The sequence below is a fragment of the Rhinoderma darwinii genome, chromosome 4 (genome assembly GCF_050947455.1).
Source record: "Rhinoderma darwinii isolate aRhiDar2 chromosome 4, aRhiDar2.hap1, whole genome shotgun sequence".
Classification (NCBI taxonomy): Eukaryota; Metazoa; Chordata; class Amphibia; order Anura; family Rhinodermatidae; genus Rhinoderma; species Rhinoderma darwinii.
The window spans coordinates 44,747,860-45,036,217 of record NC_134690.1 but is presented as its reverse complement, the minus strand read 5'-3'; the positions used below and the strand labels follow the sequence as shown (position 1 = coordinate 45,036,217).

The window sequence follows — 288,358 nt, the reverse complement described above, 5'->3', positions numbered from 1 at the left end:
AGCAGCATTGGTTGACACAGCGTAATCAGAGTAATGCGTTTCAGGGTGCTAACTCACCCCTTCCTCAGATCAAAATGTTTGAATAATCCCTTTACTGTACCACCCAAAATTGCATTGAAAAGTGGTCTTCTAGGGGGGTGGTCTTCTCAAATAAGATGGCCAGTATGCATAATAAATGGTGGAACAGAAAATCTGTCACAAGAAATGTAGTCTGGATAAGGAGGTGGTCTTCTCAGGGAGGTGGTCTTTTGGAGAGGTTTCAATGTATTATATGTGTTATGACCTCACTGCGTGCATTATGTCTGTGTATTAGGAAAAGAGTCAAGACCAAAATAATCCGAAAATTTTCACATTCTGAACTCACTATTAAAGCTGGTCATGGTGGAGTGGGGCCCTATTTGAACTTTTGCTGTGGGTGTCCATGGTTGCTTGTTGCTTCGCTGCATTACGTTATATTTATGAAGCTCCTGCGTCACATTTTTTGACATTTACAAATAGTTGGAAATATATAATATATTAATAAATCTCCCCTGTTATCTTTTGGGAAAGATAATATTCTTTCTAGGGGAAATATGCATCTGTTACATGAGCTTAACACACCGCTGCTGCCGGACCCCCTTATTATAGAAGTATCTGATCTTTATCTCTTAAAGATCAGCTTTCTGTCTGCATACCAATTTGAATAAGTGCAGAGCTACATGATAAATGTGTCATCCTGGAGAAAGCTCTTAAAAAATATCACTTGTTCATATATGGTCACAGATATAACTTCTTAAAAAAAAAAAAAATATATATATATATATATATATATATATATCCACCTAGAAGATCAGTAAAGTATTTTACAAACATACATATACAGTATAACCCATCTGACATAGGTACATAGTGTATAACAGGAGCACCCAATTCCACATACTCACCAACGCAGTTAGCTACCAGACTGCACAATTCCAGATAGAGGAAAAATAGACCACTCTCAGTTATTAAGGTAAGTTGATGTGAGGAGGATTACCCATAATGGAGTTTGGAAAGTCGCCCCATTTGGCCCATATTTGCTGGAATTTTGTGGAATTGCCCTGTCTGACAACCACCAATTGCTCCATGGTATAGTTGTATTGGATGGAGTTTGTAATTTCATTTATAGAAGGAATTTTGTCTCCTTTCCAATTTCTAGCTACAGATGTAGCAATCTTTAAAGTGTAACTAAACGTTCAACAAACTAATGACATGTCAGAAGTTTTGATTGGTGTTGGTCCGAGCACTTAGACCCCCACCAATCGCTAAAGGTGAGCGTTGAGCGGCTTGGTTTCTGATCGGCTTTTCTTGGAAAGCCGATGTAACGGTGTACGGACTCAATAGAAAGTCTATGAGCCTGTACTCCGCTACAGCGGCTTTCTGGAAAAAGCCAAACAGAAACGAAGCGGCTGAGCCTATCACGAGCGTTTATGCCGTTTCGTTTTAGCGATTGGTGGGGGTCTACGTGCTTGGACCCCCAGCAATCAAAACTTCTGACATGTCACTATGACATGTCAGAAGTTTGTTGAACATTTAGTTACCCTTTAACTTGACTCTTAACACGTTAAATGTGCTGCAGCAAGAAACTTTAACTTAACTTTCTATTGCTTTGTTATGTGACCTCACATTGCGTAAAATTATCAGAGTCAAGTTAAACTTTGCTAAATCTGGATGTGTGATCTAGCCACCCTAAGAATGTGGGATAGAAAGTACACATCCACCACATAGAGTTAATCTAGCTCTAGGGAAAGGAGGGCAATTGCAGGCGTCCAATCCATCTCAAATCCAACATTTTATGGGCCAAACTATAGATTATTTCCCTAACTGGATGTATAACACTACAGTCACAACATATATAAAAGACGGTTCCTACTGCTGCTTTGCATTATCAACATACGTTAGATGCTGTGGGATACATTTTTGCATGGAGGTACGGGGTGAGATACCATCAATATAATAGTTTTCTTGAGGCCTCAAGATGATTGCCTCCCATCGGATCACAAATACATGTTCATAAGGAGAAGGGTCACCCTGAAGGGCTGTGTAGCAATAGGATAGGCCATAGTCCTTTGGAAGTTTTGGTGGGTTTGTTAAAAAAAGGACTCAAAAGTTGACATGGGCGATTTCTCAGGCCAAACAAGAGATGTAAGGAAATGTCTGAGCTGTAGGTATTTAAAGAATTAACCCCGTAACGCAAAATCATGTAACTGTAAGTGATGAGGGATAAGGGGAAGTATGGAGCGAGCTCACGGGCTGAGCTCGCTCCATACACAGCGGGTGACGGCTGTTACACGCAGCCGACACCTACCTGCAACAGACGGAATCAAAGATCACTTTTATTAAGCCCGTTTAACACCTTAAATGCCACAATGAATCGCGACCGTGGCATTTAAAGTGTTAGAATCAGGCGGGCACGCCCTCAAACACGCCGAACAGACACGAAGCAGCCGGGCGCTCACACAAGCGCTTCAGCTGCTTCATTCTAGTGATTGGAGGGGGTCTCAGTGCTCGGACCCCCACTAATCCAAACTTCTGACATGTCACTATGACATGTCAGAAGTTTGTCAAACGTTTAGCTACACTTTAAATGTGAGGCCGGAAAGTGAATTGGAACCTTCCTGAAATTATATAGGATTTTTGGGAGGAGAAGTGAATGGTTTATCATATGTAGAGAGGTCTGTTTAGATTATTTTGATTAGTATAATTGTATAATTTAGGTAAGGGATATGTAAGGAGAAAACCTACTGTTATGGTATCACTGGTTGAGCAATTGCCAGGATGGAATTTTATGCAGTTGCTAGGTGAGCGATTCCCCAAAGGCTGCTGTCGGGTCTGAGCAAGCAAATAAATCTGCAACCCCAAATCCATTACAACTCTGATCAGCAGAGTCTAAGGCTACTCTATGGTTTTTCACCAGAGCCCACCGCAAGGCAGGATGGTTTTTGCTGCATGGAACCCAGGTTATTTTAACAGAGTTTGGTGTTGGATAAGAGGTACAATGCAGGCAATACCAGAGCAGATAACAAGACAGCAGGAGGATACACAGAAAGTCAAAATCACAAAGCTAGGGGATGTCAGGAATATTAGAGGTCAGTAATAATAATAATAATAATAATCTTTATTTATATAGCGCCAACATATTACGCAGCACTTTACAATTTAGAGGGGACATGAAACAAACAATATCCGACATTACATAGTGACAAAGTTCATTTACAATTCAAATCTGGGGAGTGAGGACCCTGCTCGCAAGAGCTTACAATCTATGAGGAAGTAAAGGAGACACAAAGTGTAACAGTGTTTGTTCTGTACAATGGTCCGGCCATTTTTATACACATGCGGTGGTAACATAAAGCTGCATGAGCCGGTCACCAGCCAGTATCCGTGTATGACGGACATGAAGAGAAGGAGTGTGAGGGAATCTTATTCTGATGACTAATCTAAAAGGAGGGCCATGGAAAGGAGTCAGATTAGGGAATGTTATAGGCCTGTCTAAATAGATGTGTTTTCAGGGCACGTTTAAAACTGTGGATATTGGGAATTAATCTGATTGTCTGGGGTAGCACATTCCAGAGGACTGGTGCAGCATGAGAGAAATCCTGGAGACGGTAGAGGGAGGTTCGGATTATGGAGGATTTTAATCTAAGGTCGTTGGCAGAACGTAGAGCCCGAGTAGGGTGGTAGACAGAGATGAGGGAGGAGATGTAAGGAGGTGCAGCACTGTGGAGAGCTTTGTGGGTGAGAGTAATAAGTTTGAATTTTATTCGGAAGGGGATGGGCAACCAGTGCAGTGACTGGCACAGATTAGAGGCGTTGGTGTAGCGGTTGGTCATAAAGATGAGCCTGGCTGCTGCATTGAGGATAGATTGGAGAGGGGAGTGTTTAGTGAGGGGAAGACCAACTAGTAATGAGTTACAGTAGTCAAGACGAGAGTGAATCAGAGCAACAATGAGAGTTTTGGCAGTTTCCTCCGTAAGAAAAGAGCGGATTCTGGAGATGTTTTTGAGGTGAAAATGACAGGAGCATGAAAGTGATTGTATGTGAGGAGTAAAGGAAAGATCTGAGTCAAAAATAACAGCGGGCGTGCTGCTTAGGAGTGATGATAGTGCCACACACAGAGATTGAGACATCAGGTTTAGGGAGGTTAGTAGATGGTGGGAACACAAGGAGCTCAGTTTTAGAAAGATTCAGTTTCAGATAGAGAGAGGACATAATGTTAGAGACAGCGGACAGACAATCACTGGTGTTCTGTATTAGAGCAGGGGTGATGTCACGGGAAGAGGTATATAATTGGGTGTCATCAGCGTAGAGATGGTACTGGAAGCCAAATCTGCTGATGGTTTGTCCAATAGGAGCTGTGTAGAGAGAAAAGAGCAGCGGACCTAGGACTGATCCCTGAGGAACCCCGATATCAAGGGGAAGAGGAGAAGAAGTGGAACCAGCAAATGACACACTGAACGAGCGGTCAGAGAGATAGGAGGAAAACCAAGAGAGAGCCGCGTCCTGGAGGCCAATAGAGTGGAGCATGTTAAGTAGGAGTTTGTGGTCTACAGTGTCAAAGGCTGCAGAGAGATCCAAAAGAATCAGGAGAGAGGATTTACCGTCCGATTTAGCCGCCAAGAGATCATTTGAGACTTTAGTAAGGGCAGTTTCTGTGGAGTGTAGAGTGCGGAAACCAGATTGTAAGGGGTCAAGAATGGAGTTAGCAGAGAGATAGCGGATAAGGGGAGAGTAGACCAAGCGTTCCAGGAGTTTGGAGATGAAGGGCAGATTTGAGACTGGTCGGTAGTTGGCAGCGCTGGATGGGTCAAGAGTTGGTTTTTTCAATAATGGGTTTATAATGGCATGTTTAAAAGCGGAGGGAAAGATACCAGAGGAAAGAGAGAGGTTAAATATTTTAGTCAGGTGACTAGTGACAGCTGGGGAGAGGGACTGGAGGAGGTGTGAGGGGACAGGATCACTAGGGCAGGTAGTAGGACGAGAAGAAGAGAGGAGCCTCGAGACTTCTTCTTCAGTTATTGGGTCAAATGTTGAGAGTGAAGAAGAGGGAGTGCGGGAGGGAAGGGGATCGATGTTACTAGGGGACTGGGAGAGAATATCATGCCGGATGTTGTCAATTTTAACTTTAAAATAATTGGCCAGGTCTTCAGCACTGAGATCTGTGATTGGCGTCTGCACTTTAGGACTAAGGAGGGAGTGAAAATTATCAAAGAGGCGTTTTGGATTGTTAGATAGTGTGGAGATGAGAGAAGTGAAGTAGACTTGTTTGGCGCGGTGAAGGGCAGTACCAGCTGGTAGCAGAAAGTTCAAATCCGTAAGCAAGGGGTAATCCAGAGAAAAGCCGAGGTCCAATTTCATGAAGTCAAAATAGCCAAAAGGTACAGGGTGTAGTCAGTAGATCGATCAAACACATGGAAACCAGGAAATACACAAGCAAAAAACACAGAAGTAACCCAGGTTTAAGTACTCCACCATTACACCTGATAGGAAGAAAGACAGAGAAAAGGGATAGGCTGAACAACTAAAATCAGAACCGCCCAGAAGCTAGACTAGTAGTCATGGTAATCTTAAAGGTACGGACCTTTCCTAACACCTAATCAAGATACCATAGTTTCCTTTCCACCCAAGTGAAAGTGTAAGGGTATGTGCACACACACTAATTACGTCCGTAATTGACGGACGTATTTCGGCTGCAAGTCCCGGACCGAACACAGTGCAGGGAGCCGGGCTCCTAGCATCATACTTATGTACGATGCTAGGAGTCTCTGCCTCGCTGCAGGACAACTGTCCCGTACTGTAATCATGTTTTCAGTATGGGACAGTAGTTCCACGGGGAGGCAGGGACTCCTAGAGTCGTACATAAGTATGATGCTAGGAGTCCGGCTCCCTGCACTGTGTTCGGTCCGGGACTTGCGGCCGAAATACGTCCGTCAATTACGGACGTAATTAGTGCGTGTGAACATACCCTAACAGGCTTCCAGTCTGGTTTTTATCTCTGAAGAAATTCCTGTATTTAGGACCAGCCATTTAGATGCGTTAATTTTATAATAAGACATGTCGCTAAAACTTTGAAGTAGAGTATGGAGGACCACAAGGGAAGTCTCCAGGGAGGATATGGCCAGGATGAAATAATTGTCAAAAAGCCCTATTTTATGTTCTATACTGCCAACTGTAATTTGTTTAATGGCTGGGTGTTCCCCCACATGTTGAGCAAGGGGTTCCATTAGGAGATCAAATATTAGTGGGGAAAGCGGACACCCCTGTCGTGTGCCATTAGAGATGTTAAATGGTCTTAATAAGGTGCAGGTTTGTGCTGATGGGGAAGAGCAAAGGGCCATTATGGCTTGAAGAATGTAACCCCAATGGACCCTGTCATATGCCTTTTCCACATCAGAAGTGAGAAGCAAGAAGGTGCTTGAGTTCTATGAGCCTCTGCTACAATATTGATTAAGCATCTATTTCCATCCGAGGTTTGATGACCCTTGACGAAACCAACCTGGTCATAACACAGCATTATTTATTAATTGCTCAGTGTCTAGAACTGGGGCTAGGGAAACATCTGCATTTAATTTGCATATTCTGCCTATATTCATCTAGGTTTTCTATTAACCCCTTCAGGACTGAGCCTCTTTTGGCCTTCAGGACGATTTTTCAAATCTGACATGTGTCACTTTATGTGGTAATAACTTGGGAATGCTTTTACCTATCCAAGTGATTCTGAGATTGTTTTCTCGTGACATATTGTACTTTATGTTAGTGAAAAAATTTGCCCGATAAATTCAATATTTATTTGTAAAAAAACACCAAGATTTGGAGAAAATTTGCAAAAATTAGCATTTTTCTAAATTTAAATGTATCTTATTGTAAAACAGATAGTAATACCACACTAAATAGTTACTAGTTTACATTTCCCATATGTCTACTTTATGTTTGAATCATTTTTTGAACATTCTTTTATTTTTCTAGGACGTTACAAGACTTAGAACTTTAGCAGCGATTTCTCATATTTTCAAGAAAATTTCCAAAGGCTATTTTTACAAGGACCAGTTCAGTTCTGAAGTGGCTTTGAGGGCCTTATATATTGGAAAGTCCCCATAAATCACCTATTTTGAAAACTGCACCCCTCAAAGTATTCAAAACAGCATTCACAAAGTGTTTTAACCATTTAGGCGTTTCACAGGAATTAAAGCAAAGTAGAGGCGAAATTTACAAATTTCATTTTTTTTTGCCAAAATTCATTTGTAATAAAAAAAATTCTATACCACAGAAGGTTTTACACGAGAAATGCAACTCAATATTTATTGCCCAGATTCTACAGTTTTTAGAAATATCCCACATGTGACCCTAGTGCACTAATTTACTGAAATACAGGCCTCAGAAGCAAAGGAGGCCGTAGTGGATTTTGGGGCCTCCTTTTATTTAGAATATATTTTAGGTACCATGTCAGGTTTGAAGAGGTCTTGTGGGGCCAAAACAATAAAGAACCCCAAAAGTGACCCCATTTTGGAAACTACACCCCTCAGGGAATTTATCTAGTGGTATAGTTAGCATTTTGAACCCACAGATTTTTCGCTAAATTTATTTGAATTAGTATGTGAAGATGAAAATTTACTTTTTTTCTGAAAAAACGTAGAAATGTTTAATTTTTTTCAAGGAATAATAGAGAAAAAATACCCCAACATATGTAAAGCAATTTCTCCCGATTATAGCAATAACCCCCCCCCCCCATATGTGGTAATAAACTGCAGTTTAGATCCACAGCAGGACTCAGAAGGGAAGGAGCACAATTTGGATTTTGGATTTCTGATTTTGCTGGAATAGTTTTTAGTGCCGTGTCGCGTTTGCAATGTACTGGAGGGAACAAAATAGTGGAAACCCCCCAAAAGTGACCCCATTTTGGAAACTACACTCATCAAGGAATTTTTCTAGGGGTAAAGTTAGCATTTTGACCCCCCAGTTGTTTTGCTGAATTCATTGGAATTATTCTGTAAAGGTAAAAATCTACTTTTTTTCTGAAAAAAGGTAGCCATTTTTACAAGGAATAAAGGAGAAAAAGCACCCCAATACTTGTAAAACAATTTCTCGTGATTACGGAAATACGCCGTATGTGGTAATAAACTGCTGTTTGGACCCACAGCAGGGCTTAAAAGGGAAGGAGCGCTATTTGGCTTTTGGAGCTCAAATTTAGCTGAAATGGTTTTTGGGTGCCATGTCGCATTTGCAAAGCCCCTGAGAGCCCACTCCATACATCACCCCCCACAGTACGACATGCTATGTCGTGGTGCGTGAAGGGGTTAATGTGCAGCGGATGGTACAGAGTGAAAATTAAAATTTTCCACTGATATGCCATTTTAGTGCACTACATGTTATGCCCAGTTTGAGCCACTGAAGACAAATACCTCATAAAATATTAACCGGGTTCTCCCGGGTATGGCGATGCCATATCAGTGGACGTAAACTGCTGTTTGGGCACGATGTAGGGCTCAGAAGGGAGGGAGCGGCATTTGGCGTGCACATTTAGCTTGTTAGTTCTGTTTGGCGTTTTACTGGTATTTCAGTTTATAATGTGGGGGCATATGGAATCTGCGCGGAGTACATCAGGGCATAATAAGAGGGTATAATAATGGGGTAAATAAATAATAATCCGCGGATGTGTGGCCGGTGTCGCACTGATAAATGGCGCCCAACCTTATCCGCTTTTGGAACACTCTGCACATTTTGCATCGCCATATTCTGAGAGCCAGAACTTTTTTTTTTTTTCTCCACCGGAGCGGTGCGAGGGTTTATTTGTTGCGGGACAATCTGTCGTTTTCATTGGTACCATTTTGGCGTACATGCAATTTTTTTGATCACTTTTTATTCCATTTTTTGGCAAGCAAGGTGACCAAAAACCATCAATTCTGACAAAGTTTTTATTCTTTTTTTTTATGGCGTTCACCCTGGGCTATAAATGGGGTCGGTACGATTACGGCGATACCATATGTATATAATTTATTTATGTTTTGCAGCGTTTGTGCAATAAAATCACTTATTTATAAAATAAATTATTTTTTTGTGTCACCATATTCTGAGAGTGATAACGTTTTCATTTTTCAGTCAAAAAAGCTGTGTAAGGGCTTGTTTTTGCGGGACGGGTTGTAGTTTGTATTGGTACCATTTTGGCATACATGCAACTTTTGATCACTTTTTATTGTATATTTTGGGAGGATTGGTGACCAAAAAAATATTTTTTTGCAGTGTTCACCGTGCGGGAAAAATAATATCACAGTTTTATTTTATAGTTGGGGTCGTTACGAACGCGGTGATACCAAATATGTGTACTTTTTTTAACGTGTTAATTTTTTTTTCCTATAATAAAAGACTTAATATAGGAAAAAAAGCATTTTTTGTTTTTTGTCACTTATAACTTTTATTTTTACACTTTTTAAAAACATTTTTATTATCTTTTTTTTTTGTTTTTTTACTTGTCCCACTAGGGGACCCTTAGACTTGCAGTCTGATCGCTGCTGGAATACATTACATTACTTACGTAGTATAATGTATTCTAACTGTCATTGTGACGTGACAGTCACACTGACAGGAAGCCTCGGAGAACTGGCTGGAGGTTGCTCCTCCGAGGCTTCTGTACATGGCAGCCCGGAGGCCATTGTCTGGCCTCTGGTTGCCGTGATAAGGATCGCAAGCCCCCGCAAATGCATGTGAGCGGCTGCCGATCTGCTCTAAACCTCTTTAATGTGGCGATAGCAATCGACCACCGCATCAAAGGGGTTAATTGCCGATTTCAACGGCGACAGGCCGCTGATCGGCAATGGGGAGAGGAGGGCAGACACCCTGCACAGTTAACCGCCGCTGCGTTGTAGCCCCGCGTGTCGGTTAACTGTTAAAGCGCGGACGTAACTGCACGCCCAGGTGCGCGAAGTTACTGCTCACCTGGGTGTTCATTTACGCCAAGGTGCGGGAAGGGGTTAAGGTTTTGATATACCACACCGGAGTGACACCATAATTTGTAACAAAGGTAAAAATATTGAAAGCCCATTGGGAATGATAAAGGGCATAGGTGTAACAATAGGGGGGGCAGAGGTAGCAGTCGCACAAAGGCTTTGGTGCCTGACAGGGCCCTAGTTCCCGAGGGAGCCCAAAGGCCCATTTATCACATAAAAAAAACCAGTGTTTTTGAGTTCAGGTGTTTTATTCACACCTATCAAAGGTCAAGCACACAATCATGCAATCTCCTTTGCCACAAGTCAATTGATAAAATTTCTAAAAGATCTTTCCTGGTCAACTGCAAATATTATCTATTATTGTGAAGAGGGAGCATCTAGGAGTAACAAGAGCTCAACCAAAAAAGTGGTACACCATGTAAACTTACAGAGCGGAGCCACCATGTGCTTCTGCATGTGGTACGTAAAAAAATCCCCTATCCTCGGTTGTATCACTCACTACAAAGTCCCAAACTGCCTCTGGAAGTGAACTTTGGGAGCATATGATGGATGAATCTGGGTTTGTCGGATGCCAGGATAACGCTACCTACTGGGGTGCAAAGTGCCTACTGTAACGTGTGGTGGAGGAGAGATAATGGTCTGGGGCTGTTTTTCAGGGTTTGGCCCGTTATTTCCAGTGAAGGGTAATGTTAATGCTATGGCATACAAAGACATTGTGGACAAATGTATGCTTCCAACTTTGTGTGTTCACTTTGGGGTAGGCCCTTTCCTGTTCCAGAATGACTGTGCCCCTGTGCACAAAGCGGGCTCCATAAAGAAATGGTTTGCAAATTTTTTAATATAGGGGAACTCGAGTGGCACAGTCATGATCCCAACCCCAGCCTTACCAGTAGAGTGAAGGCTGTTATAGTCACAAAAGGGGCCCAACACCATATTGACTCCCATGGCTTTGGAAATAAATTTTCAACAACCTCGTATAGGTGCGCTGGTCAGGTGTCCATGTTCTTTTGACCATAAAGTGTAAGTTGCACATGTTACTTTAGGTGAGGAACATGTACAAATTTTGTATTGGGGCCCAGGAGCTTCAATTTACCCCTCTGATTGTGATATATTATATATATTTTATTCTGAAACATTGATTATTTTCCCGCAAGAGAATATTGTAATTTTTCTTTGGCTCAGCTTTCAATATCCTCTGACAAGGCAGCTCTCAGAAGAGTGGATCAGAGTGGTAGAAGTCAGTAATATTAAGTTATTTTATTATACCAATTTCCTGTTTTATTATAGTAATCCAACTTCGCCCGAACATTTCTTTTTATTTCACAGTTAACAACAAGGCCTTATATCTCAGTCTTATAAGCTCGGTTCACAGAAGGGCAAGCTCCAAAAAATGCTAATACATTTCTCTAAAGTCTATCTACAATTTCAAGATACTTCTGCATAACGAAAAAAATGGCATTATTAGTTACTGTACATTATACATCAGCGCTGGATTGTCGGGGGAAAGAATACGTGATAGTTATTTACTATTATGAGGGCACTGTGGCTGTTTCTGTTGTAATTTTCTTTGTATGTACTTGTTATAGGGGCTCTGTTGCTGTCACTGTTATGTAGGCACCATGGCTCTCATTGTGATAGGGTTGTTGCAGCTATCACTGTTAGGCCTTATTTACACGAGATTAGTTCACGTACGTGGCACGGACCTATGTAACTCAATGGGGCCGTTCAGACAGTACGTGATTTTCACGCAGCGTGTGTCCGCTGTGTGAAACTCACGACATGTCCTATACTTGAGCGGTTTTCACGCATCACACACCCATTGAAGTCAAATGGGTGCGTGAAAATCACATGCGGCACACAGACGCACTTCCGTGTGCTGCGCGTGATTCGGGCAACAGTTGTTCAAGGAATGAAGGCAAAAATAAAAGCATTTCCTTCATTTCTGTTTCTAAATGTAAAAACAGAGTGTCATAACGATGCCATATGCGCAAAAATCACGCAGCCACGCACCATTCACTGATGACCCACAGAACTGCAAATCGCACACGTTCGTGTGAATTTCGCCTTATAAGCGCACTGTGATGTCACTATTATGGGGTCTATTATGAGGTTTCTTTGACTGTCTTTGTTATGGAGGCTCTGTTGCTGTCACTGTTATGGAGATACTGTGCCTGTTATTGTTATGGAGTTGCTGTGACTGTCATTCAATCTCCTAACTAACTATCAAGTACTATATGTTGGCATCAATGCCCAGCAGATTTAAATTTAATTTCCCCATCAGCCCTAGATGTGGGGTGGCGCTGAGGTACAGAGCCTGGCACTGTACATAGGTTCACATTTGGGCTACTCAAATTTGTTAAGGTAGCGGTACTGTTGGTCATATTCCTGATTCCACCTTCTATTGTAGAACAGATCTGTGAAATGCGAATGGATGACGTCTACGCATTTTTTTAAAAACTTTTTTAGATTCTGCAGACCTTACTGGCTTTAAACTATATACTTTATACCTTTATATAATTCTGGTTTCATTTTTGTGGCCCATATTTCTCCACCTGTACACACTTTTCTTTTTTATCTTTTCTTCACTCTTTTTTCATTACTTTTCTGTCTCCTATATCTTTTTTTAGTCACATCTGAATCTGCAATATATCATCTTGTCTAACACCGACGTGTTGACCCTTTTTTTTTGCCAGATTCAAATTTAGATTTTACCTGCTTTTTTATTTCTGTATTTTAATGAAAGATGCTCTATCATGTGTTATGTTCATGCTTTTTTTTTTTGCAAAATAATAAAAACAGATTATTTTAAAAAAAATGGTGGATCTAATCTTGAAAATCGTAGTATTATATATTATACAATCCATTCCTGAGGTGAGCAGGATTAAATAGTCACACCTTTTAAGTGGAGCTAATATACTAGGAGCTTTTATACTGCGTTTATCCATGTGAAGGGTCTGAGGTGGTGGTACATGACACATGGATTCCCTCTTTGGTGTTCTTTGAGATATGCACCCCACCCCCCTCCCACCCCCACACACACGCACACACACACACACACACACACACACGCACACGCACAGGCTCTGTACTGGGCATGATATAGCCTGGAGAGTTCCCTTAAGGCCTAATTTACACCGAGTTTTTTTGGCGCTGTTTTTGATGCGAAAGCCACGTCGGAAATTGGGCCAAAAAACGGCCGAAATCGCATCCCATTGGGAGACAGAGGCGTTTCTTTCCCGCCAGCTGAATAAAACGCTCGTGGGAAAAACAAGCGTAATGCCTTTCCTTCAGGCGTTTCCGTCTCTGACCTCCCATTGACATCAATGGGAGGCAGAGAAAGCGGTTGTCGCTGGGTTTTTGTCCGCTGTGCTCAATGTCATAGTGACATGTCAGAAGTTTTGATTGGTGGGGGTCCGAGCACTGAGACCCATCCGATTGCTAAAACGAAGCAGCTGAAGCTGGAAATAAATGTATCAGTGTACGGACTCAATAGAATGTCTATGAGCCCGTACTCCGATACATCAGCTTTCCGGAAAACGCCGAGCAGAAACTAAGCGGCTGAGCGCTCACACGAGGACTTCAGCTGCTTCGTTTTAGCGAATAGTAGGGGTCTCAGTGCTCGGACCCCCACCAATCAAAAATTCTGACATGTCACTATGACATCTCAGAAGTTTGTTAAACGTTTAGTTACACTTTAAAGAATGAGGATGAGATTAAAAAAAAAAGAAGTCTGCTTTTTATCCCAGAAACAGCGCCACTCTTGACCATGGGCTGTGTCATAAACACTGGTCTTCATGGGATTAATAGAAAAAAAAACCTGATGTTTGATTAGACTTCGTGACATCATATAACTGCATATTGACGTCATGTATTCATATCTGAGGATCTACATGCAATGTAATAAACCTTCATAATCTTTATGTTATTGCAGTGACTCTCCTCATCAAACATGCCCATTTCCGTGAAGATTATACTATTAAAATGCTATCATTACCTCTGATGTATTTCTGACAACCTTTGATGGCTGCTAAATGCTGTTAATTGCCGCCAGATGTTTCACTTGTGTTTTTCTATTTAAAGAAGGTCTCAGTTGGACAAGATATTTCTTATTTTTTAAGGAAATGCAATTCATTATTATTATTAGGAAATCTTGATATAGTGAGAAAGATAACATATAAAGTAAAAGGATTTTTATGCTGATAAGGTCAGGAAAATTCAGGGATGTTCTGGGATGTAGAGACATTTTTATGTTTGTATTGTGTTTGTTCCTATTTGGTTGGGACCGGAGCATATATTTCAGTCGTGGTGGGGCCTATACATAGAGGTGGGAGTTATGAACACTTCATACAAATGATAGCTATCTGGAGCAGCAGTGCAGAATAGGTTAGTTTCCGGTATAGAAAAGGGTTAGGTAGATAAGGTTGATGACTATCAAGATAAGTCCAATGGCTCTTTTACACGGGCCAATGATCAAGCGAACGAGTGCTTGTATGTCGGCTGATCGGATCTTTTATGCAGCCTAAAAAATGGATGGTCGCTTGACCGCAGCAAATGTGCTGCCGACAAAATAACGAACGATCATATAAACGATCATTCTTCCCCATACATTCCAGGCATAGCTACGATTAAGTAGAGCAAACAAGCGCCGATCCACATGCTGTATTGCCGATCGACATGCTAGCTATTAGATCCATGTGCCCTGATAGGACATATAACGTTAGGATTTGTCTTAGACGGACAACGCCGGTGCAGTTTTTGCAGCGTTTTATTTTTGTGTATCTCCCTTGATGATGAACAAGGTCTTATGCATTGACGTGTGAAATTTCTCAGAGTGGAACCACGTACATTATCTTCGTCTTGTACATTTCGAGAAAGGCTTTTGTGACATTTCTGAGAAATGTTCAGCATTTACGGTAGTTAAAAAAGAACTTAATCAGACAATTCAGTAATACCTTGGATAATGCAGTATGTGAGAGTTTAAATGCAGAAGAAATTACATATAATGAAGCACTTGAGCCCATTGTAAAGTCTCTATTATATGTTGATCAGGTTTCATTAAGGGAAAAGTTCTGGTAAAGTTACAGAACATGTATAGGGATATAAAATGGTTTCTATTATCTGGCTCTCTAATTACTTGTTCTTTGAGAACTTTTAGTATGCCAAGTCAGAGGCATGAGAATCACTGGCGCCAGTTATTTGTTTTTGGAGAAAGAGGCTAAGACCGTGCCAAGATCACACCGTTACTAATACTGGGGTTCTCCATCCAGAACGTAGCCACCCGGCTCCTATAACAAGCTATGGTAAAATTGTTGGGTTGTAGGTAATGCACATTATCAACAATGTTGCGTAGAATAGCACAACCTCCATTATTCATGCAGAATTCTACAATTAACACAGACTTCAAAACCGGATTTAGATTGATGGAGACATCCTATAGGCAGGGGGGACTTCTGAGTGTAATTTTTAAAGAATGCAATCATGAAAAAGGTTGTCTCAGCATTGATAGTGGTAGTATATTGCTAGGGTATTCCACCAATGTCCGATTAATGGAGGTCTGACTGCTGTGACCTCCGCTAGAAAGAAGTGGTAGCGGCGCTATGAAACTGCAGTGCCATTTCACGGTTTACTTTGGAGGCCACCCAGAAAGAGCTAAGTGGAACCGACAGATGACAAAGTGGCATGACGTTTCCCTAGTGCTGCTTTGTTCCAGCAATTGGCTGGGGTTACACTGGTTGGACCCTGCCAATTGGACATTGGTGGCATATCTTAGCAATGCGCTACCGACGTCTTTGACGTAACAATCCCTTTATCAGAGTTATATCATTTGTAAATCAGCAGATGGGTTTCATGATTAAAATATATATAATAAAAGTCATTGAGTCCAGATGGATATATTGTATGAAGTTTTTATTTTAATGATTTGCATCAATATATTGACATAAATGATGACATAATTTACAAAAGAATTTCATAAAATAACAATTCCAGTATTTCCCATAATCCTGCCAGTTCATTTACACGCTGATATGTTCTTATTTAAAGTAACACCCTCTTAGTTTCTGAAATATTTACCATTTAGTTTCTAAGCCCAGTAACCATGTTTTATTTTTTTTAACTGGTTCTCTATCACGAAGTTCCTGCTGTTATTGCCTATAAATAAATGAGATAAGGGTACAGCAGGGCTCCACGCAGGAAGTGACAGGGAGGCAGTACTATCTGAGCTTACATCATTTACAGAGAGAGACAGGGAGACAGTACTATCTGTGCCTAGGGCCGATTCTAGCTTTTCTGCTGCCTGAGGCGAAAATTAAAATGGCGCCCCCCAGATTTTGACTGACATTTCCCTGGCTGTCCTACATCACTATCAGCCTCCTCCAACTCTTGCGGATGCGCCGTTGCCGTGTACTGGCATGTGTGGTGCAGCCTGGCACCTCGCTGCACAGTGTTTGCCCAAGTAGTACAAGGCAATGCCACATCCAAGAGAGTTGGAGGAGACTGGAAGTGATGTATAACAGCCAGGGGGATGTAAATAAAGCATGGAAAGGTGGGTTTGGAGGCAGGACTATGTGACTCCTTAGGATAGCGGCACCATCCCATGACACTTTCATGAGAAATTAGCATATAGCGTGCGCTGTTTTAAAAGTTGATTTTATAGATTTTGATGCATCTGAAAAAAACATACAAGGGAATGTTTGGAAATATTGTCAGATCATGTATAACCGCATGGTGACTGTTCAAGGGGTTAAAATTACCTGACAGGTTCCCATTAAATATACAATGAACTGAAAAATATTCTATCAGCCCTGCAATTTTGTTGTTATAAATATATATATGTATATAATTCCCCAAATATAGCCAACCCCTGTATATAGTATAAATGGGAAGAAGGAAGGAGGCTGGCACTGCCAAAACCGCTCAATCGGAATGGGAGTATAGAAGTATGGCTTTCTTTCTATTTGGATAATTGCAGGTAAATTGCCACGGAGTTGCTCATCGAAAGTGTAGCACAATCGGCTGAATATATTGTAGAGGAATAATCGAGGCACTCACCGAAGCTGGCAAAACAATTTCTTTATTACAAAAAGATCTCGGTCAGGATGTGGAATTGCCTACGGCCGTTTCACGTGCGTACACGCTTTCTCAAGGCCCTGAGAAAGCGTGTACGCACGTGAAACGGCCGTAGGCAATTCCACATCCTGTATATAGTATCCCTCATATAGCCCACCCCTGTATATAATGCCCCACATATAGCCCACTCCTGTATATTGTATCCCTCATATAGCCCACCCCTGTATATAATGCCCCACATATAGCCCACCCCTGTATATAGTATCCCTCATATGGCCCACCCCTGTATATAGTGTACCTCATATAGCCCACCCATGTATATAGTATCCCTCATATAGCCCACCCCTGTATATAGTGTACCTCATATAGCCCACCCCTATATATAGTGCCCCCTGTAGATAATGCCACTCACATTTTTATTAGAAAAAAAAAAAAAAAGACTTTACATACTCACCTTGATTCCGTTCCCACGCCGTCCGGTGGCAATGCTCTCTTCTGAGCAAGTCTGCTGGGGCTGAACGACGAAAGGCGTTGATTGACAGGGCAAGTCATTCTGCCCCGCCAATCAGCGCCTTTCAAAGATGCAATCTGCGCGATGACTTCATCGCGCCGCTTGCGCCGTTGAAATGCGCTGATTGGCAGGGCAAGTCATTCTGCCCTGCCAATTAGCGCCTTTCAATGACGCAAGCCGCGCGACTAAGTCATTGTTCCGCTTGCGTCGCTGAAAAGCGCTGAATGGCCGGGAACGGCGCTCGGCCATTCATCGCTTATGCAATTATAGTGCAAGGGAGTGGCAGCGGTTGGTTTCTGTGGCGCTGCCACCCCCTCAGAGAAGAAGGCAGGCCCTGTCTGTGCCTACATCATTTACACTCAGAGGCAAGCAGACAATACTACATATCTGTGTCTAAATAATTTATAGGGAGAGACAGGAATATTTGTGCCTACATCATTTACACTTAGAGGCAAGTAGACAATACTACATATCTGTGTCTAAATCATTTATAGAGAGAGACAGGGAGACAGTACTATCTGTGCCTACATCATTTACAGGAAGAGGCAGGGAGACAGTACTATCTGTACCTACATCATTTACAGGGATTAACATGGAGCCAGTACTATCTGTGCCTACAGGCAGGAAGGTAGTACTATCTGTACCAACATTATCTACAAGGAGAAACAGAGAGGCAGTACTATCTGTGCATACATCATTTACAGGAATAGACAGGGAAGCAGAACTATCTGTGACTACTTAATTTGCAGAAAGGGACGGGGAAGAAGCATTATTCGTATCTACATCATTTTCTGGTAGAGACAGGGAGGAGGTACTATCTGTACCTACATTGCTTACAGGGAGAGACAGGTAGGCAGTACTATATGTGCCTAAATTATTTACATGAAGAAGCAGAGATGCATCAATATCTATACCTATATCATTAACAGAGAAGTAGTTCTATCTCTGTCTATATCATTTACAGGGACCTACGGGAAGACAGTACTATGTCTTCATACATTATTCATAAGGATGCAGTATTATCTGTGAATATATCATTTACAGGGAGAGACAGGTAGCGTTATCTATTCCTATGTAATTTACAAGGGGGAGAGAAAAGGAGGCTGTACTATCTGTGCCTACATCATTCTGTAGGTAAAGGGATGTACTGCTAGCAAATCACGCGTTGTTGGCCACAGCCATTGTAAGCACATGATAATATATAATAACATATTGCAAATTCCCACCATCAAACAGATGATGATAGAGTCCTATCTCAGCAAAAAGTTAGTCCACCCCAATTTGGATTTGGCCTGGGGACCCTTAGTCAGAAATAGAGTCATCTACAATGGATAACCCCTTAGGAGTTTTCAGAGTACCAAAGTGTGCCTACATGGTTGAAGTTAGAGGCCTCCATGGTGTCAGCATGATTTAAAGAGCCGCAATTTAGTATTGGACTCCATAATTAAAAGTTTCTTATCCTTGTGGTAAATTACCTTTAGCACAGTGGAGAAAAATGACAGTTATACCTACATAAAGCAGTCATGCCCTCCACACTTCTCCTATCATGTGCAACTCTACATCAATCTCCATCAAACCCAATTTAGTTTAGCTTTCGAACGTTTAGAACTACGTTTAGAACTAACTAACTAAATTCTTTAACAGAATTAGGATCTGCCATTTCCTCACCTGCTACTTTCTGACAAGCTGTGACAAGCTTCCTTTTAGCTTCATCAGTGCTTGCTCCTGGCCTAACGTCTTCAGACAACTGAGAATGGCTGTAGTCACCGGGGAATCAGGATGAAGAACAACAATTCACATTAAACTGATGTTGGCTGCAGAAAAAGGCAGAAAATGCGGCTCTTGTCCGGGGCTTCCGTGAATCGCTTCTCATTCTGAAGAAAATCATGGAAGCAGCGTGGGGGTTAGAAGTCCATTGATCCTACGCTGAGACTTCACTGGTCATTCTCAGGTTATAAAACACAAGAGGACCTAGGCTGCCAAGTGCATAATGACGATAAATCAGGGGAGTACAAATTAAATGGATTTTTCATCTCCCTACTTGATGGGAAAACTGGCTGAAAGACAGCGGCCCCTTTATTTACCATTATGTTACATAAACAGCCGAACATCTTTCCTGTATCTAGGACTAAACCCAGAAAATAAGAAAAAAAATCTAAAGGAGTTTTTCCGACAATTTCAAAAACATCAGCATAATCTGTGTATAGCTACAAAGAAATAGGCACCTTAGAAATACCCCACTGATCCTCAGCAAATATTCTATGGTCCCTGTCTTTGTTTAGTAGGCCACAGCAATGAAGTCCATACTAAAATCCCTACTGTGGCCACTGATTGGCTACCATGGTCACCCGTCGGGTACAACACGTGAATGCTGCGGCCTATAAAAGAAACCTTTGGCAGACCATGGAAACGTTGGTGCAGGAGCAGCAGGCGATTTGAAAAGGCAAGTATGTGACTATTTATTATTTTTTTGCCATATGCGTCTTACACAGAGGTTTTTTAAACTGTCAGAAAACCCCTTTAACTTCCTTTTATTTTAAGTTGTTTATACACTTTTGCAGTCAATTAATTTATTCTTCCAGTAAGTCTAAAATAAAAAAATTAAGCAACTTTGCAAACAGCATTGATTAAAATTACCATACCATTTTGTGTCTGCAGCTCCAATGCAGACCTATGTGTATCCATGGTTACAGAATACAAACAAACTATGTAGTCAGATCCTGAACTCATTTTCCCTCCTATTTGTCCCCTACTTCTTACTAATATACATTTGATAGATGAAACAGGGGCTAAGCTATGGGGGATATAAAGGTAGCAGTGGCACCCGGGTTCTCGTATCTGAGATCGACCCTCTGCCGCATAAGGATACACTGCCTGTGATTGGCTGCAGCGATTACATGGGAGGAAACATCATCCCAGGAGGCCGGCCTGGAGGAGGAAACACAAAATTCTGGGTAAGTATAAGATATTTTTTTCCTGAGTTGCTTTTTTTGCGAATCGCTGCTTTTCCACCGCATAAAACAGCAAATAGCAGGTTTTACCTCCCCATTGAATTCAATGGCGAAAACCCGCAACACGAAAGCAGTGATTATGCAAATAAGTTTGACATGCTGCGGATTAAAAAAGTGCAGGTCAATTTCTGAGCAATTTGTTCAAATCTCATCCACTTTGCTGCTTCTGTATTATGCTGCGGATTTTCCACAACTAAATCCGCTGTGGAAAATCCACAGTATTTACGCTACATGTGAACTTACCCGAAAAGTATGGTGCTGGCAGCTGAGACTTCATGCCACGTGTCATACATTTACGGTGCAGTTATTGCGCAGACACAGGTGGGTAAGGTTATGATTGACCGCTCTATTAGGGCATATGAATGTAATACAGAAGACCCCCTTTTATTGTTTGCCGGAGCAGCTCCCTCCCTTGACAACAGCTAATCCAGGTAGTGATCAGAACATTATCAAATAGATAGGTAAAACTCCAAACAAGACAAACACTTTAAGGCTATGTTCACACGGAGTATTTTGCAGGAGGAATATCTGCCTCAAAATTCAGTTTGGAAGTTTGAGGCAGATTTTCCTCTCCCTGCACGCCGATTTTCGCTGTGTTTTTCGCCCGCAGCCATTGAGCGCCGCGGGCATAAAACACCGTCAAATACGCTTTCTCTGTCTCCCATTGAAGTCAATGGGAGATCAGAGGCGGAAACGCCCGAAGATAGGGCATGTCGCTTCTTTTTCCCGCGAGGCAGTTTGAAATCAATGGGAGGCATTTTTGGGCCGTTTTTGACGAGTTTTGTGACGCGGTTTCCGCGTAAAAAAACTTGTCAAAATACTCTGTGTGAACATAGCCTAAGGCTGAGTTCACGCAGCGTATCCGCCCTGTGCACCGCAGAGAATTCGCACCAAACTGTGGTGCAGTTTTTTGCCCGGAATGTCCACTGCGAAAAACTGCAGCACTTATCTCAGCCTGTGATTGGCTGCAGCGGTGGTCACCTGGGATGAAGCGTCATCCCAGGAGGCCAGCCCTCTGACGTCATCCAGGCCGGCCTCCTGGGATGACGTTTCATCCATGTGACCGCTGCTACAGCCTGTGATTGGCTGCAGTGGCGGTCACATGCGATGAAGCGTCATCCAAGGAGGATGAAACACAGACTCCTAGGTAATTATTATATATTTTTTGTATTCTGAGTTGCGTTTTTTGCAGCGGGATCGCTGTGAACCCGTTGCAAAAGAACGCAACAACTACTATTTGTTGCGGGATTTACCTCCCCATTGAATTGAATGTGGAAATCCCGCAACAAATAAGCAGCGTTTATTTAAATACAATTGACATGCTGCGGAATAAAACCCTGTTCTGCGGCTCAATTTCTGAGCGTTTTTTCCACTTAGTATTTACGCAGCGTGTGGATGAGATTTGTTTAATCTCATCCACTTTGCTGCTACTGTATTTTCTGCAGATTTTTCGCAACTAATTCGGTTGTGGAAAGTCTGCAGTATTTATGCAACGTGTGAACTGGGCCTAAAGGGTTTTTTCTAAGATTAAACTGTTGTTGGTGCAAAAGTTGGAATCCTTCCGATCTCAAGAATATGTATACATATTTTTTTATACAGTCGTATGCCATACTGACAAAATTTACAAAACCCGCCAAATAATAAATAAATAAATAATAATTGTTCATCTTCCTTGACTTGTTCTGTGTCATATAAATCTGTCAACATTTTTAGGATTCTTCTTTGTGTGAGCTTTTCAAAATTGCTGTAGTCGACTTTGTATGAGACACCATGTCTTCTTGATGCATCCGTCTCCCGGGTGAAATGACAACTCCCCACTCAGTGGATGCAATTACTGAACATAACGCTCCTCTCAATATCGACCATACTGACATAAAAAAGTGACAGCTTGTAAAGACAATACATGCCATGTGAATGACACTTGGTCGGTTAATAGAAGTGACAAAAAAAATATATATTTTTTTGTTCTTTTTTAGATTTGAGGTTTTTTTTACTTAAAGGGAACCTGTCACAAGCATTTTAGCTATAAAGCCAGCAATACCTGGTGAAAGTGGGTGAAAAATCGTTGTCATCTAAGCTATAAATATGTTCTAAGTAAGCTCTGTAGCTTTAGTATTCCGTTTTTCAGTGGTCCCACGCCGTATGCAAATGAGCAGAAAAGAGTCAAATCTTCATCTGAAAAGAGTCAAGTTTTCATTCCTCCAGCATCTCAGAGTGGACTCCACCTCCTTCTTTTTGATTGACAGCTCCTTAGCCAGTCAGGGCAGGACAGGTGGCAGCGGTGGGCGTGGTTAAGAGGCTGCATCCCAGAGGGAAAAATAATTACCATAAAAGGCGGGAAAAGTTTAAACGACAATATTTACAGACAGAGGACGACTTCAGGAAAGAAGAGAACAGGAACGCACTCTGGACAGCTGCGGCCATTGAGGGGTCAGGCGAGTTTAACAGGTAAGATGTTGATGACAGGATCCCTTTAAACAGGTCACCATATTTTAAAGGGATAATTCATTATTACATTACTACAGTAGGTAATTATTATTTACTCATGACAGACCTATTACAATAAGGAGATCAGTGTGATATGGAGCTATACTATTGGGTTCAGTTACGCCGACTAAACAGCCCCCCAAAAGTGCTAAACAAGGGGGACTGAAAATAAGCACTTCCTGGTTCTTTGCAGTTATACGGTATATCACATGTCCCCTCTAAACCAGTCAGTGGCTCTGAAAAGAATCATGTGATGCAATATATCACTTCTGTTTCTGAAAGTCATAGAATGTATGGCACATGATTATTTTGGGTATATTCACATATTGTGAGTCACAGTTTTTCCATTTTACAGTTATGAGAAATTTGAAGATAAACCATGATAAAACCAATAATCCACCACAACGTGGGAGTGAACCCTTTCATAGCTGCTAATTGGCTGGAGGGATCACATGATACGCGATGTGATGTCACAGAACCAGGAAGTGTTTCTTTTCTGACCACCTATTTGGCACTTTGGGGGGGAAGCTCTTCAGTCGATTAAGTTACACTAACTATAATAACATTATTACACCAAAGCTCTCATTTAAAGAGCTCTATGTTATGACTAGCAGGTTGTGGACCCACTGGGCTACTTCACCGGTTTGTCTTAGGGCAGTATTTAAGTATCCTCCCCGGTCTTCACCGTTTAACACCTATACAGGGATCTGGTCTCCGCTGCGGGGAGGCTGCCAGGTTGCTACATCTTGAGGTGGTCCCGGTAGAATAGCTGCTGGCCAAACAGACTAGCAACAGGCACTGGCAGATGGTACCTTGAGGGATGAAAGCTGACAGCCGATCGCTGGTCACAAGTAAATAGCTGGAGACAAGCAAGTAGTGGGTAGTTGGACACAGTGAGGTAGCGGGTAGCTGGATACTGGCAGACAGCAGATAGCAATAGTGGACTGGATACAGGCTGGTAATGGATAACTGGATACAGGCTGACAACAGATTGCGGACTGGAATCAGATGTACACAGGAACCTTTGCAGGATCCAACTAGGTTGTTCCAATGTTGCTCAGGCAAAAGGTGGATAGCGGAGGTGCTTTAATTACTTCTGGGGGTAACAGGGATTGGTAAAGTGATTTTTGGAATTCCGCGTGCACTGGTCTTTCAAGAGACGGCTGGCGTGCGCACTAGGGACAACGCGGCCCCCGAGAGAAGGACAACAGAAGACACTATCGGCCTGGAAGAGAGGCCTGAGGGGGTATGAGAGCCGGCAGCGGGGACCAATGGAAGGAGCGGGACACGTCGCCTGAGTTATAGTGACCCGTTTTCTTTAAAAAGGACCGGTCACCCAAATACTTGTATCTTCTTAAAACTCTGCATGGTGCCATTACTCTGTTATTCCGCCTAGAAATTTATGAACAAATTGACAACTGGGTGTTACCATTCCCCTTGTCAAAGGGGTGTGTCCCTACCCAGTCTCACTCTGTCAGTACTGTTTGGACATTGTCAGTCTGTGTAGGGACACTCCACCCAGCTGTCAATTTATTCATAAATTTATAGGAGGAATAATAGAGGACTGGCACAGCCTAGAGCTCTAAGGAAATAAGCTCCAGAATTAGTTATTCAAGGGAAATACAGTTATTTACTAAAGCAGACATGTCAGAAAGGTGATAGGTCCTCTTTAAGGGTTGCACCTCAATGCATACAATAGGCACCCTGTAAGGCAGGGGTCTCAAACTCGGCCGGGTAAGTGGGCCGCATATAGAAAAAATGGGAAGTTGACGGGCCGCATTACTTTCAAATTTGATACAATACAAAATTATTGTTAATCAATTAGTTATTTGAACTACTATAACACTATATTACTAGAATAATAACACTACATTACTATAATAGCGCTAGGTTTAAAATGTGAGATATTTCTCCACGTGCTTATTTCAACAATCCAGCTTTCCAATTTAAGTGTCGCTAAATGCAGTCCGGCGGCTCAGTTAGCACACATGTCAAGATTGGGCAGCCCCTTTTTAGATAGTGCCGCAGTGCCCTCTGTGGATGCTGCCGCAGTGCCCTCTGTGGATGCTGCCGCAGTGCCCTCTGTGAATAATGCAACACACCCCTAGATAAGGCCACAGTGCCCTCTGTAGATAAGGCCACAGTGCCCTCTGTAGATAAGGCCACAGTGCCCTCTGTAGATAAGGCCACAGTGCCCTCTGTAGATAAGGCCACAGTGCCCTCTGTAGATAAGGCCACAGTGCCCTCTGTAGATAATGCAACACACCCCTAGATAATGCCAGTGTTCTCTTCAGATACTGTCACACACCCACTTGTAGATAACGCCACAGTGCCCTCTGTAGAGGCTGCCACAATGCCCTCTGTAGAGGCTGCCACAGTGCCCTCTGTAGAGGCTGCCACAGTGCCCTCTGTAGAGGCTGCCACAGTGCCCTCTGTAGAGGCTGCCAAAGTGCCCTCTGTAGAGGCTGCCAAAGTGCCCTCTGTAGAGGCTGCCCCAGTGCCCTCTGTAGAGGCTGCCCCAGTGCCCTCTGTAGAGGCTGCCCCAGTGCCCTCTGTAGAGGCTGCCCCAGTGCCCTCTGTAGAGGCTGCCCCAGTGATGTCAGGGGCTTGCCCAGAGCTGGAGTCCCAGGCAGAGCGCTAGTAGGCTCTTCCTGGGACTCCAGCTGTGCTCCTGACATCACTGGGACTCCTGCTCTGGGGAAGCCCCTGACATCATTGTCGATGTATGGACAGCGATGTCAGAGGCTTCCCCAGAGTCCCGGAGCAGAGCCGATAATAGCGCTCTGCCCGGGACTCCGCTCTGGGGAAGACCCTGACACACTGTCCATATATGGGCAGCGATGTCAGGGAATTCCACAGAGTCCCCCGGAGCAGAGCCGACACCAGCGCTCTGCTCAGGACTCCGGCTCTGGGGAAGCCCCAGACATCGCTGTTCATATGTGGACAGCGATGTCAGGGAATTCCAGAGTCTCGGAGCAGCGGGCCGCAGATGACAGCCCCAGGGGCCGCATGCGGCCCGCGGCCGCGTGCTTGAGACCCCTGCTGTAAGGCTATGTTCACACAGAAGCGAGGATGCCTTGCCAGATTCATGATATGATGGATCGAAGTGGTGACCGCCAGCTCCCATCATCTTATAATGGGGTCCATCGAGTTCCATCAAGGTTTCCGTCATTTTGATGTCAAAAGTTATGGACCCCACCCCCCGACATCCAACATTGGCTTCAAGCGTTAGGTTGACAGAGTCTAATACGTCTTTTTTCAGACAGTTACATTGATACATTCATCAACATTGTAGTTCCCCTGACAATCTGAAAGGGAAAAGGGAGTTGTTCAAACTGGAACTATAATCAATTTTGGTTAGGGATTCATATAATAAAAATTAGAATTATTTATCCGATACCTTCTAAGCATTTTATCTACTAGTCAGGCTATATTCACATGCTTAACCAAAAACGTCTGAAAATATGGAGCGGTTTTCAAGGGAAAACAGCTCCTGATGTTCAGATATTTTTTTAGCAACTCGCGTTTTTCGCGCCGTTTTTTACGGCCATGTTTGTAGCATTTTTTCTATAGCGTCAATGAAAAACGGCTCCAAAACTGTCTCAAGAAGTGACATGCACTTCTTTTTCACGGGCGTCTTTTCACGCGCTGTTTTTCGAAAATGAGGCTTAAAAAACGCCCCGTTGGAACAGAGCGCCGTATTTCTCAGCCGTTTTTTGGAACGTTATGGCCTGAAAAACGGCTAAAAATAAGCCGTGTGAACATACCCTGAAAGTGAACCTCACACTCGTTGATCCTTCTAGATTGTCAGAAAGACGTCTGAATAATAGGAGAGCTCCCAGGCACCTGGAAGAACAAGCAAATATCCTGCAAAGCTTGTCTGTCCAGCCTATTACATTTACTAAAAAATTGATTAAATTCTGATCAGCTTATATATAACGTAGGTGCTTGAAAAAACTAACAATAACCATAATACGTTTTTCTGTCTTCCATTTCAAATTGCAACCCAAGGCATAAAAAAAAATTATATATATATATTCATTCCTTATAAAAAGCTGTGTTCCTTAGCAGGTGTTTGGCTGGAATATGTCAGGAAGCACCAAATGTATTGAAAAGTGCAGTTAACTACCCTCTTCAATACAACTGTATGCAAATAAAAACACTTTTTTTATGTCAGTTTATGGCAGACATACACAACTGTATAGGCATTTAGTCGCATACATCTGGGGAGACGTTACACACAAACTTTCTAACAGTCTCTCTGAACGTAATAGCCGAATGTGATGTGAATTTAGCCTTAGCAAAAGTACCGTTCTCCTGGGAGTGGAGACCTAGCAAGACTTTGTCACCCCCCCCCCCCCCCCCAGGATACAAGCCTAAATATGAGAAGACACATGGTAAAGGACGCATTTCTTTTTCTGGTGCTTATGCATATTGTTTGTTAGTTTTCTGAATTTCTCATAAATTCTAAGCTCAGATTCTCCTTTAATTCCAGCCTATCAAAATATATTCAACTAATAGTGAACAGTAATCAAAAGTAATGTAAAAAATGTATTTACACGACACTTTTTATTTTATTTTTCTGCTGTTTTTGTCAGTTTTTTTCAGTTATTCTCCTAATTGCAGCATAATAAAAAGAAAATTCAGCCGTTTTGTTAGGCTATGTTCACACTCTTAACAAAAAACGGCTGTAAATACGGAGCTGTTTTCAAGGGAAAACAGCCCCTGATTTTCAGCTGTTTTTTAAGCAACTTGCGTTTTTGGCTGCGTTTTTACCCCCGTTTTTGGAGCTGTTTTTCTATTGAGTCAATGAAAAACGGCTCAAGTGACATGCACTTCTTTTTACAAGGCTTTTTTTTACGCGCCCGTTTTTTAAAACAGCCTCTTAAAAAACGCCCCGTGGGAACGGAGCGCCGTTTTTCCCATTGAAATCAATGGGCAGATGTTTGGATGCGTTCAGCCCTCGCATTTTTAGCAGTTTTTTGGGGCGTTTACGGCCCGAAAAACGGCTGAAAATAGCCCGTGTGAACATACCCTTACAACTACGTATAAATTGACAAAACTGCCGAAAGAAATGGATCATGTAAATACACCTTTCTACAGATATGACATACAAAGCCAGCCCTGCCATTCATTACTCCACATACCATCTGCAGACGCTGATCTCAGGTGGTAGTAGACAGATATGCTGTGTCAGCGTGGATCTGTTTATGAGCAGATTTCAGAATCACTGTGTGTGTAATTTCATCTTGAGTTTATTTTCAGTAAACCTACATTACCCTATACTCAGGTAAGATATAGTAACAATGTGCACGCTGGCTGTGGATGCCACCAAGGATGACAACACATAGCAAATACAGTAGCTGCTGTCTCTGGCAAAATTGGAGGCTGATATCATTTGGGAATTGGTTTTCAGTGCTATGTGGGAACTCTATTGCAGTCTTGTGGGTTAATTTAGATACGGCATACTATTTGGGAACTATAGGGTGGTATTGTGTGTGCTCTATATGGCAATATTATTTGAACACTGTAAGGCTATGTTCACACAGGGCAGATACGCTGAGTAAAAGCACACAGCGTATCCAGCCTGAGCGCCACAGGGAGTTCTGGTCGGAAAACCGCACCAAATTGAGGAAAACTGCACGTAGAAAAAAATAACCAGTTTGATACTTACGTAAGCCATGACGACACGTCCCTCTGCCGTCCTGCAGACCAGCCTCCTGGGATGACGTTTCATCTGAAGTGACCGCTGCAGCCTGTCATTGGTTGCAGCGGTCACATAGGCTGAAACGCCATCCCAGGAGGCCGGCCTAGACGAAGAAACGCAGAATTCTGGGTAAGTATAAGATTTATCTTTTTTTCTGAGTTGTGTTTTTTTTCAGCGGAATCGCTGCTTTTCTGCTGCAAATAACTCAACATCTGATATTTGTTGCGGGTTTTAATACCTGTAACAAATGACCAGTGATTACACAAATACAATTGACATGCTGCGGATTAAAAAACGCACCGCAGGTCAATTCCTGAGCGGTTTTCCACTTAACATTTACGCAGCGTGTGGATAAGATTTGTTCAGATCTCATTCACTTTGCGGCTAATGTATTATGCTGTATTACCCTGCGATCGCATCGCGGGTCTGCCGGTGGGGTGAGAAAGGGAGCCCTCTCCCTCTAAAACCACTCAGATGCCTCGCTCGCTATTGAGCGCCGCATCTGAGGGGATAAACGGACAGGATCGATACTGATTCCGATCCGGGCCCTTCGGGCAGGTCTGCTCCCAACCCTCAGCTACCAGAGGTAGATTTAAGTGCTTCCGGCGGCATTTATTTATTTTGATGCAGCGCCGTAAAAAGGCTACTGCATCAGAATAAAGTCTGTTAGTGGCCGCCATAAAAACACTGATGGGTGGTCAGTAACGCATTTTTGCTATATTTACTATACTTATAAATGTGAGGTTCTTAGCACACATTTTGATCACATTGTGTGAGCCCACCTGCCATGACATGGCGACCTCATACAGATGGTGCCTATACTAAATGTTTCAACAGGAGACAAAAGTGAATAAAGGATCATCATTAGCAACGTAGATGGGTTTAGATGTCTTAAACCTTTCCTCTTATATCTTATGCCCTGAACATATTGAGTTTCTTTCACTAGGACTAATGTTTGTACGCACCGACACTTTGATCTTTTTCAGATTATTTTGGATGTTTATAAACGTGTAAGGAATTTTACTGTAAAAAGAGATGTTTCGATGCTAAGTGAAGAAACTCTATTAGAGTATGTTCATACGGCGGAATTTCACTTCTCATTTATTTAAATTGGAGCCAGACGCTTCTGTTTCCCGATAGCTGTTTTTTTCACCTGGCGGGAAAAAGAAGTGTCCTCCCCGATCTTCGGGCAGATTCTACCCGAACCTTTCATTGAAGTGAATGGGAGGAATCTTCCTGCCGATGGTAGGAATAACTCTGTGGTGGTGTTAAGGATCTGCCAGGCACAGCTTCTGTATCCACGCCCATAGGTAATCAGTCTGCACCTGCTTCTATGTCTGTGAGACTGACTCCATCTTCCACCACTCAGGATGGCAGGCTTAGGAGTGGGAGAGCCTATCACAGCCTGGCCAGACGGAGCTAGCTCCCGCCCTCTGTCTATTTATACCTGCCTTTCCTGTTCCTCCTTGCTTGTGATCCTTCTCTGTTGGTTTCCTGGCCCTGCTGCAGCTTCTTGAACTACTTGTCCCTGCTTCGTATTGACCCTGGCTTACTGACTACTCTTCTGCTCTGCGTTTGGTACCTCGTACACTACTGGTTTGACTCGGCTTGTTCACTACTCTCCTGCTCTACGTTTGGCACCTCGTACTCTCCTGGTTAGACTCAGCTCGTTTACTACTCTTGTTGCTCACGGTGTTGCCGTGGGCAACTGCCCCGTTTCCCTTTGTTCTGTGTTTCCTTGTCTGTTGTGCACTTATTGAGTGTAGGGACCGTCGCCCAGTTGTACCCCGTCGCCTAGGGCGGGTCGTTGCAAGTAGGCAGGGACTAGATTAGGCGGGTAGATTAGGGCTCACTTGTCTGTTTCCCTATCCCTGTCTTTACAGGTGAATATATCTAAGCTGCAGCAGCATGGAGGATGATAGCAGGAAATTGGTGTGGAGACCACGTGGGCAACGCCATGAAGAGGCCTTTACAGGGGAACGTCACACCAGTCCTACTCCCGGGATTATGGTGTGGGGCGGCATAATGTACAGTAGCCGGACCTCTCTAGTCTTTATTTCAGGTACACTAACAGCTCGGCATTACATTGGTACATTGGTACATTTGGTTGTGGAACCAGTGGTAAGGACATTTCTCCAAAGTGTTCCAGAAGCCGTTTTTCAACAGCACAACACCAGGCCGCATGTTGCTCGTGCTACTGTGAGCAGCCTGCATAGTCTAAACGTGATATCATGCAGCGTCTCCGGACTTGTCTCCCGTCGAGCACATCTGGGAAGTCATTGGTCGGCAATTGCAAAGGAGCTGCCAGCAGCCAATCTTGATGATTTGCGTGCCCAAGTGCATTCAGCACAGCCATTAATAACCTCATTGATAGCATGCCAAGGCGTGTAAGTGCGTGTATTTCTGCGTGTGAAGCTCAAACTCGATACTGAATAAATCAAGATGTTTGGAATATTTTGTTTCCATTTTTTTATCATTTTCATATCATTAACATGTCTATCGATCCTGTGATTTCCACAATTCCAAAACTTTTTCATCTTGGTGTTGCAATTTCAACATTGAGGAGTGTATATAGATGATTTCCTCCTAAATTGGAAAGGAGATACATCAGCCATATCAGAATGCATTACTTATATCAATGGCAATAAAATTAACGTACTTTTCGCCCATCATTTTCATCATAAACAAATTAATTTTCTTAACCCATTAATGACCAGCCTATTTTAGACCTTAATGACCAAGCCATTTTTTACGTTTTTCCATCGTCGCATTCCAAGAGCTATAGCTTTTCCATTTTTGTGTTGACATAGCTGTATAAGGTCTTGTTTTTTGCAGGACCAGTTGTAATTTTTAATAGCACCATTTTGGGGTACATAGAATTTACACCGTTTACCGTGTGATATAAATAACACAATAACTTTATTCAGTGGGTTGTTGCGATTGTAATAATACCAAATTTGTATAGTTTTTGTATGTTTTACTACTTTTACACAGTGGAAACCCTTTTTTTCAAAATTATTTGTTTTTGTGTCTCCATATTTTTGAAGAGCCATAACTCTTTTATTTTTTCGTCGATGCAATTGTATGAGGGCTTTTTTTTGCGGGACGACTTGTCGTTTTTATCGGTACCATTTTGGAGTAGATGTGACTTTTTGATCACTTGCTATCACATTTTTTTTTAAGGCTGGATTCAAAGAAAACAGCAATTTTTGAATGGCTTCTTATTTTATTTTTTACGATGTTCACCGTGCAGGTTAAATGATGTAATAGCTTTATAGTCGGGGTCGTTACGGACGCGGCGATACCAAATATGTGTAACTTTTTTTCTTTATTTTGTTTTTTAATAATAAAGCAGTTTGTAAGGGGGAAAAGTAAGTTTTTCATTTTTTTTTTTCACTTTTTATTAAACTTTTTTTTAACTTTTTTACTAGTCCCACTAGGGGACTTCACTATGCGATTATCCGAACGCATTTATAATACACTGCAATACTTCTGTATTGCAGTGTATTATGCCTGTCCGTGTAAAACGGACAGGCATCTGCTAGGTCATGCCTGCGGCATGACTTAGCAGGCATTCACTACAGGCAGACCTGGGCGCCTTTATTAGGCCCTCGGCTGCCATCGGAGACACAGACACTCGGCAATCTTATCGCCGGGTGGCGGTGGGATGAGAGGGAGTTCCCTACCTGTCTCCAAAACCACTCAGATGTGGAGCTCGCTATTGAGCGCCGCATCTGAGGGGTTAAACGGGTGAGATCGATACTAATATCGATCTCACCCGGTCGAGCAGGGATGCCCCCAGCCCTCAGCTACCTCTGGCAGCTGAGAGCAGGGAGATTTGACAGCTCCCTGCTCTGTTTACTTATTCCGATGCCGCGCCATAAAAAGGCTATTGCATCGGAATAAAGCCGTTAGTGGCCACCGTAAAAACACTATGGGGCGGTCACTAACGGGTGAAACTAAGTTTGATTGGCAATGTTTTAACCAAAAATATTGATACTTTACTGCCTGCTCTATTCAAACTTCACCTAGCCGCTGTCTTGTGGCTGGGGGAAATGGAGACCCCCCGTTCTAGTAATAGGAGGGAGTCCCAGAAGGTGGACTGTCATTTGTCACCTATCCAGTGGATGGGTGAAGAATGATTTAGGCTGTAATATCCCTTTAAATGTATAAATACAGTATATAATTTGTATTGGGATGTTGAAGTTACAATATTGACCTTTGACGACACCAAATGATTGATACTGAGTATGTAGTATCCTGGTGCAAGTTGATTGGTAGTGACTTATTTAAATTCTATGTGGAGTCTTTTTGTAACATGCACACCAGCCCCAATGGACAAAGTTGGGAAATCATTGAACTAGATATTAAGAAATATACTGCCGACCTACACATGTATCCAGGGGGAGTTTTGAGCAGGGGCCATTTCCTTGCTGAATTGCTGCATTTGGTATTTAGACCCCCACTGAAGGTTTCCTGGTTATATAATGTTCCACCTTACTGACTGACTAAAACATATCCAAAAACCAGCAAAAGACAGTACAAACCCTTCTCACATTGTGTGCCCTCCCCCATAGTCCAGCACATTGCGTTGTCATCCTTGTTGGGATTAGCTGATACTGAGAGCAGGACCACAAAATAAATACACATTTAGGGGAATTTATTAACCTTTCAAAGCCAGTTGTCCGGCGTCAAAAAATTCACAAGAGGCCGAAAAGTCGCAATTTGCAGGAAAGGTTTATGCCGCTCAAAGCACTTTAAGTGGCGTAAATATAATGGAAATCTACTCTAGCTTCTAGCTGCCATAGATTTCACTCCGTGGGGTGAAACTGTCACGGCACGGGGTGTGGACCCACTGGGCCGTACCGCGTAGCGGGGTACCAGCTGGCCAACAAGGTACAAAACAATGTCTATAGTCCAGAACGGGTACCTGAGGCAATGTAGACAGTAGCGGAAGGCACGACTTGACTTTCACAGCGGGTGGCACCGTGGATGCAGCGGAAGACACGGCTTGACTTTTACAGTAGATTCGATAGCACGGGATTCAGGGTACAGGCAACAGGAATGGGTAACACTAGGAGCTGGAAAACACTGGGCGACCATTTGCAAGACAAACTTAGGTATACAACAACGCTCAGGCAAGGATCAAGTGGGTAGAGCCCCTTTTTATAGTCCAGTAGCCATTTGGGCTAATTATTGTGGGATGACAGCTGGACGCGTACTGGCCCTTTAAAGCCGTGTACGCGCAGGTGCGCGCGCCCTGCGGGAACCAGTCCGAGGACCCGAAAGTGAGTGCCGGCGTATCCCTGGAGGGAGATGTCGCCGGGAAGACAGATGTCCATGGCCGGGGCCGTCAGAGGGTAAGTCTGAACGACGGCCCTCGGCCATAGACGTTACAGTAACAAGGTAGAGGCTCGTGGCAGGCCGAAACTTCCTCACCGTCCCGATCTGACTACAACTCCATCAGACAATAAAATAACTAAATACATTTTATAAAATATAGTTTTAGTTTATAAAATGAACTATATAATATGTACTCACCACATCGCACCGCTTGTCACCCTGGGTTCCATTAGGCTCCCACAGCAGGCCGCGGCGCATACAAGGTCCGGACGTTTTATGTGACACAGCAGTCAGCACGTTGTATATGACGCAGTAGTGATGGCGTTGAGTGATGTGTTGCATATAAGACCTTGATGCTGCTTGGATTTTTTTTATTTTATCTCCGATTGGTTGGGGCAAAAGGGATAAGGCCAGCCGCGATTGTTACGCCAGCCGAAAGATGCAACACAACGGGCAGCCGAAAGATACCTCTCAATAAATGTATTGCACCTTACTCCAGCTAACTGTTTAATAAGACTGGAGGTATGAATCTTAATAAAGCTCCCCCAATTTTCCTAACCAATGGAGTTTTGCACTGGAGTCAGCTCAGCTTTAGTTAAAGGGGTAGTCTACTTTGAACAATTCCTTTTTGTTAGAAGGATCTCTCAATAGATAAGTAGATAACTTGGGGTCCTGCTGCTAGAAAATCAACGATCAGCTGTAATCAGTGAAGAAGTCCGGCAACAAGTGTTCAAATCCCCTGCAGCGCCACCACAGGGGAAACAATGCATAACAAGGAGCCCATTGAAGTTAATCGGCTGTAATGCACAGAGGTGCTGGGTTCTCCAAAGTAAGAGCTGCTCTTTGTAGCCCCTTTCCCCTCTTGCTAATAGATGAGGGTCCTTAATAGGTGAACCCTTTTTATTAACGAAAAATTCTCTAATAGGGTAGACAACCCCTTAAATAAAAAAGGATTCCACTTAAAAGACCCCAATATAACCTTCCCATACTATAACAATAGAAATACATGACAAGAGGCTGACTAAAGCGGAGATCCCTTGAATATAAACAAAATGCCACAGAGCTCAACACCATCCTATAAAAGATTTGTGCAGATATGGGAATGGGAACGGATACATCATCACAGAGAGATTACAACACATTACAAAATCTCTTCGTGCAATATCGAGCAGCTGGCTTGGTTGTCCCCCATCAGCCAGTAATGATGGAGCATGTATGGATTTACGTCAGGAGTATATCATGCATTCCTGGTGGTCAAACGTGGAGGAGAGATCATTGCTGATCTTTCGTGTGGCAACCATAAATACTATGTTTTACAACAAACATGTATATATATTTATGTATGTATTTGAGGGACAAGGCTATGTAATTGTCCCTCAGCCTCTGCTCATAGATGATATGGAATATCTTCACCCTTCTGGGCATAGTGCCCATTGATCTTCCAGCAGTGACCTTTGTTTTTGGAACAGATAAGAAATGTTAATCACATTGTCAGTGGTCCCCTCCATATATTTCTTTATTGAATTCAATATAGTAAATGTCAATGACAGGTAATTTCCATTATTTATAAGACAAAGAATAGAATACTGTATATAATGGGGACTGCATGGTGGAAGTACCTAGCTTTAGCCAATATTTATCTCACGTCTACGATCAGCATTTGAAAAGTCCACAAATAAACCAAACCATTACAGATCAACTGAATCCCAACATTAATGCCCGATAGATAATATGATGGTATCTATTGGTATAAATCATAGTAAAGGCAATAGATATACAGTATAAATATACACTGTCCAGCCAGGACAATAAAACCATCTTTGTAATATTGTGTATATCTCCCTCGTGCCCGCAAAAAGAGCTCTGACCCGTTGAGGCATGGACTCCACAAGACCTCTGGAGGTGTCCTGTGGTATCTGGCACCAAGACGTTAGCAGCAGATCCTTTATGTCCTGTAAGTTGTGAGGTGCCGTCTCCATGGATCGGACTTGTTTTTCCAGCACATCCCACGGATGCTCCATCTGATTGAGATTTGGGAAATTTTGAGGCCAAGTCAATACGTTAAACTCTTTGTCAAGTTCCTCAAACCATTACTGAACATTTTTTTCAGTGTGGCAGTTCACATTATCCTTCTGAAAGAGACCACCCCACTTACGAAATATCAATGCCATGAAGGTCTGTACTTGGCCTGCAACCATGCTTAGTGTCAAAGTAACATCTACATAATTGCCAGGACAAAAGGTTTCCCAGCAGAACATTGTCCAGAACATTACACTGCCGGCTTGTCTTTTTCCCATAGTGCATCATTGTGCCATGTCTTCCCCAGATAAGCGAGGCACACGCACCCGGCCGTCCACGTGATGTAAAAGTAAAAAAAAAAATGATCAGACCAGTTCACCTTCACCCATTACTCCATTGTACTGTTCTGATGCCCAATGTAGGCACTTTCAGTGGTGGACATGGGTCAGAATGAGCACATTGGTACGCAACCCCAAACGCAGCAAACTACGATGCCCTGTGTGATCTGACATCTTTCTATCATAATTTGTGGAACTGTAGCTCTTCTGTGGGATCGGTCCACGCACGCTAGCCTTCGCTGCCCACGTGCATCAATGATCCTTGGGCACCCATAGCCCCGTCGCTGGTACACCAGTTGTTCTTCCTCAGACCGCATTCGGTAGGTACTAAACACTGCATACCGGGGACACCCCACAAGAACTGCCATTTTGGAGATGCTCTGACCCAGTCATCTAGACATCACAATTTGGCCCTTCTCAAAGTCACTCAGATCCTTACACTTGCCCATTTTTTCTGCTACTAACGATCGACTTCAAGAACTGACTGTTTACATGCTGCCTAATATAACCCACCCCCTGACAGGTGCCATTGTAACAAGTTATTTATATATATATACTTCAGTGTTTTTCTACATTTTTAAAAACTCCAGTAAAACTCTGTCTCATACTCACCCTTCAAATTCCTCTGCTGCTCATGCGTTGATGATTCCGTGGTCCCCCGCAAATCTTTAAAAGTTTACCGAGAAAATGGTCTTGATGTTGGCACAGTAGGATGGCATGGGCCGATTCTTATTGTAGGCCTGTGGCAAAAAGGTTCCACAACTGCACTGAAACCAAACTAAAACTGTGCTTAAACCAATGGCAAGATGAGACTTTGCTTTCCATCACTGTTATGGAGGTTAACCCCTTGGCGACGTGCAATGTACTATTACTTCGCGTTGGCCAAGGTCTTAACGCAATCCAACGTACAGTTACGTTGGATCGTTAAGCGCTCACCGTGTGTAAGGACACGGTGACCGAGTAAAGATGGCTGCTGTGCCTGACAGCAGGCCATCTTTGCTCATCGTCCAGGTCAATTCTGACCGGCCAATCACAGCTTTTTTCGGCAAATACCTATCACCGTGCCTAGGACAGCACCAATCCCTGCCTTGGACTCACTGGCTGTGGAACCGGGCGCCCCCTCCCCAATCGGTACCATTGGTCGGTCTGCACAGACCGACCAATCGTAGCCATTGAGGGTGTTTCAAACACCCTGCTCCAGCTCTGCCTGCCTCATGCAGGTTAGGAACGGTGAGCAGATCTGGTGCATAACTACTGTGACCCATACTGACTGTTTTTGAGGCCTGTGTTGCTGGCGATCGTCGTCTCCTACTTCCTTCTGTCATCATCATAATCGTCATCATCATCAACTGTATTTCTTTTTTTTCTTTAGCAGCAGCACTGTGATCATTTTCTAAATTTCCCTGTCCCAGTCCCTTCTCCCATCAGTTAGTGATACCGTAGCAATACAGTATTAGCGTCAGTTAGTGATACCGTAGCATTACAGTATTAGTGTCAGTTAGTGATACCGTAGCGTTACAGGATTAGCATCAGTTAGTGATACCGTAGCATTACAGTATTATCGTCAGTTAGTGATACCGTAGCATTACAGTATTAGCGTCAGTTAGTGATACCGTAGCATTACAGTATTATCGTCAGTTAGTGATACCGTAGCGTTACAGTATTAGCGTCAGTTAGTAATACCGTAGCATTTCAGGATTAGCGTCAGTTAGTGATACCGTAGCATTACAGGATTAGCGTCAGTTAGTGATACCGTAGCATTACAGGATTAGCGTCAGTTAGTGATACCGTAGCATTACAGTATTAGCGTCAGTTAGTGATACCGTAGCATTTCAGTATTAGCGTCAGTTAGTGATACCGTAGCATTACAGTATTAGCGTCAGTTAGTGATACCGTAGCATTACAGTATTAGCGTCAGTTAGTGATACCGTAGCATTACAGTATTAGCGTCAGTTAGTGATACCGTAGCATTACAGTATTAGCGTCAGTTAGTGATACCGTAGCATTACAGTATTAGCGTCAGTTAGTGATACCGTAGCATTACAGTATTAGTGTCAGTTAGTGATACCGTAGCGTTACAGGATTAGCATCAGTTAGTGATACCGTAGCATTACAGTATTATCGTCAGTTAGTGATACCGTAGCATTACAGTATTAGCGTCAGTTAGTGATACCGTAGCATTACAGTATTATCGTCAGTTAGTGATACCGTAGCGTTACAGTATTAGCGTCAGTTAGTAATACCGTAGCATTTCAGGATTAGCGTCAGTTAGTGATACCGTAGCATTACAGGATTAGCGTCAGTTAGTGATACCGTAGCATTACAGTATTAGCGTCAGTTAGTGATACCGTAGCATTTCAGTATTAGCGTCAGTTAGTGATACCGTAGCATTACAGTATTAGCGTCAGTTAGTGATACCGTAGCATTACAGTATTAGCGTCAGTTAGTGATACCGTAGCATTACAGTATTAGCGTCAGTTAGTGATACCGTTGTGTTACAGTATTAGCGTCAGTTAGTGATACCGTAGCATTACAGTATTAGCGTCAGTTAGTGATACCGTAGCATTACAGTATTAGCGTCAGTTAGTGATACCGTAGCATTACAGTATTATCGTCAGTTAGTGATACCGTAGCATTACAGGATTAGCGTCAGTTAGTGATACCGTAGCATTACAGGATTAGCGTCAGTTAGTGATACCGTAGCATTACAGGATTAGCGTCAGTTAGTGATACCGTTGTGTTACAGTATTAGCATCAGTTAGTGATACCGTAGCATTACAGGATTAGCGTCAGTTAGTGATACCGTAGCATTACAGTATTAGCGTCAGTTAGTGATACCATAGCATTACAGGATTAGCGTCAGTTAGTGATACCGTAGCATTACAGGATTAGCGTCAGTTAGTGATACCGTTGCGTTACAGGATTAGCGTTAGTTAGTGATACCGTTGTGTTACAGGATTAGCGTCAGTTAGTGATACCGTAGCATTACAGGATTACCGTCAGTTAGTGATACCGTTGTGTTACAGTATTATCGTCAGTTAGTGATACCGTAGCATTACAGGATTAGCGTCAGTTAGTGATACCGTAGCATTACAGTATTAGCGTCAGTTAGTGATACCGTAGCATTACAGGATTAGCGTCAGTTAGTGATACCGTAGCATTACAGGATTAGCGTCAGTTAGTGATACCGTAGCATTACAGGATTAGCGTCAGTTAGTGATACCGTAGCATTACAGTATTAGCGTCAGTTAGTGATACCGTAGCATTACAGTATTAGCGTCAGTTAGTGATACCGTAGCATTACAGGATTAGCGTCAGTTAGTGATACCATAGCATTACAGGATTAGCGTCAGTTAGTGATACCGTAGCATTACAGGATTAGCGTCAGTTAGTGATACCGTAGCATTACAGTATTATCGTCAGTTAGTGATACCGTAGCATTACAGGATTAGCGTCAGTTAGTGATACCGTAGCATTACAGGATTAGCGTCAGTTAGTGATACCGTAGCATTACAGTATTAGCGTCAGTTAGTGATACCGTAGCATTACAGGATTAGCGTCAGTTAGTGATACCGTAGCATTACAGGATTAGCGTCAGTTAGTGATACCGTTGTGTTACAGGATTAGCGTCAGTTAGTAATACCGTAGCATTTCAGTATTAGCGTCAGTTAGTGATACCGTAGTATTATAATATTAGCGTCAGTTAGTGATACCGTAGCATTACAGGATTAGCGTCAGTTAGTGATACCGTAGCATTACAGTATTATCGTCAGTTAGTGATACCGTAGCATTACAGTATTAGCGTCAGTTTGTGATACCGTAGCATTTCAGTATTAGCGTCAGTTAGTGATACCGTTGTATTACAGTATTAGCGTCAGTTAGTGATACCGTAGCATTACAGTATTAGGGTATGTGCACACACACTAATTACGTCCGTGATTGACGGACGTATTTCGGCCGCAAGTCCCGGACCGAACACAGTGCAAGGAGCCGGGCTCCTAGCATCATACTTATGTACGACGCTAGGAGTCCCTGCCTTGCTGCAGGACAACTGTCCCGTAGTATAATCATGTTTACAGTACGGGACAGTTGTCCTGCAGCGAGGCAGTGACTTCTAGCATCGTACATAACTATGATGCTAGGAGCCCGGCTCCCTGCACTGTGTTCGGTCCGGGACTTGCGGCCGAAATACGTCCGTCAATTACGGACGTAATTAGTGTGTGTGCACATACCCTTAGCGTCAGTTAGTGATACCGTTGTGTTATAATATTAGCGTCAGTTAGTGATTCCGTTGTATTACAGTATTAGCGTCAGTTAGTGATACCGTAGCATTACAGTATTAGCGTCAGTTAGTGATACCGTTGTGTTACAGTATTAGCGTCAGTTAGTGATACCGTAGCATTACAGTATTAGCGTCAGTTAGTGATACCGTAGTATTATAATATTAGCGTCAGTTAGTGATACCGTAGCATTACAGGATTAGCGTCAGTTAGTGATACCGTAGCATTACAGGATTAGCGTCAGTTAGTGATACCGTAGCATTACAGTATTAGCGTCAGTTAGTGATACCGTAGCATTACAGGATTAGCGTCAGTTAGTGATACCGTAGCATTACAGGATTAGCGTCAGTTAGTGATACCGTTGTGTTACAGTATTAGCGTCAGTTAGTGATACCGTAGCATTACAGGATTAGCGTCAGTTAGTGATACCGTAGTATTACAGGATTAGCGTCAGTTAGTGATACCGTAGCATTACAGGATTAGCGTCAGTTAGTGATACCGTAGCATTACAGGATTAGCGTCAGTTAGTGATACCGTTGTGTTACAGTATTAGCGTCAGTTAGTGATACCGTAGCATTACAATATTAGCGTCAGTTAGTGATACCGTAGCATTACAGTATTAGCGTCAGTTAGTGATACCGTAGCATTACAGTATTATCGTCAGTTAGTGATACCGTAGCATTACAGGATTAGCGTCAGTTAGTGATACCGTAGCATTACAGTATTATCGTCAGTTAGTGATACCGTAGCATTACAGGATTAGCGTCAGTTAGTGATACCGTAGCATTACAGGATTAGCGTCAGTTAGTGATACCGTAGCATTACAGTATTAGCGTCAGTTAGTGATACCGTAGCATTACAGTATTAGCGTCAGTTAGTGATACCGTAGCATTACTTGATTAGCGTCAGTTAGTGATACCGTAGCATTACAGGATTAGCGTCAGTTAGTGATACCGTTGTATTACAGGATTAGCGTAAGTTAGTGATACCGTAGCATTACAGTATTATCGTCAGTTAGTGATACCGTAGCATTACAGGATTAGCGTCAGTTAGTGATACCGTTGTGTTACAGTATTAGCGTCAGTTAGTGATACCGTAGCATTTCAGTATTAGCGTCAGTTAGTGATACCGTAGTATTATAATATTAGCGTCAGTTAGTGATACCGTAGCATTACAGTATTAGAGTCAGTTAGTGATACCGTAGCATTACAGGATTAGCGTCATTTAGTGATACCGTAGCATTACAGGATTAGCGTCAGTTAGTAATACCGTAGCATTTCAGTATTAGCGTCAGTTAGTGATACCGTAGTATTATAATATTAGCGTCAGTTAGTGATACCGTAGCATTACAGTATTAGCGTCAGTTAGTGATACCGTAGCATTACAGTATTAGCGTCAGTTAGTGATACCGTAGCATTACAGTATTGGCGTCAGTTAGTGATACCGTAGCATTACAGGATTAGCGTTAGTTAGTGATACCGTAGCATTACAGTATTAGCGTCAGTTAGTTATACCGTAGCATTACAGTATTATCGTCAGTTAGTGATACCGTAGCATTACAGTATTAGCGTCAGTTAGTGATACCGTAGCATTACAGTATTAGCGTCAGTTAGTGATACCGTAGCATTACAGGATTAGCGTCAGTTAGTAATACCGTAGCATTTCAGTATTAGCGTCAGTTAGTGATACCGTAGTATTATAATATTAGCGTCAGTTAGTGATACCGTAGCATTACAGTATTAGCGTCAGTTAGTGATACCGTAGCATTACAGTATTAGCGTCAGTTAGTGATACCGTAGCATTACAGGATTAGCGTCAGTTAGTGATACCGTAGTATTACAGGATTAGCGTCAGTTAGTGATACCGTAGCATTACAGGATTAGCGTCAGTTAGTGATACCGTAGCATTACAGTATTATCGTCAGTTAGTGATACCGTAGCATTACAGTATTAGCGTCAGTTAGTGATACCGTAGCATTTCAGTATTAGCGTCAGTTAGTGATACCGTAGCATTACAGTATTAGCGTCAGTTAGTGATACCGTAGCATTTCAGTATTAGCGTCAGTTAGTGATACCGTAGTATTATAATATTAGCGTCAGTTAGTGATACCGTAGCATTACAGTATTAGCGTCAGTTAGTGATTCCGTTGTATTACAGTATTAGCGTCAGTTAGTGATACCGTAGCATTACAGTATTAGCGTCAGTTAGTGATACCGTTGTGTTACAGTATTAGCGTCAGTTAGTGATACCGTAGCATTACAGTATTAGCGTCAGTTAGTGATACCGTAGTATTATAATATTAGCGTCAGTTAGTGATACCGTAGCATTACAGTATTAGCGTCAGTTAGTGATACCGTAGTATTATAATATTAGCGTCAGTTAGTGATACCGTAGCATTACAGTATTAGCGTCAGTTAGTGATACCGTAGTATTATAATATTAGCGTCAGTTAGTGATACCGTAGTATTACAGGATTAGCGTCAGTTAGTGATACCGTTGTGTTACAGTATTAGCATCAGTTAGTGATACCGTAGCATTTCAGTATTATCGTCAGTTAGTGATACCGTAGCATTTCAGTATTAGCGTCAGTTAGTGATACCGTAGCATTACAGTATTAGCGTCAGTTAGTGATACCGTTGTGTTACAGGATTAGCGTCAGTTAGTGATACCGTAGCATTACAGGATTAGCGTCAGTTAGTGATACCGTAGCATTACAGGATTAGCGTCAGTTAGTGATACCGTAGCATTACAGGATTAGCGTTAGTTAGTGATACCGTAGCATTACAGTATTAGCGTCAGTTAGTTATACCGTAGCATTACAGTATTAGCGTCAGTTAGTGATACCGTAGCATTACAGTATTAGCGTCAGTTAGTGATACCGTAGCATTACAGGATTAGCGTCAGTTAGTGATACCGTTGTGTTACAGGATTAGCGTCAGTTAGTAATACCGTAGCATTTCAGTATTAGCGTCAGTTAGTGATACCGTAGTATTACAGGATTAGCGTCAGTTAGTGATACCGTAGCATTACAGGATTAGCGTCAGTTAGTGATACCGTAGTATTACAGGATTAGCGTCAGTTAGTGATACCGTAGCATTACAGGATTAGCGTCAGTTAGTGATACCGTAGCATTACAGGATTAGCGTCAGTTAGTGATACCGTAGCATTACAGGATTAGCGTCAGTTAGTGATACCGTAGCATTACAGTATTAGCGTCAGTTAGTGATACCGTAGCATTACAGGATTAGCGTCAGTTAGTGATACCGTAGCATTACAGGATTAGCGTCAGTTAGTGATACCGTAGCATTACAGGATTAGCGTCAGTTAGTGATACCGTAGCATTACAGGATTAGCGTCAGTTAGTGATACCGTAGCATTACAGTATTAGCGTCAGTTAGTGATACCGTAGCATTACAGGATTAGCGTCAGTTAGTGATGCCGTTGTGTTACAGTATTATCGTCAGTTAGTGATACCGTAGTGTTAGTGACGGACGTTCAGTTTGGTTTTTTCTGAAGTTCGTTCACTAAGTTTTACATAGCGTAGCTTTATAGTTTTAGTCTAAATTTACTGTAGTCTTTTTCTTTTACTACAGTTTTTTCTACCACTAATAAATAGCGTTACAGGATTAGCGTCGGTTATTGACGGACGTTCAGTTTGGTTTTTACTGTCATTCACTAAATTTTACATAGGTGTAGCTTTACAGTTTTAGTCTAAACTTACTGTAGTATATTTTTTTATACTACAGTAAGGGATAATTTCTCAGTGTCAAGAAATCAGAACTTTTTTTGCAGTTTTTTTATTGCCATATTTTTTTTTTACTGAAGTTTATTCAGTACTTTTTATTCTCCAATTTTTTTTTATTTTGTTCATTTATACACGTGTAAAAGCACAACACACACAACCCCCTGTGTAAAAATAAATTGAGTATTACACGTGTTGAAGCACTACACACCCCCTTAATAAAAATGTCCCAATCATCCCAAAGTGTCTATTCAGCAGAGGTGGCCTACGCCATCCTGGCCTCTGACACTGATTCCGCCAGCGAGGGAGAAGAGGAATTTGCCCCATACATCTTGTCCTCCTCCTCTTCCTCATCATCCGGTGATGAGGAACCCCTGCAAAGGCGCCCCAGAAGATCAGCTGAAGAAACCCCCCCCAATTACTGAGCTCATGTGGATCCCAGCCCCTGTAAATTATCAGCCTCAGGTACCTGATTTCATGGGCAACTCAGGAATTAATTTTGAGACTGAATGCCTCACAGAAATAGATTTTTTTAAAGGTTTTTTTTAGTGAGGAATTTGTGAATTTAATGGTGACCCAGACTAATTTATACACCCAGGACTTTATTGCCCAGACCCGCACGTCATTATATGCTAGACCCCTCAGGTGGACCCCCATAGATGCAGCGGATATGAGGACATTTTGGAACCTGGTGCTGCATATGGGTCTAGTGAAGAAGCCAAAGATTAGGCAGTACTGGAGTACAGATGTTTTGTACAACACCCCAATTAGCCGAATGGCCATGAACCGGACTCGCTTTGCAGCGATTTCAACGTTTTTGCATTATAATGATAATGCACAATGCCCGCCCCGTGATGACCCCACATATGGCCGCCTATTTAAAATCAGGCCAGTCATTGATCACTTTAGCACCAAATTTCAAGATGCGTACACCCCCGAAAAGGACATTGCAGTAGACGAGTCCCTTGTACATTTTAAGGGTAGGCTAAAATTCCGCCAATACCTGCCAAGTAAGAGGGCAAGGTATGGGATAAAAACGTACAAGCTGTGCAAGAGCAGCTCAGGGTACACCCACAGGTTTCGGGTTTATGAAGGGAAGGACTCCAGGATTGAACCTCCAGAATGCCCCCTCCCCCCCACGTCCTGGGAGTTAGTAGGAAAATAGTGTGGGATTTGATGCACCCATTGCTGGACCAGGGTTATCATCTTTATGTGGATAACTTCTACACCAGCATCCTATTATTTAAATGCCTCTCCACCAGAAATACTGCAGCATGCGGCATCGTGCGCAAAACCAGAGAGGCCTCCCTAATACCCTGCTTGGCCAAAGTCTCAGAAGGGGTGAGAGCAGGGAACTATGCAGCGAGAACCTGTTGTTTGTCAAGTACAAGGACAAGCGGGATGTCCTTCTCTTGACCACAATACATGGGAATGGCAGCACCCCTGTCCCTGTACGAGGTACCAGTACAGTGACCCCCCAAGCCAGATTGCATCCTGGGATATAATAAATACATGGGAGGGGTTGATTTTTTCGATCAAGTGCTGAAGCCGTATAGTGCAATGCAGAAGATAAGAGTGTGGTACAAAAAAGTGGGTGTGCACATTGTACAGATTTCATTGTATAACGCTTACGTGCTATCCCGTTGTGCAGGCCGGACAGGGACATTTCTTCAGTTTCAAGACCTAGTTATTAAGTCACTTCTATTTGGAAACCAGGAACGAGACGGACCAAGCACATCTGCTGGAAGTGGGGGAGCCCGTATTGTACCAGGGTAGCACTTCCCCAGCGATGTTCCCTAAACTGCAAAGAAGGGAAGGACCCAAAAAAGGTGCAGAGTGTGTTCCAAAAGGGGGATAAGAAGGGACACCACTTATCAGTGTGACACCTTCCCAAAAAAACCTGGCTTGTGCATAAAGGATTGTTTCAAGGTGTACCACACATCTATGAATTATTAATTTTATTATTCATGTACCCTTTTTTTATATACCACCTTATTATACCCTGATGCACTCCGCACAGCTTACATATGTCCCCACAATTACGAATTGAAATACCAGCAAAATCCCCCAAAAAATACTACTTCTTATTTTTACCTCTAGCTGGAGATGCCCTAAGGGGTGTAGTTTCTAAAATGGGGTCACTTTCAGGGGGTTTCCACTGTTTTGGTCCCTCAGGGGCTATGCCAATGCAACATGGCCCCTGAAAACAAATCCAGCAAAATCTGCACGCCAAATAATGCTCCTTCCATTCTGAGGCGTACCGTGTGCCCAAACAGCAGTTTAGGACCACATATGGGGCATTGACGGGCTCAGGAGAAATTGATTTACAAATTTTGGGGTGGCTTTTCTCCTTTAGACATTGTGAAAAGGAAAAAACTAAGCTAAAACTACATTTTATGGGCAAAAAATATAGGTTTTTATTTTCACTGCATAATTCCAATTAATTCTGCAAAAAAACTGTGGGGTCAAAATGCTCACTATGCCCCTATAAAATTTCCATAAGGGGTGTAGTTTCCAAAATGGGGTCACTTTTAGGGGGTTTCCACTGTTTTGATCCCTCAGGGGCTTTGCCAATGCGACATGGCCCCTGAAAACCAATCGAGCAAAATCTGCATGTCAAAAATTGCTCCTTCCATTCTGAGACCTACCATATGTCCAAACAGCTATTTAGGACTACGTATGGGGTATTGGCGTACTCAGGAGAATTTGCTTCACAAACTTTGGGGTGCTTTATCTCCTTTAGATCTTGTGAAAATGGAAAAAACGAAGCTAAAACTACATTTTATGGGAAAAAAAATTTCGGTTTTCATTTTCACTGCCTACTTCCGATTAATTCTGCAAAAAAACCTGTGAGGTCAAAACTATAGCTCACTATACCCCTAGATAAATTCCATAACGGGTGTAGTTTCCCAAATGGGGTCACTTTTAGGGTGTTTACACTGTTTTGATCCGTCAGGGGCTTTGCAAATGCGACATGGCCTTCGCAAGCCATTCCTGCTAAATTTGAGCTCCAAATGCCAAATGGCGCTCTTTCCCTTCTGAGCCCTGCCGTGCGTCCAAACAGCCATTTAGGACCACATGTTTGGTATTGTTTTACTCGGGAGACGTTTCTCTACAAATATTGTGGGCTTTTTCTCCTTTAGTCCTTATGGAAATGAACATTTTTTAGCTAAACCTACATTTGCTTTGAAAAAAATTTAGATTTTCATTTTCACAGCCTACTTTCAATAATTTCTGCAAAATTCCTGTGGGGTCAAAATGCTAACTATACCCCTAGATAATTTCCATACGGTGTGTAGTTTCCAAAATGGGGTCACTTTTAGGGGGTTTCCACTGTCTTGATCCTTTAGGGGCTTTGCAAATGGGACATGGCCTCCACAAACCATTCCTCCTAAATTTGAGCTCCAAAAGCCAAATGGCGCTCTTTCCCTTCTGAGCCCTGCCGTGTGTCCAAACAGTCATTTAGGACCACATGTGGAGTATTATTTTACTTGGGAGAAGTTGCTTTACAAATGTTGTAGTGCTTTTTCTCCGTTATTCCTTGTAAAAATGAAAACATTGTATGTTTTATTGGAAAAAAAAATGGATTTTCATTTTTACAGCTTAGTTCAAAAAAATTTAGCAAAAAAAACAACTGTGGGGTAAAAATGCTCACTATTCCCCAAAATCCACTAGGTGCTCCTTTGCTTCTGAGGCCGGAGCTTCAGTATATTACCACACTAGGGCCCCATGTGGGATATTTCTAAAAAATGCAGAATCTGGGAAATAAATATTGAGTTGCATTTCCCAGGTTAAACCTTCTGCGTTACAGAAAAAAATGTATTGCAAATTAATTTTGGCAAAAAAAATGAAATTTGTAAATTTCACCTCTGCATTGCTTTAATTCCTGTGAAACGCCTAAATGGTTAAAACACTTTCTAAATGCTGTTTTGAATACTTTGAGGGGTGCAGTTTTCAAAATGGGGTGTTTTATGGAGAATTTCTAATATATAAGGCCCTCAAAGCCACTTCGGAACTGAACTGGTCCATGAAAAAATAGCCCTTTGAAATTTTCTTCAAAATGTGAGAAATTGCTGCTAAAGTTCTAAGCTTTGTAACGTCCTAGAAAATTAAAAGGACGTTCAAAAAACTATGCAAACATAAAGTAGACATATTGGAAATGTAAACTAGTAACTATTTTGTGTGGTATTACTATCTGTTTTATAAGCAGATACATTTAAATTTAGAAAAATGCTAATTTTTGCTAATTTTCTCTAAATTTTGGAGTTTTTCACAAATAAATATTGAATTTATCGATCAAATTTTTTTCACTAACATAAAATACAATATGTCACAAGAAAACAATCTTAGAATCTTTTTCAGACGTTACAGAGGAGTTGTAAATATGAAGCGGTATTTATAATAAGTATACCAAAGCATTATATATGCGATCAGCAGATCACATAGTGAAGTCCCCTGGTGGGACAAAAATAAATAAATTGTAAAGCCGTTAAATAACGTTTGTGAAAAAATTTACAGTCAGAATAAAATAAAACTGCCCAAAAACTGGTTTTATTTAATAAAAGTGTCAAAACAAATAACACATACACATATATGGTATCCCCACGATCGTAACGACTTGAACAATAAAATGAACACATTAATTAAACTGCCGGATGAACGGCGTCCAAAAAAAACGCAAAAAAAACAACGGCAAAATTCTCTCTTTTCTCCCATTCCCCCCATAAAAAATTTAATAAAAGTTAATCTATAATTCCTATGTACCCCCAAAAATAGTACTAATGAAAACTGCACCTTGGCACGCAAAAATCAAGCCCACATACGGCCACATTGACGGAAAAATGAAAAAGTTACGGCTCTTGGAATGCGGCGATGCAAAAACAAGTAATTTTTTTTCTAAAAGGGTTTTTATTGTGCAAACGTAAGAAAACATATAAAACCTTTACATATTTGGTATCCTCGTAATCGTGCCGACCCATAGAATAAAGGTGACATGTTATTTACGCTGCATAGTAAACGGCGTAAATTTATAGCGTGGAAATCAATGCTGGAATAGCTGCTTATTTTCAATTCTCTCCTAAAATAAAGTTAATAAAGGTTAATTGATACATTATAAGCATCCAAAAATGGTGCAAATACAAAATACAACTCGTCCCGCAAAAAACAAGCCCTTATACGACTATGGCGACGGAATAAAAAAAAAGTTACGACTCTTGGAATGCGACCGTGAAAAAACAAAAAATAATCCTTGGTCATTAACGCGCAAAATGGCCTGGTTATTAAGGGGTTAAATTGATGCATGGACTGTGTGGAGAAATCGCATGCAGGAGCTCCACCATACAGATATAGATTTTTATTAAACTCTTGTGTTAACAATTATAATTTCAATCCTTACGTTTTGACCTTTCTGATCTTTCAAATATGCTAAGTAGAATTATTGTAATCTGTTTATGCGTGTGCTCTATCACTTCAAACTGTTCAATTTAAATCTACATAAAACATAATTAGCAAATTTTACTTTAAAGGGGTTTTACAGCCGATAAAAATTGATGGCCTATCCTCAGGATAGGCCATCAATAGCTGATGGGTCGGGGTCCGACTCCCAGGACCACCGTCGATCAGCTGTTTTGAAGAGGGTGCAGTGCCCCTGCAAAACAGCTGATCGGCGGGGATCCCAGGAGTCGTACCCCGACCCATCAGCTATTGATGGTCTCTCCCGAGGATAGGCCATCAATTCTTACTGGCTGGAAAACCCCTTTAATGTTTTTGTATTCGTTTTGAGTCCTTTCATGTTGTTTTCTCTATTCATATCTATATCAAAATTCTGCTGGTTTCCCTTGGAAACAGACAGCAGTTTAGCACCACCCTACTGTCAGACATGTGACCTATTAGCATAGCCGTGACTGTGTCAATGTCATCTGAGCTCCCACAATGCACTACTCTTTGGTTACTAGAACCCGACATAACTGAATGGGTAAAACATCAAAATCAGTAGCAGACAAGTAAAACAAAGTATGTACAAAGTTATTAAATCTTTTATCTCGAATTTAACAGTAAAATATGTTATGTTGTTGAAAAGTAGAGCTGTACTTCCGGTTGGAATTTTGAGGCAGATTTTGCACTGCCTGCACACCGCGGCCAAAAAACGGCACAAAATACGCTTTCTCTGCCTCCCATTGATGTCAATGGGAGGTCAGAGGCGTAAACGCCCGAAGATAGGGCATGTCCCTTCTTTTTCCCGCGAGCCGTTTTTTCCGTTCGCAGGAAAAAAACGCCTCAGTCTCTCATTGCAATCAATGGGAGGCATTTTCGGCCATTTTTTGGCGCGTTTTCTGCGTCAAAAAACGTGTCGAAGAACTCTGTGTGAACTGGCCCTTAGGGGTGTTCCTGTAAGCAAACTTGTCGACTGTTTCCAATAACGACCAGCACAATAGTGAGTTCAGCTCTGGACTATACTACAGGATCACTATATATATATATATATATATATATATATATATATATATATATATATAACTTATTAGGCTGTGTACAATTTTTTATAAATACTTCAAAAAGTCCTAAGACATACTAAGGCCGCATCCATACGGCTGTGTTCGATCCGTATATAGGCCGTATTTCCCGGACCAACCACAGTTCAGGGAGCCGAACTCCTAGAATCATAGTCATCCATGATGCTGTGAGCCCCCCAGCGCAACTACTGTCCCGTAATGAAAACATGATTACAGTATGGGTAGTAGTCCGGCTGGGAGGCAGTGACTTACAGCATCATGGATGACTATAATGTTAAGAGCCCGGCTCCTTGAACTGTGATCTGTCCGGGAAACACTGCCGACATATGGTCTATATATCACGGACCGAACACGGCTGTCAGAATGAGGCCTAAATGTTATAGCCCAACACCACAATGTTCATATTTTGTGGTAATTCCAGATTTACACAATTCCCCTGTGACTATTACCTGATTTCTTCCCTTTACGGGTGGGAGCAATTCAGGAGACAAAGCAGGGCTTGCAGTCTACTTGACGCCATCAGCAGAATGCAGGCACAGTTTACAGCAGCCAGTGTTAGGCTGGGTTCACACGAGCACATTAACGTCCGTAATGGACGGACGTATTTCGGCCGGAAGTCCCGGACCGAACTCAGTGCAGGGAGCCGGGCTCCTAGCATCGTAGTTATGTACGATGCTAGGAGTCCCTGCCTCTCCGTGGAACTACTGTCCCGTACTGAAAACATGATTACAGTACGGGACAGTTGTCCGGCAGCGAGGCAGGGACTCCTAGCATCGTACATAACTATGATGCTAGGAGCCCGGCTCCCTGCACTGTGTTCGGTCCGGGACTTACGGCCGAAATACGTCCGTCCTTACGGACGTTAATGTGCTCGTGTGAACTCAGCCTTATGTGAATGGTGTGCGCAAAGGGCACGGAACCAAAATGGGTTAGTCAGGGGGCAGGGATTCTCATGTTGCTGGGGAGGGCATAATATAGATTATATATAGGGCAGCTTTACTCTTACTCTTTTTACAGTACTTAACCACTACATGACTATATGGCGCCATTGCTGCACAGTTTCATGTATGAAAAATTAAAAAAAACAGGCCCCAAAAAGATCATAGCAAAAACATACACCGAAATTAGTATTTTTTAAAAACAAGTCCATTTCACACCCAGTGGTTGGGATCTGCATGTTTCTATGTCTATGAAGCATGTACACGGTATCATTTATCATGTGATTGTATGTATGTGTTTTTCTGAAATTTTTTACTGTCGAATATATTTACCCTATTGAATTCAGCGCCGTCTCCCGCTCTGCTACTCCATAGTGACGTCACCACAGCGGGCAGGGATTGGTTTTCCCAGGTTACATAGGGATGGGCACCACGTCATCACTCTGAAATGAGAACAGAAAGTTAAAATTTGTTGGGGGTCAAAAACCCATTTAATGTTTTTTTTACAAATAGAAAGAAGAAAATGATTGCAAAAATTCATTATTAATGCGTAAAAATTCGCTAAAATACGTGAACTTTTTGTGGCCACTTCAGAATCGACACGTGTGGAATCATCCAGCCGACTACTCCCTTCTCAAGCCCAATAAACATACAACCTGATTGGCCGATCATAAATGTTTACTGCCGAGGGGAGAGGGGGATTAGCCACTTTTGAGACACCTATGATGCCGCTCATTTCTCATGGGAACAAAGATGACGTCAGGGGACAATAGGGCCGCACATTTACATATACCATTTTCGGCGACCCTAGATATTTATGTGATGTATATTTATTTTATAACATGCGCCATTTTGATTAATATGGCTCACTTTGCTCTCTTTTCAGGACCGCATTAAAGGAATCTTCCCATGTAATCATGTTATGGCATATTGCTAAGATATGAAATAACATTATGATCAATGGGGTCTCATTGATCTCGAAAACAAAGATGTCCCTTTGGGGGGTGGCCGGGAGTGCCGCTGTGCAGGGGACTGCGGGACATCTATTGAAGCAAATTTTCCCATTCTGTCAGGGGCATAGCTAAAAAAAACTTCTTCTTGGACCCCCCCACCCTACTTCTCTTCATGGCTGACCGCCTGTAGCTTTCAGCTGCATCGCTGGGTCTCTTAAGTGAACCATCCATGCAGCACTAACAGCCAGGCCCGATGTCAGGGGCCCAAGACATATGTTTTGCCCCCAAAATGTGTGCGTGTATGTATATATATATATATACACACACACATGTGCGGACAGTAGTACACATAATAGGATTAGATACAGTAGCCCTGTGGACAGTATCATGCATGATGACAGGCTTAGATACAGGGCCTAGCGGACAGTATCACACATTCTAGGCTTGGATACTGGACCCAGCAGACAGTATCACACATGATAAGTTTTGATACAGGGGCCAGCCGACAGTATCACACATGATAGGCTTAGATACAGAGCCCAGCGGAGAGTAATACAGTATCACGCATCATAAGCTTAGATACAGTGCCCAGTAGACAGTATCACACATAATAGGCTGAGATACAGGGCCTAGCAGACAGTATCACACATGACAGGCTTAGATATAAGACCCAGCAGACAGTATCAGACATGGTAGGCTGAGATACAGGGCCCAGCAGACAGTATCAAACATAACAGGCTTAGATACAGGGCCCAGCAGACAGTATCACACATGATGGGATTAGATACAGGGCCCAGCAGACAGTATAACACATGATAGGATTAGATAAAGGACCCAGCAGACAGTATCACACACGATAGGCTTAGATACAGGGCCCAGCAGACAGTATTCTTAGACTTAACCTCCTCGTTTCTGATGCTGTGACGCTGAACGCATCAGGACTCAGCGCTTGGCCCGGACCCAACTCAGCAGCGAGGAGGGTAAGTATACTGTTACTGCAGGAGTTTACTACATAGGCCCCAGTTTCTACAGTAACTGCACAGGCGTGATGTAGGGGGCCATGGGTAATTGTGACTGCTCGACCCCTATAGCTACGCCGCAGCATGTTGTAGTTCCCTGCACTGCGGGTGGCTGGGAGGGTCGCTGTGAAGGGAAAATCAGAGAAGGAGCATCAGCACTAGACTAGCACTGCGGCCCCTTTACTCTGAGGATCGTGGGGGTTCCCGGCTGACAGAGCCTCCCAAATTAGGAAGCGATGAAATATCCTAAAATTGGGAACCCCTGTAATATAGTAGTTTTGAATGCACTATATTCCTCGACACGCTGCATACTTTATACAGGAATATTGCACACGTGTTGGAAAAAGTGGCGCAAACATGGTATTTGGTCTAAAAACTGGCGTAAAGAACATTGTTAGGACACTGAGAAATCTGTGAGTAGCGGCCAAAGGGGCTCAGGTGCTCCAATGAAAAGTACAGCTCCTTTTATTGAAGATCTCTGGGGGGTCTCAGCTCACAGACCCCCCAGCAATAGACATGTTAGAAGAAGATTGCAGGAGAATCCCCCACATGACACAGTCTCTAATAGAGGTAACACAGCAGGCAGTGCTGCCATGGAGGTCTGACAGGTGGGCACTGGAGGAAGGACATGACAAGGAGTGGAGAAAAGTGGAGACAGAGGAGGAGTGAGGAGAGGCTGCTGCTGCCCACCGCGCCTGCGCACTGCGGCTCCAGGCAGCCTTGATTTTGTCCGGGATTCCCAATTCTGCAGCACAGAGCGGAGCCAGCGCAAGGACAGGCGCCGATCAGGAGGGAATTACCGCCAGCTACGGGCAAGCACGGCCGGGATCAGCCTCCTGACTGCCAGCTACACCCTCCAAGCCCCAGCACAGAGGCTCCTGCCCGGAGATCAGAGGGCTCTGTATTGTGTGTCCACCAGGTGAATCTGCATTGCTCCCTATGTAAGTGTCAATCACCCCCATCATCCTCACCAGTGCATATGCTGTATGGGATGTATATGCCACATTGCAGATCAGAGCAGGGAGGGAGGGGAGCATCCTGCAGTCCATAGGATCTGTCCATATCATGCATCTCTATGGGGCTCTAGCTTGTATTTGTCACATATGTTCCAGTGCAAATCCAGATTTATCCCAAAGCTGATGATCATAACAGCCAACGTGGCCCCTGGATCAGGAGCGGAGTCTATGGTCCCTGTGTATGCAGCATTTATATGGGGGTTCAGAGTGGGGTGCTGTATGTGTAGCATCTTTCCTGGTGCCCCCCCATACATCTATATTCCACTGATACAATGAACGCTGCATCCAGTCTGATCACGGTGGTCATGTATCTATTATATTACGCTATAACAGAGTCTGTAATATTTATATAATAAGTACAGCGGGTTCATCCTATTGTAGGGGGCACCATGCCATCTGCACCCGTCGTGTCGCTGCAGAGAGTCCTGTAATGGGGTCCTCAGCACCGCCGCTCATACAGGTATAATGGACATCTCTTGTCCCGTATGGAGAATGAATGTTATTGAACACGCATGTAGGTGTCATGCCAAGGTCATACTGGTGTTAACCCCGCATCTTCCAGATGGGTCAACCACAGACTTGTCATTTCTTAACCTATAAGTGGCGCATGACCGTACGTGCCCATTGCCATGCGAAGCCTGTTTTTTTCTTTAATGTTTATTTTCACTGACGTACTTGTATTATCAGGTAATGGTACAATGGCTTTATAATTGTTGTCTGGAGATTATAACCATATTATATGGCAATTAATAATCCAGTAGGTAATAAAGGCTGCAGATGGCTACAGAGTGTTGTAACGAAATACCATACATACAGTACAAATACATATCTATCTATCTATCTATCTATCTATCTATCTATCTATCTATCTATCTATCTATCTATCTATCTATCTATCTATCTATCTTTATCTATCTTTACTCAAATTGAGTCCGGAGTCCTGTTTTTCTGTCTTTCCCATTGTACCTTTCTACCTGGTGTGTTATTATTTACCACGGCGTCTTTTGAAGGATCTTCTACTTATCCGGCAAAATGCATAAATCGGCACGATCTGGTTAGGCTATAACTCATGTATGCTTAAATAGTTATACGCTGGGATCACATTATCTCTTCCATGTGTTTCTCTGTCTCCGCAGAGACTAGATAGTAGTGATCATCTGCCGCTTAGAAAGGAAATGTGATGAGGAAATGACCTCTGGACAATTTTTAAGGTTATTTGTTAGAAAGACCTTGGTATTTGTCTGTATCGATAGAAGACAAGCTAATGGTATGAGCTCAGTGGTGCCCCCTTTTCCTTATTGCTCTTCAGGATGCCTGACGCTGCAGTGTCCCCCCACTCCGCTATGCAGTGAGGCTCTGATGTATATGACATGTATACAGTCATCACGCTGCCCCCTATCATCCTTTGTAGATTCAGTAATATTATGCGCCTAGTTGTGCCCTACTCAACCCATCCACTATTTACAATATTTAAACTGCCTTTGCTCAAATCCAGATGTAGCAGAGCTGAGTGAGTCCATGCAGAAGAGCTGAGTACAGGTGGTGCATTTGGTACAGCTCATGGTGATGTTATTTGTGTCCTTGCATAGGCATGCAGGTAAATCATAAATCATAACAAAGTCCGCTCTGCTACATCAGTACACAGTGCATAGGATTTACAATGTTATGCTGAAAAAAGGAAACATTTATTGCTTCATAACAACATTATAGTGCAAGGAGGAAACAATGTAACAATATTTTCTATCATAAGAAAGGATGGAGCTGCACTTATACAGGAAGTGTAATGGAGTATACGTGTAATTGGTAAATGCTGCAGTACATAAAGGCCACTCAGACGGATGACAAGTTTAGCAGCTGAGATCTCATGTCGCAAAGCACTAACACAAAGAGAGTCAGGAACAGGGGACGTATAGCTGACATATAATAATGGTTAGTGGTAGCCTTCAATATATAGAGAGAGAGAGAGATATGAGTTAGATAGATAGAGAGAGAGAGAGAGATATGGGATAGATAGATAGATAGATAGATAGATAGATAGATAGATAGATAGATAGATAGATAGATAGATAGATAGATAGATAGATAGATAGATAGATAGATAGATAGATAGATAGATATGAAGATAGATAGATAGATATGAAGATAGATAGATAGATATGAAGATAGATAGATAGATATGAAGATAGATAGATAGATAGATATGAAGATAGATAGATAGATAGATATGAAGATAGATAGATAGATAGATATGAAGATAGATAGATAGATAGATAGATAGATATGAAGATAGATAGATAGATAGATAGATAGATATGAAGATAGATAGATAGATATGAAGATAGATAGATAGATATGAGATAGATAGATATGAGATAGATATGAGATAGATAGATAGATAGATAGATAGATAGATAGATAGATAGATAGATAGATAGATAGATAGATAGATAGATAGATATGAAGATAGATAGATAGATATGAGATAGATAGATAGATAGATATGAAGATAGATAGATAGATAGATAGATAGATAGATAGATAGATAGATAGATAGATAGATAGATAGATAGATAGATAGATAGATAGATAGATAGATAGATAGATAGATAGATAGATATGAAGATAGATAGATAGATAGATATGAAGATAGATAGATAGATATGAAGATAGATAGATAGATATGAGATAGATAGATAGATAGATATGAGATAGATATGAAGATAGATAGATAGATATGTGTATATATATATATATATATATATATATATATATATGCTACCGGTTTGTTCTTTTGGGCTGTATTGGAATTCTTGATGCCGAGTTTGTTATTTGGCACAGGTCAATGCAGGTTTTACATAGGACTGCAGGTAAACCTGCTTCATTATCATAATGGTGAAGGTTATTAACCATGCAGACCCATGCCGGTTTTGGCTTGGTTGTTCTATCTATAAAATATGTCTCCTATTTTTATTTCTTCCTTCGTAATTCTTTCCCCTTTAGTAAGTCCAGCGGCCGTATTTGTCGTATGTTACAGTGCACGGTCTCAAAGTATGAGGATTTTAAAGATAATTTGCCCCCAATAACAAATCCACCATTAGATATACTGTAGATCCTTGAGTCGTCCTCTTCTGTCATGTTTTTAACATGGATTCAAGATCTCTGCTTGCTGTCATTCATTGAGAAACTTTTATTGTTTACTTACAGTGAATAAAAATCTGTCCTGGTCGTGTGATGGACACACAGGTGCACGGTCCGTTACAGTTATAGTATGTGTATCAGAGCTATGTCATGTCACGGGCCGTGCATCACATGATCAGAGACAGTATTATATAAACAATGAAGGTTTTTATTGAATGACTGCAAGCAGAGATCTTGAACACCATGAGGAATTGAGATTATATTGAACATTTTTATAATTTTTTGTATTATATACATATAATTAGCATTTTCTGAAACTGGAATAAGCTGAATAAAGTTTTAGCAGCTTGATAGAATAGAGACTTGTTTTATGTATTACGTGGATGTGCACAAGTCTTTATATAGTAAATTAATTTTCTCCAGCGTAATCTGCGTCAATATCATCTGGTCACCATGGAAGCAGCCATTCTGAGAACTTAGACAATATAGGTGATCTATTGACTCATGACAGAGGTAGATAATGGATCACGTGGTCTCCAAAGGATGAAGTTTAAAGAGGCTCTGTCACCACATTATAAGTGCCCTGTCTTCTACATAAGGAGATCGGCGCTGTAATGTAGGTGACAGTAATGCTTTTTATTTAAAAAAACAATCTATTTTTACCACTTTATTAGCGTTTTTAGATTTTTGCTAATGAGTTGCTTAATGCCCAAGTGGGCGTGTTTTTACTTTAGACCAAGTGGGCGTTGTACAGGGGAGTGTATGAGGCTGACCAATCAGTGACCAATCAGCGTCATACACTCATCTCCATTCATTTACACAGCGCATAGGGATCCTGTTAGATCCTTATGTGCTGTCTTATACTAACACATTAACGATACTGAAGTGTTTAGACAGTGAATAGACATTCCACGGGATGTCTATTCACAATCCCTACACTTCGTTACTCTGTCTGTGGTAGTTACAGCAGAGGAAGCGTAATCGCGGTAAATTACAGGTTACAACGAGATTACGCTTGCTCTGCTGTAACTACCATAGACACATTAGGGAAGTGCAGGGATTGTGAATAGACATCCCGTGGAATGTCTATTCACTGTCTAAACACTTCAGTATCGTTAATGTGTAAGTATAAGACAGCACATAAGGATCTAACAGGATCCCTATGCGCTGTGTAAATGAATGGAGAGAAGTGCATGATGCTGATTGGTCAGCGCCATACACTCCCCTGTACAACGCCCACTTGGTCTAAAGTAAAAACACGCCCACTTGGGCATTAAGCAACTCATTAGCATAAATCTAAAAACGCTAAAAAGCATTACTGTCACCTACATTATAGCGCCGATCTCATTATGTAGGAGATAGGGCACTTATAATGTGGTGACAGAGCCTCTTTAAACGCTGTCAAATTACGTGTCCAGAGTAGTTCCAGTCGGCCCCATAGATGGCTACCACAGATGTAGCTTAACTTACTGATCAACGATTCCATACGCTGCTACGTTCTTCTATCGGAGCAGGATGTGCAGCTCTGTTCATCCTGTGCTTCCTCGTTCCATGAATAGAATGTCAGAGCGACAGTGAGCACTGACACAGCAGACTGGTAGTGCAAGAGTAAATTTGCATTGCAATGTAGCTTTGCATGTCTTTCCAGGCATGTGGGAATCTTGGTGAACAACTTACGGACACTAGTATGCCTGCCCTTGGTGCTAGGAAGCCAAGACCTAATTCAAAATGTCATATTTTAATAGGCATTCCATATAAAGGTCTAAAAGTACAGTGTCGCTATAGAACTCCAGAACTTTTATTCTGAAATATTTTATTAGGAAGGCAACAAGTGCCCAGTTGATTTCCCAGTGCCAATCCAGATTGGCAGGAATAACATAAAACAAATAATAAAATACTGTTGGGCACAAAGCCACAGCTGCCATTTTGCACCTGTTCCAGCACTATGACCTTTGTCCGTGAGCTGTGTAGGGAATCTCATCCCTCACTTAAATGGGGCTGAGCTGCTATACCAGAGACAGCCATTTGACAAGAGTGGCACTGTTTCTGCAAAGGAAGCAGACCCTTTATATGGGTGAGTTGCATACCGCTAAACCTAGAAGATGCCTCTTTCACTGAGTCCTTGTTTTATTTCGCAGATAAACTGCAGTCCATCCATAAGTTCCGTCTCTCCTATTGGGACTACAGCAATTGGGACTACAGATGTAGCCATCTTTATCTTGACTTTTAACACATTAAATACACAGTTTCAAGAAATGTTAACTTTACTTTTTCAATGGCTTTAGTTGTGTGATATCAAGCTGCAGCAAGTTATCAGACTCAAGATAAACTTGGCTACATCTGTATATTTTCTAATACATTTTATATTCCTTGAAGGGAAAATCAAATTGAATAATTTTTCCTTTTTCAGACATTTTTCTTGGGCTTCTGATTAAAGGGATTCTGTCACGTTAAAAATGCAGTCTAAACTGTAGGCAGCAGGAGGAGCTGAGTAGATTGAGTGGGCGGTCCTAATCAGTGATTGACAACCTTCCCTGCATACAGAGATAGCTGTCAATCATTGAGCAGGACCGCCCACTGGACTCATGAGCCCAGAAAGAGTAGAGGTTTAGATCAATAAATTGCAAGTTCTACTGAATCTTTTTCCACAAAAATCTAATCCCATCTTCTCATCTCCGCCTGCTCTATAACATGCTGCCCACAGATCACACTGCATTTTCTTTCTTTTTAATAATAAATCCACATTTGACAGGTGACACGTCCGGATCACTATGTTCTGATAGAGATATAGTATTATTACCATGTAGTAGAAGGGATGGTGGTACATACTGTACTTTACCCTTTTAAAGATTGCCATCTGTGGGATTTTTCTCTTTAACCTCTTACTTGAAAAAGTTCTCTTTAAAGGATATGTCCACTTCTGAAATCATTTCTTATTTCTTCTATGCATCTAAAATAAAAGATGATGCAAATTTGCAAAACACCTTCATTAAAAACTTCTACCGTTTTGTGTATACAGCTCCTATGCAGAGCTATGTTTTTCCGATCTTATGATTAGGTCTCATGGCCACACACATGTCATCAAATTCCTTAAGGGCGTTTGGTTAAGTAGTGGTAAATTTGTGTTCTAAATAATCTGTTCGGCCGTTTTCAAATATTTTTTGGGGAAATTTTTGGGTCCGGTATTTGGCCACAAAGCTCAGCCCGACCGTGGGTCTAAAGACCCAAACCAACAGCATCATCTGAGTTTTCAGCAGTAATATGGGTGCAAAAATGGGCCCATGTTATGCTTATGTAAAACCGGCCTCGAAATGTATCTGCACCTCAGATCGCTGCTCTTTTTAACAACTAATCGACACATTTTATGTTAACATTTGAGTCATTTCATCGTTTTGTGTGGTTGCTATTGTGCTGGAAATTACTGACAGTCTAACAATGGTGAAGGAAGGAAGTTTATTATTACAGAACGCATCATGAATAGACGGCACTTTCATAGTTTGCCATTAAAAAAATTGCATTACAAAAATATTACACTTGATATGTGCGGACTACATGGAGATTAATGCATCTTTCATAGTAGAATTTGTTACCCTCAAATTTTATTTAGGCTTCGTTCACATCTGCGCCGGGGTTCCGTTAGTGGGTTCCGTCAGACCTTTCCATCAGGGGAAACCACGAACGGAAACCATGGCTTTCCGCTTGCATAACATTGATTTCAATGGTAACACTTCCGTTGCTAATGGTTTCCGTTTGTAAAAGGTTTCGTTTTTTTTGGGCAAAATCAATAGAAAAACAGAAACCTTACGGAACGGAGACAAACGGAAACCATTTGCAACAGACGCGTTACCATTGAAATCAATAATAATGCAAACAAAAAGCTATGGTTTCCATTTGTGGTTTCCCCTGACGGAAAGGTCTGACGGAAGCCACAAGCGGATTCCCGACGCAGGTGTGAACGAAGCCTTAAAGAGGTTGACAACCCCTGTCCATAAAACCTACTGGGGCAACTGGACAAGGTAGAGGGGGTCCCCTACTTGGAACCACCCTTTATAAGCCAAAGTGAAGAGATTGTAACAAAGAGCTTCTCTCCTGGCCGTCCGCGTTAAATGACCGTCATGTAATACTACTGTAATGTCGGGGTACGGAGACAGACAGGTGAGCCCTAATCTACCCGCAACTCAGTCCCTGCCTACTTGCACGGCCCGTCCTAGGCAACGGTGTACAACTGGGCGACGGTCCCTACGCTCAATAAGTGCACAACAGACAAGGGTACACAGAAGCTAAGGGAAATGGGGCAGTTGCCCACGGCAACACCGTGAGCAAAAAGAGTAGTGAACGAGCCGAGTCAAACCAGGAGTGTACGAGGTACCAAACGCAGAGCAGGAGAGTAGTCCGTAAAGACAGGGTCAATTTGAAGCTGAGGTCAATAGTTTCTAGCAGGAACAGCAGAGCCAGGAAACAAGAGAATCACAGGCAAAGACAAGAAGCAAATGAAGGTATAAATAGACCGAGGGCGGGAGCTAGAACCGTCTGGCCAGGCTGTGATAGGTTCTCCCACTCCTCAGCCTACCAGCCTGAATGGTAGCAGATCGAGTCACTCTATCAGACCTAGGCACAGATGCAGACTGATTAACCACGGGCGTCGACACAGAAACTGTGTCTGGCAGATCCTTTACAACTACAGTTACCGTGCTGTGGTCACTGCAGGGGTCATTTATGGTTGACGGAAGCTTCCATGCTGGAAATCTGTTTTCCATGGACATCTTTCGGCCTGCTTGGCTGAGAAGAAGCCCTCTTTCTTGATTGTGGTCATCTTCCTTCCTCTCATCATGGCTTGTACTGCACACCTTCTTGCTGCAATAACAATATGGTGTTTTTTGTGTCTTTTTCTACTTCACCACTACCAGGACATTGCACTTTTTTCTTTTAGAAACAGTTTTACGAAATCTTCTTCAAATGGCTTCAAGTGAAATCTTCGTTACTTTACCGCATGTAAAATCTTATTTTGAAATTCAATGTGAGGTGTAGGACCAGGATTTTCTAAATTCACTCCTCACCACTGAGGTAAAATAGAGCAACAGCCAAAATATGGTACTGTATGTGTGAATGTACTATTAGGATTACCAGACCCCTACGAGCTGTAAGGCCCTGTTCACATCTGCCTTCAGGTCTCCGTTGTTCTGTTCTGTCAGAGGAGCAGCACAACGAAAATGGCGAAAGCGCAGGATCTGTTTAACAGCGGAGACATCTCGCTCCCGACAGAACCCATTCACTTTAATGGGATCCGTCTGGTTTTTCCGTCGGGATGTCCGTGGATTTACTGGAAACAATAGCGCAGCATGCTGCGCTTTTGTTTCCAGTATTTTTGGCAGCTTCTGCAACTAATTCCGCTAATGGACCCTCCAAATCAGATGTGCCCAAGGGGCAGTGGCCAGTTGGCCCACGGCCCTATAGTTAGTTACAACAGTCCTACGTGTAGGACCTCTTACTATGGGGGTTGGTAAGACATCCATGACTTTTTTTGCCTTGTGGACTATAGTCAGAAGTGTTCACAGACTAGTTGTCACTTCCCCCGTCAATCCTGAAGGGTCGTTTAACATGTTTGTCAAAGAGCATTGGAGAAAGCTCCACTTAGGCCCCATGCTCACCACAGTATTTTTCATCAGTAATTATGGACCCATTCATTTCTATTGGCCACGGACAACTTCCAGTATTTTTACTGATGGGTGTCCGTGCTGAAAAAATTCTAGAACCCGTCCTATTCTTGTCAGTAATTACGGCAAGGACTCTCTAAGGCCCAATCCACACAACTGTAAAAAACCTCTGTTTTTGCGGACCGCAATTGTGGTCCGTAAAAATGGACCCATTCACTTCCATTGAACGCGGACACCTTTCCGTAGCGCTACGGATGGGTATCCGTGCCTCAGAAATGTTCCGAAAATTATGGAACATGTCCGTCCTTTTGCATTTTGCGGGCCGTGCTCCCATACTTTGTATGGGAGCACGGCCCGAAAATGTGGGTGGCAGTCGGCAGCCGGCCGTGCCCGTGATTGCGGCCACGGTCGTGTGCATGGGGCCTTAGACTTTCTATGGGAGCTTCCGTAAATACGGACGGCTACTGATGTGCATCCGTAAACCGTCCTACGGTAGCATTGCTAGGCAACATGTTGATGACATTATTTGCAACCTCCCTTTTTTTGTACGAATTCGTATATACGGACGGAATATAGATGCAATACGGACCATATCTACGGACATCCTTCCGTATATACGGATAAAACACGGATGCCTACTGATCTGTATTTGCGGACAGTATTTTGGGATAGATGAAAATACTGTCGTGTGCATGGGGCCTTAGAGTAAAAAGACTTTGAAGTCTATGCTCAAGGCATGATGGGAGGAAAATTCACAAATCAAAGATGTGTTTCTATTAATATGTTTTGTACATTTTCTTCACTATTCACCGTTTCATATATACTACAATCACCACCAAAGAAATGTATAGAATATATGCAGAATATGCCCAAAAATTCCTACCTGTGGGACCTCACCTAACCGGAGAATAAGTGCCTTGTGATCTTTGCATTGTAGTACAATATAATAACTCTAATAGGAGAAGAAGCCGGGGAGAGCTGGTCGTGCTTGGCCATTTCCATAACGTCCATCGACTTCAATGGAGAGAATCGCGTACATGTGCAGGGCCAGCGCTCCCTAACGCCTCCTATTTGAGTGGTCGCCTTGTATTGCAAAATGTGGATTAAGGAACTCCCTATGGATGGGAATATATTCTGTTGATATGTCATAAATGTTTTTTGTTGGACCACCCCTCTAATTTTAAGATCGTGTCTGGAATTGCCCTTTGAGAAGGTCTTGTGTAATCCATCTGGTGTGTTATAATTGCCGAACCTAAATATCTTTGGGTTCCTCAAAAGTTTATATGGATGTGTGGATTATATGGTCTCAATGTCTCCTTAGACCCCCAGGTACAGGTGACCCTTTTTCTGCACCAAGCTGCCTACCTGGTGATCTCCTGGGGTCCGTTGATATGGATGTTGATAGAAGACAGAGGACAATAGTTTTAAGCTGAGCAAATAAGGTTACCATCCCCGAACAAAACTACTTTGGACTTCTACCAGTTGCAATTTTAGTATTCGTGCTCTTAATCCAACTGGTGTTTGTTTAACTTTTGCAATGTTCTACCTGTATAAGGTGATTGTCTGTACATCGACATGATGATCTTTTGACAGGTTTTATGTTTCCAGCACAAGGCCTGGCGGTAACACGGAAAAGGTTTGTTTGTTTGTTAAACTTGGTCTCCCAGGAAGTTGTCTGGCATCAGTAGGCATGAATAGTATCTTTCTTGTGGAGAGAACCCGAAATTGAGCACACCCGCACATGCCAATGTTTTTACAAAAACACATAAGATAAAAAGTTTTCATTTTCCTCTCTGTAGTCAGATCTCTAAAAAAAAATTCATACACATAAATGCGGGTCACAGGGAAATGTTGATTATTCCACTTTGGTATTCGTATGTCCTTGGGTGGTGGTTGGATTCTATCTACGTTTCCCTTTGTGTCTAAGGAGAATAATTTTTTAGAATCAAGTACTGATTTGTAGGAAACCACAATAAGTATAATAGCCGGACATAAGAGATTAGTTGGTCCTAATATATCACTCAGGGCTCCAGGCAGAAAAAAAAAAATCACTTGGGCGCCTTTGGCTTCTAAGTCTAAAAATTTTAGAGCCATATTATCTTTTTTGGTTGCATTTCCTAACATTTTAGCCGTCGTCTGCCAATTCCTGACATTACTATGGCATGGCCAATGGAGTCAAGAGGGTTGAAATACTGTCAAACACGCCTGGTGAAATTTTATTCTAGTGAAAACAATGCAATAATTAATATTTTTTGCCGTTAGTGACATCCAAGGGTGTCTGATGACCTTCATATAAAAGATTGTCTGTAGGTGATCACAAACATAAATTTAAGATGTAACAAAAATTCTAAAGATTGAAATTCTTTAACCCTTGTGGGCAATGAGGAGCAAGCTAGTCTACTAATGATTATGGAAATGCTGATGGGTTGTGGCCTCTAAGCAGAAGAATAGATCATCTGTGGGCCCCAACGGTTACATGTAAATTTTGGTGTCTTCAACTTTTCGGAGTTTTAAGCAGACTATTTAGGTATTGGTGATATTTGATGTATCAGAAGTTATTATAATCAACCTTTAGTGATCCGCATCATGACATTGTACTGCAAAATCATGTTTAACCCTTTCATGATGCCCCTGTGTCCAGGTCAAATTTTCCATTTTTGATATTCACTTCTTTAAACAATAATATCTTTGCAACCGCTTTGAATATCACAACTATTTTTACCTTGGTTTTTTTTTTTTTAATTTTCTAGATTAGTTTAATTAATTCCACGTTTTTAATATTTATTATGAGCAGACAAATCACAAAAAATTTGAAAAAAACACTTTTTTGTAATCTATATTTATCTATATTATATGTATATAGATATACTGTTGCAGCTCTGTAACAATTAGTCTTCTTCTCTCTCCGTCACCCTGGATCGCTGTAAGGGGAGAGTGACAATGGCTATAAGGCTATATTCAAACAACGTGAAAAAAAGGGCAGTTAACAACAGATCAACTGTCAATTTTCATGGCCATTTTGCATCGGTGTGTTTTAAAATTTTAATCCATTTCCTGCTGTCTGACCGTTGTTAACCGCCACTTGCCATCCATTTTTCATGGCCGTTAAAAAAATTTATGAATTTTATTCATTTGTTGTTTTCAGGTGGCTGGGACAAAAAACCCTAACAAATAAAATACCTCTGTATATAGTGCCACATTGCCCACGGTAGATAGTGCCAGTGCCCACATAGATATTGCACACTGTAGATAGTGCCACAGTGCTCACATAGTGCCACAGTTCCCACTGTAGATAGTGCCCACAAAGTGCCATACACACTGCCCATGTAGATAGCGCCACAGTGTCCCCTGTAGGTAGTGCCCATATAATGCCACAGTGCCCATATAAATAGTGTTACACACCCTGATATAGCACCCCTCTGTAGATAGCACCACACCCCCTGTAGATAGTGCCACCCCTTTGTAGATAGCACTAGCCCCTGTATATAGCACCATGCCCACTGTAGTTAGCTCCACACCCTTGTAGATAGCACTACCCCCTGTAGAGAGTACCATCACAGGGGGTGCTATCTACAGGGGGTGGCGCTATATGCAAGTGGGTGGTTCTACCTACAGGAGAGTTGACGCTATGTGCAGTGGGGGTGGCACTATCCACAGGGGGGATGGTGCTATCTACAGGGGATGGATAGAAGTCGGGGGCTCCCTCTAGGAGAGTAATCCCTGGCCAGCGCACTCTGATCAAGGATTCTGCTCCTAGAGGGAGCTTAGGTGGCGCTATCTACAGGGGGTTTTGCGCTTTCTACAGGGGGGTTGTGTGTGGCGCTATCTACAGGGGGGTGTATTCCGGGGCTCTCAGTTGGAACGTATATAGCTATATGGCAGTCGTGAAAGGGTTAATGTACTTTTAGAAATATTTTACTATTTTAATTATATGTTACTTGTTTGTTATGCAAAATAAATACCATAGTTTTTGCTTTGTCTATAGACTGGTGGAAAAAAACCATAGCCAAAGCTGCCACTGATTGGGATTGATGGGCAGTTTGCACTTAAAAATAAAAAATAATTGTCTTTTTCCTGAGCTTTGTCAGAAGGGTTGTACATGAGGTCTGAAGGTGTCAGAGTAGAGACGCATCTACGACAAAAATGATTCGATATGGAACTTTGTAAAGGATTATGAAAAAAAGAAGGACAGTCTTGTCTGCTCTCATGCAGAGGATGAGATATTTTTCCCCTAGCTGAATATTCACTTTTGGCTGAAAATTTCCTTTAAATGCCAGAAAAAACACTCAATAGTCCTAGAATTTTGTCTTCTTTGCTCTCTGTGTTACATTAGTCCTGCATGAATAATGATGTGTTGTTTGCTTGTAGCAAAAGATGGCATTTTGTGTTTTTTTTTATTTTTTATTTCTAGCTATATTTCTGCAGAACGGGATTGTATCGCACATAATGACCATAACTTATGATAGGAACTGGATGACGGAAGCTCCAGGATACTGTGTACACTGTGGAGTGCGCAGTGATGCATTTCCTACCATGTTCGCACCTGAAAGGATATGCCAACACATACGTTTTTTACACGAATACACCCATATTAAATTGTCCATTATGGGCAAAGTCATTGTTGTTAATAAAGAGAAAGAGGCTTCGCAATGCCTATGTTTTCTGCACAGCAGGGAGCAAACCTGGTTCCAAGTGTATACCCTCAGCTAGCACTTGTGGTCAGATTCACCTATCAACAGGAACTATTGAGGGACTAAAGACTCATTATTGACTGATCTTTTCCTTATACATATCTTAAGCTTTTCTACAGTGCAGACCATTCTTAAACTTCAGTGCTGGGCAATACAATTTGGGTACAGTTACAGTATTTAATGACCCTTTTCTGCTACCTCCAAATAAGCCACTATGTGTTGGATTTCCCAAGGTACAAAAAAAGAGCAAAAGTAGTGCCTGTTCTTCCATTAGATGCAGTTGTGGAGATCACCCAAGGGGACATTTCAATTCAAAGGCTTCATTTTTCACTGTGGGAAAGATGTTTTTTGGGTGAAGTTCGGGAGGTACAATAAAGTAGGAAAATATGACTTAGCCTGGTCCTTGGTCCTTTTCCGGTCCTCGGTGGACCTATGGCAGGTCGTTCTTTTGAAGAAAGAGTGATCGTCATACGCAATAGATAAAACCCCAAAGTGGTGTGAGATCTCCTGATGAAAATTTACAGTAGTACGTACCACAGATAACGCAAGGATGAAATAATAGAATAATAAGGTACAGATGTGCTTACCCTTATCTTTTGCTTGAATATGGTTAAGGACTTCGATTTCTCATTAAACCAAATTCAATACAATATCGCGACATTCTAGCAAAACTCTTGACAGACTGCAATTCACATCACAACCACTCGGTGGCGACACATCTAGCATAGAGATCTCGGGACGCAGTATCTAAAAAAATCATGTGCTTTTTTTTAAGCTGGTCATCTTGCACCACACATCTCAGAAAATATAGAGAGATGAGGAAAGGTAAGGAAGAACGCATATGGAATTAGGTATTTTTGGTGGAGTTACTCCTTAAGACACTCAGATCCTATTTGATAAGAACAGTAGCCTTAACATAAATTTTGACTTCCGTTCTCCGTTTCTGTAACTGTTCTCTATTTTTGTAGGTCTCGAGGGTAAATTGCAGGCTTGGTACTGTTAAGGTTTATGGGTAACTGCCCACTACAAGGATCTAGGCCAGCAACTGTTTCCCGATCATTTCTGCTGGACATTTATTACATCTGTTGCTAGGGAACTAGGCTTTAGCTTCAGAAACAAAGGACTCAGATTTCTCATCCCCCGTACACTTTGCCGGATGGAAAGCCAAGAAGTGCGCAGCCTCGGTTGAAGGAGTGGAGGCCTTAACCCTTTGCTCATTTAATCACATATAATTGCTGTTTGTGATAGAGGCTTTACCTAGTTAATCAAAAAATTGCAAAAAGTTTTCGCATTAAAGTTATATTAGCTAGTCCAGCATTCCATTGCCTATTCTTGAATGAGACTTGCCTAGGGCTACAAAGGGAAATTTCTTCTTGGTGGCCGTTGTAGGCGTCTTGCCACCGTTATCATAATGTGTTGCGGTTCGTTGCATTTTTCTGCTGCATCCCATCTCAAGGCTCACAATCTAACCCTAAACTCACCTATGTGGCTGACGTAACTGAAATGACTGTCCGGCCAGAATACATGCAGAAATATTATCTAATAACATTGCACTTAAAGAGGCTCTGTCACCACATTATAAGTGCCCTGTCTCCTATATAAGGAGGTCGGCGCTGTAATGTAGGTGACAATAATGCTTTTTATTTAAAAAAACGATCTATTTTCACAACGTTAGGAGCGATTTTGGTTTATGCTAATGAGTTGCTTAATGCCCAAGTGGGCGTATTTTTACTTTCAACCAAGTGGGCGTTGTACAGAGGAGTGCATGACGCTGACCAATCGGCATCATGCACTCCTCTCCATTCATTCATTTAGACAGCAGAATCACGTTCTTACTAGAACATGATCTGCAGCCACATACACAGCGATTCTGCTTGATTAACGTTAATCCAGTGTCCTGATAATGAATACACATGACCATCCAGCCTGGACGTCATGTGTACTCAGAATCCTGACACTTCTGAATCTTTTCTGTGAGATTTACAGCAAGGGAAACGAAATCTCGTTTACCTCCGTAATCTCGCGAGATTTCGTATCCGTTGCTGGAATCTCACAGAAAAGATTCTGAAGTATTAGGATTCTGAATACACATGACATCCAGGCTGGATGGTCATGTGTATTCATTATCAGGACACTGGATTAACGTTAATCAAGCAGAATCGCTGTGTATGTGGCTGCAGATCATGTTCTAGTAAGAACGCGATTCTGCTGTCTAAATGAATGGAGAGGAGTGCAGGATGCTGATTGGTCAGCGTCATGCACTCCTCTGTACAACGCCCACTTGGTCGAAAGTAAAAATACGCCCACTTGGGCATTAAGCAACTCATTAGCATAAACCAAAATCGCTCCTAACGTTGTGAAAATAGATCGTTTTTTTTAATAAAAAGCATTACTGTCACCTACATTACAGCGCCCATCACCTTATGTAGGAGACAGGGCACTTATAATCTGGTGACAGTCTCTTTAAGGCTGGTTTCACAATGAGTGTTTTTGTTGCGTTTTCAGCGTGCATTTTTTTGTTTTGGTTGGTGAACTCCTATTAAAACACCATGGGAATTTTATCAATGAAATAAAAAAAAGCATTCTAAAAATGTTCAGTGTGAACCCAGCCTAAAGAAGGAAAAAATTCCATGAACTTGGTGGCCAAGTGTGCCTAACGCATGTTGCTGGGTTCTAAAAAATATCAAATTAGCCACAAGAGTAGACTATATATCAGTATTCATATAGATAGATAGATAGAATATCCAAAAATGGTGACAGCACTCTGCGAGCACTAATGCCACCTAAACACTATAAATAAATATGCATTGCTGAATCTACTTACAATAGTGAGGTTCTTGGCACACATTTTGATAAAATTGTGTGAGCCCACCTGCCACGACAAGGCGACCTCTATAAGGTGAGTCCCTATGCTACTCATACCCCAGATCTGGGACTAAGCCTACATATATATCTGGGGATGGTAGGAACCAGCATTAAACTAATTAAAATCACCCAGGGCAAAATGGGAGGAGTGCAAGATTAAAGAGAACCTTTCACCTGCACATACATGTGCAGCTGAGTGCAGCATGTAATGGGCAGGGCTGCACAAACCCTGGGGCACTTTAAAAAAAAAATTCTACCCTCCTCTGTTATTTAGATATCGGTGCCGTTATATTTGGCGCCCGATATTTAAATAACCCCCTGAACTGTCAATGGGGCGTGTAATGGCAAGGGGGTGTAACATGGCTGTGACACTGTCCAATCAGATATGGACAGTGCCACAGCAAGAGCTGGAAAGAGGAGAGCGTGTGTGCGCGCAAACTCTCGCTATTCAGCTCTCGGCAGACGAGGACAAGACTGATCTCTTGCGAGAGATCACACAGTCTTGTACTTGTCTGCCGAACTGGCAAGGGGGCGTGTCACTGCTACGGACAGTGCAAGAGCTGGAGAGAGGAGAGCGCGCACGCTCTCACTTCAGCTTCGTGTGTGTGTGTGTGTGTGTGTGTGTGTGTGTGTGTGTGTGTGTGTGTGTGTGTGTGTGTGTGTGTGTGTGTGTGTGTGTGTGTGTGTGTGTGTGTGTGTGTGTGTGTGTGTGTGTGTGTGTGTGTGTGTGTAACGAGGAGCAGAGGCAGAGCCCAGTGGCGCCCCCTACATGCTAGGAGGGTGCAGCGCCCTGTGCACTCGCACAACTCGCACACCCCTAAGGCCGGCCCTGGATCTCAGTAACGTGTAACGAGGTTTGGATCTATTACAGTAAATAGTTATGGCACTATGCTGGCACTGTTGCTTACTGGTGGCACTCTGTGACAGTGTTGACGGAGTCATTATGATGGAGCTTAATGTAGGTACTTTTGGCTTTCGTTATGTTATCATGGCATGTGCTTGTGAACGGAGTCTAGAGAGGGAAAGAAATGTCCGCAACACGCTCGATTTTCACGGGAAGCATTTATTCTTCATTGGCTGGGGATGTAATTACTACCATCTGACAGGTGTGATATGACTGCCGTCCTAATATAATGGGTAAAGTATACGTGTGATATGACTGCCGTCCTAATATAATGGGTAAAGTATACGTGTGATATGACTGCCGTCCTAATATAATGGGTAAAGTATACGTGTGATATGACTGCCGTCCTAATATAATGGGTAAAGTATACGTGTGATATGACTGCCATCCTAATATAATGGGTAAAGTATACGTGTGATATGACTGCCGTCCTAATATAATGGGTAAAGTATACGTGTGATATGACTGCCGTCCTAATATAATGGGTAAAGTATACGTGTGATATGACTGCCGTCCTAATATAATGGGTAAAGTATACGTGTGATATGACTGCCGTCCTAATATAATGGGTAAAGTATACGTGTGATATGACTGCCGTCCTAATATAATGGGTAAAGTATACGTGTGATATGACTGCCGTCCTAATATAATGGGTAAAGTATACGTGTGATATGACTGCCGTCCTAATATAATGGGTAAAGTATACGTGTGATATGACTGCCGTCCTAATATAATGGGTAAAGTATACGTGTGATATGACTGCCGTCCTAATATAATGGGTAAAGTATACGTGTGATATGACTGCCGTCCTAATATAATGGGTAAAGTATACGTGTGATATGACTGCCGTCCTAATATAATGGGTAAAGTATACGTGTGATATGACTGCCGTCCTAATATAATGGGTAAAGTATACGTGTGATATGACTGCCGTCCTAATATAATGGGTAAAGTATACGTGTGATATGACTGCCGTCCTAATATAATGGGTAAAGTATACGTGTGATATGACTGCCGTCCTAATATAATGGGTAAAGTATACGTGTGATATGACTGCCGTCCTAATATAATGGGTAAAGTATACGTGTGATATGACTGCCGTCCTAATATAATGGGTAAAGTATACGTGTGATATGACTGCCGTCCTAATATAATGGGTAAAGTATACGTGTGATATGACTGCCGTCCTAATATAATGGGTAAAGTATACGTGTGATATGACTGCCGTCCTAATATAATGGGTAAAGTATACGTGTGATATGACTGCCGTCCTAATATAATGGGTAAAGTATACGTGTGATATGACTGCCGTCCTAATATAATGGGTAAAGTATACGTGTGATATGACTGCCAAACTAATATAATGGGTAAAGTATACGTATCATACATAAAGCTGGGGCCAGCCACCCAATGGGGTACAATGTCACCGCAACTGTGGTGACAATAAGTTATTATCCAATGAATGATTTTACCTTGTAATGGAAGTAATTAAAAAACAATTAAGTGTGGACTGTGACGGATGTGCTGGTGTCGATGCATCTGTCTTCACCGAATTACTATTCACTATGTAAATAGCGATGACAGCGCCTGTGCCTTAGTGATGTAGCAGTGTAGACCACCGTGCTGACCTGGTGGAATTTCTCTATAGACAGACTAGTGCCGAGTAGACATATCACATAAATCACGTACTGGGATATTCTGCCACCTCACACATAAAGTGGTGTTTGTAGTTCGACCTTATTTCATTACATGTTTTACAACGCTGCTGAGTATGTCCATTTCACGTTCCTTACTTTCTAGCTATTTGTGCACAATTTTTTTATGGTGCACTATATTAAAATATTTTATTTTTTAAATGACCTATCTTACCATATTATTATAGATCTTTTTTCCCACACTGCCATAAATGGAAACCGTAAGAGGAGGAGTTTGTATTCCTGTCTCCTGGGGCGTGCATGTGGGCTGTCATGTGGATGTTCTTATCGCAGTATAAGGCCGGATTCACACGAGCGTGTGCGTTTTGCGCACGCAAAAAATGTGGCGTTTTGCGCATGCAAAAGGTCCATACAAGCTCCGTGTGTCAGCAGCATATGATGCGTGGCTGCGTGATTTTCGCGCAGCCGCCATTATTATGACACTCTGTTTTTATGTTTGTAAACAGAAAAGCACGTGGTGCTTTTCTGTTTTCATTCATAGTTTTGACTACTGTAGCGCGCATCACGCGCGGCACACGGAAATGCCACAGTGTGCCGTGCGCGGTTTTCACGCACCCATTGACATCAATGGGTGCGTGATGTGCGAAAAATGGGCAAATATAGGACATGTCTGCACGGCCCCATAGACTAACATAGGTCCGTGCGACGCGCGTGAAAATCACGGACAGTCTGAACGGCCCCATTGACTAACATAGGTCCGTGCGACGCGTGTGAAAATCACGCACGTAGCACAGACGTATTATACGTTCGTCTGAATGAGCCCTAAGAGGGCTTTCCCTTGTGTATTTATTAGGAGAAAACTATGGGAGTGATAGAAACAAGATTGAAAGCAATATTTCCCAAAGTTGTGTGTGATATCCTGATAAAAATTTTCCTGTGGATATGTCATAAATGTCCCTGATGGGAAAACCCCTTTAAGTACGTAAGTCGGAACAACTTACTGCTGCGAGCAGTTCTTTTCAAAACTTACCAGAGAGTCGACTGCGCTCCAGACTGACCGACACAGTAGCAACATCATCAATACCGGGTAACATCACACGCCTCACCACAGAGAAGCAGTTCTAGCCAACACATTCAGGGTAAGGGTATGTGCACACACACTAATTACGTCCGTAATTGACGGACGTATTTCGGCCGCAAGTCCCGGACCGAACACAGTGCAGGGAGCCGGGCTCCTAGCATCATAGTTATATACGATGCTAGGAGTCCCTGCCTCGCTGCAGGACAACTGTCCCGTACTGTAATCATGTTTTCAGTACGGGACAGTAGTTCCACGGAGAGGCAGGGACTCCTAGCATCGTATATAACTATGATGCTAGGAGCCCGGCTCCCTGCACTGAGTTCGGTCCACTACTTGCGGCCGAAATACGTCCGTCAATTACGGACGTAATTAGTGTGTGTGCACATACCCTAAGTTAAAGAGGCTCTGTCACCAGTTTAATATTTCCCTATCCCCTACCTAATCTAAACACTTTGAAACTTATAACTACTTTGTTGGTTTTTTTGAAATTTTTTTATTATTGCCATTTTTAGATTTATGAGAATTTTGGGCGTTTTTTTCTTTGTTTAACCAAGTGGGCGTTGTAAAAAAAAGTGTGTGACGCTGACCAATCAGCGTCATATGCTTCTCTTCATTCATGCCCAGCTTTATTCACAGCACAGGACTGCTGCTTAGAAGTATAATCGTCCTGGCATGGCTGGAGGTGATGTCTGGTCGTTCTCCCATCGCTCCAGTGAAGGAACTGCGGGAGGAACTCGTGTCACAGCTTGATCTCGCGAGATCACGCTGTGCTGGGAATAGAGCTGGGCATGAATGAAGAGAAGTATATGATGCTGATTGGTCAGCGTCATACACTTTTTTTTTTACAATGCCCACTTGGTTAAACAAAAAAAAAAAACACGCCCAGTTGGGCATTTAGAAAAAATTTGCTTAAAACTAAAAATGTCAATAATAAACATTTTTTATTAAAAAACAACAAAGTAGTTATCAGCATCAAAGTAGCTTAAAAAACTTCTGAAAATCAGGAGCTGTTTTCCCTCGAAAACAGCTCCGTATTTTCAGACGTTTTTGAGTTTGCGTGTGCACATACCCTTAGGGTATGTGCACACACACTAATTACGTCCGTAATTGACGGACGTATTTTGGCCGCAAGTCCCGGACCAAATACAGTGCAGGGAGCCGGCCTCCTAGCATCATACTTATGTACGATGCTAGGAGTCCCTGCCTCGCTGCAGGACAACTGTCCCGTACTGAAAAAATGATTACAGTACGGGACAGTTGTCCTGCAGCGAGGCAGGGACTCCTAGCATCGTACATAAGTATGATGCTAGGAGCCCGGCTCCCTGCACTGTGTTCGGTCCGGGACTTGCGGCCGAAATACGTCGGTCAATTACGGACGTAATTAGTGTGTGTGCACATACCCTTAAAGCAATGTCTGCCCCTATAAATTAGTAAAAAAAAAAAAAAAAAGGGATGCATTCCTTTTAACATCTTGAGGTCATCACAAGAGACTTTTTGCGGGATGTCCCTGGACCTCCACTACACATGGCATGTATCTGTAAAGTACTACTTCAGTCAATGCATCAGAATATCACTAACCAGCGGCAGGCAGAATACTCCAGACCATGTTTAGTCTTTTCATTTTTTTCCCCCTGGTGTTATAAGTGAAATTTCATTCTTGTTTATATACTGAACCTTCCATCATCATCCTCTTGGTTCCCCGCTGTGTGCTGGCACCACACTCTCTAGCACCGTTTTGTACCAATCGGAAACCATGATTGATACTGACAAGTGGCTTGTGTCCTGCACTCTCACGCTGTGATACCGTTTTCTATTTTTTCTTCGTATGTAACGCTACATTTTGTAAATGATGAATCTTCTATGCTCTGATGTCAACTTCAATTTTACAGTCTGCCTGGAGGAATAAAACATAGTTGCTATTTATAGCAGGGTAATAGAACCAATGGGAAGGAGTCATTATCGATCAGGCGCTGGAAGTCTATCAAGAGGGGCCAAGACGCTCGCCCACTTCCCATCATTTTGTGAGTCAATAGATTTGTCATGTAGAATTGCTATTTGAAATCTGTTAGTAGGAGAAAGGACTTAACCTGCAAATTCCGCTCTTAACCTGCAAATTTCGCTCTTAACCTCTACTCCAGCAGATCGACGAGTCCTTGGGATTGGTCCGTTGACGTCATTTAATAAGAGCTACCTGTTGTGTTGCCTCCTAATCCCACCTTCAGGGGTCTTTGTGTACAATATAATCACCTCTCTGTGCCTCAGTATTGTTGTATTATGGTTCGTACATTGCTGCCGCGTCCTCCAGTGTGTCAGTAATTATAGCACATATTACGGGTGGCCCGTCGGTTGTTCATTAGTACAGTATTGGAATATAATGAAGAACATTTCTAAGGCTCTTATAACTTGACTTGAATTCCTTTTTAAAGCATGGTAGATGCTGCTCTATTTTTTATTTTAGGCTCTGTTCATGCACTCTGTTTTGTTTGGCACATTGGATGACATAACTGACGCCTAAATAGATTATTATTTTTTTCTGTCGAAAATCAACACGACTGTGAACTTAAAGTGGATCTATCACCAGTGAGACCTCTTTAAAGTAGATCTGTCAGCTGAATATGGTACCCTATGTAAGTTACAGCTACTGCCCTGTGTAAGCTACAGCTACTGCCCTGTGTAAGCTACAGCTACTGCCCTATGTAAGTTACAGCTACTGCCCTGTGTAAGCTACAGCTACTGCCCTATGTAAGTTACAGCTACTGCCCTATGTAAGTTACAGCTACTGCCCTATGTAAGTTACAGCTACTGCCCTGTGTAAGCTACAGCTACTGCCCTATGTAAGCTACAGCTACTGCCCTATGTAAGTTACAGCTACTGCCCTGTGTGAGCTACAGCTAATGCCCTATGTAAGTTACAGCTACTGCCCTATGTAAGCTACAGCTACTGCCCTATGTAAGTTACAGCTACTGCCCTGTGTAAGCTACAGCTACTGCCCTATCTAAGCTACAGCTACTGCCCTATGTAAGCTACAGCTATTACCGTATGTAAGCTACAGCTACTGCCCTATGTGAGCTACAGCTACTACCGTATGTAAGCTACAGCTACTACCCTATGTAAGCTACAGCTACTTCCCTATGTAAGCTACAGCTACTTCCCTATGTAAGCTACAGCTACTTCCCTATGTAAGCTACAGCTACTGCCCTGTGTAATCTACAGCTACTACCGTATGTAAGCTACAGCTACTGCCCTGTGTGAGCTACAGCTACTGCCCTATGTAAGCTACAGCTACTTCCCTATGTAAGCTACAGCTACTGCCCTGTGTAAGCTACAGCTACTACCATATGTAAGCTACTGCTACTGCCCTGTGTAAGCTACAGCTACTGCCCTGTGTAAGCTACAGCTACTGCCCTATGTAAGCTACAGCTACTACCCTATGTAATCGACAGTTATTGTCCTGTGTAAGCTACAGCTACTACCCTATGTAAGCTACAGCTACTACCCTATGTAAGCTACAGCTACTGCCCTATGTAAGTTACAGCTACTGACCTGTGTAAGCTACAGCTACTGCCCTATGTAAGCTACAGCTACTGCCCTATGTAAGCTACAGCTACTACCGTATGTAAGCTACAGCTACTGCCCTATGTGAGCTACAGCTACTACCGTATGTAAGCTACAGCTACTGCCCTATGTAAGTTACAGCTACTACCGTATGTAAGCTACAGCTACTGCCCTATGTAAGTTACAGCTACTACCGTATGTAAGCTACAGCTACTGCCCTATGTAAGCTACAGCTACTACCGTATGTAAGCTACAGCTACTGCCCTATGTGAGCTACAGCTACTACCGTATGTAAGCTACAGCTACTGCCCTATGTAAGCTACAGCTACTGCCCTATGTAAGATACAGCTACTGCCCTATGTAAGCTACAGCTACTGCCCTATGTAAGCTACAGCTACTACCCTATGTAAACTACAGCTACTGCCCTATCTAAGCTACAGCTACTACCCTATGTAAGCTACAGCTACTACCGTATGTAAGCTATAGCTACTGCCCTGTGTAAGCTACAGCTACTACCCTATGTAAGCGACAGCTACTACCCTATGTAAGCTACAGCTACTTCCCTATGTAAGCTACAGCTACTGCCCTGTGTAAGCTACAGCTACTACCGTATGTAAACTACAGCTACTGCCCTGTGTGAGCTACAGCTACTGCCCATTGTAAGCTACAGCTACTGCCCTGTGTAAGCTACAGCTACTTCCCTATGTAAGCTACAGCTACTGCCCTGTGTAAGCTACAGCTACTACAGTATGTAAGCTACAGCTACTGCCCTGTGTGAGCTACAGCTACTGCTCTATGTAAGCTACAGCTACTGCCCTGTGTAAGCTACCACTACTACCGTATGTAAGCTACAGCTACTGCCCTGTGTAAGCTACAGCTACTGCCCTATGTAAGCTACAGCTACTGCCCTATGTAAGCTACAGCTACTGCCCTATGTGAGCTACAGCTACTACCGTATGTAAGCTACAGCTACTGCACTATGTAAGTTACAGCTACTACCATATGTAAGCTACAGCTACAGCCCTATGTAAGTTACAGCTACTACCCTATGTAAGCTACAGCTACTGCCCTATGTAAGTTACAGCTACTACCGTATGTAAGCTACAGCTACTGCCCTATGTAAGCTACAGCTACTACCGTATGTAAGCTACAGCTACTGCCCTATGTGAGCTACAACTACTACCGTATGTAAGCTACAGCTACTGCCCTATGTAAGCTACAGCTACTTCCCTATCTAAGCTCCAGCTACTGCCCTGTCTAAGCTACAGCTACTACCCTATGTAAGCGACAGCTACTACCCTATGTAAGCTACAGCTACTGCCCTATGTAAGCTACAGCTACTACCCTGTGTAAGCTACAGCTACTACCCTATGTAAGCGACAGCTACTACCCTATGTAAGCTACAGCTACTGCCCTATGTAAGCTACAGCTACTGCCCTGTGTAAGCTACAGCTACTGCCCTGTGTAAGCTACAGCTACTACCATATGTAAGCTACAGCTACTGCCCTGTGTAAGCTACAGCTACTGTCCTATGTAAGCTACAGCTACTGCTCTGTGTAAGCTACAGCTACTACCGTAAGTAAGCTACAGCTACTGCCCTGTGTAAGCTACAGGTCTGTACTCCTATTTGGCACCCCAAAAAAATTGTGCCGTTTAGGTAATAGGAGCAATGAAAGAATACAGCAGACTCAGTTACTTGCGTGTTGCTGTGTATGCACAACATTTGTTGTGACGTTTTGTATAATAGGAGTATGAACTTGTAGCTGTAATATGTTTGCTTTACATAGACCAGCATATTCAGCTGACAGAAACACTGAACCTGCCCCCAGTATTTATTTGTCTAAAGGATTTTCTGCATGTTCCTGAACCAAACTTTCTAGTAGAAAATCTACAGGGAACATTGGTGTTTGTCTAGAAGACAGTTGAGGAGGTGTATATTGGTCAAAAGGTGGTACTTGGCCTTCCTGGTCTCCTATTGCAGTCAGTGTAGTGCGGTACAGCACCTGCTGCAGCCAGTTAGCTATCAGACAGCCAGGTTTATGAGCTAGACAAGGGGGAGATGGCTGATCTCATGGGACATACATAGGAAGAATTATTTATTTTTTACAGTTTTTTATGCAGTATAATACACAATGGGATCAAAGGAGGATATTAAAGGGGTTGTCTTATGAATACAACCCCATTTTGTATGTAATTGGTTCCATGATTACATTACTAGAACGGTGAAGTGGAGCCGGCATGTGATCCTTATTTACTGATTTGTGGAGAGTGACATCACACCTTCAGATTTTGAGTAGAATTTTTAAAGGAACACTTTGGACAAAACTGATAAACTGTGTGAAGCCTAGTGCAAAGCCTGAGGGGATGAAGAATGACACAGACGCAAAGAACACTAAAGAGAAAATCCCCGTGTCATGCACCGCCCCCTCAGGCCTTTCACTAGACATAACATAGTATATCAATTTTGCCAAGATTATTCATTTAAGAATTTTAAAGAAAATGTCAATTGCGCCAATGCTTTATTGATATGGGGATGCCGATTGCATCCTCTTTGTTAATACACTGAGGACGGAGATACCTTGCAAGGGTTTCCCAGAAATCGCTTTGTATCTGATGTACCTCTTGGTGTACTATTTTTTTTTGTCATCATGCGTAGGTCAAATGCTATAGTTTTGCGTATCATGAATATTTTCTTGTTTACTGGAGGTGTCAGAAGGCGCCCAATCTGTAGAGTCACGTCAAGTGGAATTTTGTGCCAAATCTATAAATAAACATTAGCCGTTTGTTCCTATGCAAATAACTTCTATTATTCCACTCATCATCCCGGCACGTGGCACTGGAAACAACAGCGCGTTTGTACTAGTGTTACCTAAGGTTCCTTTTTTACTCACTCTTTGGGTTTGCTGAAGTGCGTTTCGTTGTGAAAATAAATATTTCATTAGTTGTATATTGTATATTGAAGGAAAATGGGTTACATTTCAGAGGCTGTCACTTAGCTGGCTCTGACCTTGTGTAATCCCAGTGCCTCAGGGAGCCTGCAGCGCGTCACAGCATGAGAAGAACTTCTGTGTTATTGTGCTCCATAAGACCCTGTGCACATTGCTATCTGTCATTTAAAGGGGACCTGCACCCAATTTCAGTCCAGGAGCTTCTGAATTAGTGGGATTTCTCTAACCTTTTCAGAATGATTTCTTTTTTCATTGCTCCAATACATTTAATACAAAATGAAGCAATTTTGTCTTGATTAACAATATCCTACAATTTGTGTGTACAGCTCTTATGCAGACCTATGTGTCTCCATGGTTACAATAAGACCCTGTGTAGTATGATAGGCTTTGTTTGTTGTCTGAAACCATGCAGACACATAGGTCTGCATAGGATCTGTATACACAAAACGGTAGGATATTTTTTGATTGAGGGTGTTTGTAAAGTTGCTTTTTTTTTTGTAGATGTATTGGAGCAATAATAAATAAAATGTTGCAAGACTGTGCGTATATTTTGGCGCGGAACCCCTCCTCAAAACTCTTCAAAAACCGCCCGAAAATGCCTCCTATTGATTTCAATGGGAGGCGGATGAGTTTTCTTACCCCGAGCGGAAAAAAACGTGTTGCGGTAAAAAGAAGCGACATGACCTATCTTCAGGCGGTTTCCGCCTCCAAAACCCCATTTCAATCAGTCAGAAACGGGAAAAAAAACACCTCGACGAGTGTTTTGACGAGTTTTTGTCAAACCACTGTGCAAAAAATGTCTGGAGCAGTTTTTGCAGGAGGAATTTTCCTCCTGCAAAAAAGTCAGTGTGAACACAGCCTAACTCCACCACAATAACTTATTATACATAGTATAAATCTTATTACGCGCCTTTGAAGATTAATATTCATTTCTCTCCTTGCAGCGGCCTCTTAGTGTATTCTTTACTGTGTCCTAATTCATGTTGTACAGCAACCACTGAACTTCCAGTCTTTGTGACCAGTTAGGCTGGATTCACACGAGCACATTACGTCCGTAATGGACGGAACGTATTTCGGGAGAAAACAGCTCCGCAATTTCAGACGTAATGGCATGTGCAGGCGTCTTTCGCTGCGTCCATTACGGATGTAATTGGAGCTGTTTTTCCATTGTGTCAATGGAAAACGGCTCCAATTACGTCTCAAGAAGTGACAGGCACTTCTTTGACGCGGGCGTCTTTTTTACGCGCCGTCTTTTGACAGCGGCGTGTAAAAAAAATGACCGTCGGCACAGAACATCGTAAGACCCATTCAAATGAATGGGCAGATGTGTGTCGACGCTTTGGAGCCGTATTTTCGGATGTAATTCGGGGCTAAAATGCCGGAATTACGCCCGTAAATAGGGTGTGTGAACATACCCTTATAGTCATGCTACTTCAAGATACAAACATACAAGACAAAGTGGGAAAATCTGCAGTAACGACGGTTGTATATTTTCTACAGCACACAGGAAAAAGAGATAGGGTATAAAAAACAGTAAAATGTTTTCCAGCTGGCAGTCGCCACTGGTGATGAGGGAATCCGTCTTCCAATCAACGTTTCCATTAAACACATGCTAGCAAGGGAAAATGATGTGCATTTTTTACATTACTTGCGGCAGCATGGGGGGGGGGGGAAGAGAACAGCTCTATTCTAATTAAAGGTAACTCCGCTGACAAATCAGCTCTATTTTCCCTTATCAAAACCGTCATCCTGCACCCATTACCTTGGCGTGATAATATCCTGGAGACATTGAGGCACATGGATCAACGCAATTACGCCAGTTTTCTAGCATAAAAGTGTTGAAAAAACGGAGCTCATGCTGAAACCATATTTATCAAGTCTCTTGCCAGTTTTTCCAATGATGTATCATTTTCATAAGTAGTGGTGAACTACACAACCTGGCGTAGTTCTTTAGCTGCATCGTATTTCACAGTTCCCGAATACTGCACGCTACATTGTAATTAGAATAACAGGCGTTTAAGATTAGGAAAAAAGCGCTGCTTTTTTTTTCTTTGAAGAAAACAGCGCCACTCTTGTCTATAGGTTGTGTCTGGTATTGCACACATTTATCTCATACAATCTTTTTAAATCAAAGGTCCTATTCCAAACATCACAGGTATTCCAGTACTCTGTAGACTGCACTATAATAGTCTTAATTAGCAAAAATGATTTTCTAATTGTATATATACTGTACACACCAAATGAATTATCTTTAATTTGCAACCAGTTATGAATATGGATAAACTAAACATCCAAATAGAAAAGTTTATTATGACAAATATCTAGTGGCAGTGATATTGTGCTGATGGTAAGTCCAGTTCTACGATCCTGGCTTTAGCGCCGAATTCATATATCTAAGGGAGTATTTTAAAACCAACACAAAGGCTCTGTATACGACATCCATTGACACAAATGACATTTTCTAGGTGTTGCTCATCTGCTGTCGTTGCGCTCTTATAACCTGTCGTTTAGTTTTGGGGTGGATCTGCTGCCGTGGATTTGGGGAAAACGATGGATTTCCTAGGCTCTGCTCATGCAGAATTGAACGCTTCCTCATGCACACGACAGTAGCTGTGTTTGCACGATGCATGATTATGGCACGGACGGCCCGGGGAGTGTCATCCGCGGGCCCTCCGCAATCAGGGACTGTGCACACACATGAATGCGTTGAGTTTAAGGAGCCTGTACCGCAAATGTGGCCCCTAAAAGGACATGTCCTATTTTTTTTTGCAGTCTGAGCTCCGGGCAATGCACGAACCGTGAAAACCACGGTCGTATGTGTTGGCCCATAGGATATAATGTGCCCTATACTATCCGCAATTGTAGCTCCACAATTGCGGATAGTATGCAGACGTAAATGCACGGTTCTGTGCATGGGGCCTTAGTCCTTGATGCCAAAACAGTAGTTTTTTATTGTGCAGAAATAACACGATTCGGACCTAAACCGGTTCCTTTGTCAGGTAAAACACAATATTTTTATTGTGTGCAAACAACACAATTTGAAAAGAGTTTGGTCAAATTGTCCTCCACCTGGTCGTATTTTTCTCCGCCTGGTCATATTGTTCTTCGCATGGTCATATTGTTCTCCGCCTGGTCATATTGTTCTTCGCATGGTCATATTGTTCTCAGCCTGGTCATATTGTTCTTCGCATGGTCATATTGTTCTCCGCCTGGTCATATTGTTCTTCGCATGGTCATATTGTTCTCAGCCTGGTCATATTGTTCTCAGCCTGGTCATATTATTCTCAGCCTGGTCATATTGTTCTCAGCCTGGTCATATTGTTCTCCGCCTCGTCATATTGTTCTCCGCCTGGTCATATTGTTCTCCGCCTGGTCATATTGTTCTCAGCCTGGTCATATTGTTCTCAGCCTGGTCATATTGTTCTCAGCCTGGTCATATTGTTCTCCGCATGGTCATATTGTTCTCAGCCTGGTCATATTGTTCTCCGCCTGGTCATATTGTTCTCCGCCTGGTCATATTGTTCTCCGCCTGGTCATATTGTTCTCCGCATGGTCATATTGTTCTCAGCCTGGTCATATTGTTCTCCGCCTGGTCATATTGTTCTCCGCCTGGTCATATTGTTCTCAGCCTGGTCATATTGTTCTCAGCCTGGTCATATTGTTCTCAGCCTGGTCATATTGTTCTCCGCCTGGTCATATTGTTCTCAGCCTGGTCATATTGTTCTCCGCCTGGTCATATTGTTCTTCGCATGGTCATATTGTTCTCCGCCTGGTCATATTGTTCTCAGCCTGGTCATATTGTTCTCAGCCTGGTCATATTGTTCTCAGCCTGGTCATATTGTTCTCAGCCTTGTCATATTGTTCTCCGCCTCGTCATATTGTTCTCCGCCTCGTCATATTGTTCTCCGCCTGGTCATATTGTTCTCAGCCTGGTCATATTGTTCTCAGCCTGGTCATATTGTTCTCAGCCTGGTCATATTGTTCTCCGCCTGGTCATATTGTTCTCCGCCTGGTCATATTGTTCTCCGCCTGGTCATATTGTTCTCCGCCTGGTCATATTGTTCTCAGCCTGGTCATATTGTTCTCCGCCTGGTCATATTGTTCTCAGCCTGGTCATATTGTTCTCCGCCTGGCCATATTGTTCTCAGCCTGGTCATATTGTTCTCAGCCGGGTCATATTGTTCTCAGCCTGGTCATATTGTTCTCAGCCTGGTCATATTGTTCTCAGCCTGGTCATATTGTTCTCCGCCTCGTCATATTGTTCTCAGCCTGGTCATATTGTTCTCCGCCTGGTCATATTGTTCTCCGCCTGGTCATATTGTTCTCAGCCTGGTCATATTGTTCTCAGCCTGGTCATATTGTTCTCAGCCTGGTCATATTGTTCTCCGCCTGGTCATATTGTTCTTCGCATGGTCATATTGTTCTCCGCCTGGTCATATTGTTCTCAGCCTGGTCATATTGTTCTCAGCCTGGTCATATTGTTCTCAGCCTGGTCATATTGTTCTCAGCCTGGTCATATTGTTCTCCGCCTCGTCATATTGTTCTCCGCCTCGTCATATTGTTCTCCGCCTGGTCATATTGTTCTCAGCCTGGTCATATTGTTCTCAGCCTGGTCATATTGTTCTCAGCCTGGTCATATTGTTCTCAGCCTGGTCATATTGTTCTCCGCCTGGTCATATTGTTCTCCGCCTGGTCATATTGTTCTCCGCCTGGTCATATTGTTCTCAGCCTGGTCATATTGTTCTCAGCCTGGTCATATTGTTCTCCGCCTGGTCATATTGTTCTCAGCCTGGTCATATTGTTCTCCGCCTGGCCATATTGTTCTCAGCCTGGTCATATTGTTCTCAGCCGGGTCATATTGTTCTCAGCCTGGTCATATTGTTCTCAGCCTGGTCATATTGTTCTCAGCCTGGTCATATTGTTCTCCGCCTCGTCATATTGTTCTCAGCCTGGTCATATTGTTCTCCGCCTGGTCATATTGTTCTCCGCCTGGTCATATTGTTCTCAGCCTGGTCATATTGTTCTCAGCCTGGTCGTATTGTTCTCAGCCTGGTCATATTGTTCTCCGCCTGGTCATATTGTTCTCATGCACCATCACACCTGGTCATATGGTTCTCAGCCTATTTTCATGCTTCTTAACCTGATCATATGGTTCTCAGCCTGAATATATGGTTATTAACCGGATCATATGGTTCTCAGAATGAATATATGGTTCTCAGCCTGGTTTCATGGTTCTTAACCTGATCATATGGTTCTCAACCTGAATATATGGTTATTAACCTGATCATATAGTTCTGACAAAGATGCCGAAGCTAGGCACCCATATACAATGGACCTTAAGAGCCACACGTGGTTCCTGAGGTAATAGCTGAGGACTACTTCTATATGCGTTAACATGTTAGATATGTGGTTGTGCTTTTGACTGGATGTGGACCTGTTAGAGAGTTCTTTTCAATTCTCCTAACTCCAACAATGTGTTTCAGGTCATTAGATTTATTGCCAGTAATCTTGTCTGTTCCAGCCCATGTCCCGTTGGCTACAATAAGAGTTTAGGGATTAAATTATAATGCAGAAAAGCAATATTTTATATTACATCCTCTTTCTTTTAACTAATTATCAAGTATCTTCCCAAGGTCTTCCTTAGGGTTCACGCCAGTGTCATCACCGACGTCAGTGAATTCCGGAAACCATTTGTTTGTAATGAAATTATCTGCAACATTTTCCTAGGGGGTCTCTTATGGGTATTTGTCTATTCGTTTAGTTTCTGTTTGCCTTTTTTTGGAAAGCCAATGTATCGGAGTACGGGCTCTATTGAGCCTGTACTCCGATACATTGATTTCCAGAAAAAGTCAAACAGAAACGACGCGGCTGAGCGATCACACGAGTGCTTCTCCCCCTTTGTTTTAGCGATTGGTGGGGGTCTCAGTGCTCGGACCCCCACCAATCAAAACTTCTGACATGTCACTATGACATGTCAGAAGTTTGTCGAACTTTTAGTTACCCTTTAAGTTCACTAGAGCACCAGTTGCACTTTGCATTACCTCCGTGCTCTGGCTCATAAAGGAAAGTTCTGAGCAGGGAACCCCCTTTCTCTACGACTTCATATGCTTTAAAGGGTAACTGTCATTTCAGGTAACTTTCCAGAATAAGTCGCTGTCTGTGTACACTATTTCTGGCCATTATACGACTTGTATTCTGCATTTTTCAGCAGTTTTCCCTTCTCCAGTCTCATCCCTTATTGTCATTTTTCGCTTAGCTCAGCTCCAGAGGGGGCAGAGACTAGCTGCTATAACATCTCCCATACACAGCACACAGAGAGAAGGGGAGATCCTGCTCCCCTATCTCTCTCACACACACACAAATGAAACATGGAGAACATTATACAGATGTAATAAACAGTGTTGACAATAGTAGGAGAATTACTCTCTCTCTCTCTCTCTCTCTGCATCAGCTTTCTCCTCCCCCTCTCCATAGACTTTTATAGGCAGAAGCTGTAAACTGATCTGTCATTGAGACTGCTAATCTGTCTTTATCACTGCTTCATTGAATACAGATTTTACCAGTGAATTCAGAGTGATTGATTAGTGTATGCGGCAGGGTAGGTGGAAGAGGTGTCTGCTAAGTGGAGAAAGAGGCATTTTTCTGTAACAAGTAACAATATATAACAAGATGTCTAATCTAGCCTTGTACAGTTGACTGATGTAAAAAAGTTGAAACGATGGTTATTCTATAATAGTGCATATAGGCAGTGGTTGTCCTAATGGGAGAACTCCATTAAGTGTGGTTTTGCAGGACCCTTATAAGCAGGGCTCTCTCCAGACATTGAATGAAGCAGCTCACTCTTGTCTCTAACACAGCCAGAAGTCACAGCATGATCGGAAGCACCAATCAGCTGTTAAAGATCAACTCTCCAACTAGTTGCCTATAAACAAAGTCTTGTCTCTTGATGGGTCTATGGCTGAAGATCAGCTTTCTTAGGCTGGATTCACACATGTAATGTTTGATGCGTTTTTGATGCAGTGTTTTAAGCCAATCACAGGAGTGGATGCAACAAAAAGACGTATCAGTCTTTCCTTTTTAATTTGCCTTCCTTTGCATCCACTCCTGGCTCAAAAACAGCCTGTGTCATTTCAGTATTATATACTTTGTGTTTTATTTAATAAACATGTTTAAGATCTCTGCTTGCTGTCAGTGAAATGACACATTTATTGTTTACAGTAAGGGTATGTTCACACGGCCAAATTTCAGACGTATACGAGGCGTATTATGCCTCGTTTTACGTCTGAAAATAGGGCTATAATACGTCGGCAAACATCTGCCCATTCATTTGAATGGGTTTGCCGACGTACTGTGCAGACGACCTGTTATTTACGCGTCGTCGTTTGACAGCTGTCAAACGACGACGCGTAAAAATACAGCCTCGTCAAAAGAAGTGCAGGACACTTCTTTGGACGTTTTTGGAGCTGTTTTGTCATAGACTCCAATGAAAACAGCTCCAAAAACGGACGTAAAAAACGCCGCGAAAACGGCGTGAAAACGCCGCGAAAAATGCGAGTTGGTAAAAAAACGTCTGAAAAGCAGGGTCTGTTTTCCCTTGAAAACAGCTCTGGTTTTTCAGACGTTTTTGTTGACTACGTGTGAACATACCCTTAAGAGACTGAAAAGCTGTCCTGACCTAGTTCATCTCACATAGATACTGGGGTTGTATAATTGCAGGCAATAGCCTGTGAGCTAAACACAGTAACAGCACAACAGCTGTAAGTCATACCGTTGAAATCTCTCATCCTGAAACGGCTGATAACAGAGCCTCTTAAACTTACATTGAACTAGCTAGAAAAATCCTTATTTGCTTTTTTTTTCCAATGTGGAGCTGGCAGGCCCAGTGTAATTTAGGTCAGTCTTTTATGTTTGGTTTTATGAAAGTATTAGCAATCAAACAGCAGTCTTAGCAAGTCCTCATCCATGAAGGACATCCAAAGTGAGATCAGGCTGGCTCCGGAGTCCCCTGGAGTTCTTTAGTGCGGCAGGTGTTTTCCCAGCACAGACGATCTGGGGAACTCACGATATAAAGCACAAGAAAAAACATCAGAAGGTATTATTGAGCCGCTAATTGCTTCTATAGCAGACGGCGTGTAAAATAACTGAAGAGGCAAATCTCCAATTGCTTGTTTTATCACTTTCAATTTTTCTCTTTAATCTGAACTGTATTTGATTTCTTGGCCAGATGAGGTGTTTATGTGTTATTTGTGTGGTTGTGTTATTCTGTGTGTAGGTAAATGTGTATATGTATGTTGTAGGTATATGTGCAAAAAAGAACTATATTTATTTATATCTGTCTGCATCACACATATACACTCTTCAGGAGGCAACTATTTAGCCCGTAACCTGGAATAAGAGGGTACTGAAAACGAATGAAAGCTATTGTATGTGGTGTACTCTGTATTTATTGCTCTAAGACATCTAAAGTAAAAAATAAAGCAACTTTGTAAATATCCTGCTGTTTTGTGTATACATCTCCTATGCAGATCTATGTGTCACCATGGCAACAGACCACAAATCCTGTGTGTAGTCTGATTCTGCACTCAAGTAACACTCTTCCCTCTGCCTCCTTTTCTACTGTTTATCTGTCTTAAGGTAGTATTACACGGCACAACGTTCTATGAGCGCACGTTTGCCCGATAATTGGCCAGTTTAACAGTTTTACTTTGACAACTTTGTAAAGCATTTTGAAATTGAAATATTTAGAATTGAAAGTAATTAGGGGTCATTGTAAGGAAACTTGAAGGGGTTTTCCCAGAATTGACAATTATCACCTATCCACTGGATAGGTGATAAGTATCTCATCACTGGGACCTCCCACATGCTTGAAAACGGGGCTCCCAAACTACCGTTCCTCCTCACATCACCCCCCCCCCTTGTATGGGACTGGTGGAAAGAGCCAAGTACAACACTCGCTTTAATGTGGCAATGTGTACCCAAAGGGGTATTCCCATTGTATGATGAAAAGTTATGCAATTGTCCAGTATGCTATACTTGAATCATTACAGTACGAGCTGTGCAAATGTGTGTCCATCACATGACCAGGACAGATATTTATCTACTAGACGTAAAGGATAAAGGTTCAATATTGAATGACGGCAAGCAAAGATCTTGAAAAACAGATACTATATTGGAAAATTGCATAACTTTTCATTATACAAAGAATAGTATTTATTTGCTGAAACTGGACAACTCCTTTAAGGCTTCTTTCACATCTGCGTCAGGACTCCGTTCATGGGTTCCTTCAGACATTTCCGTCAGGGGAACCCATGAACGGAATCCAAATTGAAGGTTTCTGTTTGTATCACCATTGATTTTAATGGTGACAGATCCTGTTCAAATGGTTTCCGCTTGTCACCGTTGTGTAAGGGTTCCGTTATTTTGATGGAATGAATAGCGCAGTAAACTACGGCATTGATTCCGTCAAAACAACGGAACCCTTACACAACGGTGACAAACAGAACCCATTTGCACCGGATCCTTCACCATTGAAATCAATGGTGATGCAAATGAAAACCTATGGTTTCCGTTTGTTTCAGTTTGGATTCCGTTCATGGTTTGCCCTGAAGGAAAGGTCTGATGGTCCTCCTAAAACTGTGCATAATATTCCATGTATGACTTACTAACGATTTTGTTTTTATTACATGCATCTTTGCCCTGTTTGGTGCATCTTATTTTGCTTGGCAGCAGCTACCTGGCTCTGGTTGCTACAGTTATATTTACTATCCACAAATATCCCCAAGTAATTTTCAGTGTCAGTTTTTCCCAGTGTTTATCATGTATTATATAATTGTGAAATTTGTTTTCTCATTGTATGTCTATTATCATCAACCTTAATTTGCCACGTCTATGCTTAAACTTTGAACTTCTCCAAATCCTTTTGTAATATAATAGTATCTGCTTTGTATTGTTTGCAAATATGGAATGATCATTCATATACTATTCATAGATAGATAGATAGATAGATAGATAGATAGATAGATAGATAGATAGATAGTAATCCAAAAAAATAGGCAGCACACCGTAGTTAAAGTGTTTAAACGAGGGTACTTTATTGCCCCATGCACATGGGGCAATAAAGTACCCTCGTTTTTGGTGTGCTGCCTATTTTTTGGGATTACTGTATAGCTGGGATCTTGGTCTGCTCCCCAGGGCTTGCACCCACATCTTTTCCGGTGCTGCTGGACTTTCTGTTTTTGCTAGATAGATAGATAGATAGATAGATAGATAGATAGATAGATAGATAGATAGATAGATATGAGACAGATAGATAGATATGAGATAGATAGATAGATATGAGATAGATAGATATGAGATAGATAGATATGAGAGATAGATATGAGACAGATAGATAGATAGATAGATAGATAGATAGATAGATAGATAGATAGATATTAGATAGATAGATAGATATTAGAGAGATAGATAGATATTAGATAGATAGATAGATAGATAGATAGATAGATAGATAGATAGATAGATAGATAGATAGATAGATAGATATTAGACAGATAGATATGAGACAGATAGATATGAGAGATAGATATGAGACAGATAGATAGATAGATATTAGATAGATATTAGATAGATAGATAGATAGATAGATAGATAGATAGATAGATAGATAGATAGATAGATAGATAGATAGATTTTAGAACCTAAGAATTTTTCTGTATTTTTTCTCGCAAATGTTTTCCTTTAAAACAAGCAGTGCCACTAATAAAGTTGGAGACCTTTATATACCGGGTGGACCTGCTGCTGGGCCGAGCGATAACAGTTCTATTCATTTATCCATTAATATTCCATCCAGTTTACAATATGTTCCGTTCCTTATTATTACACTCTTTAGTGACTGCGCTCATGTTATCATCTGCGGCAGATGAACAGAACTGCAGATTACATTTTGGATGAAAAGCTGTGGAAAAAGACGCCTGTGGAGAAGAGAATAGGGAGAAAGGAAAAAAAGACAATGATAGTAATTGAACAGCACTCATAGTGCAAAACATAACAAGGCACAGCACAGTAACCTCCAGTGTATTAAGCCCAGCAGGGGATTTATAAAATATTACTACACAGCCCCGGGCAGCATTCACACTGCACATTTATGTTTTTGATCCTTTTTTATGAACTGTACCCACTTTACCTATAGGGGAATGTCACACAAGGCTTTGAGGTATAGCGCCACTCAATGGTACACAGCACTAAATGGAGACTGGTAAGAAGCATCTAGACTCTCATTTATTATTTTATATATGCTCGTCATTAAAATGAATTGTAAACCTTACGATACTTGGATGAGCTTGGTCGATCAGAGCGAGAGCCACTCCTTGTCAGCAGCTCTAAACTCTGGCTAATAGAGAGGGGACCCTAGCAGGGGACCCCTCTATGACATTCACATGCCCTAACAACACATTGGAATTGTCTTAATGAGACAATTACATTAAAGCTTGGAAAACCTCTTAAGAAAATTTAATGTGACATTAATACCACTGACTTTTCATATTTGTAAAACATTTATAATAAAGCGGTGCAACCATAAACTCTCAAATAGGAAGAGTCCTATATTTAATCCTACAAGAATATATGTAAAATATTGGAAAACCAACTGCAATACAGTGGTATGTCAAAGACAATTCTTAGCATCAGAAGTAAAAAAAAGAATACACAATTTTCACTTAAAGACGACCTGTCAACTTTCCGTACATGCATATTTTGGTAAATACTTGTATTTCCCCATAAAATAACAATTCTAGCGCATCTTTTCTTAGAACTCTGCATTGTACTGTTCCTCTGTTAATCCTCCTACAAAGTTTTTAATTAATTGACAACTGGGTGTCACCAGTTGGGGGTGTATCCCTAGACAGTCTAAGATTGTCCAATCAGTGCACAGTCATAGATTGTGTATGAACACGCCCCTTTGACAACAGGAATGGTAACACCCAGTTCTCAATTTAGTAATACATTTCTAAGATGAATAACAGAGGGGCACACAATGAAGGATTCTAAGAAAAGATGCTCCAGAATTACTTCATGGGGGAATACAAGTTTTCACTAATACAGAGGAGTCAGGAGAGTGGACGGGTACTCTTCAAGCCCCATTGCATGTGATCTAATTAGAGATTTGTGTTGTATAGATGGGTTATATGGTGCCCAAACACAGCCATGGGCCCATACTGTACCTCCATGTTTCTCTGGTTATCCACTTTAAGCATTGCTTCTGACGGAGGCACCATATGGGCACACATGGAGTGCCTACGCGTCCGTAATTTCGGATAGCGACTCTGTGTGCCACTGTACAGGGTCTATGCTTATGGCTTGTCATGTGCATGGACCCTTACATTGGCACATTTCTTCATAAATATCCAAATGAAAATAAGAACACATGTATTTACCAATTACATCAATCAGATAATCCCCCTCAACATTGTCTAGTTGGCATTTGGTGGAAATGATGAAGTCTATGGTGGATCTTGCCCTTTCTGCACGGCATAATCTAGTTATTGGACTAATCGAGTTATTCCTCCATTTTGCTCCTGGCCCAGACCTATGTCATGTTATAGCTGTAACACAACTATTTATATATTGCAATGTCTACAGTTTATCTGCTAAGTGGCAGCGCAATTAATAGACAATTAAAATCTGGTTTTCTTCATGAATAATTTCATGCCTTTGTGCATGAAGCAATTTGAGGATTTAGCCATTTTCAAAATGTTTTAACACTGAATCATCTCAGAAGAAACGTGTGAAAAATAAGCCCGTAAAGCCTGAGAAAAATTGAAGGAATATTAGTTTTGAGCCGCCAGAGCCATACGATTGATTTGTTCTGCATGGGATTTATATTCTTTGATAACTAATTTGTTTTTGGATCCAGTAAGCAGCTCTGGCTAAAACACGGGTATTTATCAATCTTCAGCTTCATTTTTTTCCTTTAAGTAATATGTTCTTTTATAGAGACATCATCTTGCTTTCAGAATTTTGTAAAGATGAAGGACAAAATGGCCATAAGCCTGCAAATATTTCATGATTTTATGATATGAATGTTAAAACGTAATAAAGCAAAAAAATTGTCCCTCCAGCAGTGGAGCTGATAAAAAAAGGTCCACAAAAGGGTTGTCTTATAAAGTCTACCCCTGTCTATATGAAATATTAGAGCATATGGATATCATAGAGCGGGGCGTCATAAGTGTGGCTCCCGCTCTGGCAGACCCACCCCTGCCAGTATACTGAATGGTCATGATATTATATTTCCCCTGCAGCAGATACTGTTGGCCTGATGGCTTTTGTTATGTCAGCACTATATGTACAATAAGTATAAGTAACTCAGAAGTAGTCCTATGTGAGTTATTGAAACCGTTTAGGGTATGCATCTACTTTATTGCATCATGTGCCATGGCTGTAATGAGCTGGGGAGCCTCCCATTGGTCAGTCATGACTATAATAAGCTGATAAGCCTCCCATAGGTCAGTCATGACTATAATAAGCTGATAAGTGTAATGGCAGGAAGGAGGTGAAGGGAAAGTGAGCCCTAATCTACCCACCGCCCTGTCCCTGCCTACTTGCAACGACCCGCCCTAGGCGACGAGGTACAACTGGGCGGCGGTCCCTACGCTGGCTAAGTGCACAGGAAGACAAACAGGGAACACGCAAGGGAAGGGGCAGTAGCCACGGAACGCCACGAGGAAACGGGGCGGCGAACGAACAGTCAGGACCAGGACGAAGTGAGTACACCCGAGCGGGCACGGAGACAGAAGCAAGCCAGGGGCAAAGCAAAGCAGGTCAAGCAGAACTGCAGCAAGGCAGAAGCACGGCAGAAGCAGGCTGGAGCAAGCAGCAGTGGGGCCAGGAATCCAAAACAATTACAAGCACTGAGGGAGAGCACAGGGCAGGTAATAAAGGGCAGGGGGCGGAGCTAACTCCGACAGACCAGGCCGCGATAGGCTCTCCCACTCCTGAGCCTGCCACCCTGGTTGGTGGGAGATGGTGTCAGTCGAACAGGTCTGGCCTCAGGTGTGGATTGATTAATCCCAGGAGTATAGCTAGATGAAGTACCTGGCAGATCCCTAACAGTACTCCCCCTTTTATGAGGGGCCACCGGACCCTTACTAAGGGGACCCGGTTTAGTGGGGAAGAGGAGGTGGAACCTCCTGATCAATACCCCAGCGTGAACATCACGGGCAGGTACCCAAGTCCTCTCCTCCGGCCCGTATCCTCTCCAATGGACCAGGTACTGGAGGGAGCCCTGGACCATCTTACTGTCCATAATCTTGGCCACCTCGAATTCCACCCCCTCAGGGGTGAGAACGGGAACAGGAGGTATCCTCGAGGGGGACCAGGACGGGGAGCAGCGTTTAAGGAGGGAGGCATGGAAGACGTCATGTATGCGAAAGGATGGGGGGAGCTCCAGACGGAAGGATACAGGGTTGAGGACTTCAATGATCTTATAAGGTCCAATAAATCGGGGAGCAAACTTCCTGGACGGGACCTTAAGGCGCAAGTTCCTGGACGACAACCAGACCAAATCCCCGACGACAAACCGGGGGTTAGCAGAACGTCTACTATCCGCCTGAATCTTTTGTGCGCTCTGGGACGCCTCTAGGTTCTTCTGAACCTGGGCCCAGACAGTGCACAGTTCCCGATGAACCTCCTCTACCTCAGGATTATTGGAACAACCAGGGGAGACGGAGGAGAACCTTGGGTTAAACCCGAAATTACAGAAAAACGGGGAGACCCCTGACGAGTTACTGACCCGGTTATTCAGGGAAAATTCAGCAAGGGGAAGGAATGAGACCCAATCGAATTGACAGTCAGAGATGAAACACCTTAAATATTGTTCCAGGGATTGGTTGGTCCTTTCCGTTTGGCCATTAGTTTCGGGATGGAAGGCGGAGGAGAAGGACAGATCAATCTCCAACTTTTTACAAAAAGCTCTCCAAAATAAGGAAACAAATTGTACCCCTCTGTCAGAAACGATATTGACTGGGGCCCCATGGAGACGCAGGATGTGTTTCACAAACAAAGAAGCTAACGTCTTGGCGTTAGGTAGCTTCTTAAGGGGCACAAAGTGGCACATCTTGCTGAAGCGGTCGACTACCACCCACACCACCGACTTGCCCTGAGATGGAGGCAAATCGGTGATAAAATCCATGGAGATATGGGTCCAAGGTCTCTGGGGAATGGGCAAGGAACGTAGTAGGCCCGCAGGTCGGGACCTAGGGGTTTTGGACCTAGCGCAAACCTCACAAGCGGCGACGTAAGCCCTAACATCTTTAGGCAACCCAGGCCACCAATAGTTTCTGGTAATGAGGTGTTTGGTGCCCAAGATGCCAGGATGACCAGATAGAGCGGAGTCATGGTTTTCCCTGAGTACCCTCAGCCGGTATTGCAGGGGAACAAACAGTTTGTCCCCAGGGACGTTCCCGGGAGCTGCACCCTGATCAGCCGCGATATCAGAAGCTAAATCAGAATCCGTGGCAGAGACGATTATACCAGGGGGTAAAATACAAGCAGGATCCTTCTCGGAAGGAGGATTGGCCATGAAACTACATGACAGAGCGTCAGCCTTAATATTCTTGGACCCAGCCCTATAGGTAACCAAGAAATTAAATCTGGTAAAGAATAGTGCCCACCGAGCTTGTCTAGGATTAAGCCTCCGGGCCGATTCTAGGAAAACCAGATTCTTGTGATCCGTAAGGACCGTTACCTGGTGTCTGGCCCCCTCCAGGAAGTGCCGCCACTCCTCAAAAGCCCATTTAATGGCTAGAAGTTCGCGGTTGCCAATATCATAGTTACTCTCCGTGGGCAAAAACTTCCTAGAGAAGTAAGCACAGGGGCGGAGATGGGTGAGGGAGCTGGTACCCTGGGACAAGACGGCCCCCACTCCCACCTCGGAAGCGTCAACCTCCACAATAAATGGCTCCTCTTGGTTGGGCTGAATCAGCACGGGGGCCGAGATAAAGCACTTCTTGAGAGTCTCAAAGGCCTGGACGGCCTCAGGGGGCCAATGGAGGACATCGGCACCCTTGCGGGTAAGGTCCGTAAGAGGCTTAGCGACGACCGAGAAGTTGGCAATAAATCTCCTGTAATAGTTGGCGAACCCTAAAAAACACTGTAACGCCTTAAGGGAGGCAGGTTGGACCCATTCCGCCACAGCTTGAACCTTGGCAGGGTCCATGCGGAATTCATGAGGAGTGAGGATTTGCCCTAAAAATGGTATCTCCTGTACCCCAAAGACACATTTCTCAGTCTTAGCAAACAGATTATTCTCCCGAAGGACCTGGAGCACCTTCCTGACATGCTCCACGTGGGAGGACCAGTCCTTGGAAAACACCAGTATGTCATCAAGGTACACAACAAGAAAATTACCCAGGTACTCTCTCAGGATTTCATTAATAAAATTCTGGAAGACAGCAGGGGCATTACACAACCCAAAGGGCATGACCAGGTATTCGAAATGACCCTCGGGTGTGTTGAACGCAGTTTTCCACTCATCCCCCTCTTTGATGCGGATAAGGTTATATGCCCCCCGTAGATCGAACTTAGAAAACCATTGGGCTCCCTGAACCTGATTAAAAAGATCCGGAATCAAAGGAAGTGGGTACTGGTTCCTTACGGTGACCTTATTCAGGTTACGATAATCAATGCACGGCCTAAGACCACCATCCTTCTTCCCCACGAAGAAGAAGCCAGCACCTACAGGAGAAGTCGAGGGGCGAATGAAACCCTTGGCCAGGCATTCTTGGATATACACCCTCATCGCTTCACGTTCAGGACATGAAAGATTAAATATCCTACCCTTAGGAAGCTTGGCACCAGGCACCAAATCGATAGCGCAATCGTAATCTCTATGGGGGGGCAACACCTCGGAGGCCTCCTTAGAAAACACATCGGCGAAGTCCTGAACAAACTCAGGAAGCGTGTTTACCTCCTCCCGGGGAGAAATAGAGTTAACAGAAAGACATGACATAAGACATTCATTACCCCATTTGGTGAGATCCCCAGTATTCCAATCAAATGTGGGATTATGCAACTGCAACCAGGGAAGGCCTAAAACCAGATCAGACGATAATCCCTGCATCACCAGTACAGAGCACTGCTCCAAATGCATGGAGCCAACCAGGAGTTCAAAAACAGGAGTATGCTGAGTAAAATAACCATTAGCAAGGGGGGTTGAGTCGATTCCTACTACAGGGATAGGATAAGGTAAATCAATACAAGGCATCTTTAGAGACATAGCAAATTCCACAGACATGATATTAGCAGATGAGCCAGAATCCACGAAAGCACTGCCCGAGGCAGACCGGCCAGCAAACGAGACCTGAAAGGGAAGCAAAATTTTATTGCGTTTCACATTAACGGGAAATACCTGTGCGCCCAAGTGACCTCCCCGATGATCACTTAGGCGCGGAAGTTTTCCGGCTTCTTATTCTTGCGCCTGGGACAGGTGTTCAGTAGATGCTTGTCGTCCCCACAGTAGAAGCAGAGACCATTCATTCTGCGAAACTCCCTACGTTGTCGAGGGGACATGGAGGCCCCGAGTTGCATAGGTACCTCCGAGTCCTCCGTGGAGGGGCGAGGAGACGGGACCTCGGGGGGGATCGCAGAAAAGTCAGAGGGGAGCACACTGAAGCGTTCTAGCTGACGTTCCCTGAGACGTCGGTCAAGTCGTACTGCTAGGGCCATAACCTGGTCAAGGGAGTCAGGCGAGGGGTAGCTAACCAGCAGATCCTTCAGGGCGTCAGATAATCCTAACCTAAACTGGCACCTTAGGGCCGGATCGTTCCACTGAGAAGCTACGCACCACTTCCTAAAATCAGAACAGTATTCCTCAACCGGTCTCCTACCCTGACGTAAGGTCACCAGCTGACTCTCGGCTAAAGCAGTCCTGTCAGTCTCGTCGTAAATGAGTCCGAGGGCAGAGAAAAAACGATCAACAGAGGAAAGTTCAGGGGCGTCAGGAGCCAAGGAGAAGGCCCACTCTTGGGGCCCTTCCTGGAGTCGGGATATGATGATACCCACCCGCTGGTTCTCGGAACCTGAGGAGTGGGGCTTTAGGCGGAAATACAGTCTGCAACTCTCCCGGAAGGAGAGAAACGTCTTACGGTCCCCTGAAAACCGGTCAGGTAACTTGAGGTCGGGTTCTAGAGGTGAGGTGAGGGGTACTACTAAAGCAGCGTCACCCTGATTGACCCTTTGGGCCAGGGCCTGGACCTGTAGGGAGAGGCCCTGCATCTGCTGGGTCAGGGTCTCAAGGGGGTCCATGATAGCGTCAGCGTAGGAGAAATGGTAGACTAGGTAAAGGCTTGCAATTATGTAATGGCAGGAAGGAGGTGAAGGGAAAGTGAGCCCTAATCTACCCACCGCCCTGTCCCTGCCTACTTGCAACGACCCGCCCTAGGCGACGAGGTACAACTGGGCGGCGGTCCCTACGCTGGCTAAGTGCACAGGAAGACAAACAGGGAACACGCAAGGGAAGGGGCAGTAGCCACGGAACGCCACGAGGAAACGGGGCGGCGAACGAACAGTCAGGACCAGGACGAAGTGAGTACACCCGAGCGGGCACGGAGACAGAAGCAAGCCAGGGGCAAAGCAAAGCAGGTCAAGCAGAACTGCAGCAAGGCAGAAGCACGGCAGAAGCAGGCTGGAGCAAGCAGCAGTGGGGCCAGGAATCCAAAAGAATTACAAGCACTGAGGGAGAGCACAGGGCAGGTAATAAAGGGCAGGGGGCGGAGCTAACTCCGACAGACCAGGCCGCGATAGGCTCTCCCACTCCTGAGCCTGCCACCCTGGTTGGTGGGAGATGGTGTCAGTCGAACAGGTCTGGCCTCAGGTGTGGATTGATTAATCCCAGGAGTATAGCTAGATGAAGTACCTGGCAGATCCCTAACAATAAGCCTCCCATAGGTCAGTCGTGGCTATAATGAGCCGGTGAGCCTCCCATAGGTCAGTCATGGCTTTAATGAGCCAATAAGCCTCCCATAGGTCAGTCATATCTATTATGAGCCGTTGAGCCTCCCATAGGTAAGTCATGGGTATAATGAGCCAATAAGCATCCCATAGGTAGGTCATGGCTTTAATGAGCCGATAAGCCTCCCATAGGTCAGTCATGGCTATAATGAGCCAATAAGCCTCCCATAGGTCAGTCATGGCTTTAATGAGCCAATAAGCCTCCCATAGGTCAGTCACGGCTATAATGAGCCAATAAGCCTCCCATAGGTCAGTCATGGCTATAATGAGCCAATAAGCCTCCCATAGGTCAGTCATGGCTTTAATGAGCCACTAAGCCTCCCATAGGTCAGTCATGGCTATAATGAGCTGATAAGCCTCCCATAGGTCAGTCATGGCTTTAATGAGCCACTAAGCCTCCCATAGGTCAGTCACGGCTATAATGAGCTGATAAGCCTCCCATAGGTCAGTCATGGCTTTAATGAGCCACTAAGCCTCCCATAGGTCAGTCATGGCTATAATGAGCTGATAAGCCTCCCATAGGTCAGTCATGGCTATAGTGAGCCTCCAATAGGTCAGTCATGTCTATATGGAGCCGGTGAGTCTCTCATACGTCAGCATATTCCACAATATAGATAGAATAAACATACTAAGCGTACACACAAACATAATTTAGCCAATGGGAGCAGAGAGCTCCGATTCACAAAGCTCCCAGCTCGGTCATAAAAGGGGTCTGAAGGACCAATTAATACACATAATAACTTTAATAAAAGCATAACCTTCTCCTTTAAAATGTCTTACCTGCTTGAATTGTAAATTCACCTCAAAAACTCACAGTGTTGCATATATGATTATGTCTAGAATTATTTCACTGTTTAAATGTCACCTTCATGTTCTGCATTACAATGTGGGCACTCAGACAGGAAGACAATGTCAAATACATAAAACATAGCAAGTCATTATTCTGGAAGTTAGACAGAGACTAATAAGAGCAAACTAATGGCTAAGCAGACAAATTATGTGTTCTCTGCTATTAAATACGGACCTGGAAGCATTCGGACTCCGAGATGCTTTGCAGTAGTTGTTATCATCAGACTTGATATTTTCTTCCAACAGCAGACCTGATTACAGCTCCTTTTTTAGTTATAACCACAGAAAATAGTGAAGAGGATCTGTTTGTAATCCCATATAACCCCAAATATATGATCCAAACCGGTCCTGACACCTCAATCATACTTTCGACAACTCAAGAGAGCCATAAGCAAATTTATTTGGGCCACTATTAAGCCAAGGATACGTATGTCGGTGCTATGTAGACCCAACATAGAGCGTGGAGCGGGGCTAATAAAATACCACTCTGCTGCTTTATTAATGAGAGTTTCTGATTGGTTCAGATATTTCCCACATAAACAATGGGTGCATCTAGAATTTGGACTTTCCCCCTTACGTTTAACCTCCCTCACTTGGATAGACAAAAGACACAGACCTTCGTCCACACTACCTTTATTGACCCAACAATTTCTGGTGGCCTGGGATAGGCATGCAATGTCCTCTGGTTTGTCACACCGTCCTGGTCCTTTTACTCCCTTTTTTGATAATCCTGATGTCCCAACAGCGGTAGGGACAGACTCTTTCTTGATTTGGAATAAACAGGATAAAATCAGACTATCATCGACACTTACAAGTGATCAAGAACTTCCTCCTCTCTCAACGCGCCGCACATCCTGTCCTGACCAGCCATTATCCTGGCTAGAATATCTCCAACTTAGAGTGTTTGTGTCGTCCTTTACTGATTGTGGCTCTTCACTTGGATAAAATTATGCTTGAGACCTTTCTATTGTTGCCTTCTGAACTTCTGTCAGCCCTCCATACCATGGGTCGCTCTTCCTTCGGTCTCTCGCAACTTAAATATCTTCAGGCATGGGAGCGTGAGTTGGGGTTTCATATCCCAGAGTTAGACTGGCATAATGCCTTTCTTCTAACTCATAGATTACCCACAGCATGTTACGCTCAGGAGAAAAATTAAAATATACTCACCCGCTGTTGCCGATATCCGGTCCTACTACACAAAGCATTTCCCTCCGTGTCAAATCGCTGTTGGATATGCCTCACGGCTCCTGGAACTATGCTACACATTTGGTGGGATTGTCCCATTCTATTACCTTTTTGGAATAACATTTTCTCACTTTACAATGTGATTTTCAGGATCTCAATTTCCTGTAGTGCCATCTCTTTTCTATCATACCCGGTCATGAAGCAGTCTTAAAAAAATATATCTTTAGACATTTCCTTTCAGCTGCCAGATATGTGATCCCTCGGGACTGGAAATCCACACGATGCCCTTCACTAGTAGAATGGGTCTCAGAATTAAACCACATTATGAGGGTGGTGAGTCTTTTGGCGAGTGATACGGGTAAAACTGATCAGTTCCTTCGGACTTGGACACGTTGGATTATGTTCAAGGACAGTGACGCGCTCCCTCACTGGCTAGAAGATAATACTTGAATTTATTTCACCTTAATTCATCTCTGAGTGATGTCCTTTTATCTTTAATTTACCTTTCCCTGAAACCCCACTTCACCCTCACCCACCTATTTTTTTTGTTTGGGTCTCCTGCTATTATTATTACCACTATTTGATTTCTTTAATTGCAATTTGTAATATTGCTCTTCGATTCCTTCATGCTTCCATTTGTTTTTATGTATCTCAATTAACAGTATTATTTTTCTACATGTTCCACGATTACGTTACTGAATGTTTCTTACCTTTTTTGTATTCTATGTGTATAATACTGATACTGTTCATTCAACTACTCATTGTTCTTATATGTGCGATTGCATTTCTATTGTACCTTTTTTGGAAAACTAGTAAACTTTAATAATGAAAAAAATATATATGATCCAAATAACGGCAAATCCCCAAATTATTGGTGATAGGTGGTGAGGGCTATAGGCGCAATGTGCCTGGGATCTCCTAGTAAAACCATGAGGCTCTATTCCTTAGGTGCGGTAAAATTTCAACTTCGCCGTTTTGTGAAAAGAAAAAATTATTTGCCCCCAAATCATGTGTGTATAACCAGATTATCTCTGGTACCATGAAGCACATGTATCTGACACCTGAAGCTCTAGTGGGCTCCTAAACAGGGTGTTGTAGGTCATACCAATGTCCTTTCTTACCTTTTCTCTTATCTCCACATATTCTGAGATGTGTGGCGCGAAATTACCAGATTTAAAAAAGACATGAATTCGCGATACTCTGTCACGAGATGTCTATTCTATGTGTGGCCAACAAGTGTTTGGGATGTAAATTGCAGGCTGTCAAGGGTTTTGCTAGCATGTCACGATATTGACTTTGTTTATTGAGAAATTGGAGTTATTAACCAAATTAAAGCAAAGGTAAAGCCTTGTTCACATGGCGCTGAAAAAACAAAACGTGTCAAAAACGCTAGCATTTTTGCCAAGCGCTTTTTAAAGTACAGGCGTTTTTGCCGCGGTTTTTGATGCGTTTCTGGGTGCGTAATTAGGACTCCCATTGCCTCTGGGAATTGATATGGGCACCCATAATCTGGGTATGACTCCATGTTCAATTTAGGGGAGATTTAAACTAATTTTAGATTTTTTTGATGATTGATGGGAGTCTGAAGAATCACCTGTACATGGTTCCAAAATCTGGTCTGTGGCAGTACCTGATGATACTGTGAGCAAAACACTGGGGGGCGGGGCGCGGATTGTCTACAGTGGGAACTTTGTCTGCCAATTTTGAATATTTAGCAACTAAAGAAATGTTGGCAAGTCCACGGAAGAAATGTTGGCTAGTCTTTGATTAGGAAATATTCTTTAGTTGTGAGATTAAATTCAAGATATAAGGTGATATACAGCTACATCCAAGGAAAAATGTAATCGTTATGGCTTTTGAAATTCTAAACTAAAAACCTAAAACTATTGCTTTGTCCTTAAAGGGGCATTCCAGCCCCACCATTTTTCACCTATCCAAAGGATAGGTAAAAACTGCTAGATCGGAGGGGGTCCAACCACCGTGACCCCAACTAATCCCCAGAACCGAAAACCTCAGTCCCATGTTCCCCCCAGCCGCAAGACAGTTTGAATGGAGCGGAGACTGGGGCATGTGCGGGGATCCCCTGTTCTGGCAATCGGTGGGGGTCCCAGCGGTTGAACCCCAACCGATCTAGCACTTTTCACCTATCCAGTGGATAGATGAAAAATGCCAAAGGCTTGACTACTTTTTTTAGGCCCAAAACACGTGCAGTATTAAGGTTAAGCAGAGATCTTGAAAATCGTGACAGATTAATACAGAAAGTATATTGTCACATTGTACAACTATTCATTATACAAAGAATAATATTGATTTTCTGAAACCGGATTACCCCTTTAAGTCTAAAAACACCCCAACCGTATAGACAAGAGCGGCATTATCTCTTAGGCATTCTTGATTTCCCTTTCCGATCTCCTTCTGTGACTCATATTTTTCATTTTTATCAGTTTTTTTGTTTTGACAATAATCATTCGAAGCCTTTTTTGTAACATTAAATATTTTACAATAATAAACCTATTTCCAAAGCAAGTACTTTACATGTTTTTTCCGGTCGCATTGTGAATATTTCTTCTGGCTCAGTTACCTTGTTTTAAAGGTCACATTACTAGAACGTGGTGAAATAGGTGTGTAATTATTTTAGATTGACATTGTTTTACTGCACTGGAACATAAAGCCCCAGTGTCAGGTCCGAAATAATTAAGAGTGACCTTTCACCTCTTCTGCTAGGTTATGTTCCTTTTGAAGTTTTATATATTTATTTTTTTTGTTACCGCAGTATATTTTAAAGATTATAATGAGAGAAAAGCTACAATAATATGTTAGGTGCAATGTAAGAAAGAAAAATTAAATGTAAGAAAATGGACAACTTTAAGGCATATGGTACGTGTAACGGCTGTGGGGTATGTGGACCCACCAGGCCGCTCCGCCATAGTGGAGAAGCAGCTGGCCATATAAAAGTTAATAACAGTCTCTCGGATATGAGTACCTGGGTAGAAGATCAGGCAGGTACTCGAAGTAGCAGACACGTGGTAAAGCAGGCACAGATGATGCTTGGCATAGCAGATGACACCAGACGTGGCAGGTGACACCAGATGAGGCACACAAGACTCCAACAATAGGCTTAGGCTCAGGCACAAACACGGATACAGGATACGGGAACACTAAGAGCAGGATACAACTAAGGGACCATTTGCATAGACGAACACAGGAGTGAAAAAAAAGCTCAGGCAAGGAGAGGAAGAGCGAGCCCTTTTTAAAGTCCAGGGTGTAACGGGGTTGGCTGGGGAACTTTAGACAGGTGCACGCTTTCTGGCCCTTTAAGTCCGGGAGTGAGCGCGCGATCACCCTACAGGACACAGGAGAGAGCTGCAGCCGCGTGTGACGGCGTCTCCGGGGAGGGAGATGCCGGCATGAAGACAGTCCTACAGTCGCGTCTGCCGGCAAGCGGGACTGCCGGTGGTCAGCGAATGCGGGCACAACAGTATGCAGCCTCAAAGGAGGCATGTCTATACCCTACACACCCTAACACTGTCCAATCAGTGCTGATCGTGTCAGACGGTGTAGGGCCACACCCTTTTTACAAGGGAAATGGTAACACTTGGTTGTCAATTTATTCATACATTTCCTGGAGGAATAACAGAGGGATGGTACAACACAGAATCCAAAGAAATGCTCCAGCATTGCTATTTTATGGGGAACACAAGAGCTTACTAAAACAAACATGTCAGGAGAGTTGACAGATCTTTTTAAAATTCTGACTAGTGGAAATTTCAGAAAGAGCAGGTATACAGGGCAAACTGCCAATCACGGCGTTTGGGCAGAGAAGTCTAAATTCCATTAATAGAAATCTTCAGTTTGGAATAATTTGCATAGTGATCTTCTCTTTGGCTCCTGATTTATTTACTACTATGCCTAATCACTATGACAGGGGAATCACTGCAGGTTTGGGTTTTTTTACGCCGCCCCCTCCCCCCCCCCGGCTTGCAAATGTAAAGTTGGTGGACTAGTTCCACCGGACGGCCGCTCCGTTCCAGGCGACCATAGGGTCACGTGATCTTCATCCTGTCTTGGTGTTTAGGGACCAGAAGTCTGGCGCTCGATGCAAGTTTATGAGGGTCTCAATGTGAGCATTATAGACTTGCATTGAGAGACTGACATCCAGTTTCTACAGTACTCCACGGCGGCCCGGAATGGAGCTTTGTTTTGTGAAATACAACACCAGGTAAGCCAATACACGTGTCCACATTACACTACATTTGCAAATGGAGGTGGTGAAAAAAAAAAACTGGGGTTCTTCTTTAAAGTTAAATTGAACCAAATATAAAAAAAAAACTATGAATGCCTGACTTATAGTCCAAAGCTGCATTCACAATTCTGCTGGTTGCTGATCAAACCAGTGCTCCGTGTGTTGACAAATGCATCCCTAACAGCTTAGATATGTGCTATGTACAATACCTAGTACTGTATATAGTCTGCAATGTACAGAGTGGAAATAAAGAGCACATTCCCTAAACAGACATTGAATCAGCAGCAGTTACTGGGTTGTGATTTTAGAAGCTTTCATCATTGTGGTTGAGGTTTTGAATGAACATGGACTATAAGGCTGGGTTCCCACGTAGCGTAAACGCTGCAGAATTTCCGCAACGGAATTCTGTGCGGAAATTCCGTAGCATTTACAGTAGCAGCAAAGTGGATGAGATTCAGTAAATCTCATGCCCACACTGCGGGATAAAACGCAGCGTAAACGTCAATAAATTGACCTGTGGTGCGGAATTTAAGTCCGCAGCATGTCAAATTATGCTGCGTTTTTGTTGATTTTCCGTTGCGGGTTTTCCCCATTGAATTCGATGGTGGTGCAACAAAAAGCCAAGTGTTGCGACTTTTGCTGCATATTCGCGGCTATTACGCCGCAAAAATTGCAACTACGGAAAACCCCAAAAAAATCATACTTACACAGAACGCCCTCCTTTTACCTGCAGTCCGGCCACCTGGGATGACGTTTCATCCCATGTGACCGCTGCAGCCACTTATAGGCTGCAGCGTCACATGGCCTGCAACTTCATCGTAGGAGACACCAAGGGGGTAAGTATGAACGGCTTTCTTCCGCAGCGGAAATTCCGTTAGAAGAACCGCACCACAACGTGGTGCGATTTTTCGGATGGAATGTACTGCAGGTTCCAGGTCGGACACGCTGAGGGATTTTTACGCAGCATATCCAACCCGTGGAAACCCGGCCTACGTCACGATTTAACTTTAAAGGTGCTGTCCGAAGGACCCCCTTAAAAATTAGCTGATCATGTGATGTCCAACTGCTGGGATTCCCAGCAATCTATGGGGACCTAATAACGAATGTTCAGTTATTCTGCAGCGACACCACTGGGCAAATGAAGCATTACATGGTATTTATTGAAGCCAATGGGCTGTACATGTAATGCATAGACATGCTGGGTCCTCCAGAGAGAGGGAGACGCTCTCTGCAGCTTCTACAGCAAATTGATGCTGCTTTAGAGTGAAATCCCCCTCCCTTCAATTAACTCAGCCCTAATAGGGTCTTTAAAAAGAGGTTTTCTAGTAAAGCAAATTTATAGTTTAATCACTGACCTCAGGATAAGTCCATGAACATAACCATTGATCATTCCTTGACAAAACAACAACGACTGACTACTCAGATGAGAAAACAGAGCAGATTTTGTATTGAACTGTATTTTTATAATTCCATAGAACCCCTTCAGGCAAACATTGTTTTCTTTAAAGATTTTGGGACTCAGCCCAGCTCGATGATACACCAATTCTTCTAGCAAATGCCATAATTGTCTGATTGGCAGTCGGGGCCGGGGAAACAATCTGATTTTTGCCTGGGCAAGCTATCTGGGAAAATGCTAAAATGACTTCTATAAAACATTTGCCAGGTGATTATAAAAATGGAAATCACTTATCTCTCAGGCATGGGAGAAACCATGAGAACAAGAGGAGGCATGCACGGAAGATGGCGGGTACTAAGATCTTATTCTTTTATTTACCTCTATAATGAGATAGTTCTGTTTGTCTACGTGTCCAAGCTCCGTGTATGAGAGAGAAGTACGAGAACTATAATAATAATATTCATGTAGCACCAACATATTCTGCAGCGCTTTAGCAAACAAGTAAAATGTCAAGTAATCAAAACAAATAAACAACTAGCTAACAAAAGAGAGGCCCAACCACAAGAGCTTACAATCTAAATATACTGGCAGGAGTGGCACAATAGATACAAGGTGCTAATTATGCCCTGGGGACCGGTGCCTTGTCTTGTCAACGGGAAATATAAATAAAGCTTCATGAATCCGCCACTCAGGCAGTATATGAGCCAACACATCTATAAAGTGCAGAGTTATGCGACCACGGTAGCTAGTTGAGGACAGGATGGAGTGGATATATCTGACCAGGTCAGGTTGTGTATGGGTAACGGACTATGGTTATGTGACAGAAGCTTTCTTGAAGAAATTATATTTCATGCATACTTAAAACTGGCAATATTGGGAGCAAGTCTGACAGTCCGCAGGAGTGAGTTCCACAGAATGGGTGCAGCACGGGAGAAGTCCGGCGGACTGGAGTGAGAGGATGAGAATTGGAGGTCATTGACTGAGTGAAGAGAACTAGTGGGTTGGTAGTTAAAGATGTGAGAATTCATCAACCTGTCTGCTGCATTCATGCTAGATTGAAGTGGCGCCAATCTGTTTAGTGGAATGACAATTAGTAATAAGTTACAATAGTCTAGGTGAGAATTGATTAGGAAATGGATTAGGGTTTTAGCAATGACAGTGGTGAAGTAGGAACGGTTCTTAACCAATTAGGGTTAACTACTTTTACATTAGGTATATATGTGTCAATGTCAAGCTTTTGATGTCCGAGTTCTCGAAGGGGTGTCAAATTGGCTGTAAAAACTGCCTTTTTTCCGCGGCAGATTTGCATCCGGGCGGGACCCATTTTCACGGATCCCTCATAGACTTGAGTCTGTTGAGGGATCTGGGAAAACAGGCAAAAATAGCACATCTCCAATTTTTTCACGGTCCCTTAAGAAAAACAAAAAACGCTTTGTGAATAGCCCCATAGACGTGCATTGATTTTAATGCAGCCGTGTGACGGGCGTTAAAAAAACGTTTGTCACGTAGCCAATTATCGCTGTCGTGTGAATAAGCCCTTAGAAAACAGTATAGTAAAGTCTACAAGGAAATGTAATATATTTGGATGTAGTACAGTAATTGTAACACGGAACAGGTGCTTTATTATCAAACACTCTAGTTTATCAGACTTTTATAGGGAAAGATGAAAAAAGAGGGTTCACTTCCTTGAGGGGACATGACAATTATAGTTTGAAAATAACGTCTTCTAAAATCTTGTTTTCATACTTCCTTTTGCTTATCTCCGTCTATTCTTCAAGTGCCCGGCTTCCAGGATTGTGAATTATAAAGCAGTTCTCATCAAAGTACAACTTTTTGACTAGTAATGTGCCATTTTTTTCTGTCCTGTAGATCTTTAATTAGTACTTCTATCTTAAAGCTACACTCCACCGTTGGAGCTATTTTCCAAAACAAGGGAGTACCTACCATATAGTCAGACCATACCTCTACTATGGGGCCTTGGTAGAGAGGGAACCCAGCCCTTGTTGGTCCCATCCCTTTTGATACTGGATGGTGATAACCTATGCAGGACTCCCCTCTCCAGAGGAACTGCATTCTTAGTTAGCAAGGGGTGAAGAATGCCCAAGGGTAATTGAAAAGGCAAAGGGGGAAACAAACACCGGGTCCTTCTTTCCTGGGTGACAAAACTCAGCATTATAATAGCTGGTCCATTTTTATCTTTTTTTCCCTTCTCTTGTATGTACGCCACTGTTCAGTAAACATTTGATAATTGATTAAAGTGGTTGACCCAGCTCAAGTCCTATCCATATGCCCTTGTAGGATTCCGGCAATAACATTATAAGAAAAATTGGCTATTTAATAGGAATTATTCTCAAAGGGGTTGTACCAGAATCGACAATTATCACCTATCCACAGGATAGGTGATAATTTTCTAATCGCTGGGTCCCCCACCGATCACAAGAACGGGGTCCCGAACCTCTTTTCCGTCGCATTACTCAACTGCAGTGAAGAAGACATTGAATGGAGCAGGCGCATGCTCAACCCCTGCTTCGTTCAAGCTCCTCCTTACTGCAGTGAGGAGGAATGGGTGTCGAGACCCCCACTCTCACAATTAGTGAGGGTGCGAGCAGTGGGAATCACAGCAATCAGACAATTATCACCTATCCTGTACATAGGTGATAACTGTCCATTCTGCTACAACCCCTTTAAGGACTACCTTCAATTACTTTGAGCAAAAAATTATTAGAACCAGAATGCATTCTTGGTTTCAGGTTTCCCATATAGTCAAAAACAGATGACTAAACATTTCCAAAACAGAAGGAACCTCTCCTTCATGTCGTTTGCAAATATATATTCCTCAAGATTAAAAAAACAGTTGCTTGAAAAATTTAAATTTATGTATCAATAAATTATTTATTTTGGATGCAGGCATCTTTTAGATTTAAAAGGGAAGTTTTTCTAGATTCTTTGAGAAGGTCCTCAAAGAGTCTGAGCACTTGGCTAATAGGCATAGTCAGTAAGATGCTAATAATGCAGGTCATGGGTAACCCTACCTAAAAGTTACCCACGGCTAAAAAGCTATTTAGGACATTGGGTACTTGGTGGGTTGAACATATGCTGTAATTTTAGAAGAAAGGAAGTTACGTGATGGTCTCTACTAATGGACAGATTTGGGAAGCCTCGGGGAACTTAGGCTGGATGAACACATTGCAGGGACTATGTCTTGGATTTACCAGAGTTAGACCTCATGCACAAGGCCGTGCCTGTAATCATGACCTCCGATTGCGGGCACGGCCGACGGCCGCAGGCCTCATTTTTGTATGGGAGCACGGCCTGTAAAAGACAAAAAGTAGGACATGCTCCATAATTCCCGGAAGGGTTCGGCGGCACGGACACCTATCCATAGCGATACGGAAAGGTGTCCGCGGCCAATAGAAACAGGTGGGTCCGTCATTACAGACCGTATTACGGTCCGCAATTACGCAGATTTTTTACGGTCATGTGCATGGGGCCTTATTGAGTGACTGCACTAAGACCCCATGCACTAAGACCGTATTTTCATCTATCCGTAATTACGGATCCGTAGTCATCCATATCTTATCCGCATATACGAAACAGTATCCGCAAATATAATCTCTAATGCATCCGTAGTTGATCTGTATATACGGATCCGTAAAAAAAGAGGGAGGCTGCAAATGATGTTACCAACATGTTGAATAGCAGCGCTTCCGTAAGTACTGATGGATCTCATGAACTTATAATGGGGTCCATCAAAGTTCTGATGTTTTTCATGGCACAAATAGTTCTGAAAACTGTTCTATTCTTGCCATGAAAAAAACTGGAACCCCAAAAACATCAGAACACTGGAATCCAATAGAGAAGAAGAAAATGCAAATATGAACAAGGCCTTTCTTTTTAACACTGTGAAGTTTCAAGGATATGACTATGTTCTGTTCCTATCTACCCAAGTTCCTTTTTCGGAGGGTGAAGCAGTTCGCTATCTTTCCCCTTTTCTCACAGTTTTCATGTAAAAAGTAATAATGTTCTGTAATTTTATGCTGTAGTTCACTTAGGCTTTATTCACATCTGCATCGTAGTTTCCATTTATGACGGAAGCCACGCCTCTCTGCCGCTTCTGTCCTACAACAGATATGCATGGCACCCAACGGACCTCATTGAGTTACAGTAGTGTCCCTTAGGGTTTCGTCATGGGGCAGCGCTATTCCTATAATCAAATCTGAGGAAATTTGCCACAAAGGCTCCAAATGAAGCCCCAGACGCATATGTTAACTGAGGATTACGGGAGTTGTTTTTTTTATTTTATTTTTTTTAAAAACAAAACCTGCTTATGACTCTATAATGTAAAAATAATAAATTTTTTAATATTAAAGTGTAAACTTTGACCCCTGCATGCACGACCACTTTTCAGGTCCCCTGCCGATTCTCTGTTTTCTCCAGTTCGTGATGACGTGTTGTTGATACTGATTACAGATTGGTTGCCGGAGTCAATTGACATGCCGAAATGGACAAGACATGATGTCATCTATGACATCAGAGATTCTTATTTCAGCAGTTGTCACTAGATCCAGGGTCTTCAGAATTTTACGGGTGTAGAAACATTTTTTTGCCCACTTCTGCCTGTATGTACTATGCAGAACGTTTCTAGGACCATCTCCAATAAATCTGTACTATAAGAGCTTCTAAAGTGGCATGGATGTAAGATTTGTGTTACTGGACTGTTTTTCGTATGTTTACTTTTCGGGGCCACTATGCATTAGTTCCCTTAATTCTATTCTTCATCTTCCGAGAGCAGCATGTCTCTTAGGAGGGGAGAGTGTTAATTTGGCAGAAAACGAACTTCCCTTTGCTGACTTCCTCTACTAGAGGAGAGTGCATCTAACAAGCAGCTCTTGCCAGGTAAGTTTTTATTTTATTTTGCCGCAATAACCCACAAGACCTAATGTTTTATATTTTTAGAAAAGTGGTTTTGTCTTTGTACAGCATTTTCATCCTAACATAACATGGAAGTGACCAGTGACTACCAGACGCCCTGTATGAATGTTACCTTTCATTCTAAGTAAAAAAAAAAAAGTATTGCAAGTAAATTGCTGAAATGGCTTGGTTATAATTTAGTGTTGATGACCTCTTTGAAGTCCTTTAAATCAGATTTTTAGGAATTTTACTATATGCTTAAAGGGGTGATCCCATCACAGACATTTATGGCATATCCACCTGATGCTTGCTCCGCTGTTTTCCTAATTTCCATTCTCAGCCCGCATGCGGAGGCGAGCAGCCACTTTATCAGGCGAGATGGAGAACAGCATAGGTTTTGGGACCCACATTTATCAGACATTTATGCCCCATAATGAGCTACTAAACAAAAAATGGAAAACTGCATGACATAGAAAAATATTTAGTCTTTAGTAGTAGAGAGGCTTTCCTTTACCCGGGGAAACATTTAGTTTTTAGTCCATGAGCTGAATACCCTAGTCAAGGTAGAGTAATTTGTTGGCGCCCCCTCTTGGTATCCAGCACCCATGGCCCACCCCACTGTGTGACATAGTCCCAGTGCTACAGGCATTGACCTTGGATGATATGTCACAGTGACCTTTTGGGGGCTGAGGCTTTTGGAGTGGGGACTGTATCAGAATTTTTATTCAATATTTATTGGTATTTTTTTTTTTCTTTTACTTCACATTGTACATACCCATCCTTAACATTAATTCCCCAAGACAATCCACCCTCAACACAACTTTTTTATATTCCCCCTTCGTACCTTCACAGAAGTAGGATGGAGGAAGCTTTTTGGCATGAGCTAATTCTAGGTCATTTGTGTCCCATTTTTTCGGGGAAAGGTTATAGGAACCATTAGTGAGTTTGAGAGCACTGGTTTTCCAAATATAAATCATGGATTAATCCCACCAATCTTTTATCAACAAATCATGGATTTACGTCAAGTCTGATTCTTGGTGGATTATTTGTGTTTATACTGTACATATACGACAGCACTGACTCCTTTATTTACTGATTCTTGCCTGTTTGGTTCCTGTAATATCACTGATATTGTTTTTATGATTGGAGGGTAGGGGCGGCCAAAATCATGGCAGCACGAATTACTGTTGCCTTTAGGAGCTAGCTAGACCGTTGTAGGGGCGAGTTTACTTTTTCTAGTGGCCAAATATTTCTATAGTTTTCGAGAAAAATAATCCAAAAAGTTAGGCACCATCAGCAGATTGCGCTTGGTTTTAGAACCACATATGGCTTTTCATCTAATGTAATAAATTACAAAATGAAATATTTTCTACATAAATACTTGTCTTCTGTGAGAATAATTGAAATGCAGGGACATCATGAGCACATTTGTCTTTATCTGCCTTTCACGTCTATCTGAGCCGAAGTGCAGTCCTGACAAGTGTTATATGTTTTTTCTGCTATTTTATTAATTTATCTACATTTACCGTATGTGTTTTCTGCTAAAGGAACATTGCTGCTGAGCTGTGTCCTTGAATATGATTTCCTTTGTCCTGTTTCTTGATTTTCTTTCTATTACACCCACGTTTTATTGGCATTGTCTGGTGTGACCTTCTTTTTGTCCATTGCCATATGGAACGCAAGATAAGAGGGAAATGAATTCCACCTACCGTACTGTTGTCTTGGAGGCATACAAGGCAGTGGCTCATATGTTGGATTTATAACCCCACAGATCAGGTCCTCATACTTGTACTATTATTAGACTGATTAACCCCTTCCCGCCGCATCTATTTTTCAGATTTAAATTTTAATTTTTTTCCTCCCCGCCTTCCAAGAGGCGTAACTTTTTTATTGTTCCGTCGATAGAGCGGTGTGTGGGCTTATTTTTTTGAGGCAGGAGTTGTAGTTTCTATTGGTAGCATTTAAAGTACCATATAATGTACTGGGAAACTGAAGAAAAATTATTTGTAGGCTGAAATTGAAAAAAAAAGATTTTTCAATAGTTTTTTGGGTTTCGTTTTTATGGCTTTCACCATGCGGTAAAAACGACAACTTAACTTTATTCTGTGGATCTATATGATTACGGTGATGCCAAATTGATATAGTTTTTTTTATATTTTACTACTTTTAAAGAAGAAAAACATTTTGTTAAAAAAATTTATTTGATTTGTTTCACCACATTCTGAGAGGCATAACTTTTTGATTTTTTCATTGATTTAACGGTGTGAGGACTTATTTTTTTGCGTGACGAACTGTAGTTTTTATCGGTATTATTTTTTGGTCCAAAATTATTGTCATTTCTACAAGCTTCTGCAGAGGCAGAGTGAAGGCAGTCCTGGGGGCCTTCATTAGTCCCTTGGGCTGCCATGACAATTGTCGTCACCCCTGATCTCATTGTGGGGACAAGAGCTGTCGGAGGGGGCCGTCCCCTCTTTTCAACGCCTCAGATGCTGCGGTCGCAGCATTTGAGGGGTTAAACAGCCGACACCCACAGCGTATGGAGCTCCGCACTACATTCCCCTCCGCACTACAACGTACCAGTCTTTTTGCGGGAAGGGATTATTGAACCAGTTATTGCTTGTGCACTCAACTAAACATAAAGTCATAATTGGCATCTAAGACCCTATTCACATCACTTTTTTTGGCCTACGTTTATTGTGTATGCCAGGAGAGCTAGAGACTGCCCTTATGGTCCCAGTCGGGCTGGAATAAATCGGTGTACCTTTTTTCGGAGGTATGGAATATCTCAGTAGACTATTCTATTCCATACATCGGGATCCATCAAATAAAAGTATACCGCGCAGTATATGTATTTTTAACTTGGGAGCCTATGACTGATGTATGTCACTGTATGGCATACGGTAAATGTATGTGACATGGGCTTTTCAATCATTTTTCATGACGTATACGGTAAACAGATGCCATAATAGCCTATGCCTAATAGGATAATGCCACTATTAGGCATCCATCTCAGGCATTCATCACCCATAGGCTATTATGGCACGGTATGCATTTTTTTTATGGTATCCCATTGCATCGAATAGTGTAGTCTCCTATGCAATCCCATACCTCAAGGAAAAAATATATACCGACGTATACCACTATTTTGGCCTCAGTTGGGCGATTGGAGCCCTATGGACACATTTAGCGGGTATGTCAGGAGCTTTCCTGGTGCACACGCTAAACATACAGAAAAAAGCGTGACGTGACTTGACTTTTTAGGTTATCTTCTATTAATGTCTATGAAAGTCTTATTGCCTGGCCACTAAAAAATTCTAATTAGCTACTAAAGTAGTCTCTCTGGCCCCCAATTTTAATAATATTTTGTCTACCCTTGATACAGACATCAAATTCAGTTCAGATGACGCGATTTTTGTTTCTTATTGTAACAGTCATGTTAGAAGACAAGATCCATAGAGATTTGCAGGGGTTTTATCAGGGTGTTCCCAAAATAGGCCCTTTAGATATCAAATAAGTTATAAGGGTTACAATGTTATATTCCAAGCACCTGGGAACGCACCAATGTCAAGGACTAAGGGTCTCCTCACTGATTTTAATGAAGGGATGACTTCCCTGAGCCACCTCTCCATTGAAATCAATGAACCCTAACGCATAGGTTTTCATAATCCTTTGTTTTCCAATGGATGGGTGGCTGACCATGCGCTAACATCTCCATTATTAAATCTCCCAGCAGCTATACCTACACCATGACACGTCTATTATATAAAATGTGGTTAAAAAAAATGTCCATATATTGCATGTACGTTTAATAACGCATATTCCGGGAGATCTGCTTCCCTTATTAATCCCGGGTCTTGCATCTGAATGGCTGCCGCTCATTGATCAGTTATACGGGAAGTAGGCCAATTTAAGAAATGATCTCCATTGTAATTGGAGAATGAAAATCTCTAATAACCCTGAGGCAACAATAAAAAAATTTTTTTTTTTTTACAGTATAAGTTTTATGATTGAAGGATATTGTGAAGACAACCGTCCACAGCGAACATTTGCTGGAATCGGACAATTTTCATGATAACACTACCCAGCTGGGCTAATGTTAATGGACTTTATTTAATAAAGGAAGATAAGATAACACCTAACTCAAGTATAATTTGGATCTCATATCCAGTAAAGTCCTTTTATATTAAAACTGGAATTGTTATACAGTAACTTCAGGGAAAAGGTATCTGTAATTAAAATGATTCTCAGCATTAACCATTCATATTCCTGACTCTTTCTTGCAGTCAGATGAAATCTAGTAAGAGCTACCATGAGCCCTATAGAGACTGTGACTACTATATGAACTCCGCAGGGGTGGAGCCTATCATATGGGATCTTTGGGGGCTTTGACAATTATAGGAACCCCATTGAGGCTTTGGTTATTATTATTATAGTGGTTGCTTGCATTAGCAATCCTTTTTTGCTAGAAGAGTTCCTCAGGGATCAAATGTAATCTGTACCATAGGGGAGATAAGGTTTTACATTGTGCCCATACACATCAATAGACTGTCCATGTATTGTACTGATGTACTGAGTCCTCCAGAGAGAGAGAGAGAGAGAGACCCTCTTTGTAGTTGCTCTCTGCTCTAACCCCTCCTCTGTTAAAGAGGACCTGTCCACTCTCCTGACATGACATGACATGTCTGTTTTTAGTAAATACCAATATTCCCCATGATATAACAAGGCTGAAACATTTTTCATTAGAATTCTGCGTTGTGCCATTCCTCTGTTATTCCTCCTAGAAATTTATGAATAAATTGACAACTGGGTGTTACCATTCCACTGGTCAAAGGAGTGTGTCCCTAGACAATCTGTGAGCAGGGATTGGGCAGTGTCAGACTGTGTAGGGAAACCCCCCAACTGGTGACACCCAGTTGTTAATTTATTCATAAATTTCTAGGAGGAATAATAGAGGAACACCACAACGCAGAGTTCTAAGAAATTATGTTCCAGAATTGCTCTTTTATGTACAAGGATTTACTAGAATGGACCTGTCAGGAAAGGTGATATGTCCTATTTAGCCACCATGTAATAGTACACATTTCCCCTGCAGCGCCTGTTATCATAGACAACCCCTTTAAATACTTGTCATGATATGTCTTCCATCTGATTCTGCTTTTTGCATTGATATTAACCCCCGGCCTTCATTTAGCAAGTATAATTCACTGCTGCAATATCCAAGTCACTTGTTCAGGTACCTCCAGGCCATGTCATTGCTGGCTCTTAACTTTTAGAGCTGGGTAAGATTTGTTCTGACCTTAATTATATACTATTATCAATACCCACCTGTAAAGAACTCCGACATGTGACAGGTTTAGCTTTTCAATGGGTCAATAATATGGTAAATGTCAGATCAATATTATTGGGGAACACATGACTATGGGAATTGTGATCCAGCATCGGCTCATTTCACAGACCTGATATTTACTACAATAGCACAAGATCTGACCTACCTGGAATTGTCCACGTTTGTCCGACATGGGCGGCCTCTATGGTATGTACGTCCAAGGCTGTAAGGACGAGCGGGGTGCCCACTGTGGGGTGCATTTCCTAATATTGCTTTGTGGTTGATGGATATGCTTTGTCATCCCAGTAAATAATGTTCTTGACCCTTCCTCTTCTTTTGGATATGATCTTGTACAATGACGTCATCAGACGGGAAAGCAACGATGACTTATTTCTGTAATAAAATTCTGGCTAATAAGAACAATCCCTTTGACATCGTTGTTAAGGTGCCACTGCTTAAATCATTCTTTGTGTCAGTGTGGACTAGCAGAAGTTCAATTTGGCTGATGGCCAATGCAGAAATGATTTCAGGCTTAACAAGGATATCCAGCGACTAAATGGATGATACAAGAGACATTACAAGCAGTCTGGAAATGAATACAGTTTGATGTTTATCCCTCTGGGGAGTATCAGGCTCTCGTTCTGTGTGAGTACATTACAGGGCACCTCTGACAGAAGGTAATACATAGTCAGCCATCCCGTCTGTGTAAATAATAGAGGATTCATTAGTGGCCATTCATCGGCTTGTTTTTTTTGGTTTGTTTTTTTTACTTTTCAAGCACAGAGGTAATGCTGTAAAAATGCATAAAATATATCGTCTGCTTTAACTAAATCAGGGCTTCTCAAACGTTTGCTTTTGGTCACCAGCCAAATCATGGAGACATCCGATCCTCGCCAGCAGTCGACGACCTTGCCAAGAGAGATAGATGTAGATGAGGGGTGTGTAGTGTGCAGGAGCAAATTTCTTTAGGACGTAGTGCCCTCACAACATTGCCGAGCAAAATACTAGCAACAATGCCCTCATTGCGTACCATGGTGAACCAGAATTGCCCTCAGCAATAGCCACAGTCTCCTTAATATTAGCCAGAGTGCCCTCAATAACCGCCACTGTGCCGACAGTCAGCAAAACATGTATTTTTTTTATGCAAGAAGAAAGTTACAAGTGCACTCCTACATACTTGTAGAACTTCTGTTCTTGTGTCAATTTGCACAGAAAAATTCCCTCCCAGATGAGTGATCTGTGATAAAATGCCGATGCCAGGAAATAAAATCATGTCCTGAAACAGCGGGACTTCCTTGCTAAGTCTTAGGCTTTGATCACACAGAGCAGATACGCTGTGTAAAGGCACACAGTGTATCCTCCCTCGAGCCTTCAGGGAATTCCGGTCGAAAAAACGCACCAAATTTTGATGCAGTTTTTCGACCGGAATGTGCGCTGCGGAAAAAAAAACGTTTATACTTACCCGTAGCCATGGCGATGTATCCCTCAGTCGTCCTGCAGCCTGGCGTCCTGGGATAACATTTCTTCCCATGTGACCGATGCAGCCTGTGATTTTTTAGTTCTGAATTTTAATTTTTGCAAGTCAAAAATCGCAACATCTGCTATTTATTGCGGGTTTTACCTCCCCATTCAATTCAATGGGGAAAACCCGCAACAGAAAACCAGCGATTCCTAAACATAAATTGACATGATGCTGATTAAAGAACCGCACCGCAGGTCAATTTATGAACGGCTTTTGGGCGGGTTTTATACGCTGCCTGTGGATGAGAATTGTTCAAGACTCATCCACTCTTCTGATGCTGTATTATACAGCGGATTTTCCGCAATGAAATCTGTTGTGGAAAATCCACAGTATTTGCGCTACGTGTGAACTTACCCTTAGGGGTATAGTAGACCATGCAAGACCCATCAAGAACTGGGACACTTCATCAGTTAGGCCGACCTTACATTTTGATTTGATTTAGTCGACATTTAGATTACATTTTTTAGAGTGTCCGTTAAAAAAAAAAAAAAACAGTTGTCAATTCATCATAAAGGGGTTGTCAATCCCTGTCCATATGCCCTGTTAATATTTTTACAATGTTCGTATTGTGACCTTACAATACTAGTTAGCTAGGTAGTGAACTGAATTCATGAGTGTACATCCTCTTCAGTTGCAATTGGTCCATTGTATCAACGTATACTTTCTCCGTATATTATATATGATAAAATATCTTTTTATTTGGATGTCAGAAGCATTGGGATTGGGATGGCGCGATATATTCCTAATTAATATAGCAGGGTCAGGTCACAGTCATAGGGGCTGAGTTTGTTAGATTTATTTGGAACATATTTATATTTAAGAAAATCAAAGCAAATAGATTTATTTTATTGTGGACTTCATAATGCGGCATTGTGTTATGTTACAAAGATATATTGTTTATTGGAAGCACAGATACTGATGTTTTCTCCGGCAATAGTCGTGGATGTGACATTGACAGCTTCTTTAGGCTGTTTCCTGAGTAAGCTGCGAAAGTCACCCCTCATCTAAGTCCATTTTTTACATTTATTTTTTATTCCGCTTTATTTATGAACCAGAAGTTTGAACGGCTAAAAATCACATAATCATTTGTCCTTGTTTTCCCCTAGTACTATGCAAATCCTACATTAAAGGAGTTTTCAGATTTTATTTATGGCACATCCACCTCTTGGACCCAAACCTAGCAAGAGAATGGGAGTTCCTTGATCTGATTTGAGCTGTTTCCATAACTCCCATTAACATCAATGATTCACATGAGCTTTCACATGCTACATGCAACCGCCTCTGGCTACTGTCCTAAGAAAAGATTATCAGCACATTGAACCAGGGGCAGTGGGAAATGGTCCAGCATTTGGGTCCACTGCCATAGAAAACCTGGACATGATGTCAGAAGCGCCTGCTTATCACAGGGTGGGGGTGGGGGTGCTAAGGGGTGGTCACCTGTGTCTCCCTATCATGTGCAGATTATTACCAGTAGTGATTTAATGAAGGGAGAGTGTGTGCGGCCACCTCTCCATTCTGTCTCCGCCTGGACGTAGCGGCCGACAGCCACCTCACCTAGCGGAACTGAATCAGGGAACCACGATTCTTCTGATAAATGGAGGTCCAGTGGATGGACCTCCACCGACCAGGCATTTATGTCATATCCCCATGGATATGCCATAAATGTCTATGTTGGGAAAACCTCTTTAATCTATGATGTCTTAGAGGTGCCTGTTGGGACAGTAGGTGACATGTTTGCACTGAAATTGCTCCTAAAGCCAATTTTAATTGAGTCTTGCTGCAAAAACTAGTATCCTTGAAGGGAACCTGTCACTAGGTTTGGAGCCACTTAACCACCAGCATGTCCTCATGCATCTAGGGTTTAGTGTTCCAAACCTGCCCAGGTCGAGACCGGCCGTTTAGGTAATAGTCAGTAAAATAACTTAAAGGTTACTGAGAGAAACCCGGCAGCATCACGCGCATGCGCATTGTGCACATGAAGCCGAGGACAGTACACATCGCTTCACTGCACATGCACTGTATACTGTCCTTAGCTTCATGTCTGTTATACGCATGCGCCCGATGCCGCTCCCGGACTCCTCCCAGTAAATTGTTAGTTATGTTATTAGCTATTGCCCAAACATCCGGTTTCGACCCGGGCAGGTTTGTAACATTAAACTCCAACTTTATAACGACATGCTGGTGGTTTAGTGGCTCCAAACCTACTGACAGGTTCCTTTTAAGAGGAGATATCCAATGGTTATTACACCGAGTACAAAACGTAGTAACATTATCATATTCCATCTACAAAATGTCCATGTTATGCAGTTGCAAAATGGAGGAACTTGAACCAAATTCTTATTCTCTCTCTAGAACCAAAATGGGTAAACAAAACAGCAAACTTGCCCCTGAGGTGATGGAAGATCTGGTGAAGAGCACAGAGTTTAATGAACATGAGTTGAAACAGTGGTATAAAGGTTTCCTTAAAGACTGCCCAAGTGGAAGACTGAACCTCGACGAGTTTCAGCAACTCTACGTAAAGGTAGGTTACCTCTATTTTCGAGTCACATCTCCTATTTTTCCCACCAGCGATGGATGGATCCGTCATCCACCTGAGACACAGAGTGATCTGAAACCAAACAAGTGGCTTTTAAGAACCTCAAGGAGCTTTCTACCCAACTTCAGATATACTTCATCTTCCACTTGAAACAGCTTTCTATTTTCAGTAGTTCACTTACACCACTCAAGATGTTCTGTGCAAACTTCTCAGCTCAAGATTCTTTTAAGGAAGTTAAAAATGTACACGTGAGGTTCAGACTTCATGTCTATCTACACCGTCTACATTATCTCGTGTCCATATAACACAATTCGATTTTTTTCTTTGCATCACTACGGCAAATTATTTGTGCTACCTTATTTCTGTTTCCTTAAAGCTTGGTTTGCCATGTTGACTTGCAGGGTACTGCAGCCATCGCATAACCTCACTGTTTTTTCCAATGTGGAAAATGGTTGTGAGACTAGAGATCATCTCAAGAATTCCATTCATGTGAGAAATCTTGCATTGTCGTGCAACTATCTCCCCTATAGAAAAATTTTGAAGTAGAGCCACAGATTTACAGCAACCAAATTTTGAGACAATAAGACAAAACCCAGCATGGATTTAAAGTGACAATATTAGATTGTTTTCCACAATAGAGGGTGTTGATGTCATTTCAAAGGAGAAAAAATCAAAAGTCCACAGCTCATAAATTTAATCTATAGGATCATCTGCTAATATCATGGGCACGTATGTATGGTAATGTCTTTGGAGCATCTCAGAATAGGAGATATGCGACATAAAGTAATCATCATGGGGGCAGACATTTTTTTTATGGATTTCCTGTCAGTAATCTTATTGATGAACAGCACACTTCCCAGTCTTGAATGGCTGATTACATTTCAATGTTATTCATTATTCCTTGTAGAGTATAGGTAGATAAAATAGACAGCAGGTTTAGTGTCCCTTTAAGCCTCCTCTTCTCGTGGGCGACATTTTGGCAGGTGTTCTAAACACTGATGGTGTCCGCAGCTATGTCTCATTCTGAGTGATGACAAACCAGTCATAGGAAACTGTATAGCTATGAACCCGTAATTTTCGAATAGGGTCTTCATTGCTGTTTTTGTAATTTTGAACATCTGCCATATCTTTTCATAGATGCACAGATGGATCCATAGATCTTACCACAGAAAAAATTTGTTATGAATATTTAGGGTAAGGGTTATCCATCTACCTCAGCAATACTGCCCACATTGTATAATGCATTTCACTTTGCTTTACTTTAGCTCACTGAAATGCTCTGCAGCTCGATATAAATACACAAGTAGAAGTACTCTTCCAATGCATTGACCACTTTGGACAATTCCTTTTTTGGGACGATCGGCGAAAGGGCTGATCACAGGGTGTCCCGCTGCTGGGAACCCCATCCGCAGCTGTAATCAAGAGGTCAGTTTCCATGCCGAGCCACTACATGGAAGTATTACAGCTACAGTTCCCATTGTAATTAGTGGGTCGTCTGTGTAATACCTAAACATGCGGGGTTCTCCAGAGCAAAAGGTGCATTTTTGTAGCCCTTTTCTGGTCTGGCTAATAGATGAGTGTCCTGAACGCGGGACATCCTAATGTTCTCTAATAGAGTATTTGAAAATGTGTTTTCTAAGCCAACAATCCCCTAAAGGCATAATCCAGGCAAAAGAAAAATTAGCTAATTTAAGCAATGCCCATAAGACCTACGTAAGCGCTTCTCTTATTTCTTACAATGGCACCATTTACATTTTTCATTGGCAGTCCATGCTAGTAATAGTTACCCATAAAGCTCGATATTCCATGTTCTTGACTACATCATTTCCACAGCTCATCTCTTGGTATACTTAATCATGCTCCACCACACTTCTGTCCCAAGCATAACATTCTTTACTTTGACCTTCCTTGCACAGACCTGTAACTTTCTTCCCAAAGCTTGTCTTAAAGAGGGAGCACAGTGACAGTTTGTGAGTCGAGAGATCATATTTATGTTACATTACAGCTTGTACAGGGTTAGAAACAAGCAATCTGACCCTCCCATAGGCTGAGAAAAGCAGCCGTAGCTTCCAACATGAACATGATGTAACTGAAAATAGTATAAATAGTATGTAATAGTAAAAATCATCTGATTGGTCCAAAGTAACCAAGTGTGCCATAAATTAAAAGATTGATTGAACAGACACACACTATTTTGTACACACTTAATCATAATCATCAACCTTTATGTGTGTATATCCCAGGCCTGTCATTTATAAAAACATGTCCTGATTACCCAATAATGGTTAGAAAACCTTGGTTCTGCGTTGGGGTCCTGTTCTGACGTTGCGTCTGAGCTTTCCGTCAGAACGGGAACATGAACAGACACAAACTTGTTTTGCCGAAAGCAATAGCGTAGTCGACTACGCTATTGCTTCCGGCAGAACGACGGATCCGGTGCACAACAGAGACAAACGGAAACCATGGGCACCGGATCCGTCACCATTGAAATCAATGCTGATGGAAACGGAAACCTCTGGTTTCCGTTCGTGTCAGTTTGTGTTTGTTCAGGGTCCCGTTCTGACGGAAAGCTCCGACGGAACATCAGAACGGGACCCCAACGCTGATGTGAACAGAACCTAATCTGGAATATTCCAGTAAATCAGTTTCTCGCTAAATACTATCTGCTTATACATCAGATGATTACGAATTTTCAGTTGTCTAGCGGTCCCAAAGATGCCAGATTATCAGAATTGTACTGTATAGGTAAGTGAGAGCGCCAGTATCCAGAGATTTGTAAACATATTGCTAGGTCATCCTCTTGTAAATGGAATATATTTTGGTAATGCATTATCTTTCTGCCTTTTGCAGATGACAGTGACTTTATTCCAAGGACATTACAATGTTTTTATGGCTTCATATCAGACGTCCGATAACTTTCCATTATCTATAAAAACTAAATAAAGCTTTGAAGGTGAAGGCTCTTATTTCAATACAATACCTAATAGTTTTTTCTGGTTCCACTGGTTAATTGATATACAGTATTATGATGATAGGAACGTGTTCTGCACTAGAGGCGTACATAGAAGAAAGGGACTTCATAGCAGGGGTTAAAATGGGACCCTGTTCTGATGCTGGTCGACACCACCACACCCCTAACCATCAGAGACAGGAGGACTTGATGCTTTTTTACCCCATCTCCTTTCCTTAATCCTTAGTTTGATTCTCTATACCTTTGTTTGCCAACATTGTAGGGCCTATGGAGAGGGGATCTAGGCACGTGTTCTCACCACCCATTAAAGAAAAGGATGAGGCCAATCCCTTTTCCAGGGGCCCCATAGAAGCCGCAGAGTATGTTTGTTTTTACACTAAAGCCATTGGCTGATGTAGCCATGTAACTTAGGACAACACAAGAAGCCACATTGTTTACATGCTCCCATGGTGTTTTTCTGAACAGTGAGAAGACGAGAAGAAAATGATTTTATAACGTCACTCACTCACATTGCATTTAGAAAAAGATAAAAAAAATGAGACAGTAAGTTCTTTGTAAACATTGATACTATGAAACAACAGGTCATAAACACTCCCTACCATAATAAAGGTTAAATTTACTTTTATTAAATTACAAAACAGGAATGTGATAACTTGGCTCACATTGCAACGCATTTCAAGATCTCCAGACCTCCTCCATGGGCGCACAAATGCAGCCAAATGCAGCGGTGACAATCACATTGTCACTCTTGTCCACCAATGTTACTCACATTTAATGGAAGTTCTGGTAGCTCAGGTTAATACCAGAAAGAGGAATATGGGGTGTATAACCCAGAACTAACGTGAGGAGGCTGGGGAGGTAGACCAGAAGGACAACATTTAGTAATTTTTTATTTTTTTTTAACTCCATTGATCATAGGTTAATTTGAATCATTTCATCAGGAATGTTGGCTAAAATAAAAAGTGAATACCAATAAAAAAAATTTGGCCAGAGATTCACACTCCGCACTCCTCTTCATTCCGATCCAGTAAACAACATTTTTTCAAGATTATCTATCACCTTTTTGGAGAGCATTAGTGTCTAGTTGAGTTCTTGGCCTAACACTTGTAGAGTAATCCATGTAGCATTTGTATTCTGCCGGGTATAACAACCGACTAATGACAAACAGAGAGACTGCAAGCAACCAAAAGGTCACTGTATATGATACTGTACAATGAGCGGTTTATATGTCCACAAGAAACCAGCAGGCGGCTATGACATTTTCAAAATGCTTAGGACTGAATACATTTTTTTGTATTTTTTTATTTCTTTTTAGTAAAAATCATGTTTTTTATCCACTAAAAAAAAAAGAATTTAAAAATTACCCTGAAAATATTTTTTTACAAAACTCATGGCAAATCTCAAAGATCATCTGAGCAGCCATTAAGCAGGAAAAAGAAACATTTTGAAATGCACTTATGATATATTTAACATAAAGGCAAACATTGTGGCTTGTTATGGGACCCTTGGCGAGAGGGGGCCCAGTTAAGGTTGATTCAATTCCCCTTGCTTTTGGCTGGTGATTACCTGTAATGGACTCCTGGACTCCCTTCTCTATAAGCACTGCAAGCAAGGGAGGGAAGAATTCTGCATCTGGAAAAGGGACAGCAGAGCAAACAAATACCTGGCCCTGGTGTCCTGGTTGGCATGAAATAAAATGCCTAGAGAGATTTTCTTTGGTTTGTTGATATGAATGGATTGCCAATTTCATCTCCTTTATGGCAAAGGTGATAATGGCTCAGATATGACTACAACAACGAGATGGCCTTTATCACCACTGCCATGAAGAATGTCTAAAGTGCCATCCATTCAAGTTGAAAGTCCAATGATAATCTCTCTGTGCATCCTGTTTGGAGGTAATGGTAACGGGTGCCTATAGATATTTGACATAGTATATTATGGAGGGTGGATTCTGTATATAGTGCTGCTCCCACAGTTTCCCAAAGCCACAGTTCTATGAAAAAAACAAAAGGGCGCTGCAAAACTATGGCAAACGCCACATGTATTATCATGCAGTTTTTGCCATGTTTTTATTTTTTTATCTGGCCACTACAAATATATATGTAGCTTTATGCAGTTGAGAAAATTGTACAGTTTAACCCCCCCATAAACAACATTTCGGAGCCTCCTTTGGCCGTACTCTCTCTTTTGACAGCCAGAATAGCGCTATTCTTGCTGTCAAATCAATGGAACCCCGAAGGACTCCATAATAAGTCAACAGGGTCGGACGGACATTATGAACACAAGCCATAAATAGGTTTATGTTACTTATTACCTTACTTATTTTTAATTATATTGTGTTTATACTCCATTTACACTCAAAGATGCATTCACAAGTTTGCTGGTTTAGTGTCTGTGGAGAGAATACTCTGCTGATGTGAATTGTGTTACGATATATTAATACCTCAGATTGTATCGTTGCCGTAAAAAGAAAGAAACTCTCACAATCTTGCACAATTTTGCCAATTTCAACTTGCAAAATTTGCAGTATATCTTTGGGTGTGAATGGAGGATTTGATATTTAACTAAATTAAAATAATGGATAAAATATTAGCTCTTTTTTATTTAATTTTAATACATTTTAATAAGCCATAGATTTAGTGGTATTTCTAATTGTTTTTTTTTGTCCCATTTCTTTTTGTGAGCAGTAGATTAATTTGCATCATATAATGTGTACAGTTATATTCATTTAATAAATATATAGTCTACATATTATAGCACCAAAATTCTTAATGTTCCCCTAAAATGAAAAAATTCACCAGTAAATATATGTCCTTGAAGCTTTTGTTTTATCTGTACTGAGAATTCTGGGGGACAGCCAATACTACAGCACCCAGGTTTTTTGTCACCTAGCTCTCCCAGACTTGTGTAAAGGGTTAATGCCGTTTCACAAATCATTAAAAATAAAATAACTATGGACACACATGGGTTATTATTCATGAGAACAACAAACTGCAACAAATTATCTTTCACCACAACATGAATGGTTCCCAGGGCAGCAATCGCTCTTTGTGTACATTGAATTTTTCCCAGGTAAGGCTACATGCACACGACCGTTGTTTACGTCAGTGTGCTATACGTTTAACGGATAGCACACTGACCCATTACTTTCTATGGCCCTATTACACTACCATGTATTTCACAGATCTGTGTAGGGGCCGTGGGACTGGGCCGCAAAACTTAGAGCAGGTCCTATTCATGTCCGTGTGTGCAAGTTGGTCTCACCCATTCAAGTCTATGGTGACGGGAAAATCACGGATGGCACACGGATGCGATTTTTGTGCTGTCCGTATGCCGGCAGTATTTTGCGGATGAGTTGCTAGGCGATGGCGAATTCCCCATTCAGCAAAGTCCTGAGGCCTACACCGCACAGACGAGCCTCCTGGAAACTGCAGTCACAGCATCCAGGAGCAACACCATCTCACGTCCAATAGATGTGGAGCACCTTCTGTTTTTTTGCGGATCTGTGAATATGGGTGCAATACCGACCATGTTTGCGGGCATACGGAACGGATGCGGAGGACACACTGATGACACACCTTACAAAAACGGACAACAGATCCGTTGTTTAAGGGACGCAAAATAGAAACGATCGTGTGCATGTAGCCTAAGAGTGAAGCTCTGTTCACATAGCGTTTGAGCCTTACCTTCGGCATATGCACCAGGTAAACTCCCGGTGCATACAGCGAACTTATCAACAGGCCCGCATTCATTCCATACAGAGACAACCAGTAGATGTATACTGCACAGCATGTTTATTTTGGTAAGTATGCTTTTGGAGTGTGAGGAACCCGGAGAGCTGCCACGCAAACAGCCATACAAACTCTGTGTAGATGATTCCTTGGTCGGATTTGATTCCTGGAAATCGGGACTGGAAGGCAAAAGTACTAACCCCTGAGCCGCCATGCTGAATTGTGGAACCATATAAACAATAAGAGAATTAACAAAAGATTGTGAAGTTTAATTACAAAAAGCTGCGACTGAGATTATGTGAGTTCAAAAGACCTATATGCATTCCAGAGGAAAAAGGAAACATCAAAGCGGAAAATTCTTTTTTTAAGGAAATGTTATGGCTGCATTGTCTTGGGAGTTCCTTGTTCATTCGGGTAAAGGACGAAGTCTAAACCTTCAAACTTCCTAATCTTTACCGAGCTATAACCAAAAAAACGTCCTTGCTTTAAGGTGTTGGTACACAAATATAGTGAAGAAAATTACTGAGGTCTTACAAGGTCCGGATATAGTAGATTTCACAATACCAGAGAATTAAGGTTCATCTTTCTGACTGGTTTACAATGACAGTACTTCCGTCTGTCTTCCTCGGTGGCTCATCGTTGTCTGTAGTACACCCACAAGATGGCACATTCTATACACAACGTATACTCAATGTCAATGTGTATGTGTAGCCTTGTTAGTTTACTATTGACCATGTTGACCCATAAGGGAATACAAGCAGATCTGTTGTGATTGGAAATCTCAGACCCTCAGGTTCTGGAAAGCCAATGACTTATATTGGTCATTACCTAAAAGTGTGAGCAATATTGTAGTACTATATAATCATGTTTATACTTGCGAGGCAGGAGCCGCCCTATAAAATACTGTACATTCCCAGTATGATTTGTAAATTTTAGTTAGAAATGGAAAACCGAAAGACGACAAGTATCTGGTCTGTGATTAAGACTTGCACACAAGAGAGACAAAAAATCGAATGAGTAACTGCAGTGCCTCGATAAACAAAGCCCGGTCTAGTTTATTCAATGACGACCTAGATGCGGCTCTCCACCTACGTAAATTATCTGGGATTCAGGGCGGAAATGAATAAGTCTGTTGTATTCCACTCTTTGTATTTTCTACTCAGTGACTCACCTGACTCGCCATTGGTTTAGTTTTTTCTCCAGTAATGTCTGACTGTCACTATGTCCCGAAATAATAAAGAAGTTGAAAAGGTGCGTAGGTATTGGAGTCCGAAGGTAGCAGTTGCACCCAGGCCCTGGAGCCTGATTGGGCCCAAAAGCCCCACTGCCACATAAGAAGACACCAGTATTATAAATGGCACATGGCAGGGGGGGCCCTGTTACAGATTTTGCAGGAGCTTTAACTTACATCTCTGACCGGGTGGGGTATATATGTTGAGGAAGAATTTGTTATTTGTTCCATATTGGGAGTGAAAACTCCCAGCAGGGATCTGTCCATTTTTTGCATCTAATTTATAGCAAGAATGTGACAACTCTGGACTTCCCAATCCAAGCTGTATGGAAGTTGGACAAGCCACCGTGGGCCTCACTTATATTAAAGTGAATGGGCTATCTCAATCCACTGTCTTGGGCCCATTCATTTTTTTTTGGACAGCAACCATTAAAAGTTTTTGTAAAAATTTTCTGTGACTTTGTGGCAATTTGCAATTTATATCACTAAATGTTTTCCAATGGAAGTTCTTGTTGTTTTAGTCTGGCACTGGCCTGACTTCATCAGATATTGTAGATTCCATTGATTGTAGATTTCTTCTCTAGTCATGTGATTTAAGTTTGCGAAATATTTTCATATCTTATTCTTGAGTCAAGTTTCAGACTGAAGTGAACGGCTTCCTGAGACAAGAGTTTAATTGGTCTGTATCCCCATGATAACTATGCCTGCTCATGTTCTCTGGCAAGTTATCCGAGTTACTCATGATCTTTTAGCAACTTGTCAGGTCTCTTCTTACATACTTTTACTTACATTAAAAAAATGTATAGATATTTTACAGCAGCATTGGAGCAGTTCTGGTTTTCTATATCAGTGTCAACTCCTAATCTTCTAGTACCCAAACATTTCATGCTGGAGGACACCCCATAGAGAGAACACCTGTGGCAATTCCTAATGCACTGACAATAATTATATCACCTGCGCAATACTAAGGAAATCCTGAAAACATGACCTGCTGGCCGAACTTGCGGACTGGAGTTGAGAAACACGGGTCTTTAGACTCCCCCTCGACTGCTCTTTTTGGAACTTGGTGATTAAGGTTTTTGGTGTCCAAACACACAGAAGATGACATTGGTGTGGTCTGATAAAACCTTTATAGCTTTCTATCTTAAAGGGGTTTCCCTTACCAGAGACATCCTCTTTACGAAAAGAGGCGCCGGCCCTTGGCAAACTCTGGCAAACAGACGCCGATCCTGCCATAGGAAGCCATGGCCTGCCAGGCATCGAAGAAGTAGATAAATGGCTGACGAGACCGCCAAGACAGGAGCCGGTCTTAGAAAGTAGTTGACTATTCTGGTTCATATAGGGGGGGGGGGGGGGTCCTGAGATTCTATAACGTCCATATGCCTAAAAGGAGATGTGGATAGGAGTCGTCTTTATGAGGCAATGTCTTTAAATCAATGTTCATACGAAACCAGACCATCAGCAAACAAAATGGCCGTCCTGTCTCACTATATCTCGTGGTGGCCCAGTTTTCCTCCAGTAGTCCAACCACTGGGAGCACCATCAAATTCTTCCATGGTCTTGACCTCTCTGCGATCACAGCAATGTCTCTATATCCAAATGAATATGGCGTATGCAATATGCTGTGCGGTTCTGTCCCAGACCAGGATGTACGTCTGTAATAAAATGTGATTCTCAGTCTCTTATCATATAATACCCACTTTGTACTGACATGGTAAATGCCGTGTGCTCCATTCGTATTTTTAGCAAATAGTTGTATTTTTTATTCTGCTGACCATCTGCAGTTTGTTGTAGTAAGATGGTGTTTGCACAGTCCGCTGCTCATTTGAATGGCGTTACCTCTTATAAAATAAGCATCATTGGTGTTACACAGCCAAATATATCAGTGGTCTGGAAATGGTAAAACTGCCAGATTTAGGAACATTAATATTTCTGCCATTTTGCATCCAAAGTAAACACGAGACATTTTAAGAATTTATGTGTTACTGACTTTGTCAGATGAAGCTGAGCTGAGTTTGTCATTTGCCATAGCTCATCATGACACTGTAACCTGTTGTCTGTGGTTTAGCACAGGACTCTGAATTATATTTATAAGGAAAAACTCCTGTCAAAATAGAAAAATCATCTATTCTATTTATTCCCTGTAAGGCTACATGCACACATTGCGGAATTTGATGTGGAAAATCGACAGCAAAACTTCAGATAAATGCAGGTAATTCCGCAGTTAAAATCCGCATCTTATATTGCAGGGTTTTTTTTAATGCGTTTTTTAGTTGCAGATTTAATATTTGGATGCGGAAACAGGTTTGTAGTTTATGCTGCAGACTTTGGTGCGTTTTTTATCAACTTCTCAGATACAATTCTGAGACGGAAACGCAAAATAAATTGGCATGCTGCTGATTTTAAAGTACGCACCGAAGGTTAATGTACGTGCATAAATATTTCGAAACGTGTAGATAAAGTTACTTGAAATCTCATTTGCTATGCTGGTACTGTATTGTCTCAGGAAAATCTGCACATAATATGCATCGTGTGCATGTGGCCTTACAGTATTGTGGCTGCTACCTCCATGTTCCAAACACCAAGAATGTGTCAGCCATATGTTCTAGGGGTTTTCCTTAGGATAGGCTATCAATGTTTGGTCAGTGGTGGTTGAACCCCCCTAGTGCCCCCAACCTGCAGCAGAATGAAGGTGCTGTGGCAATCCCTGTCTACACAGCTACGGCGCCATTCATACAGCCATGATTTGTACTGCGGCTTAGTCCCATTGACTTGAATTAAACTCAGCTGCAGTACAACCCGTATGTACGAACCGCTCTACCTGTGTAAACAATAAAGGGACTGGGGTACTCATGGACCGATGTGGCACTTACATAGGGGTTGAACCCCCACCGATCAAACATTGATGGCCAATCCTACGAATAAGCCAATCATTTTTCAGTTCTTGAAAACCCCTTTAATCTGGTCAATTTAGTCATGTGACAACTAAGCTAGGAAAAAGGGGAAAAAAATGATCTTGGATTTGTCATGCCTGATCATGCCGGAAATCCAATAAGGGTTTCGTCAATGTAAAATGATGTAATGTCTGGAGCACCACGGTTGAGGTATTGAAGGTAGTAGGCGGTTGCCCCAAAAGTTCCCGCCATACTCCAGACATTATATTGATTATATTTTGAGGGCAATTTATGAAGATCACAACCTTGTGGGAATTCCTGCGATTTAGCGGTCATAATTTTAATGCAACAGTCACGTGACCAAAAGTTGCCATGGCGCCCTGACCTTAACATTTGGACAATATTGCTACTCGGCCATCACATATTGGAGATTGCTGTGTATAACGAACCTTGATGCAGATTGTATATCTCTTCTGCTATAGGTATATTGGGGAAGGCATTTTTAGACAGATGCTCTAAACAGACAGAGTCTCTTCTGGATTATAAAATATGACAGATATAATGAAATCTACAAAGGAAGGAGAGGCTGTAATACATCGCAAAATGTGTAGAATTATGTTACTGTAGCTGTATGTACTATAGTAATAAAATGTGTGAAATTTAGGGGGTGGGAAAACCCCTTCTCTAAAGGATGACTGCTGTGGGTGGCTGCACATTTTCCTGCAGTGGCCACTGTAGGGGAGAGGTGGTATTACATGGCAGCTATTCAAATGAATGGGCAACTCATTGTGCTGGGTCCTCCAGCGACTCTTCACTCTGGCTAATATAGGGGGGCCCGAGGAGGAGACCTAATCAGACAACCCCTTTAATGCTATCTTTAAATAATATATTATGAAGTAGCTCTTCTTCAGTACCTCCTAATTTTATGTACACCATTCCCGTTTATAAATTTGTATCAGATCAGACAAAAGAATCTAAGATAATTTTCACTCATCTGGCACAATTTTGCCCGGTATATTAAATATGAGTAGGAAGAATATTAACGGGGTATTCCTATCTTAAGTATTTATGGCGTATGCACAGGATGTGCCTTAAACACTGCATAGGTGTGGGTCCCACCTCTGGGACCCTCACTTATCTGGAGAACGGGGGTCTAGTCACCCCTGTTTACTGGTTCCTGGCAGCTGCATGCTCCATTGAGTCCAATGGAGAGGTGGCTGCGCTTGCTCGCGGCCCTCTTCATTGAAGTTTATGAGAGTTACGGAAAGAAATGAGATGCCCTAAACTGTTTAGATGAACCAGGAAAAAAAGAGTTTGTTATAAAGTAAGATTTCCATCTGAGAAAGTCCAAGTGTTGGTGACGGTAAGGAATAGGTAAAATAAGTATTGAACCCATAAAACTCCGAAAACTCTACTGACCCAGAGTCACGGTAGATAAGGTCATAGGAAGACATTCTAGTGTGCACTGCAGTAATGCATAAGTGGGCAAGCAACGAACCATAAAATGCTCCCGTCATGGAGGTCATTGACCTCTATATTAAGCAGATGTCTGGCATAAAACGAACGCATATGCTCCAGACATACAAGGTGAAATAACATATGGTAGGTTAATAGCGCAGCATACGACGGGATTTCCAAATTAAAATATCATAGACCATGGACATCCAGGTAGCTTGAGCTTCATCTGGACCAGCAATGGACTACCTTCAGCATAATTTTCTCGAAAATTACGTAGGATCTATATAGTGAGTATAGAGCAGTGGCCATGTCTCTCTATACCAGCTGGCACCAACTTCAGGTTCCTGTTAGTAAAAAACACACCATCAAATGACGATACTAAAAAACAATATTGGCATCATCTCCTCGTTACCTATCTGCCACATGACTGATGCCCAAAACGTGCAGCACACTCTTGGTAAACATGTATAATTCAAGAGCGTTTGAATAGGTCACTTGAGTGATCAGAGGAGAGAGCCTGGTAGTGACAGCTTCTTCAGTGCTTCAAGTAGAATAGCATCAGTGTTAAAAATACATGGAAAGGGTAGAGATAAGACATATTCCGTCCCAGCCGAAGCTTTATCTTACTGTTTAGGCTGTAAATAGTTCCTGCTACCTGTATATTACGCCAAACGTATAGCTCTGGTGTATGCAACTGTATACCATATACCAATTGACTCGCATTGTAAGAAAACTAACAAAACGTAACATATTTTGCTCGATTGATCCTATAATGAAGTGTAATCGTCTACGTTTTTTAATATAGTGAAAAAAAAAGTATCCCAAATACAGTGTTACGGTGGTGCCATGGAGACTTCCATATGAAAATACAATGGTAAACGCATGCGGAGCCCCCATAAATAAAAAATCACAGCAAGTTCCATCGCATTCCATTTATCGGACTGTGTTCTCCCCTAAAAGCGTGTGAATCTCTGCTTATAGAGGAATATTCAATTCATGAAACAGTACCTTGCACCAGTATTCACATAGTCTTGCTGTACCAGACACATGTGCTAGTCGTACTGCAGCCGGTTGTAGAGAAATTAATATACGTATGTTTTTGGAGTGTAGGAGGAAACTGGAGTACTCAATGGTAGCTCATGCTAAGATGGGAATAACTTATTAATATTGCCCTTGGTTGAATTCAGACCCAAGACCCCACTGTTTCAAGGTAACAGTGCTAACCACCGAGCAACCATATTGTCCAATGTAGTCAGAAGGTGCCTCCTCCGCACTACTGATTGGCCAAGAGGCCTCAGTTATTATATAATATATTCTAATAGTGGAACTCAATTAAATTAATGAGATCCCTTATGTTTTTTAGTGTCCCATTGAGCTATTTTTCAAGAAAATTTATGTAGTAGTGAATGAGTCTAAGGGGTGTGTCTATCTCTAAGTGAGCCTAAAGGCCGGAGCATCATTGATGGCACATTCACTGTTGCACAAAAGTAAACGTGAGTTCACATAACAGGCCAATCAGCTCTCAGCTTGTGAAGAAGGTTGCTATATTATGTATTCTAAGGATCAGTTAGATGAAGATAATAACTTTCCCGTAGTAGAATTTTTTTTTTATTATATCATCCCAAAAAAAATGGAGCATTTTATTGACAGACTCTATTTGCTAAACTTCCTATAATCCAGATTAAGCATGACCATGCTGGATTATCAGAATTGTATTGTATAGTACTTCTATTCTCAGACAAAAAGAAAATGATGCAAATTCGAGAAATAGTAGGTCAGTATTATACAAGAAAACATAGCTTTCACTCCTGTTAAGAATTGACCTTCATCTCCGGACTTTTGCGATTGAAGCAGCACAGTCATCTCTGAAGCTTCCTTGTGCACCTCTTCCTCGCCTCTGACTGAATTCCTTTCTTAAATATTTATTATGCCTCTCCTTCCTGCGCTGTATGAAGATGTACACCATGTTCTAGATATAAAATGTAGACTGGCAATTTTTTATTTTTTTTTATCCTCGAAACAAACAGCTCTTTTTCTGCCATGCTCTTGTATATAACAAATTTACAGGCTTGAACGTATCATTCTCAAGTCTTTACAAATTGTTTAGACAAACAAAGCAGTTGGCAGGAGCGCTCGGCTCTGCTCAACGAGCGTGTAAGACAGTTGGTTACTTTATATCCAGTTTCATAACTGTGTTTGTCAGTAATAGTCTTTTGTCCGCTCAGGGTGGCGTCGTTTTTCTGTTAAATTAATTTGTTATTTTAGTGTGAGTGATGTTATTTTTTGTAGATTTTTTTTTTCTTGGAGGCCAGGCCATTTGTAACAGAAATGTGGCAGCTATGGTTGCCCTGGAGAGAGAGGGACCTGTCCAGGTTGGCTACATCCTTTATTTTAATGGGAGAAGAGAACCTGTGCATCGAAACTAGAGTGTGGGGAATTAACCCAAAGCCAATGGAAGGGAGATGGGGCAAACAAGCTCCAAGTACTTCAGTCCCAGGTGGTTAAGGGTATGGTGGTGTTACCCGCACCAAAAAGGGCCTTAGGTACGCCCCTGCTTGGAGGGCATCTGTGTTATTTGACAAAGTGGGGAAATGAATGGGGCATCCAAAGTAATAGGTGAGGAAAGTGATTCCGAGAAATACCTGTCTCTTGGAGCTCAATACATTTGAAGGAGTAGAGTTTATGTAATCCTAGAAATGGTTGACAAAGATGAAACTGAAATTTAATACTGCTTCTTCAGATCCTCTGAGAAACTTCTGTACTTCTACCTTAAAGGTAGATGGACTATTTCTGCAGGGTAACCACTCCTAAAGGCATGGCCTGAAAACTACACTCAGGACAAGGACATTGACAACTATTTGTGTTTATGCTTAGACATAGTCTATTCTCTATTCTTCTGAGAGAGAAGCCTCAGGCTGTGTTCCCCAGGGTTGGACTTGCCATAGGCAGATCCGACACACACACTATATGGACAAAAGTATTGGTAGCAGTGTGGTGGGAAGTCCCAAAAATCAGCCCTACAAACAGCGCTGTTCCCTTTTAAAAGGAAATAATAACTTGAAAGTTCTTTAATGATATGTATGGATACAAGCGACGCGTTTCAGAGCCGGACCGGCTCCTTCCTGTCATACTGCCTGAGGAAGGAGCTGGTCCGGAATTTTGATATATGGAGTATCCAGGGAACTGCAGGCCACAGGTTGTTCCGAATTCAAAGACCCAATCTACAGGGGTGTCCTGCTTCTAGCACGACACCACCAGGTGAGTATATCACTACAATACTTTCCATTCCACGTTGCTTGTGGGTAATGCCCTATGTTTGCGCCATGTTTTTCCTTTCAGCTCCACGACAAAATTATTGGGATACCTACACATTACACCTACAGGAGCTTTCGTGACATCCCGTTCTAAATCCATAGGTATTAATATGTTGGTCCCCCCTTTGCAGCTAAAACAGCTTCCACTCTCCCAGGAAGACTTTCTACAAGATCTTGGAGTGTCTGTGGGAAATTTTGCCCATTCATCCATAAGAGAATTTGTGAGGTCAGACACTGATGTGGGACGAGAGGACCTGGCTCCTAATCTCCGTTCCGGTTCAGGGCCAGGCAAGGGCATGAGGTCAGGGTTCTGTGTGGCCAGTCAAGTTCTTCCACCACAAACTCACCCAACTATGCCTTTATGGACTGTGCTTTGTGTACTGGGGTACAGTCAAGCAGGAACAGAAAAGGGCCGTACCCCAAACTGTTTCTACAAAGTTGGAAGCTACAATTGTCAAAAATGTCTTGGTATACTGAAGCATTGACATACCTGAAAACCCCTGAAACACAACCCCAAAGCATTATCCCTCGTCCCTCAAACGTTCTAGTTGGCACAATGCAGTCAGGCAGGTAACGCTCTCCTGGAATTCACCAAACCCAGACTGGTCCATCAGACTGCCAGATAGAGAAGAGTGATTGATCACTCCACAGAACATATTTCCTTTGCTCCAGGGTCCAGTGGCGGTGGCTTTAAACCACTCCATCCAGCGCTTGGCATTGTGCTTGGTGATGTAAGGCTGGCATGCAGCTGCTTGGCCGTGGAAACCCATTCCATGAAGCTTCCGGGGCACAGTTTTTGTGTTGATGCTAAAACCAGAGGAGGTTTGGAGTTCTGCAGTTATTGAGTAAGTCGAGTGTTGGCGACTTTTATGGACTATGCGCCTCGGCATTTGGTGTCCCTGCTCTGTAATTTTATGTGGTGTGCACTTCTTGGTTGAGTTGCTGTGGTTTCTAAACGCTTCTACCTTGCAGCAATACCACTCACAGTTGATTGTGGAATATCTAGGAGGGAAGAAACTTCTTGAACTGACTTGTTACAACGGTGTCGTCCTATTACAGGACCACGCTGAAATTCGTTGAGCTCTTTAGAACGACACATTCTTTCACAAATGTTTGTACAGGCAGACTTTCTACCCACCCGCCCAATATTCTGCATAGACATGAATAAACATACATATGCAGCACATCTTGATCTTTCGGGGAAACACTTTTACAAAGATAGCAAAGCAACGGTGAAGGTAATCTACAAAAATTCGGTATGTGAGAGCTAGGAGAAATAAATAGTGAGACTTCTTGTCATCCTAGGTGAAAAACCTTCCTCAGTCTTAGGTTGGTAGGTAGAAGACCTACTGTAGGAGATATTTTACAATTGTAAACCAATTAGTAGATGTCATTATGTCCTCCAGTTTGTCCTCTGATTTTGAAGTGAGGGAGAAGTGTTTTAAGTAGAGTTCCTATTTATAGACATTGCCTCCTGAAATAAGAAGACATCTGGTGATAAGGAGAGTATGTAAGTCCACTCATCTCTGCCGGAGGAGGAAAGATCCTGATTAGAACTGCACTCAACATGAACTAAGAGTCACTAAGATACTGCAATGAGGCTTTTGTCACTTCTCTTGTCACATCATGTAAGAGCTTAGCCTAAAGCTTAGCATCTTATTCTCTTCACACTTATTGCCTCTATTTTTTTTCATATATTAATGCAACTTAAAGGGAAATTCCATGTAAAATCAGTTTCTTATGTGTTGTATAGACATATGAGCAGATGACATTGGTGGGCCACATGAAGGCCGCAATGAACTAGCACTCATTCAATGTTTCTAGAACTGGACATTTTGAATACACTATTCGAGACAGTAGTCAGTGGAGATTTCTTATGATATCGATTGGAGATTCTTTCGCAATTTATTTTTTGATCCGACTTATATTTTTTTGTTACATATTATTTCCTTAACAAAAAAGAACCAATTTTATTTGGAATATATATTATATTCATGGGTGCTGTATGGCGGCTCAGTACTATGTATCCATAGGCACTCCATGTGGCGGGATGGCATCATATTGCAGGGTTATTTTCTCCATACAGCAATGCTTTTACACAAGAATAGCTCTGTAATATGGTGTCCAATAGAGCATCTCACAATCTTCTTTTCTGTTAAATTCCTTAAAATATTGGAGACATAAAGAGAGAGCTACGGTATATCCCCATAGAAGGCTACCGTATCATATTACACCTCGGAGATTGTACTGAGGCCTAATCTGCTTATTTGCTCGAGCCCTTTACAGAGGGTTTATTGATGCTTCCTGTATATTTCTTGGTCATATATTTAATATTTTTTTAGGGAGAAGTGCCACAACAATGACAATCGACCCATGGTTTTAGCTGTTATGTGCATAGTGAAATGGCAATAGTGTCTCCTGAGTATTCTTAAAGTTGAAATTATGATCCTAGGGTAAAAAAATATGTATGATTGAGTATGGAAATGTACAAAATATTTTTGTGAAATTTTATGAATTGGTTTTGGGTGATTACAGAGTGTATTTTCATGTCTATAAATTGCGTAGTAATGTTTTAAACAGGTATGGGGAACAGCAGGCTTTCTGGTCTTGAAGTTACAGGCCCAAAGCCTGAGGCTACACTACTAAGAATTTCTGATGATAACATGCCTTAATTTCCATCAGTTATACTGTTGTCTGGGAGATCTTGCGTGGATCCATATAATCAGATGTATCAATCACACCACCATTCAACACGAGTGGGATGTAGATTCTCTTGTGAATGTTGATTTTGGATCTACACGTGTCTTCGTGACATCACTTCATCTGACACAAATTATAAGGGGATATGTCATAAGAAAACTCGTGGTGCACCAGCGTCTGGCTACGGGGCTGTAATTTCAGGCAATCATATTCCAGCATAGAAGATATAAAAAAAATGGCTTTTACAGTTCAGATCCACTACAGGACACTTTTGTGGAGTTTTACATTTGAATAGTATAAATAAAAATAATTATAGGCATTTTATCATATTTTTTATATCATTTATCTTCAACATTTTAATTAATACACAAGGGAGGATTTTTTATTTTTTTTCAGATTTCCACGTTCTATTTCTTGGCAATGGAAAATTGTATTTTAATCTCGGAAAAAACAAAGTCTCCCTGAACATAATGTAGCTTTTCCATCACATGCATTAGCAGTTAATATGGAAAATAATAACAGGTACTTCATTACATGAGGAGTCTATTAGAGAGAAAGAAATTGGATCGGACTAGGAACTTGGATTAAATAGATGGAAAAACGCTTAGTGATCAATGTGGGGAAGATTACAGGCCTTGGCTGCACAGTTGGTTTCAAAGTTGCATGTTGGTCAAAGATTTATTTTCCATCTACCAGCTGGTTTATTTTGGCACCTAGTCTTTTTCTAAAAACATGGGCGTTTGTGGGTTATAATATGAACTGATGGTGGCATTTGGGATTACATTTCCTAAAGTGATTCCCAAAAGTTCAAGAGTACGAGTGGTTGTAAAATCTTGGTATCACCACAATCTCAATGTTTTCTTATGTAAAACGAGGTTGCGGACGACTTTGTGACTGTCCTCAGTTTTTTCTTTGCGAACTTCACAGGTTTGTCACTCTACTTGAGCTAAGGCTCTAGCCAGCAGAACTCCCGCTCAGCTGAGGAGCAGTTTCAATCGTCTGCCCTGCTAAAATCATTACATCCATTCAACCTACACATTTTATTTGTACAGTAAGTTATAAGTAGCTAATAACTGCTGTCACCTTCAGACTACTTTTTCACCCCATAGGGGGAGCAGTAGTCTTTATCTTTTCCCCAAAAATGCTGGTAACGATTACAAGACATCAGTAGAGTCTAGTGTTTTGGCCAGCCAGGGGCGTACCTGTGGCTTCTGGGCCCCAATGCAAAGTCTGTAAATATGCCATAGCTATACTTTGTGGCAGAAGGGATTTTGGGCTTGGTTAAGTACCAAGGCCCAGGTGTGATGGCTACCTCTACACCCCCTATAGATATGCCCCTGGTGGCTAGCATTGGTTACGACTAATGAAAGTCATGCGGAGGGGCTTTTGGCATTTTGGATAACCCTTTTTTTTATTAAGATTTAACTGTGTAACCAATTCATCCTAAGAATTCCTTCAAATTGCAATCCCACATTTAACTGCTAATGGCAAATGGACCACTCACTATCTGATGTTACTGGGGATATCAAATATTGTATAGCTTCCATTGACATTATAAGCAACCCCTAACGCACAGATTTCAGCAGTTCTCCACAAGAAGATTTATTGGTGACCCCCCTAAAAACTCCATAGGCCTTAAAAAAAAGCATATTAAGAGGGGTAGTACAAAGAGTACCAGCATTTTAAGGCCTCGTTCACACTGCCATATAACGACCTCATACAAGTTCCTAGTTGTAAGAAGCTGTAATACAGCATCCAGTACCGCATTTATATCTCAGGAGCTTGTCTGGCGCCTTGGACTCCGCCCATCAAGTAAGCCACACCTTCAGTCATGATAATAATACATAGAAATACAGAACATTGCGGTGCGCTCCTCACACCATGTAGCACCCTCTTCAGCCCTCAGAGTATCTATAAAATATATGCATGTGCAAAATTGACATAATATAATTTACATGCGAATGGCCATATTTTACACATGAATTCCCATAATTTACATATGAATGTATAGGGTTTACATATGAATACATGCCATTTACATATGCATGCACAGTGTTGAGTATATTTAGAGGTAACTTTTATTTTTTGTAGGCTTCCTTCTCCCAGGGCTGCCTAAAGGCACAGGCCCACCGTGCCTATAGGAAAATTTGACCTTGACGACTCTGATATAAGTCTGTAATCCCATATTGTACCTCCATATGTCATACAGAGGCATAAAGGGAATTCTAACAATATAAATTGTTCCATGTTCCATTGTATAGCGTCTTACAGAGACATTCATCCCTAGATATTCTTGTTTTTAGGGGAGAATACCTTGGTAATACTGTGCCTTATGGGGGCACCACGCGGCAGACAGAAGCCTTATGGCTCTATAGTACAGAGCAATAGCTACTCCGTGTGCCACCGTAGAGGCCCCGAAGCATATTATAATTCATGGTTATAAACTAGTAATAATAAACTAAAAATAAGAAACGATCGTAAAGTATAATTCACTGAGAAGTTGTGCAGAGGGAGACATAACCCAGAGATCAGTGCAGTCCTGTCCTCTGTATAGGAAGCGTTATTGCTGCTTTATTACCGCAGTCTGTTTTCTAAATCCCCCAGCAATTCAACGTAACAGGAACAGAGTCATTCTTTTGTTGCTATTTAAAGCCCCTCTCCGCTCTGCTGTAACTAAATATATAATTCAATAGAATTGGGATTTGAGTCCCCGTTCCCGACAAGCTAACGAGACAGCGTTGCTAAGAAACAGACCCACGTGTAGAAACACACGGAGAAATCATCACTGTGTCAAAAAATGGCTCCGAGAAGAGTGCAAAACAAGCCGAGGCTTATAAATGGCTCCAGTACAGAATCATTCCTCATGTTCACTGAGCCTCCGGACGCACCTGTCGCAGCGTATTCTTGTTTTCCTATCCAGTGACATATAAAGAGATACCTAGATGGTATTGCTTGCTGTACACTTTTGCAGATTTATCTTATGCTTGGTTGTCTTTTAGCCAACATCATCAGCCAGATGCCAATGGGTAAAGCATGGAAATAGATGGAAGGAGGTAGAGTTCAGGATCCTCCATGTCGTAGAGTGGGGGTAAAAAGTAACTATACAATACATCTTATCTTTATAAAATAAATGCAATTGTCAAAGAGTTGACAACCCCCAATCTACAGACATAGCAGAGCTTAGTGTGTTCTTTCCATAGGATTGTACAGATGTAGCCATCTTTATCTTGAGTCTTAACGCATTAAATAATGACATTTCAATGGCTTTTGTTGTGTGATATCACGCTGCAGCAAGTTATCAGAGTCAAAATAAACTTGCCTACATCTGTAGGTAAATCTATTGCATTTTCTTAAAGGAATACTCTGGAAAAAATGTATACACTGTGGTATACCTAGGGCAGGACGTAAGAGGGCAGGGCATGACACAGGAATTCTCTCAGGCGTTCCTTGAATACCTGTGTCATGGGCCATCCTTCTCAGGCTATGCACTAGTCATAACACAGTTCCTTTAAATGGGTCCTGTATCTCAGGGTATAACATGCATCTAAACCCGAACCAGCCTATGTGTAGGGCTCACAGATGTGGGACTCGCTTTGGGGTAAAGGACATGTTTGGGGGAGGTTGTATAATTATTGTTATGATACATTCAATTATGTCTCCTCCAAAGAGCTTTGTCTTGTGAATTCATACATGTCTACTCTATAGCGTAGAAAAACTTTTCTGGATAAGACAATAGCCTTGTCACCTCTGCACGGTCTAATCAGGTAAGGTAGGTGTTAGAAAGTTACATCCCAACCTGTTCTAGCATGTTTGGCTGTAATGGCCGCGGTCTTGGACCGCCGCCTCTCCTTACTTGCTGACGGATGCGACCGCAGACCTCCCGCCTGTGGCCAACGTCTGCTTCCCCGTAAACGTCAGCGCATCCGGCCGCTCTGTCCTGTAATGTCTGCTGGGGGGCGTGCGCGCGTTCCCGGGCTTAAAGGGCCAGCGCGCACATATGTAATTAATTAATTATTTCCAAGATCACCCTGGACTATAAAAAGTGCCCTGCCCTTTCACTCCTTGCCTGAGAGTTGTTTGTATTCCTATGTTAGTCTTGCAAATAGTCCCTTAGTCGTATCCTGTTCTCAGTGTTCCTGTACCCTGCTACCTGTATCCCGTGCTGTGTTTTCCCCTGAGCCTTTCTAGTGTTGGAGTCGTGTCGTTTCGTTGCCACGCCTGCTGTTCTACACCATGTCAAGTCCCATCCCTGCCAAAGCCTCTACTACCTTCTGGACTATCTCAGGTACCCTTGTGCTACGAAATCTGTATATACTTTGCATAGACTGTGACTTGGTCAGCTGTCACTCCGCTACATCGGAGCGGCCTAGTGGGTCCACATACCCTGGATCATGACAGTACGCTCAGGCCATGGAACCCACTGGCCAATCTAAGGCCGCAGTTCAGGTGATACAAATGGATATGCGTGACCTACGTTGCACGTCAGGATCAACTCCTCATGGCTGTAAACTCCTTCATCGCCCGACCTCCTGCTCCTCTTCCGGATGCTGCTGCTGTTCCACTGCCCGTAACTCCTCCTGTCTGTTCTGGATCCACAGTTTCACTGCCTCTTCCTCCTCGCTATGACGGTGACCCTAGAGCCTGTAGAGGGTTCATCAATCAATGTACCATCCATTTTTGACTGCGTGCTCACCTCTTCCCCTCTGATGAGGCCAAGGTAGCATTCAATATTTCCCTTCTCGCTGGCAAGGCCCTGGCATAGGCGAACCCCATTTTGTTTGAGGAGCCGTGTCGAACATCCTCTGCAGCGGCCACTCTGCTAACCCTCATGCAAGGAGGGTCCACAGTAGGAGAGTAAGGAAGTCTCCTTCCGTACCCTGGCAGCGAAGTTAGCATGGAATATTAAAAATAAGGCACTAAATGCCAAAAGTACTGAGTATAGGCGTTGGCAAACAGATCCACGGTCCCTGATAGAGTGTCAGGAAACAGGTGATATTGAAAACCTTTAAATCGATATGACACACGACAGGGGTAGTGATAATACTCCTCAACCACTTGCCATAACGATACAAAAATAAACAAGCCTCCTTAGAATGTCCTGTATGCACAGAGACGTGCTACACTCTGGACATGCATCGGGGACCTAAGCAAATGTAGATGTGGTTTGGTTACCACAGTAAAGCAACAACGTTTTTCTAGGCAGGACTATATATTCATTAATTAACGTTTACTACTTACACTGATTTTTTGGAATTTAAGAAGTTAGCATGGAACAATGAGGCATTGGTGGCGACCTTTTGGCATGGACTGTCCTCGCACATCAAAGATGAGCTAGCAGCCCGCGATCTTCCTTCTACCTTGGACGCTCTTTTCCTGTTGGCTACCCCGGTCGACATGAGGATCCAGGAATGTGCTCAGGAGATTCGGTGGAAGAGAGACGTTTTCACAGACTGGCACCCCCGTTCCAGAGACCACTGTTGCCTCCTCCTGTTGCTCTACCTGAAGAACCTATGCAGGTAGACAGAATCAAACTGTCTGAGAAACAGCGCGGACGCTCTTCAGGTCTGTGTCTGTTTTGCGGCCTGAAGGGCCTTTTGTGCGCCAACGTCCACAAAAGCCGGGAAACTCCAGCACCTAGGGTTGGTTGGAGAGACAACCCTAGGTGGGATGATGCCAAACGTCAAAGCCTCTCCCAAGTTATCGATTCCTGTGATCATCATCTCTGGAGAGACATCACATTCCTCCTCTGCCTATCCGGATTCTGGGGCAGCTGCAAATTTTATCCAGCAGAATCTAGTGGATCGTCTACATCTACCTACAGTTCTTCTGGGAGACCCCTGGCTGTTGCCTCTGTGAATGGACTACCATTGCCAGACCCTATTTTATCCGTCACTAAACCACTGACGCTACAAATTGGAGTTCTTCACTTGGAACAGATCACCTTTCTCGTGCTGCCTAAAGCTATCAACCCTGTTCTGCTGTGCCTGCCTTGGCTCGTCTACATTCCCCGATTCTTGACTGGAATTCTGGGGAATTCCTCCAATGGGGGCCCAGATGCCTTAGTCGCTGCCTGCCACAGGTTCGTCCTGTCTTGCTTCCACTGCCTCAGTTACTCTCCGATCTACCATCTCATTATGCTAGTTTTGCGGACGTCTTCAGTAAAAAGGAAGCAGAGACTCTTCCTCCTCATCGCATCTACGACTGCCCTATTGATTTACTTACAGACGCTTCACCACCTCGAGGGCGAGTTTATCCTCTCTCCCTGCCAGGGACACTAGCCATATCCGCCTACATTAAGGAGAACCTCGAGAGAGAGGGTTCATCCGGAAATCTTCCTCCACGGCCGGAGCCGGATTCTTCTTCGTGAAGAAAGACGGATCTCTTCATCCATGTATTGACTACCGGGGTCTGAACCAAATTACGGTAAAAAATGTATCCTCTGCCGCTTATCCCAGAACTTTTCGATAGAATTTGTGGGGCCAAGGTATTCACATAGCTGGATCTACGTGGAGCATATAACTTGATCCGTATCCGCAAAGGTGATAATTAGAAAACCGCATTTAACAACCGAGACGACCATTACGAATACCAGGAGTTTGTAAATGACATTTTCCGGGATCTGCTGTATGTCTGTGTGGAAGACCTGGGCGACATCCTGATTTACTCACCTGATCTGATGACACATCGGAAGCATGTTCGCCAAGTTCTGTCGCGGTTAAGGGGGAATTGCCTATATCCTAAAATTGACAAATGTGTGTTTGAGAGAAACTCTCTGGCCTTCTTGGTCTACATTGTATCTGAATGTGGCACCAAGATGGACCCAGAGAAGGTGAGATCCATCTTAGAGTGGCCACGTCCACAGGGCCTTCGGTCCATAGAAAGATTTCTGGGATTCGCAAACTTCTTCGTCAATTTATCCCGAATTTCTCATCTCTGACTGCTCCAATATCGGCCCTCACCAAGAAGGGGGTGAACGCCAAGGTTTGGTCTCCGGAGGCAGAATCAGCGTTTACTAATCTCAAGAGCGCTTTCACCTCAGCATTTGTTCCCCATCACCCTGATGCTTCTCGGCAGTTCTTTCTGGAAGTAGACGCATCTTCTGTTGGTGCTTGAGCACTACTATGTCAAAAAAACTCTAAGGGCAAGATGGTGGCCTGTGGCTTCTTCTCGAAATTATTCTCTCCGGCAGATTGAAACTATTCCATTGGGGATCGGGAGTTGCTTTCCGTCAAGTTGGCATTAGAGGAATGGAGACACTTGCTGGAGGGCGTGGTTTACCCTATTATAATTTATACGGACCACAAGAACCTTACGTACTTACAGTCAGCACAACGACTAAATCCTCGCCAAGCCAGGTGGTCGTTGTTCTTCGCTCGATTTCAGTTCTTGCTCCACTTCCGTCCTGCTGATAAGAATGTGAAGGCTGACGCCCTGTCTCGATCATTTGAGACTAATGACTCTGAGGAAATTCCTCAATATAATATAGATCCGTCTAGGATTATTGTCGTTAACCCGCTGAAAATTAGAGACATTCCTGCTCTAAAGAGTTTTGTCCACCTTGCAGGCATGAAGGGAATTCTCAGCTCAAAACTGGCGAGGCACTCAGTTCGAAAGACTCAGGACTTCATAGCTCGTCAGTCCTGGTGGCCCACGCTGCCTAGAGATGTTGCAGACTATGTCTCTTGATGTACGAACTGTGCCTTGATCAAGTCTACCCGCTCCAAACCTACTGGTCTACTCCTATCCCTGCCTGTCCCTGATGCTCCTTGGCAGCATATCGCTATGGACTTTGTTAGAGACCTTCCCCCCTCAGCTGGATGTACTACTGTAATGACGGGGGTGGGGAGACAGACAAGTGAGCCCTAATCTACCCACCACTCAGTCCCTGCCTACTTGCAACGACCCGCCCTAGGCGACGGGGTACAACTGGGCGACAGTCCCTACGCTCAATAAGTGCACGACAGACAAACAGACAAGGGTACACAGAGCTAGGGGGAGAAAGGGCAGTTGCCCACGGCAAAACCGTGAGCAACAAGAGAAGTGAACAAGCCGAGTCAAACCAGGAGAGTACGAGGTGCCAAACGCAGAGCAGAAGAGTAGTAAACAAGCCGAGTCGAACCAGGAGTGTACGAGGTACCAAACGCAGAGCAGGAGAGTAGTCAGCAAGCCGGGGTAAATATGAAGCAAGGACAATGGTACAAGAAGCTGCAGCAGGGCCAGGAAACCAAACGAAAAGAATCACAAGCAAAGGAGGAACAGGAAAGGCAGGTATAAATAGACAGAGGGCGGGAGCTAGCTCTGTCTGGCCAGGCTGTGATAGGTTCTCCCACTCCTAAGCCTGCCACCCTGAGTGGTGGAAGATGGAGTCAGTCTCACAGACATAGAAGCAGGTGCAGACTGATTATCTATGGGTGTTAACCCCGAAGCTGTGCCTGGCAGATCCTTTACAGTACCCCCCCTTTTATGAGGGGCCACCGGACCCTTTATAAGTGGACCTGGTTTACTGGGGAAACGAAGGTGAAACCTCCTCACCAATATCCCAGCGTGAACATCCCGAGCGGGTACCCAAGTCCTCTCCTCGGGCCCGTATCCTCTCCAATGGACCAGGTACTGGAGGGAGCCTTGGACCATCCTGCTGTCCACAATCTTGGCCACCTCGAATTCTGCCCCCTCAGGGGTGAGAACAGGGATTGGAGGTTTCCTCGAGGGAGCCAAGGACGGGGAGCAGCGTTTAAGGAGGGAGGCATGGAACACGTCGTGTACTCGAAAAGATGGGGGCAACTCCAGTCGGAAGGAGACAGGATTGAAGACTTCAATGACCTTGTACGGCCCTATAAACCGGGGAGCAAACTTCTTGGACGGGACCTTAAGGCGCAAATTTTTAGACGATAGCCACACCAGATCCCCGACCATAAACAAGGGGTTAGCAGAACGTTTTCTATCTGCCTGAGTTTTTTGTATGTTCTGGGACGCCTCTAGGTTCTTCTGAACATGAGCCCAGACTGTGCACAGTTCTCGATGAACGACCTCTACCTCGGGATTGTTGGAACTACCAGGTGAAACGGAAGAGAACCGTGGATTAAACCCAAAATTACAGAAAAAGGGGGAGACACCTGACGAGTTACTGACCCGGTTATTAAGGGAAAATTCGGCGAGGGGAATGAATGAGACCCAATCATATTGACAGTCAGAGATAAAACACCTTAAATATTGTTCTAGAGACTGATTAGTCCTCTCAGTTTGGCCATTAGTTTCAGGATGGACGGCAGAGGAGAAGGACAGATCAATCTCCAACTTTTTACAGAAGGCTCTCCAAAACAATGAAACAAATTGTACCCCTCTATCAGAAACAATATTGACAGGGACCCCATGGAGACGCAGGATGTGTTTGACAAACAAGGTAGCTAACGTCTTAGCATTGGGTAGTTTTTTGAGGGGCACAAAGTGGCAAATCTTACTGAAGTGGTCTACTACAACCCACACCACCGACTTGCCTTGAGATGGAGGCAAATCGGTGATAAAATCCATGGAGATATGGGTCCAAGGTCTCTGGGGAATGGGCAAAGAACATAGTAAGCCCGCTGGTCGGGACCTGGGAGTCTTGGACCTAGCACAAACTTCACAAGCTGCGACGTAGGCCTTAACGTCTTTAGGCAACCCAGGCCACCAATAGTTTCTGGCAATGAGGTGCTTGGTACCCAGGATGCCTGGATGGCCAGATAGTGCAGAATCATGATTTTCCCTAAGTACCCTTAGCCGGAATTGCAGGGGAACAAACAGCTTGTTCTCAGGAAGGCTCCCGGGAGCTGAACCTTGATCAGCCGCAATTTCAGAGACTAAATCAGAATCAATAGCGGAAATTATTATACCTGGAGGCAAAATACAAGCAGGATCTTCCTCCGAAGGAGGTCTGGCCATGAAGCTACGTGACAGTGCATCAGCCTTAACATTTTTAGACCCAGCCCTATAGGTAACCACAAAGTTGAATCTGGTAAAAAATAACGCCCAACGAGCTTGTCTCGGGTTTAGCCTCCGGGCAGATTCTAGGAAAACCAGATTCTTGTGGTCGGTAAGGACCGTTACCTGGTGCCTAGCCCCCTCCAGGAAGTGGCGCCACTCTTCAAATGCCCATTTAATGGCTAAGAGTTCGCGGTTGCCAATATCATAGTTACTCTCAGTGGGTGAAAACTTCCTGGAGAAGTAGGCACAGGGACGGAGATGGGTGAGGGACCTGGTACCCTGGGACAAGACAGCCCCCACTCCCACCTCGGACGCGTCAACCTCCTCGATAAATGGCTTCATTTGGTTGGGCTGAACCAGCACCAGGGCCGAGATAAAGCACTTCTTAAGGACCTTAAAAGCCTGGACAGCCTCAGGAGGCCAGTGGAGGAGATCAGAACCTTTGCGAGTGAGATCCGTAAGAGGCTTAGCGATGACCGAGAAGTTAGCAATAAACCTCCTGTAATAATTAGCGAACCCCAGGAAGCACTGTAACGCCTTCAGGGAGGCAGGTTGGACCCATTCCGCCACAGCCTGGACCTTGGCGGGGTCCATGCGGAATTCATGAGGAGTGAGGATTTGGCCCAAAAATGGTATCTCCTGCACCCCAAACACACATTTTTCGGTCTTTGCAAACAGTTTGTTTTCTCGAAGGACCTGGAGCACCTTCCTGACATGCTCAATGTGGGAGGACCAGTCCTTGGAAAACACAAGTATGTCATCAAGGTACACTACAAGAAATAACCCCAGGTAGTCTCTTAAAATCTCATTTATGAAATTCTGGAAGACCGCGGGAGCATTACACAACCCAAAGGGCATGACGAGGTATTCGAAATGACCTTCGGGCGTGTTAAACGCAGTCTTCCACTCATCCCCCTCTTTGATGCGGATAAGGTTATACACCCCCCGTAGATCAAACTTAGAGAACCATTGGGCCCCCTGAGCCTGATTAAAGAGATCAGGAATCAGAGGAAGGGGATACTGGTTCCTTACAGTGACCTTATTCAAGCTTCGGTAGTCAATGCATGGCCTAAGACCACTATCCTTCTTCCCTACGAAGAAGAAGCCAGCACCTACCGGAGAAGTAGAGGGGCGAATGTAACCCTTGGCCAGGCATTTCTGGATATACTCTCTCATGGCTTTACGTTCGGGACAAGAGAGATTAAATATCCTACCCTTAGGGAGCTTAGCTCCTGGTACCAAATTGATTGCGCAATCATATTCTCTATGAGGAGGTAACACTTCGGAGGCCTCCTTAGAGAAAACATCGGCGAAGTCCTGAACAAACTCAGGTAGCGTGTTCACCACCTCAGGGGGAGAAATAGAATTAACAGAAAAACATGACGTCAAGCATTCATTACCCCACTTGGTAAGGTCCCCAGAATTCCAGTCAAACGTGGGATTATGCAACTGCAACCAGGGAAGGCCTAAAACCAAATCGGACGATAATCCCTGCATTAACAGTACAGAGCACTGCTCCAAATGCATGGAGCCAACAAGGAGTTCAAAAACAGGAGTATGCTGTGTAAAATAACCATTAGCAAGAGGAGTGGAGTTGATACCCACTACCGGGACAGGTTTAGGCAAATCAATCAAAGGCATAGCTAGAGACATAGCAAATTCCACAGACATGATATTAGCAGAAGACCCTGAATCCACGAAGGCACTGCCGGTAGCAGACCTACCACCAAAAGAGACCTGAAAGGGAAGCAAGATTTTATTACATTTCAGATTTACAGGAAATACCTGTGCGCCCAAGTGACCTCCCCGATGATCACTTAGGCGCGGAAGTTCTCCGGCTGCATTCTTACGCTTAGGACAGTTGTTCACTTGATGCTTGTCATCCCCACAGTAGAAGCAGAGACCATTCTTCCTGCGGAAATCTCTACGTTGTTGGGGGGACACGGAGGCCACGAGTTGCATAGGTACCTCCGAGTCTTCCGGGGAGGAACGAAGCAACGGAACCTCGGGAGGCATCATGGGGGAGTAAGAGGAGAAAACATCAAGACGTTCAAGTCGTCGTTCCCTGAGACGTCGGTCAAGTCGTACCGCTAAAGCCATAACCTGGTCTAGGGAGTCAGAAGAGGGATAACTAACTAGCAGATCTTTCAGGGCGTTCGACAGACCCAACCTAAACTGTCACCTTAAGGCAGGGTCATTCCACCGAGAAGCTACGCACCACTTCCTAAAGTCAGAGCAATACTCCTCAACAGGTCTCTTACCCTGACATAAGGTCACCAGCTGACTCTCGGCAAAAGCAGTCTTGTCAGTCTCGTCATAGATGAGCCCGAGAGCAGAAAAGAAAAGATCAACGGAGGAAAGTTCAGGGGCGTCAGGAGCCAAGGAGAAGGCCCATTCTTGGGGCCCTTCCTGGAGCCGGGACATAATTATACCCACCCGCTGGCTCTCAGAACCTGAGGAGTGGGGCTTTAAACCAAAATAGAGCCTACAACTCTCCCGAAAGGAGAGAAAAGTCTTCCGGTCCCCTGAGAACCGGTCGGGCAACTTGAGGTGGGGTTCAAGAGGTGAGTTGAGGGGGACTACCATGGTAAGGTTCACTGAAGTAACAATTGAGTAAAAAATACCTTTTAATAGTAACTTGTTAAAAACAGGGGTAACACACCACTGTGACATAAGCCCCACCGTAAATATTAAAAAATGTATTAAACAAAAAACACTGAGTCATTATGATACATATATCTCGGTGTTTGTAACAATATTTTGTCTGGAATCAGCATATATCCAGGGCACACCAGTAGTACAATCCCCAAATAAAGCACAGGTGTCCGAATAAATCGGATCTCCTAGTGCTGGGTGTAACACAATATGACTGTCCCCAATGCAAACATTCCATAAACAATAAACGACCCTACGCGTTTCAGATACTCATCCTCAGGGGTCCGTATCTTGGTAACTCTGGCCTCTTCACCAGCGATAATGATATTCAACAGCAGATATTCTGCTGTGCGTCACGGCAAGATGCACGTATCGATGTCATCATAATGACTCAGTGTTTTTTGTTTAATACATTTTTTAATAATCACGGTGGGGCTTATGTCACAGTGGTGTGTTACCCCTGTTTTTAACAAGTTACTATTAAAAGGTATTTTTTACTCAATTGTTACTTCAGTGAACCTTATAATTTTTTTCATATTGTGGGAGCACAATTAAATTTTTATCAAACTATACAGTGAAAGGACTACCATGGTAGCATCAGGCTGGTTGACCCTCTGAGCCAGGGCCTGGACCTGTAGGGAGAGACCCTGTATTTGCTGAGCCAGGGTCTCAAGGGGGTCCATAGTGGTGTCAGGGACCAGGGTAGACTAGGTATGGGCTTGTGATTATGTAATGACGGGGGTGGGGAGACAGACAAGTGAGCCCTAATCTACCCACCACTCAGTCCCTGCCTACTTGCAACGACCCACCCTAGGCGACGGGGTACAACTGGGCGACAGTCCCTACGCTCAATATGTGCACGACAGACAAACAGACAAGGGTACACAGAGCTAGGGGGAGAAAGGGCAGTTGCCCACGGCAAAACCGTGAGCAACAAGAGAAGTGAACAAGCCGAGTCAAACCAGAGAGTACGAGGTGCCAAACGCAGAGCAGAAGAGTAGTAAACATGCCGAGTCGAACCAGGAGTGTACGAGGTACCAAACGCAGAGCAGGAGAGTAGTCAGCCAGCCGGGGTAAATATGAAGCAAGGACAATGGTACAAGAAGCTGCAGCAGGACCAGGAAACCAAACGAGAAGAATCACAAGCAAAGGAGGAACAGGAAAGGCAGGTATAAATAGACAGAGGGCGGGAGCTAGCTCCGTCTGGCCAGGCTGTGATAGGTTCTCCCACTCCTAAGCCTGCCACCCTGAGTGGTGGAAGATGGAGTCAGTCTCACAGACATAGAAGCAGGTGCAGACTGATTATCTATGGGCGTTAACCCCAAAGCTGTGCCTGGCAGATCCTTTACAACTACGGTCTGGGTAGAAGTGGATAGTTTCTCTAAAATGGCACATTTTATTCCGTTGACTGGTGTTATGTTTGCTCCTCATCTGGCAAATCTGTTTATTCTACACATCTTCCGTCTTCACGGACTTCCTCTGCATATTGTCTCGGATCGGGTTGTACAGTTTACGTCCAAGTTTTGGAGAGCCCTGTTCAACCTGCTAGATGTTAAGCTGGACTTCTATTCAGCCTATCACCCGCAGTCCAGTGATCAAGTAGAGAGGACCAATCACATTTTGGCGAATTATCTTTGTAATTTCGTTTCCGCCCAACACGACAATTGGGCACAACTTCTGCCTTGGGCAGAATTCTCGTACAACAATCACACAAGTGAATCTACTGTCTCGTCTCCTTTTGACATTGTGTGCAGCTAGCATCCTCGAGTTTCTCTTTCTGTGCCAGCCATAACTCAAGTACCAGCAGCAAATTCCTCATTTGGGACTTTTATTCATTTCTGAGTCCTGAACCACTACATTAAAACTCCTAGTCCTGCAGTTACTCCCAGTAGTTCTTCTGATGTGTTTGAGGTGAAGGAGATCCTGGACTACAAGAGGGTAGGACTTTCTATTTGGTGGACTGGAGAGGGTTTGGTCCTGAAGAGAGGTCCTGGGAACCAGAAGAGAACCTTAATGCCCCTACCCTTGTTAAAAAATTCCCCTCTCACTCTGGACCCAAGAAGAGGGGGCACTGTAATGGCCACGGTCGAGGACTGCCGCTTCTCCTTTCCTGCTGACGGCCGCGACCTCAGACATTCCTCCTGTGGCCGACGGCTCCTTCCCCGGAGATGTCAGTGCATCCGGCCACTCTATCCTGTAATGTCCGCTGTGGGGCGCGCGCTTGCTTGTTCCCGGTCTTAAAGGGCCAGCACACGCATATGTAATTCATTAATTATTTCCCAGATCACCCTGGACTATAAAATGGCCCTGCCCTTTCACTCATGCCTGAGCGTTGTTTGTATTCTTATATTTGACTTGTAAATGGTCCTTTAGTCGTATCCTGTTCCCAGTGTTTCCATACCCTGCTACCTGTATCCCGTGCTGTGTTTGCCCCTGAGCCTTTCTAGTGTTGGAGTTGTGTTTTGTCGTTGCCATGCCTGCTGTTCTACACCATGTCTGGTGTCACCTGCCACTCCTGGTATCATCCACCATGTCTGGCGTTACCTGCCACGTCAAGTCCCATCCATTCCAAAGCCTCTGCTACCTTCTAGACTATCTCAGGTACCCTTGTGCTACGAACTTTGTATAGTTGCATAGACTGTGACTTTGTCAGCTGCCATTCAACTACGGCAGAATGGCCTAGTGGGTCCACATACCCCTGGATCGTGACATTGGCACTAAGACTTTTATCGTATTGGACACCTTTAAAGGTGGGAAATCCACTTCTCTAGAAATGGACCACTGTCAATCAGCTGATCACGGCAGGTCCTGTATTTGAAATCCCCGGAGATACGCTGTTATCGCTGCGGACAGGCTCACATTTTGCAGCATTAAATGGCACCCATTCAAATTAGGTCCTCCAGATCGGGAGTATCTCTTCGTATAGCTCTCCACTCCAGCATTATATAATGCTTATAGAAGGGAACAAGGGACTCCCCTCTATAACATAAAGTGACCTAACAGGGAATTTGGACAAGGGTTGTCCCATTAGGTCAACTCCTTTAACTCAGTAAGTTATCATGACTCATGACCCCTTCTACATCTGTGTATTCAATTTATTGATTTAAGTAGAAAGGACTGACCTCAATACTATTGTGGAATATAGTATGGCCTTCCCGTAAATGGCTTTTCTAGAAATTGTGTAATTTGTTCACGAGCAAAGTATAATTGCCATTATTACAGAGACGGTTTTCACTTTTGACTGATGATCTGATATTTTTATTTTTTTCGGAAAGATTGAAAACATCAAAAAATGTAAGATCATTGAGTTTGTGGTTATTTTGGTTTCTGAACACCCCTTCCCCCATTTTTCCTTATTAAAACTTGAAACATACAAGAATATGCCAAGAAAGTCATTGGCAGGTTGTTGTATCCATGGTTGATACTACTATAAGTACCTGTAGAGAAGAATTTTCGAGCATATCTATAGCTACAATTTTTTGTCATTTTTTTTTTCAATAAACATCCATTGATTTATTATCAGATTCCTATTATTTTACGGAGCAGGTTTGTTTATAAGGTAGAGACTGACTAACTCCCTACCCTCGCTCAGACACCCTCTTCTCTTCCTGATACAGCTTTTCACCTCTACTTTTTTGCCATATTCGCAATATTGAAATTGGCCGAGTATTTTCAGGGAAAGTCGCACAGTTGGGAATCTGCATGAATATTGAACATGCTGCAAATTATAAAATCTGCATTGCAGTCAGTATTCCGGGCAAGTTTTTTCCAGAGCATGTGAATGGAACATAAAAAAAAAACCCCCGCTAACATGCAGCTCTGGTAAAATTGCTGCAGACTCTTTCCGAAATTCTGAATCCACTCGTAAATCTGGACAGAATCCATAACGTGTGAACATATCCTATCAGTCCTATTATAAGATTGTGCACTTACACATGCATTAATGTATATTCCGCTCTCGGCAAGCACAAGTACAATGTAAAGATTTAATTCAGGTCACCAGGCTCATTATGGATGTTACCGACAGACAATTTATCATTTTAACAGGCCATATAACGCTTATTTATCACCTGTCCTTGTTGCCCATAGTAACCAATCAGAGGTCATGTTTTATTTCGTAAGCAAAAATAAACGCTTCACTGTGATAGGTTGTAATGGGCGACAAAGCCAGTTTTTCTCTTTTTTCAGTTTTCATAAATGAGGCCCAAAAAATATTATTATTTTTCCTAAATTAAAATTTTTCTTCAGTAGCTGTTTTTACGGTTGTCTCCATATATAGATAACTTGTGCGGCCGCCCATAGACAATAACACGGATTTCTCTGGATTTGCATCGACTTGTTTTTGTTGGACATCAAACCCCAGAACAAACATCCTGCTGCTTTAATCATCAAATATACATTTCAGTGTTGTTTATATCAATGTGTTGTATTGCAAAGAATATACCAGAAGATTATAGTGATTTTACTACATTAAACTGTAAATCCAAACACCATGTTACAGTTTATATATAGATATAATCTACATATAAATGTTGTAACTTTGTATATACATTGCATTACTTATCTGGTACTGATCCTGGGTTACAGCCTGTGTTATACTCCAGAGCTGCATTCACAATTCTTCAGGTAGTTATTGGAAACCGTTTACAAGTTGACAGACATATCCCTTGACTAAGCTCCTATAATACAGGGGGACAGTTCGTTTTTCATCGTCAGATTACTTTACAATGGCTGGTGTATATTCTACACTTCACAAAATGCAAAGCTGTTTGCGGACCCAGAGCCAACAAGGAATGCTGGGAGATTTCAGCCTGCAGAATTGTGAATTCAGCTCTGGAGTATAATACAGGTATATGATGTCAGAAGGTGTACATCCCTTTATTTTGTACCGTTCTACTCATATGCCCACCTTTATATTTGAATTGCGCCCTTGCTAACTTGCCAGCCTGTATTATACCGTGTGTGTATGTGTATATATATATATATGTATATGTAAACAAAAGAAATCCCACAGCACGCCGATGGTTCCAAAAAGTATGTGATTTACTCAGTCAACAGCTGTTGACTGAATAAATCACATATTTTTTGGAACCATCGGAGTGCTGTGGGATTTCTTTTGTTTATGTTTTATAATCCACGGATCTGGATTACCTGCTTGCACACATTACCGTGTTGGAATCCGTCGCAGAGTGCTGCTTATTTCTACCTATATATATATTCTCTAGAATTGACACGGTGAAATTCTGTAAGAGGGCATTTTCACAAAGTTGAAGAGAAAAAAAAAACATTTATCCTTGAGTTCTCCTAGTTCTGTCAAGTTGTTAAAAAGTAATTGTTAAGCTATTACTTATTATATCTCTTTCAGGGGGAAAGAAACCACAAGGGAAGTAGTGAGTTAGAGAGTGACAAACTAGGCATTTGCCCAGGACCCTCATTTCCTAGGGGAGATGAGAATTCCAGGATATACTAAAACTACCCAGTATTATTTAGCGGTGTATGGTGGTATTGTTTGTGAATTGCTTTTCAGTATTATATGGGCTCTTTAAGGGAGTATTATGTGGGCTCTTTAAGGCAGTATTATTTGGATGATGCATATTATTTGGGCACTATGTGGTGGTATTATGTGTACATAATGCAAATTGGTGTGCCTGGGAAAGCTGGGTGACAGCACCTGTAGGAGCTGTAATTACGGCCCTTTGGTTGTCAGTAGAGCTGGCCAATTAATCAAACTTATTTGATTAATCGCCATTAGTGCCAATCAATATTTAGTTTTAGTACAGAATCGTGTAATTGAATAAATTAAAATGTTGCCCTTAGAAAACACGCTGTAGTTCAGGGTGCACACAAGCCTCAGCACCTCCAACACACACTCCCATCCCTTCCTCCAGGGCAGCAGGCAGTTCTTTCAGCTATCTCACATCCTGTGTAATTTCTCTTACATGGGACGTTTAGGGAAGAGGCTCTCCCGACGTATGAATGGTTCTCGGGGGAATGTCTACCTATATATTGAAATCATTTTTCTACCTCCCATTTTACATTGTCTCTTATCTCCAACTCAGGATTTGCTGAATGGACGCTATCTATGGAAGCCTTGTAACCTTCCCCATGTAGCATTGTGCTTGTCTGCATCCTGTTGGGAGCTGGCGTTTGAGCTTGCCCCTGTATCAGTAAGGCCCTATGCACACGACCGTAAAAAACCTCTGTTTTTGCGGACCGCAATCGTGGTCCTCAAAAATGGACCCATTCACTTTCATTGAACACGGACACCTTTCCGTAGCACTACGGAAGGGTGTCCGTGCCGTGGAAATGTTCCGGGAATTATGGAACATGTCCGTTCTTTTGCATTTTGCGGGCTGTGCTCCCATACTTTGTATGGGAGCACGGCCCGAAAATGCGGCGGTCAGTTGGCACGGTCATGTGCATGGGGCCTAACTATGCTTTTTTTTCTGCGTTTTATTTAAAGTAACTATATGTCCCTTTTTTCTGTGGTTTGTAATTTATTTGAGTGTAGGGACTCGCAAGACGATGAGGGACATTGACGTGGTTTGCGAGCTTACGTATTTATTATCAGATGCCCATTATTTTACGGAGAAGGTTTGTTTATAAAGTAGAGACTCACTGACTCCCTACCCTCGCTCAGACACCGCCTTCTCTTCCTGATACAGTTTTTCACCTCCACTTTTTTGCCATGATTCGCAATATTGAAATTGGCCGTGTATTTGCAGGGAAAGTCGCACAGTTGGGAATCTGCATGAATATTGAACATGCTGCAAATCATAAAATCTGCAGTGCAGTCAGTATTCCGGGCAAGTTTTTTCCAGAGCATGTGAATGGGGCATAAAGAACCACCACTAACATGCAGTTCTGGTGAAATTGCTGCAGATTCTTTCCGGAATTCGGCGCGTAATCCGCTCGTAAAGCTGGACAGAATATCAGCGAATACCTCATGTTTATCATTGATATATTTCAGGATGCAGCCAGGCTTTTATTGCAGGAGGAGAAGACTATCGAATATATCGTCCATAAGCTTGAAAACAATCGAGATTTTCTTTTTAGGCCATATCGCCCAGCCCTAGCCGTCACTAAGTTTTACCAGAAACTGATATAATTTAGGGTTATATCGTTTTTTACTCTAGGGAGGATTTGCCCCTAAAGGAAATGTATCAAAAATAAACTATCTTAACCCTTGTCTGCCTGGTCATCTTGTCCCTCTTGGCTGCTATCTCCTCTATAAGCAATGGCCGTGAGTGTAGACGATCTTGATGATGATGATAACGGAGCGCTTCTTGTTCTATATGTTTTGGTCGATTCTGTTTTGTGTCGTTTTTGCCGCTGGTTCTATTTCAGGTATGTTCCATGTTGACCAAGAAATATCACGCTGACTCTGGAAATGAAACAGAAGGCCGGTTTCTGATCCCAGACATAGATCAATTTGATTCTCTGCTGGATGCCAAGCTGTGTTAAAACATGGAGAGATATTTTGAATAATTACTTTTGGACTCCCTTAGAACCTTTTTTTTGTTCTCTTTGTGTTAAGGAAATGCATATTTATTAACCCTGTGTATGGCTTTTATTTCAATGCACAACACACAACGCATGCAAAGTTTGCAATAACTGTTGCATTGCCCTCAGCAGTGGTGGGTCCTAAAAATCCCCCATACAAAAATATATAGGAGTGGTGGATACATAACTGCTTAAAGGGGTTTTCCAGTTTTATGTAAAAAGAGTAACTGCACTTTCACCAAACTTTTTTATATTTCATAGAGACATATCAGAAGTTTTGCTTGGTGGGGGTCCGGGTGCTGAGATCCCCATTCCGTCACTAAAACAAAGGTGCAGAAGCGCTCAGCAGAGCACTATGTCGTTTTGGCTGTGATCGGCTCTCCTTGTCACCCTGAAGACGGCTCACATAGAACGTCTATAATCCCGTCTTTAGCCTAATGAGCGCCAATCACAGCCGAAGGTTCAGGGTGCTCAGCTGACCTCTTCTGCACATCCATTTCCTGTGACGGTGGGTGTCTCCGCACCCGGACCCCACCGATCAGGACTTCTAATATGTCTCCATGACATACAGTATCAAAAGTTTAGCAAAAGTGCAATATAAAGTTCCACAACTTTCTAATATATCGTACTTTGCGTTTCAATTCCTCTCCGCTTTCAAGATTGTTTGCTGTCAGTGAATGAGATCACTGTTGTTTACTTTCACTGGCTGCAAACCTGTACATACCTAGTCCTGCTCTCAGTTGAGAAATTGATACAATTGTATCTAGTCTAAAGTCTATAGTCTAGTCTATTAAATTCCTTTAATCCAGCATCAATGGGATCTGATATGTGACAGATTACAGATGTAGCCATCTTTATCTTGACTCTGATAACTTGCTGCAGCGTGATATCACACAACAAAAGCCATTGAAAAGTCAAGATAAGAGATCTAGCCATTGTGTATTTAATGCGTTAAAATTCAAGGTAGAGACGGCTACATCTGGATTTGATATTCTGGATTTTCGGACAGTCATAGAGAAGAATATAAAATATAATTCGGAGGGTCGAGCATCTTCAGGGAAAAAGTCCAGAATAAACTATTAACACAAAACCGACTTTTATGTACACTACCGTATTATGGCTCCGCAACCTCTGAGTTTCTTCTAGGAGAGAATATTTCTGTATTACGGCAGCACAAGGAGTGTCTCAGATTTGTGCACATATTTTATTGCAGTTCTGTATTGGATTATCAGATTTCTGGATTATCAGATGCCAGATTCTGGGAATTTCACTGTAATTTACGCAGCTTTGTGATTCTCAAAGCATTGTGCTGAATATATAAAGGGGTTATCCGGGAAGTGACATTTTTTTATTCGGCCCCATGCACACGACCGTATTTTTCAGCCGTAATTACGGACCCATTCATTTCTATTGGCCACAGACACCTTTCAGTATGTTTACTGATGGGTGTTCGTGTTGAAAAAAATTATAGAACCGGTCCTATTGTCCGTAATTACTGCAAGGACTCTCCTATAGAAGCCTATGGGCACTTCCGTAAATACGCATTTATGGAAAAGTTGCTATTCAACATGTTGGTCACATCATTTGCAGCTTCCCTCTTAATACCCCTCCGTATAAACGGATAAAATACGGATGACTACGAGTCCCTATTTACGGACAGTATTTACGGAAAGATTAAAATATGGTCGTGTGCATGGGGCCTTAGTCCTGGCAGTTGTGTACCTGCACGTAGCATGTGACTGCTGCAGCCAATCAGGGTTCAGCGGCCATATGTTGTATTACTGGCATTATGCCAGAAATACGATTTGTTACCAGCGAGCCCCGTTGAGCCCTCTGATTGGCTACAGTGGTCACATACTAAACAAGTATCGGGACGGCTGCCGTAGCGGCAGGATACGTAACGATACGGCAAGGATAAGTAAGTATTGCTTTTTTATTATATTTATTTCGCAGCCCCTAAGAAAAACATTGCACTTCCCGGATAACCCCTGTTAGGGATCTGCCAGGTACTTCATCTAGCTATACTCCTGGGATTAATCAATCCACACCTGAGGCCAGACCTGCTCGACTGACACCATCTCCCACCAACCAGGGTGGCAGGCTCAGGAGTGGGAGAGCCTATCGCGGCCTGGTCTCTCGGAGTTAGCTCCGCCCCCTGCCCTTTATTACCTGCCCTGTGCTCTCCCTCAGTGCTTGTAATTCTTTTGGATTCCTGGCCCCACTGCTGCTTGCTCCAGCCTGCTTCTGCCGTGCTTCTGCCTTGCTGCAGTTCTGCTTGACCTGCTTGCTTGCCCTGGCTTGCTTCTGTCTCCGTGCCTGCTCGGGTGTACTCACTTCGTCCTGGTCCTGACTGTTCGTTCGCCGCCCCGTTTCCTCGTGGCGTTCCGTGGCTACTGCCCCTTCCCTTGCGTGTTCCCTGTTTGTCTTCCTGTGCACTTAGCCAGCGTAGGGACCGCCGCCCAGTTGTACCTCGTCGCCTAGGGCGCGTCGTTGCAAGTAGGCAGGGACAGGGCGGTGGGTAGATTAGGGCTCACTTTCCCTTCACCTCCTTCCTGCCATTACATAATTACAAGCCCTTACCTAGTCTACCATTTCTCCTACGCTGACGCTATCATGGACCCCCTTGAGACCCTGACCCAGCAGATGCAGGGCCTCTCCCTACAGGTCCAGGCCCTGGCCCAAAGGGTCAATCAGGGTGACGCTGCTTTAGTAGTACCCCTCACCTCACCTCTAGAACCCGACCTCAAGTTACCTGACCGGTTTTCAGGGGACCGTAAGACGTTTCTCTCCTTCCGGGAGAGTTGCAGACTGTATTTCCGCCTAAAGCCCCACTCCTCAGGTTCCGAGAACCAGCGGGTGGGTATCATCATATCCCGACTCCAGGAAGGGCCCCAAGAGTGGGCCTTCTCCTTGGCTCCTGACGCCCCTGAACTTTCCTCTGTTGATCGTTTTTTCTCTGCCCTCGGACTCATTTACGACGAGACTGACAGGACTGCTTTAGCCGAGAGTCAGCTGGTGACCTTACGTCAGGGTAGGAGACCGGTTGAGGAATACTGTTCTGATTTTAGGAAGTGGTGCGTAGCTTCTCAGTGGAACGATCCGGCCCTAAGGTGCCAGTTTAGGTTAGGATTATCTGACGCCCTGAAGGATCTGCTGGTTAGCTACCCCTCGCCTGACTCCCTTGACCAGGTTATGGCCCTAGCAGTACGACTTGACCGACGTCTCAGGGAACGTCAGCTAGAACGCTTCAGTGTGCTCCCCTCTGACTTTTCTGCGATTCCCCCCGAGGTCCCGTCTCCTCGCCCCTCCACGGAGGACTCGGAGGTACCTATGCAACTCGGGGCCTCCATGTCCCCTCGACAACGTAGAGAGTTTCGCAGAATGAATGGTCTCTGCTTCTACTGTGGGGACGACAAGCATCTACTGAACACCTGCCCCAGGCGCAAGAATAAGAAGCCGGAAAACTTCCGCGCCTAAGTGATCATCGGGGAAGTCACTTGGGCGCACAGGTATTTCCCGTTAATGTGAAACGCAATAAAATTTTGCTTCCCTTTCAGGTCTCGTTTGCTGGCCGGTCTGCCACGGGCAGTGCTTTCGTGGATTCTGGCTCATCTGCTAATATCATGTCTGTGGATTTTGCTATGTCTCTAAAGATGCCTTGTATTGATTTACCTTATCCCATCCCTGTAGTAGGAATCGACTCAACCCCCCTTGCTAATGGTTATTTTACTCAGCATACTCCTGTTTTTGAACTCCTGGTTGGCTCCATGCATTTGGAGCAGTGCTCTGTACTGGTGATGCAGGGATTATCGTCTGATCTGGTATTAGGTCTTCCCTGGTTGCAGTTGCATAATCCCACATTTGATTGGAATACTGGGGATCTCACCAAATGGGGTAATGAATGTCTTATGTCATGTCTTTCTGTTAACTCTATTTCTCCCCGGGAGGAGGTAAACACGCTTCCTGAGTTTGTTCAGGACTTCGCCGATGTGTTTTCTAAGGAGGCCTCCGAGGTGTTGCCCCCCCATAGAGATTACGATTGCGCTATCGATTTGGTGCCTGGTGCCAAGCTTCCTAAGGGTAGGATATTTAATCTTTCATGTCCTGAACGTGAAGCGATGAGGGTGTATATCCAAGAATGCCTGGCCAAGGGTTTCATTCGCCCCTCGACTTCTCCTGTAGGTGCTGGCTTCTTCTTCGTGGGGAAGAAGGATGGTGGTCTTAGGCCGTGCATTGATTACCGTAACCTGAATAAGGTCACCGTAAGGAACCAGTACCCACTTCCTTTGATTCCGGATCTTTTTAATCAGGTTCAGGGAGCCCAATGGTTTTCTAAGTTCGATCTACGGGGGGCATATAACCTTATCCGCATCAAAGAGGGGGATGAGTGGAAAACTGCGTTCAACACACCCGAGGGTCATTTTGAATACCTGGTCATGCCCTTTGGGTTGTGTAATGCCCCTGCTGTCTTCCAGAATTTTATTAATGAAATCCTGAGAGAGTACCTGGGTAATTTTCTTGTTGTGTACCTTGATGACATACTGGTGTTTTCCAAGGACTGGTCCTCCCACGTGGAGCATGTCAGGAAGGTGCTCCAGGTCCTTCGGGAGAATAATCTGTTTGCTAAGACTGAAAAATGTGTCTTTGGGGTACAGGAGATACCATTTTTAGGGCAAATCCTCACTCCTCATGAATTCCGCATGGACCCTGCCAAGGTTCAAGCTGTGGCGGAATGGGTCCAACCTGCCTCCCTTAAGGCGTTACAGTGTTTTTTAGGGTTCGCCAACTATTACAGGAGATTTATTGCCAACTTCTCGGTCGTCGCTAAGCCTCTTACGGACCTTACCCGCAAGGGTGCCGATGTCCTCCATTGGCCCCCTGAGGCCGTCCAGGCCTTTGAGACTCTCAAGAAGTGCTTTATCTCGGCCCCCGTGCTGATTCAGCCCAACCAAGAGGAGCCATTTATTGTGGAGGTTGACGCTTCCGAGGTGGGAGTGGGGGCCGTCTTGTCCCAGGGTACCAGCTCCCTCACCCATCTCCGCCCCTGTGCTTACTTCTCTAGGAAGTTTTCGCCCACGGAGAGTAACTATGATATTGGTAACCGCGAACTTCTAGCCATTAAATGGGCTTTTGAGGAGTGGCGGCACTTCCTGGAGGGGGCCAGACACCAGGTAACGGTCCTTACGAATCACAAGAATCTGGTTTTCCTAGAATCGGCCCGGAGGCTTAATCCTAGACAAGCTCGGTGGGCACTATTCTTTACCAGATTTAATTTCTTGGTTACCTATAGGGCTGGGTCCAAGAATATTAAGGCTGACGCTCTGTCACGTAGTTTCATGGCCAATCCTCCTTCCGAGAAGGATCCCGCTTGTATTTTACCCCCTGGTATAATCGTCTCTGCCACGGATTCTGATTTAGCTTCTGATATCGCGGCTGATCAGGGTGCAGCTCCCGGGAACGTCCCTGGGGACAAACTGTTTGTTCCCCTGCAATACCGGCTGAGGGTACTCAGGGAAAACCATGACTCCGCTCTATCTGGTCATCCTGGCATCTTGGGCACCAAACATCTCATTACCAGAAACTATTGGTGGCCTGGGTTGCCTAAAGATGTTAGGGCTTACGTCGCCGCTTGTGAGGTTTGCGCTAGGTCCAAAACCCCTAGGTCCCGACCTGCGGGCCTACTACGTTCCTTGCCCATTCCCCAGAGACCTTGGACCCATATCTCCATGGATTTTATCACCGATTTGCCTCCATCTCAGGGCAAGTCGGTGGTGTGGGTGGTAGTCGACCGCTTCAGCAAGATGTGCCACTTTGTGCCCCTTAAGAAGCTACCTAACGCCAAGACGTTAGCTTCTTTGTTTGTGAAACACATCCTGCGTCTCCATGGGGCCCCAGTCAATATCGTTTCTGACAGAGGGGTACAATTTGTTTCCTTATTTTGGAGAGCTTTTTGTAAAAAGTTGGAGATTGATCTGTCCTTCTCCTCCGCCTTCCATCCCGAAACTAATGGCCAAACGGAAAGGACCAACCAATCCCTGGAACAATATTTAAGGTGTTTCATCTCTGACTGTCAATTCGATTGGGTCTCATTCCTTCCCCTTGCTGAATTTTCCCTGAATAACCGGGTCAGTAACTCGTCAGGGGTCTCCCCGTTTTTCTGTAATTTCGGGTTTAACCCAAGGTTCTCCTCCGTCTCCCCTGGTTGTTCCAATAATCCTGAGGTAGAGGAGGTTCATCGGGAACTGTGCACTGTCTGGGCCCAGGTTCAGAAGAACCTAGAGGCGTCCCAGAGCGCACAAAAGATTCAGGCGGATAGTAGACGTTCTGCTAACCCCCGGTTTGTCGTCGGGGATTTGGTCTGGTTGTCGTCCAGGAACTTGCGCCTTAAGGTCCCGTCCAGGAAGTTTGCTCCCCGATTTATTGGACCTTATAAGATCATTGAAGTCCTCAACCCTGTATCCTTCCGTCTGGAGCTCCCCCCATCCTTTCGCATACATGACGTCTTCCATGCCTCCCTCCTTAAACGCTGCTCCCCGTCCTGGTCCCCCTCGAGGATACCTCCTGTTCCCGTTCTCACCCCTGAGGGGGTGGAATTCGAGGTGGCCAAGATTATGGACAGTAGGATGGTCCAGGGCTCCCTCCAGTACCTGGTCCATTGGAGAGGATACGGGCCGGAGGAGAGGACTTGGGTACCTGCCCGTGATGTTCACGCTGGGGTATTGATCAGGAGGTTCCACCTCCTCTTCCCCACTAAACCGGGTCCCCTTAGTAAGGGTCCGGTGGCCCCTCATAAAAGGGGGAGTACTGTTAGGGATCTTCCAGGTACTTCATCTAGCTATACTCCTGGGATTAATCAATCCACACCTGAGGCCAGACCTGCTCGACTGACACCATCTCCCACCAACCAGGGTGGCAGGCTCAGGAGTGGGAGAGCCTATCGCGGCCTGGTCTCTCGGAGTTAGCTCCGCCCCCTGCCCTTTATTACCTGCCCTGTGCTCTCCCTCAGTGCTTGTAATTCTTTTGGATTCCTGGCCCCACTGCTGCTTGCTCCAGCCTGCTTCTGCCGTGCTTCTGCCTTGCTGCAGTTCTGCTTGACCTGCTTGCTTGCCCTGGCTTGCTTCTGTCTCCGTGCCTGCTCGGGTGTACTCACTTCGTCCTGGTCCTGACTGTTCGTTCGCCGCCCCGTTTCCTCGTGGCGTTCCGTGGCTACTGCCCCTTCCCTTGCGTGTTCCCTGTTTGTCTTCCTGTGCACTTAGCCAGCGTAGGGACCGCCGCCCAGTTGTACCTCGTCGCCTAGGGCGGGTCGTTGCAAGTAGGCAGGGACAGGGCGGTGGGTAGATTAGGGCTCACTTTCCCTTCACCTCCTTCCTGCCATTACAACCCCTTTAAATATTGCTAGATTATGGATAGAAACACCCAGAAATACAACTATGTGTCTATGGAAGTGGCTGTTCTGTCACGTCTGCGTGGGATGTGTAGAAAAGACATAAATGGAATCATTATATAAAGAGTTCAGGGTGATAATTTATCATTGTACATACAGTACAATGATACGAGCATGCGAGCTACGCTGTTTCCGTAACTACTAATCAGTTCTATGGGAGTTACGGAAACGCTGTTTCTGTAACTCCCGAACGTGTAATCAGGAAGTGGCCGGGAGGCAGCGTGAGCACAAAAAGCTAGAACGGGGTTTAGGGGGCCCCGTTCTAGAAATAGGTGCGGGCCGCAGAGGTGGGACACGCATATATCTGACATTTATGACATATCCTGTGGATATATCATAAATGTCCATGATGGGAAAACCCCTTTAACCTCTATGGATATACCACCGAGCGCTGGTGGTATTGAAATGAAGGTTAGAACTTATTCAAAGTTTTGACCCCTTATGTCCCACTGTAGCGCAGGGACCGGAGATGGGTACAGTGAAGGAAATAAGTATTTGATCCCTTGCTGATTTTGTACGTTTGCCCACTGTCAAAGACATGAAAAGTCTAGAATTTTTAGGCTAGGTTAATTTTACCAGTGAGAGATAGATTATAAAAAGAAAAAAAGAAAATCACATTGTCAAAATTATATATATTTATTTGCATTTTGCACAGAGAAATAAGTATTTGATCCCTTTGGCAAACAAGACTTAATACTTGGTGGCAATACCCTTGTTGGCAAGCACAGCAGTCAGACGTTTTTTGTAGTTGATGATGAGGTTTGCACACATGTTAGATGGAATTTTGGCCCACTCCTCTTTGCAGATCATCTGTAAATCATTAAGATTTCGAGGCTGTCGCTTGGCAACTCGGATCTTCAGGTCCCTCCATAAGTTTTCGATGGGATTAAGGTTTGGAGACTGGCTAGGCCACTCCATGACCTTAATGTGCTTCTTTTTGAGCCACTCCTTTGTTGCCTTGGCTGTATGTTTCAGGTCATTGTCGTGCTGGAAGACCCAGCCACGAGCCATTTTTAATGTCCAGGTGGAGGGAAGGAGGTTGTCACTCAGGATTTGACGGCACATGGCTCCATCCATTCTCCCATTGATGCGGTGAAGTAGTCCTGCGCCCTTAGCAGAGAAACACCCCCAAAACATAATGTTTCCACCTCCATGCTTGACAGTGGGGACGCTGTTCTTTGGGTCATAGGCAGCATTTCTCTTCCTCCAAACACGGCGAGTTGAGTTAATGCCAAAGAGCTCAATTTTAGTCTCATCTGACCACAGCACCTTCTCCCAATTACTCTCAGAATCATCCAGATGTTCATTTGCAAACTTCAGATGGGCCTGTACATGTGCCTTCTTGAGCAGGGGGACCTTGCGGGCACTGCAGGATTTTAATCCATTACGACGTAATGTGTTACCAATGGTTTTCTTGGTGACTGTGGTCCCAGCTGCCTTGAGATCGTTAACAAGTTCCCCCCGTGGAGTTTTCGGCTGAGCTCTCACCTTCCTCAGGATCAAGGATACCCCACGAGGTGAGATTTTGCATGGAGCCCCAGATCGATGTCGATTGACAGTCATTTTGTATGTCTTCCATTTTCTTACTATTGCACCAACAGTTGTCTCCTTCTCACCCAGCGTCTTACTTATGGTTTTGTAGCCCATTCCAGCCTTGTGCAGGTCTATGATCTTGTCCCTGACATCCTTAGAAAGCTCTTTGGTCTTGCCCATGTTGTAGAGGTTAGAGTCAGACTGATTAATTGAGTCTGTGGACAGGAGTCTTTTATACAGGTGACCATTTAAGACAGCTGTCTTTAATGCAGGCACCAAGTTGATTTGGAGCGTGTAACTGGTCTGGAGGAGGCTGAACTCTTAATGGTTGGTAGGGGATCAAATACTTATTTCTCTGTGCACAATGCAAATAAATATATATCATTTTGACAATGTGATTTTCTGTTTTTTTTTTTTTATATAATCTATCTCTCACTGGTAAGATTAACCTAGCCTAAAAATTCTAGACTGTTCATGTCTTTGACAGTGGGCAAACTTACAAAATCAGCAAGGGATCAAATACTTATTTCCTTCACTGTATATAGCTAACCCAGTATATAGATATTATCAGGTGATCCTATACGGCATGGATACGATTTATCTGTATCCAGTTTGCACTATCTTATATAAACATTCACATCTCATTGTAACAACCAGCTCTGAAACCAACTAATAGAACGCCATTTGTGATCTGGAGAAAACCGCTGCCGCCCGACACCCACTCATCTTTTATTTTAGAAGGTTTTTTCCTTAGCATGCCATTGGCTATACCTTTGTTCAGCACAATACAGGAGATGACCCTTTAGCAATTTATTCCAGACCCCTCTGCACTTAGACATTCGCTCAGTCTCCTATAAACCCTGCAAGGGTTTGATGTATTGTACTAGTGCCAGACTGCATCATGTCAGATCTGAGACTTGGGCTCGAAAGGCTTTCAGATGACTTGCACAAATAGGTGAATGTGGGCTCTTTCGTTTGTGCTATTCTTTTACAATGTGCAGACATGGGACATTAAAATCCAGAACCGCCAATTATTAGGAATTCCATGCTGTGTGTGGGGCTCAGCACCTATTTCTCTTCATTCTTTCTCAGTTTTTGGTCAGTATAAACCTTTGTAGCGTTGGGGATAGAATAACCTGTAGCCTAAAAGGGCGCCAAAAGAAACGTAAATAAACTCAATATTATCATCCTTGGTACGGTTCATCCCGTATCACAATCTAAAGTGTAAAATAAGAAATGAAAAAATCTTCTAAATTTTTTTTTAGGACGCCTCTACTTTGCCTCTCTCTCTTCTTCTCCCCCTCCAGTGTTAGTGCATGAGTGAGGGATTAAAAGGGTCAGGTTAATATATATATATATATATATATATATATATATATATATATACAGTCCAAAAATAGATGAACACAGCACTCCAATAATTCCAAGAAATTAGGCCATGTGCCCGTTACCTGGGGGTGAATCAATTCCCCAATACACAAATAGAGAGAAGCATAGAACACAGTAATGGCACCAGGACTACAAGGTAGATGAAAGCAGGGTGGATTTATTCACCTCAACACAGCAATGTTTCGGTTCAACAGGAACCTTTCTCAAGTCATCACAAACGAAGCAAAGTGTCAGGTATAAATAGGAGGAGCGTACATTAATCAGCAATAAAGCAATCATATGTACAATTCCAATAAAACATATAGATAAATGCATACCAGTATTTCAAAAAAACAACCATGAAGTGCACATATTTCTTCCAATGTAAGGCATACAAAAGCAGTATAATATGCATTTTTAGTGGAGTATGAATCTCAAAAAAACAATGTAAATGAGGGCAATTTAGATCATTGGAAAGGGGGCAGAGGCCAATTCAACTTTAATAGCGATAGACTTACTGTAAACCGTTAGGTCTGTGCAAAGATAAAGATGTACGCCTGTCATATTCGCGCGTATCCACCGCGCATGCTCCAAGATGGCGCCTACACCGGATATTAAGTCCGGTGGAACGCATCGAGTAGCAAATCACCACTGCGCATGCGCAGAGACGGAACTTGCGTTCCACCCTTACTGAGCATGCACCAGCGGTGAAGAAGCGCACAGAGAAACGGAAAATCTTAAAAAGCATCATAATTATGACTGGACATAGCCCAGATGCTATAATGGACTCTACAATGCATCACCCAAAGAATTAAATGGGTTTTGCACCGCAGTGTCCACACATAGAAGAACTTAATGTAGGGAAAAATGGCAATACTATCAATAGTGGGCTAACCCCCTTATAGTAACATTACAAAAACCAATGACGTCATAACTCAATATAATGTGACTATAGTCACCATTAGGACAGGTGGAGCTATTATGATACAGGGAATATTATCATCCCAAACAGGGATATCAAATGTTCCAAAAAAAAAACATAACGGAGAGAAACGCATATTCCAAAATATGAGACATGCGTTAAATATCAATACACAGCCCACATTTATTAAAGATGACATTGGACATTTATTTAAGACACAAAGGAGGAGATACCAATATAAATCGCATTTTAACTATACAATCAGCATAAAGACATACTTGAAACATTGCATCGCTATATTTTAAATTGACTATATTATTAGAACTCTGTTGATATATATTCCAAATGGGACTTTATAGTCTCAGAAAAAAAGGCCTCTGCTGCTTTCCAATATCTCTCAAATTGCTTAACATGCACTTGTGTATCTAAAAAGTGTGAAAAAGAGAAATGAAAAAACACATTAATATATAATATTTGTGAATATAAAAACAAACATAAAATATGTATATTCCAAAAAAATAAAAATGTGTATATATATATGTAGGTGATGGGCCTCCCTTCTTGTATGGTCTCGGTCACATTCCATAAGCATGACCGCCATCAGTAATAGATCTGCAGTACAGTGCCAACTCTACTAGTAGATGCAGTCACATGATGAAGTAACGTGGCCGCTCTATGGAAGGCTCTGTATAGTCTCCTGGGGGCCCCCACTGGCTAAAAGGTACAAACATTTTAAAAATGATGCATTTTTGAAAAAACATTTTTTTACATTACCATTTATATTAAAAATAACCTAATCCCATATAACCAATTTAAATGGTTTCTTCCTACTTGTTAGAAGTGTCCCTTGACAAGGCAGAACACAAAGTGTCCCCCTGCCGGCACCCCCCGTTGATCAGCCGTAATCTGTGGAGAAACCTAGCAGTGAGTGTTCAATTTTCCTGTGGCGCCACCACAGGGGAAATTAAGCATTACACATTATCCTTTCATATCAATGGGTTGTCTGTATATTGCAGGACAGGACAGGTCCTCCAGAGAGACAGAAACTCTATGTAACCGCCAAAACATGAGGATTCTGAACTGGTGGCCACCCACACCAAATTCCCTAAAAAAGTGTACGGATCTGGGTTTTCCAAACTGGACAACTCTTTTAAGGTGCTCCAATGTTCTGCCTGCAGTAGAGATCAAATCAGCTGAATCCTATCCCTTTATCCCATCTGGTAACCGCATCCTCAGCCAAAGAGAAAAAGGACAAGGAGGTAGAATAAAACTCTATTTTTAACATCTCCTGGCCTCTATCTTCTCTTTCAAGGCTCTGCAGCTTGATGATAAATCTTGTTCATTCCCTCGTCTGACGCTTTTTCTTGCTCTTTAGTTATGTATTTTATAATACTGTTTTATTATTTTCTTCTGTGTTGCGGGGGGTTGGGAAATCTGATTAGTGTGAGTGCACTGTGGCCTATACAAAAGACCTTGTGAGGAATCAATATCTAGGTTTTATGAAATGTCAAATGTTTCCTACATTTTCCTTTATGATATTAACCTTATGTTTGGGGCTCTAATTTAATTTGTTTTGAGCTGCTGTGGTTTTAAAGAGAAAATCTGGCTTTACATGATCTTCGGACATGTAATGTGAACAGCGATGTGTCCAAAGATGTTATTGGTGGTGATCCATGAGCTTTAGGGTATGTGCACACACACTAATTACGTCCGTAATTGACGGACGTATTTCGGCCGCAAGTACCGGACCGAACACAGTGCAGGGAGCCAGGCTCCTAGCATCATACTTATGTACGATGCTAGGAGTCCCTGCCTCGCTGCAGGACAACTGTCCCGTACTGTAAACATGTTTTTAGTATGGGACAGTTGTCCGGCAGCGAGGCAGGGACTCCTAGCATCGTACATAAGTATGATGCTAGGAGCCCAGCTCCCTGCACTGTGTTCGGTCTGGTACTTGCGGCCGAAATACGGACGTAATTAGTGTGTGTGCACATACCCTTAACCTTCAATATGTACCTAACTGAAGGGGCCATAATGCCCTACAGGATAGCCTAAGATCAAAAATGACCATGACTGTAAATATTTGACAAAATTCTTCTAATACAGTACCATAAAGTAGAGTAAGAACTGTGTCAGAGATTTCCAATCACAGAATTATCCAAGTCCTTCTGGAGGGATCGAAAGGCCCATCGATTATGGAAGTGGTGAGGTTCGAACTCCCAGACATCCAACGATGATATGTAACTCTAATTCTTCCGAACGTGATTTCAATCTGGGTTATTTCTTTAGAGACACCTTGTTAGTTGGGACAACAAGATTCGATGATATGTTTTTGAGTTCCCTGTTTTGGGGTTTTCTTGCACACTCCAAAAACTTACAGATAGTGGTCCAAATCTCATGAATTTGCCATCTAATCTATGCAAATTATATATTTTATTTTACGGATCCTTTATATGAAATAAGACTTGCTTTGCTTTTACCAATGGTTGTGTTCATGGAGTTGGCATGTTAGCATCTGCTCTCTTAAAGACCATCTGGACTATGACTCCAATGAAACTTTCCAGCGAATAACTACTTATATAATTCCTAATATTGGTCTAGTTTTATTTGCTTTCTATTTTTAAATATCTTCTGTCTTCTGAGGTTTTCATCTCCTTGATCAATACCTGAAGCCGTCATTCGGTATCAGTGTCGTTGCTGTGAGCTGGGCCTCTCTTCTGTCTGAAGACGCGTTTCAGACGACCGCAGCGTCCTTAGTCATAGCTTGAGCTCCCACTCAATAAATAAAATTGGAACCATGTTTCCATTTTAAACAATCTATTTCTCAAGAATTACTTTGCGCTGGAGCCTGCCTTGTACCATTGTTCGCTTCTACAGATCGTGTGCCGACACGAGGATCCGGGCGCAGCTGGCAGCGGGACTCTGCCGAAGGTGAGCTGGAGGTTTCTCTCCATACATATATCTAAAACCTAGAAATCAGTTACCATCCTGTGAGATCCGGAAAGTCTTTACCAATAAAAAAAAAAAAAAAAGGGTCCCGGGGCTGTATAACACTCTTGTAAAACAGACTTTAAACTGGTTGTCCACTTTCGACAATTCCTTTTAGTTCCCCCAACCATAAGTTAATAATAAGGAGTCCTACTACTTGGGCCCCCAGTGAACCCTTCAATTTCCTTGCAGAGCATTCACATGGGAAATTAAATAGTATTTTCTTTGTATAAATCATAAAAAGTGCTGTTAAATATAACAAAACTATATCCAGTGAAAAGTAATGGCATTTAGTGACATAGTATAGTGCCACCTGGTTTTTAAAGTGTATAGCAATGCACACATCCACCTAATGAGCTGAGAACTGGTGGATACACATGCTCAGTCACTCTCCACACAGCTAACTCTCTACATATTTATCTTTTGTTCGCTGCAGAGCAGCCAATAGAAATAGATTTCTGTCCTGCTTGTCAGGGAAGGAGCAGAGCCTCTGCAGTAGCATGGCAGTATAGCTGAGGAGATTCCAACTGCAGGACATAAAAAGGACTGTATTGTCACTTGCCAGATAGAAAAGCAGACTGATCTGCTTAGAGCTTCTCCCCAGCAGCACAGATTAGCAATCTCACCAGGGAGGCAAATGGAAGCAATACATTATGAAAAGGGTGTTTTATTTTATGCTAGAAGCATTGCAGATTACATTAAAACAGCTATAAAAAGCATTTCAGGACTTTTGGTATGAAAATGATTCATGGGATAACACCTTTTAAGCATTGCATAGTGCCCATTATAAATAAAGGGCTGTCTGTAGAATGCATGGATATGCTGGATCAACAAGAGGGGGAGACTCTGTTTGTAGATGCTCTACTCCTGCTAATACATGAGGGTACTGAATAGGGAACCCCCTTTATTAACTGAATATTGGATAATAGGGTAGTAGAAAATGGGTTTTCTAAACCAAAGCAACAATCAAGGCGTGGATAGTAGTGCCATCTAGCAGATGATGTTCTTGCACCAGAATGGACCCCTCCATCTCGGAGCTCCATAGCAGCTGCTACAGCTATAGTTACGCCCATGATTTAGGGCCTTATGTAGAACCTTGCTGTAATAATAAAGATATCTATGGACTTTGGAGAACGTTAGATAAAGAAATCTCCTTTTATTAGCTAGTGCAGCTTCCCTCAATGAAGAATTGCAATTAAGTCCATTTTTAAGAATGCTCTATGGATGCATAATGTTCTCAATGGGAGCATTATAATAAGCCTAAAAATTGTGGCCTACTTTCCTCAAGTAGCTGACTGGAGAAATGCCAACTAGTCAGATTTGCTTTGACATTCTTAAGGAGATTCACAATCTGAAATTAACTAGAATGAACTGGACCATTTCTTAAAGACATCACGTTGCTTTGACAATACAATTGACAATATAGTTGCTTTCAAAATGGGCAAGAACAACATTTGGCCAACAGTATATCAACCAGGGCCTACACGAAGATTGTTGTCTCCATATCCACTCACAAAAACAACCTTTTGCTCCATTTCCTCATGACTATGAGACTAGTTATTCCTCGTTTACGGAAGTAGCCTAATTGCCCTACCCGCACCCAATGGGTGGAATCCCCCCATGATATCATGCGTATTGAAGACCTCCTTATTTATCAACATTACACATACTCCACGTTTTATAAAACCTGGGACACTTGGACTAGGTTCAGGAGCTCTGCTAACTTTTCCACCTGGTTAGAAACTGGTCATTAGTTGATACCGTTTCTTATCTCCATTGATCATTGTCAAATATTTATTTCTCAGCCAAATTTTTTCAAGAATGGTGAGACATATCTCTGCTCTCAGATCATGCTGCACACTAGAGGGTCTAACTCTTCTTTTAACTTTGAGAAAAGGAAGGATTGAGTTACCACATTTCAATTACATTGATCCTAGCTGCCATTTTGTAGGTGAAGGTTAGAATGTTACATCAATCCTTTCATCGATTACCATGGGCAGCAATACAGTCCCATTGAACTCTATGGAACTGTCACCAATGGGGATAAGCAATTGGCGAACCAACACAGGCCCCATCTGGTTGGTTGGAATCCCAGCTCACCAAGGATCTTCACAACCATAGAGGAACTTTGCTTTACTTTTTGAGTACTGATCTTGAGTTAAAGCCTGTCTAGATATGGTGGAATAGATTTGTTAGGTTCAAGATTCATGGGAAGTTGGGCGAATTAAATTCTTGGGTCTATCTACACAACATTGGAGAACCTAGTCTATTCACAGCCAAAGTTGCATTCAAAGTCCTCTTGGCTGCCACATGGGATCTGCACTTATGGGAGATGTCTTATGAAATACGTACATGACATGAATATACAGAGGGCATTTTCTGTACAGACATAGAACCAGCAGGGAGATATAAGGTCTGCATCCTAGACCGGAGAAGACAATATATAACGTAAGATCAGCACAAGACTAGTAACCCAAAAAACATACAATTATGTTCAGAAGTAGAGCAACGCCTTAAGATCTTTATATCACCTCGTGAAAAGATTGCTCTTGCAGATACATTTTTTGCATTCATACCGTAGTGCAGGAAGTCGTTTCCACCCCACTGAACGTAATGAAGTTATTTGGTCTGTGCTCTCGCTGCACAGTCAATGGCTTTGGTCTTGCTCTGTTACTTAATTTGCAGCGGCCATATGTTTTCTGCATTGGTAGCTCAGCTGATGTGCTCCAGTGCTCCTTCCATGCTGACAGAAATAAGACTTACTCCTCAGTGCAGCGTTAATCACTCTGCCAGATGTCACAGGAGGTCATAGGAATCTGAAGCAATAGAACTGACCCACAAGTCTTCAAAATATTCCGCTTTTTCCATCTGTTGCGTGTAAAGATTAAGGCCAACGTATGACATTGGCCTCCGCAATAGGGATTGCATAATTAGGCTGTAAGGCAGATATAGTATTGAGAATATAGAATTTGATTTGTCCATAAATGAGCGATCTGCTGTGAGTCGGGACTTACTGGTAACTTGAGGTAATAAGTTGTCTTAATTGATTCCACTGAAACAGCCTCTGAGATATCGATTGATAAGACTAGTTAATACTGGATGACCACAGCGCAACGTTCATTTTTCAGATCTAATTAACGAACAGCTGCAATTAAAAGTCACTTAAATTTATGCAAGCCAAGGTCTCGTTTCCCACAGCCTCACTGGGAAAATAAAACACGTTATTTTTTTGTGGTTTTGCATTTATTAAGTCATTCCGCAGAGGAATATGGACAATAAGAACCTTGTTAGTTGTCATCTACAGGAGGTTTTTCTTACCTTTGGGAATAAGGAGTTGTGGTAAACTAGAAACTAATTGTAGTTCTGTTCATTTATTCATTAGTAACTATCAGGAGGCTTAGGGGGGTTCACCTTTTGACTGTTGCGGATAAGAGCAACGTAGAAAACTATAATCCTCATGGCATCTTGTTCCTTAACGGACATGGAGCCCACATGCGGTGCCATATTCTCCCATAGAAGCAATGTCTCCGAAATACGGCATTTAGAACATGGCACAATATATTTTTATTTTTTAAGGATTTGATATGAATTTTTGAGAAAATAAAAAACGTAGCTACAGTATGGACCCATAGAATTGTATGGGTGCTGTATTAAAAATCCATACAACACAGATAAGGCCCGTCTTCACATTACTTTTATGCCCTACATTCAGCACATACAGGGGGTATGCTTCCGGCATACACGATAAATGTGTCCATAGGACTCCATTAACCTAACAGTGGCTAAAGGAATGCATATGTTGGTATACATTTATTTTTATTTTTTAAAGATTAAATAGGAAAGCAGTCTATGCTTTTCCATCTCGTGGAATAATGCAAAAAGACATAGCATGGGAGACGTATGCCACTGAATGACATATGTCACAGGTATATGTTTAACATATATGTCATGAGCTTTTTAATAGCGTCTTTTATAACGTATGATGGCAAATGGGACCCGCATCTATATCGAGAACGGGTTTGCTGGCCATCGATTCTAGGTGGAAACCAAGTAGAGAGGATCTCTATTCTATGGAAGTTAGGGAAACAGCTGAGCAGCCCTATCCCAGCTGTTTCCGTAACTTCATATGAAAAAATAGAAAGAGCCACGGGCAACCCCCTCTCCATTCATTCTTCGCCTGGATGCATCAGCCCTTGTTTTTAGTTGCAGTTTCCAGAGCTAAGATCCTCACCTGTCACATATTTATGGCATATCCTGTGTATATCCTATATATGTGTGAGATGGGAATACCCCCTTAAAGGAACACTAAGCCTAAAAATGAATGATAAAAGTAAGCAGGAGATAAACATGCATCCAGTGTTCATCAGTCTGCAGGATTTTGTTTCTTAAACTAACAGGTTTGTTGAAATCTTGCTGGTAACACAGGTGTTAAAGAGGCTCTGTCACCACATTATAAGTGCCCTATCTCCTACATAATGAGATGGGCACTGTAATGTAGGTGACAGAAGTGCTTTTTATTTAGAAAAACTATCTATTTTTACCACATTAGGAGCGATTTAAGCTTTGTGCTAATTAGTTTCTTAATGCCCAAGTGGGTGTGTTTTTACTTTATACCAAGTGGGCGTTGTACAGAGGAGTGTATGACGCTGACCAATCAGCGTCATACTCTTCTCTCCATTCATTTAGTCAGCGCATAGTGGCACTGCGTTGTTCACTATGTGCTGTCTTATACTGACATATTAACATTACTGAAGTGTTTAGACAGTGAATAGACATTCCTTCCAGCCAGGACAGGACGTCTATTCACAATCCCGACACTTCGGTAACATTTCTGTGGTACTTACAGCAGAGCAAAGCGTAATACAGGTTACAGCGAGATCTCGCGAGATTACGCTTTGCTCTGCTGTACGTACCAAACAAACGTTAGCAAAATGTCGGGATTGTGAATAGATATCGCGTCTTGGCTGGAAGGAATGACTACTCACTGTCTAAACACTTTAGTAACGTTAATATGTCAGTATAAGACATCACATAGTGAACAATGCAGTGTCACTATGCGCTGACTAAATTAATGGAGAGAAGTGTATGATGCTGATTGGTCACTGATTGGTCAGCGTCATACACTCCTCTGTACAACGCCCACTTGGTCTAAAGTAAAAACACGCCCACTTGGGCATTATGAAACGAATTTGCATAAAGCTAAAATCGCTCCTAACGTGGTAAAAATAGATTGGTTTTTCTAAATAAAAAGCACTGCTGTCACCTACATTACAGCGTCCATCTCCTTATGTAGAAGATAGGGCACTTATAATGTGGTGACAGAGTCTCTTTAATTTTCTCCTGATCTCTTCCATTTATGGCTGAAGGGGTGCTAAGTTAAAGGGATGTGGCTTTGCATTATTTATTTTTTTGTCTCATAACAAAGACAGAGCACTGGGGGGAGGCTCCTACTGCAGCCAGTTGTCTTACAGCAGGACATAGGATTTTGAAGTATTAATGAGGGAAATGGCTGATCTCCTGGGAGACACATAAATAATTATTTACGCATTTCTCATTTTTGATTGCAATATGGTGAATTCTAGAAATCCCCCTTACAGAAAACAAAAATATTTTCAGTATATTCGCAATCTTGAAAATGATTCCTTTCAGCACTGGTCTTCCAGACAGTGACATCACGTCCATTGAAACGTCACATGACTATAACAGACAAAAATGGTACTGCCCTGTGGACGTAACGAGGTTGTACGAAATCTACCCGGATCTTGAAATAAACACTTTAAGGGAGGAGCGTCTGTAATTTTTTTTGTGAATTTTGTGTATATTTAGTGTTGATTTTCACTCACACTCACATGGTATTTCATAAGCTTTACTGATAATTACACTGATTACCACTGTGATAGAATAAAATGCCAGGAGTCCTAGTCTACCGTAGTGTCCCTTTAAGTTTACATTTACTCTTGGGCCTCATACACATATCGGAGTGGTGAACATGAAGCCTGTACGGTAATTCAGTATAGAGCCACATGGCCTCTGTGCTGCCGTACAGGCGCGTCAGTTTCTATATGTACAGATCTATTCTAGACCGTTCTAGAGCAGCATTTTATAACTCCAGCCTGTAATATGTTTTGGCTGATATGACAATAAAAGCACCTTGAAGTTTGCCTTCACTAAACATAGAGTTAAGCAGATTGTTGTCAGCCTTATTACATTGTTATTGTTCATGTGCGCAGCAGTTCAAAGAATTTGCCATCAGATGCTGAATCCTGCTAGGCCATCAAACACTCCTTCCACATATTCTCGGCCCCTATGAGATAAAAGACCTAGAAAGGCATTGAAGTGGCTGCTTTGTGATTTAACCCCATCCCCGAACCAGCAGGATGCTCTCAAAGAAAAGTGCTCAGGAAGGGGAAGGGGAAAGGAGCATCATCTGTAAATTGAATTGTGATGAGGCTAGCGGGAAGAAGCATGACAACTCAGTGGCGGACACAGACTGCAAAAGGCCCCTGTGCAGATAATGTGCCAGGGCCCCCCCGCCCCCCCCCCCCCCAATACCGACAAAGTTACCTAAACATATATATGCATATAAAAATAAACCTTACTAATAAAAATTATGAAGGAAGATTTATATTGTACATTTTATTACCAGTTTAGAACACAAGTAACACATTTTTTTCCGGGTTAAATTCTTATCTAAACTAAGTCCCTAAATGTGGGCAAAGAAAATGAAAAACCTATACTCACCTCCTCCGGCGCCTCCGTTCCCCCTCCGCAGCCCCTATCCCTTTCTGTGTTTACAAAGCTGCTGTGGTGACGCGCGGTCGATGGCACATGACCGCTGCAGCCAATCAATGCCCTCAACAGCGATTTGCTGTGGAACTACTGTCCTCAGCAGCACACCAATGAGGAGTTATTGGCAGCAGCGGTCACGTGCCATCGGCAGCGCGTCACCAGTGCAGCCTTGTACACTTGTAACACAGACCGAGACAGGAGGATGGGGGCTGCGGCGGGTGAACGGAGGCGAGGGAGGAGGTGAGTATAGTTTTTTTATTTTCTTTGCCCACATTTTCTTTGCCCAGCTACTGTCCACGGGGGGCCCGCTGATGGGCTCGCAGCTACTGTCCACGGGCCTCTGTCTCAGTCCTCAGCATCGCGCAGCTGAGAACTGAGTCGGCCAGCAGAGGAACGGGCCCCCTTCCCACGCGGGGCCCTTGTGCAGCTGCACCGGCTGCACATGCGGTATGTCCGCCCCTGTGACAACTTCATATCGCCTTCTTCAGGGTCCAGCAGGGATCCTGGCTTTGCAGATTGCTGTAATGCACATCACATCAAGGAACACCGGCTCAAAGCCGAATATAAAGACATACTTAAAGGGGAAATTCTGTTTCATTTTTTTTTACACATTTTTTCTCTCCCAATATAACATTTAAAGAGAATTTCACCTAAAATAAAATATAAGCAATTTCACGGCTGAAATATATTTAGCCTATTTTATGTTTTTAGACATGACAGGCTCTGTTCACATCTGCGTTGTGTCTTCCATTTATAACAGAAGCCACAACGAAAACCAGCGGTTCCCTACGTCCCCCATTGACCTGGAATGGGGTCTGTTGGGTTCCACCAAAGTGTCCATCAAAGGAGTTTAGGCCATGTTCAGATGTTATGGAATGGCTGCAAATTTTTTGATAGGCTCCATCCATGCCCTGTGGGAAAAATCTGCGTAGAAATCAGCATAATGCAGATTTACAAAACAGATACCTATGCATCTATCTGAGGAATGCCACCCCTTTAATTATGCTGCGTACAGTATTGACCACGGCATTCAAGGGGTTAAACTGCCAGCATCGGCCTATGCGGCGGAAGTGCCACTATCAGTCACAGCCACTGTTGATTGTGCCCGTGCATTCGCCCCGCCGTACACTTACGTCATATTGCAATAAGTGCTTAACAAGTTACAACATAAAAGTACAGTATAGTGCTGGAGGAGGTTGAGGCCAAAATCTGTTGCTCCCTCAAGGGGCTACTCATGTAACGATTCTGAATTTGGTGACATGTTTCTACTAGGCTTCCTTTCAGGACTCTAGAAATGTTGTTTGTTCACACAGCTACCATTTGTTACAATCTGTTACGCTTACGACAATCCTCTATGTGCGTTACACAAAAGCAGATTTTTCCGTAAACCTTGTCATTGAAAAATACAACTCATCTCGCAAAAAGCAAGCCCTCATGCAGCTATGTCAATGGAAAAATAAACGAGTTATGGCTCTTTGAGTGCTACGAAAAAAAAATAAAAAAATTGGTCATTAGAGGCCAAAAAAGGCCAGTCATTAAAGGGTTACACAAATATGTGGCTCATTTTATGCTTGTGTGTCACCGAGGAGAAAAAGGACTTGTCCAAGGTCCTGATATCAGCTGGATCTCTACCACAGAGGAGATATTTGTTGTTCCGCTGTATCTGAAGTTCATGTTCCCTCTTGTATTTTCTTACTTTGGATGGAAAACAGGGAAGACCTTACTCATAAGAACTGTCTTCTTTCTTCATTTTACTGGGGGCCATTCCTTCTTCTGGCAGAAAATATGGAAGATATCATAGACCTCAGATACAGGAGTGTGTGTAATGGTTCTGCTCAGATTGCCATTAAAAAGGTGTCCCATTTATAAATGTTTTTGCAATATTATTCAACATGAAAGATGTATTAGTTGTGTAACATACCCTTTTTTATAAAAATGCTGCAGTTGTGAGATATTCCCTTTATTTCATTATAATGGCTCCCCCTGGTGTTTAATCTGTATAGTAACGTGCATGTCCTCCTACTGAGCTGAAAGAGGGAGGACGCACATGCTCAGTTCCACTCTTCTGCCACCAGCCATTAGGAAATGTCTTCTCTGCTTGTCAGTAAAAAAGTTGAGAAGTTTTTTTTTCAGAAGCATAGCTTGTAGTGTGAATAGAGACTCACACTTGAGAGCCAGGAGCTTATATGAAGAGAGAGCCGGCATACAGCACTGCTTACATACAGCGTGGAGCTCTCCCCTCTCCTGCTCATCCTCTCACTGTGTGTAAGCTGCAGGCTCTCCCTCTTCTTCAGTTACATAGGGCTGGGCTCTCCCTCTTCTTCAGTTACATAGGGCTGGGCTCTCCCTCTTCTTCAGTTACATAGGACTGGGCTCTCTCTCTTCTTCAGTTACATAGGGCTGTGCTTTCCCTCTTCAGTTACATAGGGCTGGGCTCTCACTCTTCTTCAGTTACATAGGGCTGGGCTCTCCCTCTTCTTCAGTTACATAGGGCTGGGCTCTCACTCTTCTTCAGTTACATAGGGCTGGGCTCTCCCTCTTCTTCAGTTACATAGGGCTGGGCTCTCCCTCTAAAAAGACATGTAATGGGGGCATTTGTAAAGCTTCTCCTAGAGTGGAGGCGGTGAAACAGAACTATCTGGAAAAATGAATGGGGAGATCTCTGGATCCATGAAGGTACAAGGCTGGTTCTAGGACTGTTAGAAAGAGATTGTCATGGACTGTATTATGTCTGATATTCCTTTTTTTTCCATTAATTCTGGGACAACTCCTTTAACAGCCAATGTCAGGGTCAGCATGCAGCGATACTCTTGCCATCCAAGCGGCAAAAAGCCAGTAACTGAGTGGGGTCTGTTGGTGACCATTTAGATCAGTCGTACGATGGGTCTGTCACAGCATCATGGCCTCCGTTATAAACGCAAGCAATGACGCCAACGTGAACAGGGTCTAAAGCAACAAGCCAAGATTAAAAGAGTAAAGAATTAAATCTTAATTATAGTATAATGAAAAGTTCTGCAACTTTCTAATATGGTTTGGGTTCTGTGAATGAAAATATTTAGGCCGGATTCACACGAGCATGTTCGGTCCATGATATACAGATCGTATGAACGCTACTAGCATCATAGTTATGTACGAAGTCAGGAGTCCCTCCCTCGCTGCGGGGAAACTGTCCCGTTCTGAAAACATGATTACAATATGGGACAGTTCTCCTGCAGCGAGGCAGTGACACCTAGCGTCATAGATAACTATGATGCAAGGAGCCCGGCTCCCTGGAGTGTGTTTGGTCCGGGAAATACTGTCGACATATCACGACATACTGTCGACATATCACCAACCGAACACGCTCGTGTGAATCCGGCCTTAGAGGCATTTCCTGATCATGTGCTGCTTACACAGTTGCACAGCTCGTTGTAGAACAGAGCTCTGAAACACATGAGCCATACACGAGCCATGCACCTATGTGAGCAGGACTTGTTCAGGACATGTTTTTAGTTTCTGAATGTAAATAAGAAGCAGAGCAGAGATATTAAAAATGGTAAGCATTAAAAATATAAAACTAGCACAGACAAAAGGTGGAGAAATTGTCAGTTTCAACCAATCAGATCGCTGCATTTATTATCCAAAATATCCTGGAAAAAGGAAAGCTGGAATCTGATTAGTTGCATTCTCCCCCTCTTTTTGGCTGCTCTATACATGTACAACATGAAGCTAAATCATATACAATAAAATTCCTGTAATCCAGCATCCAGTAGTCCAGAATTTCTGAACTAGACCAGATAATCTAACAAGACCAGATGAATGAACAATTTTAGGTTACGTTTAGGACACATTTTTATGATTATCCAATAATACAAAATATTTGATAGTCCAACACCTATCAGAGTTTGTTAATGCTGGATTAAGGGCTAGTTCACACAGTATTTTGCACTGTTTATAACACGGAAACCGCATCGGAAACAGCGCCAAAAAACACAGAAATCGCCTCCCATTGATTTTCAATGGGAGGCGGAGGCGTTTTTTTCCCGCGAGCGGTAAAAATCACTCGTGGGAAAAAGCAGTGACGTGCCCTTTCTTCATGCATTTCCATCTCTGACCTCCCATTGACATCAATGAGAGGCAGAGATTGCGTTTTTCACGGCGGTTTTTGCCTGCGACGCTCAATGGCCGCAGGAGAAAAACATGGCAAATGTTTTACCTGAAGGTGAAAACTTGCCTCAAAATTCCTGAAGGAATTTTGAGGCAGATTTTTCCGCCTGCAAAAAAACTCAGTGTGAACAGGGCCTTAAGGAATTGTAATGTAATATTATTTGGATTGATTTATGTAATTTTTGACATCATATCATTTTCACAGATTATTGGTTTATCTATATACTGTGTGTGTGTGTGTGTGTGTGTGTGTGTGTGTGTGTGTGTGTGTGTGTGTGTGTGTGTATATATATATATATATATATATATATATATATATATATATATATATATATAGCAGAAAAAGAATGGCGACCACACACTGCGACACTAATGCCACCTAAACCACTAAATATAAATAAATATGCACTAAAGCTAAATCTACTTATATATATATATATATATATATATATATAAAGGTCACAGAGACCTTGTTGCAAGTTCCTGTCCTTTTATAATATACTCCAAGCCAAATCCTGGCAGCACTCAGTGGTGGTCTGTGCCAGAATATCCACAGAAAAACCTGTCTTGTGCGGATGACGTTGGCATTGAAGGAGCCCGCGCCTGTGTGGTAACCTTGTAGAATAATGAACGGCTGTTCAGCGCCCGTATCCTCCACCCTCATCCTCCACCCTCTCTGTTTTTCCACACTAGACTCTGTCAGACGTGGTTGGAGAACGTCCCAGCCCCTTGCAAAACAGAATCACATGAACTATATACAAGACGTTACTACTGTGTGCGATTATTTACAACCACATGCACTGTAGGGTAATTTAAGGTGTGAGTTGATATTAGGGTATGTGCACACGTAGTGACCAAAAACGTCTGAAAATCCAGAGCTGTTTTCAAGGGAAAACAGACCCTGCTTTTCAGACGTTTTTTGACCAACTCGCGTTTTTCGCGGCGTTTTTTACGTCCGTTTTTGGAGCTGTTTTCATTGGAGTCTATGAGAAAAAAACTCCAAAAACGTCCAAAGAAGTGTCCTGCACTTCTTTTTACGAGGCGTAATTTTACGCGTCGTAATTGCCGTACGACGCGTAAAATTACGCGTCGTGGGAACAATACAGCGTTATACCCATAGAAAGTAATGGGCAGATGTTTGACAACGTATTTGAGACGTATTTTCAGACGTAAAACGAGGCAAAAAACGCCTCGTATACGTCTGAAAATAGGTCGTGTGAACCCAGCCTTATACAGATGAAGCAGAGCCGAGTTTGTCAATGTAACAGAGTTAAATTTATCTTTTGGCAAACTTCAGTTTGACTTCACAGTTTATCTGTGGTTTACATAGGACTGCAGATAAACCTACAGAATTATCTCAAGTCTGTTATGGTTGTGCACAAAAAAAGCGATAAATACAACCATGCTTCCTTTATACAGGGTGGGCCATTTATATGGATAGACCTAAATAAAATGGGAATGGTGGGTGATATTAACTTCCTGTTTGTGGCACATTAGTATATGGGAGGAGGGAAACTTTTCAAGCTGGGTGTTGACCATGGCGGCCATTTTGAAGTCGGACATTTTGTATCCAACTTTAGTTTTTTCAATGGGAAGAGGGTCATGTGACACATCAATCTTAGCGAGAATTTCACAAGAAAAACAATGGTGTGCTTGGTTTTAATGTTACTTTATTCTTTCATGAGTTATTTACAAGTTTCTGACCACTTATAAAATGTGTTCAAAGTGCTGCCCATTGTGTTGGATTGTCAATGCAACCCTCTTCTCCCACTCTTCACACACTGATAGCAACACCGCAGAAGAAATGCCTCCCGATCTGACCCCCTTAGACTTTTATCTTTGGGGTCATCTGAAGACAATTGTCTAAGCTGTGAAGATACGAGATGTGCAGCAACTGAAACTACGGATACTGGAAGCCTGTGCTAGCATTTCTTCTGCGGTGTTGCTATCAGTGTGTGAAGAGTGGGAGAAGAGGGTTGCATTGACAATCCAACACAATGGGCAGCACTTTGAACACATTTTATAAGTGGTCAGAAACTTGTAAATAACTCATGAAAGAATAAAGTAACATTAAAACCAAGCACACCATTGTTTTTCTTATGAAATTCTCGATAAGTTTGATGTGTCACATGACCCTCTTCCCATTGAAAAAACTAAAGTTGGATACAAAATGTCTGACTTCAAAATGGCCGCCATGGTCAACACCCAGCTTGAAAAGTTTCCCCCCTCCCATATACTAATGTGCCACAAACAGGAAGTTAATATCACCAACCATTCCCATTTTTTTTTTAGGTGTATCCATATAAATGGCCCACCCTGTATATTAAAGAACTTGAAAAATACAGACCAATAAATGCAGGTTTTTGAGTTGTCGGGGTTGTTTTCCACCTATTTTTAGTTAGATCTGTTTCTGGAAAAGATGAGTTACAACCAGTCTGGCCGCACTTATAGCTTCCATCAGGGATGTCACCCAGTTTTCCCAGGCTACTGAATGCCCCATCTCTCTAATTATACAGAAGTAAAGCATGTATCAATTCACAATTAGGCAAAGTTAAAATTTTTGGTCCCAGAAAATAGTGGGGCGGAGCAAACAGAGGGGGCGGAGCATGGCAAGGATTCTCTCTTTGATGTTCTATTATCCCTTGAGTCATACCCCGCCTCCTCTGGCCCTGCCGGGCATGACACAGTGTATCAATATTGCCTGGAGTGTTCCTTGAAATTTTTATAAATGCTGTATTTGACTGGGGGGCTATGGGCCCCTCTGTCACTGCCCATATGCTTGATATCCCGTTCCCCTGAAATATACGATACCGAAGGATGAATTATATGTGCGGTATATAAATGAGAGGATTATATTCAGAAATAACAAGGTTTATAAAAAAAGGAGAATGTGATATTATTGGGATTAGTCTCGTTTGTCGTTTTACTTTTAGACAGTTTTCATAATTGAGGCTCATGTTTATTTGCACATTAAATTCCAAGTTACTGGCACATTGCTGCCCATATACCCCGTGTACTACAGACGTGGTTCTGTGACTTGAACATTAATTGTTCGCTTTCTGGCACTCGGTTGGTGTAAAGCTGTCCATACATAGGATAGTTTGGGCCTGGTTAGACGAGCCGTCTGATGTATAAGTTGAGAAAGGCTGTTCACTGCAAACTGCACTATACCACTAGGGGGAGCTCATTGCAGATTTATACAACTCACATTGAGTTTAATACTAGCTGTATATATCTATGGGCAGTTAGCTCCACCTAGTGGTGGCTGTATGCAGCCAGAATTATGTAATTTATGAGAAAACAGAACCTCCCTATCAGAGGCACAATTTGAAAAATGGGGTACAGGACACCTCACCTACCATGTGCCATTTATAATACTGGTGTCTTCTTAAGTGGTAGAGGGGCCATTGAGCCCGCTCATGCAGCAGGGCTACCTTGGCATCCCTTATAGCTACGCTCATGTTTCCTATCCAGATATATTATGACATTATACAGCACAGAATTTTGGACCTAAAAACAGAATGGTTGACATTAGGTTTAATCGAGGTGTAGTTGCTCAAAATAGGAAAAATTGTCCAATGCCCGATTCACAGGCACTTACATAACAGACCTCCAACTCAGCTCCTTGGGTGCCTTCTGGCAGCAGGGTTCGTGGCATTACATTTTCTGGGGTATGATATGCCAGCACTGATGCTGATGGGCAAACTTTGATAATGGCACAAGTATTAACCATGATGTGTGCCCTGGAAGATGAGATGCCGTGGAACTCCCAAAAAGAAAGAAATATTCACCATATTTTTTTGGGCTTTAAGACACACTGTGGAAAAAGGGCCCACCATCTCATTTAGACTATTAAACGCATCAACACTTTGTCCCAATTCCCTCTGCTAAACAGAGGTAAAGGTTTTACAGCCAGAAAAATGCAGTTTACATATTTATATTCTATAGTTCTACCCATATGGATCATGCTGTCATATGGAGACGTGGCTGGCAGGCATTATGGTACCCTTGCATTGTACTTTGAATGAACATGTAATTGCTGCAATTATGGGGTTATTCCCGCTCTGATGCCCTTATGCCCCGTAATATGTACATTACCGGTGATTACTTCCAGTATAAACACAGACATAGGAGGGCAGCGACGTTGTATGTTGTCATATTGTGAGATGAACGGTAAGAAGTCTTCATTAAATAATACAAACAGACATAATAATAATAATTATAGGTATTAAATATATCACACAACATTTACTGATGGAGCGCAGGTTCTGAAACAATAAAAGATAATGAAACAATAGCCTCTAGCGTTGTGTTTTTTCTCTGACACCGGTAATTACCAATTAGGTTTTCTACAGCAGCTCAGACACACTTTTAGGGTGGTGCTATATGGGTATTTAAAGTGCATTTCCCCATAAAATCCCCCCAAAAAATCTTACTGTAACTGTAGGCTGGGTTACAAACAGTACGGCTACCCGGCTAATGTCCTGAACGGCCAATCTTACCAGTTAAGTAGTAATGCAGAAGCGGGGGATGTGTGCATAAGTGGGCAGATTTTGCACTTAGTAGCCTGGGACAGCACCTGAGGGGGCTGTAATAATGTATATATGTGGACACACACACATATATATATATATATATATATATATATATATATATATATATATATATATATATATAAAACCTATACCAGGAACAGATGACTAAGAAATGTATGTATAGAATATTTAACAACTTCACCTAAGAGGACAACAAGGTGATTTTTTTTTTTTATGTATTTTAATTTTCTAAATTACTTACTTCTCTTTTTTTTTTTTTTGCATCAATCCATAAAATATGTGAATATTTGAAACTTAATAATATATCTTATTAGGGGAAGCTGCTATCTGCAGCCCTTAATTCCCCTTTTCCTCCCTGCGAATGTCCTCAATCCCCCCACAAAAATCTGACTGTAGTAAGTAGCGCACAGGGTGGAAGGGGATGCAGCTGCAGTTTCTCTTTGTACTGTTATCTGCATTACTGTGAGAGGGGAGGAGGAGGAGCAAAATAGGGATACATCATCTTACTAGGAAGAGCCCATCCACTCAGCCGGCATGGAGAGAAGGGATATGCCTTTTTAGAAGGCGGTGCGGTGGAAAAAACACTTGTGAGACACACAACAGTTCTGGCTGCACTGCATCTAATATGTATGGAGAGATTGAGATTATTGTTTTGTAACAATATGGATTCTTGCTTCTATGGGAGGAAAGCACCATACGTACAGCATGCCACAATTTTTATATTTTTGGTTTTGTGACCAATACTTGTACACCCACCAGACTTCCCGACCTTTGTAGCATAATGGGTAAGTGGAAGCCTTACCCGGATTGATTTCCTGCTCCGTTGTTTGCTAGTGTTGCAGATTCTGTGAATAAGGTTCAAATTCACTCCATCGATTGGTGAAAACCTGAGCTGGGCCACCTTTCCCATGGGGCCCCATAGCAGCCGCATAGGCTTCCCCAATTGGTACGTACGTAAAATTTTGCAGTAACTTATTACAAATTCACCTTTCCATATAGCAAATGAAACTGGATTTGTAGTAAGGAACCTGCAGACACTGTCCCACCTCACGCTTATGGCTTGTCCACACATAACGAAATTTCTGCAGGAATTCCGTTTAAAGTAGCAGACCCTCCGCTCTGGCAAAAACGCACCATTTCGTGCGTATTGTGCTGCGTTTTTCACAATGCTGGAAGATGGTGACCTCCTCTGAAAAACTCAGCAATTCTGTCCACTTTCCGCAGCAGGAATTGACATGATTCAGTACGAAAAATACACACCGCAGGTCAATTTGTGGTCTGCATTTTTACGCAGCGTGTGGATGACATTTGTTAAATCTTTGCCGTTATTGTAATCTGCTGCATATTTTCTACCCGCAATTCCGTAAGGAAAATACGCAGCAATTCTGCTATGTGTGGACGAGCCCTAACAGACGTTGGACTTTCCCACTGAGATAAGTTAAGTGGAATAGATTAGAGCGAGAACACTTGATGATCCAGCCGCGTTTGGTTTGGCCTTTTCTTTTTTCATTAGTAAACGAATAAAAAAATCATTGCCGATTTGATTTTCTTTCTTTTTCTCAGTTGTACAGTTCAGTCCCGGCGGAATTGCTAAGGGAAAGTGGAATTGATTTGGTGGCAGGACTGTGATTGTTTTCCGTTTCTGCTGAATACTGTATAATAAATGAGTCTAGTAAATCCGTCACGGCGCTTCATGAATTCTTACACTTACTGAGCGCGGATCCAATAACCAAACCCGTATTTCCTTATGCATTTTTTTTTATCTGCCTCAGTTTGTTCTGGATATGCTGTTTGTGAACTGACTGCGATCTTCAATGTTGTTTGTGAAATGGTAACCAGAGCCGCGTGCACAGAACCTGTATGTAGGCAAAGGAAGTCCATACTATGGAATCGTAGACTCTCCGTGTGCCGCTGCATGGCATCGTGCTATATTACTGAGATATTCTCTGTGCCCTGTACAGGCTCTGCCATGTGAGGCCCTAATTACATTTTTGGGTTACCATTTTACCAACAATTCTGGTTATATAAGATCTAGAGGTGGATTTACCTCTGTAATACAGCATCTGATGGGACCATTTTTTATCTGTTGGATTCCGTATGAATGGAAAGAGCTCTGTATGGCTTGATGTGAACTCATACAGGGGTTCGACAGTGTGTTCATAGACTTTTCAAAAAAACTCAGAGGTTGTACGGAGCCGTGAAACAGTGTGCATGAGCCCTAAGGGAGATGAAGAATAGACCTTATTGCTCTAGTACTTTTTTTATTCCTGTTTTTTTTTCTTATTATAGTCAAAAAGGTTGCTCGATCAAGACAAACCCGTTTTGTTTGGCAGCTCCCCAAATAATAAGCTGACTGGCTGGATGGTCCAGCTTGAACCGTAATCATTGGAGAAAGCTGGAAAATGACCCTCCTCTCCTCTTTGACCTTACCTCTATCTACCCTTCTAACATCTCCACGTTAACCCTTCTATCCTGAGTGTCGTTACCACTATTAAGGCTCATATCCTTTTTTCCAGTACTGTTCTCCTCCCTCCTGTTCTTTCCATTATCACTTTTCTTCCCCCATTCATCACTAACATTATCTCTGTCCACTCCATTATCTCTGTTCTCTCTGTGCTCCTCTCCAATATTACCTTTATCCACCTTATCATCGTCTCTGCAATTGCCTCCATCCATCCTCCCATCATGTTCGCTTTACTTCTGTCTACCCATTGTTTCTACCCACTTTCTGTCTTCTCATCCATTACCTCTAATCACTATTTCATCCTCTCTGTCATTACTTCTATTCTAAGTATGTCTGTCCTCCCCCATTTCTCAGCGCTATAACCTCTATTCATCCTATGTCTTCCTCACGGTTGCCTTAATTCTCTACCATTAACTCTTTCCACCCAACCATGTTTGCCAATATTACCTCTATCCACCCAATGACATTCTCCACCATTACCTTTATTTGCCCAATCATAATCTCCACCATTAACTCTGTACACCTAACCATATTCTGCACTATTACCTTTTTCCACCAACCACATTTTCACCGTTACCTATGTCCTCTGAAACGTATTCTCCACCATCACCTCTTTCTAACCACATTCGCCACCATTACCTGTGTCCACCAAACCATATTCTCCACCATTACCACTTTCTAACCATATTCTTCATCATTACCTGTCTCCACCCAACCATATTCTTCACAATTACCTATCCAACCATATTCTCCACCATCTTCTCTTTCTAACTATATTCTGCACTATTATCTTTTTCCAACCAACCATATTTTCACCATTACCTATGTCCTCTGAACCATATTCCCCACCATCACCTCTTTCTAACCATATTCTCTACCATTACCTTTGTGCACCCAACCATTTTCTTCACCATTACCTATGTCCACAAACCATATTCTCCACCATTACCTATTTCTAACACTTTTCCACCATTAACTGTGTCCACCCAACTATATTCTGTAACATTACCATTTTACACCCAACTATATTCCCCACCATTACCTCTGTTGACCCAATTATATTCTCCACTATTACATTTGTCCACACAACCATATACTCCACCATTACCTCTTTGCACCAAAACATAATACCATTACGTCTTTACACCCAATCATACTCCTCATCAATACCTCTTTCCACCCAACAATGTCTCCATTACCTCTGTCTACCTAAACGCATTCTCCACCATTACCTCATTCTACCTTCCCATTAGCTCAACCATAATTTCAGAAAATGTGTATATATATACACTACCGTTCAAAAGTTTAGGGTCACTTAGAAATTTCCTTATTTTTGAAAGAAAAGCACAGTTTTTTTCAATGAAGATAACATTAAATTAATCAGAAATACACTCTATACATTGTTAATGTGCTAAATGACTATTCTAGCTGCAAACATCTGGTTTTTAATGCAATATCTACATAGGTGTATAGAGGCCCATTTCCAGCAACCATCACTCCAGTGTTCTAATGGCACATTGTGTTTGCTAACTGTGTTAGAAGGCTAATGGATGATTAGAAAACACTTGAATACCCTTGTGCAATTATGTTAGCACCACTGTAAACAGTTTTGCTGTTTAGAGGAGCTATAAAACTGACCTTCCTTTGAGCTAGTTGAGAATCTGGAGCATTACATTTGTGGGTTCGATTAAACTCCGAAAATGGCTAGAAAAAGAGAGCTTTCATGTGAAACTCGACAGTCTATTCTTGTTCTTAGAAATGAAGGCTATTCCATGCGAGAAATTGCTAAGAAACTGAAGATTTCCTACAACGGTGTGTACTACTCCCTTCAGAGATCAGAAGATGACTGCATACGATGTTATAATTGTGTTCAATGTGTAAATTGTATGCAGTAAGCTCCATCTAGTGGTGACACTCGGCAGCCAAAATGTTATGATTCAACTCTATGTCTGTGCTGGGGATTTGGATCTCTGTATCTGACAAAATGGACTTTATACCACTATGAAGACATATTTGGAAATTAATCAGCACACAATTTGGGTCCTATTTAGAATTTAAAAAAAAGTTGTGTTTCATGGATGATATACACTTAAAGGCTACTGCTAGAGAATGACAATTTGGTACATTTCAGGAAATATTAGTCTTAAAAATGGCGTGACTCACCGCCCATTAGTTGGAGCTATCAAAATGTATGGTTCTCTGCAAAATGTGACACTTGTGCTGCAGTTTAGTTTCTTTGGAGTCTTTAAACAGTAGATACAACTCAACGAGTATCACAATGATTATGCAACATTTTCATTGACTTCTATGGGATGAAAAAGACGCACGCTCAAAACCTACTCAGAGATTATTCTGGATCCATATGACAGATCCATATGACATATGATCCAGATGACAGGCGTGTATATAATTTTCTGAAATAGAGAAGCCCTGGATTCTGGTGTCCTGACGGCTTTTACTTGATACTGGACCTCCAGTTAGTTTTCTATTCCCTGAATCAGGAATTTGTTTAGGCAGCAGACATGCAAAGCAGAACCTTGAGGGACCCGGAGTAACCTGCTGACATATATATATATATATATATATATATATATATATATACTGTATATATATATATAGTTTATCATGTCATGTGATGCAGCTTTGGAGCTTTAGATGCACACACGATATAGAACTAGAAATATAATATAAAGTATAGGTTGTATCTGCTGCAGAATGCATGTTGTATGGGTATAATGAAACACCCTGCTTTCTGCTTTAATCCTCTACCATTTTTCATTTTATTGCTGTCAGTGAATGGAAACATTCATTATTTACTTACAACGAAGTATACTAGAAAATGGCAGCCATTACTTACAGAAAAGCTCTTTAGCTATGGTAAGATTATTTCGTGAATCAATGTGACTGCTACTTCCATAGATTATTTCTATAATTGTGAAGGATAGTTGTGGGTTCAGAGCACTTTAAAACTTTGTCCATTAAGAATCATCTTCCTGATGACCAACAACCTTATGATATACTCAATTATCACTTCTCATTTTATGTTTCTATACTTTGTTTATTAACAGTCCTATAAAAACTTGTAAATGGACTCCTGAATGGAGTTTTTTAACCCTTTGGCTGCTGCGACAATTTTCACACTTTTTAGATACACAAAACCTAAAGATTAAATTCAAAAATCTAATTTTACCCAATATCCATATATTTCCTGAAATTAGACACCCGGCACATTGTGAAAATGCCACCCACTGATGGCCACCTTCATGTAATTTTGCATCAGTTTGTAAGGTTGTGTAAAAAAATGTAAAATCTTTTTGCTTGTCAAGTAGAGCCCGAGGCGCACAACATCTCCTAAAAGAAAAGTACACGATTTGCAGATTTGACACGTTACTTTTATCTATGTCTATAAGAACATATCTTCATGCAATTACCAGAACTGAAGAGACCAAAAATCTCCTCGATCCAGATGTCAGTAAACATGTGAGTCACGGAGTCGACAAATGGTCGGATTAGGTGGAGGTCGTGTTAGAGGTCCAACTGCTCATCTTCTCACCCCTGTAGTAGGAAAAAAGAAAATACTCCCTACGTTTGTTAGAGAGCAGATATCCTCTGTGATTGGTAACAGGGGTGATAACATGAAGAAACGTTCCTCTATCACCCCACTGGGGTCACTGGAGGCTGTACAGGGGGAGATATGACAGTAAAGGCCCTTTTACACGGGCTCGATCCCGATAATTACCTTGTGTAGACAGGGCAACGATCAGCCAATGAACGCGCAAACGCTCGATCATCGGCTGATTGCATCGTTTTAAATGCATAATCTTTTACCGTTGTCGGCAGCACATCTCCGCGCTGCCGACATGATAATAATGTATGGGGTCGAGCGATCGTAGTAATAATCGCTTGTCCCCATACTAGCTCCTTGTGAAAGGAGCAAATGAGCGCCGATCAAGGAGCTGTTATTGATCGGCGCTCGTTTACACGGCCCTCGTCGGACCGTGTAATATTACTTTACCATCCAGAAGAGGCTGGACGCAGCTGCAGGCTTGAGGGAAGCCGACATGACCGTCCTGGTAGGGAAAGGGTTAATGTTAAGAGGTGAGGGAAAGGTGAAGAAGCTGAAGGAGGGACGGGGAGGAGCTGGGGGGGACGGGGGGGCCGTTACTGCGCTTCCCGCTGTTTCTCGTCATTGAGCCGGAAGCAGCGGGAGGAGTAGTACACAAGAAGCAAAGCTCCCCGTTGCCCGGCTTTTTAGTATGGCAGAGGCCCTGATTTTAGAGCGGCTGCGTGCCGCTGCTGTGCACCACGGTCCCGGATGGCTGGAGGAGACCGTGGCTGCATTAACGCGGATCCCGGACGCCGTTTCGCCACGTCGGGCACGGCGTTCGGGGTCTGTTGTAAGGGACAGGCTCCCCTCCCCCGGCCCCCCTACGAGCATGGCTATGGCGGCGGGGGGGGAGTCGGCAACAACCGCTCCTGCGCTGGGCAGGCAGAGAGCGGTAGCAGGGGTGACGGCGATGCAGGCTGTGTCGACCCGTCCCTCTCGGCGGTCCCGACCTCCAGAGCGCCTGAGTCCGGAGGTAGTCCCGCGGACACGGCGTCGCAGAGGGAGCCCGATCCCGGACGCTGCAGGCCAGGCAGCTGGGAGGACCGCCCCTTCCCAGGCCCTGCGTCCTGGCAGGAATCCCAGGCCGCGACGGGGTCCGGCGGTAAGCAGGGAGTCGCAGGCCGGGCTCCCTGTCACCCCTCCCCCATCAGATGGAAGATGTCAAGAGCAAGGTACGGCCGCCCCACATGGTGATGTTCCGGCCAGGGGGCAGGCTTCGTCAGGATCGTCTAGACGGACGACTAGATCTGCAGCGACGTCGAGGCAACAGGTCCGGTCGGAAGTCTGGGTCCCGGCGGTCGGGCGGCAGGTTGCCGGCCCATCGGTCAGCGCGTCCTCATCCCCTTTCCGAAGAGGTCGTTGGGAGGGACAGTCGTCGGCGAGAGAAGAACTGGAGGAAGGTGAACTGGACGTCTATCGTCGAGGTCAGGATGGTCCGGCTGACGGGAACACAGCGCCTGTGCAGCCCGGTGAGTGTATAACTCCTTTATTGTCTTATCCAGCGATTTTTATGTCGGGTGTCGGCGGGGGGGCTGCTAGCATAGCATCGGGGGCCGGTAGTGGCGCGGGCGGACGCGACGGAGCGGGTTTGGCAGATTTAGTGGGTTGCTTACGGGAGCTGGTGGGGCGCCTGGATAGGGCCGCGGCGCCGGTAGTAACGGAAGTGTCCCCTGCGGTAGTTTGGGAAGGCTCCAGGGAAGTGGGATCGTTGCAGGCGCGTCCTGTGGTGGCGGTTAGAGAGGCGGTCGCGGTGTCGGTGCAGACTGAGGCACAGAAGGACGGCGATCGAGTGCGCATGGACGATCGTGCTCGGGGGGAGGTGTATGTTTGTTTTGAGGGTCCGTTGGGGGCGCATTTAAAGCAGGAGGTGCGTGATCGGATCTGGAAAGATGAATATGTTGAAATTTTTTCTCTCTTGCCGCTGGCTAAATTCAATTTGGATAAGAGCAAGCGGGATGAGAGTAAAAAGGACGAGGAGGAACGGCGGCGGTATAGGCTTATCCCGCAGACGTTCGTTAATTGGTCGCAGGCGTTCGCCATATTGGCTGTGTGATAGGGGAAAAGGCGCCGGAAAATTGTTCGGCGTTATTTTGTTATTTTGATGCTATTGGGGAGGCTCATAGGGCGTATGGGGGTCAGGCGTGGCTGCGATATGATGAGCAATTCCGTCAGCGGAAGGCGGTTCGGCCGGCGATTCGGTGGGACCAGAAGGATATTGCTCTCTGGTTACGGGTTACGGTTCCGGTTAGGCAGCCCTTTCCCGGGAGCGGTGGCCAGGGAGGCCAGACTAGTCAGAGTGGACCAAGCGGCGGGGGAAAGGCGGGGTTTTGCTGGCAATTCAATGAAGGCCAGTGTAAGTTCGGGGCCACGTGCAAGTTCAAGCACGTGTGCTCCGAGTGTAATGGTGCATCACACGGGGCGGCAAAATGTCTGCGTAAAAAGAGGTCCGGGAACCAGCACGGGGCTGGTCAAGGGGGTGTCGCCGGTGAGGGTGGAAAGGATGGCCCCTTATCTAAATGAGTATCCGGATAGGGCGGCGGCTAAGTTGCTTTATGAAGGGTTTAGTGTTGGTTTTGTTATTCCTCCGCCTCCTTATGAGGTTCCGGTTACGCGGAGAAATTTAAAATCGGCTTACGTGCATGCGGAAGTCGTGTCGGAAAAGTTGTTAAAAGAAGTTTCGTTGGGGCGCATGTCGGGGCCATTTGTGGAGTCGCCGGTGAAAGATTTAGTTGTGTCCCCTTTGGGTATTGTCCCTAAACGCGAGCCCGGAAAGTTTCGTTTGATTCAACATTTATCGTATCCCAAAGGTTCGTCGGTAAACGACGGGATTGATCACGAGTTGTGTTCCGTAGTTTATACCTCATTCGATAAGGCGGTGGGGTTAGTGCGGGCTGCGGGTCCGGGGGCGCTGCTAGCAAAAACCGACATCGAGGCGGCGTTCAGGTTGTTGCCGGTGCATCCAGAAAGCCAACGGCTGTTGGGCTGTTTTTGGAATGGGGCCTTTTACGTGGATCGGTGCCTTCCGATGGGGTGTTCTCTTTCTTGTGCATACTTCGAGGCGTTTAGTAGCTTCGTGGAGTGGGTAACGAGGGGAGTATCCGGGGTCGATTCGTTGATCCATTACTTAGATGATTTTTTGTGCGTTGGCCCGGGGGGTTCGCCGGTTTGCGGTAACTTGCTTCATGCCCTGCAGAAGGTGGCGAGGGATTTTGGGATCCCTTTGGCGCCGGAAAAAACGGAGGGCCCGGTAGCGACGATTTGTTTCTTGGGAATCGAAATTGACTCGGTGGCAATGGAGTGTCGGCTCCCGGCGGATAAGCTGGGTGCTTTGAGGCTGGAGGTGCGACGGGCTTGTAGAAGGAAGAAAATGTCGTTGAGGGAGCTTCAGTCGCTGCTGGGGAAGTTGAATTTCGCCTGCCGGATTATGCCGATGGGGAGGGTGTTTGGTAGAAGGTTGGCGGCGGCAACGGCGGGAGTGCGGGCGCCGCATCATTTTGTGAGGCTCAAGGAGGAGCACCGAGCTGATCTTCAGGTTTGGGATGACTTCTTGGGCCAGTACAATGGTCGCTCGCTATGGATGGCCCCAGCGCAGGATACGAGTGATCTGAATATTTTCACGGATGCGGCTGGGGCGGGTGGCTTTGGAGCTTACGGGGGAGGTCCGTGGTGCGCAGGTCAATGGCCGGCTAGCTGGGTGTCCAGTGGATTGACGCGGAATCTGGCCCTGCTCGAGCTGTTTCCCATCGTGGTGGCGGCTACCATTTGGGGGGACAGGCTCAGGGATAAGAAGGTCCGTTTTTACTGCGACAACATGGGTGTGGTGCTTGCCATTAATAACATCACGGCGTCCTCTCCTCCGGTAGTTCAATTGTTGCGACATTTAGTGTTGGTGTGTTTGTCGCTGAACGCGTGGGTGGTGGCGGTGCATGTCCCGGGTGTACGGAATTGTGTTGCTGATGCTCTTTCTCGCTCGCAGTGGGACCGGTTTCGGCAATTGGCTCCGGGAGCGGAACGTATTGGTTTGGCGTGTCCGGATCATCTATGGGATCTGGTATCGGTCCCGTAGAGCAGCTGTTACAAAGGTCTTTGGCGGGCACGACGTGGAGGGCTTATGCTGCTTGTTGGAGGCAGTGGGAGGAGTGGGTAAGAGAGTTGGGTGATGTCAATACGGATAGAGACAGGTTGGTGGCACTTTTGTATTGGTTAGGGGATGCCTGGGAGGCGGGGTTTTCAGTAGCGAAGGTGAACCGGTTTATATCCGCGGTGGCGTTTGGGCTTAAGTTGCGGGGCTTGCGGGATGTATCGAAGGAATTTCTGGTATCGCAGGCTTTGAAGGGGTTGCGCAGAGGTAGGGTGGAGGCGGATAGTAGAAGGCCGGTGTCGTTTGCTTTGCTGGGCTTGTTGGGTGGTTCATTGGCATCGGTATGTCGTTCTTCAGATGAAATGGATTTGTTTCGGTTGGCTTTCTCGTTGGCGTTCTTCGGAGCATTTAGAATAGGTGAGTTGGTGTCGCCAAGTACTAAACAGGCAGGGGGGCTGAGATCTGGGGAGGTGAGCCTTTTTGCAGATCGGTTGGAGGTATGGTTGCGTAGATCAAAAACTGACCAATTAGGGAAGGGAAAACTGATAGTTTTGTTCGCTCTCCCGGGGTCGGTCATGTGCCCAGTAGAGTGCATGCGTGGTTTTACAAAAAACAGGGGGTCTCCAGATTTGCCTTTGTTATGTCATGTGGACGGGTCGTTCTTGTCCAGGTTTCAGTTTGGAGCTGTTTTTAAAAAATGTTTGACGGCGGTTGGGGTTGCGGCAGGCTCATATTCATCTCATTCCTTCCGGATTGGCGCAGCAACGGAAGCAGGGCGCTGGGGGTTGGATGATGAGGGGGTGAGGCGTATTGGTCGTTGGGAGTCTAAAAGGTTTAAGTCCTATGTCCGCCCCCATATGTTGTAATTTTGTTGTTTATGCTTGCAAATGTATATGGTGGTGCCTAACTGTGTTTTCCGTTTCAGATTCGCCTCCTTGTCTGGTGTGGTTGATGGGTCATTCGTACGTGCACTGGGGGGCTTTGAGGGCGGACGTCCGCCCGGATGGTCGCCAGTTGCGCATTCCGCGACAGGATGCGGTTGTGCATTGGCTGGGGTTTAGAGGTATGTCGTGGAACAGGGTGTTGGCGGAATTCCAGACATATGTGCGGCTTGATAGGGTTCCGGAGGTTTTAGTGTTGCACGTGGGTGGGAATGACTTAGGAGTCCGCCCTTTTCGTGAGTTGGTGCGGGATATCAAACATGATTTGTTGTGTTTGTGGGTATCTTATCCCAAGTTGGTGGTAGTGTGGTCGGACATAGTCCCAAGGAAGCATTGGCGGTTAGCTAGATCGGTGGAGAGAGTCAATAAGGCTCGGATAAAAGTTAACCGGGCGGTGTCCCGTTTTGTGGCAAAGAACGGGGGCATTTGCGTGAGGCATAGGGATTTGGAGTCAGGATTGGGGAATTTCTGGAGGAGTGACGGGGTTCATCTGACCGAGGTTGGCATTGATATTTGGAGCTTGGCTATAGCAGAAGGCATAGAAAGGGCGGTGGTGGTGTGGAGGAACTCACAGGCTTAAGGTGGTCAAGGCCTGTTTCGCGGTGGCGGGGGGAGTCCTTGAGGCCAGTCAGTACAAAATGGTGGGGGGGTCGCATCGGGGGTATGCGTCCCCCAAAAAAGGTACATGGTTGAAGACTTCATCGGGTGTTATCCCTTTGAAGTGGTCTTCTGGTAGAAGGTATGTCACTTGAAGGCTTCATCGGGTGTTATCCCTTTGAAGTGGACTTCTAGTGGGCGGTATATCACTTGAGGGCTTCAACGGGTGTTATCCCCTTGAAGTGGACTTCTAGTGGGTGGAGCCATCTGCAGAGGTGAACGGTGCTTCCGAGCTGGTTTACGGCTGGAGGTAATTAGTGGTTTGCAGATGGCTAATTCGGTGTGTTCTTGAAAGGAACATCTGAAGGGGCTTCAAGGACTTCCTCTGCTCGGGTTAATGTTAACGTTTAATGGTTATTTATGATTCTGACCCATGTTGGGTCATGTGAATTATTAGGAGGAATTCTCTGGTGGATTCCTAACTAGTTATCCGAATGTTTCGGATTTAAATTGTTTTTATAAACTGTGAAATTAATAAACGGCTGCTGTGGCCATTTCACATCCAACCTCGGTGTCATGTGTCGTTACTAAATGGGGGTGGGGGATAGTATGGTTTAAGGTTAACACACGACTCTACCTAGGCAGGTCAAGAAGAGGCTGGACGCAGCTGCAGGCTTGAGGGAAGCCGACATGACCGTCCTGGTAGGGAAAGGGTTAATGTTAAGAGGTGAGGGAAAGGTGAAGAAGCTGAAGGAGGGACGGGGAGGAGCTGGGGGGGACGGGGGGGCCGTTACTGCGCTTCCCGCTGTTTCTCGGCATTGAGCCGGAAGCAGCGGGAGGAGTAGTACACAAGAAGCAAAGCTCCCACCCTCCCACCCTTGTTTTGTTACTCCTTAGGTCTTCTGTACGTCCGTATATGAGCGTTGTGTTTTATTTTGTGTGTTTATTTAACATGTTTTTCTTTTTTCCGGAGTAGGTTCTGTTGTCATGGCAGCTGGCGGGGGGAGTCCTTGAGGCCAGTCAGTACAAAATGGTGGGGGGGTCGCATCGGGGGTATGCGTCCCCCAAAAAAGGTACATGGTTGAAGACTTCATCGGGTGTTATCCCTTTGAAGTGGTCTTCTGGTAGAAGGTATGTCACTTGAAGGCTTCATCGGGTGTTATCCCTTTGAAGTGGACTTCTAGTGGGCGGTATATCACTTGAGGGCTTCAACGGGTGTTATCCCCTTGAAGTGGACTTCTAGTGGGTGGAGCCATCTGCAGAGGTGAACGGTGCTTCCGAGCTGGTTTACGGCTGGAGGTAATTAGTGGTTTGCAGATGGCTAATTCGGTGTGTTCTTGAAAGGAACATCTGAAGGGGCTTCAAGGACTTCCTCTGCTCGGGTTAATGTTAACGTTTAATGGTTATTTATGATTCTGACCCATGTTGGGTCATGTGAATTATTAGGAGGAATTCTCTGGTGGATTCCTAACTAGTTATCCGAATGTTTCGGATTTAAATTGTTTTTATAAACTGTGAAATTAATAAACGGCTGCTGTGGCCATTTCACATCCAACCTCGGTGTCATGTGTCGTTACTAAATGGGGGTGGGGGATAGTATGGTTTAAGGTTAACACACGACTCTACCTAGGCAGGTCATGTGTAATTTTTCTTCCTGCCCTCTTTTGAAGCCCCCCTCCCTTAGAGACGCAAAACTTTTCCCCAACTTCAAATGAGTGCTGCGTCCCGAGTATTGAGAATGGTATTATTTGAAGGCTTAAATTCTGGCCTTTAATATGATACTAAGATCTAAGCCGTAGCCCTTATAATCTAGCTGCAACAGACATTTAATGTCATGACGTATTACATTTAGTTTTGGCAGTAAAGGGTTTAAAGGGAAATCCATTCAAAATGATCTTCTAATACTTCACCGATGCATGTGAGAAAAGTGATTTCCAGAATAAAAGGGCTCCATAGAGTGGTCAGACCCCTTTGGCATTGCTCAGAGACTTGTTACTGTAGATCTAACACAGCATTGTAAGGCTGTGTTCACACTAGTGTCATAGCTTCCATTTATAACAGACAGCTATGACGGATTGTTTTTTGATCCTGATGCATCCTGCTGACTTAGGGCTTGTCCACACATAACGGAATTGCTGCGTTTTTCCGTCCGGAATTGCGGACGGAAAATACGCAGAATACAGTAGCAGCAAATTGGGTGAGATTGAACAAATCTCATTCACACGCTGCGTAAAAATTCAGACCCGAAATTGACCTCTGGTGCGTATTTACCATCTTCCTGCTGCGGAAAGTGGGCTGAATCCGCACCATTTTCTGCTGTAAAAATCGCAGCGGAAAGTCTGCTACTTTTAACGGAATTGCTGCAAAAGGTTTCTGCAGCAATTCCATTACATGTGGACAAGCCCTTGGGCTTGTCCACACACAACGGAATTGCTGCGTAATTTCCGGAGCAGAATATAGTAGCAGCATAGTGGGTGAGATTTAACAAATAGAATTTCCCGAAATTTGCTGCGGAAAATGGACACAATGTCTGCGTTTTTCAGAGGAGATGTCACCATCTCATAGACTTGAAAAAAACGCAGCAAAATCAGCACCATTTTCTGCTGGAAAAAATGCAGGAAATGGTTCAATTTTTCCGCGGTGGAATGTCTGCTAGATTTAGCGGAAACGCTGCAGAAATTTTCTGCAGCAATTCCATTATGTGTGGACAAGGACAAAGTTTGGCACCAAAGTTCACACCACATTTAACAAAATAGTTGACATAAATCTTTTTTTGGGGTATACTGTCAAAGGGGATGCGGAAATACTCAACTGTATGTCTACAGATACTGTGCAGTATACTTCTTGTTATTTTTGTTGTTTTGGCATATACACCCGACGACCGAACGTGGTTTGAACCTCATCTAAGGAGATAGCCTTTATGTTAGTGGCCAGAGTCTAGGGGCTTTTTGCGCTCTTTCATTATGGAAATCAGTGTTGGTCTGAGATCAGAGACTTCATCGATTGATCTTCTCATATGTATCTATAATACATCAAAAAGTAGTTTTCCCGCCTTAAAGAGGCTCTGTCACCAGATTTTGCAACCCCTATCTGCTATTGCAGCAGATCGGCGCTGCAATGTAGATTACAGTAACGTTTTTATTTTTTTTATAACGAGCATTTTTGGCCAAGTTATGACCATTTTTGTAGTTATGCAAATGAGGCTTGCAAAAGTCCAAGTGGGTGTGTTTAAAAGTAAAAGTCCAAGTGGGCGTGTATTATGTGCGTACATCGGGGCGTTTTTAATACTTTTACTAGCTGGGCGCTCTGATGAGAAGTATCATCCACTTCTCTTCAGAACGCCCAGCTTCTGGCAGTGCAGATCTGTGACGTCACTCACAGGTCCTGCATCGTGTCGGACACATCGGCACCAGAGGCTACAGTTGATTCTGCAGCAGCCTCGGCGTTAGCAGGTAAGTCAATGTAGCTACTTACCTGCAAACGCTGATGCTGCTGCAGAATCAACTGAAGCCTCTGGTGCCGACACGATGCAGGACCTGTGAGTGACGTCACAGCAGTGATCAGGCAGAAGCTGGGCGTTCTGAAGAGAAGTGGATGATACTTCTCATCAGAACGCCCAGCTAGTAAAAGTAGTAAACACGCCCCGATGTACGCACATAATACACGCCCAGTTGGACTTTTACTTTTAAACACACCCACTTGGACTTTTGCAAGCCTCATTTGCATAACTACAAAAATGGTCATAACTTGGCCAAAAATGCTCGTTTTTTAAAAATAAAAACGTTACTGTAATCTACATTGCAGCGCCTATCTGCTGCAATAGCAGATAGGGGTTGCAAAATCTGGTGACAGAGCCTCTTTAAATAGCAGAAACCATTCCCCATAGATACCGCCTTAAATACCAGTCATCATCGCAATATCTGAAATCATAGTTTTCAGTATAGTGTTGGGTTTTTGTACGTTTTTTTTTGTTTCTAATTAGTTCTGAAATTCAGTGTTAATTATTTTCATAACTTATCGCTCAACAAAGTTCAGACCGTTATGATGATTTGTACCAAATCCCCTGCATGGAAATTGGGAGGAATTTATTTACTTTTTGACGCTAGTTTTCTGGTGTAAAAAATTTTGCAAACTGAACAAAAATCGCGGAATTTTATTTTTTGTGCCGTCTCCACTACACACGGCAGACTAACTTATGAAAACAACCCCGGTTAAAAAAAAGAGGACACACCGTTGAGCTGTTATCACCAGGAGAAGCCACGGCAAGCCACACATTTCAACTGAATGACCGTCCATGTAATGCATGGACATGCCGGGTCCAGCAGAGCGGCCCTCTGTTCTGGCACATAAAGGCGGACCAGAGAGGGGTGCCCCCTCTATGACGGCCATAATAGGGCATAGGGTCAGGGGGTGGCCGTGTTGAGATAACCCCTTAAAACTTTGTATTTCTTAAATCATATGGAATACATCTTGTGACTGGAATACCCATCATTAGGTTTATGTATTAGATTTATATGTTATATTACATCGTTATATGTTCAACGCTTTATACAGTTTCTTTTTTCTTTGTCTTTGCCAGTTTTTCCCATACGGAGACGCATCAAAGTTTGCCCAGCATGCTTTTAGAACCTTTGATAAAAACGGAGATGGGACCATCGACTTCAGAGAGTTCATCTGCGCTCTGTCCATCACTTCAAGGGGAAGCTTTGAACAGAAACTAAATTGGGCTTTCAATATGTATGACCTGGACGGAGATGGTAAAATCACCAGAGTGGAGATGCTGGAGATCATAGAGGTTAGTGATTATCTGTCTCCGGAGTACCCTGGACTACGCTATGATACACGTCACCACCCAACACAGATTACCACGGGCAGCTTAGATGAAAGCTTTTATGGAGGGTAATAATTAACACAGCACAAAGTTAGATGAATGAAGTGTCAAAGTGGCATTGTCCTCTGCTACATTGCAGAATGTGATAGCACCGCCTGGCTAGGGATGATTAGGTTTTTATCCTGTTTTGTATATTGAACAATGAAAGACTCAAGTGCTACGTTTAACCCTTAAAACAATAATCAACAAATACAGGTTTTTGAGCTGCCCCTTTAAAGGTTTATTTATTTATTAACCCTTTGCTGCCGCAGCCATTTAGGCTGTATTCACACCACAGGGTCCGAGTGTCGGCCAATAAAAACTGATGTTTTGTTCCATTTTTCTCGGCCGTTTTGCATCCGTTCCGGGCCGTGTTTTAAAAACCGATGAATTGAATTTATCATTTTTTTGCCACACTCTTCCCTCTGTAGAAACTGCCACAGCCCCCCTGTAGGTAGTGCCACACAGCCCCCCTGTAGGTAGTGCCACACAGCCCCCCTGTAGGTAGTGCCAGACAGCCCCCTGTAGGTAATGCCAGACAGCCCCCTGTAGGTAATGACACACAGCCCCCTGTAGGTAATGCCACACAGCAGCCTTTTACATAGCAGCCCCCCCCCCCCATAGATGGCACCCCCTACCTTTCTGTAGATATCGGCACTGTAGGGGATCGTTCCAGGAGAAGTCCCTGACTTCAATTTCCATATATGGACAGTGAAGTCAGGGACTTCTCCTGGAGCGGAAACACCGGCCACAGCGCGGGGGATTTAGCTTCAGAAGTCCCTGACGTCACTGTGTCCATATATGGACAGTGAAGTCAGGAACTTCTCCTGGAGCGGAAACACCGGCCACAGCGCCGGGGATTCCGCTTCAGAAGTCCCTGACGTCACTTTGTCCATATATGGACAGTGAAGTCAGGGACTTCTCCTGGAACGGAAACATTGGCCACAGCGCCAGGGATTCCGTTTCAGGAGTAGGGGACCGCGTCAGGAGAGGTCCCTGACGTGACTGTCCATATATAGACAGTCAAGTTAAGGACTTCTCCTGGAGCGGAATCCCCGGCCACAACTTCGGCAATGCTGTGGCCGGGGATTAGGGATTCGGCTCCTACAGGGAGCAAAAAAATCTCCTCGTCCTCACATGCACTTTGGAGGGGAAGAGTGCGAACGAGCGGCTGAAAGCTCGGCCGTCACTCGGATCACATCCGAGTGACAGCCGTGCCTTACACGGCCCCATAGACTTCTATGGGAGCCGTGCGGCCGGGAGAACGGCTGAAAGTAGGGCATGCACCATTTTTTTTGATGGCCGCCTTGTTTACCAGCCCGTCAAAATATCGGCCGTGTGAATAGCCACATTTTGGGTCTAATGTTCCTACTGAGGCTGTGTGTTCAAAAAAACGGCCATCACACAGCCGGGAATCCCTGTCATGTGAATAGGGCCTTCGTTTTTTTCTTTCATTTTTAGTTTTTTTCTACCTTTCTTCCAAAAACCATAACTTTTTATTTTTCCGTCGATATGAGGGCTTGGACTAGATATGTGGCTGCAAGGAAATCTATTAAAGAATATTTAGCATTTTTATAATATCAACTATTAGCATATATCGAAAAAACAGATGTACTGAGCGTTTGCTCATTACTGAATACAAGTGTCATTGTAGTGCATGCGGTCATGCAGAGGCAGAGATATGGCCAGGGAGGATAAAAACTGGAAATGGCCGACCTGAATTATTATTATTATTATTGGACCTCAATCCAACTGTAACTGGATTGAAGATACGCTAGTTCTTATGTGCAGGACCTTTGTGAAGCCATTCCCTTCAAAGCTCTGCCATTTCTGCTGTAGACTTTTTCCCTTTTTCCTAATTCACTGACAGGAAGTTGTTGTTATTATTGTCTGCTATGTTACAGATACAGTAGAGCTGCTGCCCGGTCAGGGTCACTGTTTCTACAAGCCTGCTAGCAAATCTTACACTTGGCACCTGGCGAACCAGGGCCCGCATCATCACAATATATTTTATTATACTTGTATCCTTTCAGCTTCCCTCTGGCACCAGGGCCCTGGCGTGAATGCTGCCCCTATGGCGGTTAATGTACTTTTACATGGGGCTGCCATTCAACCTGCATCATAATTCACAAACACTGTAGCCCCACAGAATGAATTGACAAACTTAGCTCTGCTATATCAGTTAAGGCCATAGTGTGTACATAAAAAGCTTATTCCAGCAATTAATGAATGTTAGTTCAGGATCATCAGCGCTGTAACCACAGGCCGGGGGACAACTGAAGCGAGATAAGAGCACATTTTCATACAGACGTAGCTTACTGTCACAATGTTGTGTTAATACATTCCTAATCTTATGAATAATGAACTTGCACCAGAACGAGACATACACAGAAGGGTACAATACATCTGTTATTCTTGTGCTTTGACATCACCAGATAATGATATGGGAGATTTATATAAAAGCCATCACGTGGCCGATGCCACCACATAAAGGGGGGGATTTAATAAGCTCCAAGTTATATGGACAGAGCTGCTCTTGAAATAACCATAATCTCTATTGGGCATGAAATCATTGTCGGGAATGATCAGGGGGGATTTGGGGGGGTACTTATGGTCATGAATGGAGGCACAGAAGCCAGTGGTGAGTAAGATCACATTCCTACCCAATAATGTTAGTAAAGGGCAGGATTGTGACCCACTGAATCATTGTTATGAACAGGAGAATGCTGTGTTAGGTCCCATGCACATGGCTGCGCCCGTTATCACGGCCCGCGATTTTGGGCACGGCCGGCCACCGATGGCCACCCACATTTTCGGGCCGTGCTCCCATACGAAGTATAGGAGCAGGTCCCGTAAAACACGAAAAACGGACATGCTCCATAATTCCCGAACGCAGTTCTATGGCATGGACACCCATCCATAGCGATACCTTAAGGTGTCCGCGGCCAATAAAACTGAATGGGGCCGTAATCACGGCCGAATTTACGGTCGTGTGCATGGGGCCTTAAAGGGAATGTGTTGCCAGAAAAACATGTTTTTTTTAAAAAAATTAAACATTTAGTGTGTGGGTGATTAAACATTGTTCACATTTTTTTTATTTTTTTCACGAGTCAGGAAATAGTCAGGAAATATTATAAATTAATTCTAATTTATAATACTACCCATTTTTGGTCACTAGATGGAGCTATTCCCAAAATTGCAGCATTGCAACAATGGGTTAAAAGCCCTCGCTCTAGTGAGCTCTCAGCATCCCCCCCTCCTTTATCCTGGCTAGTGCCGGGATAAACGAGGGGTTTGAACGGTGTAACCTCCTACGCTGTGTGTCGCCATTTTTTGAGCTAACACACAGTGTAGTAGGTTTACATACAGTAGTAAACACACACAAACACGAACATACATTGAAATCTCTTACCTGCTCCTGCCGCCGCGGCTCCCTCCGGCCCGTCCGCTCCGTTTGCTGCCGCTGGTCCAAGTGCACAAATCCGGAAGCCGCGACCGGAAGTAGTAATATTACTGTCCGGCTGCGACTTCCGGTCCACAGGAAAATGGCGCCGGACGGCGCCAATTTCGAATTGGACTGTGTGGGAGCGGCGCATGCGCAGTTCCCACACAGACGCCGTACACTGAAGTCAATGGGACGGGAGCCGTTCGCAGTCCCTATGGGACTGTGGCTGCCGTATTCCATGTCTGTATGTGTCGTTAATCGACACAGACAGAAATGGAACAAAAAATGGCAGCCCCCATAGGGAAGAAAAAGTGTAAAAATAAGAAAAAGTAAAACACAAACACACAAATGAATATAAACGTTTTTAATAAAGCACTAACATCTTTAACATATAAAAAAATAATTTGTGATGACACTGTTCCTTTAAGGTAATAGCTGCCATCCTGATCTGGAGATACAGTCTATAGGTCTGTAAGAAAAACAATATCTGGCCATAAGTATGTGGACACCTGACCATCACACCTATATGAGCTTGCTGGACATCCCATTCCAAAACCATGGGTGCTAATATGGAGTTGGGCCCCCTACTACGGCTATAACAGTCTCCACTCTCCTGGGAATGACTGATGTTGGATTAGAAGGTCTGGTTTGTACTCGCGGTTCCAATTCATCCCAAAGGTGTTGGATGGTGTTGAGGTCAGGACTCTGTACAGCTACTCAAGTTCTTCAACAACAAACTCCCCACACCATGTATTTATGGACGTTGCTTTGTGTATGGGGCACGGTTATGCTGAAACAGGAAAGGACCAAACCCACAAAGTTGGAAACAACAATTGTGTAAAATGTCTTTGTATGCTGTAGCATTTACTAATCCCTTCACTGGAAATAAATGGCCAAAACCAGGAAAACAGCCCCAGACCATTATCACTCCTCCATCACATGTTACAGTAGTCACTATGGATTCTGGTAGGTAGTGTTCTCCCGGCATCCGCCAAACTCATATTCCTCCATCAGACTTGCCAGATAGTGAGACGTCCCAGAGAACACACTGCCCCAAAGTCCTGTTGTGGCATGCTGTACACCACTCCAGCCAACGCTTGGCATTGTACATGGTGATCTTAGGCTTGCGTGCAGCGACCGTGGAAACCCATTTCACGAAGCTGATGTCACTTCCAGAGGCAGTTTGGATCTCTGTAGTGAGTGATACAACAATGGATAAGCGATTTTTACAGTCCATGCTCTTTGGCACTCGGCGGTACCCACTATGAGTTATGGCGCGGTCTACCACTTTGTGGCGGAGCTGTTGTTATTCCTAGACACTTCCACTTCACAATCCTAACATTTACAGGTGACCGGGACAGATCTAGCAGATCAGAAGTTTCACAAAGTGACTTGTGACACAGGTGACATCCTATGACAGTGCCATGTGTAACGTCACTGAGCTTTTTATGGAGATCGCATGGCTGTGTGCTTGCGTTTACGCACCTGTTTGCAAATGTTTTGTCTGAAGCAACTGAACTCAATAATTAGGAAGGGTGTCCATATACTTTTTTTGCCCTATAGTGTATGTATGTATTATCTATTACTATACAGTGACATTCCTTTAATTAACCATCCAATAATACAAAAAGTTTGACAATTCGGGACCGGTTTCCAGCATAAGAGAACAAATCAGGAAACATATCCCCGCCATTACTCTCTGATTTTTTTTTGGGTTCCAGTGGTTTTACACTCGCCAACCCCCAGAGCCAAGATGCTGCAAAGCGAGGTAAAGATCTGTGGCACCTTTGTTTTTTACTATGAAACAGCGCCACCTCCGACCAGGCGTCACGTGGGAACTGCAACACAGCCGCATTCACTGGATATGGTAAAAAAGAATTGCGGAGGGGGATCAGTGGGGTCCCAGTGGTCGGATTCAGGTCAATCAGAGTGTGATAACATAACCTATCGGTCTGCTGTGAATATGTCTTGTGAGAAAACCTCTTGTATATACTGCTCTGTGACTGAATAATAATGTGTTATGTCTGATAATCCAGAATATATGATAATCTGCACTCAGGTGCCGTTTTAAAGGATTTATTACTGTATATATTGCGGAAGATTTATCAATAGTGTGATAAAATGTAGCATTTTTAATTTGGTTTAATTTGGCGAAACTCGCTAGACATATTAGACACTTTTCCTAAGGGTATATACTGATGTTATAAACCTATAAAGGCCACATGACCCAAACTGCTCGGAAATCACTATGACTACTAAAAAAAAAAATCTGCACTATAACTATCCACAATATAAGAAGACAATTTATCCAAATGGATCATATTATTAAAAACAATATATAAACAAGGCCGATGTAAAAAAGCCCTTTAAAAACACTCATGAAACAGACATTGGATAGACCAGATCTAGCGCAAGGTTAGGCAGCATTTAACATCTTGGACATAGATACGGGGTAATATATCATCTATAAAGCAGTTTTCCAGTACATCCCTTATGACAGCACTACAGGAGGTTGCCCTCTTGACCTCTGTAGGGACAGGAAGACAGAGAGGTTAAAAGGCCCCTCCCACCACCCACTTGCCAGTGTTCTTCCTGTCCCCACAAGGGTCAGGAGCAGAGAGCGTCGCTCCTGTATTGGTGCAGGAAAGAAACTCGGGCAGGGGGCAAGATCGGGGGCTCCGTGCACTCCCCGTTCTCTTCCCCCTAAAGCCCAAGCTAACACCCCTCAAACGACGGGTCCCTTAGCTCCCTCCCTGAGACACCTACCGGAGGAATCCTAGGCAGGGTTCTGGTAGTGTGTAGGGGCTGGGGTTTCCCAAGCAGGCTTCGGCCGGGCCGCAGACCAGGCGGGGACCGGCAGCTCCATAGGCATGGACGCACCGGCAGGGATCCTCGCTGCACCGCATAGCAAGCCTCAGTCGCCGGCTATGGCGGCTGCACTCCAGGTACATGCTGGACGAATAGCCGACCGGAAATGACGTCACACTTCTTCCTGTCCGCGGCCATCTTGGAAGGCGGGAAATTCAAAACGCCCGCATTTAAAGGGACACGCACAGGTATGTAGTTAGAGCTGATAACTCTAACTTGGATTAATTTTTTGTGGATTGCATATTGCATTGCCTGTTACCTGTCGCGGTATGGAACTTCCTCGTCCTGATGGAACTCCAGATATGTCCCAGGGTCACGTGAGTCTCACCCTTGGGGGAAGGGTATGACCCCTTATGTATGTACACCATACTTTACCTACCTTCTGTTTTCTCTAGGAAAAAGATTCCTCTCAGAGACAAACTGATAAAAAGAAGGTTAAAAAATGTGCGACTTGTGCAAAAAAATTGCCAGAGTCCCATAGAAAACAATTGTGTCAGGATTGTATTGCAAAAATACTAAAGGAGGAACAACCAACGTTCATGTCCGAACTTAGGACTAGGGATGTCACGATACCAGAATTTGGACTTCGATACCGATACTTCGTTTAGTATTGCGATTTCGATACCAGTTTCGATACTTTTGCCAACAGTAATAAAAAAAAAAATTCTTCCGTTTTCTGAGGTGAGGCGCGACGTGTGATGAATTTTGAACGCGCCTCACATTAATAGTAATTAATCCCATCATGTTTCTCAGTCATAATGGGTTAATGTGCGAGGTACATGATGGGGTTAATTACTATTAATGTGAGGAACATGGAGGTTAAATTCATCGCACCTCGCGCCTCACATTAATAAGTGAATGAAAGCCGTGTTTATTTAATTTTTTTACAGCGTACGCATCATAAATGATGCAAAAAAATTGTTGTGCGCGCCATTACTGAATGTGTATTTTATGTATTGAGACTTATTTTAATGTTTATTGTAAAAAAGGTGAATGTGTATTTTTTTTTTTTAAATTTAACAATACTTTGTTTTTACTTTATTTTTAAACTTTAATGTACTGACATATATCAGATATACGCCAGTACATTAGCCTGTGGACAGATAGTACACAGGCAGTTGTTAGGACATACTTGGGTATGTCCTAACAACATGAAATATGGTAAGACAGCCCTGGGGTCCGTCAATAGACCCTGGGCTGTCTGCCCATATATGGTATGGCCCTCGATCGCGTCACAGGAATTCCCTGTGACGCGATCCAGGGGCATCCCCCCTTCTCATTTTCCCCTGAATGCTGCAGTCAGCTGTGATCGCAGCATTCAGGGGAATAACGGCGGAGATGAGATGTTTCTCTGATCTCCGCCGTTATAGAGCGGGGCTGCGGCTGTGTAATACAGCCATTGCCCCGCTCCTGACAGGAAGTGCGTGCGCGGTCAGCATGAGGAGGTGCGGCCGGCGCTGCACTAATGAGCGGCAGTTCAGGCACTGGAGAGAGAACATGGAGGTGTTTTGTAGAGCGCCCGCCATGTTCTGTCTCCAGTGCCGCCGCTCATTAGTGCAGCGCTGGCCGCATCGCATCATCCTGACCCCGCAAACTTATCATGACTGAGGACCGGGGCTGTGGCTGAATTACACAGCCGCGGCTGCGCTCCCATACATTCATGTATTACTATACTGAGTTGTGCGGCTGCGCAGCTCAGTATCGAAATACAGGAAATAGCGGTATCGAACCGTTTAGGGATGCACAGTATCGAAACAGTATCGAAGTTTCGATGCACCGTGCATCCCTACTTAGGACTATGATTCGTGAAGAAGTGGGTCAATCAGTAGCCTCCCTCGCCCCTCCGCAAGAAACTCCCTCACACTCCCGGGCAAAAAGACCGCGGATTGAAGTGGATCAAAAATATTGGCCTCCTTCTCAGGGGTCGGACTCTGAGCAGGAGTGCTATTACCTATCGGAGGATGAGTTAGAAGAAAGAGAGGAACTCTTGCCTTCAACTTCTTCCACTCAAGAGAAAAAAAATTTCTTCTCTTCCGAGATGTCGGATACCTTAATTCAAGCAATACGGGAAACTATGGATATTCCCGAAGAAGACCAACCACATACCATCCAGGATGAGATGTTTGGAGGTCTAACGGAAAAGAAAACAAGGGTTTTTCCGGTAAACGAAAATCTTAAAAGAATGGTGACAATTGAGTGGGAAGATTCAGAAAAAAGGCTCTTCATTTCAAGAGATTTTAAAAACAGACTTCTCTTTGATCCAGAGGACACTAAGCCTTGGGATGAGATCCCAAAAGTAGATGTCCCAGTCGCCAGGGTTGCTAAAAAAACCGCAATCCCATTTGAAGATGCCTCTCAGTTGAGGGACGCCATGGACCGAAAGGCAGACGGACTACTGAAAAGAGCGTGGGAATCTTCCTCTGCCTTGATCTCAACTAATATCGCGGCCACATCAGTAGCAAGAGCAATGTTTATATGGCTAAACCAGCTAGAGACCCATTTGATGATGAAGACATCACGACAAGATCTATTAGAATCTCTACCCTTACTAAAGATGGCAACCGGATTCTTGGTACACGCTTCAGCGGAATCTATTAGATTTGCTGCCAGGAATGGGGCTCTCTCAAATGCTGCTAGAAGAGCATTATGGCTCAAAATGTGGTCAGGAGATACGAAGTCCAAAAACAAGTTGTGTTCTATCCCGTTTACAGGGTCTCTGATGTTCGGTCCTCTCCTTGATAACATGCTGGAGAGTGCAACAGATAGAAAAAAGGGGTTTCCTGAAGAGAAACCAAAAAAACCCCCTCAGTTTGGAAGATTTCGCCAACAGAGGGATCCTACCTCACAGAACTACAGCAGGAAAGGGAAGTCCGGTCGCTGGAGTTACCCCAAAGGCAAAAGGGGTCGAGGATATCTCCTTAACACAAATAATTAATTCCAGCCCTCAAAGCAATGACGCCAAGAGCGTGGGGGGAAGACTCCTACATTTTTATCCCAAATGGTCGAGAATAACCCAGAACCCCTGGGTTCTAAAGATAATAGAAGAAGGATACAAAATAGAATTTTCCTCCAGAGAAATTCCTAGTAACCCAGTACCAAGCAAAAGATCTTCATCAGATCCTTATCCAGGACGTCCAGAAACTACTCAGATTGAGAGCCATTTCTCCAGTTCCCCACAACGAAATATGCAAAGGCCACTATTCAAAAATCTTCTTGGTCAAAAAACCAAACGGTTCCTACAGGACAATAATCAACCTGAAGGTCCTAAACAAATGGGTGAATTATCGGAAATTCAAGATGGAGTCTATCAGATCGACTATTCCTCTAATAAGGGAAGAGGCATCAATGTGTACGATCGATTTAAAGGATGCGTATTATCACGTTCCTATCCACCCCGCGTACCAGAGATTCCTCAGATTCGCAATTCAGGACGGTCCTTCCATTCTCCACTTCCAGTTTGTCTGCCTCCCCTTCGGCCTTTCCTCCGCCCCCAGAATTTTTACAAAAATTATGGCAGAGATCATGGCATTCATAAGAAATCAAGGTATAGTAATTATCCCATATCTAGACGACTTCTTGTTGACAGCAGATACTCCGGCTATCTTAGTCAGTCATCGGTCACAGGTTCTTTCCCTCCTACAAGAATTGGGATGGATAATCAGCTTTCAGAAGTCGAGTCTTCCTCCCCAGAAACAGAAGGTCTTCTTAGGAGTACTGCTGGACTCCTCCCTTCAGCATTCCTTCCTCCCAAGAGAGAAACAAATACTCCTACTGGCAGAAATAAGAAAATTTTGGGGGAAAGACGCCTGTTCCATAAGGGAATGTATGCGGATGTTGGGAATGATGACGTCTTGCATCCAATCTATTCCATGGAGCCAATTTCACTCCAGACCCTTACACAGAATCTGATCTTGTCCCGGTGGGATCGAAAACAAAACTCCCTGAATTTAAAAATTCAAATTTCCGAGACTGTGAAATCATCCCTCCTGTGGTGGCTCTGCACAAACAACATAGACAAGGGAGTCCCTGGAGAATGGTCCCTAAACAGGGATGTCTTTCTGTCCCTAACCCGAAATTGGGGTTATCCACAAATAGACCTGTTTGCCACGAGGAAGAACACTCAAGTAGAGACATTCTTCTCCCTAAATCTCAGAGACAACCCATTGGGAGTAGATGCATTGTCCCAACCCTGGGACATGGATCTGGCCTATGCCTTTCCTCCGTTTCCTCTAATACCAATGGTATTAAGAAAAATCCAGGAAGATTTGACAAAGCTCATCATTATTCTTCCCTATTGGCCAAAAAGAAGTTGGTTTCCAATCGTACAATACCTAGCGTTGGAAGACCCTATCATGCTCCCAGCCAGGGAGAATCTTCTCTCCCAGGGTCCCTTATTCTTCCAGGGGATAGAAACTCTGAAATTGTCAGCCTGGATCCTGAAAGGCAGATCTTGAGGAACCACGGTCTGTCAGACGAGGTAATTTCAACTATCTTATCAAGTCATAAAGAAGTTACCTCTAAAATCTATCAAAAGATTTGGAAGAAATTCTGTTCCTGGCATGGAAACCCAGGACCAGACCCCTTTTCTCCCAACATTGCGAAAATCCTAGATTTCTTACAATCGGGATTCAAAAAAGGACTTAGCCCTAGTACCTTAAAAATACAGATTTCAGCCTTAGGTAATTTTTTTAACACTCCTCTGGCTGAACATCGATGGATCAGAAGATTCACCCAAGCGGTCTCTAAACTGAAACCTTCCCTAAAGAAATCAGTTCCTACCTGGGATTTGAATGTGGTGTTAACGACTCTTTGTGAGCCCCCCTTTGAGCCGCTCGACGAAATTAGTATGCATTTTTTAACTCTAAAAGCTGAATTCTTAGTCGCTATTACTTCAGCAAGGATTGGAGAAATCCAATCTCTGTCAGTCATAGAACCCTACCTAAAAGTACAAGAGGATAAGATCATTCTAAAGCTGGATCCCTCCTTTATTCCAAAGGTATCTACTGCTTTCCATAGAGAACAAGAAATAATTCTACCTTCCTTTTATCCAGATCCAAAAAACCAACAAGAAGAAAAATTCCATTGCCTGGATGTCAGGCGAACAATTCTTCAGTATCTGGATAGAACCTCCTCCTGGAGACAAGATAAAAATCTATTTGTCCTATTTGGGGGAAAGAATAGAGGAAAGAAAGCCTCAAAAGGCTCTCTAGCGAGATGGGTAAAAACCACCATACAAGAAGCCTACAAGTCCCAAGGACTATGTACCCCACAAGGCATCAGAGCCCATTCAACGAGGGCAGTTTCGGCATCCTGGGCAGAAAGAAGAGAAGCCTCTATGGACCAAATCTGCAGAGCTGCCACTTGGTCAAGCCATCATACGTTTTACAAACATTATAGGCTCGATGTTCTGTCCGATACGGATTTAAGTTTTGGACGGAAAGTCCTTCAATCCATAGTCCCGCCCTGAGCATTATAATCTGGTATTGCTCCTGTAGTGCTGTCATGAGGGATGTACTGGAAAATAGCAATTAGACCTACCGGTAATTGTATTTCCAGGAATCCATCATGACAGCACCATTACATCCCTCCCTGATTGAATTCTGATTTGTGCATTTAACATGTCAGTTATTATCCCTAGAAATAAAATAGGGTTGCATCCATCCTGGTGTAGTAATTGAAAAACACTGGCAAGTGGGTGGTGGGAGGGGCCTTTTAACCTCTCTGTCTTCCTGTCCCTACAGAGGTCAAGAGGGCAACCTCCTGTGGTGCTGTCATGATGGATTCCTGGAAATACAATTACCGGTAGGTCTAATTGCTATTTTCTAGAGACTATCATATGTTTCAAGCGCCTAGAAGTTCAGTTGGAAAAAATATGGCACCTAAGCGGTTTAACAGGGGGAAGGGTCTCCCTCTATTATCCCATCAGCCACTTGCAATGTACTCGCAGGGTGCCAGTGGGCTGCCTTGTCAGCCAGGGGCCACACACAGGCCCCTAGGCCTGTCATGTATATATATGCAGGACCTCATAGAGTATGTCAGTGTTAAGATATATTCACACTTAGCAGATTTGTTGCCGAAATTTCTTTTGTTTGAAAAAAACTTTCCATACAAGTGAAAGGGGTTGTTTCTGCAGCACGCACATGGCTTTTCTACAAGCCCCATTCAGATGAATTGGACAGTCCCAGAAATTTCTGCAACAAATCTGCCACGTGTGAATATACCCTGACTCTAAAAAAGGTATAAAACATGATAGTATAGTAAGGTATTATTGGAGAAATTACTAGCAGATTCAAGACAAAAAAAGTAAAATAAAAAAGTATACTAGAAATGACCAAAGTAAAAAATAAAAATACACCCTTTTTTTCAATTAAAAGTGATTTTATTGTGTAAAAATAGTAAAACATAAAGAAATCAAATGACCCAGGGGATGAATTTAACATGTTATTAATACTGCATGGCAAACGGCGTAAAAAAAAAAAGAAACTCCAAAAAGTCTGGCAGGATTGCTGTAGGTTTCTTTTATATGCTTCAAGCTGCTGAAAAGTTATTGTTCTCTGAATTCGACACAAAAAAAAAAATGCTTGAACCCAATATTTTTCTCTGTCGTTTCAGATATCACTAAATCTTTTAATCGAGCGCGTGTGTAAATGAGATGATTTATTATTCTGGTGCCACCTGCAACATTAGTTTCCTACATACGTTATATAACTAGGGGTCAGGGCAAAGCATTGAGCAGCTTTTTTCCTGTTCTTCCAGGCATTTCAAGTTATTTCTCCAAATGTTAACTTAAAAATGCAGATTTTTGTATCATGAATAAAGTATTTTACGTGACCCAGTTTAATTTTCGCCAAACTTCTGATGCTCCAGGTCTGTGATGTATGGTCTACACTGTTTCTTTATTGTTTGTGATACATTTTTTCTAATGATATCATAACATAGTAATGAATTAAATGGGGTGTCTGGTTTAGGAAAACCATTTTAATCTTAAAGGGGTTTTCCGGAAGTAGAAAATTACTTTTAATGAAACTAAACAATAAAAAACATTTAACTTTGTAATGTACTTACGTTTGATTTGCTGGATGCATCGTGTAATCCCCTCATCCGTCACGTGACCGCTTGTCCATGTAAAATGTGCACTTCCTGTGCATACCCGTCCATTCGCGCCTAACTTCCGGTTTGCCACGGTTTCCGGTTTTCACTTTGTACGGTTACGTCATAAATGACGTAACTGTACCACGTGTTTTCCCCATCTGCTTAGAGCATGCGTGGTTGACACTACCACGCATGCTCTGTTAAATGATATGGCTGCGTCTTCAGCAGCCGTGTGTCATTGCGCATGCGCAAGTTTTAATATGTGGTGTCGGTGTGCACTGTGACGGCCGTGTCTGCCGTAGCTCGCTCTCTCCTTCTCCTCCTCACAGACCGAAGCGCATGTGAGGAGGAGGAGGGTGTTTATTTGCTCACTGTAGGAGCGGAATCCCCAAGCCCGGGATTGGGGATTCCGCTCCAGGAGAAGTCACAGACTTCATTGTGTCCATATATGGACACAGTGACTTCTGAAGCGGAATCACCGGCGAATTGGCCGGGGATTCCGCTCCAAGAGAAGTCACAGACTTCACTGTGTCCATATATGGACAGTGACGTCAGGGACTAATGAAGCGGAATCCCCGCCGATGTGGCCGGGGATTCCGCTCCAGGAGAAGTCACGGACTTCACTGTGTCCATATATGGACACAGTGACTTCTGAAGCGGAATCACCTGTGAATTGGCCCGGGGATGCCGCTCCAGGAGAAGTCACAGACTTCACTGTGTCCATATATGGACACAGTGACATCAGGGACTTCTGAAGCGGAATCCCCGCCGATGTGGCCGGGGATTCCGTTCCAGGAGAAGTACCTCACTTCACTTTTCATATATGGACAGTGAAGTGAGGGATTTCTCCAGAGCCGTCCCCTACAGGAAAGTAGGGGGGGGGGGTGGCACTACCTACAAGGGGGGCTGTGTGGCATTGCCTACAGGGGGGCTGTATGGCATTACCTACAGGGGGGCTATGTGGCATTACCTACAGGGGGGTTATGTGGCATTACCTACAGGGGGGGCTATGTGGCATTACCTACAGGGGGGGCTATGTGGCATTACCTACAGGGGGGCTATGTGGCATTACCTACAGGGGGGGCTATGTGGCATTACCTACAGGGGGGGCTATGTGGCATTACCTACAGGGGAGGGCTATGTGGCATTACCTACAGGGGGGCTATGTGGCATTACCTACAGGGGGCTGTGTGGCATTACCTACAGGGGGCTGTGTGGCATTACCTACAAGGGGGCTGTGTGGCATTACCTACAGGGGGGCTGTGTGGCATTACCTACAGGGGCGCTGTGTGGCATTAACTACAGGGGGGCTGTGTGGCATTACTTACAGGGGGCTGTGTGGCATTACTTACAGGGGGCTGTGTGGCATTACTTACAGGGGGCTGTGTGGCACTGCCTACAAGGGGGATGTGTGGCACTGCCTACAGGGGGGCTGTGTGGCATTACTTACAGGGGGCTGTGTGGCATTACTTACAGGGGGCTGTGTGGCATTACTTACAGGGGGCTGTGTGGCATTACTTACAGGGGGCTGCGTGGCATTACTTACAGGGGGCTGCGTGGCATTACCTACAGGGGGGGCTATGTGGCATTACCTACAAGGGGGCTGTGTGGCATTACCTACAGGGGGGCTGTGTGGCATTACCTACAGGGGGGCTGTGTGGCATTACCTACCAGGGGGCTGTGTGGAATTACCTACAGGGGGGCTGTGTGGCACTACTTACAGGGGGCTGTGTGGCATTACCTACAGGGGGCTGTGTGGCATTACCTACAAGGGGGCTGTGTGGAATTACCTACAGGGGGGCTGTGTGGCATTACCTACAGCGGGGCTGTGTGGCATTACCTACAGGGGGGCTGTGTGGTATTACCTACAGCGTGGCTGTGTGGCATTACCTACAGGGGGGCTGTGTGGCATTACCTACAGGGGGCTGTGTGGAAGGGGCGGAGGAGGGAGACGGGTGCCTGTACTTAGATCAGGGATAGATGGAGGCACAAAGGATAATGATGATTATTACTGTGTAAGCGCTTATTTAGACGAACGTGTAATACGTCCGTGCAACGCGCGTGATTTTCACGCGCCTCGCACAGACCTATATTAGTCTATGGGGCCGTGCAGATTGTCTGTGAGTTTCACGCAGCGTGTGTCCGCTGAGTAAAACTCACGACATGTCCGATATTTGTGTGTTGTTCGCGCATCACGCACCCATTAAAGTCAATGGGTGCGTGAAAATCACGCGCAGCACACGGAAGCACTTCCGTGGTACGCGCGTGATTCGCGCAACAGCAGTAAAAAGTATGAATGAAAACAGAACCAGAAAAGCACCACGTGCTACAAACATACAAACAGTGTCATAATGATGGCGGCTGCGCGAAAATAACGCAGCCATGCATCATACGCTGCTGACACACGGAGCTGTTATGTACCTTTTACGCGCACAAAACGACGCGTTTTTTGCGCAAGCAAAAGGCACACGCTGGTGTAATCCGGCCTCAGACAGTGTGCAGGGAGGGAGCCTCTGCCTGTAATCTGTAATTAGAGCAGGGAAGGACCATGTGACCATAGAGGGGCGTGGCAGTATGCAAATAGCTGAGGTGCTTTGGAGGAAGGGGGAGGATGCAACTGTCTCCTCAGATGCAGCCGGGATCATGGGTATAGTGGGTTACAAGACAGGAAACAGCCAGTAAGGGATGTAAACAAACAGCAAGGGATGTAAACAAACAGAAAAAGCAACAGTGATAATGGAAATCAAACAGAAACTGGTTAGAAGTTTAATAGGGGGTATTAGGGAAGGCAAATCAAGGCTGGGGGACATTTTTTAGAATTTTTTTTTCCCTGGACAACCCCTTTAATAAAGGGGGTTTTCCGGGCCCCTCTATTAGCCAGAGCGGAGAGCAGCTACGAAGAGCGTCTCTCTTTCTGGAGAACCGGGTACGTCAATGCGTTACACGGACAGCCTATTGATTTCAATAAGTGCTACATAATGCTTCTTTTCCCTTGTGGTGGCGCTTTAGGGGGATTGATCATTTACTGTTCTGTGCCCCCATAGCTTACACCTGGGGGTCCCAGCAGCAAAATAAAGTGTGATCAGCTTATTGCTGAAGACTCTACTACCAAAAAGGAAAAGCCCCAAGCAGACAACCCCCTTTAAAGCAACTCCCTGTTTAATAATATAACTATTTCACTTGCTACAGTAGTAGTTTCTTCTCCAGTGCTGCTCTTCTTACTGTAACTGATAGTCAGCCGTTGTGGACGCTATAGAGCACTCACTTAAAGTGTAACCGTCATTCCAATTTCTTTCACATAAATCCGTAATACAAGAGGTGATAAGAAACTTTGGAATAATCTAATAACAAAAAATGGCCTCTTTCTCCACTTGCAGACTCCTCTTCCCCTTCCTCAGACCTCTACACTGATCATTCACCAAGGACAAAACCAGGAGCTGTCAGGCCCTGTCCTGGGGCCCGCCTCCCAAATCAGGCCACTAGATCAGGCACATGTACATAAGACTTTACTCACCTCTCCTCCATCTTCTCTTGTCCACAGGAAACCCGCCTCGGATCCCCTTAGACTGCCATTCATTAGGCCCAGTGCGTGCTGTGGCGCATAGAAGTCCTGGCGCCGGCAGCTTCAGAATGTTGTATGAGACGTGGCACACAACGTCTAGCGTCAGGACATTGTGTGCTGCATCGGAGATAACGTCCTGACGCTGTCTGGTGTGTGGATCTTGTTTGCGCCATGGCACAGACTGCCTGATGTGGCATCCTAAGGGGATCCAGAGCAGGCCCCCTTCCCCTCCACGCATGGTCACTGCAATCTTTGTGCCACTGTTATTCACTCTCAATTTGCTAGTAAATCCATTTTGAGGGAAGAAGAGATGAACACAATTATTAGCTCTCTGAGCAATCAGGTGCTGGCCATAGAAGTCTGTAGAGAGGGAAGGGGGTGGTGGAGGAGGAGGTCAAGGAGTGAGCATCTGCAGAGAGAGAGAGAGGCACAGATACACATTTGCTTCTGTAGCTTCTAGTAAGTGTTTTACTGTCTCACTCCAGTGCTGGATTCAAACTAACCCTGCTCAGTAGTGCTGTATAATATTCTCCATACTTTTGCTGCTTCTATGTGTGTTAAAAAGAGATAGGGGATCTCCTCTTCTCTCTGTGTGCTGTGTACAGGAGACATCATAGCAGCTAGTCTGCTCTCCTCCTGGAGCTGAGTTCAGGGATAACTGACAATTAGATTTAGAGCCTGCAGAGGGGAAAACTGCTTACATTTTTTTATATACAGGTCATATAATGACCAGAAATACTACTATTCCTCCTGTACACCCACATGACAGTTTATTCTGAAAAATCACCTGAAACTAAAGTTTACACTTTAAGTCACTTAGTCATCCACAAGTAAGTATGTGTTATATCATGTTGTCTCCACCCAGTTAGCTTAGTATACAAAGTGAAGGTGACTCGGATACGAACGTCTATGTGACAGCCCACATGGCATACCGGGGGCAAGCAATTCTCCATTTATATCAATATTTTGCACAACATGGACAATGACAACTATAATATAGGGTAAAATAAGGTACGGTATGATAAAATATGCATTGGACTTTAGTTAAATAAAATACAGTGTTAACATAGTGTACCCTGAGGCACAGCTCTACACAAATAGCTGGAAATACACGACAGGAAGGGACACATTTGCTCGTGAACAAACATTTATTTGATATTGTGCCTGCGCTCAGTGATCCGGGACCAGGAGTTTGGTTCACTGAACCGGAGAGACTGGACTGTTGTGTTGAAGCTTTGCAGCGATAGGAACAAGGAATTCAGTGGCTAATTACTAACATTAATCAGAATTTGGCCTGCCAGAAGGGAAGTTGCCTCGGCTGATGCTGAAGCCTCGGTTATTGCCTGTTATTTTATTATTGTCTCAAATATTAATACAATTAAATGAAAATATTATGGCAACATAGCAACAAATTGTTCCCGTGCTTTAGGAGCGATTTGCTGCTGCATTGAGAGCATTTCTGGGAAGTATTTTCTTCTGTATCGGTACAACAGCAGTGACTCTAAGGGTATGTTTTCATTTTAGGAAATGGTCTAGTCAGGTCTAGGACCCAGCTCCAAAATTAAGGGGCCAGCAGCAACGCAATGTATGTAATGAGTGAGCCTGTCCTTACACATCACTTGGGATTTTGCCCTTACCCTCAAAGTTGTCAGCATAGTGCTCCCCTCTATACAAAAAAATTACCACCCAATGTGAATGTACCCTGAAAGTTGGACCCCACAATTCCCAATTAATCACAGCAGCCCCCTCCCCACTTCAATAGTAGGCCTGATTTACACGAGCGTGTGCATTTTGCGCGCGCAGAAAACGCAGCGTTTTGCGTGCGCAAAAGGCACTTAACAGCTGCGTGTCTCATCAGTGTATGATGCGCGGCTGCGTGATTTTCGCGCAGCCGCCATCATAATGACACTCCGTTTGGATGTTTGTGAACAGAAAAGCACGTGGTGCTTTTCTGTTTACATTCAGAGTTTCACAGCTGTTGCGCGAATCACGCAGTTCGCACGGAAGTGCTTCCATGCGGCATGTGTAGTTTTCACGCACCCATTGACTTCAATGGGTGCGTGATGCGCGGACAGCGCACAAAGATAGGACATGTCGTGAGTTTTTTTCAGCGCACTCACACTGAGCAAAACTCACGGACTGTCTGCACGGCCCCATGGACTAATATAGGTGCGTACGACACGCGTGAAAAACACGCGCGTCGCACGCACGTATATCACGCTCGTGTAAATCAGGCCGTAGCCATAGCAAATCTGACTCTTCCCCAGTAGTCACAGCAGGCTTAGTGATTGTAACATGACCAGACACCCCTTCCTCTACAAGCAGTAGCAGTGAGCATCCCCCAGCCCACCCACTATACAGAGATACATCTCTCCTGACAGAAGCATTTTATGAAAAAACTCTCCGACTCAGATTTCCTCCTCCTGTGCTGACCTCAGGAAGTTACATGTGAGCCTCCCTCTTAACTTGCCAGTTCACCTATAAGATTTTTTATATGCTTAATAGGTACCTATTGCTAGAATTGTTTTTGCATAAATTAGTAGTACATGTGAAGACATCAGGAGTTAAATGAGGCCGCAATCAGAAATTTCTGGGCCTCATACAGTCAAGGTGTCTGAGGACCCCCCATTACCGGGTATAGGGGTTGGCAACGGGAAGTGGCAGGAGGGGGACAGGAGTGACATTCAAACTGGAAGTGGCTCTTTGGGGGGGCAGGTTGGAGACAATAGGTGGGCAGGGGCTCTGTCAGCGGACATGGGGAGAGACTGTGGGGGGGGGAAAGAGGGCTAAGAGAGAAGAAAGTGGCAGGGGTGAAAGTGGATCAGCGGGATACGCACCATGACAGGGGCTCTGTGGAGAGGCAAGGGGGAGACACGTGGTAGAGGCTCTCTGGTAGGCCAAAGGGGAGGCACTAGGTGTGCAGGGGGGGCAATATAAAAAAATTATTACACTGAAGCTGCTTTGACATAGCAGAGTCACCTCACCAAGTTGCAGTTCTAGCTTCTGATACTGGCTCCTTCAGACTCTTAGATCTTCCAGGCCTGAACAGAGTTTGCACCTTCTCCTCACACATGACATCCATGTCACCTGCGTAGACACCAGACCAGAGCCTTAAATTTAGACCCTCCACCAGACACCTAAATGAATACACACGCACCATCAGACCCCCAAATAAATTCAGACCCCTTCATTATTTCAGACCCTTGTTCAGACCCCTAAATTAATTAAAATTCCTGACCAGACCCCAGCATTAGTTCAGACCAGGCCCCTAAATTAATTCAGACCCTGACCAGACCTCCAAATTTATTAGGACCCTGATCAGTCCTCTTCACTTCTGGCGTCTGACGATTCTGATTATGGGGCGTCAGGATGTTGTGTGGGTCGTCATGACGCCTGTTTCTGGACGTGGTATGCGCAGCCGCACGTAACATCATGACACTGGTCAGCATCATTCTTGTGTAGCAGGGGCCCCGCGTTAGTTAGTTTGGAAAAGGGAACTTGTACTGCAATAGATTGGAGCCCGTTTCTTTCTCCAAATTAAGTACTGTTGGGCATCATTTTATATGGGCAGCTGCAGCGGTAGAGAACAGTGGCGGCGACACATAGCACAGCTCGGGCATCACGCCAGGATGAACCCACCCACTCAGCAAGCCTAGAGAGATAATGTATATTTACAGAATGCAGCAGAGGGAAGGAAAAATACTATTTTAATGTCAGATCGGCTTTAATGTTTCATCACATTTCCTATTTGTGAATCCCTAATGTCCTATAATAGTACAATCAATTATATACCAAGAAAAGGTAACATACATAGGTCGACTGTCTTTTCGTTAATGTTGTAAACTTGTGAACCCTTCCTCCCCCCTATACGTCTCTTGTGGACTGCAATCATTAGTCTCTGTTCTTTCTTGCTTCCCCAGGCTATCTATAAAATGGTGGGCACTGTGATAATGATGAAAATGAATGAGGACGGCCTGACGCCTGAGCAGCGGGTAGACAAGATCTTCAGCAAGATGGATAAGAACAAAGATGACCAAATCACACTGGATGAATTCAAAGAAGCCGCAAAGAGTGACCCTTCCATTGTATTACTGCTCCAGTGCGACATTCAAAAATGAGTTCACCCTGACGCGTTTCGGACTGCACAAAAATGTCAATGTTCCATTCAGTTTGCAGCTATTTCCACAACTAAAACAGAAAAACAAAAAAAATAATTGCTTGGACTACCTATAAATGGACTTGCTTCTTGTGTTTGAGACACTCGTGTGCATGAGAATGTCATTTGCTAAAGAATTTCAAAAGTATATAATATATATATATATATATATATTAACAAAACAAACAAAAACAGGAAAAAAATGACTGCCACAATGTGAAGTGTGCAATGTAATTTCATAAGTCCCTGAAGCCTGTGCATCAGTAATGTACTGCATAATGATACTATTTATTGTTTTACTGATGCTAGCTGTGTGTCTCTTTTTACGTGTTAGTGGTAGTGACACTGATTGCAATGGCGATGTTACTGTTCCGACTAGCGCATCTCACCTGCTGTAAAGTAGTCCCGGGCAGGCGAAGGGACGTGACTTTGACTCATGGATCTACCCCGTCCCTTTCACACATTTGCTCGTGATGTCGGTGAATATATATGTAACTCATTTGCATGCCTCTTAGTTTTGCCTTAATTCTTACCTCATTTGCACCCTTAACGAATTTTAAAAGAAGCGCATCAAGAGAAACTGAGAGCGAACAAATGCAAGTCCAACTGAAACCCTCCCAAATTTATTCAGAGAAATATATATATATATAGATGTATGTACATATAAGTTTCAGCCAAGATGATATATGTATATGTATGTTTATGTATATAAATATTATATACATAGGTAGTCATACAGGAGATACATATATGAAGATATATAAAGATGACCTGTTGTTTCAATGGGATTGAAAGCAGTATTGATTTATCAGAAAAGTACATTGCTGAATTTTAAAAAGAGGTTGCAACATATGTCCCCAAATAAATAATTTATACCATTTGACTCTTTCCTAGATGTCTAGAATTTGTTTGCAGAATATTGCCCACTATCCATTTACCGATACATTGGGCTCTTTCATATGGTTGGAGTCCATGTCGCCATCTATTAACATGAGGTGGAAGGAAACATGAGGTGGATGGACCTCAAATTCAGTTAAAACCATAGTTTCCCTTGTGACCTCTCACCCGTAATCATGTCTGATACCAGACAAAGTAAAAATACGGATCCATTAATTTTAATGGCCCACGGACACCTTCGCGTATATTTACGGGTAAGAGACGACCCGCAAAAAGTAGGACATGTTTGAATTGGCGGACCGTGACAGTGTCCGTTTTTAACGTCCGAGATGCGCAACGCTCGTGTGAATCTAGTCTTACAGTGTTGTCTTCTCAGAGTGGACGGATGGACAGGACATGGATTTTTTCTCATATTTATCAAATATGAAAACTTTAAAAATGGTTTATCTCATGGTGACAGTTTTCGTGGTCCATCAGGTCTTACATGTTTATTCACAAATTTTTCCTTTGACTTTTCCCTTCCTTGAAAGACTATTCCGGTTCCTATTCACTTTATAGGTGATAATTACTGTATTGGTGGGGGTCGGACCACTGTGACCCCGACTGTTTGCCAGATCTGGGTCCCATGTCCCACGTTTCTCCCAGCAGCAAGCCCAAACTAAGCTCTCGGCAGCTTCCACTGTGCAATAGACTTTGAATTTAGGGGCACGGCGCATGCTCGACCACCACTCAATTCAACTCCCTCCTGGCTTTCAGCTGGAAGGAACAGGGGGCACGCGTTCTGGCGATCAGTGGGGGTTCTAGCAATCAGACCTTTCCCGATCTAGCAGTTATCACCTATCCAGTGGGTAGGTGAAAACGTCTTGAACCCGGAATACTCCTTTAAACACATGCATTAGCTTATATATATATATAGTCTACTAAGAATATCTGCAGCTCAGATATGTTTGGGTAGTTGGTTGCATGAATGTCCGTTTTTTTCTAAGGTAAACATAATATCAGCAATACCTGATACAATACCAACTTTTGTTGGGAGGAGACAGTGGCAGGCCTCATGCCATATAATCTCTGAGTTGTACTGAACTGTAATAGGGCACCTGTATACTACTATGGGGCCCTATTGTACATCTGTATACCTCCGATTTCATACAGACGCATGCAGAGTTTTGTGTGATTCCACAGGCTTTCAAGGCATGCTTGGAGTTTGAGTTTCACAACAGCGGGAAAGCCAAAGAATAGAGACCACCAATATAAGGTAATCGCAATAAATTCTACCAGGAGCAGTAAAGTAAAGTGCTGAAATTTTCTACATAAAAGGGGTGTGGCTAATATTGGCTCCAATTATCCATGTCCAACATTAATTTATTGATCAATTACAACCCAGTAAACAATGGCAGTCACCCTAATTTACATGCAGATAATTCCGTGTGCAAATCATTAAGGCATATATCCATTTATCCTGAGAACAGCGCAGGCATATAAGGCCGCTTACATCTATCATTATTAATAAATGATGTTTCCAATGCTCATGTTCAAGCTGTGAATTGTTTATTTTTAGAAACCTAGAATTTTCTGGCAGCAGATCCTGGGCCAACATCGAGCAGCTTTGTTAATGGTGACTAGTGATGGGGCCGGTCACCCTGCTGCTGAACCCATAGCCGTCCCTCTCATGTTATTTTCTCCTTTGGTTTTTGCTTCCTTAGACACTTTGTGTTATGCAGCAATTTATCATTGCAGAGGAAGATCTGGGCTCCTCTCCATTCATAGGCGTACACGTTGATGAAAATGAATGGGGCAGATGTATTTGGAGAATAACTCCATGATTTGTATTATTGGTGCTAATGGTGGATTCACAGAAGAAAGGGGATAGGGCTACAGCTTGACAATCCTTCATGTGGAAACAGTGGAGGCCATTGCAAATATGACACCATTATATAGTCAGTTTATCAAGCAGGCTGCCCGGCACTGTGGCCCCTTCAATCTAAGGAATAGTGAGGGGTCCGGCCAGACCCCACGATCAGTATGTAATGGCAGCATACCTTAAAACTTCAAAAACCCTAAAGACGATTTCCACCCAAAAAGTAAAAACGTCCATATATATTTGTAAATTTAGAAGTTGGAGCAGTAGCGAAAGTTTTGTAATTATGTTTTCTCTACTTATAGATATAGTTATTTTTTTTATTTAGTTACTGCGGCCATATTTGTTTTCACTTTTGAATTAAAGGGGTTTTCCCATAATCAATATTTATCATCTATCCATAGGATAGGTGATAAATATCTGATCGCTGATGTGGGGCGCCACCGTCCCAAAAACAACTTTATCTGGCTGTCCCTGTGCAACCCATATGAATGGATCAGTACTGCGCGTGCCCGGCCACCACTCCATTCATTTTCTATTGGGGTTCCGGACGCTATTTCTGTAGAAAGTAAGAGGAGTGGTGGCGGAGCATGCACAGTAATGTTCCATTCATATAGGGCGCACAGGAATGGCCAGGTAAGCCCATTCTCAGGATTGTGGGGGTCTCGGTGGTCGGACTCCTACTGATCACATATTTATTATCTGTCCCATGGATCGGTGATAAATATTGATTATAGGAAAACCCCTTTAACTTTTCAGAAAAATTGTCCCTTTGTTATTGATAGAACATGCTGCCACAATGACAGATGCTCTTCACTTGCTGGTGACAACCTATTAATATGGTTACAATTCCTATTGACGCTTTTGCAAATATGGCCGCCATATCGAAATAGAAAAAGGTCAATATCTAAAAATTAACAAACTTTGGCTGTTGTTCTTCTAAATGTAACAGTATATGACCATGTATACATTTTGCACAGAAAGGCTGTTTAAGGGCCTGTTCACACTGAAAATTCTGCCTGGAAAAATCAGCTCCATTCCCTTTTAAGTGGTTTTGCACCACACGCGTTTTGTTCCGTGATTTTAGGCACGTTTTTGAAGGCTTTTTTTTTCCTATTTCCTCAAGAGACAAAGTGAAATTCCACATGCGTTTTTTGCCGAAAATCGCAGCAAATGTGGACGTGCAAATATTCTGCATAGATGAAGGATGGGCCCTCAGAATCTCCTCTGGTGGGCCCAATGACCCCCAGTCCAATACTGACTGCTGCTGACAACCAGATGGTACTGTGATGGGATAATATAGCGACATATGGCAGCTCATTGTCAGCATTTCTCTGCCACCTGCCATATTTGTGCACAGATTTATTTGTAAATCTATAGGAGCCGGCACAGTTATACATGAGGCTGGAAGTTGAGAAATGGGATAAAAAAATGTCACTGAGCTCTTCAATATTGTTAAAGGTTATTGTATTTTTATAGATCAAGAATGTCTAGATATGCAGTTGTGTTCAGAAAAATAGCAGTCCAACATCATTAACCTGATAAATCAATGTTTTTGGTAGAAGTCATATTTCTACATAGCAAATAATTGACTTGTAAGTGTAGTAGAGAAAAAACAGCCAATAATTAGGACATGCCGCTCATTCTGGGTAATTGAATCATTAAGTGAAAGGGGCTTGTTCAAAATAATAGCAGTGTGGAGTTAGGGTATGTTCACACGGCTTATTTTCGGCTGTTTTTTGAGCTGTAAACCGCCTCCAAACGGCCAGAAATCAGAAGCAGAGCGCCTCCAAACATCTGCCCATTGATCTCAATGGGAACAACGGCGTTCTGTTCCGAATGGCCGTTTTTTTATGCGGCCGTTTTGAAAAATGGGCACATAAAAAAACGGCAGCGAAAAGGAAGTGCATGTCAGTTCTTCAGCCGTTTTTTGAGCCGCTTTTCATAGACTCTATAGAAAAACAGCTCCAAAAACGACCGTTAAAAATGAAATACACGAGTGGCTTAAAAAACATCTGAAAATAAGGAACTGTTTTCCCTTGAAAACAGCTCCGTATTTTCAGACGTTTTTGAGTTTGTGTGTGCACATACCCTAAAATTGGTGAAGTCCTTCATTCTGTGGAATAAAAGGTGTCAATTTTGGCCCTTATTAAGGATAGGAGAGTGGCAAATGTTACACGTTGGTTGTAGTGCATTTCCTTCTGAAATACTGGGGGGAAATGGGTCGTTCCAGACCTTGTTCTGATGAAAAACGTACTTTGATTAAAAAGTTTATTGGAGATGGAAAAACATATAGAGAAGAGCAGCAATTTATAGGCTGCACAGCTAAAATGATCTCAAATGCATTGAAGTGGCAACAAAAACCTGAAGAAGGACCTGAGAACTACTGCTCGAATGGATCGAAGAATAGCCAAAATGGCAAACGCACAGCCAATGATCACCTCCAGAAAGATCAAAGAAGATCTAAAGTTACCAGTGAAACGATTAAGAAGACAATTTAGTGAAGCCAAATTAACAGAAACAACTCCCCGCAATGTCCCATTGTTGAAAAAAAGACATGTCCTGAATAGGCTAAAATTTGCCAAGGAACACATTGACTGGCCCAAAGAGAAATGGTGCAACATTTTGTGGACTGATGAATGCAAAATTGTTCTTTTTGGGTCTAGTGGCCACAGATAGTTTGTCAGATGACCCCAAGCACTGAATTCAAGCCATGGTACGCTGTGAAGATAGTAAAGCATGGTGGTGTAAAAATCATGATATGGAGATGTTTCTCATACCACGGTGTGGGGCCTATTTATCGCATACAAGGGATCATGGATCAGTTTGAATATATCAAAATACTTGAGATCATGTTGCCCTATGCCAAAGAAGAAATGCCCGTTTCAACACGACAATGACCCAAAACACACCCGTAAGAGAACAACATCTTGGTTACAGACACACAGGATTGAGGTAATGGAGTGGCCAGCCCAATCCCCTGACCTCCATCCCACAGAGAACTTGTGGGGTGACATAAAAAATGCTGTTTATGAGGCAAAACCCAAAAATAGAGAACTGTGGACTGTTGTCCAATCTTCGTGGACTGGATACCTGTTCAGAGGTGCCAGAAGTTGCTCGACTCCATGCAACACAGATGTCAGCCGTTCTCAGAAACCATGGTTATGCCACTAAATATTAGTTCAGTAAAGTGAAATCTGAAACATTTTTTCACTTTATACATTACATTTTTGAGTTTTAAAGAAAAATGCCGGCAACCATAAGAAGCAGTTTTGTTTCTATAAAGAACCTGCTCCTTGAAGAGATACTGGAGCAATGTAAGTTCCCAAGTCTTCATCAAAGTTTCCTTTCACTCAAGTATTTTTAAATGTACATGAAACAAGGGTTTGGAAGACATTAAAGATGGCAAACCATCCATGGAGGCATCTTATTTATTCCTGAAGGCCATCCTATTTATAAACACACAAAAACTACAGATGAGTGACCTGTGGGCATTATCACGTCATACGATGTTTAATGAAGAACAATGCTGCCACTCTGTCTAGAATAGTTATGTATTTCCAAAATCTCCGGCCACACATACACACACACACCCATCCCCTATCAGGCACAATGCATGACAGGACTATTAAAATCAATGGATGTCCATGAGGTTTAGGCTGGGTTCACACGACCTATTTTCAGACGTAAACGAGGCGTATTATGCCTCGTTTTACGTCTTAAAATAGGGCCACAATACGTCGGCAAACATCTGCCCATTCATTTGAATGGGTTTGCCGACGTACTGTGCAGACAACCTGTCATTTACACGTCGTCGTTTGACAGCTGTCAAACGACGACGCGTAAAAATACAGCCTCGTCAAAAGAAGTGCAGGACACTTCTTTCAGACGTAATTTGAGCCGTTCTTCATTGAACTCAATGAAGCACAGCTCAAAATTTACGGCTGTCAGAGAAGCCTCGCAAAATGCGAGGAGGAGGAATTACGGCTGAAACGAGGCAGCTGTTTTCTCCTGAAAACTGTCTGTCATTTCAGCCGTAAAGGCCTCTCATCGTGTGCACATACCCTTATTGTTTTTCTTTGGGCAAACCAGTTGTTCTGAAGTGCTGAGACTTATACTGGACATGGCATTTGGGTACAGCTAAAGCTGCCCATAGATATGGGGCCAGGTTCTCATAACATGTGTCTTTTTTTAAGATGTATACCTTTTTAAAAAATATATATATATATATAAAATAGTATACTGCCAAAAAGGAATGCAACTGTAATACTTTTTTTGACAGATCCATCAAAAACATACAGTTGCATACAGCTGGCATCCGTTTGTCGTATCAGGTTTTTTTTAAGGGGTGGTGAACACTGTGTCCTTTTTTTAGGATCCAAATGTATCCTATGCAAACATATACCCTTTTGAACTTATGTTTTTTTGTGGTTCCCTATTGTTTTGAAAACTTCTGCAGTCTAGGATAGTCAAAAAAAAAGGTATCCAGACAAAAATTTGCCAGACATATGCCAATAGGAGCAACATTTTCGCCATCGAGGTCTATGCCAATTGTATGTCAAATTTGGTGTGCATTGAGCCTTCGATAGAATGTGGGCAGCATGTGGATAACCGATGGTACATTAGATCGTTTGTGTGGATGATACCTCCAAAAACATTTCGGACACAATTCTCCATTATATTCAGACAATTGACCTATAAATATACAATATTTACAAATGAATGACTGATGAAACACCATAGACCACCAAAGACATATCCAACCACATTTACAGATGAAATCTATTAGATGCCGGGTATCATGGATGATCGTTCATATAATATTTCTTACCGTCGGGTGAAAAAGTCAAAATTGGTCAATATGACCATCTCTAATGTGAATGGGCGCCTCATTTACAGGGTTATCCTTCCCCTGTTATCACAACGATTAATCGAAGAATAAAGTCTCCATATTAATAAGAGGTATTGTGATTGGACCGTGTACAATAATACATAATAAACATCATCCAATTATATTTACTACCATGACCCATTGTTCTTAAGTTATTTTTTTTATAAGTAATAAATAACGTTATTTTTATAGTAGGGGTCGTTACTGATGTGGCGATATTATGTGCATTTTCTTAATTTTTCTCTATAATAAAATTTTGTTTCACCAACAGAGTTTTGCTGCACTTTTAATGGCGTTTTTTATTTAAGTTTTTGTGGTGCATTTTTTTGTGCATAAAAAGCAATACATACACCTTATTTTGCTTGTGGCGTTGGGGTATGTGCACACGAGAACTGTCTTTTACGTCTGAAAAGACAGACTGTTTTCAGGAGAAAACAGCTGCCTAGTTTCAGACGTAAAAGCTCCTCCTCGCATTTTGCGAGGCGTCTTTGACGCCCGTAATCTTGAGCTGCTCTTCATTGACTTCAATGAAGAACGGCTCAAATTACGTTGCAGGTCGTCGGCACAGTACGTCGGCAAACCCATTCAAATGAATGGGCAGATGTTTGCCGACGTATTGTAGCCGTATTTTCAGACGTAAAACAAGGCATAATACGCCTCGTTTACGTCTGAAAATAGGTCGTGTGAACCCAGCCTTATTCTTTTATGGTCAAATTTTATGGTCCGTGGCATATTTTTCCAAATGCCCAAAAAAAGCATGTACAAAATGACACTAAATAAAAAACACCACCAAAAATGTCATTAAAAAAAACAAGAGAGAAAAAAAGGCAATTTTACATTTTAATAACGCTGGAATGTTTACATTCTTTTTTTTCATGCAGTTTAAAACGCCAGAAAAAAAATCTGCGTGAAAGAGGCTTAAAAGGTGTTTTTTTTTTTTTGTGTTTTTTTTACATTTTTTTGTAGTCCCACTAGAAAACTTAACATTGCAATTCTGTGAAAAACTTATTGCAGTGTGTTATGTCTGTCAGTGTTACAGTGACCGGAAGTTTATTAGGTCCTAATTGCCTCTGGAATATGGTAGATCTGAAGTCCATTGTTAGGCCCTCAGCTGACATGGAAACCCATCAGCACCCCAAAATTGCGAGGCGGCAGCGCGCCAGGTGCTAGTTTGACCACAGCATCTGAGGGGTTAAAGGCCAGAATTAGAGTCCGCTCCAATCTCAGCCATTGCAGCAGACTGTCAGCTGTATGTTATAGTGGATACCCATTGCAGTTGGGATGGGGCTCAGCTCGTGATCCCATGCTGTAATAGTACGGCGTGGTGCAGGGACTACCTGCTCTCCATACTGTGCTGTTACGGCATCGTGCGGGAAGGGGTTAAAGGTTTTTTATTTAGCGTAAATCTAAACCATTCAGATTGCGGAGTGTACATAAATTTTACCCATTACCAGACATGTTAGTATGATTACAGATTAGTTCCCACGATGCAGAGGTTGTATCACTGCACAGACAGATATGTCATTCAGTAAAGCTAGGTGTTAACCCTTGTGGGATCTGTAATGGCAGCCATATTGGTTACTGTCCTGGAAAGAGTTATATAGAGCACACTACCGGGATACTTATGGAAAAGTCCTGTATTCCTGCTGAAATAACTGACTCAGAGACTCAATGTGGGGGTAGGCCACAGCTTTTATTATAGTATGGAGGAAAACCTTGTCCGTAGCTAGCTATGGATGAACTTGCTCTTCTTCAAAATACAGTCACCTCGCATGCCCCGCTACCGCAGCCGCGGTGGGCATGTCTTTGTTGATACGGCAGGTGACTGTTCTCTTATAATCCCCTAACTTGGATGGACAAGGTCCTTCCACACCGCCAAAGGAGCCAGGTGTAGCCCTACACCGAGCTTCTACCCCCACCTGCCAAGAGAAAAAGAGCCCTCTCAATGGCGTCCTGAAGACCAGACAAGAAAATGTCCAGTCCTATCTCATTCAAGTGAACCCCATCCTGTAACATCAAACATTTATTGTCCCCTTCAAGTTGCTGGTGACGAATGACCACACCCCCCTTGGACCTGACATGTCTGGATACCCGCATATTAACCATACGCCTAGCCCTTTCAATGGAGTAATTGCGAGCACCGTTCCACAGCGCTCTGGGGACTATCTCCGACCAAACTAACAGTAAATCAGGAAATAAAATAAAAAAGGTCAAAATCAGCCTGTATCACTGATATAAGCTCTGCCACCCTGACAGAACAGAGATCATTTCCCCCAGCATGCACAACCAACACTGTAGGCCTATGCGTGACCTTGCTCAGGGCAACAACTTTGGGTAGAACCTGGAGCCATTTGAGACCCCTAAAACCTTCCCAGGTAACCTCCACCTGAGGAAAACCAAGATTTGTGCCACCGGGCCAATATGAAGCACGTTGAGCAGCCCAGTAAATATACGAATGCCCAAGTAGCCACACGATTGGTCTACTGAAACCTAGAGGAAATTAGAAAAAATGAAACAATTATCATGCTATCAGATGAGGACAAACATAGCGGCGGAATGCGTCCGACTTCCAGCGACCAATCTGTTTAACCTCAGATTCTGACAACCCTGCTGCTTCCGCCACCGTTGATGCTCCTATGCGAAATGAATGGGTCCCAAATTCCAAGGGGTTAACACCAGATTTTACCAAACACTTCTTGAAAACATTAGCAAATTGGAATTTAGTCAAGGGGGACCCGTCATGGTGGAGCGAGACACTGGGACCATGGGAGCGGGCTGAGGCATAACTAGAAATGACAGCAACCGGGCATATAGACGAATTGAGCTTAAAAATTGATAACCAATGCCCTTGCCATATATGTCCGTTTTCGAACGGCTAACCCGGACCCTGATAGAGTCCTATAGGATAACTACATCCTCTCTCAGAAGGCCTGATACCTGCGTCCGCGAAGGGGAAACTTATTCGCACAGCGCAAAATCAATGCCAAGGTGAAAGCACATTGAAACATAAAATCTCGATAGGCAAACATCGACTGGTTCTAACGACCAGTCGATGCAATAGGAAAAAGGAGACCGGCCTAAGAGTATCTAAAGATGCCTTTTCTTTTTTCCAACCCTTTAAGATCAAAGAGAAAATCGGGCTCTTGGTGGCATCTGCCAAACCCAATAACTTAAAAGCAAAAGTCACGCCTGACAATCGCTTTTGCGCAACGCACGCAGACACGCCCGTTGCGCAGCCAAGACAAATAAACCAACCTAATACCATAACAATTATGAGGGGAAAGAGGTAATTCCTCGTCAGCACACCATGCCTTACCATGACTGCTCCATGTAGCCAAAGCAACGGAGGTCTGCACCAATGGAATCAGTTGTTCACCGGCAGATCCCAAAGGAAAGAGGGGCATGGGTGCTCTCGTTGTCTGACCAGAACAATATCCTCTGATTGTGCATATCAGCACCACATAATTCCAAGGAAGCTACTATCGGGAATAGCTCGAGTAAAGTTAGATTCTTCGTAAAACCCTTTTCAAACCAGTCAGGGGCCCAAGGATGCGCAGACCATTTAGAACCGAAAATGGCCCCCGAAACCCAAAAACCCAGCCGCATCTGTGTACAATTCTAAGTTGGCGTTATACCTCTTGTGTTCAGGAAAACAAGATAGCCCGTCGTATTTCAACAGAAAAGTATGCCACATCCTCAGGTCATCTTTTAACGCTGCCGACAGTCATATAAAATGGTTATGTTTTTTAATCCCTGCCGTCGCTAAAGATAGACGACGTGAAAAAACTCTGCCCATCAGAAATATGCGACACGCAAAGGCCAGTTTGCCCAAAGTGGATTGTAAGTCCCTCAACGTAACTTTACGGGCCTTGAGGCATATGCAATCCCGGAGACAAGCTAATTTATCCTCCGGTAAGCTAAGAATCATTCGCTCCGTATCAACCATGATACCTAGAAATGACAAACGAGTAGTGAGGCCCTCCGTTTTTTCTTCAGCCAAAGGAACGCCAAAAAGGGACATAAAATAACGAAAAGAATCTAAAGTATATCCACACATCGATGAACTACTGGGGCCGACGAATAAGAAATCGTCTAGGTAATGTATTAAAGTTGGATTCCCAGACTCAGATTTCACCACACATTCGAGAAAGGTGCTAAACATCTCGAAGTAACAGCAAGATATTGAGCAACCCATGGGCAAACAAAGAGCCACATAATACAAACCATCCAATTGACAACACAGAAGATGAAAACAGTCAGGATGGACAATGAGTAGTCGGAAGGCGGATTCTATATCAAACTTAGCTAAAGCTTCATGCACTACCGTAGCCATGTGCACGGCCGTGATTTTCAAGTCGGCCGGCCGCGGAGTGTCACCCGCGGGCCGCCCGCAAATCGCGGGCCGTGCACATGGCCGCATGCATTAATCTCTACGAGCCTGGACTGGCTCCTGGGCCATGCACGGACCGTGGAAACCACGGTCGTGTGCATGGGCCCATAGAAATGAATGTGATCGCAATTCTCCCGCGGACTTTCGGGGGAATTGCGGCCGCAAAAGCAGGTTCGTGTGCATGGGGCCTAACAGGGCTCCAGGGCATTCCTTCGATATCATTTACACGGCCCAATCAAAAGACACATATGACACGACTGACTCTTCCTTAGGTATACCATCATTGATGGAACCACCCTCTGGGAAGGAAAAATGATGGATGAGTCTGTATTTGCCAGGATCCTTTTTAGGAACTACGCCCAAAGGAGAAATCTGAAGATTCTCCAAAGGGGATGTCGTAAATGGGACAGCTACACGGCCCATGCTAACCTCTTTATCTAGCTTTTCTTGTGCAACATTTGGGAAATCCCAAACCGATATTAAATTGCAGAAAAAACAATGGCCGAATGACCAACATGTGGTATATAGAAACCTTCTGAGAAAACTTTAATTTCGGCCATCTCTGTCCTGTGATTCCTGTCCAGCCAGGGGCGCATCTTTTGTGTGCTCACCGGGGTCTTCTGGTTTACCTGAAGCCACAAGTCTGGCGGGCATCTTACCTTTCTTAAAACAGCGCAAGGCCGTGTGGGAACCACCGCAGGACAAGCATTCGTGCTTGAATTTACATGAGGCAAAGAACCTGCAATGGCCCTCGCTAAACAGCCAGCGCGCTCCAGGGCGCTTACCCGCCACCGCGGACTGTGAATGTCGATTAATAGTGAAAGCTTGTACCCAGTTCCCAAAAATTTTCACCACCTTCGGCTTCTTATCCTCTGTTTTCTCAAATCTCCTCTTTTTATCAACAGTTAACTGGTCAGGAGACAATAGTGACCATAAATCAACAAATTCAAACTTTTCGATCTTTTCTCTCATTTAAGTAGATAAATGCGTCCCCAACTGGGCCACGCCACAAAAATAAGAATCTCGAAATAGCAAACCAGGATTAATCGGGCCCTGCTCAGGCTCTGCGGTAGGCGCCCCTGGAGAATGCACTGAGGGTATAGGGCCCTCAAATTTAGATAACATACATTTTCAAACATCCAAAATATCACCCCCGCCACTAGTGGTGACCTTATTCCAGGCTTGCACACAGGACAACTCACCGGTCAGATGCGTGGAGGGTAGTGCATCAGGAGTCGGCACGGTAGACTGCAGAGGAACTGTGGAAACCGCAGCAGCAGGTGCAGATGGTTGTCTCTCCTGCCCCCGGTTGTCGATCCGCTTAATCCGCCTATGTCTCCAGCTCCCATGCGAACACCTCGTGTGACGACTTTCCCTACTGCTTACAGACGATGAGGAGGAATGGTGACCAGACCAGCCCCTGCGGGAACATCTCCTACTGTGTCTGCTCCTGGAACAGCATCTATAAGTGCTCTTACGTTCCCCACTACGAGAATGCCTATGAGAGCGACTGCGCCTTCTATGCCTATTAGCAGGAATATGATCTGACACCAGCTTCTGACGGTGTATGACTACTTCCATATCGGGACCCATCTCTCTGGGGTGTATGACATGTCACAGGACGCCATCCAGCAATGGGGACATGAGCGCCATAACTAGGTCTGCCAGGCACACAATCAAAAAAGTTATCTGAGCTGTTAATGGCCGGAGAGCACTGCTCAGCATGGGGATCTACATTATCAATATTCTTACTTTGCTGTGCCAATTGCCTATTGTTAACAATAGTATTCTGAGATGGTGCAGAAGTAATAGCCTGTGGAAGTGGGGGGAAGTGGAGGGTTCTTACACCGGCCAAACCATCTCGCGAGTCTGCCTGGTGGCTTTACTAGTGGTTGTTTCCTGGGAGCATCCATGGCCACGCCGCTATCTTCCTCCTGCTGTGTAGCAGCAGGGGAAGCTGACCGGTGAATAGTACGGGGCCCCACGCGCCGCTCCGTACTAATTAATGAGTGGTCACGTGGTTCGGCGTTTCTAACCGCCGGAGCAGAGCTATGCGTCGCCCGGGGAGTTCTAGATGGGAGTTCAACGAGGCAGAGCAGGAGAAGGGCTCAGACGGGAGGGGGGACGGAATCGCCGTGTAGGCCGTGCCTGGCTAGTCACTTCCTGCCCGGAAGCCTCAGATGATGGACCGGTGGGGGCATCAAGCAAAGGGCTAAGCCAGCCTGTGCCTTCGCTATCTAATTTCTCCTTTAGGAGAGTTAACAGTGCTGCATCGGCCATACTACTCTACCAGGTATGTAGGAGCAGAAAGTACCCGGAGGTTCTCTTCCAGGGCTGGAGGGGAGTCAAAGAGGAAGAGACTCCCCCATGTTGCTTATTTTATATAGGTGGAAGGGCGAGGGCCCACCCTATATGTGGAACAAACCAATCCCTGAAATGGGAAACCAGGCTGCTGGGTAAAACCCCTTAAAGGGACATACCTGCTAGTCACCAGCTCCCAAGCCTAAACAGCATGAGAGCAATGATTCATAAAGTATTCACACCCTTCACTTCTTCCATATTTTATTGTTACAGCCTTAAATAAAAGGGATATTATTCATTAATCTACACACAATACCACATAATGACTAAGAGAAATCGGATTTGCACACATTTTTTACAGTTCAAAATGTTAGATATCATATTTACACAAGTAGTCAGACCCTTTACTCAGTTTAGGCATCTTTTGCAGCAATTACAGCTCCACGTCTTTTTGGGTATGACACTACAAGCTTGGCACACTTGTATTAGAGGCTTTTCCCCCTTTCAATCTTGTTTCTCATAGTCTCTCACTTACCTTTTGTCACGAAGCGGGTTAGTGGACCCACTAGGCCATACCGCCACAGTTGGGAGGCAGATGGCCAAACAACAGGACACCCCAGAAATACAATGTCCCGCACAAGGGTACCTGAATAGTCCAGATGGTGGCCGCAGCTCTGGCACAGATGAGATGGGTGCAGCAGATTGCGCCAAACGTGGCGGATGACACAGGAGCCGCAAGTTGCGCCAGACGTGGCGGACTCCTCCGGGCGTGGCAGAAGACACAGGACGTGGCGGATTCCTCCGGATGTGGCAGATGACACAGGACGTGGCGGATTCCTCCGGACATGGCAGATGACACAGGACGTGGCGGTTTCCTCCGGACGTGGCAGGCGACACAGGACGTGGTGGATTCCTCCGGACGTGGCAGATGACACAGGACGTGGCGGATTCCGCCAGACGTGGCAGACGACACAGGACGTGGCGGATTCCTCCGGGCGTGGCAGAAGACATAGGACGTGGCAGATTCCTCCGGACGTGGCAGATGACACAGGACGTGGCACGAATCTATACTAAGGCACAGCACGGGAAACAGGAACGGGTAACAAGGCACGGGTAAAAATTGGAAGGGGAAACACTAAGGGACCGTTTGCAAGACAGACTGAGAAAACTAACAACGCTCAGGCAAGGATTAGGCCAGGGGCCTTCTTATAGACCAGCAAATCGTGGCAGTTGATGATGATGACGATTTCCTATTTGCACGCGCTGGCCCTTTAAGGCCGGGCGCGAGCATGCGCGCGCACCCTACGGGACACAGCCGAACGGAGCGGAAGTGAGCGCTGGTGTCTCCTAGGAGAGAGACGGGGACCAGCGCTCACGGATCCATGGCTGCGGGCGTCGGGAGGTGAGTGAACCCGACGGCCCGCGGCCATGGACGCTACAGTATCCCCCCTCTCACGCCCACTTTTCTTGGGGCCAGAGCGAGAGAGGAATTTTTTAATAAGAGCAGGAGCGCTGAGGTTCTCTTCTGGCTCCCGGACCTCTCCTCAGGACCAAACCCTCTCCAGTCCACCAAATAGAAAGTCCTTCCTCCTACCCTTCTGCAGTCCAGGTTCTCTTTTACCTCGAATACATCAGAAGGACCGCTGGGGACAACTGTGGAACTAGAAGTCTTGCTGTAGCGGTTCAGGACCACTGGTTTCAGGAGGGACACATGGAAGGAGTTAGGGATTCTGAGGGTAGGTGGCAGCCGCAGCTTATAGGAGACAGGGTTGATCTGTTGCAGGATCTCGAAAGGACCAAGGAACCTGGGAGCAAACTTGTATGAAGGCACCCTCAAGCGAATGTTCCGAGAGGACAGCCAAACTTCAGTCCCCGGAAGATACTGAGGCGACTCTCTTCTCCTAGTATCCGCCTTTCGCTTCATGTGATCTACCGCCAGCAAAATAGAGGACCGGGTCTGTTGCCAGATTTGCAGGAAGTCCCCATAGAGTCAGCAGCGGGTACCAGAAATGAAGTCGACACAGGAAGAGGGACTCTGGGATCTTGACTGTACTCGATGTGAAACGGAGTGGAGGTGGTGGACTTGTGTGGTTGTTGTATGAAAACTCGGCCCATGGAAGAAGCTGTACCCAGTTATCGTGCTGTGAAGAGATGAAGTGGCGGAGATAATTCTCCATGATCTGATTGATCCTTTCAACTTGCCCATTGGACTGGGGGTGATAGGCTGAGGAAAAGTCCAAACTCACATCCAGGAGTTTACAGAGGGCTCTCCAGAACTTTGACGTAAACTGAACACCCCGATCTGACACGATGTGAAGAGGCAGGCCATGCAAGCGAAAGATGTGTAGAATGAAGAGACTCGCCAGATGAGGAGCAGAAGGTAGGCCGGTCAGCGGGATAAAATGTGCCATCTTAGAGAACCGGTCCACCACCACCCAGATGGTGTTGCATCCTGCTGAGGGAGGAAGGTCTGTGACGAAGTCCATTGCGATGTGCTGCCAGGGGGCACTGGGTAAAGGCAGAGGTTGAAGCAGGCCGGCAGGCTTGGAGTGAGTCACTTTGTTAGAGGCACACACCGTGCAAGCAGAGACAAAGTCCAGAACATCTTTAGGTAGCGTGGGCCACCAGAAGTGACGAGCAATCAGATCTCGGGTTTTACGGACACCGGCGTGCCCAGCCAGTTTAGAACTGTGTCCCCAGCGGAGAATTCTTCTCCTGTCTGCCAACCGAACAAACGTCCTCCCAGGAGGGATGTCTCTAATCTGCAGAGGATAAGCGGTGACAGCGCAGGACGGGTCTATGATAGTCTGAAGAAACTCCACTGTGTCTTCCGTCTCAAATGATCTGGACAGGGCATCGGCTCTCACAGTCTTGTCCGCGGGACGGTAGTGGAGCAGAAATTGGAAACGGGTGAAAAACAGCGACCACCTGGCTTGACAGGGATTCAGTCGTTGTGCAGACTGAAGGTAGGTGAGGTTCTTGTGGTCGGTGAAGATCAGGATGGGGTGAGCAGCGCCCTCTAGAAGATGTCTCCACTCCTCCAGGGCCAATTTGATGGCCAGTAGCTCCCGATCTCCCATGGAGTAATTGCGCTCAGCAGAAGAAAACAGTCTTGAGTAGTAGCCACATACCACTGCCTTTCCTTTGGAGCTCCTCTGGAACAGAAATACACCTGCACCAACAGAGAAAGCATCCACTTCCAGAGAGAACTGCCGAGATACGTCAGGATGATGGAGGATCAAGGCTGAAGTGAAGGCTCTCTTGAGGCTAATAAATGCGGACTCTGCCTCTGGAGTCCACACTTTGGCGTTCACACCCTTCTTGGTAAGGGACGAGATGGGGGCCGTCAGAGAAGAGAAGTTAGGAATAAACTGCCGGTAGAAATTGGCGAATACCAGGAACCGCTGTATGGCCCTTAAGCCTTGAGGACGTGGCCACTCCAGGACAGCTTTCACTTTCTCAGGATCCATCTTGAGGCCTTGATCCGAGATGATGTAGCCCTGGAAGGGCAGAGAACTCTTCTCAAAGACGCACTTCTCCAGCTTGGCGTATAAATGATTCTCCCTTAATCGTAGTAGAGCCTGACAGACATGCCTCCGATGAGTCGTCTGATCTGGGGAGAAAATAAAAATATCGAGATAAACAACAACACAGACATAGAGTAGATCTCGGAAGATATCGTTAACGAACTCCTGAAACACTGCGGGAGCATTACACAGTCCGAAGGGCATCACCAGGTATTCGAAGTGCCCGTCCCGGGTGTTAAAAGCCGTCATCCATTCATCACCTCGGCGAATCCGGACTAGATTGTAAGCCCCCCGCAGGTCTAGGTTAGAAAAATGTTTGGCTCCTCGTATGCGATCAAACAGCTCAGAAATGAGTGGCAACGGGTATTTGTTCTTGACTGTGATCAGGTTGAGGCCCCTGTAGTCAATGCAGGGACGAAGGGATCCGTCCTTCTTTTTAACGAAGAAGAATGCAGCCCCGGCCGGGGAGGAAGACTTTCGTATGAAACCCCTCTCCAGATTCTCCTTGATATAGGCCAACATGGATAGATAATCTGGCAAGGAGAGAGGATATACCCGTCCACGGGGAGAGAGGCATTAGGAACCAGATCAATGGGACAGTCATAAGTCCGATGTGGAGGCAGCGTCTCAGCCTCCCTTTTGCTGAAAACATCTGCATACTGAGCAAATTGGGGAGGCAGTCCCGCCAACGACTGAGGCAGAGAAGGCTTGAAAGGATGGATCTGCAACAGACAACGACCATGGCACTTGGAGCCTCATTGGAGAACCTCTCCAGAATTCCAGTCCAGGACTGGGGCATGTAGTCGAAGCCAAGGCAGGCCCAGCAGAACAGGGTTTTTGGCCTTGGGCAAAACAAGGAAAGAAATGAATTCAAAATGCAGGACTCCAACCTGGAGCTTCAACGGCTTGGTCTTAGAAATGATGGGATCAGGCAGAGGCAGTCCATTAACTGAGGCAACAGCCAAAGATGTCTCCAGGGGAACTGTGGGCAGCTGAAGATGATCCACAAGCTCTTTCTGGATTAAATTTGCAGCACAGCCAGAGACTTGATGCGTCCTGTCGCCGGATACTAGGGTCACAGGAATAGTCAATTTGGAACCGAATGCTCTGTTAGGTTCCGTTCCACCTAGGGTTGTCTCTCCAACCAATCCTAGGCAAGGGGGTCTCTCTGGCTTCTGGGGACACAGACGCACAATATGGCCTCCATGGCCGCAATACAAACAAAGTCCAGAAGTGCGTCTGCGTTGACTCTCCTGGGTAGACAACTTGACATAATTCCTCTGCATCGAATCCTTTGGTGGAATGACTGAGGGGGATTGCGGGACAGCAGAATCCAGCCTGGGAATTTCTCTCTCCCGGAGTACCTCTTGGGAACGTTCCCGGATCCTCATGTCAACTCGGGAGGCGAGTAAGATAAGATCGTCCAGGGTAGATGGCAGATCGCGAGCAGCCAGCTCGTCCTTGATCCCTGAAGACAGTCCCTGCCAGAATGTAGCCACCAAAGCCTCGTTGTTCCAGGTCAATTCAGCAGCCAGGATACGGAACTGGATGGCATACTCGCCCACGGAGAGGTCTCCCTGGTGTAGGCTTAGCAAGGATGCAGCAGCCGAAGTAACTCTCCCAGGTTCCTCAAAGATCGAGCGGAAGGTCTGTAGGAAGCACTGCAAGTCCCGGGTCTCTGGTCCCTGATGTTCCCACAGAGGATTAGCCCATGCCAGGGCTTTGCCAGTAAGGAGAGAGATGATGAAGGCGATCCTGACGTCATCTGAACAGAAGGACCTGGCATGTAGTCTGAAATGGATCAGGCACTGATTCAAAAATCCCTTGCAGGACCTCGGATCTCCGTCATAGTGTGGAGGTAGCGGCAAGAAACACAGGGGGTTGGTACCAGTACAGACAGGAAGTGTAGCAGGCGGAACCGCAGGAATGGGTGCGGTGATGACTGTGGTTGGAGCAAGCAGCCGATGGGCTATGGCGTTCACTGACAGGAGGAGCTGGTCTTGTCGTGACTGGAGATCCTCCATCTCGGCCAGCATGGCTTGTGTCGTTAAAGTCTCAGGTTGACCAGCGGGGTCCATGGCCTGAGCGCACTGTCACGAAGCAGGTTAGTGGACCCACTAGGCCGTACCGCCGCAGCGGGGAGGCAGCTGGCCAAACAACAGGACACCCCAGAAATACAATGTCCCGCACAAGGGTACCTGAATAGTCCAGATGGTGGCCGCAGCTCTGGCACAGATGAGATGGGTGCAGCAGATGGCGCCAAACGTGGCGGATGACACAGCAGCCGCAAGTTGCGCCAGACGTGTCAGACTCATCCGGGCGTGGCAGAAGACACAGGACGTGGCGGATTCCTCCGGATGTGGCAGATGACGCAGGACGTGGCAGATTCCTCTGGACGTGGCAGATGACACAGGACGTGGCGGATTCCTCTGGACGTGGCAGATGACGCAGGACGTGGCGGATTCCTCCGGACGTGGCAGATGACACAGGATGTGGTGGATTCCTCAGGACGTGGCAGACGACACAGGACGTGGCAGATTCTTCCGGACGTGTTAGATGACACAGGACGTGGCGGATTCCTCCGGACGTGGCAGATGACACAGGACATGGCACGACTCGATACTAAGGCACAGCACGGGAAACAGGAACGGGTAACAAGGCACGGGTAACAATTGGAACGGGAAACACTAAGGGACCATTTGCAAGACAGACTGGGAAAACTAACAACGCTCAGGCAAGGATTAGAAGGCCAGGGGCCTTCTTATAGACCAGGAAATCGTGGCAGTTGATGATGATGACGATTTCCTATTTGCGCGCGCTGGCCCTTTAAGGCCGGGCGCGAGCGTGCGCGCGCACCGTACGGGACACAGCCGAAGAACGGAGCGGAAGTGAGCGCTGGCGTCTCCTAGGAAGGAGACGGGGACCAGCGCTCACGGATCCATGGCTGCGGGCGTCGGGAGGTGAGTGAACCCGACGGCCCGCGGCCATGGACGCTACACCTTTTAGGGCTCGTCTACAAGTAACCGAATTGCGGGTTTTTTTCCGGACGGAATTTCAGCCAGAAAAAACACAGCAGAATACAGTAGCAGCATAGTGGATGAGATTTGACAAATCTCATCCACATGCTGCGTAAAATTTCTGAGCCAAAATTGACCTGCGGTGCGTATTTTTCTGACCGCAGAATGTCAATTCCTGCTACGGAAAGTGTACAGAATTGCTGCGTTTTTCAGAGGAAACGTCTCCATCTCCTAACATTGGGAAAAATGCAGCAATTTCCGCACCATCTTCTGCCTTAAAACCCACAGGAAATGGTGCGTTTTTACCGCAGTGGAAAGCCTTCGACTTTCAACGGAATTTCTGCAGCAATTCCGTTGTGTGTGGACAAGCCATTAATGAGGGGTGGTTTCCACCTGGCCACTCTACCATAAAGGCCTCATTGGTGGAGTGCGGCAGAGATGGTTATCCTTCTGGAATATTCTTCTAGCTCTACAGCGTAACTCTGGAGCTCTGTCAGAGCGACCATTGGGTTTTTGGCCCCTTCCCTGGTGACCAGCTCTAGGAAGAAGAGTACTGGTGTTACCAAACTTCTTCCATTAAAGAATGATGGAGGCCACTGTTTTCCTCTAGACTTTAACTCCTGCAACAATTTTTTTGTATCCTTCCCCTGATCTGGATATCAACAGAATCCTATCTCGAAGGTCTACAGACAATTCCTTCAACTTCATGGCTTTTGCTGGGACATGCACTCAACGGTCAACAGTGGGATCTTACAAAGACAGATGTGTGTCTTTTCATATCTAAGCCATTAAATTTACCACAGGTGAACTCCAATAAAGTTGTAGAAACATCTCAAGGAAGATCACTGAAAACCGGATGCTCCTATGTTCAACTTTAAGAGTCATAACAAAGGGTCTGTAAATGTGATATACTGGCACCCAGAGCATTTCTCATTGCTCAGTCCTCATTGCTCAGTCCTCATTGCAGGAGTGGGGGATAGAGCATCAGTTTCTAAAAGGGTTTTTTCCACTAAGAACATTTATCACCTAACCTGTGGACCACTGGGACCCCCACCGATCACTAGAACATAGACATTGAATAATGCGGCAGCGGACAAGCGTGACCGCCGTTTCATTTAAAATCCACATCTGGGTTCTAGTGAACGTGGGCGTCCCAGCGATCACACATTTACCACCTAACCTGTGGATAAGTGATAAATGTTCTTAGTGGGACATACCCTTAAATGGAATAATAAGAGATTATTACAGGCATGATTTTAGCCACGCCAGGCATTCTTGCGCCTTCTCTGCCCCTAGTTTAGTGTCAATTCTGCCTTAAATGGGTTCCCTGCTTTGGACAATTCCTACTTGTTAGAATTGCGCAAGTGAAGAGAAAAAAGGGGAAAGCTGGCGCTCCTCTGAGGGGATGTGGTCTTGTGTGCGATTTGTACAACTTGGAAATAGTCCTTTACCAAAAGACTCAGCAGAAAGCCTTTTCTCCGGTAGTGGGCACACCACCAGAGAATCTCGCTGACGTGAGTCTCTGTGGTATTGGTTTATGCCAGCAGCCACCTACTGCGATCCCTGAAAGGATGAATCCTTGTTGTGGGGATAATATTGTAAGAGGAAAAGGTTTATGCAGTATCTTGGTAACGGCGCCAGGCTTTGTCAGGTCAGGTATAATATATAATGTTATACCTGACCTGACAAAGGGACCGGTACGGTCCTGAAATGCGTTGTCTGTATGAATAAAGAAAGTATTTCATTTTATACATCTTAATTGTACTTACTGGCCTGGCGCCGTTACCAAGATACTGCATGAACTTTTTCCTCCTGCCTACTTGTTATAAGGGTCCCTTGACAATAAGCTGATTTAAAGTGTTCCCCTGCTGGGACCCTCAGTGATCAGCTGTAATCTGTGGGGAAAACTAGCAGTAAGTGTTCAATTTCCCTGCAGCGCCCCCACGGGGAAAATTAAGTATTACACAGTGTCCATGCAAATCAATGAGTTGTCTGCGTAATTCAGGACAGGTCCTCCAAAGCGAGAAACACTCTTTGTAACCGCTTTTACAAAAGATGAGAATCCTGAACAGAGGACCCCGCTGTATTAACTCAGAATTCTCTAAAAGATTAGATAAAAACGGGTGTTCTAAACTGGACAACCCCTTTAAGCTGGAGGGGCAGACTGGTTGCTGGGTGACTACCTTATTGAATAAACTGTAGTTGTTATACAGAGTATCTATAATCCGTCAGACATGGTTATGCTGACATGTAAGCTCAAAGCTGCATTAGCACTAAGCCAACAGAGCGGAGGGACAGCTTGGCAGCAGTCAGGACATGCTATTTCCTATCTCAACATGTGTTATTATTCATTTTCTAAGGAAAATAATCCATTTATTTTGTAGTGCAGATTGTGCAGTCTGAATTTCATTGAATTCAAATTCTCTTGATGTCAGTAGAATTGTTTCCAACTTTTTCTGAGACCAGAGAAGACAACGGCAGCTTTAAGAACTGAAGATAAGCTGGAGAATCTGTCTGCATTGCACCACGAGCTGCATGAAATCTGCACGTACATGCTGTGACTTACTCCTTGATTCATTATCACCGTACACGGTACATTGGGCTCTGCTGCAGCATTCAGGTCCGCTTGACACAATATATAAGGGCTTGACTACAAGGAGACACTGCAGATCCATGTTGCCTGAATTGCTCCTTCTTAACCCTGTCAACAGACATGACAAAAACAAAGTCTCAATGTGACCTTGAAGGCCGTTGGTCGTGTAAACAAGCGCCGATCAACGAGACAGCTTGATGACCGGTGCTCGTTTGCTCCTATCACAAGGAGCTATGTATGGGGACAACCACTTGTTACTCTGATCGCTCGTCACCATACATTATTATCATGTCGGCTGCGCGGCTCCCTATTTACACAGAGAGATGTGCTGCCGCCAACGATAATATTTTGGCCATTTAAAATGATGCAATTAGCCGATGAACAAGCGTTTGCGGCTGATCGTTGCCCTGATTGCACAGAGCAATTATCGGGATCGGTTTTCCTAATAATTGGCCAGTGTAAAAGGGCCTTTAGTCCATTTAAAGGGATAGTGTAGACAGGTAAAAGTCAATCAGCCGGGATCAATACTTTAATATAGGAAGTTTCTTCTCTTCGTGATTCAGTTACATTTAATAGACGAAAGTCAAGTCTGTGGTGCACGTGTCTAGGGATGGCGCCTCGATAATCAGTAAATAGAAAAAACCCTGCACTCACGGTATATGCTCAATCTTCAAAGTTTAATCCAACTGCCTCATATAATGTCACAAAGGGTCTATGGACCCACTGGGCCAGTACCGGCTTGGCGGTAAGGCAGCTGGCCAACAGGAGGCAGGTCAATGTCTATAGTTTGTATAGGTACCTTTGGCAGCTCGGACAGCAGCAGGGCAGGCTCGGCTTGGAATAGGCAGCAGGTAGATGGCAGGCGAGGTGAAGCAGGTCAGACGTGGGATACAGCATGACACGACTTTGGCACAGCACAGTGCTCGACCAGTATAGTATGGAATGCAGGGAACAGGAACAGGAAAACAATAGGAGGCAATCACATAGACAAACTTAGGAAACATCAACAACGCTCAGGCATAGAAGCAGGGGACTGGAGCCCTCTTATAGTCCAGGGTACTCACGGGTTCAAGTTCATCAGAAGTCCGGTGCGTGCGCTGCCCCTTTAAGAGCGGGCACGATTCGGCTGAGGTGAGTGGATGCGAGTGCTGGCGTCTCCTGAGGGGGAGGCTGGGGCCAGCGCTTGCCGACTCGTGGCTGAGGCTGTCAGGAGAGGAGATTGGAGCTGACGGCCTGCAGCCACAGACATTACAGTATCCCCCCTCTTACGCCCCTCTTCTTGGGACCAGAGCGAAAGAGAAACTTCTTCAGAAGAGTAGGGACATTGAGGTTCTCCTCTGGCTCCCAGGACCTCTCTTCAGGACCAAACCCCTTCCAATCCACCAAATAAAAAGTTTTTCCTCTCACTTTCTTGGTGTCCAAGATCTCCTTAACCTCAAAGATGTCCGAAGGGCCGCTAGAGGCAACCGCAGGGCTAGGAGTCTTGGTATAGCAGTTCAGAACCACCGGTTTCAGGAGGGAGACATGGAAGGAGTTGGGGATCCTGAGGGTAGGAGGCAGCCGAAGCTTGTAGGCGACAGGGTTGATCTGCTGCAGGATCTCGAATGGTCTGAGGAACCTGGGAGCAAATTTGCACGACGGCACCCTTAGCCGGATATTCCTATAAGACAGCCAGACCTTTGTGCCAGGAAGAAACTGAGGAGGTTCTCTCCTCCTTGTGTCCGCCTTCCGTTTCTTGCGGTCGACTGCCATTAGGATGGAGGATCGAGTCTGCTGCAAGATCTGCAAGAAGTCTCTAAAAGCGGAGTCAGCCGCTGGTACCTCGGAAGTATCGGGCACAGGGAGAGGAATTTGTGGGTGCTGGCCGTAGACAATGAAGAACAGTGTATTCCTTGTAGACTCGCTGGTGTGATTATTGTAGGAGAATTCAGCCCATGGGAGCAACGGCACCCAGTCATCATGCTGCTTAGAGATGAAGTGGCGTAGGTAGTTCTCCAAGGTCTGATTGATCCTCTCAACCTGACCATTGGACTGAGAATGGTAGGATGAGGAAAAGTCCAACTTCACACCGAGGTGTCCGCAGAGGGCTCTCCAGAACTTTGAGGTAAACTGAACCCCCCGATCAGACACAATATACTGCGGCAAGCCGTGCAGGCGGAAGATGTGTTGGATGAACAGCTTGGCAGGCTGAGGAGCAGAAGGAAGACCGATCAGAGGAACGAAGTGGGAAATCTTCGAAAATCGGTCCACCACCACCCAGACAGCACTGCATTCAGCAGAGAGAGGCAAGTCCGTAATAAAGTCCATAGCCATATGCTGGCAGGGAGCATTGGGCACAGGCAATGGCTGGAGCAGACCAGCAGGTCTGGAGTGAGCGGCTTTGTTGGCTGCACATACAGAACAGGAAGAAACGAAGTCCATAATGACCTTGGGCAGCATGGGCCACCAGAAATGACGAGCAATCAGATCCCGGGTCTTACTAACCCCCGCGTGACCTGCCAGTCTAGAGGAGTGTCCCCAGCGGAGGATTCTTCCACGATCAGTCAGGAGCACAAAAGTCCTTCCTGGAGGAATGTCCCCAACTTGCAGGGGGTTGACAGAGACAATGCAAGACGATCAATGATGTTCTGTGGAATTTCCATGGTATCTTCCGTCTCGAAAAACCTGGACAGGGCATCGGCCCTCACATTCTTGTCGGCCGGGCGATAATGGAGCTCAAACTGGAACCTGATAAAGAACAGTGACCACCTGGCCTGACGAGGGTTCAGCCGTTGGGAGGTAGGTGAGATTCTTGTGGTCTGTAAATATTAGGATGGGATGAGCTGCGCCCTCTAGTAGATGTCTCCACTCTTCCAGAGCCAATTTGATGGCCAGTAACTCCCGATCCCCAATCGAGTAGTTGCGTTTTGCGGAAGAAAAGAGCTTAGAGAAATATCCACATACCCTTGACTTGCCCTTGGGACCTCTCTAGAACAGGAGTGCACCAGCACCAACAGAGGATGCGTCCACCTCCAATGAGAACTGCAGAGAGACATCCGGATGATGGAAGATAGAGGCTGACGTGAAGGCACTCTTCAGGCTATTGAATGCGGACTCTGCCTCGGGAGTCCACACCTTGGCGTTCAGACTCTTCTTAGTGAGGTTAGAGATGGGAGAAGTCAGTGAGAAGTTTGGAATAAATTGCCTGTAAAAATTGGCAAATCCCAAAAAGCGCTGTATGGCCCTCAAACCTTGAGGGGGTGGCCATTCTAGGACAGACTTTACGTCTCAGGATCCATCTCGAGACCTCGATTTGAGACGATGTAGCCCAGAAAGGGTAGAGCATCTCTGTCAAACACGCACTACTCCAACTTGGCGTACAGACAATTCTCCCTTAACCGTAGCAGAACTTGTCGAACATGTCACTGATGTGTCATAGGATCTGGAGAAAAAAAATCAAGATGTCATCAAGGTAGACTATTACACAAACATAGAGGAGGTCACGGAAAATGTCATTCACAAACTCCTGGAATACCGTGGAAGCATTACACAGGCCGAAGGGCATTACTAGATACTCATAGTGTCCATCACGGGTCATACGATCAAACAGTTCAGAGATCAGTGGCAACGGATATTTATTCTTCACCGTGATCTGGTTGAGACCTCGGTAGTCGATACAAGGACGAAGAGAGCCATCTTTATTTTTGACAAAGAAGAACCCGGGTCCTGCCGGGGAGGAAGACTTTCGTATGAAGCCCCTCTCCAAGTTCTCTTTCACATAGGCGGATATGGACAGAGTCTCTGGCAAGGAGAGAGGATATACCCTAGCACGGGGAAGGGATGCACCAGGAATCAGTTCAATAGGGCAGTCATACCCCCGATGTGGAGGCAATGTCTCCGCCTCCCTCTTGCTGAAGATGTCAGAAAATGCAGCATATTGACTCGGCAATCCTGCCAATGACCGAGGCAGAGAAGGCTGAACCGAACGTATCTGCACCAGGCAACGGCTTGCTTTGACACTCAGAACCCCACTGGAGAACCTCTCCAGAATTCCAGTCCAGGACTGGGGCATGCAGTCGGAGCCAGGGCAGGCCCAGCAGCACGGAGTTAACAGCTTTGGATAGGACATAGAACGACAGAAGTTCGGAGTGAAGAGCCCCTACTTGGAGCCTCAGCAGCTTGGTCACAGCTATAACTGGGTCTGGCAGAGGGAGTCCATTTACTCAAGCAACTGTGCAGAAGGTACACCAGGTCTCTACGGATGAATTTAGCAGCGGATCCGGAGTCCAGATACGCAGAGTCCTGATGCATTCTCTCACCGAACACTATGGTCACAGGTATGGACAATTTAGACGGAAGTCCATTCTTACCCAAGGTTGTCACTCCTAGCAACCCTAGGCTTTGGGATCTTTGGGGACACAGGCGCACAAGATGGCCACCGAGGCCGCAATAAAGAGAGTCTAGAAGTGCGTCTGCGTTGCCTCTCCTGGTTGGATAACTTACACTGGTCCATTATCACAGACTCCTTAAGAGGATTGACATATGAGGACAGCAGGAGTTGCTGCAAAGTAGGAGCCAGACTGGGAAGGACTCCCTCCCGTCGAACCTCTTGGAGGCGTTCTCGGATCCATATATCAATTCGGGCGGACAGAAGGATGAGGTCAGCAGATCCCGAGCGGCAAGTTCGTCCTTAATTTTAGGAGCCAGTCCATGCCAGAATGCAGCCACCAGGGCCACATTGTTCCATAACAGCTCTCCCGCCATGGTGCGGAAGTGGATGGCGTACTCAGTCACGGAGGTGTCTCCTTGGCGAAGGTTAATCAAAGAAGCCGCTGCAGATGAGACCCGACCAGGCTCCTCAAACACCATACGAAAAGTCCGGAGGAAGGCTTGGAAGTCACGGAAGCATAGATAGCCATAGCCACAAATTTAGTGAAGTCAAGGTCAATGTAATCTATCAATGCACTTTTGCGACAAACAGAGATTTTTTAAAATCATATGAAACCAATAATCTTGTATTCACGATTTAGACCCAGAATTCCAGAGTCAAGGTTTTGGATGGTGTCTGCGGGAGTTTGTGCCCATTCAGTCAAAAGAGCAATTGTGAGATCAGACACTGATGAGGTCTAACTCGCAATCTATTTTCGAAATCATCCCAAAGGTGTTTGATGGGGTTGAGGGCAGGACTCTATACAGATACTCGAGTTCCTCCACACTAAACTCGTCACAGTATGGGCAGAATTTGACTGGCATTACCTATGCCAGTCTTAGTTTGAAGCCCGCAGGAGTAAGATGCAACTAATTTATTAAGAGGCACAGGCCTCTTAAAAAAAAGCGTTGCATCTTGTGCAGTGGGAGAAGGCTGTAAATACTGTGAACCACCACTACAAGTGTGTCGGCAATTCACAATACAAGCAGTGACGATAATAAAGGGGAAGCAGCGCTCCTTCAAAACAGCTGATCTGTGGGGTGTCGGGACTCGGACCCCCACCGATCAGATATTGATGGAATCAATTTATTTACGACTGGACAACCACTTTAAATTAACCCCTAAGAGATTGCTTTGTTCACAGGGGCACAGTCATGCTGGAACAGGAAAGGTCAGAGTTCTAAACTGTTATCACAAAGTTGGAAGCACACAATTGTGTAAATGTCTTTGTATGCTGTAGTATTAAAGGGGTTATCCGGAGACCAAAAATTGCATTGCAATAATATATTTAGATGAAACTAAGTAACTTACTAATATACTTTAATTTAAAATTCTTTACTAAATTGTGCAGTTCAAACCTCGTGAAGTGTTCCCGGAAGTGCTGGAGCTTTTCTAATAATGATGACGCTCCGACACAGTCCCACGTGACTGAGGGCTAGCTTCATGTGCTGTATAGTGTAGAGAAGTAACGCTTCTATCCTTGCACCAGAGAGGAGCAGATTTTTCAGATATCCCGAATTATTCCATTTTGCCGCTTAGCAGATGAGGTGACTGACTGTGACGAATTGGCTTTATAAAGAAGCATCTGGCTCATAGCTGGGACGGAGTGGCTCAGACGTTGCTGGGATTAGACATATACACCTTATTATGAGCAGTATTACAGTACTATACCTACATCTGCTGCACTGGAGGCACCAGATAACTACATTCACACTGTGCTATGTATAATTTCTAATGAAATTTGGGAACTAAAGTTCATCATTAACCGAGGAGCCACATTAGGAATATACATACATGAAGAATATTTAACTGAAGACTTGCCCATTGACCAGAAATATTGTAAACAGTTAGAACGTCCAAAGCTTCCTCACTTTGTTAAATGTATATTTACTGCATTTTTTATTTTTGTAAACGTACATGAAATTCCAGATTTTGTTTTGAGATATATACAGGTCCAGGTAATCAGGACAGGCTACGGGTACAGTTTTGGGTGGTGGTGTGTCTTATTTGTCCTTCATGAATAATTTTTCCTTTTACGATTTTTTTGTATATTTTTCTCTTTTTTTTAACATAATAAGATGTCATAAAAGATCTCCGATTGTAAAAAGTATTCGACAGCACTCACTTGATCGGATTCTCTCCACTTAAATTTTTGGAAAGAGATGCAAATTCCATGTCCAAAAATCCCATCCGGACAGATTACTAGTACACAAACTTGAGGACAGTATCCATATGGCAAAAATCTAATTGTGTTTATTAACACATCCCAAGTATATAAAAAGCTACGTTTCGACTCCACAGGAGACTTTCTCAAGCATAAAAGACCTCCGAGGGATATTCAGACTTCAATAGTGGTGTACCCCAGGGTTCAGTGCTGGGACCACTATTATTCAACTTATTTATTAATGATATAGAGGATGGGATTAATAGCACTATTTCTATTTTTGCAGATGACACCAAGCTATGTAATATAGTTCAGACTATGGAAGATGTTTGTGAATTGCAGGCAGATTTAAACAAACTAAGTGTTTGGGCGTCCACTTGGCAGATGAAGTTTAATGTAGATAAATGTAAAGTTATGCATCTGGGTACCAACAACCTGCATGCATCATATGTCCTAGGGGGAGCTACACTGGCGGATTCACTTGTTGAGAAGGATCTGGGTGTTCTTGTAAATCATAAACTCAATAACAGCATGCAGTGTCAATCAGCTGCTTCAAAGGCCAGCAAGATATTGTCGTGTATTAAAAGAGGCATGGACTCGCGGGACAGAGATGTAATATTGCCACTTTACAAAGCATTAGTGAGGCCCCATCTAGAATATGCAGTTCAGTTCTGGGCTCCAGTTCATAGAAAGGATGCCCTGGAGTTGGAAAAAATACAAAGAAGAGCAACGAAGCTAATAAGGGGCATGGAGAATTTAAGTTATGAGGAAAGATTGAAAGAATTAAACCTATTTAGCCTTGAAAAAAGACGACTAAGGGGGGACATGATTAACTTATATAAATATATTAATGGCACATACAAAAAATATGGTGATATCCTGTTCCTTGTAAAACCCCCTCAAAAAACAAGGGGGCACTCCCTCCGTCTGGAGAAAAAAAGGTTCAAGCTGCAGAGGCGACAAGCCTTCTTTACAGTAAGAACGGTGAATTTATGGAATAGCCTACCGCAGGAGCTGGTCACAGCAGGGACAGTAGATGGCTTTAAAAAAGGCTTAGATAATTTCCTAGAACAAAAAAAATATTCGCTCCTATGTGTAGAAATTTTTCCTTCCCTTTTCCCTTCCCTTGGTTGGACTTGATGGACATGTGTCTTTTTTCAGCCGTACTAACTATGTAACTATGTAACTATGTAACTATATTTAATTGAGAACGTACAGTTTTCCACTGTAATTGGGGCATCTATAGGAGCTCAAGTTACAGGGGAAAACAGCCCCCAGTGGTGACATTAGGAAGGCACTCGGCAATCACATGATTCCAGTAGTCAATAAACATCGCTAGGGGTAATAAACCGCCTCTCTCTTCTCCCCAGGGTGTCCGGATGTGTCTGAAGGGTTGGACATCCATCCTCCTCCTGTCTGATTGCAGGGGCAGATGCTGTAAACTTGCGCCGTGTGGTCGTTAACAGGTTAATATTAGTTTGAAGAAAAGGACTAAAAAAAATCTTCCTAAAAGAGTCACTTTTGAACACCAAAGATGCAGTTTGTATTATAAAGACTGTAGATTGCTCGTCTGTAGCAGACAGTATGGTAATTTTTAGGATTACATTACATAAGATAACCAGCAATTCTATACACATCTCAAAAAAACAAAGAAATAAAACACAAGATGAAAAGGAAAAAAGCAATTTACATACGAGAACAGAAATTGTGCTTCTCACCAATGGAGATTCTGCCGCAAAAAAGTGGGTCATACAAAGAATAATCAAGAAACTACACAAAGAATTAAGAAATGTTCTTCCCTGGAGACGGACGCTCTGGATTACTCACCTAGGGATGTTCATTAATATACTGATTAATTATGTTGCTATTTGCTGAGCTGAGAGACTGTCTATAAAATGTACAGAGGAGCAGAATGTATTATCTGATGTAGCAATATACTTCAACAAATATGCAATTACAATGACGATCGACAAGTTATATATGGCTGCTGACATGCAGTATAGGCACAGACAAGCACCCAAAGATCCATACAAACTCGTATTACAGACCCATAGGCAGTGGCTATGGCTGCTACAGGGCCCGCGTCATGAGGGGACCCCGTGTCACCTGGCCCGACACAACAGTATGGGCTGGGTGGCACAGACCCCTCTCATTCCCGGTGGCATCGCTAGCACCAGGGAGCCAGGGTCCCAGACGACTGCCACGTTTAATTGTGGATGCAGATACAATTAAAAACTATTCAAACACGAGAAAATAGAGCAGTTGAAGCCAATTCATATATAAAAAATGTTTAACTTTTATTCAACATATATCACAAACAATGTAAAAATACAAAAAGATACGACTCTAGTAAGAAATGGCGGAAGTAGTAACAAATATTGTTGCTGGTACATTTACATGGGGTAACAAATAACATGCAGTTGTTTATATAGAGTGCTAGGAAGCACTTGTGGCGAAACGCGCGTCGGGGTCTATGTGGAGGAGCGGACACTATCACCTAGTTTGCTGATCATGGGTAAGGCTGGTGTCATGCTTAGGGTATGTGCACACACACTAATTACGTCCGTAATGTACGGACGTATTTCGGCCGCAAGTAGTGGACCGAACTCAGTGCAGGGAGCCGGGCTCCTAGCATCATACTTATGTACGATGCTAGGAGTCCCTGCCTCGCTGCAGGACAACTGTCACGTACTGAAAACATGATTACAGTATGGGACAGTTGTCCGGCAGCGAGGCAGGGACTCCTAGCATCGTACATAACTATGATGCTAGGAGCCCGGCTCCCTGCACTGAGTTCGGTCCGGTACTTGCGGCCGAAATACGTCCGTCAATTACGGACGTAATTAGTGTGTGTGCACATACCCTTATTGTTTTATAATACACCGTCACTTTACTTCATCCTCCTTTGTGTATATATGCGTAATGGACCTATTACACACTCACTAGGTTGGAAATCTTCTCCTTGTGAGGGGAGGTATACACTACTCTATATAAACAACTGCATGTTACTTTGTTACCCCATGTAAATGTACCAGCAACAATATTTATTACTACTTCCGCCATTTCTTACTAGAGTCTTATCTTTTTGTATTTTTACATTGTTTGTGATATATGTTGAATAAAAGTTAAACATTTTTTATATATGAATTGGCTTCAACTGCTCTATTTTCTCGTGTTTGGATCATTTCCTGGAGCTGCCTAGGTGACATGGGGGGATGTTTGTATTATAAACAGTGTCCAGCCCCTATTACAAATGTATGTGGAGTCTATATATTAATTAAAAACTATTGTTTACTAGTCTAAATGCCAAGATAGGCATGCAGCCTATAAGGCGGAGGGACAGGATCCCTGCGCAGGCCGACGTGATCACAACACCGACTAACGCAAAGTGCCCATCTCAGGGGGCTGTGGAGCAGCTCCATTAGTCATGGGAACGGGGCTTGATGAGTATAAGTTTTTTTTATTTGTTTGGGGTGACACTATCTACAAGGGGGGGGGCTACGTCAAACTGTCTACATGTGGGGATATGTTGGACTATCTACAAGAGGGGCTATGTGGCACTATCTACAAGACAGGATGTGTGTGGTACTATCTGCAAGGGGGGTTAAGAACAAGGGGAGGAAACCTCCAGCTCACGAGTCCTGCGTCCTGCACTCAGACTTCGCCCGGATCTCCGTGACGGCCCACGGTAAGTTACAATGAAAAACAAGGGAAAGTCGATCCAGCGCTGTTTAGTGCTTTAAAAGGGAATCAGTGTTCCCACTTTTATTATAGTAGAAAAGATAAAAAATGAATGAACAGACGCAGTAGCGAGGCAGTTTAGAATAGTGTGCTGAAGCCTACTCGTTTCAAACACTGTCAGTGTTCTTAATCATGGCTAGTATTCGGTAATAGGAGTAAATTGTAAAGACCATATAAACATAAGGGAAGGTAATGGTACCCAGAAGAATGCTAAAGCAAGTTAGAGGGCTATAACATACCCATGATGGATGCAAAAGTGGAGAGCACAGCGAACGTCCGCCCCAGCTCTAATGCCATCATCTGGGGGCACAATTTTCTGTACTATTCGCTTATCTGTGAGATACATGGCCCATTGTCCTTTTTTAACCTGTTGGTTTATGGATTCTTTTATTTATTGTATGTCATTATGTAATTTCAATAAAGTATTTTTCTATTTTTGCATATTTCCTTGTTTCTCAGCATCTTTTTCTTCTAGGTTATATATTGATAAATGTTCATTGTTGGGAGCACTGGCGTAGCTATAGGGGTCGCAATTGCGACCGGGCCCCGAAGCCAGGGGGGCCCACAGCCCCCTGCACCACATCAATAAATAGTTACTATAGTAACTCGGGCCGCGGGCCCCTGTTACTAAAGTAACAGACTGTACTTACCTTCCTGGTTCCGGATCGCAGCGGAGGTCCTGACGTCAAGCGCTGTGCGCAGCGCATGACGTCACAGCGCTATGCGCCGCGCACAACATCGAGAGGACAGAACTTCCGCCGCGGCTGAAGAGGAAGGTAAGATTAGTATCCCTGACTGGCAGGGTCCGACTCCCGGGACCCGCCAATCAGCTGTTTTGAACGGGCCGCAGCACTCGTACGAGAGCTGCTTCCCCTTCATTCCGGTCACACTGTGAATCGGTGTCAGCGATTCACAGTGTGAGCGAGTAGTGAAATGAAGGGGAGGCAGCTCTCGTACGAGTGCTGCGGCCCCTTCAAAACAGCTGATTGGCGGGTCCCGGGAGACGGACACAGCTATTGATGGCCTATCCTGAGGATAGGCCATCAATGTTTAGGGACTGCACAACCCCTTTAAACCTACGATGTAGCAGGCTTAGAGGGCCCATTAGACAGGATCACAGATTGTGTGATGCTGTCTGCTGGGCCATGTATCTAAGCCAATCACATGGTAGGCTTAGATACATGGCCCATGTGTGATCCTGTCTGATGGGCCCTGTATATAAGCCTACCACACTGTAGGTTTAGATACAGGGCCCCAGCACACAGTAATCTTATACTGTATAAGATTACTGTCTGCTGGACCCTGTATCTAAGCCTACCTTGCGGTAGGCTTAGATACAGGGTCCCACAGGCAGTATCACACATGGGCCCTGTATCTAAGCCTAAGGGCTGATTCAGACGTGCGTGGCGTTTTTGCACACGCAAAACACGAGGCGTTTTGCCTGCGCAAAAGCCACTTGCCTGCTCCGTGAGGCATCATATAAGGCGCGGCTGCGTGCTTTTCGTGCAGCCGGAATCATTATGACACGCCATTTGGATGTTTGTAAACAGAAAAGCACGTGGTGCTTTTCTGTTTACATTCATCCTTTTGACAGCTGGTGCGCGAAACAGGCAGTTCGCACGGACATGCTTCCGTGCGACCTGTGTGGTTTTCACGCACCCATTGACTTCAATGGGTGCGTGATGCGCGAAATACGCGGAGATATTGACCATGTCGCGCTTTTTGCGCAGTGGACAAACGCTGCGCAAAAAGCACGGACTGTCTGTACTGCCCCATAGACTTGTATTGGTCTGTGCGTGGCGCGTGAAAACCACGCGGCCCGCACGGACGCAATACACGTTCGTGTGAATCCACCCTAACACATGTGTTACTAATCGTTTTTTTGTGTGTTTTCTTACAGGTTCGGTCGTTGGACGACGTCGGATTCCAGGACTACTTCGATGACAGCTTTTTTTTTATTATCAATAAAATGGTTAATGAGGGTTGTGCAGAGTTTTTTTTATTTCAATAAAATATTTTTTCTATGTCTTTGTTTTTTTTTTTAAACTATATTACTACCGCCTTAGTAATGGCCGCCGGCTGATTGACAGTATCCATTGCTAAGGCGGGGCTTAGTGTTAGCCGGTGCAGAGGCTAACACTAACCCCCATTATTACCCCGGTACCCACCGCCACCAGGGGTGCTGGGAAGAGCCGGGTACCATCTGTAGTGATGGTCGGCCACTGGTGTGGCCGCAGGCTGGTATTATCAGGAGGGGAAAGGCAAAAAACAGTGGCCCTTCCCACCCTGGTAATGCTAGGCTGCTGCTGCTTTATTGTATCTGGCTGGTTATGAAAAATGGGGTGGACCCCACATCATTTAAAAAAAAAAATAAAAAAAAAAATAATTGGAAAGAACGATGTCGGGTCCCCCCCCCCCCAATTTTCATAACCAGCCAGATACAACACAGCAGCAGCAGGCAGCATTACCAGGGTGGTAGGTGCCACTGTTTTTGGCCTTCCCGAGCCTAATACTACCAGCCTGCGGCCACCCCGGTGCCTGCCCATCACTACAGATGGTCGGGTACTGGTTCGTACCCGGCTCTTCCCAGTACTCCTGGTGGCGGTGGGTACCGGGGTAATAATGGGGGTTAGTGTTGGCCTTTGCACCGGCTAACATTAAGCCATGCCTTAGTAATGGAGGTTGTCAATCAGCCAGCAGCCATTACTAAGGCGGTGATAATAAAGTTTAAAAAGATACAAGGACATAGAAAAAATATTTTATTTAAATAAAAAAACACTCATTAACCATTTTATTGAGAATAAAAAAACGCCGTCATTGAAGTCCTCGTATCCGAAGTCCAACAACCGAACCTGTAAAAAAACACAAACACACAAAAATAATCAGTAACACATAAAAAAGCTAAATTATTATTCTTACCTTTCCTGGGTCCAACGCTGGAGCCGCAATGTCAGCGAGCTGAGTCCTGTATCTAATCCGATCATGTGTGATACTGTCTGCTGGGGCCTATATCTAATCCAATCATGTGTGATACTGTCTGCTGAGCCACTGTATCTAATCCTATCATGTGTGATACTGCCTTCTGAGCCACTGTATCTAATCCTATCATGTGTGATACTGTCTGCTGAGCCACTGTATCTAATCCTATCATGTGTGATACTGCCTTCTGAGCCACTGTATCTAATCCTATCATGTGTGATACTGTCTGATGAGCCACTGTATCTAATCCTATCATGTGTGATACTGTCTGCTGGGCCACTGCACCTAATCCTATCATGTGTGATACTGTCTGCTGAGCCAATGTATCTAATCCTATCATGTGTGATACTGTCTGCTGAGCCAATGTATCTAATCCTATCCATAGTTTATAGGGTCGTAGTGCTATAGATATGCTATGCTGTCTCCTATACACACTTATTTTTTGGGCGGACACATATGTATTGGGGCTATTTCCCCTGACATTTTACGTCCTTAGTGACGCCCCCGGCTGCTAGTCTTGCATTGTTGGGTCACTTAGGAGACCGAGCGATGCAGCTGAAAGCTGCGGACCGTCGTCCATGAGGAGTTTGCGGGGGGGGGGGGAGGGGGGGCAATAAGAACCTTTGCATCGGGGCCCATGAGCCTTTAGCTACGCCCCTGGTTGGGAGGGCGGGGGATGTGGGGGTGGATTGGTTGCGGGCTATGTCGGGGTGGGTTGGTTGCGGAGGGAAGGTGCATAGTCAAAAGTTTGCTATGGGGCCCAGTCTTTCCTAGTTACGCCCCTGCCCATAGGCACTCTGGGTGCTGCTATCTGGTGCCTCCGTGATGCACTTATGTAATATGGTATGTGATGGAGCATAAGATTCTGCGACATGCATCTGTGAGAAAAAAACTATGCGCCTCCATATAAAATGAAATCAGAGGTATGTACAGTATAGGCCAATAACCAGGCTATGGGAGCCATAGTATGGATCCGTGTGCAGTAAAAATCGTAATACGGTGCACAAAATGGAAGTGAATTGTGCACCGTATCCCTTTACTTCTGAGTGTGGTTCTGTTTCATGGATCTAGCTCTCTAGAGGCACTGAATTTAGTGATGGTCCATGCTGCAATTTCTTTAATGCAGACTCAGCAAACGTTTAACACTAAGGAGATATGCATGGCCCCATTAAAAAGCAGTGACACAGTATTAGGGATCCATGTGGTATTGATCCCAAAAACGCTCATAAATTCTCACTCATAAGAAACTTAAAGGAACCTGTCACCAGCATTTCTACTATTGAACTTTACTTATCCCTCACTGGCCACTGCTATAAAAAGTTCATTGCCGTTATCCCCGCTCCTAAACTCCTCCTCCGACTGTAAATAACGGTCTGCAAACATTTTGCGCCTTTTATCATAATAATCCGGTGTCCCTTTGTGCGCACACACCAGAAGAGGACATCAATGCACAAGTACGGGATTTAGTGTGCTGGGGGAAGGCGAGGAGCTGTCAATCAAAAGTAAGGAGGCGGGGTAAACTCAGAAAGACTTTAGCATACGGCGCGGGAACTCTAAAAAACTGAATACTAAAGCTACAGAGCCGACTAAGAAGACAATTATAGGTTATATAGAAATGATTTTTCACCCACTACTACCAGGTATTGCTGGTTTAGGGTATGTGCACACACACTAATTACGTCCGTAATATACGGACGTATTTCGGCCGCAAGTTCCGGACCGAACTCAGTGCAGGGAGCCGGGCTCCTAGCATCATAGTTATGTACGACGCTAGGAGTCCCTGCCTCGCTGCCGGACAACTGTCCCGTACTGTAATCATGTTTTCAGTACGTGACAGTTGTCCTGCAGCGAGGCAGGGACTCCTAGCATCGTACATAAGTATGATGTTAGGAGCCCGGCTCCCTGCACTGTGTTCGGTCCGGTACTTGCGGCCGAAATACGTCCGTATATTACGGACGTAATTAGTGTGTGTGCACATACCCTAATAGGTGAAATGCTGGGGACAGGTTTAAACTCCACAGAAAGCAGAGCTGGCTGGAACTCTAAGGGGAACCTTTCCCCATCCAGCCTTTAAAAATCCAGAAAACACTATTAGGGTACCTTTAAACATATGTTTTTAAGAAATGTTAGCTGGAAGTCAATAGGGACTTAGTTTAACCCCTTCCCGCTCCTGGACGTACTATTAGGTCATGGTAGCTGTATCGTTCGCGCTCCATGACCTAATAGTACGTCTCGGGAGTAACGGCCGTTTCGGCCGTCCTCCCGACACATACAGGAGCTGTGACAGCTGCTGTCTCGTACAGCAGTTGCCGCAGCTCCTACAGCGGGGACCGATCGCTGTGTCCCCGCTGATTAACCCCTTAAAAGCCGCGTTCAATAGAGATCGCGGCTTTTTAGGGGTTAAGCTGCCATCGCCGGCCTGCTACACGATAGCGGCCGGCGATGGTGACTATGGCAACCGGACACCAAACAATGGCGTCTGGCTATGCCATCGACGGAAGCCTAGTGGGTCCTGACAAAGTCAGGACCCACTATGCTTGCTGTCAATGAGTAGCTGTAGTGCAGTGTATTAGAATTGCGATCAGTGCCTCCTGCCCTCAAGTCCCCTAGTGGGACAAAGTAATAAAGTTAAAAAAAAGTTCAAAAAAGATGTGTAAAAATAAGAAAATAAAAAGTTTTAAAAGTATCAAAAGTAAAAATCCCCCTTTTTACCTTATCACTTGACAGAGCCCAGTTTTGCAGTGACGTGGAGGAATACTTCCGCAGATTGCGGCTGAAAGAATTCTTTTCTGACAAAACAGATATGACATCACAAGCCGGGATGGGAAAAGAAACATCAAGAAAGAAGAAGACGACAAACTGGACGCCACAACCTGGATACAATCAAACTCTGGATTACTACATAGACTGCTTCAGAAAAAAAGTTAAATCTGAGATCTTGGACCAACAACACAAAGTAACACACAATCTCAGCATGGAGGAAAGGAATGCAACAAATTCACTAAAATCCAACAGAGACATCATCATCAAACCAGCTGATAAAGGAGGCGCTGTAGTGATTCTGAATACATCCGATTATATCCAGGAGGCACACAGACAACTCTCAGACAGAAAATACTACACCCTGCTTAATGAAGACCCCACCAAACAATACACAGTAGAACTTGTCCGTATCATCAATAATTTCAACGCTGTATCAGACAGTTTAATGGACCTTATACCGGACAATCCCAGAATGGGAACATTCTACATGTTACCTAAAATACATAAAGAAGGCAATCCAGGGAGACCAATCATTTCAGGTGTTGGGACTTTAACTGAGAATATTTCTGGCTGGGTGGAAAATCTTCTAAAGCCCTTGGTGAGGTGCACACCCAGTTATGTCCAGGACACCACAGATGTCCTCTGCAAACTCTCAGCTCTAGGTCCACTACCAGAGGGAACAATATTGGCAACTATGGATGTGGAATCTTTATATTCTAACATCCCCCATGAGGATGGCATAGCCGCATGCCAACACTTTCTTCAAAAGAACAATCTAGCGACAGAGCCAGCCCTACAACTCATCAGGTTCGTACTCCATCACAATTATTTTTTATTTGACAAAGACATATATCTGCAATGTATGGGAAGCGCTATGGGTAGCAAAATGTCACCACAATATGCTAACCTGTTCATGGCCAAACTAGAGGAAGAGTTTTTATCAACCTGCGTAACTAAACCTCTAGCATATTTCCGGTACATTGATGACCTGCTGATAATCTGGACAGGCTCTGAACATGAACTGCTTTCTTTCCATAAAAACTTCAACAAGTTCCATCCTACCATCAAACTCACTCTCAACTACTCTACATCTCAAATACATTTTCTGGACATGAGCATATACATGAGAGACAATACCATACAAACAACAATCTACCATAAACCTACAGGCCGTCCAGCATATCTGAGATGGAACAGCTTCCATCCGAGACACATCAAGAAATCCATCATCTACAGCCAGGCTCTGCGATACATACGGATCTGTTCAGACTGTGAAGACACAAAACAACACCTGCTATCACTGAGGAATACATTCTTACAACAGGGATACCATCCAAGGATTATAGATGATCAGATCTACAGAGCAACAAGAATTCCAAGGAGCAATCTTCTGGAGTACAAAAAGAAGGAAGACAACAGCAGGGTGCCCCTAGTGGTCATATACAACCCACAAATGAACATCTTGAGGAAAATTGCTGCTGATCTCCAACCTATATTTAACAAAGACAATAAACTGAAGGAAATATTCCCAGATTTACCACTCCTTGCATACAAACAGCCACCAAACCTAAGGAATCTCCTGGTCAGAAGTGCCCTCTCACCACCATCAGAGACTGGCACTTTTCCTTGCAACAGTAGAAAATGCAAGACCTGTACCAACATCTGGTCATCAAACACCATCCAGATACCAAACACGCAGCAGGACTATAAAATCACTGGCACGTTCTCCTGTACATCCTCCAATGTAGTGTACATGATCCTGTGTACAAGGTGCATCAATAAAGGAATCTACATTGGAGAAACAATACAAAAACTACAAACCAGGATGAATCTTCACAGACATACAATAAAACAGGAGGTGGATACACCCGTGGGAAAACACTTCTCTGGACCAGACCACAGTTTGGCAGATTTAAAGGTACTCATTCTGAAGGGTCATTTTAAAAACAACAGAGAAAGAAAAATTTGGGAATTCAAGATGATGATAAAATTCCAGTCATTGACACAAGGCCTCAATCTAACACCAGGATTTATGAGCCACTACATGGACACACGTCACGTCCCCCATCAGACTGACTCCAGATGCCTTAACTCCTAAGTCATCACCCCTATAACCTCAGTTTTATTGCCCCGGCTTATCTTAATGATGTATCACCTCATGTACTAATTGTCTTTGTGTAACATCTAAATGTTGTGCTTTTTTCTAAGTCATTCATTTGTAAACTGCCTGAAGAAGGGGCCCCTGTGCTCTGAAAGCTTGCATATAGAACTTTTATGGTTAGCCAATAAAGGTATCATACCTATTATACTTTTGTCTTTTTTGACCCAAAAGTATTTAACATTTCATATTGTCTCTGGCTAACACGGTACTACACAATTTTTTACTGTACTTAATAAAAATATATAAACAAACAAATAAACTATACATAATTGGTATCGCCGCGTCCGTAACGACCTGAACTACAAAATTATTTCGTTATTTATCCCGCACGGTGAACGCCGTAAAAGAAAATAATAATAAACCGTACCACAATCACAATTGTTTGGTCACTTCACCTCCCAAAAAATTGAATAAAAAGAGATCAAAAAGTCGCATGTACCTAAAAATGGTACTGATCGAAACTACAGTTCGTTACGCAAAAAATAAGTCCTCGCACGGCTTTATTGATAGAAAAATAAAAACGTTATGGCTCTTAGAATAAGGTAACACAAAAAGTGAATGATTGTTTACAAAACGTATTTTATTGTGCAAACACCATAAGACATAAAAAAAACAAAACTATAAACATCTGGTATTGCCGTAATCGTATCGCCCCGCAGAATAAAGTGAATATGTCATTTATAGCGCACGGTGAACGCTGTAAAAAAAATAGAATAAAAAAACAATGGTAGAATTGCTGTTTTTTAGTCACCGCGCCACTTAAAAATAGAATAAAAACTGATCAAAAAGCCGCATGCACCCCAAGAAAACTACAATGAATTCCTCAAGGGGTCTAGTTTCCAAAATGGGGTCACTTTTGGGGGGTTTCCACTGTTTTGGCACCACAAAACCTCTTCAAACCGGACATGGTGCCTACTAAAAAGGAGGGCTCAAAATCCACTAGGTGCTCCTTTTCTTCTGAGGCCGGCCAGTCCATTACCGCCCGAGGGCCACATGTGGGATATTTATCAAAACTGCAGAATCTGGGCAATAAGTATTAAGTTGCGTTTCTCTGATAAATCCTTTTGTGTTATAGAAAAAATTGTATAAAAAGGATTTTCTGACAAAAATAAATATGTAAATTTCACCTCTACTTTGCTCTAAATTCCTGTGAAACACCTAAAGGGTTCATAAACTTTCTAAATGCTGTTGTGAATACTTTGAGGGGTCTAGTTTCTAAAATGGGGTGTTTCATAGGGGTGTCTAATATATGGGCCCCTCAAAGCAACTTCAGAACTGAACTGGAACCTAAAAAAAAAAAAAAATGACAATACTTCGCTTCTCCTAATGAGCATTGCCTACTCCAAGACGACCCCAGTTTTGACCGTTTGTATAAACGGAGACCCCTATTAGACCGTTTCAGTGCCCGGTTCTCCCAAGCATACACTACCGAGACGTGTATTTCTATTGCTGAGTCCTTGGTACATTTTAAAGGGAGGCTTCAATTCCGCCAGTACCTGCCGGGTATGGTGTGAAGATGTATAAGCTGTGTGAGAGTGCATCAGGGTATACCTACAAATTTAGGATATATGACGGGAAGGACACCAGTATTCAGCCCCCAGAATGCCCCCCTTACTGGGAGTTAATGCAAAAATTGTGTGGGATTTGGTGGACCCACTGCTGGACCAGGGTTACCACCTCTACCCGGATAATTTTTATACCGGCATCCCACTCTTCAACTGCCTCGCTTCCAGAAGTCCTGCGGCATGCGGCACTGCTAGAAGAAATCTCAGAGGCCTCCCTAAGACTCTGCTTGGGCAAACACTCAGAAGGGGTGAAAGCAGGGCACAATCTAGCAGCAACATATTGTGTGTCAAGTACAAGACAAGATAGATGCCACACCAGTACCCATGTACCAGTACGAGGTACCAGTACAGAGACCCCCAAACCAGACTGTATCCTGGACTACAATAGGTACATGTGAGGGGTGGCCTCGTCAGATCAAGTCCTGAAGCCCTACAGCGCCATGCGGTGTGGTATAAGAAGCTAGCCGTGCACATCATACCGATGGCTTTGTACAATGTGTACGTGCTACATCGATGTGCAGGCCAGAGGGGAACTTTCCTGGAATTTCAAGAGGTGGTTATCAAGAAAGTAATTTTTAGGGACCAAGAAGGGGGGGCACCCAGTACTTCTGGAAACGGGGTCACACGCATCGTACCAGGGCAACACTTTCCAGGAGAAGTTCCCCAAACTGGCAAGAAGGGAAAAAGTCAAAAGAGGTGCAAAGTCTGCTATAAGAGGGGGATAAGGGAGGACACAATATATCAATGTGACACGTGTCCCGAAAAACTAAGGCTCCGTATGAAAGAGTGCTTCAAAATGTATTATACATCCGTTGATATTTAATCCACGCCAGTTTTACTTACCCTGATGCACTCCGCACATCTTATCCCCCTCATCTTTCCCTTCTGAGCCCTGCCGTGTGCCCAGGCAGCTGATAACAGCCACATTGAGGGTATTGCCATACCCGTGAGAACTCACATTACAGTTTATGGGGTGTATGTCTGCGGTAAAAATGCTTACTACACCTCTAGATAAATGCCTTAAGGGGTGTAGTTTTTAAAACGGGATCACTTCTTGGGGGTTTCAACTGTACTGGTACCTCAGGGGCTTCTGCATACATGACTTCGCACCAGAAAATCCACAGTAGGCCAAATGGTGGTCCTTTCCTTCTGAGCCCTCCCATGGGCCCAAACGGCAGTTTATCACCACAAATTGGGCATTGCCGCACTCAGGACAAATTGGGCAACAAAAATGGAGTATTTCATTTCTTGTGAAAATCAGAAATTTTGCGCTAAAACGACACATTATTGGGAAAAAATATTTTTTTAAAAATTCCCAGCCCAATTCAAATAAGTTCTGTGAAGAAACTATGGGGTCTAAATGGTCACATTACCCATCAATTAATTCCTTGAGGGGTGTAGTTTCCAAAATGGGGTCACTTCTGGTGGGTTTCCATTGCTTTGATACCTCTGGTTCTTTGCTTGTGTTTTAGTCCACGAGCGCACTAGAGACACATGTGGGACATTTCTAAAAACTGCAGAATCTGGACAATACATATTTAGTAGTGTTTCTCTGGTAAAACCTTCTGTGTTACAGAAAAAAATTGAATACAATTGAAATTCAGCAAGAAAAATTAAATTTGCAAATTTCAACTCTACTTTGCTTTAATTTCTGTGAAATGCCTGAAGGGTTAAATAAACTTTCTAAATGCTGTTTTGAATACTTTGAGGGGTCTAGGTTTCAAAATGGGGTGTTTTATGGGGGTTTCTAATACATAGGCCCCTCAAAACCACTTCAGAACAGAACAGGTACCTTAAAAAAAAGGCTTTTGAAATTTTCTTAAAAATATGAGAAATTGCTGTTTATGTTCTAAGCCTTGTAACGTCCAAGAAAAATAAAATAATGTTCAAAAAAACGATGCCAATCTAAAGTAGACATATGGGAAATGTGAACTAGTAACTACAGTGAAGGAAATAAGTATTTGATCCCTTGCTGATTTTGTAAGTTTGCCCACTGTCAAAGACATGAACAGTCTAGAATTTTTAGGCTAGGTTAATTTTACCAGTGAGAGATAGATTATATATATAAAAAAAAAAGAAAATCACATAGTCAAAATTATATATATTTATTTGCATTGTGCACAGAGAAATAAGTATTTGACCCCTTTGGCAAACAAGACTTAATACTTGGTGGCAAAACCCTTGTTGGCAAGCACAGCAGTCAGACTTTTTTTGTAGTTGATGATGAGGTTTGCACACATGTTAGATGGAATTTTGGCCCACTCCTCTTTGCAGATCATCTGTAAATCATTAAGATTTCGACGCTGTCGCTTGGCAACTCGGGTCTTCAGCTTCCTCCATAAGTTTTCGATGGGATTAAGGCCTGGAGACTGGCTAGGCCACTCCATGACCTTAATGTGCTTCTTTTTGAGCCACTCCTTTGTTGCCTTGGCTGTATGTTTCGGGTCATTGTCGTGCTGGAAGACCCAGCCAGGAGCCATTTTTAATGTCCTGGTGGAGGGAAGGAGGTTGTCACTCAGGATTTGACGGTACATGGCTCCATCCATTCTCCCATTGATGCGGTGAAGTAGTCCTGTGCCCTTAGCAGAGAAACACCCCCAAAACATAATGTTTCCACCTCCATGCTAGACAGTGGGGACGGTGTTCTTTGGTTCATAGGCAGCATTTCTCTTCCTCCAAACACGGCGAGTTGAGTTAATGCCAAAGAGCTCAATTTTAGTCTCATCTGACCACAGCACCTTCTCCCAATCACTCTCAGAATCATCCAGATGTTCATTTGCAAACTACAGACGGGCCTGTACATGTGCCTTCTTGAGCAGGGGGACCTTGCGGGCACTGCAGGATTTTAATCTATTACAGCGTAATGTGTTACCAATGGTTTTCTTGGTGACTGTGGTCCCAGCTGCCTTGAGATCATTAACAAGTTCCCCCCGTGTAGTTTTCGGCTGAGCTCTCACCTTCCTCAGGATCAAGGATACCCCACGAGGTGAGATTTTGCATGGAGCCCCAGATCGATGTCGATTGACAGTCATTTTGTATGTCTTCCATTTTCTTACTATTGCACCAACAGTTGTCTCCTTCTCACCCAGCGTCTTACTTATGGTTTTGTAGCCCATTCCAGCCTTGTGCAGGTCTATGATCTTGTCCCTGAAATCCTTAGAAAGCTCTTTGGTCTTGCCCATGTTGTAGAGGTTAGAGTCAGATTGATTAATTGAGTCTGTGGACAGGACTCTTTTATACAGGTGACCATGTAAGACAGCTGTCTTTAATGCAGACACCAAGTTGATTTGGAGCGTGTAACTGGTCTGGAGGAGGCTGAACTCTTAATGGTTGGTAGGGGATCAAATACTTATTTCTCAGTGCACAATGCAAATAAATATATATAATTTTGACTATGTGATTTTCAGTTTTTTTTTATATATAGTCTATCTCTCACTGGTAAAGTTAACCTAGCATAAAAATTTTAGACTGTTCAGGTCTTTGACAGTGGGCAAACTTCAAAAATCAGCAAGGGATCAAATACTTATTTCCTTCACTGTATTTTGGGTGGTATAATTGCCTGTTTTACAAGCAGATGCATTTAAATTCTGAAAAATGCTATTTTTTATCAATTTTCTCCAAATTTTGCAATTTTTGACCAATAAACACCGAAAAAATCGTCCACATTTTACCACTAACATAAAGCGCAATGTGTCACGAGAAAACAATCTCAGAATCGCTTGGATAGGTTTAAGCATTCCGACGTTATTACCACATAAAGTGAAATACGTCAGATTTGAAAAATGGGCTCTGAGCCTTTAAGAGGCTCTGTCACCAGATTATAAGTGCCCTATCTCCTACATAGTCTGATCGGTGCTGTAATGTATATAACAACAGTGTTTTTTTTGTTTTTTTTTAAACCGATCATTTTTGAGCAAGTTATGAGCTAGTTTAGATTTATGCTAATGAGTTTCTCAATGGACAACTGGGCGTGTTTTTACTTTTTACCAACTGGGTGTTGTACAGAGGAGTGTATGAGGCTGACCAATCAGTGACTAATCAGTGTCCTACACTTCTCATTGTTTCAGCCCAGCATGATCCACAGTACAGTGCGATTGCGCAGTGAAAGAAGCTGGGCCGGAACAATGAGAAGTGTATGATGCTGATTGGTCACTGATTGGTCAGCCTCATACACTCCTCTGTACAACACCCAATTGGTAAAAAGTAAAAACCCGCCCATTTGTCCATTGAGAAACTCATTAACATAAATCTAAACTAGCTCATAACTTGCTCAAAAATGATCGTTTTTCAAAATAAAAACCACTGTTATCTACATTACAGCACCAATCAGATTATGTAGGAGATAGGGCACTTATAATCTGGTGACAGAGCCTCTTTAAGGCCAAAACAAGGCTGCGTCCTTAAGGAGTTAACGCACTACAAGACCCCCACAAAAAGAGTGTGTGAAGGAAGCCATGGGATAGTTTCCTGGCACATGTATAGTGGTTATTCCCTATTACTAGTGTTCCTGAGTATTGATCCTTGATATTTTGACTGACAATTTCTGACCTGGATTGTTCCTGACTACTCAACTGCCGTCCTTGCCTAATTATTGATGATCTTGTTCCTGGTAATTTACCAACCCCTTTTACCAGTCAAGGATTCTATTCTCCGTTTATGACCTTGACCACCTTTGTCAACTAGACGACTATGGTTTTGTCTCGTTGCCATCAGCTCCGGTAAGTGTTCCTGGCTAGTTTATCCAGAAATTAACCTTCCGGAGAACCTAGTCACACTGAAGACCTGGGGCAAGGGCTGGCCTAACATTGGATGATGCCCTTCTGTAAGCGCCTCTCCACACTATATAGTATATGGTCATACAGTATATAAACAACCATACCATATAGTGACTAACTATAAACACCATATAGTATGGAACCCGAATAATAGCGTCATACGTTGGCCATATAACCTTTCCATACAGTTGTCTAAATAACAATGCTATACACTGCTGCCACCATTTACTTCAAAAATAAAATACTGTACAGTGTCCATGTATATACCCCCATACAGTGCTCGAATAATACCAACATATAGTGACCAAATAACTGCTCCATATATAAAGTAATCGAATAACAGTGCTATATAATAGCTAAATAAAACAGTTTTATTTATATTAAGATGGTGGTCACAAGGCTCATGTACAACAGGATGCCGTCAATGGCGCCCCCTTCAGAAAGTCTACACGTAACAGATTTGCTGCAGAAATTTTCCGCAACGGCATATCCACACAGAATTGGATTTTCCTGCAGTTTTCCTAAGAATTACAAAAAAAAGTAGTTCATTCAAAATCTTCACATTCTGAATTTGCTGCAGATCCGCAGGTAATCCAGGACGATGTCCCGACCACTAGGATCTGATTGCAGATTTTAAATTCCCTATTAAATTAATGGGGAAAATCTACAACAAATCCAGGTTCAATTCGCGACAAAAAAATATTAATTTTAGAAATCTGCACCGGAGGTCAATTTCTGTGCAGAAAATGTTTGCAGCATGTGGATGAGGATATGTTAAAATCTCATCCATTTGTATGTATTCCCCTGCAGATTTGCATTTTGCTAGGATGTGCTGACCAGCCTTTTTTTGTGTTTTATGTATTCCCATGCCGATTTACCATGTGCGAATCACGACCCGAAATCCGCAGCATTTCCATTCCATGTAAATTCACCCTTAAAATGCACGTGTCACACCACGCTAATGCCGGCCTAGCCCCGGGCAAGCAGAGTACCGATACCCAAAAAAATTAGATTGAAAAGGCTGTTCTAGTGGTGAATAATGTCACCTGGCCATACAATTGTACCAAGTATTACCAGGGTAAAATGCAAGACTCTGAAGATACACCTTACTAAAATACACGGACATGAATAGAGCCATTGAATACTTATAAAGTACATCCAGTTCTTTACCTGACCTACCGACACCACAAATCACTGCTGACACGGCTGTTCCTGTGTTACTGATGCAAGTTATGGCTTGTGGCATAAACCACCACATGAGCGGTTTCAGATAGCAAGAAAGACGGCAGATTTCCAACAAGCTGACAAGGGGTTTTCTTAAAGAAGATGCCAGAGGGGATCTGGCTGAAAGAAGCTGCCAATTCCTATTTTTATAGTTTTCGTCTCGGCTTTTCAAATAATAGATAAAAGAGCTAAAATATGTCAAAAGGTACAGTATATAATCAGGCAACACCCCCAAAAGCAACATGCAGATACAGTCAGGAGCGGATTTAGCATTTCTGGGGCCTCAAGCAAAGTTATTTCTGGGGGCACTAATCAAAGACACTTGTAGAGAGTGTCAAACACAGTGCCCCCTGTAGAGAGTGCCACACACAGTTCTCCCTGTAGAAAGGTTCACACAGTGCCCCCCTGTAGATAGTGCCACACACAGTGCCCATTGTAGATAGTGTCACACAAAATCCCCCCCTGTAATGTCATACACTGTGCCCCCTGTAGATAGTGCCACACAGTGCCCCCTGTAGCTATTGCCCCAATCAGTAATAGTGCCCCACAAATAAAGCTTATACTCACCTAGCCCCCTTTCTCCTGAGAACACAGATACAGTTGAAAGCTGTCAGAAAGCCCGACAGGGGCCCAACCGCAATTGCATAGTTTGCATTGTGGTAAAGACCGCCACTGGATACGGTATACTTATAGGGTATGTCCACCTTTGAAACCTTTATAGTTAATATATACAAAATATAATGAACGTTAAAGGGGTTTGTTCCATCATAGAAAATACCTTCAATACGAGAGCAACCATGGCAATAATAGCTCCCGAGTCTGTCAGCTGCCCATTTTACCTGCAGCGACTGCTACAGGTGAAATGTAGTATTATATGCGGCCACTCAAATAAAATGCTGTCCCAAGTCCACCAGAGTGAGATCCTTCCTCTATGACATAGTTTTGCCTTACAGCCATATGGACAGAAGTGGTTTCATTAGGGCAAACCCTTTAAGTAACCTCATAAACATATTGCTCTGATTCTAGGACAGCCAGATAAAAGCGGAAAGAGACCACAGGACAAAAAATTGGACAGTGGCCTAATCCTATTTATTAGGTAAATGTAAATATCTCACAAAAAAACAGCCTAAGCTAAAATATATAACACATAAAATTATACATCTATAGTATAAGATTGCATGAAGTAGCTGGGATAAATAAACTGACGTCACAGCCCAGAGAAAATACACACAGAGCCTACCGTTGTTGCTCCCTCCTTGCCTCTGGCTCTCCCCTAATGATCGCTGTAGGGGAAATGATTATCCAAGGCAACGGAAAAATCAGTTGGTTCCTGAGGGAGCCGGATTTCCATGACAGGGCTGTATCTGTTCACCAGGAGAGCAGTTAGAGAAAGCACTTATACCCCAACTACTGTCATTACCACACTAGTGGTTCTGTAAACAGGCATTAGGGATGTATTTATCTATGAATGAATGTATTTATTTACATGAAAATACTGTATATATGTACATATGAACAGTGGCAGATTAAGTAGACCATAGGCCCTGGGCTGTTACCCAAACTTGGGCTCCCCTTCCCCCACTGCCGCTCTGCTGAGTCTATAGTGAACACTACCTTTTTGTGTAAGCCCTTGTCAAAGGGCTGTGTCCCTACATACTGACAGTCTCCAACCATCAGTGACAGTATCACACTGTGCAGGGACACATCCTCCTGACAAGGGGAATGGTAACACCCATTTGTCTATCAGTCCTGGACTTCAAAAAGACTTTTTGTGAAATACAAGCATTTCCTATAAGGGTATGGATTTCAATGGGAAAAACGGCGTTCTGTTCCGATGGGCTATTTTTTTACACGGCCGTTTTGGAAAACGGCCACGAAAAAGAAGTGCAGGTCACTTCTTGGGACGTTTTTGGAGCCGTTTTTTTCATTGACTCTATGGAAAACAGCTCCAAAAATGGACATAAACAACACTGCGAAAATCGCGAAAACAGCTCCGTATTTTCAGACGTTTTTGACTCAGCGTGTGAACATACCCTAATAAACATGTCAGGAGAGGGGACAGATTCTCTATAAATCCATGTACTCACAGGTGACGACTTCTCAAATTCAGTAGTTTTTTTTCTCCACTTTTCATCTCCATCCGGTCTTCATGACAACTTCCCCCAGCCGTGACCCATTTCTGCAGAATTTTCCGACTTTTCCACACCTATAAACGAAGATAAAATTCTCATGGTGCCACACACTGTGCCCCTAAATATAATATCTCCATACACTGTGCCCCTGAATAAAATAGTACCAAACACTGTGCCCCTGAATATAATTGTGTCACTGTAAAGAACCACATAGACAGTGCACCCTGTAGATAGCGCCACACACAGCCCCTGTAGATAGCGCCACACAAAGCCCATGTCTATAGCGCCACACAAAGCCCATGTATATAGCACCACACCCCCCCTGTAGATAGTGTCACACACCACCTATAGATAGCACCACACACAGCCCCCTGTAGACAGCGCACACACCCCTGTAGACAGCGCCACTCAGCTCACTATAGATGGCACCACATATCCCCTGTAGATAGTGCCTCACACCCATCTAGATAGTGCCACACAGCCCTCTGTAGATAGTGCCACACACCCTACCTATATATAGCGCCACCCCCTGTAGATAGCATCACACAGCCCACATAGATGCCCCATACAGTATAATGCCCCCTTAGCTGCCACCATACAGTATAATGCCCCCATAGCTGCCCCATATCGTATGATGCCCCTATAGCTTCCCCATACAGTAAAATGCCCCCATTCAGTATAATGCTGCCTTAGATGCCCCAATACAGTATAATGACCCCCTTAGATGCCCATAGTGCCAGTACCCATGTAGATAGTGCCACATTGCCCATGTAGATAGTGCCCACAGTACCCATGTAGATAGCACCAGTGTCCCCTGTAGATAGTGCCCCTATATATTGCCACAGTACCACATCTCCCTTGAAGATTGCGCCACTGTCCCTGTAGATAGCACTACCCCCTCCCCCTGTAGATAGCGCCATTGGGACACTCTCTAGGAGTGGAATCCCCAGCCAGAGCAAAGGCCGGGGATTCCGCTCCTAGATGTTACTGTTCATATATGGACAGTGACGTCACTGATGTCACGGTCTATATATGGACATTGACGTCAGGGGCTTATCCTGGAGCGGAATCCCCAGCCAGAGCGTCGGCAACAGGGATTCCGCTTCAGAGGAGCCACTGACGTCACTGTCCACATATAACTTAAGTAGCGCTGTGCCCGGGGAGTCCTAGGCAAGTGGAGGAGCTCCGTCTGCTCCTCCGTTCTGAACTAATGCTGAAGCATGAAGCTGACTGTTCCTTGCTTCAGCATTAATTTCAATTGTATCTGCGTCCTGAGGACAGAAATACAGTTGACTGCGGGACATGTCCCGGATATTCTGGGGTAGTTGGGAGGTATGATTCCTCTCCTGGATAAGGAGCCCCTGACGTCACTGTCCATATATGGACAGTCACGTCAGCGGCGATTCCGCTCCAGGAGTAGTATTTAACTCTATCTGCGCCCGGCCATGCCCCCCCCCCCCTACCTTCTCTCTCAGTTGCACCCCTGTGGCACATGCCCCGCCTCCCACCCATTAGCTACGTCCCTGTTAAAGGGGTTGTACCAACTGGACGTGTTTCATATGCAAATCGACCTGAAGATCAGGAGTTATCCGTAAGGGAAACTTCGGGCGGCCCATGTAAAATATAGTTGTACCAAGCCTGTCAAAGGGGAAGCCACATTTTGCAGCAGCTCTCTACTCTAGCTAATTGAGGGGGCAGACGGGCCCCCTTTAGTGCTCCATATGTAATTCTACGGCATATGGACAGGGCTTGTCCAGTTCTCAGACAACCCCATAACAGAATATTTATTACTAAATTGGGGCACCACACTCTCCGATATAAACATGGTGACAATCTGAAAGTAAAGCAAAACAAAAGGGATCATTTCAATTTAGAGATCCCGTCAGCAGACTAAAGGTTGTTGCAATCTGAATATGTACTGACAACTATCAAGCTGCCTTCCTCTTCTTTCAGGAGCAAATCCGTTAGCATCAAAATCTTAGAAAATTGCTGAAAATGGAATAAATGCCTCTGAACATGACTAATGATAAGCACGAGCTGAAAAACATTGATGAGTACCCAGGAAGTGCAATTAGAATGACGCTTTGGGAAATTAGGCTGGGCAAGCAATTAACATGCATGTAATAAACCAATCACAGTTCCCATGATTTATAAAAAAAAAAAAAAAAGGAAAGCAATTGAATGTGGGACTAATCAACAAATGTTGTGATAGCCTTCAAATCCAAGTGATCATAACACAGATTAACTGCCAGACAGACGTGTTCTAGCTCCTTCACATCCGCTCAGTAATGGGAAAAAGCTACAGCATCTGCTCCATATTCCTCAGGCTGTGTGGCCACCTAGTGGCCAAGTTCAGGTCAAGTCCATCACTTTACAGACTCCAAGCAAATGTTCTGCTGGTTCTACAAATTAAATAACAGTTATTTCAGCTTCCTGTACCTCAAAGAACAGCAAATTCTATACAGTCTATTCTTCAGACACTATTATAATAAGGGTCATGGTGTTTCTAGTATTTTTCTTAAAGTAAATGTGCACCGTTTAATACCATGCTATTTTTTGGTTCTATTTATCTGTGCTGATCAATTTCTTAATATATCTATATAGGGGTTGGAGCTCCATTTTTCTGATACAGAGCTCCTAATCTTCTGAATAGACAAAGAGTTAGAAGATAACATTCAGGCTGCCTGCAGCCACCACTAGGGGGAGCTAGCTGTATACTGTTGATGTATTGAACTCAATGATAAAACAGTATGCATTAAAGAGGCTCTGTCACCACATTATAAGTGCCCCATCTGTGATCGGCGCTGCAATGTAGATTACAGCAGTGTTTTTTATTTCGAAAAACGATCATTTTTGACGGAGTTATGAGCTATATTAGATTTATGCTAATGATTTTCTTAAAGAACAACTGGGCGTGTTTTACTTTTTGGCCAAGTGGGCGTTGTACAGAGGAGTGTATGATGCTGACCAATCAGCGTCATACACTTCTCCCCATTTATTTACACTGCACATAGCAATATAGCTATATCGCTATGTGCAGCCACATAAACACACTATAACGTTACTGCAGTGTCCTGACAGTGAATATACATTACCTCCAGCCAGGACGTGATGTGTATTCAGAATCCTTATACTTCTCTGTGATTTACAGCAAGGCAAGCGTAATCTCGTTTGAAATGACAGGTTACATCGTATCACAGAGACGCTACAAAAGTGGTCAGGATTCTGAACAGACATCACGTGGCTGGAGGTAATGTATATTCATTATCAGGACACTGCAGTAACGTTATAGTGTGTGTATGTGGCTGCACATAGCGATATAGCTATATCGCTAGTGCAGTGTAAATGAATGGAGAGAAGTCTATGACGCTGATTGGTCACTGATTGGTCAGCGTCATACACTCCTCTGTACAACGCCCACTTGGTCAAAAAGTAAAACACGCCCAGTTGTCCATTGAGAAACTAATTAGCATAAAGCTAATATGTCATTTCTCCGTCAAAAATGATAGTTTTTCTAAATAAAAAACACTGCTGTAATCTACATTACAGCGCCGATCACATTATGTACAAGATAGGCCACTTATAATGTGGTGACAGAGCCTCTTTAAGCCCACAAGTTCCTGTCTGGTACTGTGACTTGAGATTCAGTGACTATAGATTGAGGAAATTTAGAAGCAGTAGTTATTAATTCAATGTTATTTGTGGTTTATAATTCTATATATTTTTTTCTTACTTGCAGGACATTGCATCTTGCTGTTCGAGAGCCCATTAGACACAATGGGGCAGATTGATTATTGGTGTTACGCCAGAATTCTGGACTAAGTGGCACCTTCTTTTTGGTGCAAATCCTTTTAGGTAAATTTATTAATAAAATGCGCCAAAAAGAACAAATGCTTTCAACTCACCAGACAAAGGGGTGTCGCATAGCAGGAAAGGGGTGTGGCTTAGTATATTCGCCACTAAAAGTGGAATAAAAGAAGCCAACTAAGTGGTGGTATGCAGTTAGACAGAAGTTTTTAAAGGTGCGCCAAATTTAATATCCAGAGATAAATTTGGTGCATCTAATCTGATTCTAAGCTGTCTGAATTTAAAGAGGCTCTGTCACCAGATTCTCAAGTCCCTATCTCCTATTGCATGTGATCGGCGCTGCAATGTAGATAACAGTAACGTTTTTGTTTTTTTTTAAACGTTCATTTTTGGCCAAGTTATGAGCTATTTTATATATATGCAAATGAGCTTTGAAATGGACAATTGGGCGTTTTTTTTCGTTATGTCCAACTGGGCGTGTATTGTTTTTAACTGAGATTTCCAGCAAGGGAAACGTAATCTATCGAGATTACACTTGGCTTGCTGGAATCTCACAGAAAAGATTCAGAAGTGTCAGGATTCTGAATACACATGACGTCCAGGCTGGATTTCATGTGTATTCATTATCAGGACACTTGATTAACGTTAATCTCTCTGTATGCGGCTGCAGATCGCTGCTGTGTAAATAAATGGAGATGAGTGTATGATGCTGACTGGTCACTGATTGGTCAGCGTCATACACGTAAACACGCCCAGTTAAAAACACAATACACGCCCAGTTGGACATAACGAAAAAAAAACGCCCAGTTGTCCATTTCAAAGCTCATTTGCATATATATATATATATATATATATATATATATATATATATATATATAAAAAATATCTCATAACTTGGCCAAAAATGAACGTTTTTAAAAAAAACAAAAAACGTTACTGTTCTCTACATTGCAGCGCCGATCACATGCAATAGGAGATAGGGATTTGAGAATCTGGTGACAGAGCCTCTTTAATACACTGTTAATAAATTTGCCCCAATGATCTCCAGTGCTACCCAGTGTACATCCTGTGCCATGTATGCTCTCCTTAAACAACCGTTTGAGGGACCATACAGGGTTTTTGAAAATTGCCCTTCAGGAAGGCCACATTTTGAATCTAAAAGAGCAACTATCAACACTGCGGGTAATTGACAACATAGAGAGGAGTTTGCTGCTCACTGAGCAAGCACTCACTGGGGCAGATGCAGGGGAGCATGGCAGCATGGAGTTTCAGGCTGATGAGGCAGCTAGCTGGGTAACAGAAAGCAGAGTAGAGGCATGAGTGTCAGGGAGGCTAGCCCTGATCTGGAACACCCCAATAAGTTTCCCAAGTTGGCGAATGAGGGGGACGTCAGGTCAGGGGTAGAACTGCTGCAGCTAGACAACTCCTCTAGCAACCAGGGGAAGGTCTGCTCCAGCAAGGAAGGGAATGGCAGCATAGGAAAGACTGAACAGGTCCTGGTAGTGGGAGACTATTTTTAGGGGAACAGGTAGGGTAATCTGTCACAAAGACCAGGAAAATCGGCACAAATTAATAAATTAGAGGTAAATGGAGGCTCCTTAAAGTGGTTTTCCCATGAGAGACATTTATGACATATCCACAGGATATGTCATAGATGTCAGATAGATGTGGGTCCCCGTTCTGCCACTCTGTGTTGCGGCTGAATCAGGTGAATTCCGACCATGAAAAACATTATATGGTCGTGAGTTACGAAAACAGCGTAATTTGCGGAGCTACGCTGTTTCCGTAACTCCCATAGAACTGAATGGCAGTTACGGAAACGGTGTAGCTCGCATGCTACGTTACGCTGCTTCCATAACTGTCATTCACTACTATGGGAGTTACAGAAAAAGCGTAGCTCAGCGAATTACGCTGTTTTCGTAACTCCCGACCATATAGTCAGGAAGTGGCTGGGAGGCAGCGAGACCAAAGATAGAACGGGTTTAGGGCGCCCCGTTCTAGAGATTGCACCGGTGCGGGTCCTAGAGGTGGGACCCGCATCTATCCGACATTTATGACATATCCTGTGAATATGTTATAAAGGTCTCTCATGGGAAAACCCCTTTAAACATGATTTTAGGGACTTCGATAATAAGCTCAGGGCAAGCACTCCTCAACTGTAGTATTTTCAGAACTATTACATGTACCACGTGCCACACCAGAGAGACAGCGGGAGATTATGGAGGTGAAAAAGTGGCTAAAGAAGGAAGGAGGGATTTTGTTTCTTGGAGAACTGGGCTGACTTCTCTGTTGGCTATGGTCTCTACGGTAGGGATGGATTGAAGCTTAATGTGGGGGGTGCGGCCGTGTTGGGGGTGAGGATGGCTAGAAGGTTGAAGGAGTGTCCAAAATAGGGAATGGGGGGGGGCAATTACTGTATAGGAGGGGAAGACAGCGTAGCTAGTGAGCTGGGGCTGAGAAATGAACATGGGGTGGAATAGTGGAATGGGTTAGAACAGTTAATAGGAATAAGAAGAAAAGTGATACGGATAAACATATAAAGTGCATGTAAACTAATGTCTGAAGCCTCAATAACAAGATTCAGGAATTAGAGTTGATAATGCCCGAGGAGAATTGTGACATAGTGGGGATAAGTGAGACATGGCTGGACGATATCTACAGATGTAGCCATGTTTATCTTGACTGTGATAACTTGCTGCAGCGTGATATCACACAACTAAAGCCATTGAAAAAGGTCAAGATAAAGTTTCTAGCCACTGTGTAATTAAAGGGAATGTGTTGCCAGAAAAACATGTTTTTTTTTTTTAAATTAAACATTTAGTGTGTGGGTGATTAAACATTGTTCAAATTTTTTTTACGAGTCAGGAAATATTATAAATTAATTCTAATTTATAATACTACCCATTTTTGGTCACTAGATGGAGCTATCCCCAAAATTGCAGCTTTGCAAAATTGGGTAAAAAGCCCTCGCTCTAGTGAGCTCTCAGCATCCCCCCCTCCTTTATCCTGGCTAGTGCCGGGATAAACGAGGGGTTTGAACGGTGTAACCTCCTACACTGTGTCGCCATTTTTTGAGCTAACACACAGTGTAGTAGGTTTACATACAGTAGTAAACACACACAAACACGAACATACATTGAAATCTCTTACCTGCTCCTGCCGCCGCGGCTCCCTCCGGCCCGTCCGCTCCGTTTGCTGCCGCTGGTCCAAGTGCACAAATCCGGAAGCCGCGACCGGAAGTAGTAATATTACTGTCCGGCCGCGACTTCCGGTCCACAGGAAAATGGCGCCGGACGGCGCCAATTTCGAATTGGACTGTGTGGGAGCGGCGCATGCGCAGTTCCCACACAGACGCCGTACACTGAAACCAATGGGACGGGAGTCGTTCTCAGTCCCTATGGGACTGTGGCTGCCGTATTCCATGTCTGTATGTGTCGTTAATCGACACACACAGAAATGGAACAAAAAATGGCAGCCCCCATAGGGAAGAAAAAGTGTAAAAATAAGAAAAAGTAAAACACAAACACACAAATGAATATAAACGTTTTTAATAAAGCACTAACATCTTTAACATATAAAAAAATAATTTGTGATGACACTGTTCCATTAATGGCTTACAAGTCAAGATAAAGATGGCTACATCTGTATGAAGTGACTTCAAATACCCTGCTATAAATTGGGAGGTAGAAACAAAGGAAACAGGTTTTTGACAATATTTAAGGACAATTACCTTTCACAACTGGTGCAAGATCCAACAGGAGGGGATGCATGTCTAAGCCTAATTTTAACCAATAGTCCGGACAGGATATCAAAAGTACAGGTTGCGGGTCCCCTAGGTAATGGTGACCACAATATAATACATTTTCATGTCTTCTTTAATAACATGTTTAGTAGAGGAGCTATAAAAACACCAAACTTCGGAAAGACCAATTTTCATTGGCTAAGGGATGACCTTATTGGCATTTTATTGTCCTCAAAAATCAAAGTACACAAACAGAATGGGACATTTTTAAAGCCCCTTAAATAGGTCATGAGAAAGATATTTACCGGTTTGATGCAAAGTTGTGTAAAGGTGGCTGTGCATACTGTATATATATTATTAAGTTGTATTTTTATACATGGTATACTTTGTGCCATTTAGATTTTGTTAGCATAATAGCGGATTGTGTTTTCCACTATATATTTTTTGGCAAATGTTGCATGGCCTCTGTTTCGGCATTCTTTTGGGGGTGCACTCACTTTTCAAGGAGTGTAATTACGCTTTGATGCAAAATTGCATGAAGGTGTGTGTGTGTAAAATGCTGTGAGACATTTTTACAATGTGCTAGATGTTTACTTTCATAAAATGCACATCATTCCAAATTATTATGCAAATGTTATTTTTCGCTGATTTTCCTAAATAGTTGATGCAAATGACAGTCAGTATAATCTTCAAGCCATCAACCGTTGGAGTATAATGCAAATTTTATTGAACAAATCTCCTAATGATAACAGATTTTTTTTTAGAAGTAAAAAAACTCAAAATGCACTGTTTCACATTATTATGCACAACAGAGATCAAAACATTTTAAAGGTTGTAAAGAGAACTAAAATGGTAATTTGTTGAATTTGCAGCATCAGGAGTTCATATTTACAGAAATCAAAAGCTCTTTCAATCAAAAAAAAACTTAACAGGCCAAGTTACATGTTAACATAGGACCCCTTCTTTGATATCACCTTCACAATTCTTGCATCCATTGAATTTGTGAGTATTTGGACAGTTTCTGCTTGAATATCTTTGCAGGATGTCAGAATAACCTCCCAGAGCTTCTGTTTTGATGTGAACTGCCTCCCACCCTCATAGATATTTTGCTTGTGGATGCTCCAAAGGTTCTCACTAGGGTTGAGGTCAGGGGAACATGGGGGCCACACCATGAGTTTCTCTCCTTTTATGCCCATAGCAGCCAATGACACAG

At 43.6% G+C, this 288,358-nt stretch overlaps 1 protein-coding gene across 2 annotated transcripts; it reads left to right on the top strand.

Annotated features, from left to right (window-relative positions):
• The first annotated feature begins 54,572 nt into the window (after positions 1-54,572).
• On the top strand, positions 54,573-230,632 carry VSNL1 (visinin like 1). Of its 2 annotated transcripts, none has more exons than XM_075861072.1 (4): positions 54,573-54,806; positions 122,181-122,349; positions 206,797-207,012; positions 227,975-230,632. In XM_075861072.1, the coding sequence occupies exons 2-4, from the start codon at positions 122,188-122,190 to the stop codon at positions 228,170-228,172; spliced, it is 576 nt and encodes a 191-aa protein (XP_075717187.1). In that variant the 5' UTR covers positions 54,573-54,806; positions 122,181-122,187; the 3' UTR covers positions 228,173-230,632. The 2 variants fall into 2 exon arrangements, with proteins under 2 accessions (XP_075717187.1, XP_075717186.1); XM_075861071.1 differs by having other exon boundaries at positions 54,574-54,828.
• Positions 230,633-288,358: the final 57,726 nt, after the last annotated feature.

What these genes read in the sequence shown, in the direction of transcription:
- VSNL1 (XM_075861072.1), top strand. Translation starts at nt 122,188, where the DNA reads ATGGGTAAACAAAACAGCAAACTTGCCCCTGAGGTGATGGAAGATCTG. An exon ending in TTCAGCAACTCTACGTAAAG is followed by an intron (nt 122,350 to 206,796) that starts GTAGGTTACCTC and finishes TGTCTTTGCCAG; the next exon opens with TTTTTCCCATACGGAGACGC. An exon ending in AGATGCTGGAGATCATAGAG is followed by an intron (nt 207,013 to 227,974) that starts GTTAGTGATTAT and finishes TTGCTTCCCCAG; the next exon opens with GCTATCTATAAAATGGTGGG.